General features: G+C 39.1%; 8 protein-coding genes and 2 long non-coding RNA genes across 35 annotated transcripts; 6 read left to right on the top strand and 4 right to left on the bottom strand.

Annotated features, from left to right (window-relative positions):
- Positions 1-49,507: 49,507 nt before the first annotated feature.
- Positions 49,508-50,211, bottom strand: LOC143712109 (uncharacterized). Its single transcript, XR_013194997.1, has 2 exons — positions 50,152-50,211; positions 49,508-49,628 (listed from the first exon to the last, which is right to left on the bottom strand). It is a non-coding gene; the product is annotated as an uncharacterized LOC143712109 (long non-coding RNA).
- A 6,948-nt stretch (positions 50,212-57,159) lies between these two features.
- LOC143711749 (myelin and lymphocyte protein-like) lies at positions 57,160-61,385 on the top strand. The gene is made up of 4 exons (XM_077203673.1): positions 57,160-57,298; positions 58,270-58,437; positions 58,537-58,743; positions 59,066-61,385. Exons 1-4 carry the CDS (start codon positions 57,209-57,211, stop codon positions 59,138-59,140), a joined length of 540 nt encoding a protein of 179 aa, XP_077059788.1. The 5' UTR covers positions 57,160-57,208; the 3' UTR covers positions 59,141-61,385.
- A 9,076-nt stretch (positions 61,386-70,461) lies between these two features.
- On the top strand, positions 70,462-121,393 carry slc8a1a (solute carrier family 8 member 1a). 8 transcript variants are annotated; one of them, XM_077203712.1, is made up of 11 exons: positions 70,462-70,601; positions 75,604-77,461; positions 106,135-106,241; positions 108,030-108,050; positions 108,494-108,511; positions 108,645-108,659; positions 112,452-112,520; positions 113,369-113,496; positions 115,407-115,506; positions 117,781-118,053; positions 119,051-121,393. In XM_077203712.1, exons 2-11 carry the CDS (start codon positions 75,642-75,644, stop codon positions 119,425-119,427), a joined length of 2,928 nt encoding a protein of 975 aa, XP_077059827.1. In that variant the 5' UTR covers positions 70,462-70,601; positions 75,604-75,641; the 3' UTR covers positions 119,428-121,393. The 8 variants fall into 8 exon arrangements, with proteins under 8 accessions (XP_077059827.1, XP_077059832.1, XP_077059831.1 ...); XM_077203713.1 differs by having other exon boundaries at positions 70,503-70,640; XM_077203715.1 differs by lacking the exon at positions 70,462-70,601 and adding an exon at positions 71,837-71,859.
- A 1,014-nt stretch (positions 121,394-122,407) lies between these two features.
- Positions 122,408-133,531, bottom strand: tmem178a (transmembrane protein 178a). Of its 2 annotated transcripts, none has more exons than XM_077203746.1 (4): positions 132,705-133,531; positions 130,067-130,180; positions 128,156-128,293; positions 122,408-123,735 (listed from the first exon to the last, which is right to left on the bottom strand). In XM_077203746.1, the coding sequence occupies exons 1-4, from the start codon at positions 133,114-133,116 to the stop codon at positions 123,494-123,496; spliced, it is 906 nt and encodes a 301-aa protein (XP_077059861.1). In that variant the 5' UTR covers positions 133,117-133,531; the 3' UTR covers positions 122,408-123,493. The 2 variants fall into 2 exon arrangements, with proteins under 2 accessions (XP_077059861.1, XP_077059862.1); XM_077203747.1 differs by lacking the exon at positions 132,705-133,531 and adding an exon at positions 131,751-131,860.
- A 658-nt stretch (positions 133,532-134,189) lies between these two features.
- On the bottom strand, positions 134,190-137,105 carry LOC143711778 (uncharacterized). The gene is made up of 2 exons (XR_013194902.1): positions 136,612-137,105; positions 134,190-135,839 (listed from the first exon to the last, which is right to left on the bottom strand). It is a non-coding gene; the product is annotated as an uncharacterized LOC143711778 (long non-coding RNA).
- map4k3a (mitogen-activated protein kinase kinase kinase kinase 3a) lies at positions 136,841-202,549 on the top strand. Of its 13 annotated transcripts, none has more exons than XM_077203723.1 (35): positions 136,976-137,095; positions 155,170-155,227; positions 167,221-167,311; positions 168,600-168,664; positions 171,760-171,815; positions 172,016-172,063; positions 173,333-173,375; positions 173,653-173,725; positions 175,004-175,135; positions 176,213-176,275; positions 176,676-176,757; positions 176,971-177,087; positions 177,615-177,689; positions 180,683-180,761; positions 181,174-181,232; positions 184,806-184,868; positions 190,652-190,710; positions 192,768-192,806; positions 193,553-193,627; positions 194,430-194,481; positions 195,188-195,353; positions 196,027-196,124; positions 196,981-197,022; positions 197,211-197,295; positions 197,425-197,504; positions 197,650-197,710; positions 197,950-198,067; positions 198,154-198,212; positions 199,084-199,187; positions 199,457-199,625; positions 200,227-200,295; positions 200,388-200,480; positions 200,669-200,739; positions 201,014-201,069; positions 201,222-202,549. In XM_077203723.1, the coding sequence occupies exons 1-35, from the start codon at positions 136,997-136,999 to the stop codon at positions 201,307-201,309; spliced, it is 2,787 nt and encodes a 928-aa protein (XP_077059838.1). In that variant the 5' UTR covers positions 136,976-136,996; the 3' UTR covers positions 201,310-202,549. The 13 variants fall into 13 exon arrangements, with proteins under 13 accessions (XP_077059845.1, XP_077059842.1, XP_077059846.1 ...); XM_077203720.1 differs by having other exon boundaries at positions 195,188-195,482; XM_077203727.1 differs by lacking the exon at positions 177,615-177,689 and having other exon boundaries at positions 136,848-137,095.
- On the top strand, positions 202,534-211,425 carry pecr (peroxisomal trans-2-enoyl-CoA reductase). The gene is made up of 8 exons (XM_077203748.1): positions 202,534-202,886; positions 203,969-204,102; positions 208,424-208,589; positions 208,986-209,067; positions 209,214-209,310; positions 210,349-210,459; positions 210,769-210,880; positions 211,005-211,425. Exons 1-8 carry the CDS (start codon positions 202,775-202,777, stop codon positions 211,088-211,090), a joined length of 900 nt encoding a protein of 299 aa, XP_077059863.1. The 5' UTR covers positions 202,534-202,774; the 3' UTR covers positions 211,091-211,425.
- Positions 211,426-211,838: 413 nt separating this feature from the next.
- tmem169a (transmembrane protein 169a) lies at positions 211,839-216,215 on the top strand. Of its 3 annotated transcripts, none has more exons than XM_077203751.1 (3): positions 211,839-211,998; positions 212,258-212,503; positions 213,533-216,215. In XM_077203751.1, exons 2-3 carry the CDS (start codon positions 212,260-212,262, stop codon positions 214,165-214,167), a joined length of 879 nt encoding a protein of 292 aa, XP_077059866.1. In that variant the 5' UTR covers positions 211,839-211,998; positions 212,258-212,259; the 3' UTR covers positions 214,168-216,215. The 3 variants fall into 3 exon arrangements, with proteins under 3 accessions (XP_077059866.1, XP_077059864.1, XP_077059865.1); XM_077203749.1 differs by having other exon boundaries at positions 211,871-211,998; positions 212,171-212,503; positions 213,533-214,300; XM_077203750.1 differs by having other exon boundaries at positions 211,894-211,998; positions 212,243-212,503; positions 213,533-214,300.
- Positions 216,216-218,808: 2,593 nt separating this feature from the next.
- On the top strand, positions 218,809-224,656 carry cflara (CASP8 and FADD-like apoptosis regulator a). 2 transcript variants are annotated; one of them, XM_077203704.1, is made up of 10 exons: positions 218,809-218,893; positions 219,919-220,555; positions 220,772-220,877; positions 221,052-221,187; positions 221,610-221,656; positions 221,775-221,838; positions 221,925-221,977; positions 222,105-222,183; positions 222,537-223,053; positions 223,263-224,656. In XM_077203704.1, exons 2-10 carry the CDS (start codon positions 220,197-220,199, stop codon positions 223,387-223,389), a joined length of 1,488 nt encoding a protein of 495 aa, XP_077059819.1. In that variant the 5' UTR covers positions 218,809-218,893; positions 219,919-220,196; the 3' UTR covers positions 223,390-224,656. The 2 variants fall into 2 exon arrangements, with proteins under 2 accessions (XP_077059819.1, XP_077059818.1); XM_077203703.1 differs by having other exon boundaries at positions 218,824-219,053.
- A 584-nt stretch (positions 224,657-225,240) lies between these two features.
- LOC143711762 (UDP-glucuronosyltransferase-like) lies at positions 225,241-243,293 on the bottom strand. 3 transcript variants are annotated; one of them, XM_077203699.1, is made up of 5 exons: positions 242,223-243,293; positions 229,457-229,588; positions 228,473-228,560; positions 226,341-226,560; positions 225,241-226,252 (listed from the first exon to the last, which is right to left on the bottom strand). In XM_077203699.1, exons 1-5 carry the CDS (start codon positions 243,138-243,140, stop codon positions 225,973-225,975), a joined length of 1,638 nt encoding a protein of 545 aa, XP_077059814.1. In that variant the 5' UTR covers positions 243,141-243,293; the 3' UTR covers positions 225,241-225,972. The 3 variants fall into 3 exon arrangements, with proteins under 3 accessions (XP_077059814.1, XP_077059815.1, XP_077059817.1); XM_077203700.1 differs by lacking the exon at positions 242,223-243,293 and adding an exon at positions 238,366-239,778; XM_077203702.1 differs by lacking the exon at positions 242,223-243,293 and adding an exon at positions 231,053-232,201.
- Between the last annotated feature and the right edge of the window lie 4,710 nt (positions 243,294-248,003).

Below are 248,003 nucleotides of genomic sequence, written 5' to 3'. Positions count from 1 at the left end.
TTGGGCATTAAGGTTGGGAATCCAGAGGATAATGCCGTCCCAGCTAATCATGTACAGGCTGATGTGAATGACGAACAGGATGTCGGGTGTGTAGTTTGGAAAGGATCTGATTCACTGATTATAGATCCTAAAATGGAAGCAGAAGTGGTGTGCAAACTTGAGCTAAGCCAAAAGGTTGATAAAGAAATACTGATGGTGGATTCTTCCATTGAGTCTCCTTTACTTGGTGGGGTATTTCTTCAGCCTATGGTTGTGCCAGGGCAAGTAGTGGACTGTGAAAGTTTCCGGGTTCTGATAAGAATGAGTCCACTGCACAAGCTTCCATTCGGACAGGAACAGTGATTGGACATGTGTATCTGGCAGACTCCGTTTGTACGTTATCCCCTTCGGACGAAGCTGTATTTGATCCGAATTTAATTGATTTTGGAGATTCCCCGGTACCGGAAGAGTGGAAAATTAGGCTTAGGCAGAAGTTAGCCAACCGTGCTCATGTGTTTTCCACGCATGAGTGGGACGTTGGGTTAGCTAAAGGTGTTGAACATCATATCCGTCTGTCTGATCCTCGTCCTTTTAGGGAACGTTCTCGTAGGCTGGCTCCCGCTGATATTGAGGACGTTAGAAAGCACCTTCAAGGAATGCTACGAGCAGGGATCATTAAGGAGTCGAGAAGTCCCTATGCATCTCCTATAGTGATCGTGAGAAAGAAAAATGGATCTATTAGAATGTGCATAGACTATAGGCTGTTGAATAGTCGTACTGTGCCCGATCAGTACACTACTCCTTGTATAGAGGATGCCTTAAATGCCCTGTCTGGTAGTAGGTGGTTTTCGGTGCTTGATCTCAGGAGCGGCTATTATCAAATAGCTATGACAGAGGAAGACAAAGAAAAGACTGCCTTCATCTGTCCAGTTGGGTTCTTCCAATTTGAGAGGATGCCGCAGGGGGTAACTGGAGCTCCGGCAACTTTTCAGCGGGTAATGGAGAGAGCCGTCGGTGATATGAATTTGTTGCAAGTACTCGTTTATCTAGATGACTTAATTGTCTTTGGCCGATCGCTCGAGGAGCATGAAGAGCGATTGCTCAGAGTGCTTGATCGCCTTGGAGAGGTGGGGTTGAAGCTCTCACCAGATAAGTGTCAGATATGTCAGACGCAGGTAAAGTACTTGGGACATATTGTGTCGGCTGACGGTGTTTCTCCGGATCCATCCAAGATTGAGGCGGTTGCGAAATGGCCCATTCCTACTAATTTGAAAGCATTGCAGTCCTTCTTGGGCTTTTGTGGCTATTATCGCCGATTTATCGCTAACTATTCTGCGATAGTGAGGCCTTTGACCGACCTCACTAAAGGATACGCACCGACACACAAGAGTGGCAAATGTGCCAAAACTGAGCATAAATCGTATCTCAAAGATTCTGAACCATTTGGGGAGAGATGGGATCAGTCTTGTACAGACGCTTTTGGCCAAATTATTAATCGTCTTACGCATACCCCGGTTCTTGCATTCGCCGACCCACAAAAGCCATACACCTTACATGTTGACGCAAGTCAAAAGGGACTTGGTGCAGTCTTGTATCAGGAGTATTCTGAAGGAATGAGACCGGTTGCATTTGCCAGCAGAAAACTCAAGCCATCAGAGAAAAATTACCCTATACATCAATTGGAGTTTTTGTCTCTGAAATGGGTGGTTGTTGATAAGTTCCATGAGTACCTTTATGGGGCCAATTTTACCGTTCGTACGGATAACAATCCCCTTACCTATATCTTATCGACAGCCAAGCTCAGTGCAGTTGGTCACAGATGGCTTGCTGCGTTGTCTGCTTACGATTTTGATATACAATACCGTCCTGGCAAATTCAAAGTGGATGTAGACCTTCTTTCTAGATGTATGCCCGAAGAAGAAGAATCCGAATGGGTAACCTTCCTGAGTCAAGCGTGAAATCTGCTTGTCGGAAAGTTGATGTAGTTTCAGGGTTCAGTTCCCCTCGGTATGTAGATTTGTTGGGAGCATCTCCAGATTGCATCCCTGATCTCTATGCATTCCCAACTTGTCTGGAGTTGACACCCCTAGAACGATTGACGAAACAGGACATTAAAAATGCACAAGCTGATGATGGAATAGTAGGACCAACTATTCAGGCAGTGAAACAAGGGAAATGGCCTGGAGATCTTGAAAGTAATGGGAAGTTGTCTATCATGAAGCGGGAGATGAGTAAGCTGACATTGAAAGATGGAATACTCTACCGTATGAGACAGAGATCGTCTGGTGAGAATGACTTGCAGTTGGTTCTTCCAAGTGAATTTCATAGCGTGGTGCTTAGATCAGTGCACGATGATTTCGGACACTTCGGAGTAGACCGAACTCTAGACATGATCAGAAACCGATTCTTTTGGCCTAAGATGTCAGAAGAGGTCGAAGAATATATAAAGAACTGTGGGAAGTGTGTCATCCATAAGTCTCTGCCGAAGAAAGCTGCTCCATTACACCAGATCCTTAGCAATGGCCCCATGGATCTGGTGTGCATGGATTTCCTCTCAATGGAGTCTGACTCGAAAGGATTCAGCAATGTTTTAATTGTCACAGACCATTTCACAAGATATGCACAGGCTTTCCCTACCAAGAGCCAGAAAGCTCTTGAGGTCGCGAGAGTTCTTGTTGACAAATACTTTGTTCATTATGGGTTACCTGCCAGGGTCCATTCTGATCAGGGTAGAGACTTTGAAAGTCGTTTGATCCGGGAGTTGCTGAATCTGATGGGAATCCGTAAGTCTAGAACTACCCCCTATCACCCACAGGGTGACCCGCAACCCGAAAGGTTTAATAGAACTTTACTGACCATGCTCGGGACACTCAGTCGAGAGAAAAAACGTCGCTGGAGTGAGCACATTGTTCATTTAGTGCATGCCTACAACAGCACTAAGTGTGATGCCACTGGGTATTCACCCTATTATTTGATGTTTGGCAGGGAGGCTAAACTTCCTGTTGATTTGTGTTTTGGGATCATGTCTGACGTGGAGGAGGTTAACCACTCTCGATATGTGGAAAAGTTGAGAGAAAATCTGAGAGATGCACATCGGCTTGCAGAGGAGGTGGCAAACAAGAGACATCAAAGAAACAAGAGATTGTATGATCGACGAGTTTCTTTTCAGACACTTGAGGTGGGTGATAGAGTGTTGCTACGAAATTTAGGACTAAGGGGGAAACACAAGCTGGAAAGCAAGTGGGCTCCTGAGCCTTATATTGTGATGGAGAGGTTGTCTCATGTGCCAGTGTACAGAATCAAACGTGAGGATGGTAAAAGTGGAATTAAGACCATTCACCGAGATCATCTCCTGTCCATAGGTCCATCTGGTCAGGGTCCCTACAACTGATGTTGAACCTGATTTTCCTGCAAGACGTGTGACTAGATCTAAGGTTCGTCAAAAGAGGGAGAGAATGTCTCTAGAGAATGAGAACGGGGGTCCAGAGGAGACTGATTTTTCTGATTATTCTTCTGACTCTGATTATTTCACTCCAAAGAGAAATGAGGCTCATCGTAGAGAAGTGATTCGTAGAGGGTTAGATCAGATTAGATCTGTGATGAACAGAGAAAAGGTGGTCACTCCACAGGAGCACGATTCTTCTGGCATTAGGTTATCTGCTGATGAGACTTTCGGGCCGGAGGAATGTTTGGTTCAGAGCACTTGTGAAAGTCAGGATGAAGATCCTGAAATGACAGTAGTGGTTGATGAAGACCCAGTATTGACAACTAAGCCAGTCAGTAAATTGTCTAGGGAACCTGATATACGGTCTAAAAGACTGATAAAACCAGTGCAAAAGCTTACTTATGATGAACCGGGTAAATCTAGAGATGAACCACTAACTATCATTCATAGAGGCCTGGTCATTAAAATTGGTAAAACCGAATGATGTGCATCTGCTTGCTGTGTAAACGGGTCCGAATGAGGACATCCGGCCAGTTTAAGAGGGGGAGGGTGTAACCCGGGGAAAAAATGGGTAATATAATAAATCAGACCTGAGTCAGAGGGATGTTAAATTTGTTTATTTTCATATTGTTCATTTTTTCAGTTCTGTAAAAAGAAATTTACATTGTTACCTTTATTTTACATGTAAGATGTTTACTTTATTTTATAAATTGAAAGTTACATATGCTCATTGGCTGTGTTGTGCGATTGCCGAAGGGGAGAGGAATGACGTCAGACAAGGAAGAGAACAGTGTACAGAGAGCACGAGGAGTAGAGACCGTAATATGTGGATAACATATTTATCTGGTAACATCTGGTAGATTAGGGTGACTAATCCTGATAAACTATCGGTTGATATCTCAACGATGAACAGTGCTTTGACGAAGAGCTCAATTCAGTTTGTTTAAGGACAGTTGGAAGTTTGACGCGAGCTGCTGACGGCTAGTGAGTGATCGGCGGTGACGAGGGACTGCCTGTTTGTTGACTAAACAGACGGAGCTACAGTCTGGGACATTCGATTGCATCGCCATCGAGAGAGTCGCACCGGGACCGAGACAACACGAGTGATCGGCGGGGACGGTGCTGTTGCGCAACACACATGTGGTGAGCTCATTGATTTGATTTGATTTTGCTCCACGGAGTGAAGCAGCCACGAGTTTTAGGCTACAACGAACCCGAGCGTCGATTCAGGCCTGCAACGAGAACTGTGGTATTTTTGGTTTGGGGATATTTTTTCCGGCTAGTTTAGGAATTACACTGTCAATCATCTTTTGATTGTTTGCCAATTCATATTTTTGTGTTATCATTTTATTTTATATTCAGTAAAAAGCTTGGTCATTTGTTTCAATTGTTGTTGCTATTGTTATTTCATTTTCATTTCCATTTCATCATTGTGGGTTCATTTGAGAGCAACAGCAGTGATTAATCATTTGCCCTTATTAAAATAATATTAGAATTTGAAGAATTCAAATTAAAAGTAAATTAACAAATTAGAATTAAAAGAACACAGGTTAGCTTTCCCCCATAAACAACTGTTGGGGGCGCTACACCATCATCACTAACCCAAACGTTATCCTTCAGCCAAATTTCCTTCAGACATATTTCTCTGCCTCTTGAAACAAAAATATTACTCAAAGCCACAATCACATCTTCTTATCAGAGTATTTGAAGGGCAACGGCCCTCAGTCTTACAGTTTATCCTTCTTTTCAGGCCTGTTGTTTGGTCTCTTAATCCCGTCATCTACAAACATTTTCAAAGTCATCATTGTTTCTGTCAGGTCAGGTCGTGCTGTACAGCCTTGGTCAATGTCAGTCAAACAATATTTTTCCCCCTTTGTTCACAATAATCATAAATCTTAAGGACTCTCTGGATAATTTGATATTGACTTAGCCAATATGTCACCTTTGTCGTTGCCTTCAAATCTATAACATTTTAGTTTATCACAAACCATTATGGACGACGATCTACCACTTCACAAATCCAATTTACATAAATGCTTTTAATCCATAGATTGATTTATAATTACCAGTAGGAGACAGAGCTCCTAATCCATTTAAAGCTCGTCCCATGTTCTGCATCATCTTTTCATCAGACTGACTCAAAATTAACAGCTTCTTTTAACATTTGTCATTTGCCTTAACCCATCTGTAATGATAAAACCCTCATTCCAGAGATTAATGACACAATATACACACTATTCAGGCGGAGTATTAGTAGCCCATACTAACACATATAATACATAAAGTGCAGTCAACTGCTCATTTTCAATGTTCGCTTTTCATTATATCATCTCTAAAAATATTTAAATTTTAAGTAAGATTTTAAACTTCACATTTTCCTGTAGCTTTTACCTAATTTTACATGGTCTCTTAACTAGTTTCAAAGCATGTCTGTTCATTATTCATTTGATTTTAGAAAAGTCAGCTGGGTTGTTTTGGTTCATTATCACTATTTTGCTTCAGCTTGCTCTAGCAGGCTGATAACAGAAAGACAGACACAGTTACCATCTCTTCCTCCACTCAAGCAGTCTCTCTCACTATAAACAAATACTATTTTCAACAGCCTCCTAAGACTGTAATTTAGACAAAATGTAATATTAAATTCATTACAATAACCTTTTACCATTAAACTTTGTTATCCAGACTTTTCTCAAATCTACAAAAGCTGTCTTCATTTATAGCCACCACAATGTCCAACGACCTTCAGGAGTTAAAACTATGTTATAGACATATTAGCTCAAAATTAACTCTTCTATACATTTTTCTTGCCCATAGGGCAACCAACATCATGTCCCTCATATAATTAAGTTTTGTTACTGTCTCCACATCAAATAATGACAATCACCTCATGGTCTGCAGTTGGCTCTTGAAAGCCCACTCCCATTAGCTCTTTATCTTTAATGTTCTTCTCTTCAGGGTGTTGTCCCCTGGCACAGTTACAGACACTTGTCACAATGAAAAACAAGCCATACAATGAACGCGGTTTCTGGTGAGTGGTATAGAGGAACTCACATTTCTGGGTCAGACTGCCGTAACTTCTCACACCGCATCTCCCCTTCATGGGTTAATGAATCTGCTGGCCTCACAGAATCACCTCGACTCTCATACCCATCTCACATAAACACCCCCCATCAGGAGATGCCCAGTGTCTGCGGTGACCCCCAGCCTTAGGTTGCCTTCTGTCTGGCCAAAGAAGATCTTACCCGTCATTGAGAAATCACCTTCGTGCACACTGGTAAACCGCTCTTCCCATTACAAAATCAGTTTTCTCCAACATATCAGTTGTTTTCTGGTGCTTAGGAAAGGCACATTCAAGAGTCACCAGAGCCATTGTGTACTACCTAATAGTGTTAACACAGGAAGACAGGTTAATAACAGCAGCATTTCATCAATACGGTACATTTAACAAATGTTTGTACATTTAACAAAAGCATTTCATCAATATGGTACATTTAAATACATTTAACATCTTAAAGTAGCAACCAAGCACTGCTTAGATTATACTCAGTGCATTTAGTCATCATAACCGTCTATTCGGTGTACATCTACATGTGTAGCCGGAGCCATCGTCCCTGTTCCATGGTGGAGACTAAAAGTAGACAAAGAAGTTACTGGTCCTAAAATACATTAATCAAAAACGTCACTTCTATCGTTTAAGGTCTAGTAGTAGGTCTAGAGTAGAAAGGAGATGGAGGAATGATAGGCTGCAAGTTTCCTTGCAAATGTTAAGGGAAAGTCTGACAAAATACCAAAATGCCGTGAAATATTATAGAGCGTGTTACCTGTCTGATTTCATTGCTAAAAACTCGCCACGTGAACTTTTTGTTGTTATTAATAGACTGATCTGTCCAAGTGCAAAGCCAGCCTTAACTTCATCATCAGCAACGTGTGATTTATTTTCAAAGTTTTTTGCCGAGAAAATAAATGCTATCAGAGCAAGTTTTCCATCTATGACTGCTAATCCAGTGTTAACGGATCTAACTAAGATATATATTTTTAATCAATTTGAACTGGTTTCACTTTCGGATATTAGAAATGTTATTATCCACTTAAAGCGATCATTGTGTCCCTCTGATGCAGTTGCGCTGTCCATTCTTAAGGAAGGTGTTGATATAGTCAGCCCAAGTATCTTAGCTATTATTGATAGTAGTTTACAGAGTGGCATTGTACCGCTTTGCCTTAAGCAAGCTATTGTCACCGGGTGAACAAACCGGGAACCAAAAAATTGTTGACTCGTTTCCAGGGGGAAGGAATGCCGGTGTAACACCGGGCCGGTGCTGGGTTTACCTGTCATGGCCGCCGACTATAACAAGCGCCAGCTGAAGCCAGTGAGTAGCGCTTCACTGAAGCAGGTGTCCGGGAAAAAGGAGTATAAAGAAAGGGGCTTGAAGCACAGTAGGGGGGAGGAAAAATGCTCGGGCAGTAGGAAAGCTCTACAAAAGTGCGCGAGTGGATTGTAGCAGCGGCAGGGAGCGGTGACAGGTGCAGAAAGCAGCGGTTTAAGACCTGATCAGTGTTCTATGTTGAGTCCCCCGAGACATGCTCATTGAGTCTTTTAAAAGAAACCACGAACAGCAATGCAACGAAGTAAGTGAGAAAACTTCACAGAGAAAGAAGGAGAGTGACTGGCAGAAAAGAGAGTGGAAACCCGCTGCAGGATTCACGCGATTCACCGAGGGAAAGTTAAGTGCACCCTTTTATGATTTACCTTCTGGAGAAAATCACATGTAAAGATTTACCATCACCAGTGTACGACTAACCTGTGTTTGTGGGCAGTGTGTGTTATCCTGTTGACAGAGCAAAGAACAGTAATGGTAACGGCTGGGAAGGTCGCTGAATCCATGTTCATCTTCTGAGACCACTATTCCTTGGATCATTCACCCTATGAAGAGAAGAGAAACGAGTTTATTAATCACTGTGAAGGTAGAGTAAGTTTGCAGTGTCTGAAAGAGTGAAACAAACACGTGTGGAGATTTACAAGAGTGATTTATGCACAAGTGTGGTGAGATCAAACAACTGTGTTTTCTCTGAGTCTCTGACGGATGAAATTGACCCATAACTTTGACGATTCGTTCAAACTGATCTGTCCCCTCTGCTGTTCTGTGAACAGAAAATTCTGCCGTCCGCTGCATTCTGCTATTGTTGTCCTGTGGTAAGCGAAGATTCAGTTATTAACTGTTGGATTCTGTACGCACCATTGCTGTTCTGTGAACAGAGAAATTCTGCCATCCGCTGCTGCATTCTGCTATTGTTGTCCTGTGGTAAGCAAAGACTCCGTTATTAACTGTTGGATTCTGTACTCACCATTGCTGTTCTGTGAACAGGGATTCTGCCGTCCGCCGCTGTTTACTGCTATTGCTGTTCTGTGAGTCTGCTGACTGCTGTGTTTGATCCACTGTCTGTCCCACGAGCTGATTCAACGAGTCTGACGACGAGAAAAGCCACTGTCTGTCCTACGAGCTATTCAACGAGTCTGACGGCGAGAAAAGCCACTGTCTGTCCTACGAGCTGATTCAACGAGTCTGACGGCGAGAAAAGTCACTGTTCGTCCCACAAGCTATTTAACGAGTCTGACGACGAGAAAAGCCACTGTCTGTCCCACGAGCCCACCCAGAGAGGAATATATTTACCTGAAGAACGGAAGAATACCTACCAGCACTCCCCTCCCTGTATCGTAACAAAGCCACAGCCCCGAACGTCCCTGCCCCTGCTTTTATCCCTTTTTAATTTTAATAAAAAAACTTACTTTTTAAACTTACCTTGGTTGTCTGTCCTCTGGTGTCTGCTCCTCCGGAGTGTGGTAAATAACCCTTGGCCTTAACATCGGTGACACTATTGTGGAGCCCTATCTTAAAAAAACAAATCTGGACCCGTATGATTTGAAAAACTATCGCCCAATCTCAAAGTTACCTGTCTTGTCTAAGGTACTTGAAAAAGTTGTGCTTAAACAAATATCCACTTTTTTAGTAAAGAATAATATTTTGGACAAATTTCAGTCTGGTTTTAGGGGTGGGCACAGTACAGAATCAGCCCTTTTAAGGTTTGTCAAAGATCTTTTTTTAACCCTCTGGGGACGGATTGGGCGGTACCGCCCAAAATGACATACTTCTACAAATGTGTAATTATCTTAAAAACTATTAATGATAGAGAGGTGCGGTCTTTTTTGCCGTCTTCCTCAGATTCCGCTGAAAACAGTGATAACAAACTTACCCGGCTTGTATACACACTTCCTTGTTGCGCAATACCACTTCGTCAAAGACCAATGAAATCGATGTTGTTGGCAGATTCACGAGCAACAACCAATGGAAAAATTGCCGATGGAGGAATATTTTTCTTACCCAATCAGAGGAAGGTTACCATGACGTATTCTAGCAAATCGGAGGACTCCGTAGCCTTGCAAGGGGTGGTACTATATACTATTACGCAAACAGCATTGAGTGGCAGAGACGACAGAAAACGAACGGACGCCTCGAATATAAACAAGGCTTTACGGAGCGAGAGCGCACAGAGATATGAGAGAGAGACAGAACAATTATAATATATATATATACACATACAATTATAGCATTATTTATTGTTTTAGCACTTTTATGATGGCAAGCAGTAAACGATTTACGGTGGAACAAGCTCTGGAACAATTACTGGAGAGTGACGAGGAGAAAGCATTGCTTAGAAAATTCTAAGCATTCCTAAGAAAAACGCCTGGGACTATTTGTAAATAAAGTTAAATTTTTCATTGTTCTTTACACATTTTATTTAACAATTACACATGTCTGTCAAGCAAAGGCTTTGACAAATATATTTTTTGTTCAAAAACTGTTCACTATTGTTGTGTGATGTGTGATTTACAGAAAAATAAATGCCAAAAATCTAATTTCCGTTTTTGAAATTCTCTAGTTTATGGTACATTTTCACTCATACTTCCTTTATAAACATAGTACATGTGTGCTTATGTTAGCTTAGGGTCTTCTGAATCCATAGATACCAAACACATAGTGTTCCATCTCCATTACATATAGTTTATAAGCCCAAATGTAAAAATAGAGAAAACGGACCAAAAAGAGCTTAGTCCCCAGAGGGTTAATCACAGATTCAGGTAATCATGCAGCACTAATTTTATTAGATTTGTCAGCAGCCTTCGATACCATTGACCACCAGATCCTTCTGACTCGCTTAAGGCAGTTTGTTGGTATCCAGGGGACGGCCCTAAATTGGTTTGCTTCTTATCTGGAATGTAGATCCTTTTTAGTGAAGATTGGGAGTAATTACTCTGCTCCGTTACTCATTTCATGTGGGGTCCCACAAGTGTCCATCTTGGGTCCCATCCTCTTTTCATTGTATATGCTCCCGTTGGGAATGATTTTTAAGAAATATGGTGTTTTATACCACCTGTATGCAGATGACACTCAAGTTTATTTGCCGTTGAGATTTGGTAGTAAGGATTGTAACGCCGCCCTCCTTAAATGTCTAGAGGAAGTAAAGCTGTGGATGGCTGAGAATCTCGTTCAATTGAATGAAAATAAAACTGAGATTATTATCTTTGGTCGCACAGCGAGTAGTCAAATGCTAGTCGACCACTTAGGCCCATGGAAGGGGTACCTAAGGGAACAGGTAAAGAACTTGGGAGTCATTTTTGACTCATCCATCATTTTTGATCGACAAATAAGGACAGTGGCTCGAAATTGCTTCTTTTACTTAAGCGCAATAGCCAAGTTGAAACCAATACTTTCAGCAAGCAACCTGAAAAAAGTTGTCCAATCTTATATTTTTTCCCGTCTTGACTACTGCAGCGCACTTTACGTTGGGACCTGTCAAACGCATATTGCCCGCTTACAGCTTGTACAAAATGCAGCCGCAAGGTTGTTGATGAATGGTAGGAAAACGGACCATGGTACGCCCTTCTTATCTTCTTTAGGCTGGCTACCAGTACAGTCCAGGATACAGTATAAGATTCTGCTATATGTTTTTAAAGCACTTCATGGAATGGCGCCAGAATATTTAGCTGAGCTTATTAAGCCCTATAATGCGGGTGCAAGATTAAGATCAGGAAAGAAGCTTTTATTAACTGTTCCCCGTGTACGTCTCAAAATGAAAGGTGAACGTGCTTTCTCTGTCGCGGGTCCTAGATTTTGGAATAAGTTACCGTTGGATGTTAGATCCTCCATAAATTTAAATGTTTTTAAGGGCCCCCTGAAATCGCATCTGTATTCTTTGGCTTTTTAGTACAGTGTATTTGGATGTTTCCTGTATGTTTTGTATGTCTACATGTTTGCTGGTTTCTTTTTATTGTGATGTACAGCACTTTGGAACTACAGTGGTAGTCTGTAAGGTGCTATATAAATGAATAAACGAACGAACGAACGAACTAAGGTCTGCATTAATTTAAAGACTTCTTTACAGTCATTCAGGTTTACTTTTAAAACATTTACAAATACAAATTGCCCTCTCAATGGCAATGATTATTTTAACATCTCTGTGTCTATGGTTTTCAACTGAAACACTGTGCTTTACTATAAATAGCTTATTGTCACTTATGACACAGGCTCAAATAACAGCTTTTAGCTGACATTGAATGAGAGAGAGACTCTGATGTATTCAGGACTGGTACACTGCCCTCTCATAAACTTATAACATCAAACTTTATCTACTATCTTTTAACTCTAGCACAGTTTAATACATTTGTCAAAACTTACATAAGTTTTCAAATAAACATAATTTTATAGGTGTCTTTTGCCCATACATCAGGGAATTTAGACATTACAAATTTCCACTCATATTCCAGAGTCTCTGTCGCACTGACAGTTTCAGCCACAGCACACACCAGATTTAGATAAGCAAACTGTTCCAGCCAAATCACAAGCTTATCTTTTAAAAGCAAAACAACAGCTTTTAGTTCTTTCATGGTCAACATTAATTATCAACCCTTTAAACAGCACACCTTTCCTTTACGTTGAAAAACACTAACAAGCTGTTTGTTTAATCAGATGTCTTTCTGCACGATTTACATTTAGCAACTGTTAATCCAGTACTACTGTATCTGCTTATTTGATCTTAAATGAAAATAATTCTTCTAGATCTCAATAATGTTTCCCATTTCATCTCAATTACCATAGTTTAATATCTGACTTAAATTTTTTACTAGGAGTTTATCAATCTCCAATCGGGATTCACACTAACCTTTACGAGGCTATCACACTCTGCTTATGATACATTTTGATACACGAACATCTTTTGCAGTTATCATTTTAAATCATCCTTTTAGTTACTTTTACAATTTGCAACTCATATTTGTTGGAGTGATTAAATTTACATCAAACTGTATTCATCAGTTCACATATAAAAATCACTATTATAGATCCTTTCTTCAAAAGGATTCACTTTAAGACTTCAATCTTCTGACCTGGTTTTTATCTTTTATTTTTCCTCAGACGAAAATGTTAATATCATCATATAGACACTGATCTACTTTCAAACCCAGATTATTACCAGAAATGTGTCACTATCACATTTTCAAACACCTTCTCTGTGGGCATTTAGAGTTACGTGTTAAATGGTCCTGCTGACCACAATTAAAAGCACTCTCTGTCATCTGATGAGTTTTTGTCAGCCTCAACTTACAGCATCTGACACCTTGCCTATTTGATCACTGTAAGCTTGCAAACGACTCTAACTTACTGCAAACCCTTGAAGCAGTGTGTCCCAATCAGGAATGCAAACAGAGCTGATAAGCAGTTCTCTTTATTCTTTTACAGTCCACCAGTGGCGGATTCAATTACAATAGCCGAATCATAATCATTATCATTATTATTGGCAGAACATTAATTTTCATAAGCTGCATCGAAATGCTCAAAATATTCTAAGTTGTTTTCACAAAGTTTTTGTTTAACTTTAGTCATACTTGTCCAGGGAAATTATCCCCAACCCATAATTTCATTTATAAAACAGACAATATATTTTTCTTCAATTACTTAATATCAACAAATATCCAACATTATACATTATTGATTTCCAGAATTTTTGGGCAAAGTTGTCTTTACATTTTACTAATTTGGTATTATCATCAACAACCCTAATTACAGAACAAGTACATATCTAACATCCGGAAACCGGACTGAATAAGCAAACCCTGTTGCTGTACCCCCAGCATAGCTGGACCCTAGGTTCAAAACACAATGGTTGTCAAACTAAAACTAAACATAATTTCAATCATTATTTTACCATTAAAATTCTACCATTTGACAGAAAACCGGTATATCAAATTTTGGCAAGCTTATTTTGAGATTTCCCCATACTGGCTGTTTTTGTTTAGACGCTTGTCTAGTAATCTGTCAGACGTCTCCGACAGATCCGATTTTTAACCTAAAATCGGCCAGGGGTCGTTAATTGTAGTTCACCCAAAATCAGTATTTCAGTTAGCCTTAATTAAAGTTTGGTGTGGCAAAACTTGACCTGTTCGTAGGTCTCAATTTCCCACTTTTGGTGTGGCAAAACCTCTTGACCTGTTTTAAAGGTCTCAATTTCCCACTTTTGCGAGAGCTCAATCCTCGGTCAAAACTTCTTGACTCAGCCTCAGTTTAGAAAATCTCTTGACCTGTTTAAGGGTCTCAATTTCTTGGCCAAGGACCTCTTGCCTCAGTCTATGCCTTAAATCTCTTGATCTCGCACCATAGAAAACAGTCTCAGCCAGTATAGTTTACTCATTCTTATGCATCTCTTACCAGAGATGTTTTGGGTTGCCACGGGTTCGCTTTCATTCAATTCCAGTGGAGTTTCTCCTGGCCCTGATAGCAGTCGGCCCCTCTCTCTGAAAATAACGAGGTAGAGCTGGAACTGCTCAGTCCAGGATGATCAATCACCGTCCGCTCTCAGGTCCAGAAGGCACTTCCAAGGAATCCCACTGTTCTGACACCAAATTGTTGTGGCAAAAATTCTGTTAAACATCATCACTGCGTAAGAGACACTCAGAGTCAAATTAATAAAAGGAAAGTATTTATTCTTGCAAGAATAGGTTCAGTAGTCTAGTACACAGAAGTTATGCTGTGCAAGAAAGTGACACACCACAGGAAGATGAGACAGCCTTTATACTGTTTTCAAGGTTCCTCCTCACCCGCTGTACCTTTCACCCACCCAGATAAGGTCCTTACTGCTGTTCAGTTTCTACTTAAAGACACAAACTGCTACTGAAATAAGCTGGCCAAAACTGACCGTCCCTAAGGTCAGATGTTCTGTCCCATATGTTCCTGAAACGCCACACACAAGCACGTACACACATATACTTTTATACATTGAATAGGTTCTTTCTCTTATGATACTTGTTTGAGATCAATGACTATTAAAATTTCTACTACAGACACAATTGAGATGAATGGAAAAACAGAGGTATAAATGGATGATACTTTATTTAGGTTTACCTTTTCCCAAATAATTTAAGAGCCATGAGAGAAAAGACCAACACACTGAACATGAATAAGAGAAAAACATAGGAGATCTGAGGCAGTGCATTCCGAATACTTCTGAACGCCCTCCGCAGCTACAGACACAAACAGAAGGATAAAAAAAGAAAGAAATGGGTCTGGAGGAGAGACATTTGTGCCCAATAAACATACACTATCATTCAAACTTTGGGGTCGGTAAGATTTTTAAATGTTTTTAAGTCTCTCATGCTCACCAAGGCTGCATTTATTTGATCAAAAATACAGTAAAAACAGTAATATTGTGAAATATTATTACAATTTAAAATAACAGTTCCCTTTCAAGGGAACTCGAGCTGCGTTGAGACGCGGTGGGAACGCTCTGCGTGATTGCGTCGTGAAGCATGTGTATAATCAGTCCAATGGAAGAGCGAGACGTCATAGGCGGTGACGTCATAGACCAGGAAGCTATAAAGCACACCAGAAAACAGACCGCGACAGCTTCTGTTGCCTTCAGCAAGCGATCTGTGTATTCTGTCCTTGTCATATTTATTGTTGTGTGTCAAGTTGCAATATATATATATATATTATGGCAAAAGAGAGCAAGCAGCTTTTGTGTTGTTCCCTGCCCACGTTATATCACGGGTGGGGACACACACATCAGCTTTTTGTTACTATTTGGGAGTGGAGCATGCCACAGTCAGTTCTCGAGGGGGCTGACTGTGAGCATTGCGAGAAGCTGTCCGTGAGGACGCTCCGCTCCCGCTCTCTTCTTCGAGGAGGACGGTTCGGTTCGCGCTCCCCGCGCGGGTCCCGCTGTTGCTGATGCACGGCGGCGACTCGCATTTTGGGGTTCGCAAACGGATCTGACAGCGGGGGTTGGGACGGGCTCCGCCCTATCTCAGCTTTCACCTGCCAGATCCAGTGCTGGCGATTTCCAGTTCCGAGGAATTGGTATCGTTAGTGTTTTGTTTAGAAAAAGAGAACAAAACAAATAAAGATATTAAAAAAAGGCAGATGTTTGAGTTTTCAATAAATGAATAAATAAGTCAGCTCATAACTCTGTTGAATAAAGAGGAGCTTTAAAAGGAGGTTTATCTAGTGCTGTTGCTAGTTAAATATTTTCTGGCCAGCTGAGCTTTATGAGAGTGAAAATAAGGAGTTTATTAGATGAAATATATCTAAAAACAGAAAAACTCTGTATCTCAGCCTCCTCGTCGGGGACTGCCGTTTTTCCCACACCACACTGAGGTGTCAAGATCGTGGAATAAGTCGGTTTCTATTTTATGTGTTTAATGCCCTACGTCTAACTATAGTAATGCTATGGGTATTAAGTATCATGGTATGACAGTGCCTCGGGTTAAAGAGACGCTTGCTAGCTTTCTCTCTCCCGAGTCGACGTCATAACTTTTAACCCCGACGTTACCCACCAGCCATCTAAATAAAAATTATTATTATTATTTTTTTTTATTAGGCAACGCTGGTGGGTAAATTATAAAGACATGGATGAATGTGAGGTTGTCAGCACTGACGCTATTCGAGAATTGCGTCGTGCAAAAACAGATAAACTATACTGGGGAGGGACGGTTTCGAGAAATCGTTTCTCCTCTGCGTCCTCTGGGTGGCGACTCTCTGAGGAGGGTCGCACACGGCCAGTTCGGTTGTTTTCCTGCTGGTGGCCACGGACTGATATATATATATATATATATCATATACGTTTTTCTGATTTAAAAGTAAAGAAAAATAAGATAAAATTATGTCTGTTCTTCTGGATGCTCCGCTTTCAAAAAAACTAAGAATAAACCGTTCAGCGGCGTTCCAGAGGTTTCTTCCTCACCAATCTATGTTCCTGAGACTGCTGGGCGGAGCAGTCTCAGTCTACTAAGCTCCTCGCAGCACAGCGAGCATCGCCATTTGGGCTCCTCCACAATCAAAGGGGACTTGGGTGGCGGTATCAGTCTAGCCAGTTAGAGATATGCAAGATCTGAGGACTATTTTATCTCTAAAAAAGCTTGGACAATAGGAAGCCCTGATGCCGAGGCTATCAGGCTTCTAAAGGGTGGTCCCCTCCGGGGTAGGGATGGTTTTTGAGAAAATCGTTTCTCCTCGGCGCCCTCTGGGGTGCGACTCTCTGAGGAGGGTCACAGCGCTGCCAGTTCGGTTTTCCTGCCGGTTCGCCGTTCAGGACACCAAGGTGTCAGTGTCCCCAAACGATCCTCCGAGGGGGGTCGTAGAGCAGTCAGTTCGGTTTCCCTGCCGGTTCGCCGTTTCAGGGTGCCGAGGTGCCTGCTTTTTCCAATGATCCTCCGAGGAGGGCCATTGGAACTAAGTTATTTAAAGGGAGGCAAGATCTGAGGACTGTCATCTCTAATAAAGCTTCTGAGGGCTCCTTCGGGGCAGGGACAGTTTTGAGAAATCGTTTCTCCTCGGCGCCCTCTGGGGTGCGACTCTTTGAGGAGGGTCGCAGCGCTGCCAGTTCGGTTGTTCCCTGCCGGTTCGCCGTTCAGGGCACCGAGGTGTCAGCGTCCCCATACGATCCTCCGAGGAGGGTCGTAGAACGGTCAGTTCGGTTGTTCCCTGCCGGTTCGCCGCTTCAGGGCACCGTACTGACTGTTCAACCAAATCCAGAGGCCAGTCTTGAGAGACTGGTTCCCCTAGTAGAATTTCTGGCAGCGTGGAAACTACTGCCACATATTTCTCGGTGGGTCCTGCACACTATAGAAAAGGGTTCAGAATTCGGTTCTTGTCCGCCCAGATTTCTAGGGGTCCTCCCCACTGTGGTGGACCCCGAGCAGGCTTTGGTTATGGAGCAGGAAGTACTGACACTTCTGCAAAAGGAGCTGTAGAAGGGGTTCCTCCTCCCGGCAGACAGTCAGGGTTTTACTGCCATTACTTCATTGTTCCGAAAGAGGATGAGGGGTTGCGTCCTACTCTAGACCTGCGTCAATTAAACAGCATATTATGCTTACGCTAAATATGATTGTGTCACAGATTCAGTCCGAGGACTGGTTTGTCACAATAGACTTAAAGGACGCTTACTTATCTATCCATCCTCATCACAGGAGGTTCCTGAGGTTTGCTTTCAGGGGCGAAGCATACCAGTATCGGGTTCTTCCATTCGGCCTAGGTTATCACCCCACACCTTTTACAATATGCGTGGATGCAGCTCTGGCTCCTCTGAGATTCCAGGGCATTCGCGTATTAAATTATATCGACGATTGGTTGATTTTTAGCTCAGTCCGAGCTTTTGGCAGTTCAACATCGAGATGTCGTTCTGTCCCACATAAGGAGGTTGGGGTTGCGGCTCAACACCAAAAAGAGTGTACTCCTCCCAGCTCAGAGGACCACTTTCTAGGTGTATTATGGGATTCGACAACAATGCAAGCACGTCTGTCTCCTGCACGTATTTCTGCGATTCTCACAGCCGTAAAGAATGTAAAACTAGGTCAGTCACTCACTGCAAACAGTCTCTGAGACTGTTGGGGCTCATGGTAGTTGCGTCTAACGTAGTTACTTTTGGCCTTCTGTACATGAGACCCCTGCAGTGGTGGCTCGGGACCAAGGGGTTTTCTCCGAGGGGAAATCCGTTTTCGCATGATCAAGGTCACGCGGCTATGCCTTCGTGCCTCGGTCATGTGGAAGAAGCCTTGGTTCCTCGCCCAGGGCCCAGTGCTGGGTGCTTCTTGTCGACGCGTCACGCTATCGACGGATGCTTCCCTCACAGGATGGGGGGCGGTCATGAGTGGCCGCTCGGTGAACGGTCTTTGGCTGGGGGGATGCTACATAAACAGCATATTATGCTTACGCTAAATATGATTGTGTCACAGATTCAGTCCGAGGACTGGTTTGTCACAATAGACTTAAAGGACGCTTACTTATCTATCCATCCTCATCACAGGAGGTTCCTGAGGTTTGCTTTCAGGGGCGAAGCATACCAGTATCGGGTTCTTCCATTCGGCCTAGGTTATCACCCCACACCTTTTACAATATGCGTGGATGCAGCTCTGGCTCCTCTGAGATTCCAGGGCATTCGCGTATTAAATTATATCGACGATTGGTTGATTTTTAGCTCAGTCCGAGCTTTTGGCAGTTCAACATCGAGATGTCGTTCTGTCCCACATAAGGAGGTTGGGGTTGCGGCTCAACACCAAAAAGAGTGTACTCCTCCCAGCTCAGAGGACCACTTTCTAGGTGTATTATGGGATTCGACAACAATGCAAGCACGTCTGTCTCCTGCACGTATTTCTGCGATTCTCACAGCCGTAAAGAATGTAAAACTAGGTCAGTCACTCACTGCAAACAGTCTCTGAGACTGTTGGGGCTCATGGTAGTTGCGTCTAACGTAGTTACTTTTGGCCTTCTGTACATGAGACCCCTGCAGTGGTGGCTCGGGACCAAGGGGTTTTCTCCGAGGGGAAATCCGTTTTCGCATGATCAAGGTCACGCGGCTATGCCTTCGTGCCTCGGTCATGTGGAAGAAGCCTTTGTTCCTCGCCCAGGGCCCAGTGCTGGGTGCTTCTTGTCGATGCGTCACGCTATCGACGGATGCTTCCCTCACAGGATGGGGGGCGGTCATGAGTGGCCGCTCGGTGAACGGTCTTTGGCTGGGGCTCATGGCAGTTGCGTCCAACGTAGTTACTTTTGGCCCTCTGTACATGAGACCCCTGCAGTGGTGGCTCGGGACCAAGGGGTTTTCTCCGAGGGGAAATCCGTTTTCGCATGATCAAGGTCACGCGGCTATGCCTTCGTGCCTCGGTCATGTGGAAGAACCTTGGTTCCTCGCCCAGGCCCAGTGTTGGTTTCCCTCACAAGTCGGGGGCAATCATGAGTGGTTGGTCGGCGAAGGGTCCGGACAACACACTGATGGTCTCGTATATCAGAGCAGATATCCTGTTGAGGCAGGGGCTGTGGCCCGGGGAATGGAGACTTCACCCCGAGGTGGTGGAGCTTCTTAGGGAGAACTTCGGTCAAACTACAAGTCGACCTTTCGCATCGCTTGTACAATGCATTGCCCTTGTGTTTCTCCCTCACGCATCCAGCTCCGCTTGGACTGGATGTAATGTAATAGGTGTGGTTGCCACTACACCTATACGCTTTTCCCGATATCTTTGCTCCTGGGAGCTCTGGAGTTGTGGATACTGTGGGCTCGGCCTCTGAGGGGGCCCAGCTCATAGATTCAGGTTTCTCGACCGAGGTCGTGGAGACCATACTCCAGTCTAGAGCTCCCTCCACGAGAAGACTAATATGCTGTTCTCTGCCTGGTGCAGAGAACGCCTTCTGAATCTCGTTTCTGCCCTTTTTGGTACAGTACTTGATTTCTGTAATGAATGTTTCTTTGCTGGTCTATCTCTGAGGAGAGATCCCTAATTTCGTCTTCTCCGTGGTACATGAGGCTGAGGCCTGCACGTACTTGGATTTGCACCTGGTTGGTGGTAGTATTTCTTCACCCCAGATCGGGTTGTATTTCTAGGTCCCTACTAAATGTGCGGTCATTTGTGCTCCAGGCCTTCTGTCCTCCACCTTTAATACCCCAGATCAGGAAAATCTTAAATCTGTTATGCCCTGTCCGGGCTTTGGATGCTTAGGTCCACAGAGCTGCTCAGTGGCGTTTATCAGAACAATTATTTGTCTGCTTCGGGTAACCTAAGATAGGTTGCCCTGCATCTAAACAGATAATGAGCAAGTGGGTAGTTGAGGCTATCTCACTTGCTTATGAAGCGGCCGGACAGCGTTCACCTGTGGCTGTTCAGGCCCATTCTACTAGGAGTATGGCTGCATCTAGGCTTTAATTTCGGGTGTTTCCCTTCAGGATATTTGTAATGCGGCACGCTGGTCCTCACCTCATACATTTGTCAGATTTTATGACCTACACCTCTCCACTCCCGGGGCTAGGTTGCTTGCTTCTAGTGTGCGCAAGGACTTCACACAGAACGGGCATTTGTCTTATGGCGTAGTGGGTATGGTGTTCCCACCGCGTCTCAACGCAGCTCGAGTTCCCTTGAAAGGGAACGTCTCAGGTTACGTATGTAACCCTGGTTCCCTGAGAGGGAACGAGACGCTGCGTTCTCCCGCCATACTTCCTGCATGCCCTGATCGACTTGCTTCAGGCTTTTTCAGAAGCTGTCGCGGTCTGTTTTCTGGTGTGCTTTATAGCTTCCTGGTCTATGACGTCACCTCCTATGACGTCTCGCTCTTCCATTGGACTGATTATACACGTGCTTCACGACGCAATCACGCAGAGCGTTCCCACCGCGTCTCAACGCAGCGTCTCGTTCCCTCTCAGGGAACCAGGGTTACATACGTAACCTGAGACGTTTTCAATTCTAATATATTTTTAAAATGTAATTTATTCATGTGATAGCAAAGCTAAATTTTTAGCATCATTACTCCAGTGACACATGATCCGTCAGAAATCATTCTAATATGCTGATTTATGCTAAAGAAACACTTATTATTATTATAAAAAATTTGAAAACAGGTGTGCTGCATAATATTTTTGTGGAAGCCATTGTTTTGATGATTCTTTGATGAATAGGATGTTCAAAATAACAGCTTTTTTTAATTATAATTTTTGTAACATTAAATAAGAATGTCTTCACTGTCATTTTTGATCCATTTAATGCAACCTTGCTGAAAATAAATTATTTTTTCAAAAAAATTTTTTTAAATCTTACTGACCCAAACTTTCAAACGGTAGTGTATGCTTACGCCAACTCTTGGACAAGAGTAACTAACAGGAAAATTAAAAGTACTGACAACATTTCATCTTAATTAAATACAAATCAAATACAAAAAGTATAAACTATAAGAAAATATATAAAATGTATGTGTTTATTGTGCTTTGATTGTGGTTTTCTTACTTGTCGTCCCTCTGTAACATTGACTAACAAAAGTGGTCTCAAGACCCTTGACCATCGGATGGAAAAATAGCCTGATGTTTTCAGTGCCCCATATATAGTCAAAACTATGAAAGAGAGCTGTGAGGTGGGAAGGGTAAAGAAAGACAATGAAACAAAAATACAGTGACATTTAAAATCTCTCAAAATGTCCAGTTATGCAACACACACATAAAACCTCTCCCTGACTTCACTAAATGTCTACTCATAGTCATTGAACGCCACATTTCCTGGAGATCCTGCAGAACTGCTGAGAATGACAAAACACGGGCTAAAGTTCATTTCAACAACAGAATACTTTATGGGTATATATATTATATTATATTATATTATATTATATTATATTATATTATATAAATAATGTATTATAAATGTACATTAAGTGATTATGTAGACTACCTGTAAATAAGATACAATTCAAAACTATATACAATTCAAAACTATGCATTAGATGCCTACCGTTACAACGATTATGATGCAGATATTTTTGGGATCCTTCCAGAATTTATCCTTTGGAATGACTTTGGCATATAGTACCATCCGCACAGTAAATGCAGAGAGACATATGATTTCAATTGTAGAAGTCGCCTATAGCGCACACACACACACACACACACACACACACACACACACACACACACACACACACACACACACACACACACACACACACACACGATGTGTTATGTTTAAACACATGGGATCCTTCCAGAATTTATCCTTTGGAATGACTTTGGCATATAGTACCATCCGCACAGTAAATGCAGAGAGACATATGATTTCAATTGTAGAAGTCGCCTATAGCACACACACACACACACACACACACACGATGTGTTATGTTTAATTGGGACATTCCTTTTACTTGAAGATTTTTATACTGTACAAACTGCATATTCTATCCCCTAACCCGAACCATCTCAGAAAACTTTCTGTATTTTTAGATTTTCAAAAAACATAATTTAGAATTATTTATAAGCTGTTTTTATTTATAATCCATGCATTACTCCCCTCTGTACTTCTGGATGTCACTATGGTGATCAGGAGATCTGGTTTCTTAGCATCCGTTTCCAAAGGGTCCTTCAGGCTTTTCGTAGAGGCAGCACTCTCCCAGAAATGCAGGGCTTCCTGACCCTAGGCGTCTCTTTTTTGTAGTGATGCCTCGCTTAGTGAATCAAGATAAACACTGCCGGTACATGTCCCCCATCGAGGCATCTGTGTCTGTTTAAACAGATCACAATTCACTTCTGTGACAGTTCACTTCAGTGCCAAGGTGACGATACGTTGCACAGGAGGAGGATCCAGATTTGAGCCAACGTGCAGAAAAAAAATCACTGAAGGACTCACACATGAGATTTTAAACTTTTGTGATATTTCCAACTTCTATCTATAGACAAAAGAGATATAGGGAGTCAAAATCTTATTTTTCTTAATAAACCATTAAACATGATTTTAAAAAATCTGGGTGATTCCATACATTCAATATTGAAAAGATGATTTTTTTAGGTACAGTAAATTACAGTAAACCCTTAACACATAGCCTATGTTTATTTATATTCTGCCAAAACATATTTAACATTAAATAATAATAGCCTAAATATTATAAATATTGTCAAAATATTATGTACAGTTTATGAGTACTTCATGTGATTCTGTCACGTTGCACACACGGGAAACAGAGAGATCCAATTTGCAGTATTTATTAGGGTAATCCAAAAACATAAATCCAGTCCAGGCAGGGGTCAAAACCAACGTAGCAATCCAAAAACATAAAACAATAAACAAACTAGCACAAAGCAGAACAGACCTCAAAAGTGACGTGATGAATAACAACGACTCCGTGACAAACACTAAAACAGACAGGGTATATATACACTCAAACTAGTCCAGTCCAAGGTGATGGGAAACAGCTGAGTGCAATGAACTGATGAGTGACAGACAGAATGCTGGGAAATGAAGTCAAACGTGAAAGACACCGTGAGAACGAGGACCTCTAGTGGCAACCCAGGGAACACAAACCAGACACTGTGACATAACCCCCCCTCTACGGAGCGGCTACCAGACGCTCCAAGACCCACAAAAAAACAAACAAAACAAGAGGCCAGGAGGGAGGTGGAACGGTGGAGGATCAGGGGGAGGGATGGGGGGCCAGGTCCATGGAAGGGAACAGAAACAGGGGGTGATGGTTTAGCCGGCGGCCAGGGTGAAGCAGACGGTCCATCGGGCGGCCAGGGCGAAGCAGACAGTCCATCGGGCGGCCAGGGCGAAGCAGACAGTCCATCGGGCGGCCAGGGCGAAGCAGACAGTCCATCGGGTGGCCAGGGCGAAGCAGACGACCCATCGGGCGGCCAGGGCGAAGCAGACGACCCATCGGGCGGCCAGGGCGAAGCAGACGACCCCTCGGGCGGCCAGGGCGGTGAAGACCCCTCGGGCGGCCAGGGCGGTGAAGACCCCTCGGGCGGCCAGGGCGGTGAAGACCCCTCGGGCGGCCAGGGCGGTGAAGACCCCTCGGGCGGCCAGGGCGGTGAAGACCCCTCGGGCGGCCAGGGCGGTGAAGACCCCTCGGGCGGCCAGGGCGGTGAAGACCCCTCGGGCGGCCAGGGCGGTGAAGACCCCTCGGGCGGCCAGGGCTGTGAAGACCCCTCGGGCGGCCAGGGCGGTGAAGACCCCTCGGGCGGCCAGGGCGGTGAAGACCCCTCGGGCGGCCAGGGCGGTGAAGACCCCTCGGGCGGCCAGGGCGGTGAAGACCAGGGCGAGGGCGACCATGGCACAGGAACAGCAACAGACACCGGCTCATAAACAAACACCGGCTCATGCACTGGAACAGGCACTGGCTTTGGAACAGACATTGGCTCCAGCTCTGGAACAGGCACTGGCTCTGCCTCCGGCTCTGGAACAGGCATTGGCTCTGCCTCCGGCTCTGGAACAGGCATTGGCTCTGCCTCCGGCTCAGGAACAGACACTGGCTCTGGAACAGGCACTGGCTCTGTCTCCGGCTCTGGAACAGGCACTGGCTCTGCCTCTGGAGCAACAGCCACCGGCTCAGGAACTGCAAACACCGACTCAGGAACAGTCACTAGAACAGAAATAACCACAAGGACAGACACAAACACAGAAACAAGCTCCGGCTCAGGAACAGACACTGGCTCCGGCTCAGGAACAGACACTGGCTCCGCCTCAGGAACAGACACCGGCTCCGGCTCAGGAACAGACACCGGCTCCGGCTCATAAACAAACACCGGCTCATGCACTGGAACAGGCACTGGCTTTGGAACAGACATTGGCTCCAGCTCTGGAACAGGCACTGGCTCTGCCTCCGGCTCTGGAACAGGCATTGGCTCTGCCTCCGGCTCTGGAACAGGCATTGGCTCTGCCTCCGGCTCAGGAACAGACACTGGCTCTGGAACAGGCACTGGCTCTGTCTCCGGCTCTGGAACAGGCACTGGCTCTGCCTCTGGAGCAACAGCCACCGGCTCAGGAACTGCAAACACCGACTCAGGAACAGTCACTAGAACAGAAATAACCACAAGGACAGACACAAACACAGAAACAAGCTCCGGCTCAGGAACAGACACTGGCTCCGGCTCAGGAACAGACACTGGCTCCGGCTCAGGAACAGACACCGGCTCCGCCTCAGGAACAGACACCGGCTCCGGCTCAGGAACAGACACCGGCTCCGCCTCAGGAACAGACACCGGCTCCGGCTCAGGAACAGACACCGGCTCCGGCTCAGGAACAGACACCGGCTCCGGCTCAGGAACAGACACCGGCTCCGGCTCAGGAACAGACACCGGCTCCGGCTCAGGAACAGACACCGGCTCCGGCTCAGGAACAGACACCGGCTCCGGCTCAGGAACAGACACCGGCTCCGGCTCAGGAACAGACACCGGCTCCGGCTCCGGAACAGACACCGGCTCCGGCTCCGGAACAGACACCGGCTCCGGCTCAGGAACAGACACCGGCTCCGGCTCAGGAACAGACACCGGCTCCGGCTCAGGAACAGACACCGGCTCCGGCTCAGGAACAGACACCGGCTCCGGCTCAGGAACAGACACCGGCTCCGGCTCAGGAACAGACACCGGCTCCGGCTCAGGAACAGACACCGGCTCCGGCTCAGGAACAGACACCGGCTCCGGCTCAGGAACAGACACCGGCTCCGGCTCAGGAACAGACACCGGCTCCGGCTCAGGAACAGACACCGGCTCCGGCTCAGGAACAGACACCGGCTCCGGCTCAGGAACAGACACCGGCTCCGGCTCAGGAACAGACACCGGCTCCGGCTCAGGAACAGACACCGGCTCCGGCTCAGGAACAGACACCGGCTCCGGCTCAGGAACAGACACCGGCTCCGGCCCAGGAACAGACACCGGCTCCGGCTCAGGAACAGACACCGGCTCCGGCTCAGGAACAGACACCGGCTCCGGCTCAGGAACAGACACCGGCTCCGGCTCAGGAACAGACACCGGCTCCGGCTCAGGAACAGACACCGGCTCCGGCTCAGGAACAGACACCGGCTCCGGCTCAGGAACAGACACCGGCTCCGGCTCAGGAACAGACACCGGCTCCGGCTCAGGAACAGACACCGGCTCCGGCTCAGGAACAGACACCGGCTCCGGCTCAGGAACAGACACTGGCTCCGGAACAGACACTGGCTCCGGCTCCGGCTCAGGAACAGACACCGGCTCCGGAACAGACACCGGCTCCGGCTCAGGAACAGACACCGGCTCCGGCTCAGGAACAGACACCGGCTCCGGCTCTGGAACAGACACCGGCTCCGGCTCTGGAACAGACACTGGCTCCGGCTCTGGAACAGACACTGGCTCCGGCTCAGGAACAGACACTGGCTACGGCACAGGAACGGCAGACACTAAAGGTCTGAAGGGCGTCTCCAGGATCCGAGCTAGACGCTCTAAATAGCCGATCAGTGCCCCTCCGCCCACGAGAATGGGCATCTCCCGATCTGTCTTTGACTGGGCAGACGTGGCTTGAGCCGTCTCTGTCTGGGCAGATGTGACCTGAATAGTCTCTGACTGGGCGGACGGGACGTGAGCAGTCTCTGACTGGGCAGACGGAGCGTGAACAGTCTTTGACTGGGCAGACGGAGCGTGAACAGTCTCTGACTGGGCAGACGGAGCGTGAACAGTCTCTGACTGGGCAGACGGAACGTGAACAGTCTCTGACTGGGCAGACGGAGCGGTCTCTGGCTGGGCAGATGGACTGTGTCTCTTCCTCCTCCTCCGTCCATGAGTGCGAGAGGGCGCTGGGCTGGACGGCGCCAGTGGTGAGAGCTCGAGGCTGGACGGCGCCAGCGGTGAGGGCTCGGGGCTGGACAAAACCAGCGGCGAAGATCCTGTGCTGGGCGGAACCAGCGCCGAAGATCTAGTGCTGGGCGGAACCAGCGCCGAGGATCTTGTGCTGGGCAGAACCAGCGGCGAGGATCTTGTGCTGGACGGAGCCCGCAGCGAGGATCCTGTGCTGGGCGGAACCAGCGGCGAGGATCTTATGCTGGGCCAGTCCGGCGGCTCCGGATCAGAAAAATCGCCAGGCGGAGGACGGTGTCGTGGAACTTGTCGACCACCTCCTCCCCTGCAACCTCCCCGAGTTCTGGAGAACTTCGCCAGACGAGTCCCCAGAAACGACTCACCATTTCTGATGGAAGATTTCGCTGAAGCCTTAGCCGCTGCGGCTTCCTCAGTCAGTTGGGCCCATAAGGCAAAACATTGATGAATGTTCATACGGGGGGGAATCTCTTCAACCCGCGAATTCCCCCTCTGCTGCCTCCTCTCCTTCTCGGCATTTGGGGAAGATCCACAAAAGTCCATACTGCTGGATCTATTTGTGGACGGAGTCGTTCTGTCACGTTGCACACACGGGAAACAGAGAGATCCAATTTGCAGTATTTATTAGGGTAATCCAAAAACATAAATCCAGTCCAGGCAGGGGTCAAAACCAACGTAGCAATCCAAAAACATAAAACAATAAACAAACTAGCACAAAGCAGAACAGACCTCAAAAGTGACGTGATGAATAACAACGACTCCGTGACAAACACTAAAACAGACAGGGTATATATACACTCAAACTAACAAGGTGATGGGAAACAGCTGAGTGCAATGAACTGATGAGTGAAAGACAGAATGCTGGGAAATGAAGTCAAACGTGAAAGACACCGTGAGAACGAAGACCTCTAGTGGCAACCCAGGGAACACAAACCAGACACTGTGACAGATTCATGTACTTGACTTTTTGAAGTGTTATATGGATTTTTTTTTTATAATAACATATTATAAAAGTTAGTGTCAGTATTTCATATTATGAACATATAGATCAACACTCAAAAGCCACTCCTTCATGAAATGGCCCATCTTTCTGTGAAAAACAACTAGGTATGAGTTACAGGCAGTTTAGAAAGCAAGATAAAACAATATGAGTCAGCTTATTATAACAAGAAAACAAACCCGGAAGAATCTTATTTATCAGTCTATAAATGGCCCGTAAAGTTAAATAATAAGAAATGGAACAAAGAATAAAGTATTTCAGCATTTCTACCTCTCAGAATGTGGATGTTTAGCACACAGAGCGACTAGACGTCTTCAACCGACATGTAACACATGGACAAAATGTGCATTTAATTCACAGGGAAGCAATGTTAACCAATGCAATGCTTTATCTTGTCAAAGATAAAGTCCTCCATATTTGTTTTCCTACTATATCGGAGAGAAATGCAGAACCACGTTATAGAGTTGTGACAACCCAGCAAACATGCTCCTTTGGGGCCCGAATGGGGCCCTTGTGGGCAGCCCACTGTGGTCCCAGATACCTGCGTGAAATGCGAGGCACATGTGGGCCCCACACTATGGGACCGAGTGGGTCCCCATGCGGTGGGCAAAGTGTGGGTATACTGTGGGTACACTGTAAAAAGTCTGGGCATACAGTGGGTGCACTGTGAAAAGTGTGGGCATACTGTAGGTGCACTGTGAAAAGTGTGGGTATACTGTGGGTAAATTGGGTTAAGTGTGGGAATACTGTGGGTACACTGTGAAAAGTATGGGCATACAGTGGGTGCACTGTGAAAAGTGTGGGCATACTGTCGGTACATTGGGTTAAGTGTGGGCATACTGTGGGTACACTGTGAAAAGTGTGGGCATACTGTGGGTTCACTGTGAAAAGTGTGGGTATACTGTGGGTACATTGGGTTAAGTGTGGGCATACTGTGGGTACACTGTGAAAAGTGTGGGCATACAGTGGGTGCACTGGGAAAAGTGTGGGCATACAGTGGGTGCACTGGGAAAAGTGTGGTCATACAGTGGGTGCACTGGGAAAAGTGTGGGCATACTGCGGACAATACAAGATGTGTTGTAATATACCTGTGGCCTTAACAAACAAAATTAGTTTGGTTCTACTTTGCATTTGCCACAATACATGCAAAGTAGTATCCAAGATGGCGCCGCGGATGGCTGCCTCGGTGTGGAGCTCTCCAGCTATTGTGTTGTTTTTGTTCGTTTGTTCTGCGTTTACTCATTCTTTTCCTATCAGTTTCACCAAAGACGAACTACTGGACATTAGGAAACACACACCAGAAATCTTTTCTACAGTTTTTGATTATTCAGACGTTTTGCTGGACATTCTCGTCGGAGGTGCAGCGTTGTTGTTCAAACGCGCGTTCAGACGCAAACGCGGGAAGCGAGCCGGCGCGCTGGTTAAACTCCGCGAGCGCGGCCTGCGCACTGCACTCCCCAGTATTCATCTCGCGAATCTCCGATCCCTTCCTAACAAAACGGATGAACTTCTTCTCCTCACCCACACTAACAAGGATTTTTTAAACTCTGCTGCTTTGTGCTTCACTGAAACCTGGCTGAGTGAAGCCATACCGGACAACGCAATACATCTGCCGGGCTTCCAGCTGTTCCGAGCGGATCGCATCGCGGAGCTAACTGTCATGATTCTGCCCTCGTGTCCTTGATTTTCTCTAGTCTTTGTTTAGTTTGTTTCCTGTCAAGTCAGAGTCTTTGTTTGTCATCGTGTCTTAGTCTTGTTATACTCTGCTCCAGTCCTGTTTTACCCCCTCGTGGGTTTTGTTTTCTGTTTTGGTCCAAAATAAATCATTTGAGTGTCATCTGCTGTCTGCGCCTGGGTTCTCCTTCCATCTTCATGACAGAATGTACCGACCAGAAAAGAACCCAGCAGACGTTCAGTCCTTCTCCGCTGATCTTCAGCCTTCTGACCCGGAACTGTGGTGGCGCGTGGCTATCTCTGACAGTTCCAATGGCAAGCTTCCTTTCCCTCCCCAGGGTGAGTTGACCCTGAAGAGGTACGCCCAGGTTGTTGAGGAGAGGAGGTTCTTCCTGCCGGAGACCCTGGTCAACCGCTACCTCGTCGCGGGTCTCAAAGTCCTCCCTCCCCTTGCTGAACGAGAGAGTTTGGTCCGCCGTCCGTTTCGCAACATGGTGGACTACTTGTCTCGGAAGGAGCAGCCAGGTCCCCCTGGTTTTTCACCTCCTGCCACACTTCCAGTCATCCCTGAGGGTCGCATGTTAGCCGTCGTGACACAGGAGGACCAAGCGTCTTCCACCCTGACTCCCGATCCATCACCCGTGTCCGTCAGCCCCCGTGGAAAGCGTGGAAGACGATTGTCGTGGGAGTCAGCGTCTGAGTCGTCCTCCACGGAATCCCCCTTGCCTGCGGTGGAGTCGCCAGCACCTGCTTCGTCTCCCTCTTCGCCCCCCTTACCGGTCTCAAGCCTGGCTACGGACTCAGCTCCGCGACCCAGAAGGAAGAAGAGGAGGAAGGGAGCCTCTTGTCCTCCGTCTCTGTCTCCCCCTGAGTCCGCGATCGCTGCCCCAGAGCCCGCTACTTCAAGCGCCGTCAATGAGCCCGCTACTTCAAGCGCCGTCAATGAGCCCGCAACTTCAAGCGCCGTCCATGAGCCCGCTCCAGCAAGCGCCGTCCATGAGCCCGCTCCAGCAAGCGCCGTCCATGAGCCCGCTCCAGCTAGCGCCGTCCCAGAATCTACTGAGAGACTTGCGGCCGATCTAGCCGCAAAAGACGTTCTGAAATCGGTTTCTGCTCGTCAGGAGATGCCCATCTTCCTTGCTGCCAAGACCCTCTCTGATTATTTGTCTTGTCTAGCTAAAATCCTCGAAGTCCCTGTTTGTCCTGTCTTGTCTCCAGCCCCCGAGCCTGCCGCTGTGATCGCTGCACCCAGTCCTGCCCCTTCGCCTGCTATGTCCCCCGTCAGGAGTCCCGTTTCCTCACCCTCTGTCTCTGAATCTGTTGCTGCTACCACTGAAGCAGTATCCCAGTCTGTCTCCACTGATTCCCGGACTGTTTCTCCGTTCGTCCCTGTCTCCACCAGCCCCCGGACTGTTTCTCCGTTCGTCCCTGTCTCCACCAGCCCCCGGACTGTTTCTCCATTCGTCCCTGTCTCCACCAGCCCCGGGACTGTTTCCCCGTTTGTCCCTGTTACCACTAGTCCCCGGACTGTTTCCCCGTTTGTCCCTGTCACCACTAGTTCCCGGACTGTTTTCCCTGTCGCCACTAAACCCCGTACTGTTTTGTCCAAGTCCCCCCCTCGTGTGTCCCCCTCCAAGCCAGCCCGGATTCCTCGTTCCCCATCCTCATCCCGTGGACCTAAGACCCCCAGCACACCCATTCACCCTGGACCACCCCCCATGAACTCTGTGTTTCCTCCACCACCTCTTCCTTGTTTTTTATTTTTAATGTTTCATCCTAACCCGGTTGTTGTGTTTTCGTGTTTGCCATTACTGTTATTTGTCATGTTTTGTTGGTTTGTGTCGATGTCTCAGTCTGTCATGTCCCGTGTTTGATGTCCCCTTGAGGAGCGTCTGGTAGCCGCTCCTTAAGGTGGGGGTTCTGTCATGATTCTGCCCTCGTGTCCTTGATTTTCTCTAGTCTTGAGGCAGGATCATGACAGAATCATGTTTTGTGTGCAAGCACATGGTCTTGTGTTTTGAGCCATGTGCTTGTGTTATCCTCGTCTCGTCATTATTGTCTAGTCAGTTTCACCTGTCCTTGTCTAGTCAGCTTCACCTGTCTTTGTCATTAGTGTCTCCCTATTTAATCCCCTTGTGTTTGCTGTCCTGTGTCGGTACATTGTCTAACTTTGCGTGTTAATCCCTGTGAGTATATTGTCTGAAGACCTGTTTAATCAGTATTGTGAGTTTGTTTCCTGTCAAGTCAGAGTCTTTGTTTGTCATCGTGTCTTAGTCTTGTTATACTCTGCTCCAGTCCTGTTTTACCCCCTTTTGGTTTTGTTTTCTGTTTTGGTCCAAAATAAATCATTTGAGTGTCATCTGCTGTCTGCGCCTGGGTTCTCCTTCCATCTTCATGACACTAACGGGGAAAACGAGAGGTGGTGGATTGTGTTTCTACATTAACGAAAGTTGGTGTTCAGATGTAACAACACTGAAGAAGATGTGCTCTCCTAATTTAGAGGCACATTTCATAAACTGTAAACCCTTCTACTCGCCTCGGGAATTTTCCTCTTTCATTCTCGTGAATGTTTACATCCCTCCAGACGCGTGCGTGAGCGGGGCGCTACAACAGCTGGCTGAACAAATATCTGAAACGGAACAAAGGTACCCAGACTCTCTTTTAATCATTCTTGGGGATTTTAACAAAGCAAATCTTTCCCGTGAACTACCAAAATACAGACAGCACGTTACATGTCCCACCAGAGACAGTAATATATTGGACCACTGTTACACCACAATAAGAAATGCGTATCACTCCGTCCCACGGGCAGCTTTGGGGCTCTCTGATCACTGTTTGGTTCATCTCATACCAACCTACAGGCAGAAACTGAAATCAGCTAAACCTGGAATAAGGACTGTAAAAAGATGGACTAATGAAGCAGAGCAGAATCTACAGGCCTGCTTTGATTGCACTGATTGGACTGTTTTTGAAGCTGCTACCAATGATCTGGATGAGCTCACAGATACTGTAACGTCATATATAAGTTTCTGTGAGGATACATGCATTCCTACCAGGACATTCTTATCATTCACTAATGATAAACCATGGTTTACTGGAAAACTCAAACACCTTCGTCATGCCAAAGAGGATGCTTACAGAAGTGGGGATAAAATCTTGTATAACCAGGCCAGAAACAGATTGACAAAGGAGATCAGAGTTGCTAAAAGGAACTACTCTGATAAACTGAAAAACCAGTTTTCATCCAACGACCCATCATCAGTCTGGAATGGCCTGAGGAACATCACCAACTACAAGTCACCATCCCCTCGATCTGTGGACAATCAACACCTGGCTGACGATTTAAATTCATTTTACTGCCGGTTTGAAAAGCCCTCATTCACACCACACACCTGGTCTGATCTGCAATTCACACTTTCACCATCACCTCCTGCACTCCAATTATCACTCCCCCCTCCTGCCATCCAACCTGAGCTTAAGGTCTGTGTGGAGGACGTGAGCCGAGTCTTCAAAAAACAGAAGACTAGGAAAGCCTCAGGCCCAGACGGCATCTCATCTGCTTGTTTAAAAGCCTGCGCTGACCAACTGGCCCCGGTCTTCACGCAGATCTTCAACAGATCATTGGAGCAGTGTGAATTTCCCTGCTGCTTCAAACGCTCCACTATCATTCCTGTCCCCAAAAAAACCAAAATCACTGGACTTAATGACTACAGACCTGTCGCTCTCACGTCTGTGGTCATGAAGTCGTTTGAAAGACTGGTGCTGGCCCACCTGAAGGACCTCACTGGACCCTTGCTGGATCCCTTTCAGTTTGCTTACAGAGCAAACAGGTCTGTGGATGATGCAGTGAACATGGGACTGCATTATATCCTGCAACATCTCGACAGACCAGGGACTTATGCAAGGATCCTCTTTGTGGACTTCAGTTCGGCCTTCAATACCATCATGCCTGGTCTTCTCACAGCCAAACTGACCCAGCTCTCCATACCATCCTCGATCTGTCAGTGGATCACCAGCTTCCTGACGGACCGGCAGCAGCGAGTGAGACTGGGGAAACACACATCCAAGACACTCACAATCAGCACCGGAGCCCCCCAAGGGTGCGTTCTCTCCCCACTGCTCTTCTCCCTGTACACTAATGACTGCTCTTCTAAAGACCCCACTGTCAAGCTCCTGAAATTTGCAGACGACACCACTGTCATCGGTCTCATCCAAAACGGTGACGAGTCTGCTTACAGACTGGAGGTTGAACAGCTGGCTGCCTGGTGCAGTTATAACAACCTTGAGCTGAACACGCTCAAAACAGTGGAGATGATCGTGGACTTCAGGAGGAACAGCCCAGCACTCCCCCCACTCACCATCATGAACAGCACTGTGGAAGCAGTGGAGTCATTCAGGTTCCTGGGCACTATCATCTCTCAGGACCTGAAGTGGGACAATCACATTGACTCCACTGTGAAAAAGGCCCAGCAGAGACTGTACTTCCTTCGCCAGCTGAGGAAGTTCAACCTGCCACAGGATCTGCTGATTCAGTTCTACTCAGCCGTCATTGAGTCTGTCTTGTGCGCTTCCATCACTGTCTGGTTTGGTTCAGCTACCAAATCAGACATCAGGAGACTACAACGGACAGTCCGGACTGCGGAGAGGATCATTGGTGCCCCCCTGCCAAACCTCCAGGACCTGTACTCTTCCAGAGTGAGAGAGCAGGTAAAATCATCACAGACTCCACTCACCCTGGACACCACCTGTTTGAACTGTTACCGTCAAGACGGAGACTCAGATCACTGGCCACAAGAACATCTCGGCACAGGAACAGTTTCTTCCCACAGGCCATTTCCCTCCTGAACAGTTAACACTCCTCCCAAGGCATATGCCTGTAAGTGCAATACTCCCACTGTTTAGTGCAATATCCTACAACTCAGGTGATACTTATATGTAGATTTATTTATTTATAATATTCAAAACACTGTAAATAGGTTCATAATCTGTAAATCTGAAAATGTCTATTCTGACTAAACCCAACTGTGATAGTTTTATTCTCATATATTTATATTTTTATTTTTTATTCTTATAATTTGTAGTATTATGTTTCATGTTGTATTTGTATTTGTATATGTCCACTGGAAGCCTCAGTACCAAAACAAATTCCTTGTGTGTGCAAGCACACTTGGCAATAAAGCTCTTTCTGATTCTGATTCTGATTCTGATTCTGAAATAATTGCACTTGTTGAAAGTCGAAGTAGTACATTAGAAGTCATATGTTTCAAATAATTTCATTAATTCACAGTCATGTAAAAAATATATACAATACATTACCGTTCAAAACTTTGGGTTCAGTAAGATTTTTTAAATAGCCCTACTTTTGTACAAAGTAATTTTTACAAAGTAATTATTCCTGGGATGTTAAAACGTCTCAGGTTACGACTGTAACCTATGTTCCCTGAGAACAGGGAACGAGACAATACGTCAACGACGCTATGGGGGAACGCCTCAGGCGTGACAGGTGTCTGAAATCACTATCAAATCACGTCAATCATATTGACCGGCGACAGCCCGTGAATCATTAGCGTGAATGATTAACGTGCGACCTGGAAGTATAAAGGGGCGCCTTGCAAACATGACAAATCACCTTATCGTCTGAAGGGACTGTACGGTAGGCAAGCCCCGCGGCATGGCAGGGAGACGTATTGTCTCGTTCCCTGTTCTCAGGGAACATAGGTTACAGTCGTAACCTGAGACGTTCCCTTTCGAAGGGAACTCAACAATACGTCAACGACGCTATGGGGAACGATATACCAACGCCGCCATGCTAAGGGGAGTGAATGCCAAGTGGCAGTGACAACTGTCAGAACCAGCAACTTCAAATGAAACGCTAGAACCACTCACCCTCAGGTCACACTGGGCTGTCAGTGACAGCATTCCCTACGGTCATAGCCCAAGCTACAGCCTCACAGAAAAACCTTCATAAACATGGTTAAATGAAAGGTCTACCTGGGCCGGCTCCGGGCCTGGAACCTCAGCTTCCAATTAGAAGGGGTCCCTTCTAGGGAATGTGGCTAGGGAACCCAAGGGAACCCCAGCCAGTCACTATTCAGGGGAACGTACTCACCCCGAAATGCCACCAGGACGGCCTGACCTGGCGCCAGTACATAGACGCTTAGTCTGGCCAAATCCTGTCTGTCTGAAGACAGAGCCTCTGGACAAATGCCTTAAGTAAGGCATCCAACCCGAGGGACTGCGAAGCTGGCAGTGAACCACTCGGCCCGGATCTCAGAGACGGGATATCCCGGAGAGTATGACTCAGCATAGTGCTTTCCGACCCTTGCTAGCGAGGGGAGTTTCTCTACTCGATCCACGGATCAACCCAGTGTCTGTGTTTCAAAACACTGAGGAGGCCTGTGAAGGCCTAAGGGCTGATCTAACTGGGAGGCCTCACGAGAGGCCTACGACCGTCTGACCAGACTCAGGAAGCCGCATGCTCAAAGAGACCCTCGTGAGGGGAGCACAAGGTCTGCCTGGTAGGCAAACCAGGCTGTAGGCAGAAAAGGTTCCGGGAGGGAACCTTTAGCAGAGAATGAACACTTTAGCGAGCCAGGGCGCAAGCTCGCCTTCAGCAGCTGCCTATTAAGGCTAGCTGAAACTGATAGCAAGAGACCACTAGCTTCATAAACCCAGCACCACTAGGGAGCGTTACAGGGAGGCCCGGAGAGGCCTACTACCTGATCCTTTAGGGAGGCCCGGTGAGGCCTGCTACCTTACAACCACAGTATGTGGGGAGCTCACCTTCAGGGAGGCCTGGTGAGGCCTACCACCTGGTCACCACTATCTGTGGGAACTCACTGGTAGCTTTGAGCCCTGAGTCCGGGTGAAAGTATAAGGTGGCCTGCTAAGGCCAGCCAGCTGGGGACTCGCCTATCAGGGAGGCCTGGTCGGGCCTACTAGCTAATAGCAAGTCATATTCTGCCATAAAGTACACTGTTGGAAACCATACTACACAGCATAATTCACTAATGGGCTTCCAGTAGCGCTATACGGTATGTCCCACAATGTTGGGACTCACCTCCGAGGAGGCCTGTTTAAGGCCTACTACCCATCAGTGAGTCAACTGCCCGAACCACCAAGGCCAACCACGTAAAGTGAGCTGGCCTACAGTGCCCTCTGGGGGGCTGTCCAATCAAGGAGGCCTGCTGAGGCCTACTACCTAATGGCGCAGCCTTCGTTGGCAGAAAAAACTGTTTACACAGCGCCTACAGCATCCTGGTGCCTAATCACATTGCCCATGGCAGTGTACTCCGCAAGAAAGCTAGCACCCTTAAAACAAGGGGAGTACAACATACGCCACTCTGCCTCAACGGAGGCCCCAGTTAGTCAGGGGCCTACCATCTATGCATGGGCGTCAGCTCAGGGCAATGCTCTGGCTTCAGGGGACCGTACTTCGACCAAAGAAGAAGTGAAGCTTACTTCATACTCGACCCGAGCCATAGTGGTGCGAGGTGGGATAAAACAGAACTGGGAGTGAAGTGCTCAGACCTACCCTGTATCACAGGGGAATACTCACACCTCACCCTGAGGTTATCAGGGTGCGGGCCTGCCAGCAGCTCTAGGGGTGACAGAAATGTATCTGTGCCCAACCTAGGGGAGTGGGGCTTGAATGAAAGCCAACCACCTACAACCTAGCGCTCGAGCAGTAGCTCAGCGAGGTGAGTGAAGCCTAAACTGGCGGCCTAAATCCATAGGCCAGTTCTGCATGGCAGGGTCGGGCAGGAAACCCAGTCTTCTTCGTGAAGCGAAAGACGGCCTAACCCTGCTCAATAAAGACATATATACCACGGAGGCCTGTTTGAGGCCTACCATGTCCTTACAAACCATCCTCAGCACCACGCTGCATTACTCTAGTCACCCCAGAATGCAGAGAAGGGGGCGGGCCTTGGCCTAACGACTCCCACGGGAGGAGGCTGTTTATACAGGGATGCTAGAAACCAACATTCACACAGTGAAGGGTCAGAGGAAGAAATGCTAAAATTTTTAGCAGAGCGCCTCTAATATCCCTGGCACAGCCTAGGCCAGCTACAGAGGCGGCCCTGGTGAGGGCCAGCCTGCAAGCATAGATCTATCTGAGGGCTCGGAGGAGCCACAGCCTTACTAAAGAATATAGTCTGTATTATTCCATACAAAGGGCTGCAGAATCGCTCAGCCTAATGAAAACCCAAACAGAGCTCAAGGGGCGACATACTCAGGAAGAAGTCAAAACGGACCTGTGGGCCGGACATAAGATCTATCTGAAGCTCTAGCGTCAGTCAACACTCTAAGTAAAACAATTTAAAGAGAGAGACCAACCACTCTACCCTGAGGTGGCTAGCAGCCCGAAGGCTAACACAGTTACCGTTCTGGCCACCCAACGGGGAACTTCAGGGCCCTGATAATCCAATAAAGTTCTCTTACCTTATTACCTTGACATGACCCCATGACTCTATACAGGGAACGAGGTCTGTAAAGAGAGATATGTTATTTTTTAATCACAAAAAGTACTCTTTGAAAAGACCAGCAGCTCACCTGCGGCGTGCAAAGTGAAGACTCGCCAGATAGTTCTTTACAAACCTGGGATCCGCCACTTTACATGCCTGAAAGGGGCGTTTCCACTAACCAAGCCTAGGTGGGCCATCAGAACATAGTTCTCATCATAGGCCCATCCCCAGGCCTGATGTTACGAACGCCTGGGGGTCAGAAGAGAGAGGGCAGATTTCGTGACCCTCCGGGGAGGTTATCCATTACCAACGCTGTGTGCGTTTGTGCTGGATAACCTCCCTCAAATCTCTTCTGTTGCGGGAGTCACGCCTTCTCTGCGACCTGCTCCTCAAGGGAGGGGGCGCACGAGAGGCGACACTGGCTCGCTGACCCTGCCTACGGTCCTCAGACCGTGAAGGGCCAGGCTCTCCCGCTTGCCGGGGTACGGACGCGGATCTCAGCGGTATACAAGTTTTAAACGCTGCTGAGCGCGCCTTCGCCTCCCTGAACTTCCCCACCACCGCTTCTACGGAGGTGCCGAAGAGTTCGGAAGGCGAAACCGGCGAATCGAAGAGAAAGGCTTTTTCTTTCTCCCCGATGTCGGCTAGACTTAACCACAGATGCCTCTCCGTGGCCACCATCGCCGCCATCGACCGTCCGATCGCGGCAGCGGTTTGCTTGGTGGCCCGGAGAGCCAGATCTGTGGTGCGGCGCAGCTCAGCCACCGCCTCAGGGGACATCCCTGCCCCCTGGTCGAGATCCCCCAGCAGGTCGGCCTGGTACGCCTGTAATACTGCCATGGTGTGCAGTGCAGCACCGGCCTGACCTGCTGCCGTGTATGCTCTGCCATTCAAACGAGCCGTTGTTTTTAGCGGTTTGGATGGCAGGGTTGGAGCTTTCAATGTCGCTGCCCGCCCAGACACGAGATAGTTCGCGAACGTCTCGTCAATGGGCGGCATTGACACGTACCCATGCTCTCCGATCCCCTCGACATCAGCGAAACTGGCCCGCTGATGTCGGTGAATACGGGCAGAGTATGGGCTCTTCCATGCCCTCTCGATCTCCGTGTGAAGATCAGGAAGGAATGGAAGGCTCACCTGAGCTGGTGGTGTATGGCCGGGGAGAAACCGATCGTCGAGCCTACCGCGAGCGATCTCTCCTCTAGCGCGCTGCCAAGGCAGCTGCAGCCTATTGACAGCGCGCTCCATCACATCCACCAGCTCTGCATACACGGGGCAGGGTGGCTGAGGAGGTTCAGGATCTACCTGATCATACACCTCCTCAGCCATCTCCTGCGCGTCCTGAAGAGCATCAACTGCAGGTACAGTCGGTGAGTAATCTTCCCCATCGACCTGCAGTTCGCCCTCGTCAGCCGTCGAATCATCTGAGAGGTTAACAACCCTCTCGAGGCGATCGACGAGCTCCATCTGGGAGCCCCATGATTTAAGTCGCCGCTCGGCCTCGGCACGAGCGGGACCCGCGCCGTGGGGTCCAGACGCTGAACCCCCTTCACTCGAGAAGAGGGCCAGACGAGAGCGGAGCGTTTTAAGAGAAAAACGCTCGCAGTTAGCACAGAGGGCTCCCTCGAGAACCTCCCGTGCGTGCTCTTCACCCAAGCAAAAAACGCACAGCTCGTGTGTGTCGGCCGGTGTCAGAAACCTCGGACACGGGTCGGCACACTTACGAAAACAATCTGCCTTAGCTGTGCGTTTCATCCTTCTCTTACCTTCGTATACTTGAATAGCGCTTCAAACAAACAGTCCCTGAAGACGATGAGATGATTTGTCATGTTTGCAAGGCGCCCCTTTATACTTCCAGGTCGCACGTTAATCATTCACGCTAATGATTCACGGGCTGTCGCCGGTCAATATGATTGACGTGATTTGATAGTGATTTCAGACACCTGTCACGCCTGAGGCGTTCCCCCATAGCGTCGTTGACGTATTGTTGAGTTCCCTTCGAAAGGGAACTGAATTTTCAGTAGCTAGCATCTGTATTACTTATAATTTTTATTTTTTATTTTGCAGTTTCATAATATAATATAATATAATATACTATAATATAATATAATCAGTGATGTATTTATTAGTATAAAAAATATAATTTTATAATAATAAATACATCACTGATGAATACCAAAACAAATCAATCAACCATTTGCATTGTTTTATTGTGACAAATAAGTTCATTTTATTTAATAAATATGGTAACGCTTTCTATGCAGACCATGCTTTTGATGAATTATAGCTCCATTTATACTTTTTTAGGAGCAATATTACTATTCTATAAGTATATTTATAAAGACTCATTGAGACCTGCATTATAAGGTACAGTTAAATTTATATTAATTTTTAGAATTCCTTATAAGTCACTCATTTGCTCTTTCAATGCGTATGCTCATAATCCATTATACACTGGTTTATAAGTATTAATTAGTCAGTTTTATGGTTCTATGAATGTATTTATAAAGATGCAACCTGCATTGCTAATGTTATTATGTTAAGAATGTATTAATATATAAGTGCTGTGATTTATTGAGGTCTAATAGTCTAATGGTGTTTAAACTGTACTGTAATATACTGGTCTGACTTTATCAGTCTGTCTGGGAACAGCTGCTACAAGCAAACAGGTAAAGATAGTACTTGTCTTGCTATCTTGTTGACTGTCTTTGTGCAAGTATGGGATGACTGTTGAATGAAATAGCATTTATGACATTTAACGGGATCGTTAAAATAGGTTGATTAACCCTGAGCTTCTAATCTTAAAACAATTATGTAACTGTACTGTTATGGAGGGTTGCCCACAGTAAATCCTAATGGGGGCCTAAATGGGCAAAACTGCTATGGGCCCCGCATGGGCTAACCCACTGGGGGCCCGTGTGGGTTTTATTTGGGCAAACCCACAGTGGGTTTGCCCACAGTAAATCCTAATGGGGGCCCAAATGGGCAAAACTGCTATGGGCCCCGCATGGGCTAACCCACTGGGGGCCCGTGTGGGTTTTATTTGGGCAAACCCACTGTGGGCTCGCCCACAGAAAGCCCACATAGGGCCCCAAAGGGTTTGCCCTTGCCCATACTGTCCGACAGAAAACCCACACTTACCCACAGGGGGCCCGCACTGGCATGTTTGCAGGGAACGGTAGTTCAAAATGCTTGGTCGTCACGTGATTCTTGTAGATCTCACCTCAGATAGTTCCAGGAAGTGCTTCAGCGACCATTTCTTTTACTGTTGTGATGGATCACGGGGTGTAGTATTTTATTTTGTCCAGTAGGTGTCTCTGGGTAACACTATTTGTGTCCTCAGGTTAATTGCTGTGAAACAGGTGTGGAGAATTGATGGTGATTAACCATGCTGCTTATAAGAAGCTGGAGAATAGCTGTTGGGAGTAGGAGGTTGGTCTTTTGTTTACTTATTCTAATTAAATACAACTTTGTGCAAATTTGATTATGTTGTATGGCCTCTCCATTCATGTTGCTACTCCTTGAGCCAAGGGGTCGTAACATATGGGGGCTCGTCCGGGATCAAACTAAATTGGAATTGCGATTTGGGTAATTCTTTAATTAGAATTGCGATTTGGGTAATTCTTTAATTAGAATTGCGATTTGGGTAGCTCTTAAAGTAGAATAATTGGTTTGGGAAATTTGGATTGGATTATTTGGGTAAAATAAGTTGGGGAGTGTCATATAAAAGGATTGGTTTTGTTTATTTATTTTGATTAGTGGTTTTTGGACTGGAGAGAGAGAGAGATAAAACCAACCGACAGTCACACTAAATTGTTAAGATGTTGCGGTTTACACTGCAATAAGCCATATAACCCTGTGTTAGGCTTTTATTTTTTTATTTTAGTTTGTTGTGTTTGGTACGTCGGACGCGAGTAGACTGGTTAACAGTTGAGCTGCATGTGGGCGTACTGAAGACTAGGGTTGAGTATAATTAGTTGTTTATGTATTAGTTAGATACAGGGTGGCTTTTCTTCCTACAGTTGAAGTGTGATCTGTTGGATTTGGTAAGTTATCTATTTGTTTGTTCAAATATTCTTTTAGTAACAACAAAATAAGGCAAAAAAAATGGAATTATTACAGGATTTTTAATTGCTCCTAAGATGGGAAAATTAGGGTGTCTTTCAAAAGAGCAATTATTTAAAGTAGCTGAACATTTTGATCTTGAATTAGCTTTAACAAAAAGTACTAAGGTACAACCTCTCAGAGAGTCTGTAGAGGAGAAATTAAGAGAGATACTAATTTTAACTTCCGAGACACATCCTGAAGAAGAATTGACACCTGCAGGTATTTCGACGCCTCGTGCGTTGTTAGTGGCTGTCGGGTTAACATTCGAGCAACAGTTGGAAATCCTTAGTATACAAAATAAAGAACGTGAATTGGATAGACAATTTGAACGACAGAAATTGAAAATCCAAGAGCGAGAACAAGAACGAAAATTTGAAACAGTTAGAATGCAACAAAAAATGAACGGTTAACAGGACGGTTAAGATTGATCGGAAAAGGAAAGCTTTCTGGTGGTAATGTTGATTCCTTAAATGAGCAATGTTAGATTCTGCTGTATTTGGCCCGAGCAGTGGTTTGGGTGGCTCGCCAATGTATTAGATGTCTCCAATACATAAAATAAGTAAGCTTGACCAGAGTTCTTGTGAGGAGAAGAATTTATTGAAGGTTTGTAGTCTAGCAGTCCTTCAGCAGTGATGTTCGCATGTCGCCCTTCAACAATCTTAACCCAAAGTTCTGTCTGTGGGACAGAACTTTATACATGAAGACATAGCCTATGGGCTACAACAATAGAAACCTGTTAGGACCTCCCACAGGAGATCGATCTAACTTGCTAATCCACTCTGATTCTTTGTCATTCACACCAATCAGTTTCTGTGGGCCATACATCTGAATGGGCCATTCATCTGTATGGGCCATTTGGCACACACCTTTGCAGACACAGACAGAGTGGATTACATCTGAGGCACAGTAACAATGTAATTGCATCTGACTATAGTTAACTGAAAATACACATAATCTTACAGCAAGAACTTGCGGGGGCGAGTGGAAATCGAATGACAGGTTTAGTACAGATGATTAAACTCTTGTTTAAATTCAATGACCGGGATCCGGATGTGTTTTTTTCTCTGTTCGAAAGCTTGGCTGAGGATAGGGGTTGGAACGATGCTGAACGTACACTCTTTATTCGATAGTAGAGCTTAAAAAAGTGGACTGTATTAGGTAATAGCTCGGATCTAACTTCCTCAATGGGGTGTCGGTCAGAACACACTGTATTCAGATCAGTTCAATCCAAAAGGAGGTTTATTGTTCCAGACTTAACTGTTCACAACACAGCGGTACACAGGATGTATTGCTTAAAAGGGTGATTTGTAGGTGTATGTGTATGTATATAGGTGTGTGTGGTCTACAAAGGAAAGAAATAAAGATATATATTAACAATATGTCTTGATTACCATCACACAGAAATAATTTCCATAAACATACATATTTCTCAAATAAAGAAACTCTCAAGTTCAATGCTAGAATCAATAAAGGAAATAATATACAAGCAACACATAATTATTATTAAACAACACCGACACCCAGTGGCGAGAAATAGAAAAACATCCGAAACCGAAACTAATCCTGAGGTAATCTAAATGAAAGGCACATAATCAGAAAGGCACATAATCGCGCCCTCAAACTTGAAATAACAAGAGGCTAGTAATGCGATGGTCACACATACATACATATCAAACACTGGGTGCAATATAAACACTGTAAATTGCGATTAATGTCGAACATAATCAGCACATTCACGTGCGCTCGACAGCTATCGATAAATGGCTTCATCTCCGATGAATACACATCACTGATGAACAGATGGCATTGTATCAAGACTTTACAGGTCCTTAACAACCATTATATCATATTCTCAGCAAACAATCAACTTACATTAGTTTATTGACGCACACTTTCACACACAGTCCAGCTCGCATCTTACACTCTCTCGGCTGTTGATGACTGACTGAAAGTAGCGCATGCGCATATGCTGATGGCCTTTCTAACACAGCCGCCCCCAAATTTGATTTCAAATTTGTTCCATTGAAAGGCCGACAACATAGGGCCTATCATTTGTCATTAGTATTCATGTCCTTCCCTTCATCCTGGATCTCAGGCAGGACAATGAGTCGAGTGATGGGTCTTGTATAGACTTTATCCTTTATCTGCACTTCGGCCGTTCGTACTCGATTATCAGCCCCAGGGAAGATGTTTACTACTCTCCCAATCTAGCAGAATGAACGGGGTAACTGGGGTCAACAAGCATAACAACTGTCCCTGGTTTGATGTTCGCTGATGGGTTCTGCCACTTTCCTCTGGCCTGCATTTCCGGTAAGTAGTACTTGATAAAGGCTGTCCAAAATCTGTCAGACAGTACTTGTGAATGTCTCCATCTCCGTCTTCCTAGGAGCTTGGACACTGGATATACGACTTGAGGCAGGGTGCCATCTGGCCGCCCCATCAGAAAGCAGTTTGGGGTGATTGGATCTACATCTGCGATATTCGCTGAAACGTAACCAAGTGGTTTGTAGTTTAGGTTGGCCTCTATCTCTATGAGAACAGTACGAAGCACTTCTTCAGTGACTGTATCTGAGCCCAGAGTTGTATAAAGGGAAGCCTTGACTGAACGGATCTCTCGTTCCCAAACCCCGCCGAAGTGTGGAGCTGCTGGAGGATTAAAATGAAAGCTAATCTGTTCCTTCGCTAGCTGCTGCTGTAGATCACCACTGAGCTGACTGAAGGTTTCTTTAAGCTCTGTATTGCCCCCTCTGAAGTTGGTGCCTTGGTCAGAGTATAACTCTGCAGGTTTCCCACGGCGACCTATGAACCGTCGTAGTGCCATGAGAAAGGCATCACTGTCTATCGATGTCAGCACCTCCAGATGCACGGCCCGGGTGGTCAGGCACTTAAATATAAGTCCCCATCGCTTCTCCGTTCGACGTCCTACTTTGACCAGAAAGGGCCCTAAGCAGTCCATTCCGGTCGAATAGAAAGCAGGCTTGAACAACCGAAGTCGTGGTGGAGGGAGATCAACCATTTTCTGGGAGGCTGGTTTTGACCTCCATTTGCAGCATTCGAGACATGTTCGCTGGTGCTTTCTCACCGCCTCTCGTCCTCTCAGTATCCATACCTTTCTTCGAAGCTCTGCAAACACTCGTTCTGACCCCGGATGGCAGAGGCGAGCATCATAATCCTTTATGAGTAACCGAGTGTTAGGATGACTGGGACCCAATACTATAGGATGTACTGTGTTCGGGTCTAGTCCTTCCACCCGTCGTAATCGTCCTCCAACTCGTATCAGATCATTACTTCTGTCGAACTCTGGGGAGAGACAAAGTAAACGGCTACTAGAACGAACAGGCTTACCACTTTTCAACAGCTGGTAGTCTTCAGCAAAACTGTCCTTCTGGACCTGCCTTAATGCAATCAGCTCTGCCTTTTGATAATCGCTAGCTGGAGGGGAGCTGCTCGGTTCTGCCGCCCCATGTAGCTCCTGTGCTACTGTTTCGAACCAAATCTTTCCAGGTTCTACACTTACTAACATCTGCCGTCGGTTGTGCCGAGTTGATCATGCCACAAAAGGCACTTCGCTTTAGTTCTGTAGTGTCATCAAGCAATAGACCGTGCATAACTGGTGGTGTTGGCGAAGAACTCTGATGTTGGAGGAGGAATTTTGGTCCTTGGGTCCACCGATTGGGTTCAGCAAGGTCCTTTAGGCTCTTACCTCGGGTAAGATCATCCGCTGGGTTCCTGACAGAGTTAACGTAATACCATGCTTTAAGGTCAGTCAAATCTTGAATCTTTGCCACCCTAGTGCCCACAAACACCTTGAAGCGACAGGATTCGGAATGTAACCACTGAAGGACAGTTGTTGAATCTGTCCAGAAAGTGATCTTCTGGATCTTGAAGGTGAGCTCATTTTTCGCCAGTTTGGCTAACTGCGCTCCTATTAGAGCAGCACAGAGCTCCAGTCTAGGGATTGAACACTGCTTACGCGGGGCGACACGTGATCGGGCCAGGACGAAGGAAAAGTTTATCTTCCCACAATGATCTTCTGAGCGAAGGTAAGCGACAGCCCCGTAAGCTTTCTCAGAAGCATCGGTGAAGATATGGATTTCGTGATTGACCTCGGGGTTGTCCATGCTGGATGGAGTGTAACATCTAGGGAGTACTAAAAGAGGTAAGTACTGCAGCTCAGCTTCCCACGCCTTCCAAGCCTGTCGAAGATCTTCTGGAAGTAGTGGATCATCCCAGTTCCTGTTCTATCCCAGTTCCTGTTCTTAGCCCAGAGCTGCTGAACAATCACTTTGGCTCGAGTGGTAAAAGGGATAATGACACCAGGGGGGTCATACTGACTTGCCAACACACGATATATGTTCCTCATCGTCAAAACATCGTAATTAACATGTCTGTGCCTGTATCCTAGATGGTCTGACTCACAATGCCAATTCAGACCCAAGGTGGATTCATGTGGGTCTACCTAATCATGTGAGAGCCACAGCTCTAGCTTAGAAGATCTGGCTTCTGATGGTAAGTGACTGATGACTTCCTTCACGTTGCTGGCCCATTGACGGATGTCAAACCCTCCAGATGCTAGCAGCTTACGAAGTTTGTCTAATAGCTGTCGTGCCTCTTGAGCAGATGGTAAACTCTGCAAACAGTTATCCACATAGAAGCATCGATCAACAGAATGTCTCACATCTTCATCGGCTGTGCTGTGCGATGAGACGTGTCTTTGGAGTGCGAAGGTTGCGCAGCAGGGACTGCAAGTGGTTCCGAACGGCAGCACCTGCCATTCATAGATGTCAGGGGGCTCGTCTCGTCTCATGCCACGCCAGAGAAAGCTCAGAAGGGGCTTGTCCTCAGGTAAGAGTAGAACTTGGTGGAACATTCCACGTATATCCCCGCTGATAGCCACACAATGCTCCCTGAAACGAAGTAGAACCCCCAGCAGAGAAGGGCTCAAGGTTGGACCAGGCACCAAGGAATTGTTAAGGTTCAGTCCCTTATATTGGAAAGCGCAGTTGAACACAATGCGGTCCTTGCTGTTGTGGCTGACTAAATGGTGCGGGATATACCATGTCTCCCCCGGCGTAGTGCTTGTACCAACTTTGATTACTGTGCCATTCAGTTCCAGCTTCTCAATCTCAGTATTGTACGTGGCTGCTTTCTCTGGATTCTGGGTGAGTCGTCGTTCCATACTCCGGAGACTTGGGAGCACCGCCTCATTAGCAGCACAAAAGAAGGGTAAAACCTTTTTAGCGCAACAAGGGTGTCGCATAACGTAAGATTCCATTCACCTCCACGCGAGTCGTCCTGGCCTCCAAGAGGTCGATGGCCTGCTGATCCTCTCTGGACCTTGTCACCTGCTTCTCACAGCGGAAAGGGAAAACGTCGAGTTGCCATTGCCTTTCAACATCTCTTTTGAGTTCCATCTCAGCAGGAGTGAGAGACAGGAAAAGGCACTGTTGTGGCTGCAACTGAGTCTCCAGAATATTGGCTGGTCCCTGCAGCGTCCATCCAAGCCTTGTCTTTATGGCGGCCGGACCACCAGGTGGACCGATTCAGACAGGTGCGATTGGTGTGATCAGGTGGGTATTATCAGCCCCGATGAAAAGTAAAGGACTCACTCTTTCAAAGGTCCGCAGGGGAAGATCCTTAAGGTGTTTGTATTTCTCCAGCAAACTTACTGGATACGAGTAATCGGCCAAACCAAGGCGTTTCGCAGTAAATGCTGCATTGATCTTGAAGGTCTTTTGTGGTTGAGTTGTGGGAGATATATGGAAGTTAACCGAAGTACCGTTGATGGTCTGCACATCTTGGCGTATTGTCCACAAGGCTATGTTCTCAGCTTGGCCTTGTATGCCGAGCTCGAGGGCAGCGTTAGGAAGAAGAATAGTACGCTCAGACCCATCATCCATGACAGCGTAGGTGTCGAGCGTCTTGCCTCCATAGCGCAGAAAGACCCTGATGACCTTTAAGAGAACACGTCTGCAATCAGTGGGTCGATCCAAGTACAATGTGTCAGAGGTTGAACTAACCAGGCATGAACCTTCTCTGGTACTCTTTGTGTTGACCTCATGCAGGATTTGCAAGTGTTTTTCTTGGCAGATATTATAAGGCTTCCTGAGTGTGCACTGGGCCGCTTGATGTGCACGTCCACAGCGCCAGCATCGATGATTGGTTTGGATCCAGTCAATTATTTGCTGTTTACCAAAGGACTTAAAGGTGGCACATTGACTGAGATAATGGTCCTCTTTATCGCAGTATGGACAAAAAGCTCTAGGTGGGACTTTAGGTTTCTCCACTTTTAGTGGATTAATCTGAGCTGGTGCTGAGAGTACCTTTTTGACAGTGTCATCCACTCCATGCAGGATGGTGGCTGAACGTGCAGTGGTTTTGGTTTCTCGCCGGCGATCTGGTCTCTGGCCCTTGTAACTGATCTGTGTCTCACTGCTTTGACACCAGGCCTCATACTGAAGCCACTCAGAAAACTCACGAAGGTTATACACAGAGCCAGGACGGTGGTACATCTGTCTTCGGAATCCTGATCTCATTTCAGCAGGTAACTTACTCAACAGTCTTTCTACATGTGACCCACATCGAAGTTCAGCTTCGCCTTCATCTCCAAGAGTCTCCAACATACCAACGAGAGCCCTAATATGCAGAGCAAATTTGTCGAAGATGTCTCTGGCAACGGCGTGGACTGATGTTCTTCCCATGGCCGGTGATATGGAGAAGACTGAGAAAGTTGAACTAACTGCACTGGAGCATAAATGGCACAAGGTTGTTGTAGATCATTATTATCCGTTCCTTGGAAGAAAGGATCCACGGACCATTCACCCACTGTGTCCCATTGACCTTTACTTATGGTACTCGAAACTCTGGAAGAAGGTGAAGGGATGTTCTCTCCAGCATCTCCATGCCACTGTGTATGCTGTGTTGTGTGAGGTGATACCAGCTGACTGGTTGCTATGACGCACAGCTGTAAGGTCAAAGTCTTTAAGATAAGCAGGAGGATGGACCAGACGTTTGGGTCTTACCTTCTGTGCATGTGCTTCTTCAGGTTGCATATTGATACTGATCAATTCTTTGTCCATGAGAAATGCCAGATCCGGCTCGAAGGACCAAATATTCGATAGTAGAGCTTCAAAAAGTGGACTGTATTAGGTAATAGCTCGGATCTAACTTCCTCAATGGGGTGTCGGTCAGAACACACTGTATTCAGATCAGTTCAATCCAAAAGGAGGTTTATTGTTCCAGTCTTAACTGTTCACAACACAGCGGTACACAGAATGTATTGCTTAACAGGGTGATTTGTAGGTGGATGTGTATGTATATAGGTGTGTGTGGTCTACAAAGGAAAGAAATAAAGATATATATTAACAATATGTCTTGATTACCATCACACAGAAATAATTTCCATAAACATACATATCTCTCAAATAAAGAAACTCTCAAGTTCAATGCTAGAATCAATAAAGGAAATAATATAAAAGCAACACATAATTATTATTAAACAACACCGACACCCAGTGGCGAGAAATAGAAAAACATCCGAAACCGAAACTAATCCTGAGGTAATCTAAATGAAAGGCACATAATCAGAAACATCGCGCTCTCAAACTCGAAATAACAAGAGGCTAGTAATGCGATGGTCACACATACATACATATCAAACACTGGGTGCAATATAAACACTGTAAATTGCGATTAATGTCGAACATAATCAGCACATTCACGTGTGCTCGACAGCTATCGATAAATGGCTTCATCTCCGATGAATGCACATCACTGATGAACAGATGACATTGTATCAAGACTTTACAGGTCCTTAACAACCATTATATCATATTCTCAGCAAACAATCAACTTACATTAGTTTATTGACGCACACTTTCACACACAGTCCAGCTCGCATCTTACACTCTCTCGGCTGCTGATGGCTGACTGAAAGTAGCGCATGCGCATATGCTGATGGCCTTTCTAACACTCTTACTACACAGTGTTTTGGAAGGTAAAGCTCAAGAAGCCTTCATCTCACTTTCTTCTGAACACCGAAAGAACTATAAGGTAGTAAAAGAGGCTGTGTTAAAAGCATATGAACTTGTCCCTGAAGCGTATCAGCAACGTTTTAGGGGATGGAAAAAAGACGAGTGTAGAACACACGTTGAAGTGGCAAGGGAATTGGCAAGTCTTTTTAATCGTTGGCGTACATCATTGTGTGTTAGTACATTTGAAGAGCTTTCTAATCTAATAGTTTTGGAGCAGTTTAAAAACATTATCCCAGAGCGTGTCGCAATGTATGTAAATGAACATTAGGTGACAACGGCTGCTGAGGCTGCCATTCTTGCGGACGAATATGTACTAATTCATAAAAGTGCCGGTGATTATTTGTATAAAAAGCCAAATAACAGCGCAAGTACAGTGAGGATGAGTCCAAACAAATCAGAGCATGCTAGAAAAGTGGATCCAGATTCGAGTTGCAGGTATTGTTTGGAAAAGGGTCATTGGAAAAAAGAGTGCCCTATATTAAGAAATAAGTTCAAGTCCGTGGTTCCAAAAGCCGTTGGTCTCGTGTCTACTACCGGAATGAGTTTAAAATCAGATGTAGGAGAAGTAAAGACTGAAGGAATAAGGATCTTTTGCAAGCAGGATACGAACCGTTCATAACTATGGGGACTGTGTCTTTGAAAGATTTGATGAAGGTACCTGTTAAGATATTACGTGACACGGGATCTTCTGAATCTTTCTTATTGGATTCGAAACTGCCGTTTTCTTCTGAAACAAGTACGGGTAAAAGCGTTCTAATTCAAGGTATAGGATTAGACATATTTTCGGCTCCTCTGCATCGAGTTTAGCTAGATTCTGAGGTTGTGAAAGGAGAGGTAGAAATTGCATTAAGGTCAGTTTTGCCTATCGAGGGGGTGGATTTGATTTTGGGAAATAATTTGGCTGGGAGTAAAATATGGGGTACGGAAGTGTTTCCCGTTGTTAAAACCACTCCGGTCTGCTCGGTGGAATCAGACAAATGTGTGCAAGAACTGCCTGAAGTTTTCTGTTCCTGTGCCATAACACGAGCGATGAGTAACAACAATGATATGGATGAGTATGAAGGCCTAGAGGAATCTTCTAATGATCTTTCTGAGAATTTGTCTTTGCTTGTTCCATCGATTTCCCGGCAGGATTTGATTGTAGAGCAAAAAAATGATGCGCAGCTAAAAACACTGTTTGAATCTGTTAAAACAGAATATGAGATGAAAAGTTTGGCTAGTGGATATTTCACACAGAATGGATTATTCCATCGTAAATGGATGCCGTATTATGATAAGATTCTGGGTGAACCGGTGTTTCAAATAGTGATACCAAAGGGATTACGGGAGTTAATTTTGAGAACTGCTCACGGTGACATAGCTGGTCATTTTGGAGTGAAGAAAACCTATCACAGCGTGATGCGTTATTTCTTTTGGCCCTCGATTAAAGAGAGACGTGGCTGCTTTTATAAAAACTTGTCATGTCTGTCAGTTGGTCGGAAAGCCGAACGAAGTGATCTCTCCTGCTCCGTTGTATCCTATACCTGTGGTGAAATATCCCTTTGAGCATCTTACTATTTATTGTGTGGGGCCATTACCTCCTTCTAAAAATGGTTCCATCAATATATTGACTGTGTAAGGAACTCAGCTTTTTGGAAATATTAATAATAAATAATATCTTGTTAATATTAATTATAAATATTTGGGTCAGTTAATTGGATTAACTTGATGTGGCTGAATTAATATTACAATCAATTAATTAGTTCTTCCAACGAACTCTTTTGATTATTAATTTATTCTAAGAAAAGGGTATCTTCCATGGCCACAGAAGAATAATTATTTCTTCGCCTGTACAGTACTTTGAGCCAGTAGCAAAAACCGTGATCGTAAAGTGACTTGTATTGCAAACAAAACAGAACCAAATACATATTATGTACAAGTTTTATTAACTAAATATAGATATTTATATGAATATAAATAAACTAAACAACATACACACATGAATACATAAATAGGTTAGTGATAGGATGAAATTGGAAACCGGAAGAGGGTCTATGAGAAGAACCATCAGAATTTCATTTTCACATTTCATTGAATTGAATACTTGCATTTGTAATGGGAACAATTCTTGAAGTTGTTGAAAATTGAAGTTGTTGATGGTTCCGGCAGTGTCAAGTGGAAGTTGGTTGAGCGTTCTCTTTCTCCAGGAACGCATGGCTGGTTTGGGCAAGGCCTGGGACTCTGTTGAGGCCACGCCGAGCACCCAGGAGAAGTGAGGAAGTCGGAAGGATGGGTGATTGGAGTCGTTGTTGGTTGGAGACTTTGTTCCAAAACTCTTGAGATTGTCCTTGGTTCTTATTGAGAGAGTCATCTCTCTCCTGCCTGAGCCCATATCTGGTTGGAATCGAGGCCTGCTGGGCCCTGGGGCCCCCGTGGAGGGGGAGGGGGCTCCCCAGTATCACCAGAACAGTGTTGCGGCTGGATGAAAGAACTAAGAGAGGGAGGTCACATGTGGACTGTCTCTAATAAGGCCTGGAGAAGATCCTCCCCTAAGGGTTGAACTCGACCAATCAGAAAGGGGACATGTCTGAGAGGGAAAGTGGCTCTTAGTTGATTTACGGATCTTTGTCCCTAGCATGATTATACCTTCATTAATGCTCAAATAGCTATAACACATCCACACTGCATTCTAGAAGAAGGTGATGTACATCAAAGTGTGAGTCATTAAATGAGGATTATTTAGGTAGGAGGCATTATACAGGTGAGGTTACATTGATCGTTAGTTGGTTGTATACCAGGATACATACCATAATATATACCTAATAGTACACGAGACAGTAAACCATTTACCCTGTTTCTTTCACAGTTTTATGCATGTTCATTTATAGATCAGTTAGTCTATGATTAATGCAGCAAAGTCTGTTTTAAAGAGGGTTTCTGTTTCATAGTCTCTCTCTTGAGTATGTGGCCACATTCCTCGGAGGTCGTAAAATCTCCTTATCATGCCCTGTAAAATGACACTGTTTCTGCCCTTGTGTTTGTTCATTTGGGCTGGGTGAGGAGTTTCATAAACCTATGTTTATAATGAATAATTAGTATGTGTCTGATTGGTCCATACCCTACAACCGTGATGTGCCAAACTACGCGATACCCTGCTGCGTATCCGTTGCAAAATATTACTACAAAGTCTGTAGTGAAAGCTTTGATTCAATTTATTTCCATATTTGGAATTCCTCTAGTTATTCAGTCTGACAGGGGAACAAATTTCACATCTCGTATGTTTGCCCAGATATTAAAACAGCTGCGTGTAGATCATCAAAAAAGCAGTGCTTACCATCCTGAGAGTCAGGGTGCCCTCGAGCACTTTCATCAAACACTAAAACAGAGAACGTATTGTACTGAGTTGATGAAAGACTGGGAGGAGGGACTTCCTTGGTTGATACTCGCTGCTCGTGAGGTCACTCAAGAAAGTTTGGGTTTCAGCCCCAATGATCTAGTATTTGGACATAAAGTAAGAGGACCGCTCGCGCTTTTGCGTGATGATTTATTGGAAACTGAACCACCTGTAAATCTTTTGGTTTACGTAAAAGGGTTCCGATATAGGTTGTATTGGGCCGGTACTGTAGCCCGTGAAAATCTAGGTAAGGCACAATCTAAAAGGAAATCCTGGTTTGATCAAAAAGCAGAAAACAGGGAATTCAATTCTGGAGATCAGGTTTTGGTGATGCTTCCAATGACTGGTTCCACTTTTGCTGCAACATTTTCTGGACCCTATACTGTGCTTGAACAACTTTCTGAACAAAATTATATGATTTCCACTCATGATAGGAAGAAGAAGGCTCAGCTGTGCCATGTAAATCTATTGAAGCCTTATTTGTTCCGTGCAACGGGATCAAATGTCGCTGTCGGAGGTGCTGAAATTAAATCTGTTGCGTTTGCTGTAGGGGGTGAAAGTGGTTCTTTGTTAGATGGAGTTGAGAAGGATAATTTGTGTCAGAGAAATTATTCAACCATTGAAAAAGAGTTGTTGGCATTAATTTGGGCTGTACAACATTTCGATGTGTATGTGGGGGTTCTGCCTCGCTGGTAGTATTTACAGACCACAACCCGCTTACTTTCTTATAGTCCTTGCATAGTCCAAATCAACGACTTATTCGCTGGGCTTTATTCTTGCAGTCTTACAGCTTGGATATTCGTCATATTAGAGGGGTAGATAATATTATGGCGAATACCTTGTCACGAGCTCCATTGAACTAGTGCTCGATTACATTTTTGTTGGTTCTTCTCTTTATCTTTCACCTCATCTTCGTGCTCTCAAGGCGCCTGAGAGCATTAGGAGATGGAGTAATAAGGGGTAGGTGGTGAAGGAGAGAGGGTAAGTGTAACCAATAATTTTGTTTAATTTCTAAATCTGGTTAAATTGTGTTCTGTGCTATATCTGTTTGTTGTATGTGGTTTTCTGTATTATGTTTACGGAGTACCTTTGTATAAGGGCCTCTGTCTTTAGGAGGGAGGTGTGATGGATCACGGGGTGTAGTATTTTATTCTGTCCAGTAGGTGTCTCTGGGTAACACTATTTGTGTCCTCAGGTTAATTGCTGTGAAACAGGTGTGGAGAATTGACGGTGATTAACCATGCTGCTTATAAGAAGCTGGAGAATAGCTGTTGGGAGTATGAGCTTGGTCTTGCTGTTTGGTTGTCATGCTGACTCTCTCATCCTCTCCGGTCCAAGGCTTGATGTTGTTGTTTGGGTATCTTTATATTTTGTCTTTTATTTTAATGTAGTCATGTTTACTTATTCTAATTAAATACAACTTTGTGCAAATTTGATTATGTTGTATGGCCATTCATGTTGCTACTCCTTGAGCCAAGGGGTCGTAACACTGTCTATGATGATTCAAATCGATGGAGTTAGAGAGTAGAACCAGAGAATGTCTAATAAGGAAGACTGACTCTGGTAACTGTGATTTTTGGAAATTTATAGTCAATGAATGCATTGATTTACAACATGTATATAATACACTGACATGTGAATGTAGTATGCAGTTACACCAATGTTGTTTGTTCTTTGTTAACATATTTCTGGCTAACGTTACCTTGATGGAAGACCGTGTTGTTTTTAAGTATTTTTGTGTTCTTAAACTTAGTTTAAGTTAAGGGTATCACGTAATGTTCACTATGGTTTCACAAGGACAGGACTCAGGAGAGTTGCGAGTGACAGGTGATTGTCTAAAAAAACAACATTGCAAACAAATAAAAATGTAATTGTGAAATTTCGTTAATCTTAACATTTACAATGCTTATGCTCCCCATGCACTTATACTAATACATAATAAATTCAATTCTAAAACAAAACATGATTATACAGACAGACACACACACACACTCACACACATGATTTCCGTGTCCAAGTGCATTATTTCCTTTTAACATAATTTGATAAATTCATGACATACATCACTTTAATCTATAAAACATATTTAGTTTGAATTCATTTATTCATTCATTTAGTACATTTAAATAATATATATTTTATGTTTTGTTATCTCAAACCCCTTGTTATCTCAAAATGTCAGGTTGTGTGTGTCCGCACAAATGAACAGACTAAGAAATTATTTAAAATGGTGTCTTAAGAATAAAATGGAAAAACCTTTCAAACAAATTGTATACATATCAGTAGTTTAAAAGCTGTTGGATTGATACATTTTTGAGTAGCAATTTGCACATCAGGGTGGCACAATAGCAAACATGGCTCTTATTATGAATTGGCAAGGTAATTAGCCTACGTATACATGATAATGCATCATCCAGAGGAGCCTAAATGGTCCTTATGTATCTGCACTTTTTCACTAAAGACCAACACTGGGAAGTTTAAAAATGTATCTGGCTCTGGCGCTGAGTACAGTAACAGAACCCACGTGACAACTCCAAGTGCTGTAATCACCACACCAGACACTAGATGGGAGTGTAAGGTAAAAGACGCTATGAAGTGACCGACCCAACCATCTTATGCTTGATAAATATTAAAGAGTTTTTTTTTTGTTTTTTTTTGGTATAATTGTTGAGTTTCGTTATAGTATATGCAGTTAAAAAAAAGCTTACAGGCAACACTTACAGGTTGTTAGTGACGTTGTAAACGTAAAACGCTATTAGGCCTACCATACATCGGCCTACAACTTAATAAAACATCTAAAGCCTGGAATTTTCAAAACTACCCGGTAATAAAATAAGACATGGAAAATAATTAAGTCTCACTTGGATATTGTAAGAAATATCTAATTTATCACTCAAAAAATCTATGAAACTGAATCTTGAGTCACGCTTTGACAAAATCTAAACCACCCTTGAACCAGATCGATGACTTCTTAGGAAACATGTTTCAACGTATTTTTAAATGTTTCATTTTGCTAATAGTCTTCGTCATGGATGCTTGACTGTCAGCGTGGCAAATGTTGAGATAAAAATCTTTAATTTTTTGAATAATTGAATTTTGCTCAGTTTATTGTTCCCATATTTTGCATTGGCAAAGGCCTATTGATCACCACCATGAATTGATAAATTGGTTGTATTAGAATATACAGTAAGATATTGTTGTTGTTGTTGTTGTTATATCTACAGTATGTTGTTGTAGGCCTTTGGCCTGTCAAAAAACAATAAAGAAAGTTGCCATGGTCGTTTGAAAGACAACAACCAACAACACTGCATGTCAAAAATGAATGAGCACAAATGTCTGGCAAGAAAACAGCAGCTTGGTGAACGGTGTGCACAGGGTGGGTCTTCATGGAGTGCATCAAGATGAACAGGTCTGTCCAGCCTGTCAGCCTCTTAAATAAATAAGCATATCCTCAGCATTTCTGCACATTCATTTACCTTTGTAGAGAGTACACTCAGGAGAACAAACATGGCATCCAATACAGGGCAAGCGGGCTTCCTACCCAGCGGAGCGGCCTTATTCTGCACCATTCCCGACATCTTCTACCTAGTAGAGCTTGTGAGTTGATTTTAATCAATTAATTTAATTAATCTGAACTACATAAATTATCTTAGTTGATTTTACAAAACAATTTATTTTTTGATAACAAATAGTGAAAAATCTTTTTTTCTTACAGTATACCGTATTTATTTGACAACCATCACTGTGAGAATTCATCCTGGAGAATCTAGCCTCCTGATTTATTTTAATTAACGGTCATTTAAAAAAGAAAACAAATATTAACAGAAAATGTATACAATTATTTAAATTATCAAAAAATACAATTTGTTAATCTAAAGACTATACTGTTAACGTACATCCAAGTTATTTAAAATGATTCGGTTCATTATTGTAAGTGAATACATATATAAAAACTAAGCAAATCTGTAATCTTCAAAAAAATTCAATAGGCCAAATAAATTTCCAAATGTTTTTTATTCTATTTTATTTCAATGTCATTATTTTCTCTTATATCCAATTTAGATAGTTACTGTTTGATATTCATGTACTATTTCAGGAAATGTTTTAAAACAATTCATAAGCAAAGATGTTCACAGGGGAAAGAGAGTTCTAATTTTTTATCTATTTTAATATATTGGTAACACTTTACAATAAGGTTCATTAGTTAACATTTGTTAACTACCTTAGTTAACATGAACTAAGAATGAAAAATACTTCTACAGCATTTATTAATCTTAGTTAATATTAATTCCAACATTTACTAATACATTATTCAAATCAAAGGTTGTATTTGTTAACATTAGTTAATGAACTAACATGAACAAACAATGAACAGCTATATTTTTATTAACTAACATTAACAAAGATTAACTAATACAGTAACAAATGTATTGATCATTGTTAGTTCATGTTAGTTAATACATTAACTAATGTTAACCAATGAACCTTATTGTAAAGTGTTACCAATATATTTTCTTACAAAAAGTACAACTCTGGAAGCTAATTTTTTCATTATGTTTATCTCTTAGGTCTTTGGCGGTCTGGTGTTGTGTCTAGTAGCATCTACAAAGCTCGAGCCTAACAACCCCCAGGCGTATGTGATTTTTGTGACAATTTTCTGTTTCATCATGACATTCATCTGGTTGATAGTCTTTGCCACTGGGTCTCATCGTAGCAGAAGCTCTTGGGCAAGCGCGGTAGGTCCATAATCTCTCTCTTTCTCTCTCTTATTTCCTCTCACCTCATGAAGACGTTTTCCTATTTTAATATACATTTTCTTAAATTTCTCTCCATAGGATGTTGCATACCATGGATTTGCATCACTCCTCTATCTCAGTGCTTCTGTGCTTTTAGCTTTAATAACCATTCAGTATGGAACTCTAAACAACATTTTGAATGATTCTACAAACATTTTTTTTAATGAAATTTTTAATCTTCTTTCACTCAACAATCTTGATTTTTCAAGAAGCCAACTTAATTACAAGCTGGATATAGCTGCCGTGGTGAGTCCCTCTAGCCTAAATCAAAGTTCCAAATCTAAAGCTGTTTTACCTGTTAAATACTAATATAGTAAGAAGATATTGGTGAAATCTGTGAACAAAAATGACAAAGCTGATGTTCTGAATAATCTTGAATATTTAAAGTACTAAACCTGTAACCTCATTCAGGTTAACCTAGCTTCATGTGTATAACAAATAACTTATTTAACATTAAATCAATTTGACTACATTAGATTAAACCAATGAAAGCCATGTTAAAAAAGCAACTGTAGGTTACATTTTTACCATTGAAGTGTATAGTGATTATTTGTCTCTTTATTTTCAGGTGTTTTCCTTTTTCACCACTTTACTGTATGTCATCCACACCATTTTCTCAGCCCTCAGATGGAAATCCTTCTAAAGCATCAGCACACACCCTGATTTACTCATATGATTCATACGTCTGCCTCATTAAGCAAAGTTAATACAAAATGTCATATAGTGCATCAGTAATAATTCATGTGACAATAGATTGACTGTCCAGGCTTCTTGTTTTCTATAAAATGTATACAGACTATTTTTTAAAACCACTTTTTTTGTAAACTAATCTCACCTTAGGTATAAATTATTGTAACTACTGTTTGATGAATTGAATGACTTAATAAAGGAGATTATGAACGATCTGTGGAGTCTGATCTCTTGGTGTGTCACCAGATACATGTGTCCCTAGTTTCAAATTGCCCTTTATTTTTAAATATAAGAATAGGAGGGTCTTCTGGAATGAATCACCAAACCATAAAACAAAATTTGTACATTTTCTAAAAAAACTAAACAAAAAAACATTACCTTGTTTGTAAGTGACTTTGCATATTCTAAGGTTTTTGGTCTTTAGCATGATCCTTCTGTAGCCCGCCCCTTTTATGCTTTAGGACTACGCTTATGTTCTGCCTTCCGGTTTGTAGGCTACACCAACAGCATGAAGTTAAGATCTTACGGATTTATGAATGTAGGCTACTGCTCATTTTGAAATCTTTGCAGTCTACTTTGCAGTTGACATTTGTTATGACATCCGCTTCAAACGTTACAACGCTCATTAAAAAGTTTGTTGACTCCACAATTAGTTAATCCACTTCACCAGCTAATTACTCTTCGACACTGATGCCATAGAAATATACAAGTACAAAAACAAATTCTAAAGATGGCTGCGCGGTTGTTTCTCTCATGGATTAACATCCATGTCCAGCGGAGTCCCTATTTCAGTGCTTTTGTGTTCTCTTTCAAACATCGTTCCCGCATGTGAACGCAAAGTATCTCGGGAGAACGCAAAACATTTCGCAACAGTTTTTTCCCATCGCCATGTCCCTTTAGTGGCTCCCTACTTTTCGTTTTAAAAGAGGTTATTTTGATGATTAAAATGTTTACAATAATGAAAAATGGTTCACTGAAAGGGAACCAAAAATAGTTATTCTATATGGCATCGCTGCAAAAAACAAAACAAAAAAAACAACATACCATTTGGAACCTATGTTTTGTAGGTATATGGTGTTCGGCATGGTTGCTTACAGGTCAAAAAGACACTAAAATCGAGAGATTTTAAACCCATTTTAGTTAGACCACAAATAATGTGGTCATGGATAGCCTAAGTTATGACAGGAAACAAACCCAGTAACCAGAGTATAATGAAGATGTAATCGCAGCATTTCAGTAAGGTTTTTTTTTTATTTTATTTTTATTTTTTTGTAGTCTGTGTATTTTGGTGTGTCTTTCTGTTCCTAAGGATTTGGTGTGTCTGTTTTTCGCTTTTAAATTTCTTTTTTTCTAGAACTGGTTTAAACTGTTTAACCTGGTTTATCCTGTTCTTATGGGTTTGGAATGACGCATGAGTAACATAACACAGGGAGTGTGAGTTCACACACGTCTTGAACAGGGAACAATTGGGCCCTGTAAGGTGATGTCTGGGAACTGTATCAAAATGTTTTATTCATGAGGGCAGGACAGGTGGGGAAAAGACTCCAAGAGTCCAGGTGCATTATACTATAACATGATTACTTCTATGTATTCGTAGATCTCAAAAGCCACACTAAAATTGTATGAATGCCATTGCATTAGATAATAAAATATGAATATCGCCTTTGTCTTTTGGCTGGCTTTGTTGGGGACACTAAGCACTTGATCTGCCTGCATTGAAACCATTATATGAGAATTGTTTTCTCCACAAACCCCCCCCCCCCCCCCCCGCATTTTACAGTATCATAAAAATACAATGGCCCTTTTCATTCAGAAACTTTTTGAATGCACATCTACGATGTGAGAAGAGAAAAAAATAAGTAAATTAGAGTAAAATAACATTGGTTTATGTAATGTTATTTAGGTTACAGTATAACTAATAATATTATATGAAATCTGTTATGCTCACCGGAGGCTCATCATGCTGTGAATACCTCTGAAACAAGTTGTGTTTATGTTTAGAGAGTAAGTTGACTACTAAATTACTTCCCTTTTTGGAATTTAAAGCTGAGGTTATCAGTTTACACTGGAATACCTCCCAAGCCTGGACTTTATGTCGTTGTTTTGTTTTAGTTATGCGACAGTTGTCCGTGTGGGGCTGCTGCTATACCTTCGTTTTGTTGTTTATGTTTATTTTGTGATTAAAGTTGCGTCTGTTTGCCGATTCCCGCCTCCAATTCCTCCCTTATAAACAAACCTTGTTAAACTAAGCTTTTCAAAAGTCATGGTGAATACTACAGGTGTTTAATATTTGAATGATTCATAAAAGCTGACTAACTGTCTGACCATCTGAGATTTCTGTATGGAGATAAAGGTTAGGATCCTGATTTTTCAGTAGTATTACTGCACACTGTATAGGCTATATTTGCACCATTTGTTGTTTGCTTTTGGCATCTGATAAAGGCGGATTTTGGACCCGGAAACAATGACGTCAGACTTAACAAGATTGAGACATATAAATAAATAAAACTTTGAAAAATAATATAAAATAATAAACTTTGTTTTAAAGTTAAGTATATAAAAAATATTTGATGCACTTCTAATTAGTCAGGATGTCAATGACAGTTTTTTGTTTTTTTTTTACATTGATTTATTATATGGAACATTGGTGTTGAAATGCATTATGTTGAGATGTATTTTCTTGTATAGCCTTTTGTATAAAAATGGTTGATTATTCATGCTGCTTATGTATTTTTTTTATATGTATGGTTATTTATCCTATTACTAGCTTTTTTTCCAAGTGCGGTCGTGTATATTAAAATGTGTCTATAATATGCAATAAACAATTATTTTTTGTATTTGGTTACATTTCTCAGTTTTGAAAATTTTCAACAAGAAATAAAGTCTATTCACAAAAAAATTTGACATTTCCACTGACACCACGCATAAATGGCTGGGAAAGTAAATGAACAAAGAAAAAAATAGCTTTGGAAGGTGTGAGTGTCCCTGTAATCTCATGGATACTTCAGAGCCTGATTCTCAGTCACCCAGCCCTCAACGTGTGGTTAAAAATAGTTGATCTAGTGGAACTTCAACAAGGATAAGGCTCAAGATGTGTCCCAAGCTTTAATCAAACATTCTGGCTGGTACATGAATATTTTTAATCAGAGGAACACTGTTCATTGCATTTTACAACAGCACAGGAAAGAATGTTGGACATCAAAAAACACATTCACGGCTGTTCATTGAAATATTAATATGTGCCACAGATGTAATGGCGGAATTCAGTTTTGATTTGTTTCATGAAATAGTCATAGAGAGGTAGCAAACGGTCTCTGACTCACCTCAGTATTTGTTGGCAAGAAGCACACGTGTTTTTCAGCCTTAGGGGCCTTTCTATACAAGAATCATGCCAGTTTTATTATAAAAAACATAAATTAGCATCAGTAAAAGTCTTTTTAATTATATCTTTTGAAAGAAGATTTTATTAAGAAATGTAAATAAAATGCTGATTTTGGAAGATTTGTTTTTATTATTATGACAACCTTCAAGTCAATGTTATATTGTGTATGCTCTAAATGAAGATACACAGAGCTATGGACCTTTTACAGTTTTACAACATATTCAGAGGATGAAAACATCAAATTTGTATGCAAAAAAAATTGCATTTCTGTTTTGTTCTGTTCAAACAAAGCATCTAATTCTTATTTAACATGTCTGTTTGGGGTCTCATGGACTCCAAGTCAATTTTATACAGTATACTGAATATTTAAAGGCTCTAAATACAAACTACTGCACTGAAATGCTCACCAATGCAAACCTTTGTCGTCGGTTAGGAACCTGGGTGTGCTCCTGAGTGATACCAATCTTTCATTTGAAACTGACGTGTCTAGTATCTGTAAAACCGCATGTTCCATTGATTTCAACATTTCCAAATATATCTAAATTACGACATCTGCTCTCAATGACAAATGCGGAACAATTAGTTCATGCGTTCATGACATCAAGCCTAGATTATTGTAATGCTCTAATGGTTGGTTGCCCTGCACGCTTAATAAATAAACTGCAGCTGGTCCAAAACGCAGCCGCTAGGGCAGGGATGGGCAACTCCGGTCCTCGAGGGCCACTGTCCTGAAGAGTTTAGCTCCAACCCTAATTAAACACACCTGAAGAAGCTAATCAATGTTTTCAGGATTACTAAAAAATATTTTTTGTCAGGGTTGGAGCTAAACTCTGCAGGACAGTGGCCCTCGAGGACCGGAGTTGCCCCTCCCTGCGCTAGGGTTCTTACTAGAACCAGGAAGTATTAGCCTACCATATTACCCCGCACAGGTGAAAAAGACGTAGTATTAAATGTATTAAAAATATACTTGAAATTCAAGTAGTATATTTATATTACATTTGTATTTCCACCATGCTTATTTGAAGTGCATTAAAAATATATAGAAATGCATTTTAATATATTTCTAAAAAGTGTACTATCAGTAGCCTACATTGGTAACAAATATATGCTTAGTTACACTTTTAGAAAATATGCTAAAAAAACAAGCATACTTTTAATATATTTCTAAAAAGTATACTATAAGTACTTTGATAATAAATAGTTACTCTTTTAAGAAATATGCTAAACAAAAAAAAAACATTTACTTGTTTAAATTCAAACAACACTTGTAAAACACGTTGAACAGCTCTGATTGGTTCTCATGATAATGAGATCGCCTGGTACCTCAGCACATTATAGAGTGGCCTTTTATTGTGGCCAGCCTAAGTCACACCTGTGCAATAATCATGCTGTCTAATCAGCATCTAAATATGCCACACCTGTGAGGTGGATGGATTATCTCGGCAAAGGAGAAGTGCTCACTAACACAGATTTAGACAGATTTGTGAACAATATTTGAGAGAAATAGGCCTTTTGTGTACATAGAAAAAGTCTTAGATCTTTGAGTTCAGCTCATGAAAAATGGGGGCAAAAACAAAAGTGTTGCGTTTATAATTTTGTTCAGTGTATATATATATATATATATATATATATATATATATATATATATAATTTCTTCAAGGCTTGTACCTTGGAACCTATTTCAAGGTCTGCGATCTTGAGCCACCAGGCACTGTTGTTGTGCGAATGAACGGGCCAGAGGGCGTTATAGAACGGTGTCGTGTAAGCGGCCCCTAAATTAATATCTTACCTTTGCAACGGAAGTGAATCAATCAAAACTAACTTTAGCTGGACAATAACTTTATTCTAGAGCTGCTGTAAAGCCAAAACAATGTCTGTTACTTTCCTTTCCTATTATCACTGTAAAGCTGCTTTGAAACAGTCCATATTGTTAAAAGTGCTATATAAATGAAGGTGACTTGACTTGACCAAGGCTGCATTTATTAGATCAAAATAATATTGCTTATTCTATTTCTTAAAGTGTATTTTTATTAACTATAGGACATGTTTAATTTCTCAGTCTACAATGTAAAAAAGGCATCAGAGTGCACTGTGTCTCCCTCTATAGCTTTGCGCACCAAATATAACAATGAATGATAAGGAAGTAATTTTGATGTTGAGATGTGAAAGTGAAGGAGTGCACTGTTCATGCTAGAAAGATTAAGATGAGCACCTGTTATTTTCCTCTACTTCAAAAAAGCAGGAAGAGGATGGCTACTAAAAATAACTCATACAAACGACCATTGATTGAGCAAAGTTGAACAAACAAGTTGAAAGAGACTGTATTAGTTTTGAGTGAGATTTTTAGATGATCAACTGGCAACTGTTGTTGTTTGAAACAATAAAGTCTATTCTTTTGACACATGGATTTCTTAGTTGTTTATTCTAATTTGTTTCAGTGTATTTATACAATGTTGTTTCGCTAGGAACAAATTCAACACAGGAATAAAGCTTCAGTGATATCACAATGAGTTTAGTTCAGATGAACTCAAATAAAATGAAAAATAAGAGGTTCATTTAAAAAAAAAAAATATATATATATATATATATATATATATTTAGATCAATCACAACAGAACATTTTCCATCAGAAATTCAGACAGTTTTTCTGTGTCTGAGATTATGCAAATATTATTCTTATCAAATGTATCTGTGAAATATCTTTCCGCTGGTCATCTTCTCACAAATCCTCTCAGTTACACAACTCTTTGTTTATTTGAATCTCAGATGATTCCTCTTCCACCACCCGAATGTACAGCTGCAGTTTCTGTCATTTTAGACCACTGGTGAAGAATTGAAATCTTCTACACTCTTCTTGAATGAGTGACATAAAAGAGATTATCACAAATAAGTGACCCATTTCATTAAACAAGCCACCATTTGGAAATATTAATGTCTATTTTCCCTCTGTTTTAAACCAATATTTTCCTTTATAAGCTCTAGGCCCCTGTATATCAGTCAGAGGCAAAAGATATAAAGAAAAATGGAGCTATTTGCCTCATATTTGGCTCATACGCAAAGGTGGAAGTACACTTTTTGAGTATCTGTACTTTAACTTTATAAAGTAACTAAAGACAAATTTAATTATTTTTACACCACAACATTTCTGTCAAGGTCCTTGAGTAGAAAATAACGTCAGTCTGGGGATGATTTTGGTTGCATGGGTTGCATTTTGGTTAAAAATGAAAGTCGGGTTGATGTCAGAACCCGACTTATGTTGGTTTCTGGCGTCAACACGATTTTCATTTTCAACCACAATACAATGTCGGTCCAACGTTGGAGATAAATGTCAATCTGACGTTGGATTCTGACATCAACCTGATTTTCATTTTCAATGTTGGGTTTGGTCTTCTAAATGCAAAATTTGTCATTGTTTTGGAGCACATAAGCTTATAGATAGAGAACAGAAAGGCTAACATATTCATACTAAAAGCCAAACAACTTTAAATAGGGCACTATTTGAGAGAACAGCCATTTGGGTGTCCGAAACAATCGTGGACGTTACTGAGTGCAATTATTCAATCTCAATCCCTCAACTGGAACTGTGTTCTAGAAATAAATTTGATTATTGATATGAGGGTAGGTAAGCAGGCATAGTTTCAGAGGAATAATTCAATTCAATTTTCAATTCAAATTTATTTGTATAGCGCTTTTCACAATACACATTGTCTCAAAGCAGCTTTACAGAAAGTGCATTTGGGAAATGTACATAGAAAAATACAGTTAGTTAATCATGTATTAATTTATGGCATAACATATCGCCGGCTTTGAGTCGTCTCTTCACAGGCGTCGAGTCGTCTCTTCACAGGCGTTGGGGCATCTGAAGTCTCCGTGAGAGGCTGGATACAAACTGGAGCTGACGAACGCTATTTACCTCGGGACTAGCGTCCCGAGATAACAGCAGAAAGGCAGATGGGAAATAATTAGCATAGCTGATGTTCATAATGTTAATGCATTCGAACTGATTCAGCAGTAGTATCAAAGGTTAAGCATTAAGTGAATGCTTGGTTAAAGAGATGCGTCTTTAATCTAGTTTTAAACTGGGACAGCGAGTCTGAGTCTCGTACAATATCAGGAAGGCTATTCCAGAGTTTAGGAGCTAAATGCGAGAACGCCCTCCCTCCTTTAGTGGATTTAGATATCCTAGGAATGACCAGAAGCCTCGAATTTAGTGATCTTAAAGAGCGCGATGGATTGTATGGCGATAGAAGGTCTGTTAAATACACAGGAGCTAAACCATTTAGGGCTTTATAGGTCAGTAGGAATACTTTGTAATTGATACGTAACTTAATAGGTAACCAGTGTAGAGATGATAAAATAGGTGTTATATGATCATATTTTCTTGATCTAGTAAGAACTCTAGCAGCTGTAGCTTGTTTATTGAGGATGCAGGACAACCAGCTAATAAAGCATTACAGTAATCTAGTCTCGAGGTCATGAATGCATGAACTAACTTTTCTGCATCAGAAACAGATAGCATGTTACGTAGCTTAGCAATGTTTCTAAGGTGGAAAAAGGCTGTTCTTGTAATATATGAAATATGATTTTCGAAAGTCAAGTTGCGGTCTAGTATAACACCCAGGTCTTTTACTGTAGTGGATAAAGTAACAGGACATCCTTCTAAATTAAAGTTGTATTGTAAGGGATTTTGTGGGTAGTTTTTTGGACCAATAAGTACCTCCGTTTTATCTGAATTTAATAGCAGGAAATTACACGTCATCCAGCATTTTATATCATTTAGACACTCTGTCAATTTAGATAAGTTAGTGTTTTCATCTGGTCGTGATGAGATATATAATTGAGTGTCATCAGCATAACAGTGGAAATTAATTCCATGTTTTCTTATAATATTACCAAGTGGCAGCATGTATATTGAGAATAGCAGAGGGCCTAACACCGATCCTTGCGGCACTCCATAGTCTACTGACGTTATCTTTGATTTTTCCCCATTTAAACAGACAAAATGGTCTAACTTTTAATAATTTATTATTAAAATATAAATATTAATAATACTGTAACTATTACATACAACAATGATACAATAATAAAACAATGCATTGACATTTACTTTTGATACTTAAGTACTTTTAGAAACGAGTACTTCTGTACTTTTACTTAAGTAAAAATAGGTTTTTACAACTTGTAACAGAGTAATATTTGACCAGTAGTATCTGTACTTTCACTTAAGTAAGGAAGTTGTGTACTTTGTCCACCTCTGCTCATACTTTACAGGATTGTATCTATGCTTCACTACAAGTTTCAGGATGGAAGTTCACTTATGTAACACACACATAATATAAGGACACTTTAACTGGAACAGAAAACGGATGAGAGATGAAAAATGGAGCGCGTGTTTGTGACAATCATTGCCGCCGTGTATGTCTGAGATGACCGCGTCAGCCACTGACTACAGGAAGAATAATACTTAATCTAACAAACTTCAAAGTTGTTTAATGATCATGAGATGATGATTCATTACTGCTGTTTTCAGCAAACTTGAAGAAAGATCCCATAATCACAGTTTTTATGGGTGCTGACAGCTGAGTTAATCTCAGATTAAGGGTCTATGGTCGCTAGTGCCATACAAGCCAAATCATATGACTTTGCAAGTTAGTCACTTCATATGTTCTTATACTGTACATGAGACTGTATAAATATGACATAGTAGAACTGGACATCATGAATCATAATGATATGCAGTAAATAAAGCACTGGGTACCTTCAGGCAGTTTGAAATGGGCACTACTGGAAAACAGTCAAACAGTAATACATATCACATGACTACAGATCTATGGATAAATCACGTAAAACTGTAAAACACCAATGACATAAGGAATGTTTCGAAGATATAAAGACTATACTGACAAGTTGTCTTCTCTTTGTTTGCATGAGCTTTTAAGTTATTCCATATCGCTTGCACATACACCTCTATTGTACTGCACTTCATTGAACACGTAGTCTTTGTGGACATAGGGACAGGACAAGGTCCTGTTTTTTTTTCATTCAAAAAATCTCTCTTGACTTGAAAAATATTTATCAAATTTGACCGTTTTCAGACCGTTCATTTACCTTGCAAAGTTGCAAAAAATAGCTTTTTTTACCACACACTTTATTTAAACGTCATTAAAAGTCATGTTGTCCTTTAATAATGTCAAAATGTAAATAAATAACATTGAGGAGAAATATTTACTGAATTCAAAATGTCAGCAAGTCGTGATAAGATAAGCAACAAAGTACTTGCCTAAGTTGTACTTGCCTCACTTGATTATGATAAAGGGCAGGAATAGCATTAAAGACACTGACAAAATCCCTTAACAAATTCAAAACCAGAGAATATGAAGTCAAATACATGATGCTTTTCCTGCATTTGTGGCATAATGAAATGTAGCCATTGCTCCGTTGATGTTTATAGGATGTTGCATTTTAGCCAAACACGGTCATGATTCATGGGCTTGCAAGTCTATGTGCTTTCATGCCCTTCTCATAGAGCCCATTTAGACAGATGTCAAAATGCAATACGTCTATAGTGGCCAAATGTGTTATATCACTTTGCACTTATGCAACTAAACTCATGCCACAGCACGTTGAATGTATTAATACACTGATTTGGAGGCAGGATGTAGGCTATATTTCGATACCAAATGTAGTGATGGTAATAATGATTGGTTACACTTTATTTCTATGGTCCACTTTAGACATTCTATTAAGTAACTTTGCAACTACATGTCAACTAGCTCTCATTAGAGTCTTAGTAGACTGTAAGGTTAGGGTTAGATGTTAGGGTTAGTGTCGACATGTAGTTGTAAAGTTAAGAATGTCTGTTGGAGGGGCATCAAAATAAAAATGCTAGCAGATATTAATAAAATGTTAGCCGGTATTAAGAAGACAGTCTACTATAAGGAGAGTTAGTTGACATGTACACTGTAAACTATTATTTTTATGATTTATCACAACTTTTTATCTTTTGTCCAATCAACTTGGATAGTTAATGTGGTTCAGATAACATAATATTTTGAGTTTCTATTTATTAAACCAATCTCCATCATTGTATTAACTAAATTTTTTATTTCAGTGAACTCAAATTTTTAAGGCAACCAGATAATTTACATTTTTAAGTTAAACAAACAACAATTTACTACAGCAAAGTTACTTTTACTGTAGTTTGTAGAATGTCTAAAGTGAACCATCGAAATAAAGTGCAACCAATGACTTTTGTAGGAAGCCCAGCTGTCTCATTTCATAATGTATTTGCCTATTGTGAGCTTCATCTGCTCTTGTTCCAACTGAAGGATGTAAGCAGGGTTATTATAGTTAACTAAAACTAAAACCTTAGTTACTTGAAATAAAATACACTTTAACTGAAAAAAATATCTATTTAACATTTTATTTCAGCTAGTTGACAAGGAACTAAGTTTCATTTGAACTAAACAAATACAAATTTATATAAACTATAAAGTCAATTAAAAATACAAAACTAAATATGACAAAAAAAAAACAAAATGACTAAACATTGAACTAAGATTTAAATGAAAAGAGGAAAATATATAATACAAACTAATAATAAAAACTGTAATAGAATCTCAATGATACTAAAATAACACTGAATGTAAGCCAGTTTATGTAAGCCAGCTTCTTGCAAACACACACTCGCTCACAGACACATACAGTATGGCCACACGCGCAGGGGGAGAAGAAAGCTACCTGCCAGCGGAGCCCCTTTATCTTGCACGTGTCTGTTAAGGACAAGAAGCTGGCAGATAGCAGAGCTTCACAGACAGGGTAGCAAGTGACAGGCTCCGAGCACAGCCTTGTATGGAAGTGGCTGAGGGAGAGGAGAACGATAAGCAACAACCCAACTATGCTGTCCATGTTTAGAGGCGCTCACTGGGCCCACCAAGCCAGAAACAATGCCTGTTTCTGTTAAATTTAGACAGGTTATCGGCCACCGCTCCTCTCCCTGACAGTCTCTCACAGCACCGCAGGGAATACGGAGGTGAGTCCATATAGGATTGATTGCTTCAGGGATCTCTAGGTAGGCAGAGTTGCATTCTAAGCCATTATTTTATTGGATGAATGAGATGGCTTAACGGACGTTAAGGTGACATAATTTGCATGAATTAATAAGTTTCTCTATTTGGCATCATTTGCAGTGGGATCATAATTGTTTATTTTGATTGTTGCTGTGTAAAATGTTCTAAATTATCAAATTTCTGAATGCGTATGCTACGTCATTAAGTAAACAACTGTTTTAAAAACAAAAAGGAAGCAGACATTTTCAGATGCCATTAATATAACGTTTCTTGTAGAATTATTTGAAAAAATAAAATAAAATAATGCAACATAATTTTTGCTTATTACTTGGAAGCAAAATTCAATTTAACAGTTTCCAAGTGCTAAATGAGAGCAAAATCTGGCTTTTTGTAAATAACATGTTACTTGCAAGCTGGCCGATAACTTTATTTGGAACTGGAATATAATGTGTGGTTTGGATCAAATTATAAGACGATAATCTGATGCTCATTAATGTAAATCAGGTGTCTTTTAAGTTTTATTTCAGTGGAAAATTTACCGTCAGAGGTTTATCAAAGGTGCCTAAAGAAAATTTGTTTCTACAGAATTAGATTATTCCTCACATTAACCTCCAAAAATGCAAATATGAGGAATAGAATCTGAAGATAAGGTATAGTTTTACCAAGAAATTGAAATATTAACCAGTTGTCTTTTTAAAAAACTTACAAGGATAATATATACTATATACTACATACTATATATATATATATATATACAGCTGATTAATTTTCTCACTTTACTCGACATTGGCACCATTTGTGGCAAAAAAAGTTATATTGTTTTAGCGGTTAGAGTGTTTTTATGGTGTGATTCGAACTTCATTCGAGCTGATTTTCCATGTAAGGGCCAGCGAGTTGCTTAGCCAAGGCAAACAGAGGAAAAGTGAGTGAGAAAAGAAAAAAACAGCATGATGCATCATCATCCCAGCTGATGTATAGATTCAAGGAATTTCTTCCAAAACTTACTCTCAGACTTTCAGCCCAGTAAATAGCTCATACATGCCAGTTCTGACCTCATGTCAATGAGGTGAGAGAGTTAGGAAAAGTGTAGCTCTTCCATGACATGACTACAATACATTGACAGACTGCCCATGAGCAAGTGACAACATACTGTTGCTTATTTATTTATTTGTTTTACGGTGGACAGGTATTGTATGCCAGGAGGTCAGGCATAAGATTCAGGTATGCCTGTGGAGCTGCAAGCACAAATAGTCATCTTACAGAGAGAATAACACCCCTCACTGAGTCAACGGTGAGCTCACTCTGTCTCAAGGCCTCCCCTCCTCGTCTCACAGCTGTGGAGCTATAGGTGAAAGCAGCCCACAACACCAAAAGCCTCAAGATGTAAAGTTCACGGCAAGCTGCATTCGGACATTTTGTGTTTGCTTCTGCGTAGGACACATTTTGAGGCTGAAAGACCATGTGAAATGCAGAATAATCATTTTATTGGCATCTTTCTGTATACATGTAATGAATTGTTCTTATGTAGACTTCTGGGAAATGCTATTTAGGTAAAGCTTTTAAGTTGGCATGAAATAGAAGTTGCGGTAGTTTTTTCTTCACTACTGTATAGGCTACTAAAATGATAATACTAAGAAAATAACTAAAACAATAGGCTATAATAGGCTACTAAAATTATAATATAAGATAACCTAATATATTTACAGAATTTGACACTTTGTAATTGGATGTGAATTGTGAAAAGATAATCTTTACTCATGATCTTTACTCCATTTTCTATACTGATTTTTCTTTTTTTTGAGAAAATGAATTAAAGCATTGTAAAATGTGTTAAATGGAGCTAAGAATTCTTACAAACACTGCAAAAAGATTGTCCATTTTGATTTTATGGTGACTTAAAATAAAATGGATTCATATGACACATGGTTCAAATTCATAGTGATTCAGCTGGTATACATCAATTCTCTTTTTCGCTTAAGACATTTTGGATGATGCAGGATGTTACTTTTTTCTTTCCCACCTCTTGCATGTGTGCATTTACCCCAAAATTCAACCATAAGTCAACTCCTAAAACCAATTAGACACAGATTGCACTGTGTACGAGTATGCAAGACAACCTCTATACTGTATACATGCATATTTGCATTTCCATTGCTTTGCGTCTGCATTGTTTCCGTCTAGGGAGCCATCGGCAAGGCACAATAAGAAACATGATTCAAATTAATGGAGGCCCCTTCAGGTCATATTGGTCTAACGCAGGGAGACACATCACGACAGAGATCACGTCACTGGAAATTTTGACCTGGTATGGCATAACACTGACTCAAAATAGGGCAAAAACGTGTCTTTTCCACAGTAGTTAAGTGACAAACACAGACAGGGAGCTGCATAGCATGGCTCCGAACTGATAGCCTACATTTCTGTTGAATGCACATGCATCCCAAAGTAAATATTGTAGCCTTGAAAATGCACAATGATTAATATGATCAGCAACACAGCAAATTATTTATAATACAGAAATTATTTATAATAGGCTACTAAAATTTATAATACTAAGATAACCTAATATATTTACAGAATTTGACACTTTGTGATTGGACGTGAAACTTTACTTGATTAATAAGATAATCTTTACTCATGATTTTATTTACTGCACCATTTTCTATACTGATTTTTTGAGGAAATGAATTAATGTGCAATCAATTGCTGAATTTTATCATAGGCTATTGGTAGCAAGTAGGCCTAAAGTTTTAGTTTCTTGAGCAGCTAGGCCTACATCAAGTTAAACTTGTGTGTTCAAGAGAAGTGTTTCCTTGGCAGCTATAGCTGAATTTAAATATATATATATATATATATAACATACCTAAGCAACCGACTTGAACGTCCTAGTGACCACCTACAGTACCTTAGCAACCATATAGCAACACCCTATCAACTAACACTGTTCTTACTTCAGAAAATGTGAATAAAATGTTGATTTTAATTGAAGGCTTTTAATTGTTAAGCAGGTTGTTTTATTTTAGGCCTAATTATTTATTAAATGTTGATTTAATTTGATATGTAGGCTAATGCTCAGAAGGCTATAATAATTTAAATATCGAATTTATGTTAGCTTAATTAATCAACTAGAATGTTAAAATATGCCATCAGAAATGTAAACATGCCTCTGAAAATCCCATCAAGGGGACAAATGTTACTTCTTAATGGAAAATGTAATTTCTGACTTATCTTCTATCATATAGATTGAGTAGTATTGAGTTGTGTGTGCTCTCATTGTTATCAGCTCATGGAGGTCTGGCACGAAGCCACTGCACTTTCCAGCCATCCGAACTCAGTTTCCCCTCCTCCGGTCAGAAATTTCGAATCTGTACGGAAATCGGAAAATATGCTTGCAGCACTAGTAAAAGTAGCCTAGAACTCAACTCCGCGCTCTCTCCATGTGCAGCTCTAAATGAATCGCGTGTCTCACACACAGCTCTCGTTACCGGAATGATTCAACTCCAGGAGGATGAGAGTGAACGGTCGCGTTACTTTGCAAATGAGCGCTGCCGATAAACGGTCCGGTTGACTGGGGTTGTTTAGTCGGAATCTCCGAGCGTCACTACCACAGCTGTATCTACATGTGGCGGCTTTCACATCTTACCACAGCATTTCGTTTTAAAAGGTACATCTTCATGTATTTTAGACTTTACGATGTTTACTATTTTTCAGACTGTCTGCAGGTGTATAAATATAGTAAATGTATTGGCCATGGATTATAGTAGCATATTATGGGTGACTAGGGAGAATATAAATTCATTGTAGGCTAGTTGTTTTATTTTATTTTATTGAGAGCACAGAGTTGAGATGTCACATCTAGACTCTAGAGCGTTTAGTTCAAATCCATTTAATCAGATCTTTTGCACAGCTTTCCATTCAGAAACCCTCCTCTATTTTACTAAAGCTCTTTCTGCAGTTTATTGCACATATGACACGAAAACCTTGTTTCTTTTTTGTTGTTATTTACTTTCTGAAAAAATAACCAGCCTAAGATGGTGTACTGGTTTGAGATCGTCCCACATCCTGGCCAAACTGGTGTTCAGGTGGTTTAGCTGGTCAGCAACCTGGTCTCCCAGTCTGACCTAAAAATGGCATAATAGCCAACAGACCATCTTGACCATGCTCAGAGATCTGTTTTTTTCTTCCTAGTGGGGTTATTATAAGATAAATGATTAATTTGCATATAATTAAACATCTTTTTATTATTTTTTTGTGTTTCTATTTGATGCAAAAAAGCTGTTTTATAATATTGTGTGTGTTGTTTGAATGATTCTGGTATGCATGCAACATTATCTGCCTGTCTACACCATTATCAAGCTTCATCAACCAAGTCATCAACTTTGGAATTAATTAATTAATTAATTAATTAATTAATCAATTAATTAATTAATTAATCAATTAATTAACAGACACTCTTTTCTTACTACTCTTTTAAATAAATAAAAAATCACACAAGGTACAGTACAGTCCACACTTAATCACAGCTGCACTGATATTCAGCACTAAAGCACAACTGTGAACACCTTATTGGTTTTATTATACAGTTTTGTAATATATTTCAGACAAAAATGTATCTATTAGTTTGTATATTTCTTCTCCACCAAAGAAAACGGTTAGATCCAACATTGGTGTCACTAAGCAGTTCGCAGTCTAAAAAAACGATCTGGAACATATAAGTGGAGTTGAGTGACAACGGTTAGCTACCTGCCAGCGGTAGTGGCTACCTGTGAACTCAGCGGCTACTCAAATGGTGAAACTGCCCAGTGCCGTTACTGTAAACTGTAAATATCAGCTCTCTCTGAACGTTACTCAGCCAATCAAATTTGAGCATCAGAACTAACTGTTGTTTCGTTTCTTGAGTTCTGGTCAACCATTTTGCTGTTGTGTCATTCTTAACAATTCTCCACACTTTTTCTTCCCTCACAGGCTACGGGAGAGCAGGAACAATATACCTCACTAGGAACATGGGCCAATCTGGGACTTCGTACTGTTTTTCTCTGGCTCTAAACCTCATCATCTTCCTCTTAGTTTTCTCCAATGAGCTTATGCCAGCTACTGCAGGTGGCTCTAAAACAAGCTTAGATGTAGATACTTCTCCTAATGAAACCTCTTCACACGACACATGTGGTGGTAGTTTTGAGTGCAAAGAGGGAGTGATCTTGCCAATGTGGATGCCAAACAACCCGTCTTTTGGGGATAAGTTAGCCAGAGCCACTGTGTACTTTGTTGGTTTGTTCTACATGTTCCTGGGGGTATCCATCATTGCAGACCGCTTTATGGCTTCCATTGAGGTCATCACATCCCAGGAGAAAGAGATCACCATCAAGAAGCCAAACGGAGAAACCACAACCACTACTGTTCGTATTTGGAATGAAACAGTCTCGAATCTTACTCTCATGGCTCTGGGTTCATCAGCCCCAGAGATTCTGCTCTCTGTGGTAGAAGTGTGTGGACACAACTTTAACGCAGGCGAGCTGGGCCCAAACACCATTGTAGGAAGTGCTGCTTTTAATATGTTTGTCATCATCGGTCTCTGTGTCTCTGTGATACCAGAAGGGGAGCATCGGAAGGTCAAGCATCTGCGGGTGTTTTTTGTCACCGCCACTTGGAGTATCTTTGCATATACGTGGCTTTATCTGATCTTGGCGGTGATTTCCCCTGGTATTGTGGAAGTCTGGGAGGGACTGCTTACTCTCTTTTTCTTTCCAATTTGTGTCCTTTTTGCTTGGGTTGCAGACCGCAGACTTCTTTTCTACAAGTATGTGTACAAACGTTACAGAGTCGGAAAACAAAGGGGAATGATCATCGAGACCGAAGGTGAGCCGGAGCTCCAGTCAAAGGCGGATATCGAAATGGACGGTGGGATGCTTAACTCTCACGCTGAGGAGTTCTTAGACGGAACGGTGGATATTGAAGATAAAGACATGGATGAGGATGAGGCCAGAAGAGAAATGGTAAGGATATTGAAGGAACTGAAACAGAAACATCCGGAAAAAGAGATGGAGCAGCTTGTTGAGCTTGCCAACTACCACGTCCTCAGCCAGCAGCAGAAGAGTCGTGCTTTCTATCGCTGCCAGGCCACTAGACTTATGACTGGTGCGGGTAATATACTAAAAAAACATGCTGCGGACCAAGCCAGAAAAGCACTTGGCATCCATGAACTTCGCTCAGAAGTCTCAGATAATGATATTTCGTCCAAAATTTTTTTTGACCCTGGCACATATCAGTGTCTTGAGAACTGCGGAACTGTGGCTTTGAATGTGGTACGACGTGGCGGCGACTTAACCAGCACGGTGTCGGTGGAGTACCGTACTGAGGACGGCACTGCCAATGCAGGATCTGATTACCAGTTCACAGAGGGTGTTATATTCTTCAAACCAGGTGAAACTGAAAAGGAGATAAGAGTGGACATCATTGACGATGACATTTTTGAAGAAGACGAACACTTTCTGGTTCATCTCAGCAACGTCAAAGTCATATCTGAAGGAACCGACAATGGGAACCCAGGCGCTAGTCATGTGGACACATTAGCTGGTCTTGGCCTTCCTTCAACAGCTACTGTGACTATCTTTGATGATGACCATGCTGGCATCTTCACATTTGAGGAACCAATGGTTCATGTCAGTGAAAGCGTTGGTACGATGGAGGTGAAGGTGGCACGTACCTCTGGAGCCCGTGGAGTAGTGGTAATCCCCTATAAAACAACTGAAGGCACAGCAAAAGGTGGAGGAGAGGACTTTGAAGATACTCATGGCGTCTTGGAGTTCCAGAACGATGAGATTTCGTAAGTGCATTTTTTTTTCTTTTAACTATTCAGTTAGAATGTATTGCATTGTGGTGCAAAATGGCAAACAATATCATGGATGGCACATGGCAGTTCTTATTTCCTAATTCAAAAGGGGAATCAAGATTATCTTGTATAGTCGAAAACCCTAGTTAGTGTTCAACAATAAGGATGGCCCACTTGCCTTGAGTCAGTTTTGGGCCAGGTGCCCGAACTGGCACTTGTCCTACTGAATTAGCTCTATCTCTTGCATTTTTTAATTGTGTAAATGGATTTTATGACTTCATAAGTTAAACATTTGGTTTTCTAAATTCTGCTTGTCCAATTTTTAAACATCAAATAGGTAAATGATCTGGCCGATGGTAATTTCCTGTATAATTCTAAAATGTAGAATGTCTATCTATTATTATAAATTTCCTATGGAAAGAAAATGTAACATCTTATGGCCTGACCACATGCTGAAAAAATCTTTACCGTTGAGCCCTAAATAGTTTAATTAAAAATTATAAATTAATCTCCAAAGTCTCCAAGTCATCCAGATGATTTTATTTCCTCAGTCTTTGTTCTTTATTAGCCCACAATATGTTTCCTCCCTTGATATATCTGTTGGCTGTAAGTTGCTGTAAGTTTTTTTTTCTGGTTCATTTTCCAGAAAAAAATGAACCAGCCCTCCTTTTTGCAGCCCTCCTTTTGCTTTCTTTTCACACTCTCATTTCCCAAAAGCTGTGCTCACTTTTATTTTTCCATTTTGCTCAGTTTATTTCAGAATCTCACATTAATAAATAGTTTTTCATACAGCGTCTACTCCCAAATCTCCCAGTACTGCTTAAACAGTGGCTTTGACATTGTTGTACCCATTGTATTCATCAAAAGTGTGATTTAAGGAAGTGCATTAATATGGTCTGATACAGTATATCATTATTTTATCGATAACTCCTAGCAGTTACATGCATTTCCACCTCGAATTTGGGCCTAATGTTCTTAGAGTAGCATGCAAAACTATTTAGCTGGATCAGAAGAGAGTAAGAGATACTTTTATTGCTTGAGGTGATTAAGTTCCTCCCATAACAGACCTTTGACACACAATAAAGGCTTTGACAAATGTGTTCCTTGAAGTCTGAACTGAATGAAAAAGCATCTGGTTTGGAGTGAATGAGCTAAGTAGAAGCTTTCCACGAGTCGGATCTGCTTAATCTGTGTAGAGGCATGCCACAAAATGTCTTGGAGTTCCAGAACTGCTCATTTGGGTTACTAATTACATTTCCATAACCGTTGCAATGCACGATTTGAGCTTGAGCTCAATCGCTAGGGCTTCTGGCAGAGAACAGGCTCTCCTCACCAATCTTGTCCTTTTCTGACACTTCTGGCACTCAGCCTCAGATCATTTATTGGTATGATCACATACTTGACAAGGTGGCCTGAACCCCAGATATTTTCCATGACAGGGAGGATATAATGATAACAGATTTACTCAGTCAAAGATAAACAGCCCTGAATTTGCTCCAAGATCTTGAAATGGAAAAGCTCCCTTACTTGTGCTTATTTTAAGCTGATTTATGGGAAGACATGAACAAATGTAAACAGAGTTAAACGCATTACTTTGAAGTAAGCAACCTAGACCACGCTTTTCTGGCTATGCCTACAGATGGAGTTCCATATATGGGCATCTCGACTCTGGATCCTGAATCCTATTTGGAGACAACTGGATGATTTGATATGGTGCTACGTCAAAGCAGTGTCCTTTACTCGTAATTAAGATGGGATCAACCATTTGGATTCTTTTGCAAAAGGAAAGTCTGGCAATAAAATAAATGATTTGTTTTTAGAGGTTGAAATAGACCAGATGAAAAATGATTTAGTGCATCCTATTTTGAAAGCCAAAAAATCATATCATAGATTTGGCACTAAGAATGTCAATAAAGAAGTGAGATGAATTAGGACCCTAAGACATCTCAGTCTTGGTAGTCAATTTTTTGAGTACACTGAAGTAGCCTTGTTTTCTCTTATTTGCTCTGGTTATCATTAGAGTAAATCTATAACTGGCCTCTAATCACATTGGCACAAACCAGTCTTAAAAACACTAGAATTTAGCACTATAAACACTAGTTTGAATCTGGATCCCTGTTAATGATGTATTAGCATTGAGTGTTTCTTCCTGATGGGGGGCTGTCAAAGACATGAGCAATCCATCTGTGTCCTCTTAGGGTTTTTTCATGCAGAGTAATGAATAAGTTTTAAATGTTAATCTGGCGGCACTTTAGGGCTATGTCCTTATTTAGTAGCATAGTGTAGTTTTTTTTTTTTTTTTACATTTCTTTAATACGCAGAATAACAAGCAAAAATGATTGTATTGCCAGTGATCTTGTTAAAAGAGTAAGAATTAAATTTCGACATGGGAAAAGGGGGTTGGGGGGGGGGGGGGTATGGTGGAAAAGACAAAGAACACAGAAATAGTATGTTAGGCATGTTTTTCTTGGCTTATGTGAGACTGGACTTCACATTAACACTGTACATAGAGGGAACAAAATCTCTAGGGGGAGGGAATTTCCATCAATACTAGTTGGAAAATTCCATATAGTATTTATATTCGTGTAAGCTCTCAAAATAGTCAGAAAAACACTACAATTATTTTGAAATCCCCCAAATTATTTTTCTTTATTCACAGGCAGAGATTGTTTTGAATTGGTTAGTTTTTTGATTGGCTAAAAAAGTCTATTGATCGATTCAATTTTTCCCGTCTACTGCCTTTCACATATTTTGAGTTTTTTTACTGAGCTCAAGGCTGTTACATATATTTCCGTGATGTCTGTCAGGTAATAAGGATTTTTAAAGTGTGGCCTTCCCGCTTCCAGCACCTTAAGTCCATTAAATTTTACAGTCAAATGCTTAGTTAGGGTCTTCAATAAGACACTGCGACATGACCTTTGTTATAAGGACACATTATGTCCATGTGCCCTCATGCACAGTTGCCAGAGTTCTTGCCTCTGGCTAAGTAGATGACTTGTTCAGTGGTCATGTGACACACTGACAGTGAACCTTGGGCAGTTCATCTCATATGAGCACTCTGAAACAGACATGTGGGTGCAACTGATGAGTTGAGGAAAACGGAAGTAGAAAGAGGTTGCCCCCCCCCCCCCCCCCATTCCTTGTCCTTTTACATTAAAAAAAATTATGTTCAATTAACTTACTTAATTGAGGTAAACTTTGTAATGCAATTAAATTAAACCTTGTAAAAAAATACCTGTTATTTTTAATAATTACTTATGGATTTTGTAGTATTGTACAAACTTAAATTTAGCTGACTAGATGCAATGAAAATAACATAATGCTTCTCTGATAATATCATTATTCATCTTGGTACATTTTTCCGCCGTTATACAAAAATAAATGCTGTGTGTTGTATCTGTACATCCAGTTATGGAAAGAAAAAAAAAACTACTCACTGTGTCACAATGTGAATGGATTAGATACGCACCCAATTTACAAATTAAAATGTATTGCATGATGTCATTGGCAATTGTGTTGCATTAGTTTATTTTAGTTAACTAAACTGAACAAGGCACAGAATCATTTTTGGAGACTATGTTTCTCTCTTTTTATTGGTCTCAAGAACTATGTCCTGATTCTAGAAGAGAAGGAAAGATGCTCCCGGGTTTATCGTTATGTTTTTGGAGCTTGCCCAACACACCCCCACCCCTCCACCCCCACCCCAGTCGAAAGAAGGAGAGGGAACACTTCTGTCGCTAGAGTCTTCTGCTAGCTCAGAGCTGCCCAGACAAACAGGCTGTCAGTTGATTTCATGTGACTCGTTGCACAAGGCAAAGATAGAGTCAGCAGCAGTGCACCATTAAATCACTGCTCCCATCTCTTCTGGGAATATATATCATATTAGGTAGCCCCCTTTGGCCAGTTATTATCTTATGATCATCTATGACTAATTCAGATTATTACAGACTATACAGAGGCTTCCGTGCCTGCCGTATGATTGTGACTTTGTGTTGTACGTGTGTTTTAGAAATTTTCATCAGCAGATCAGCCTTTTTTCTGAAACATCTTAATGATAGGTTTACAATTAAGTATTTTAAATATGTGGCCTTCATGGGGAAATACAGTGGAGGTCGGGTTTTGTAGCTTTACATAACGTGATATTCATGGCATTAATGCATTAAATGTTTATGATGCCGTACTGGCGCAAATGCTCTTCCACTTAAGGGAGGTCATGAAAATTTTATTAAATATGGAAAATGTGCTTTTTTTTCTGGTTTGATGACATGAATCAGCAGTTGGCTCACAGAGAGCCATCCACCGTCAGAATAACCCTCGGTGTCCCTTAAAGGCGAGTTTGTTCTTAAAGGATCTTGGTGAATCTCTGAGCATTACTTCAGCCTGTTTAGTTTAGTTCATTCATTTATTCGTCATCAGCGTTCACGTACGCTGTGCAGGCAAACAGCAACAACCTAACTTTCTTTCTGACAACTACAAGTGGCACTGGCAAAGGATCTTCATTGAACAAGCAGACTCTCATCGTGGAAACCCTGGCATGCAAGAAACATTATTAAACACGGATAAGTTTTGCTAGCTACACAACCGCTGCAACTAAATCTGTTTTTAAAAAGTTATTTGCGACCGTTATTGTTGTAGTACTGTAGTGTAAAGTGTCTCACCGGTGAATGACACATGATGTAATAACGTTGTCTCTGGTCATCTCGCTTCTGGTCTGTGTGAGTTCATTTGTTTTGGAGGAGGCGTGGCTTTGGATGGTGATTTGCAGGGATTATGCTTTCAATGCTAGCAGGCTAAAGTTGGCATTTCCCAGGTCACCTATTGCACCTTTAAAATTTCTTTGTCCGCATAACATGTAGCACATACTTTGCGGGTCCCTTTAGTGTTTTTTTCTAAACTGCTGATGCTAGTAATGATAGTGACATGTAGCAATAAATCTTATTGGCCTCTTCAGTGGACCCTGTCTTTAAAAAGTAGGAATTTTTATTTATATGATTTATATTTATTTTAAAGCGGCACTATGCAGGATTTCTGTTTTTGTCAAACAGCGATCCCTAGAGTCGCTGTAGAGTACTTATATTTAACGTTACTGTCGTAAACACCACTCACGCAGAGCGTATCTGCACTCACGGCTTCTGCACTTCATAATAATAAAGTAGCCTACTGCATTAGGCTTACCTGAGCCTAAATGCCAGATGACACCAATAAAGTGTATCATGTACGTCGCATTATTTCGCAGGGCTCTCAAGTTTTGAAGACAGGCAAGAGTGACATCCAGCCGACAGATACATTTTTGTCATTGGTTGTTGCGTTAAATCTTACCCAAATACAATAGTGCTATTTTCTGATTGGCTATTGTGTAGCTCAACGAACAACACCAGAGGAGACGTGCTTGATTCCTGCCGGTTCCACAGTGAGAGCGGCGCGGCCAGAGTTTTGGCATATTAAATATATTACAAATAGTTTTCGGGCGTGAGAAATACAATGTGTGGCGGGAGAGCTTGACAAAAGACCGAAATGAGTGACTGTCACGCTCAATGCGTGACACTTGAGAGCCCTGATTTCGTAACAATGTCCGTTATGATGTTGTTAGACATGATTATTGCAATTTATCATAATAGTTTGCAAATTGCGCTCATTTACACTATTTACAACATGTAGGCTTATTTATGTCCTGATAATTATGTGAGATATTGACAACTGTTCTCATGATAATCGCAGGAATCAACTTTAACAGTGAAAGAGTGAGCGAGTTGGACTCTTGTCCGGTTCCTCGTGCTGTCAGATTCTCGTTACCTTTTTCTAGACTCTTCCGAACGCGGTTTCTTCGTTTTTTTCGCCATTCTGAAAACGCAGGTCCGATGTTTACTCGTGTCTGACTCCTCACTCGGTCAGTCTGCCATTTCCTCTTTCTCTGTTCCTCCGACAATGCTTTTCTAGCTTTCTGCTTCTTATATGCCAGCTTTGACATGGGACGATAGTTGTTCTTATAGCTAGCCGTGTCCTGGATGGGGGCGTGTGCGTGTGCAGTGCCGTAAAGCAATTTGTTACCTCGCGAGACCTGATATCACACAATACTTCCTAACACTGAGGCCGGCGGCCCGCCGGCCCAAAGTTGCAAGGGTGGTTTTGCGGCTCATAGGCACCAGGGTGATGCGACACGACCACCATTCAACACGAAATCAGTAATATCAAAATTACAATGACTCCAAAGCTGTTCGGTTAAGGTAAAAAAGTTACTTAGTTCTGCTTTAATTGTAAAAATTCTGCAATATTTACCAAGAATTCATTACAAAAATACACACAGTGCATATACAATTTGTAATTAACAGCAGACGGATTGCAGCCAGGCCGCTATATATCACTCTATCACTATTCCCCTTCACGTATGATAACAAATATGGTGCTTAAAATTAGAGCTGTGGAAAATCTCTGCAGAATTTCATTGTGAGGACGGAGTCGAAGAAAATGTTAACAGTTATTTGGCCCACATTCGTTCAGATATGCTGTTGTCGGCATAGAAACATTTTTGGGTCTGAAAATTATTTTCCTGACAGGTTATGGTTCAATTATTCTTATAGTCAGACCAGCTTTCAACCTGAAAAATGACTTCAAGAAGTTCCATACATGCTTTCAACCCCCCCCCCCCCCCCCCCCCCCCCCACCCATCTCTCTCTTTCCCCCTTCAGTCTCTCTCATTTTCCATGACTTCAGCCTAACAGCAACACGCGGGCAGGCAGGAAGATGGGAAATATCTTCCTACAAACCATGGAAAAATGGATCACAATGACAGACAGCTATGTTTTACTGTAGAGAAGAAAAACTGGCTAAAATTAAATATATGTGGAAGGAGAGGAGAACAATCCGCCGTAACCTTTATTTCATTGCGTGCAGAGGCCGGGATCTGCTCTCTGGCTCTGAGATATGTCCTAGAACCTTCACACAGCAAATCAAATGGCACCCACACAGTGTTGGGGAGTAACAAACTAAAAGTAGCAGTGCTAATGTAGCGAACTACGTTTTCATTAGTGTGAATGTATAGCTCAGTTGTTTTTAAATCAGTGTAGTTTTATTTAGTGCAAATATATTCAAGTTTATTCATTTGAGAGAAATTTTTAACTGTTTATCATTAATATTATAGCAAAATATGTTATTTACATGCTGTTAATCACTGTTTTTTTCCCTTTTTTTTTAAATGCTCAATTTATTTTTTTATTTTTTTTGCTTATCAGCCTTTTTCCCTTATCAGAACTATAATTAATTTTAATCTGCATGTATACAGTACCGGTCAACAGTTTAAAAACATTACTTTTTAAAATGTTTTTGAAAAGTCTTTTATGCTCATCAAGCCTTCATTTATTTGATAAAAAAACCCAGAAAAAACAGTTATATTGTGAATTGTTTTTACGATTTAAAATAAGGGTTTTCTTTTTTAATATACTTTAAAATATAATTTATTTCTGTGATGCAAAGCTGAATTTTCATCAGCCATTACAGTCAGTGTCACATGTGTCACAAATCATTCTAATATGCTGATTTATTATCGATGTTAGAAACCGTTGTGCTGCTTAATATTTGTTTATAACCTGTGATAATTTTTTCAGGATCCTTTAATGAATAAAAAAAGGGAAAAAAGAAAAACAGCATTTATTTTAAAATATAAATCTTTTGTAACAATACACTACTGTTCAAAAGTTTGGGGTCCGTAATTTTTTTTCTTTCTTTTTTTAAAGAAATTCATACTTTTATTAAGCATGTGTTGAATTGATAAAAAGTGATAGTAAAGATTTATATTTTTCGAAAAGATTTATATTGAATAAGTGCTGTTATTTTTAGATTTTTATTCATTAATGAATCCTGAAAAAGTATCACAAGTTCCAAAAATTATTAAGCAGCACAACTGTTTCCAACATTGATAATAACTGAGTTCAGTTATTAGAATGATTTCTGAAGGATCATGTGACAATGACTGGAGTAATGATGCTTTTGCATCACAGAAATAAATTATTTTTTAAAGTATATTAAATAGAAAAACGTTATTTTTAATTTTAAAAATATTTACCAATATTACTATTTTTCTGTAATTTTGATCAAATAAATGCAGGCTTGATGAGATTGAGCATAAGGGACTTCTTTCACAAACATAAAAAAATTGTTTCTTTCCAAACTTTTGACCAGTACTGTATAAGTGTGTAATAACAATATATATACAATATACATTTGCACATTTCACTACCTTTGTAAGTGTGTGTAAGTGACAAACTTTAAAATATATATTTTTAAAAAGGGTAGCCTGGCAGTATCTAATTACTTAATATTATACCGTAGCTTGCATCTTTGCAAGATTTTGAAGTAGCTTCTCAATGCTGGACGCACAGCAGCAGATCTGCCACTTCAAATTCTTGTTAAATTTGTTGACTCCCATTATTACAAAATAAAATGGCTCACCCTTTTTTCTGCTTCACTCTTTTAACTTCAAAACCTGAAAACCATCCTGCAGTGAGGATTATTCGGGAAATATGACTGAAGCTGTGGTACACATACCTTTATCATCCTCTCATCAGCTCTCTGAATGACAGATTGTGTTTTATACTGATTCGCTCAGCGGCTGTCAGGCTTCCTGCCTGATATTCTTTTAATGCATTTCTCGGAGGGGTGGGGGAAGATGTGTGGCTTTAATTATCATCTCTCGTTATTGTCACTGTCGCCATCCTCATCACAGACCTTGCCAGTTTGTTGTAGAGGAGCACAGATTGCATTTAAGTAGTCCAAAATAATACCCTCTCAAGTGTATCCAGGAATAGGTCTTGTTTTCTGAAGTGCTGTTATTTCCATTCTGCTTCCTCAATGTCTCTCCTGATCTGTTCTAGGCCAGTTTTGTCCTTGGACAACATCAACTTAGCAGTAAGAATTCAAGAGGGAAATGGATTTTTCCAGACAAATCTCCCTTTTAATGGCTTGAGCTGCTTACCTCTGTTTGGGAGTTTTCTCAAGGCTGGTTCAAATCTATTGTGTCCTTTAGTAAAATTAAGTACCATGAAATGGAGGCAAATACTGCAGTAGGGCTTGGCAATATATCAAATATTAATAATATATTTGCAATCATTTTTTATTAAGTTTAACTGCTCATTTGGGCCTTTCAATTGCATTCAGTATTTGTACACTACCATTCAACAGGTTTTTATGGATTCCCTTGATGACTGGAAAGTTCAAAAGAACAGCATTTGTTTGTTTATTATTATCATTTTTTAACAATTTAATGTATAAAATAATTTAAAAAACAAAGGTAAATATTTTTAACAATTAATATTTGTTATTACATTGGTCCAGAATTGCTAATTTAATATATCATTTTTTCTTAATGATTTTTTTGTGACAAATATTGTGATGAACATGCCTTGATTAATTTTTTGTGCTTTTGCTCTTACATTAAACATTTTGAATCTACTTTTCTAAAATGTTAGTTAAAATCCATAGTTAAAATAATGGTTCCTCTTATTAAAACTGAAATCACCTGTTCAAAGGCTTTTCAAAGCAAATACGCTTTTACATAAAATTGGCCTATATATAAAATTTTACACAAGTCCTTTAGAATATTAACTCCATGGGTCTATAAATGGTATCCAACAATAGTGGACACTCTGACACTCCTGATGTTTCCCAAAAGCATCGTTGGCCAACTATCATCGCAATTTCCATTGAACTCTATTGGTAACGACGGAACATGCGACCATACTTGGCTTTGGGAAACGCACCCCAGAACGATTTTGAGGATTTTGAGAAATATGATAATATACTTATGTCTTCCCCCCTCACAAAAAAAAAAAAAAAGCTGGCAAAAATAATCACATTTGTAAATTCCTATTAGAAGCCAGTGCAGCGGCTGCTCTACAGTGTCCCTTAGGCCGGAAAATAAATTACTTCTGACTAAATCCCACGGCTGACTGTTGTCAGGCTCTGATGTATGTGACAGGGGATTTTTTAATGCATTAAGTTGTTAAGGAACTTTTCCATATTTTCCACACGGGAATGACAACATTCCATCAGAAGTGACAGAATGGAGATGGAATTATATTCTCCACTGGTTAATGGATGGATGACATTAGTGCCAGGCTTGGTTGAAACGTATGCTGGCTTTTCATCCATCTTCTTTTTATTCCAATCTAGTTTTGAAAGGTTTTTCCTTACAAAGAAAATGTTCACTCTTTGCCCTTATAAATCAACTTGGCTGTTCATGAGCTTTCTCTTACCACCTGTTCCCTGAAAGTAGTTGACATCTATGCTTCATTTAAATCTTTTTTTTTTTGCTCATGTATCTTTTCCAAATGCTTTGGTTTAATTCCACTGTCAGGCCTAGATTTGTAAGCGAGAAATAACAATATTTTGCATTTCTTAAGCCATCGGACAGATTAGGGTGAACGTGGTAGACAAAAAGAAGAGGATTAGGAATGTAACCTGGTTTTGAAATAAGCCATCTGTCCACCTGTCTTGGTCACACTGGGTTGGGTATTTGTGTTTCTGTTATATATGAAGATCTGATGTACATAATGTGATTCAGCAAAACATGTGATTTTAAAATAATCACTGCACTGGGCATACAGCTCAAAGAATATAGCTCGAGATTTCAGGATTTACAAAATGACAGGGTTCCGATTACAAAAGCCATTGGGACTCCACAGGTTAAATAAGGTAGCAAGGTCATGACACTTTTGCACACCTTAGAAATATTAAACTGCCTGGAAATGATAACAATTCATGAGTCATACATATTTCTGTCGCCTTCATGCCAGGAGTAATCAGATGAAGATTAATGTCACTGCTGATTCATCTGTGATGTTCTATACCAGAGTGCATACGAGACACTGGATTTTATGTAGAGCTTGGCCTTTTATCGTAATACAACAAACTACTCCACTCCCATTTTAGCTGTTAGGATAAAAGTAGGAAAGATGGAAAGATTGTGTTACAGGAAATGGAGCATGTTAAGACGCCAGTAAATAAACAAGTAACTTCATGTCCAAAATGATTCCGTATCTCAAATATTGACTGTATTGAACACCCACACCATTTTCTTTGCTTAGCAAGATTCCCATGGTTATGAAAAACCTTGAAATATCAGAAGTTTGTCTTAAAATTTAGTTAAAATGTATAGCATATTTTCTTTAAAAAGTCTTAAAGGGGACATATTATGCCCTTTTTTAAAGTCTTGATGTTGTTTTGGGGGTCTACTAGAATAGGTTTTCATGCTTGAGTGTTCAAATAACACTTAATTTTTCAAATTAGTTACATTATCTTACATAACAGCAACATTACGTACTAAAGAAAGTTGAAAATGTAAAAAAGCATAATAGGACCTCTTTAAAATGTCAAATTTTTATAGTGAATATCCATTTTTCTAGTTATGCTCAGCTCAGAAATATGTCATTGGTTGGATATTGCTTTTTGTGAATGCTAGTAGAATAAAACATGGCCACAAGCTAATAAGAAACCGTTTAATTGGAGGCATTTTGTTTACTAGTATAATCATTTAAACTTATGAGTTCTCAAGACTGCAACTTGAAATTCTTATTCAGTGATCATGAACGACAGGAAAAGCCATGGAAATTAATTGATCAAAAAGTGTGGAAGCCCTTGTTTGTGATGCTTCTACAGAGTGTTTTTGTGTTCAAATTTGTAAGTTGCAAGAGAGATCTGGATGGATTGGTGCTATTTAACCAAATAATTTGTCTTGTCCAAAGGATTTTTGCAGGTGCGTGTTTCATCAAAACTGAGGTCCATTTTCACAGTATGATGCTCTGTCATCTCCATCAGTTGATTACAGCAGTGCAGAGCATGACATTTCGCCTGACACTCTTTTCCTGCTGTCTGTTTGCCCCCAAGCAAACACAGGCAGAAGTTCTTTCTAAAGCACGCTAGGCATTTCACAGCTGTCAAGAGCACTGTATAAACCTGATGGAAAAAAATTTGCCTGGAGAAGATTATAGACTTCAAAACTTGTACACACACTGATTTCTTTCTTTCTACTCAGACAGATGGGATATGAAAAGGGTTTGACAAAAGTATGTGCCAGATTTGGGGAGCTGCTTATTCAGTGCATCACATTTATATTTGAGTACTTTTGTGCCAAGTTTGATGTTGTCAAGAATGTTGCATGTGGACTTCTTGTAATGTTGATGTTTAAAGTTACTGTTTTACTTGCCGTTGTGGTTACCCTTTTTTATTTGATTTATTATATTTGTATTGTATTTTTATGTATTGGTTTCAGTCGAAATAGATTTGGATTACATATCATAATTTAAAATCCCCCTTTGGTCGATAATTTGAATCCTTAAAACTAATCTTTGATCATCAAAATTACATATTTAAAGGAACACTTGAAATAGGGCTTATTCACTGTCTTTCCTACATTTAGATAGGTGGGCAAATGCATTTTTGTCTCAGTGCATGCATTGTTTTAATTTGGCAGCGCCACCGCTAGCTTAGCTTAGCATAATGAATGGAATCCTTTGTTGCCAGATAGCATGTCGTGAGCAAAAGTGATAACAATTAAAAAAAAAGCAAATGAATTACTTTTTGTGGCCTGCATTTCACAAGTACAAATAGCATTGCAGATTAAGACTAGGTGATTTCCTAAGCAGATATTGACTTGGGACTATATTGGGGTGAAGGCGAAGCACTGCTACTTGGTCGCAGAGATATCACGCAACACCTGAAATCCGTTAACATACTGGCGTGACCTGCACCGAGTATCTTCGCTTTTGGATTGTGTTGAGTTTGAGCAGTTACAGCTACAGTTACAGCAAACATGGTAATTGCCTGCATAGCAAAAGGTTGTGAGAACAAGCAAAGGACATACACTCACACCACCAGTTCGTTTTGGCTCTCATCCTCACGTCCTCAGTCTGTTAAGTGATCGCAACCTCCTCCTGTCGTTCTATATTCAAAGCATGCAGCTCCTCTTCTGAAAACTCTGTTTCATAGAGGTATGGTTCTGGATCTTGACTGTCGGAGAAGTCACCCTCTTCGTCTCTCACAAAATCCGTCATGTTCATCGCCATTCACCATGTCTACTGTAGGAAAAATAGCCAGCAACTATTCACGCTGGTATGTTGACGGAAGTTGTGGGCTTTCAGGTGTTGCATGATATCTCTGCACCCAAGTTGCAGTGCTTCGCCTGTGCTTCCCCCCAATACAGTCCCAAGTCAGTATCTGCTTAGGAAATCGCCTAGTCTTAATCTGCATTGCTATTTGTACTCGTTGTGAATACGCAGGCCTCAAGAAGTAATTCGTTTATTTTATTTATTTATTTTATCACTTTTACTCACGGCATGCTATCTGGCAACAAAGGATTCCATTCATTGTGCTAAGCTAAGCTAGCGGTGGCGCTGCCAAACTAAAACAATGCATTCACTGAGACAAAAATGTGTTTGTCCACCTATCTAAATGTAGGAAAGACGGTGAATAAGCCCTATTTCAAAAAACGGTGGAGTGTTCCTTTAAAAGATTTTTCCTTGGAAAAAGTGCTTCATGCCTTAAAATAGCTTGAATGTAACTCTACACCCTTGCCTCATTTAGTATAAATTGCCTCCACTCACTCACACCAGCTCAAAGATTCACTTGTTGACGATCACACATTATCCTGATTGGTTACAAGGTAGTTTGTGACGTCAGAAACACCAGCGATTTCAAACAGCGATTTTGAGACTGTCTTCGGTTCACTGCAGTTTTAAGGAGAATATACTCAGCAATGGTGCTGACTTATGAATTTACACATGGTTTGTCTTGAAGCATATTAAAAACACTGCAGACATATAGTAAACAACATGTGTTGAGTTTGTTAATCTATTCTGATTTTAATTCAATGCATAAACAACTCAAGATTCACCTTGAATGGTGAGAGTCAATCATTGCAGTATACTTGTCTTCAGATGAGGTTCTTGAGAGATTCTCTGCTGGGATTTTGCTCCAGTGGAGGTCCTACTTGGACCCGCAGTGATTCCCAGGGCGAATAGTTCTTTTGCCAAGGGAAGCTGACCCAAACTCAGCTGCTCCCATGGCCCTGAGTCTCCGTCTGTAGTTGCCCCGGGAGGGAGAACAGACAGACGATGTCAGAAAATCTATTTCTGTTGCTTTGATGACAAAGAGGGCAGCAAATTGAACAAACTGACATTCAAGGTTATATTTTGAATGTTAGTGGATGCGTTGGGTTTTCTCTGTATAGCTAATACTGGCTGAATGTTGTCCAATATCTTATATACTTTTATTGGGATAAATGAGCTGAATATCAAGGGTGTAGTACATTTTAGCATGTGTGTATTTGAGTGTGTATGGCTTGTCCCGGGTGTTGTAGGCTTATTTTGTGTCGCAAAGAACACTCTAATTTCTAATCTCAATCTTTAGTGGCGTGTCACTCAATTAAAGGACAGCTGATCAGCTTGCCTTGAGCAGAACGTGTGTCATGAAAGCGCAGATGATTTTATCTTCTCTCACCCCACAGCTTACAAAAAGTCTGCCTATTTTTTACAGCCTGTAAAGGAGTAGTTTATATTTTCATCATAAATGACATTGTCATCATTAACTCAACCTCATTTTGTTTTGAAGCTTTTTCGTTAATTTTATTTCTTTTGTGAACCATAAATGAGATGTTAAGCATAATATTCAAGCTGCTCCCATGCAAGGAATGTAGATGATTTATGAGCAATTATGATAAATTACTTGCGCTTTTTGTCATTTGTAAGTCACTTTGGATAGTATCTATTAAATGACTATGTAAATGTTTATACTGGCATAAAACGTACCATAAAATTAGTTCATATTCCCCAAAATTATGCACATTTTGCCTATGATCTTCTTTTCACTGATAAAAGGAAGTCCTATTGTATCGGAATGTCATAGCAGAAAGAAAATAATGATAAAAGTTTGGTTTTTAGGTTAACCGTTCCAAAGTTTTATCTTTGTGCTTTGTGTTTTTTCAATGAGTAGACATTAGTAAAAACATTACATTCAAATAAAATATTACATTAACATTAATTCATCTTCCAGATGCTGTTAACCAAAGCAGTGTTCAAAGTATACATTTTATCAATGTTTGTGTCAGTGTTGTTTTAGTATTATTTATATTCTATTATAGTATTTATTAATCTTTAACATTTTTATATTTTATATTATTTTTTATATTAAATTAGTTTTAATTAACACTGGTTTGTGTTCCCTTGGAGATAAATCCAAGACCCTCTAGCTTCTTTAATAATATATGCCGTATAATAAATTACATGAAGTCTCTTAGAAAACATCTGCCAAGATTCATCCTGCCTCTGTAAAACTATGTGCTCCATTTATGGTGTATCCAGTGTTGCTATCCCTCCTTTATTCCCCCAGTCTCTTTCTCATCTTTCACCCTGTCTCGTGTCTTTCACAGTGCTGTAGATCTGGACCAGTGTCTGACAAGCATTGTGTAATCCCTTCTACTAACTTCTGGATTATAACGCCTGTTCATTTTTCAATCAGTTCTTTCAGCCTATGAATGAATGCTGATCAGATGGCATTCTATTATACTCACCGACAGGAAAAGAGAGGGAGAGAGATAGAAACTTCAAGGCAGCCAGAAAAATGGATCCCATCCCATTACAGATCTTGGAAGGGAAAGTAACAGTCTGTTCCTGGCTATGGTAACAATACACAGCAGGAGTTCATCATGAGCCCCATAGGAGTCCTGGCTCTACACATGACACTGGCTTATAAGCTATGGGTCTTCGTAACATGGCTTCAGTCGTGGACTGAGGAAAAACAGCTAATGAATATTCTAGCTCACAGTCACCATCTGAGAGTCAAGAGCCAGGGGCTTTCTGATTTGAAAAGCGCTGGCTGGCGCTGATTAGCTTTTTGAGTGGAGAAAGCCTTGATGGCATTAAATTAGGTTTAAATGGGTCAGTCACAAACTGAATGAGAGAAGGGGCACTAGAAGTAGTCGTAGTTGATCATTTTAGCTCTGTATGCTTTCTTCTATAAGGAAGCTTCTTTGTGTCCTTATGTCATAGTGCGTGAAGCACATGCAATTAACTCAAAGATTTGAAACAGTGTTCTTAGATTTTTTTTTTTCATTTTAGTTACATTTTTACAAATTTTGTTGTGTTTTTGTCATTATTATTATTTTTTAATATAGTTTTTATCAAGTTTTGTATTAGTCCAACAACGAAATAAGATGTTGCCTTGTCAAAAAGCTGAAAATGGTTTTATTTGATTCCAGTTAGTGTTTATTTTATTTCAAGTGCTTCTTTTTTTTTTACTTTTAGTTTCGGTTAACGATAAAAACCCTGTTTTGTAGTTAAAGAATTCACCTAAAAATTAAAATTCTATCATCATTTACTCACCCTCATGTTGTTCCAAACCTGCAGGACCCCATTTACTTCCATAGTATGAAAAAAAATTACTATGGAAGTCAATGGGGCCCTTTAACTGTTTGGTTTCGCACATTTTTCAAAATATCTTCTTTTGTGTTTAACAAAAACAAAGAAACTCATAAATCTGCATCTCATCATTACATAAATCTGCATTTGTCCTTGAATATCTATATAACCTTGGATTTTCTGTATAATTTATGCGGCTCGCTGCTGTCTTGTTTGGAGTTTCTTTTCAACCGAATAACTAGACTAAATACAGTATAAGCAATGCATCTACGCTTCAGCTGGCATGCTGATGCCTTATCGGAATAAATATAATTGGCTTCCTGCATGTAGATTATTCATCACTTCCATCACATGGATTTACTGCACTGACATACAGTTCAAATGAATGCATGCTGTGTCATGTATGCATGTTGTGTGTAATATAATATTAGTACCTGTAGATCTATTTACCAATTTGTGGTGATACCAAATAACATCAGGCATCGTTTATAACCTGCAAAAAATTTGTCTTTGGCTTTTGCAAGCTGGTGTCACAGTGATTTTCAAATGACGCTCTGTATAATATATAAGCTATTTAAGGAACTTTTCATCAGTTTTGTCATCATTTATACAACCTCATGTTGTTCCAACCATGCATGACCATGTATTCTTTCTTCTGTGGAAAACAAAAGGATACAATTTCCAGAATGTGGATGGGGACCAGGGGCTGTCAAGCTTCAAAAACAACAAAAAGTGTTAAAAATGTGTTATTTATTTATTATTATTATTTTTCAATTCCTATTTTGCTCATTTATTTTTACTTCAGTTTTACTGCTATTTTTCTTTAGTTGCCAAGAAAACATTTCTTATGAAAAAACACATGAGGTTGAGTAAATTATGTTGTTTTTTTTTTTTTTATTATTGTTTTTTAAAATTCATTCATTTAGGCTTCTGGTTTTTATTCCATTTTTATTATTAAATCTGCAATTTTTATTCTCTGCTCGTTTAGTCAAGAATCATTGTTTGGTGTTGTGTGCAAAATGACAGAGCTAGAAATAAGAATAATTTGTGTATGAGGGAAAAATTCACCACTCTTCATATTAGTACTCTCCATATTTGGTAAGCATTGCTGCAGTAGATGAAGCGCCTCTGGATATCATCAAACATGGGGATGGTGTGCTGTGGATTGGCCCATAAAATCAATTGATAGACTGCTTGTGTTGTTTTCTATACTGGCAGAGGGTGTTCTAACATAACTTATTTTGGGGGAAATTATTCCTTTAAAAGCATGTTGCTCCATCTCTACAACTTATTTTAAACTTAAGTAGCATTTTGTATGAACAGCCCCTGAGAGAAAGAAAGTGTTTGGGCTTAGTAAATTATGTAAACAGGATGTCTGGCATTGTTGCGCAGGCCTTCCCATTTAACAAGCCATAACACAACACAGTGCAGCATGTCTGGGGGTGGGCTCTGTAAACCCTGAGTGTACAGACAGCTTACGATATTACATAAATCTATAGTATGTGTACGTAGACAATGGCTCTCTTTCTCAGGCCTTTGTCTCAATTTGTCCTTTTTGTTCTTGTCGTAGTTTATCAATCTGTTGAGTCAATATAGACGGGCAGGCACAGAATGACAGGTGGACAATCTTGAGAGCATGAGAGAGGATAGTCAAAATTATAATAATTAAGTGCCTTATAAAATTAAATATTATTGAATGTGTTCTTGATTCGCTAGGTTTTCATACATACCAAACGAGGGCCATTCGCGTTCTTCACATTCAATATCTGTAAACAATGATTTAGCTAATGCCAGAATTTTTTTTTTCTTGTAACTAGGCCAATTCAATTTCTAGATTATATTTTAGATTCAATTTTCTAAGATTTTCTTGATTTACATTTTCTTAATTATTCAAAATATATTTTCTTAGCTTGTCCCCATCCATTGTCTTTAAAAACATTAAAGGTAGTATTTTGTATAATTATAAAAGGTATAATTAGTTGTTACCTCTGTACATTTAGATTTTAGACTATGCATTATTAAAAATAAAAGTTTTGTCCCTATGTTTTAACCACTTTTTTACTTTTAATGTAATTAACAAATTCATAACTAATAATAATCATTAAAAACTTTCACAATGCAATGATTAATGCCCTTTCACAAACTTACGGAGTCCCTAAAGGGACATGGTAATGGAAAAAAATATGAGATGGAAGGAAATAAATGTTCGCACCCAAAACTTTTGCATTCCCTTGAGAAACTTTGTGTTCGCTTGCAAAAAACTCAAGACATTTGCCAGAGAACGCAAAATCATTGACATATAGTTCGTCTGTCTTATATTTTTTTTCCATCACCATATATCTTTAGGGGCTCCATACAAACTAAACTCTTCAAGGACAAGTTAAAATGTCCCTATTATCACTTTTATTATGTTATAATAGGTTTGTCATTAAGGTGAAATTTTTTAATTTCAACTTTGATCCTGTGATTTTGTACAGTAAACAGCTGATAATTGAAATGTGAATGCTTGTAGAAATATCATATGTAGTTTGAAGTACTGTGACCATTTGTTAAACTATTATATCAACCTTTTTACATTTCTGAATGCATAATGAAATTCCAACTAAAATATTTATTTAGCTTCATATAGAATTTGTTAATACATCAACGCATTATTTGGCTGGCACAATGTTTATAATCTTGATGTTCTAAAAAAAAATCACCTCATCACAAAGACCCGTTTCATAGAATCACCCACTACACTGTTCAATTCTCTGTTGTTCCCTAGCAGAAGTGTGCTGGTGGCAGAAAAATTCAAGATTTTGTGACAAGCAGAGCTTACTGTAGACGCCAACAGTCAAGAGGAAGGGTTTATTTTGAGCATATGCCTGGATGAAGGTAGAGAGTATTTCAAGGGATGTGTTTTAGCTTTCTGTGTGTTCTGTCTTGATGACATGCCCACGCTGTTCACCGATCAGCTGATGCACGTTGCACAAACAAATAACAAGAGATGGCTGAAAACTGCAGTTGCGTTCGGATCGGCTGATTGTTTTGTGTGTGTGTGTGTGTGTGTGTGTGTGTGTGTGTGTGTTCGTGTGTGTGTGTGTGTGTGTGTGTGTGTGTGTGTGTGTGTGTGTGTGTGTGTGTGTGTGTGTGTGTGTGTGTGTGTGTGTGTGTGTGTGTGTGTGTGTGTGTGTGTGTGTGTGCGTGTGTATGTCTGTGTGTGTGTTTTGCTTGTGGAAATATATCATAAATATGTCCATCCAACCTAATCTAACGGGAAAACGCAACAATTTGACAAGGCGGCGATGTAGCAAGAGCTGTCTAAAAACTGGCAGTTGCGATCTTTGGTTGATTTGAAACAATTTCAGTAAAAAGAGTTTTTGTACAAATACATTTTTTTGTGTGTGTGTGTGTGTGTGAATTAGATCATAAATATGTCCATAAAACCCAATTTCACTGAAAAACATAACTATTTTATGAGGTGGCAGTTTTAAAATTAAGATAAAGGGAGATTGAGGGATACCCTTTTGTTGTATTATTCACAAAACCAGACAGAAACACTTAAAGGGCTTTTAGCCCAGTATATTCCAGTAAACACAGCTGTGATTGCAGATCATTTTTCACATGATTTCCATTTCCCCTGACTCTCACATTACATGATGATATATATGCTGCTCTGTTTGAGTGTGAGCATGTAAAGGCCTCATTAGATAGATAATAAACATGCACAGCATGTGCAGATAAACAATTCATTCAGACTGAGCACAATATGTCACAGATTTTTCCATTTCCTTCAGGGAATGAATCCAATTATTTCCTAATAGCTCCAAAAATTGCTATTATATATAGGGCCTTTTATATATATATAAAAACCTTAAAGCTGCAGTCTGTAACTTTTTTGGGTTAAAAATTATCCAAAATAAATTTTTGAGCAAGTACATAACTAGCCAGTGATCAAAACTATCTACTTGCCGTATAGCTCGATTCAAAGCGGTAAGCTTGTAATAATGTTTTTAATTCCATTGGTACTGGTGGATTTCTGCAGGAAATTCGCGCATGTCTTTGCCTCATTACGTCACATCTGTACACATAAAGATGTCTCGGCTAGTAGGCGTGTGAGGATGTTGGAGGTGGAGATTTATAGCCTTTTCTCACAACACTTGATATGATTAAAGGGTCCCTATTATGGATTTTTGAAAATAACCTTTCATGTAGTGTGTAACATAGCTCTAAGTGAATGAAAACATCATGCAACATTTTAAATCTGAAAGTGCACCGTATATAGTTATTGTCTTTCAAAAGTAATAGTCGACTCTAGAGTCAATGAAATGAATCATTTTTTCAAACGAGTCATTAGCCGTTTCGTTGTGACGTCAAGACAAAATATTAGCATATTGCACGCGCAGACACGAGGGAAAACTTGAACCTCAAACAATGCAGCTGATTCCTGTGGATGCTGGATATCATCATGTCGAGAAGACACTGTGCTCTACAATGTGAAGGTAAAGCCAATTTTTTTACACTGCCCAAGGGTAATTATACCACGATTCCACAACATTCCACAACAGTATTATCCTAAACTTTTTCTGAGTTTCCTTTATTTTACTTATGACTTGTTCTCAAATCTCGAAGTTCAATGCAGGATTCGCAAACCACTTGCTCTTGAAAGATGGTGTTCAAAATACTTAGTTTTGAGTTTTATATTGTGTTGGTCTCCTGCTAACTGGTTAACTCACATTATTACTGTCATACTGAAATACCACTATTACGTATAACTGTGTCTTTTAATGCAGATTGTCTGTTGTTCTCACTACTTTGAGGAAAGATTAAGCATGGAGCAAGATTTGTTTTACCAACGTTTATGTTACATCAGTCATTCATGCTAGAGCTAGGCTAATGTATACATTGCATACATGCACTGTTATTGATAGTTTCCACGTGTTCACCGCAGTGTATTAGAAAAATACTCGGTAAATAAATGAGTACAAGTAAAATAATCAGTTTGTTGATTGACATGCACTTGTTAATGCTGATGGTGAGGAATTACAGTTGCAACATCTCATTATGTACCTGAAACTGAGTAGTGTATCACTAAGAAACGTCCTGCTCCAGTCCGCGCTGTACGCAATAAACCAATCACAACTGTCTGGCCAATCAGAGCAGAGTAGCTCGCGGAAAGGCGGGATTTAGAGAGATTGATTCATCTGACCAGTCGTTTGAGAATCATTGAAAATGTGGTGATGTGCAAATGTATATTATGAGGAAATAAAAAAACTTTTTTGACCTTTGATGCATGTAAACTTGTTGTAGGAGACTCCAAAACAACATTAGGAAACTTTAAAGGTATAAAATGCAGGATTTTTGCAGTAAAATATCCAAAAACCACTAGGCCAATGTTATATATTTTGTTTTGTTGATTACTTACAATATCCCAAATGATTCCAACTATTTGTAAATTGTGAGAAAATTGCGATTTAAACCCAGGAAACGGGACGTGTGAGCAGGGGTGAGGAGTCCCCAGTCAATGGTGTCATGTCCGTGTTAGCCTCGGTTTCCGCCAGGTTTGCGCTCGCACTGCGTTAGTAACCATGGCGACAGACGTGGACAACCGGGTTATTGCCGTTATGCCTAGCAAGACGCTCACGCTGTTGTTGTTTTGTTTAAACATTATAGACCATGGCAAGCAGACACACGCAACGCGAGTCCCGCGGATAAAGGAGTAAGCGATCGTTAGATTTAATCAGTGCGATTTACTGGAAATCTTTTTTCCCCTTAGTTGGTCAGAACAAAAGTGGATGTTACTTGTTCAGATGACATGTTGATCATATGTCCAAAAAGTAGAATCTGTGTTTCCGAATGACAGTATCCACACCGGCACGGTGACTGACAGCCGCACATTCTCCTCAAAACATTAATTCATCCGCGTTGTGCGGTGAACGTAAAGTTGATAATTCTGCGAATAACTGCAATTGCAGATTTCAAACAGAGATGGCGACAAAGAGGAAAAACGTCTTTGGTTACGTATGTAACCCTCGTTCCCTGAGTAGGTAACGGAGACGTTACGTCGGATGACGACGAATGGGGTTTCGCTTAGAACACCTATCGACTTCGAGTATTACAAAACGAGCCAATGGCAAAGAAATGCCATGGGTCTGCGGAATTTGCATAGCGTATCTCCGCCTTACCTCGTGGGTATAAAAGGAGGACACCGGCAACATGCAGATATGTTTCTTCGCTGAGGAGCCAAGACTGAGCTCAGGCGATCCCCGCGGTACAGGGGAAAGTGGCAGGAAGACGTAACGTCTCCGTTCCCTACTCAGGGAACGAGGGTTACATACGTAACCAAAGACGTTCCCTTTCGTTGTCACTCAGACACCTTCTCAGCTGTCTTCCAGTGCCCTGCGTAAATCGAGATCCCTGTTGTAGACTGGACGAAGGACTCCATTTATCACAGGAATACCAAGGTACACTGGGAAGCATATCCCAAGCTAGGGGAAGTATGCAATTAATGCATACTTAGAGAATACACATATGACCCGAAGGAAACATATGGAGAACACTGGGGTATCCAGCCGCAGGTGGAATATTTCAACCCCAGGGGTGGCAAGGTGGCTTGCCAAGGGAAAGACACATGCTCAGAGAGGCTTACAGTGGAAATACACATGTGGGGGTCGCTCAGAGGAGGGACCATGCACACGGGAGGCACCTAGCCGACGCGCAGGCAATAGACACTGGCGCCGACGTCAGGAGTGCTGGAGGAACTCAGGGCTTTCGGAGAAATCGCAAGTATCCAGTCCGTGGAGTGGAATGGCGAGCAAGCGCAGACATCTGAGCGGGTCCAGTACTAGCTGGTTGAAGCGAGTACATGAGAGGACACTGGCTCCACTCGGAGATTGTAGAATCTGGCGAATGTGTTAGGTGTCTCCCAGCCTGCAGCTCTGCAGATGTCTGTTAGGGAGGCGCCATGCGCTAGACCCCAAGAGGACGCCACACTCCGGGTGGAGTGGGCAGTCACACCAAGGGGGCACGGTCGACCTTGCTGCTGGTAAGCCAAAGCAATGGCGTCCACTTTCCAGTGAGACAACCTTTGCTTGAAGAGAGCCTTTCCCTTCAGCTTCCCACCATAACAGACAAAGAGCTGGTCTGAGGTCCTGAAACACTGCGTTCTGTCTACATAGGCGCGGAGAGCGCCTACTGGACAGAGCAGTGCCAAGGATGGGTCTGCCTCCTCCAGGGGCAGCGCTTGCAGGTTCACCACCTGGTCCCGGAAGGGAGTGGTAGGAACCTTGGGCACATATCCAGGCCGGGGTCTCAGGAACACGTGAGAGTAAGCCGGCCCGAATTCCAGGCACGCTTCGTCAACAGAGAATGCATGCAGGTCCCCTACCCTCTTGATGGAGGCCAGTGCAACCAGGAGCGCTGTCTTCATAGACAGGAATTTAAGCTCGACTGATTGCAGGGGCTCAAATGGAGCACTCTTCAGGGCAGTTAGAACCACTGAGAGGTCCCAAGAGGGAACGAGAGGAGGGCGAGGCGGATTTAGTCTCCTCGCTCCTCTCAGGAACCTGATGACCAGGTCGTGCTTCCCCACCGACTTACCTTCGATGAGGTCATGGTGTGCGGCAACAGCGGCAACATAGACCTTCAGGGTGGAGGGAGACAGCCTTCGCTCCAGCCCCTGTTGAAGGAAGGAAAGCACAACGCTGATCTGGGGTCTTCTCGGTGAGAAGAGCACCAGCTGACGAAGAGGTTCCACTTCAACGCATAGACGTGTCTCGTGGACGACGCCCTAGCGGAAGTGATGGTAGCCACCACCGCTGGTGGTAGGGTACTCAAACCTGCCTCGTCCCATCGAGGAGCCACACGTGGAGGTTCCAGAGATCGGGACGAGGGTGCCATAGGGTGCCCCGTCCCTGAGAAAGAAGGTTCTTCCTCAGAGGGATCGGCCAGGGAGGTGCTGTCGCGAGGAGTACTAGTTCGGGGAACCAGGTCCGGTTGGGCCAGTAAGGGGCAACCAGGTGACCTGCTCCTCGTCCTCCCTGACCTTGCGCAAGGTCTGCTCAAGAAGGCTCACTGGGGGAATGCATATTTGCGGCCCCGCGGCCAGCTGTGCGCCAGTGCATCCGTGCCGAGCGTGCCCTCGGTCAGGGAATAATACAGGTCGCAATGGGTGGAGTCGTGAGAGGCAAACAGATCTATCTGTGCGTCCCTGAACTGGTCCCAAATCAGCTGAACCGACTGGGGATGGAGTCGCCATTCTCCAGGGAGGGGCTGAAGCCGTGAGAGCTCGTCGGCTGCACAGTTCAGGACTCCGGGAATGAAAATGGCTCGAAGCGACCTCAGATGCTTCTGACTCCATAAGAGGAGGTGGCGTGCGAGTTGCGACATACGGCGCGAGTGTAGACCACCTTGACGGTTGATGTACGCTACTGTGGCGGTACTGTCTGATCAGACTAGTACGTGTTGACCCCTGAGCAACGCCCGGAAGTGGTGCAGGGCAAGGCGTACTGCTAGCAACTCGAGGCAATAGACATGCCATACTGCTCAACACTACATGCGAGAATCACTGAGCTTCAGGAGCAACCTTGCTCAACACCTAAGTGTGAAGAAATTCACTGAACTTCAGGAGCATTTCTGCTCAACACCTGGGTGTGATAAATCTCACAGAATTTTTCAGGAGCATTTCTGCTCAACATGAGAGTGTGACAGCATGTCCATTGCGCATGGCGCCCCAGCCCGTGGAGGCATCTGTTGAGACAACAACATGCCGGGAAGCTCGTTCCAGGGGCACTCGGGCCCGTAGAAAACTGAGGTTCGACCACGGGGTGAGTACTGACGGCAGGTCGGAGTAACTGGTACTCGGAGGGTGCCGTGTTGCCATGCCCACTTCGGGACTCGGTCGCGAAGCCAAAGCTGAAGCGGTCTCATATGAAGCAATCTGAGCGGCGTACCGCGGCTGCAGATGCCATATGCCCCAGGAGCCTCTGAAAAAACTTCAGTGGAACCGCACTCTTGCGCTTGATAGTCTCAGACAAGTCAGCAATGGCTGAGTGGAGAAGGCGACCAAGTCCAAACCGAGAAAAGAGCTCCTCTGCACGGTGCAAAGTTTACTCCTTTCCCAGTTGACCCGAAGGCCCAGACGAGCTAGGTGCCGGAGCACTGGGTCCCTGTATTCGCAAACCTGGTCTCAGGAGTGAGCTTAAGACAGCCAGTCACCGAGATAGTTCAGGATGCGAACCCCGTGTTCCCATGGAGGAACAAGGGCTGCCTCAACAACCTTTGTGAAGGCGCGAGGAGACAGGGCTAGCCCGAATGGGAGAACAGCGTACTGATATGCGCCTGCCCTGACAGCTAACCGTAGGTATGGTCTGAGTCGAAGGAGAACTGAGACATAAAAGTAGGCGTCCTTCAGGTCGATCGCTGCAAATCAATCCTGTGGCCGCACACATCCAGAAATGCATTTGGCCAGGAGCATCTTGGACGGCAGCCTGTGAAGGGAGCGGTTCAGATGCGTAGGTCCAGGATTGGCCGTAACCCACCAGACTTCTCCGGGACAATGAGGTAGGGGCTGTAAACCCGGACCTCATTTCGGCTGGAGGAACAGTCTCCATCGCACCCATCGCCAGTAGGGTGGCAACCTCCGCTCTATGATAGGGGCATAGCCACCGACCAAAGTGGAGCAGACTCCCCTGAAGCGGGGAGGAGACAGTGCGAACTGAATCGCAAGCTGAGCCGACGGTTTGCGCGACCCAGCGGAACAAAGGGAAGCTCTAGGCAGGCTCCCAACTGTGCCAGCGGCGTCAAGAACCACAGACGTCCCCCCGGTGGTGCAGCGAAGCGGAATGACCGGCCCAGACGTGGACGGCATAGTGGCCCGGTGAGGGGGCAAGGTCATAACCGCACCCTGACAGAGGAGGCCAGGGAAGGACCAGCGTTCCACGGGGGCCTGCTCTGTCAGGGGTCTGGCGACAGAGGGGGACAGGGGCGAAGCGGTCCGTGTACGGCAAGCCGTGTCAACCGCCTCTGGGACAGAGGGGGACGAGGAGAGCACGGCTTGTGGGCGGCGCTCTGTGTCGTCCGAGAACTCTATATGCTCAGAGACGAGAGAGTCAGTTCTTTCTGAATAAGGATTCTTTGCCAGCCCTCCACCGGGGAAAGGAGTGGCCCTGCTACCAACTCCTGGAAAGAACTGAGTCTCTTCTCTGAGCAGCCATCTCAAAAGTGCCGCTTAACCTGGCGTGTAGCGGGGGGTGGGGCTGGAGAGGGCTGTGGTATCCCCCCTACGGTCTTCCAGACCCAGGCCCGGGTGAATGGGCGGGGTTGGAACCGTAGGAGCGCGCCTTCGGCGGTGGGCAGACTGAGGGATCTGAGCGGACGGCGGGGCCGTCGGGCAGAATAACCTCAATCTGCTCATGGGCGGTCGAGAACTGTTGGGCAGAAACACTCAACCGCACCGCCGAAGAGGCCGACCTGGGAGGTGGGGGTGTCGAGCAGACGGGTCCGCCCGACATCGTGCACATTAGACCGGTCAGCCCCAGAATGGTGAACATCACCTGACTCCGAGAGCGTACGGCCACTTTTGTCGCTCGGAGAGCAAGGTCAGTGGTGGCGCGCAGCTCACTGAAGAGCCTTGGGTCAGTCCCGCCCTCCTGCATGTCCATGAGCATCTGGGTCAGGTAGACCAGCAGAACGGTCATGGGATGCAGTGAGGCGGCTGCCTGTCCTGTGGCACTATAGGATTTCGCCACAGATTAGTGTAGACGAAAAGAACTACAGGCTTTGGACGGGTGCTTAGGATTGCGTCGGGAAGCACTCTGAGGACACAGGAACATGACAAAAGAGCGTTCAACCGGGGGGACCCCAGTGTACCAATGGGCAGCGGCCCCTGAGGGGAGGAAAGGCGGATGAGACCAACGAGCGGACCCGTGATCTCATCATGCAAGTCCGGGAGGAAAGATATTGGGGTTTGCCGTGGACGAGGGTCGGCGGCCTCACCCAAAAACCAATCGTCCCGGGAAAGCATGGCCGTCATCTCCGGATCAGACTCAGGCACAGCCGTATGCACAACAGAGGGTGGCAGCTGTGACGAGTCGTCATTTCCAGAAGAATCAAGCCCACCTAGTGATGCTGCTACAGACACAGCATCATCCTCTGTAGCTTCAAATGAAAACACACGGGCCACCCGAGGGTAGACTCGTGGAATCATCAGTTCGCTAGCAGACCCCGTCATTAAAGAGGGGGGCTGGGGTCGCGGACACAGAGTCGGCGCCTTGTTCCAGACCAACACCCTCAGGTCACCCTGGCCACCAGCCGAAGTTCGGGGGGTGGATGAGGGGACTCTCACTCTTGCGAGTTCACCGAGTCTCGACCTATATATGACGCGATGATCACGTTCCCATAGAGAACATGAGTCATCCACGAGTGCTGTTCAAGCATGATCAAAGCCCAAACACACTAGACAGCGCTCGTGCCCATCAGAGTCCGATACCAGTCCGCTGCAACCAGAAATGCACGGGCGAGCCGTCTTTAAAAAGACGTGCTGCGTGCGAGCTCTTTTAAGAGAGGAGAAAAAAACTCCGCGATGTTGAAGCACACAGGGAGACACACACACACTGGCAGATCACTGCACAGATCAGCAGGCACTGTGAGCTCGCTGCAGATTGCCGTCACACCAACATCGGAGAGAGAAGCTCGTCTCGTAGAGCGAAGTCAGAGATGACTGTGGAGTGAAGAAATATTCTTGGCTCCGAAGCGAAAACATATCTGCATGTTGCCGGCGTCCTCCTTTTATACCCACGAGGTAAGGCGGAGATACGCTATGCAAATTCCGCAGACCCATGGTATTTCTTTGCCATTGGCTCGTTTTGTAATACTCGAAGTCGATAGGTGTTCTAAGCGAAACCCCATTCGTCGAAAGGGAACTACAAAAACGAAAGGGAACTACAGACTGCAGCTTTAAAGGTGTAGTTCACCCAAATATATATATATTTATTTATATTTAACATTTATTTTCATTGCATGGGAAACAACATTGTGGATATCCTGCATAGCAGCTCCTGTTGTGTTCAACAAAAGAAAGAAATATTAATGATGACAATATTTTTTTTTGAGTGAACAATTCCTCTGTTTTTTATGTTGCTTACAACATAGTCACTTGTCCGTAGTCTTTCATTCTGATTTTCTTTGCTTTCGGTTATTTCTCCAGCATGCTTCTACTCTTTTCTTCAGCCTATCTCATGTCTGCAAACTTGTGCTCTTTTTCTTTCTCTCTTTCTCTTTCAGCAAAACTATTCAGATCAATATAATCGATGACGAGGAGTATGAAAAGAATAAGAACTTCTTCCTGGAGATTGGAGAGCCACAAATGGTGGAAATGAGTGAGAGAAAAGGTGGGATGTCGTCTTCCCATGGTCCCACTTCCCTGTAACAGCCCCGGTGTGCTGCAATCTTCAGGGCTGAACTGGAAATGTTAATATACAAAGCCAGCAGAGCAAAAAGTCACTGTTAGTTGGCTCATAGTCCACCCACAACCTCTCTAGACCTAACGTACACTATAAAGTGTATCTTGTCATTAAATCAGAGGTCTTCAACCCTGCTAATGGAGAGCCACTGCCCTGCAAGGTTTATTTCCAACTTTTTAGCTTGTGATTTTCAAGCGATCCAGAAGAGCTTGATTAGCTGGTTCAGTTGTGTTTGATTAGGGTTGGAGATAAACTCAGCTGCAAAAACTTAGATGAATCAAATAGGAATGGAGAGTCCTGTGTCATAATTATTCAGAGATTTGATTGGCTCATTGCCTTTTTGTTTAGAGGCCCAAATGTGAACACACAAGCATGCTTCATTCCTCAAATGTGATTTTATGTTCCCCCCACAGGAAGACCATAAAGGTTAAAATTCTTGACCATGAGGAGTATGACAAGCATGCAAACTTCTTCCTAGAGCTGCAGGAACCAGAATGGAGGAGGAGGGGATGGACAGGTGAAAGATAGCAAAGAAACGATTGAAACAAGACTTTCTTTTTTCTTCAGCTGCCTTTTATTCTGGCTTCTGTCTTCCTCCGCTCCTCCTTCAAAGCTGATCCTCTACTTTCGTTCTACTGTGGCAGTAATGCAGTTTTCCTCCCGCTTACTGCTCAATTTCAGTGGATATATCCTCCATATTCCCTCCTGGCCAAAGGTTAAGAGCTCTCTCAGAGAAAAGCTGTCAGGACTGTTACTTCAGGTCAGGATGAGAAAATTGAAACCATAATGTGCTGCCGATACATGGGATTCTTGCCAAATTCCAGAGCCTGTGAGATTTAATGGTCTCTGTACTAACAGAACAATATTGATTCAGCAATATGATGTTAGATTTTCCTTGACGTCATACTCATTTTTCAAATTTCATATCATTAATATTACTTTGTTTTAGGGCTGTCAATTGAACTAAAAAATATAGACAATTAATTACATGAGATGCTCAATAATTCATCTATTAATCACAATCCCTCAAATGAAGATCATTTAAGATGTTATGTATTTCTTGTGACAAAAAAAATTATCAAAATTGCTAGTTTATACTTTACATTATTACAATAACATTATTAAGATTTCTATTTCAAATAAATGCTGTTCTTTTGAACCTTTTATTCATCAAAGAATCCTTTAAAAAAAATCTAAGTTTGCACAAAAACTCGACACATCTGTTTCCAACATTAACAATAATAATAAATGTTTCTTGAGCATCAAATGACCATCATGTGAGACTGAAGACTGGAGGAATGATGCTGACAATTCAGATTTGTCTTTTTCATCATGCTTTCATCATTCAGATTTTTAAATATTCAAAAATAGGTAAACGAATAAATGCAGCTTTGGTGAGACTTCTTTACAAACATATTTAAATAAGCTCCCACACTTTTAAATGGTAGTTATACTGTATATAATGGAGTATTTAGATGTCCAAAATTCAAAAAGTCCCCCATTTATCGATGTTTGATGAAATCACAGTCCAATTTCAGAGACAATCTCTAAGCCCCATTCCCACCTCGAGTCACCAAAATTTAGCAAAACAATCTTGTTGCACACTATCCCTGTCTGTGTTACTGTGTTGGTTCATTCATAATCATTTTGTTCTTTCTTTATCTCCATATTTACTTTTCTTTTTTGTCCTGTCTCTCTTTCATTTGTCTACATCAGCTATGTTGCTGCATGAATGTGGTAAGCTGTCTCTTTTTCCCCCTAATCTTTATATCTGTAAATCACTTTAAAAATGTTCATCTCATCACATGATCATGAAAATGTTTATTTATTACTATATGCATAAGCTCTTTGATCAAATTTAGACCATTTTTTAACTATCCATGCTGCAAAGACCAGCATCGTTTTCCGTGCCAATTATATTCTGGTTAATGCTGTTTTGTTGCTTGTCAAGCTAAATTTTAACTTTAACTTTAACTACAGCAAGGACATGCCATATTTTGTGATATATTTGGACTCAGTAATTTCTCATTGTCTCTGATATCAAATTATGCTAAAGCTTGTTTATGCATTAATTTCGGCCAATACCAACATAATTTCCTATCTTTACTAAAACCAGACAATTAAAACATGAAATGAACAAAGAGTGAGTTCATTTTTGCTGTTTTTTTTATGATTTTTAGGTGGATTCGTGAAGACAGGTATGGTAATATATCACTGGAAATGCTTAGCTTACTCTTTACCAGCTACTTAAGCTAACTTGCTTCGCTAACCAAGAGAATGAATTCGCAGTCATAGATTTAATTTTTTCTATGATAATCTTTTCTTCAATAGATAAGCAGCTTTATGGTAAGAGATTAAATTTTACTTTTCACCAAGCTGAGAGCTAAATATAACATTGGGTGTGTTTGGTAACCGGTTTGCTTGACGTTGAGCTTGAGCCTTTGTTTGTCACACTGCTTAAACTAGTTGTTCGCTTGATAGGCTCCTTTGCTTAAATAGAACCAGAGACAGATACTAAGTGTCTAATTTGCTTTGCTTTCTTTCCTGTTAAGTAACCCTTACAGCAGAAATAGCTCGCATGACCAGTCCAGGAGACTATAGACTATCCAGTACGCTAGATTTCAGTTAATTCATCATGGTTGTGTCTGAAAATAATGACTATAATGCTTATTTCTCAAAAAAAAAAAAATGTTATTGCCCAAAATATATTGTAAATAAATTTAGAATAAATTATATTTTTATAATTAAAAAAGTATTATTATAAATAATAATTATAATTATTTTTAATTCGTTAAATTAAAGTTGGAATGTAAGTGGGCAAAATTATATATACATTTATTTAAATTACTTTACATTTTATAATTAGACAATATTATTATAAATTGTAAACAATAATAACAATAACTTTTAATTTGATAAATCATTTATATATTTACGGCTATGCTCGATAGTAATGTCAACCATGCTTATTTCTCTGTAAAAACAAAATTTTAAGTGTGCAAATCCAAATTTAAATTGATTATAAATAAATAATTAAAAAAGCAATTAATAAATTATTATAAATAAGTTATTTTATTTGATAATTAATAATTTCCTTTTGTTAAAGGGATAGTTTTCCCAAAAATTAAAATTCTGTCAGTATTTACTCGCCCCCATGTTGTTCCAACCCCGTAAGACTTTCGTTCATCTTCGGAACACGAATTAAGATATTTTTGATGAAATCTGAGAGCTGGATCCTCCATAGGCTTCTTCAGGGATTGAAACTTGCCAACCCCGAAAAGTCAATAAAGACATCGTTAAAATAGTCCAAGTGACTACAGTGGCTCAATCTTAAGTTTATCAAGCGACGAGAATACTTTTTGTGCGCAAAAACAAACAAAAATAACTACTTTATTTCAACTATTCATTTCCTTCTCGGTGGGCCTCTAGTCAGTTAACGTACTGTGATTGCGTAGAGCTACGTCACACGTAGGCTCACTATTGGCCGACGCTGGTCATGTGTGTGATGCGTGTGACGTACAACAACAGAAGCTTACGCTGTTAAACTAGTGAACTGACTCGAGGCCCACAGAGAAGGAAATGAATAGTTGAAATAAAGTCGTTATTTTTGGGTTTTTTGCGCACAAAAAGTTTTCTCGTCGCTTGATAAACTTAAGATTGAGTCACAGTAGTCACTTGGACTATTTTAACGATGTCTTTAATGACTTTTCGAGGCCGGCAAGTTCAATCCCTGAAGAAGCCTATGGACTAGTATGGAGAAGTGATCCAGCTCTCAGATTTCATCAAAAATATCATAATTCGTTTTCCAAAGATGAACGAAGGTCTTACGGGGTTGGAACAACATGAGGGCGAGTAAATACTGACAGAATTTTCATTTTTGGGTGAACTATCCCTTTAACCAGTCCATCAGACATTTTAATTATTATAACCAGTTGTCTTTTAATATATATATATATATATATATATATATATAGCTATAATTAATAATATTTTTAAGTTTTCAAACACAGTCCATGTCTCTAATAAAAACTAAACATGTTTACTTCATTTTCTGAAACTAACTCATATACTCAATTGAAACAATTGAATTATGGTCTCATTTTCAAGTTGTGTACTCGTCACTAATTTATAAAGTTTTGATTTTTTTTGCTGTGGCAGTGCTCTGAACCCACTGAAATTGTTTTACTAGTGAAATGCCACATTTGCTGCATGCCAAAAAGTTTCACAAAAGACATTGTGTGATGGGCAACAACATTGGCATTATTGCCTAAGGCAAATGGGCTGGTCCCTAATGAGAATGCATAGCTAGTCTGCCTTAAGCTAACGTGTCTTCTTTCATAACAGTCTTGTCAAACTCGCTCAACTGTGACACCACTCACATTGATTCTTCAAACACCATTTGCACTTTGAATCTTGTGTCCAAGGAGTGTCTGTTACTGGAAAATTTCATCACCGAGAGAACAGTGCATCCTAAACGTAGCATACTGTATGTCAGTCAGAAGAATTTAATGAATGATATTCAGGCAAGGGTGTGGTTGATTTTTTACATTGGAAGTTGACGTCATGTTGATGTGTCAAGACATGTTATACTCCCATCTAAAAGAGTTTTAAACAGCAGTTCTCTAATAATTATTACATCATCATAGCGTTCATTATCTTAACTATTGTAGCCTTCATGACCCATTTCCCCATTTTTTTACCTTTTATGACATAAATTCATTGAGATTACATGAATTACTTATAACTTTAAAACTGTAAAATGTTTTATATTATTTTATATACATATTAATATTAATACATATTAATCCCGTTTAGCATCATAAACCTACATTGCATTGAGGTCGCGTGATTGTTAATTATGTAATATTATATATATATATATATATTATAAATAATTTTACATTATTTTTACATCATATATAGACTACGAAAGCAATCCGGTTTAATACGTTTTCGACTACCTCTGGAAGTGGTTGAAAGTGAACAAGCTCAAAACGTTTTAGACCCCGTTTACACCTGTATTTAGCCTCGTCCACTTGTGATCCGATCGACCAAAATGCATCTTAATCCCAGGTGTAAACAGGGCATGAAATGTTACTCCACTCTTCCAGCAAGGTACTTGCAAGTTCTCAAACACTTCTGAGTGTGCACATACTGTAGTTAAACGGGGTTTAGAAAGGTCTCTCATCCTTCCCTTGGGTCAATTTGACCCGAAACTCATTTTTTTATGTTCGTCAGAGGGATCCAATACCCTATGACTTTTGTCGCACTTGAACCACAAATACTAACAAAAATTGAATGGATTCAATGAGTTTTGTGGTTGAAATTTAAAAAAGTAACAAATCCTTCCCTCGCTGGTCAATTTGACCCCCTTAGGAATGAATGGAATGCGAGGAATGCTTCAGTACACATAGAAAAACCTAAAAATGGTCAGAATTTAAACTAAAAATGCTATGACTTTACCAACAAATTATTTTATAATGTCTAGATGTGTATCTCAATGCATACTGAATATTTATTATATATTGATTAAATCTAGTAATTTAAAGGTAAATATAATAAATTGCATAAAAAATATAAAAAATATTATTAAAATGAAATAAATAACCTTTCTGGACAAAAAAAATAATAATAATAATTTTAGGGCTTCGGGTCATTTTGACCCACGAGGGAAAGATGTGTTACAAAGTGCGAGGGAAGGATGAGGGATAAGTTATTGTAAAAGACTTTAATTTTCTCCCACCTGTAAACCACCTGTTAGCGTCTTGAGGACTGTTCCACAGGTGCATGTGCAATAATTATTCATAGTTCATTGAACAAGCATTGAACATTGAACATTGTTTAAACCCTTTCCAATACAGATTTTCAAAGCTTATTTGGATTTTACATAGTTATCTTTAAAATATAGTATACCGAAAAGGGGACATTTCTTTTTGTTGCTGGGTTTATAAACTATGTACACTATAATGAATCTGTCAGAGGCAGTACATATTTGCTCTGTTCTCTCAAGTGATAATTGACATTTTCATAATCTGCTTTATAAAGCTTTATTTAGTTGTGCACCATCATAGATAAAGCTCCGTAAATCTGTTAGCATCTGTGCTAACACTGTTCAGTCAATGTGTTTGGGCTCATCAGGCAGGGATGTGTACCGGAAAGTGCAGGGTAGAGACAAGCCAATCCCCTCCACCATTATCAGCATCACAGGTATCCATTTTCCTCTCCTGTTCATCCCTTTCTCTTCCTTTTAATTCATTCTTCATTGTGTCACTAATATAAATGTGTGATCTCATATTGTGTATGCATGTTTGAGCCAAAACCCTGGTTGATAAAGCGATTGTGAGGATAAAAACAGTTCTTCAACTGTCTCATTCCCTCATTGGTGAAACTTGAAAGAGCTACTTTACAGGTTTGGAATAAAGTGGTTAAATAAATGCATTTAATCACATAAGTGTTTTGAATCAATGCCAATATACTGATTGACTTTAATGGAATTGTCTTATTGTGTTACCATTTCACACAAAAAGGACATTTCTGACATCATTTACTTACCCTCATGTCGTTCCAAACCCATAAAACTTTGGTTTATATTCGAAACACAAATTAAGATGTTTATAATGAAACCTGAGAGGTTTATGTCCCTCCTAATCTAGACGATCTGAAAAGTTCATAGAGGCATAGTAAAATTAATCCAGATGAACTTGAATTTAATGAATTTAATTTAATTTAATGAATTTAAATTTAATTTAAAGTCTTGTAAAGAGATACAATTGCTTTATATGATGAACAGATTTAATTTAGGGTGAGGGTGAGTTTATTTACCTTAATGTGTAAGTTTAGTAAAAGACGACAGAATTTTCATTTTTGAGTAAACTATCCCTTTAAAAGGAATAGTTTAACCAAAAATAAAAAACAAATGTCGTCTTAATGCATTTCCAGCCTTTTTTTTTTAATCCTAGCTATGCTTAACTGATTTCATGAAAGACTCACCGTCTTGTTTTGTTCTTTTCCATCACATTTCCTGTACCACTTTTTGCTCTGTCTATCTCTCTCAGAGGACGGGGAAGAGGACGCCCTGACTAAAAAAGAGAAGGATGAGAGGCGCGTTGCTGAGATGGGACGCCCGACACTGGGTGAACATGTAAAACTTGAAGTAATCATTGAGGAGTCCTATGAGTTTAAGGTAAATCTGTCTTGAAAAAATACATTCAGACACCCATAAATGTTCAGACACTCACACATTTACTATAAGGTCAAGTGATGACATTTTGAGTATGAGTGAGGGTTTAGAAGCCCTTAAAGGTGAATAAGAGGATGAGCGAGCATTTGGACATGAGTGATGGTATCCTGAAGTAGCCCCAGCTGGAGACCATTCAACCTTTAATTGCTCTTCAGATACAGAAGACATGGGGAGAGCTATTACTGTAACCTTTCAGAGGGCCTGTCGCTTTATACATGTTAACAGTGTCCATTTTCCATCTCTAATTCACCTCTCCAGTTCTCTCCTGTGTGCGTCAGAGGGTTTATTCGTTTTCATCCTGTCCGTGAGATTAATTTGCTTTGACTCAAAGGAAAATGATTTCCTTGTATCCTTGAGATTTGATTGAATCGCACAAAATTATGTTCTGCTGGTTTGATACTGACTATAACCTTCATAATTGAACGGCGATGCTTCCCTGACAAATCGGTTTCGCTGTGCTGTAATGGATAAGGTTTTTGTGTTCAAGCTGGCAGGTTTTTCGCTGGTTGCACTACAGGAATCACTTTATTGGAAATCTTTTTCTTAATCTGAGAAATCTGCTGAATTATTGAATGAGGGATTTTTTTTAATGCCCTTTAAGCTGTTACTTAGTTTGTGATATCTTAAAAACATATCTGAAAGGAATAACCACAAATGAAAATTCTGTCATCATTTACTCAACCTCATGTCATTATAAAGCAATATGATGTTCTTTCTTCTGTGAAACACAAAAGGAGATGTTAGGAAGAATGTTCACGCTGCTCTTTTCCAGAAAATTTAAGTGAATGAGGGAGACGTTGCCGAGCACCAAAAATAATACAAAAGCAGCGCTATAAAAATCTAATAAAAGTAGTTCATATGACTAATGCAGTGTATATTTCAGGTCTTTTACCACTTTTAGGATACTTTTATGAACTTTTTGGAGTCCCTGATCTATGGAAGCTTGTAAAACACAGAATAAAACATTTTAAAAGATAATACGATTTTTTTATCTCACAATTGCGACTTTATATCATGCAATTCTGACTTTATATCCCACAATTGCGTGTTATAAAGTCAGAATTGCGAGATATAAACATGCAATTATGTGAAAAAAATCAAAATTGCGAGTTTATTTCTCACAAATGCGAGTTTATACCACAATTTTGACTTTATAACACACAATTGTGACTATAACACGCAATTCTGACTTTATAACTCGCAGTTGCGACTTTATAATTGCAACTCACAATTTTCAGAATTGTGAGATGTAAAACCTCGACATTGTGAGAAAAAAAAGAGTCAGAACTGTGAAATAAAAAGTCGCAATTACCTTTTTTATTTTTTATTCTGTGGCGGACACAAGTTTCCATACTGATCTGCTTTCTTTTTATGCAATAAAAAGCAGTGATGTCATTCTTTTAAGTTTCTGCTTTTGCATTTCATGGAGGAAAGAAAGTCATACAGGTTTGGGACATGAGGGTGATGGACTTTTCAATTAGGAGCAAATTAACTTGTAACACTTTACAATCTTTTGTTTACATCAGTTAATGTATTAACTGAAATTAAGCAGCAAAGAGAAATAAATGTTTTACATTATGGTAATATATATGGGAATTTATTAATAAACAATTGTTTGTTTGTTCATGTTAGTTCACAGCTACTTAATAAAACATTAATAAAAACAAATACAACTTTTAATTGTCTAAATGTATTGGTAAATGTCGAAATTAACATCAACTAAGATTAATACATTTTTTAATTGTTAGTTCATGTTAACTAATGTTAATAAATGAGACATTGTTGTCAACTGTAACCATTAAACCTTTTAAGTATTGTTATCCTAGTTGTAATGATTTTAACCCACCTTCCAGAACACAGTCGACAAACTCATAAAGAAAACCAACTTGGCCCTTTTGATTGGAACCAACAGTTGGAGAGACCAGTTTGTAGAAGCCATCACTGTCAGCTCAGGTAGGTCACTGAGAAAATGCTGCCATTAAGTCTTTAAAAACAACCTTTAAACAGTCCCCTGCAGACCTGACTTGATGGATTTGTCAGAATGCTAGAAAACAAGGTTATTTTGTTGCTTCATCTCTGAAAGGCTTGTCCTAATCGCCGCTCAATGACTGCGCTAACTTTGCAACATATCTTTAATTAGGGCACTATTGCAATTTAAAATGTGTTGGAGCTGAATGCTTGTCTGTAGCCAGAGAGAAATGCATGTGAGTGTTTCATCAATTAAACACACTCCAGAGTGTCAATCATTGTGGTGTCTGAGTCTGAGGTAGAAGATATCATAATTTGCTTTCTCATCCTGGGCAGACAGCTCTCAGTATTAAGTTGGCGTTACCAAGAACCAGTTTTGCATCTTAATTTTTTCATTTAGTGGCAAATAATGTCTCAATCAATTGTGTCTGTCTTCATAATCTTTTAACTGTAATCTTAGCAAGCTCTCATATTTTTTAAACCCAGTGGTTAAAATCAAGACTTATCTTTTTTTTTCATCTTATTTTGTTTGGAAATATATCACATTATGAAAGTAAAATGTGATGTGAATGTGCATTGTAGATATTTTTGTGACATCCACAAATTTGGATAAAAATAAAATTTCATACTCTTAGATTGCGAAAAGATATAGAGGGTGATTCTGTATTGTGAATTTCATTGGCATTGTTTCACACATCATTCAATGGTTAGTCAACTGTTCAACATTAGTTCCAGCACAAAAAATCTAATTATTTTTAAATATTTTAATTTATAATTCAGTATTTACATTCTAACTTTAATAAGTATTATCATTTAATATTACAGATTTTTGACACCATATAAAATATTTTTTGTTAACAAATGTTAAGTTTAGGTGTGTGTTTTTTAGAGCAACTCTGTCTTCAACAGGGAAAAAGACATCAATGTGTTTCTCATGGGTTTGTTTTACCCAGAATTCTTCTACCATCAGTCAAGCTTATTGTGAGCATGACCAAACACAAGCCAGCGCCAGTCTCTCTAAAATGTCAAGGCCTTTTGCTTTCACCCTCCGTCCGCACAGTTTTTGAAGTGTCTTTCGTCATGTAGCACAGCGTATTAATAAGGAAAGCAAATCTCTGGGACTCTGTCTTTTGCCACACACGCACATGCAGTCAGACGCATACAAAAACACTCATTCTGACAGGCTTGACTGAAGCTGACAGAGCTAGTTAGTGCGGCCTGAGCCATGAGGAAAGAGAGAGGGAGGGAGATCATAATCTAAATTCCTGGGGAATATTTCTCATAATTAGACATTAGGCGGTTTATAGAGGGCTGCACTGCAGTGCTCCAGTTGTGAATCAAAATGAACTTTCTTTGTCATGATGACACTGTATTATGTAAAAGAATCATTGATATTTTTTCTCATTGAAGACAGAGTTGCTCATATGCCTAAATTCTTGCAAACTAAACTTAAAATTTTTACAATATTAAATGTTAAAAAAAATTAAAACCAATTATAATATTAATAGTACATATCACATTTATGATGCAAAAAAGCTATAATAGTAATAATCTGAAATATTAAAAAACTGAAAATAAATGTAAAATAATAAATAATTGTCTTAAAATTCTCAAAAATTCTATGTATTTTTTAAATGATAAAAATGCATTTTTTTATAAATGTAAATATTGAAAAATACATTTATATATGTAAAATAAATGTAAATATTGGATTACAAATTTAAATTATTTTAAAGAACAATTATTGTTTTTTGTTTATTTAATAATTAATTAAAATGATCATCATGTGATGTGCCTAACATTGCCTTTTACATTCACAATATAGCACTGTCTCTTATTATTCCTAGCTTTATTGTTCAAACGCTGACACAGGGAAGACAAGTTATTTTGATTTAAGACTATGAGGGCACACTATAAAAGAAAAAAAGAATGTGCACACTGCACATATACTGTAAATCAGTAATAAATACTGCAATATTCCATAAAAAAATAAGAATTGTCCATTTTGATTTCATGGTGAATTTAAGATATTTAGGCGGGATATTTGGCTTAACACAGATAGTATTGAACTTCCGGTCTTCTGCGCTTCATTTGCCTTCTCTGATTTAAGAGATTTGATTGGTTCTGGCTATTTTGTGTTACAGCGATATGCTTATCACACACTGATGTTCCCTAGAGGAAGAGGACAGCCTGTCTCTTCACAGGAAACAAACAAACCAATCCATAATTTAAATCTCCTCTCCTTTTTCTTGTCCTAAGGGGCAGATGATGATGAAGAATGTGGAGAAGAAAAGATGCCATCTTGCTTCGACTACGTCATGCACTTCTTGACTGTGTTCTGGAAGGTTCTGTTTGCGTTCGTGCCGCCCACTGATTACTGGAACGGCTGGGCGTGTTTCATCGTGTCCATCATCATGATTGGTGTCCTCACCGCATTCATTGGAGACATTGCATCCCATTTCGGATGCACTATTGGCCTGAAAGACTCTGTAACTGCGGTTGTGTTTGTGGCGCTGGGAACCTCTGTACCAGGTACTGCAGATTTTCTCTTTGAAAACATGTCACATTTCACTCCAAAATCAAATGAATTATAAGACTAATTTACAACTAAGCACATTTCCCCCCAAATGTTATCTATCTATCTATCTACAATATCTATCGTATGTCTGTCTGTACTGTGTGTATATATGTATATCATTTATTTTAATTCAAATAAAAATATTACGAAAATAATTGACAGATGCAAGAAAAATTTTCAATAAAAAGTAAAAAATAAGAATTAATAAACATTTTTTTTTAAATGTATTAAAAACAAATAGGAAGAAAATAGCAACACAAACAGTTACCTGGCATCGCAGTTTCCACAAAAATATTAAGCAGAACAACTATTTTCAACATTAATAATAAGAAATGTTACTTGAGCACCCATTCAACATATTAGAATGATTTCTGAAGGATCATGTGACACTGAAAATTCAGCATTACCATCACAGGAATAAATTCAATTTTAAAATATATTAAAATAGAAAAGAGTTGTTTTAAATTGCAAGTTTTTACTTTTTAATCAAATAAATTCATCCTTTGTACGCATTAGAGACTTCTTTCAAAAACCTAAAAGAAAAAAATATTTTGAATGGTAATGTATATTTAAATCAGCATAATTTAATGGTAACAAAAAGTACTTCAAAATAATAATTATTCAAATAATCCTTTTTTATAGTAATAAATGATATATCATGCGATTAGACATCCATTCGATCATTACACATTTTTCCACTTTTTATTACAATGAGAATTTGGAAGGAAATGTGCTTAAATGTCTTGAAAATATTAATGGTCCTAAAAATCAGCTTAACTTCCTTTACACAAACTCTGATTTCTTATTTCCTCATTTGCATTTCCAGGCAAAATATGAACTGGACATTTTCTTTACAAGTTTCATAAGATTTCACCCATTTATTGACAGAGCTGTTTTTGCAGCTTGACAATATTTAATCCTTTCTCTCTTTCTCTCACCACCTCTTCAAAGACACATTCGCCAGTAAAGTGGCAGCCACCCAGGATCAGTACGCTGACGCCTCCATCGGCAATGTGACAGGCAGCAATGCTGTGAACGTCTTTCTGGGCATCGGAGTGGCCTGGTCCATCGCTGCTGTATACCACCAGGCAAAGGGCGAGTACTTCCGCGTGGAGCCCGGCACGCTGGCGTTCTCCGTCACCCTTTTCACCATCTTTGCCTTCATCTGTGTCGCCGTCCTCATGTACCGCCGCAGGCCCGAGATCGGGGGGGAACTTGGTGGCCCGCGGACTCCCAAAATCCTGACCACAACGCTGTTTTTCAGTCTCTGGCTGATGTACATCATCTTGTCCTCCATGGAGGCCTATTGCATCATCAAGGGTTTCTAAATCAGGCACAAGATGATGCCGCACACAGGATTCCGTCATTAAAATCCTCGTAAAAACAGGAAGAAAGTGTTCAAAAAAGGGGTTCAAAGCATCCGCGGAGGATTTCAGGTGTTTTATTGTGCTTTGTGTTATCCACTGTATGTTTTGTATGTGTTTGAATACACGTGTGTTTCTGCTGTCGAGATTATTCTAGTCTTCAAAGAAGAAAGGACGGACTAAAGGGGCTTTCTAAAGCTTTTTAAAAATGTACATCGCTTTTTTTTGTTTTGTTTTTTTAACAAAGTTGTAAAGATTTTTAGGACAAATATAGTATGGAAATGTAATTGATTTGGTTGACTGGTTAAGCTTTGAGGCCCTTTCACACCAATAAAGATAACTATAGTAGTGTCTACACCAGCGGACTGCAGTTTCTATTTATTAAACCAATCTTCATTGTATTAACTAAAAATAATTATTTCAATGAACTCATTTTTTTTAGGCAGCCAGGTAACTTACTTTTTTTAAGTTAAACCAACAATCATTTTTACAGTGTGGGAAAAAATTGTTGTGAAAGCGATTCCAACCATATTGTTTCTCTGTGCCGTTATCGTTATAGTTGTGGTGTGGGCTCTGCTATTCTTTTACATTTATAATTATAACTATATTTGTATCATTATTGTTACAGTTATCATCCTTGGAGTGAATGGGCCTTTAGACTGAAATCTGTATATGACAATAGCAGATTCAATTTGATTCAAATGATGTCTAAAATTCCAATGGCACCTAAGATGTCATTTGGCAAAATGGTACAAAAATGAATGACCTTTGAGTAACAATTTGTTACTCTGGATCCAGTGATCACGCAAACACTGTCATTTTAAATCTCATTCATATACTTGAAACATTTTGCAGTTCAATAAGCAGGAATCATTGTGTACACGAACTCAATATCTGTGGTTAAAGATGAAAATAGTGCATATCTGCAATGAACATTTTTTTGACCTACAAACGGGTGTTTTAAACAACAAACGATGTCAAGACACTTTTTTCCCCTTAGGATTTCAATGCATAAAAGTGTGGATTTGTGAGTATTATAAGCTTTTGACTTGATTTTATTTGAGATTTACATAATTCAGTGTGTTAAATGTTTTCAAGTAACCTAAAATAGATTTAGAAAAAAAAAACATTGTGCCACCTTCCAGCCTGGTTACATGGGGCAGTGTCTCTCAGCTCAACTCCAAAGACTTTCATATAGGAGCTAGTTACTGAGGAGGACAGTTGAAAATAATATTAAATGTATTGCAATATTTTGTGTGTCCGAGCTTGTATATTATGGGTTTTTTTTCATGCACTCTGAGACGTTTCCATACGTTCCTAGTGCAGGTATTGGTAGTTTTAGTACACATAATTAAAATCAAATCTAATTGTCTGAGTCAAAAAGATTGAGAGAAAATACTTTGACTTTTTACAAAAGCAAGTTCAGAATCTGTTTTAATTATTTTTAATACTATTAATGAGGAATGCATGTTATCTCTCCTGTTTTTTGTGACTTCTCCCTTTATGAAGAAAAGACTGTAGGCTATTGTAAAATACACAGTACAACACATGTATGATAGAAAGTCAACTGAGACACTGGGAATATGAACTTATTGTATATAGTCTTTAAATAGAAAATTCAGGATAAATTACTATTTTTACCCATTTGAGGACACGAGTGCACTGGTAAAAGCTTATTTTTGTCCACTTTTTGTTTTGTTTTGGTCAGGCCATATCACTGCGCGCGCGCACGCACACACACACACACGGGTGATGGCACTATCTACTCCAGCACTTTTCACTCGACCCCTATTGAGGCTCATTTACAGTACATTTCTCTGATATGTTGAAGTAGTTTTCCCTCGCTTGTGCGAGTGCTCGATACCTGTAAGTTTCATTTCGATTAATGTCATCAGTATGATAATACAATCTTTTTATTTGGAACATTGTTTATGGTTTCAACAATTTGAGTTTTGTCCTTTTTGTTTTTGTGGCATACTTGACAGAAGGGTAATGCCTAATATGATACCACCCTCTTCCCCACCACAACTAAATAAAACTTACCTCAGAGTTTAGACAAAGGTGTATATTGATGATAATATGGCGCCCTCTTGTGGCAAAATAATTGAAAGTTATATTCTGCAAAAAACAAATCCAGCACACTGTAAAAAAAAAAAATGTGGCTGCCTTAAATTTTTAAACTTGGATTTTTAAGTGATTTCAACTTAAATTACATTAAACGGGCTTTAAAAAGTTGAAAATGCTTAACTTATTTTAATGAGTTAAAGCAGTGTAAAAACATTTTGTCATAACTTAATTTTTTACAGTGCATATCCATTTTTTTATAATGAAAATTATTCTTTACCAATGCTTCATTTTCATTAACAGGGCTGCCACACCTTTTGACCATTCAAGTTCCATTGATGGTGATACTGGGATTTAAAATAAATAGAGATTTTTTTAGTCACAAAGAGCATTTAGTACATTTTATACATGTAGCCCAATAATTTAGAGCTGAGCATAACTAGAACAATTTGCATGCATATAGAGCTTTGGTTTTAAGATATATTTTCTTCTTTCAAATTACAGGCCTGACAATTACAATTATAAACTTCCCTGATATTTTCAGGTCAGTGTTGTTCATTAAAATAAAGCTGAAATAAAATAAATTTTATTTATTTTATTTACACTTAATTTTATTCATAATATATCAACAAATTTACTACACTAAACATTTTTAGCTTCGGTTTTGCTCATTATAAACTGCTTTTCTTGAATAATACATCATAGCTATTTGAGGTGAAATTAATAGCATTGTTTATTATTTCTGCAGGTGGCCTATAATCTTCTTTAAAAAGAGAAAGCAGAAAACATGCTGGCACTGCTTAAAAGGAGTCACCATTTGTCTGAAAAAAAAATAGCATGTATAACAAGCCGAAATACTGCTGAAGTTCACACGAAACAGTTTGGTTTCTTTAGACCTTTATTTCATCATTATAATATTTTATTTATGATACACTTTCAGAAACACAGTAGAAGTTTTGAGGCAAACAGTACAGTTTCAGGGATATGTTACTGTTTTTGGCTCAGTTTGGAAAACAACATCCTGCAGTTAATATAATCCTTGTCGCTTCATATTAGCGTTGCTTCGTAGAAGTGAAGGATTTGTATTTTCAACAATGACGTGATGTCATGAGAGGCCTTTCATGAGCGAGGCTGGTATTTGAGAGCATCCACTTTAAGCATGCTGCCATATTATGATTGCTTTCAAGTTCAGAATCTTCAGAGACATTTCATCCAATCACGAAATTGCATATCCACATCTTAGATCTCAAGACTTCTTGCGTCTCTTTGATTTTTTCAATATTTTTGAATATCGGCCACCAGCTGTTACCCAAAGGTGATATAGGCTATATGCAATCATGCCTTTATACATTTGTCTGATGTGATGACATCGGTGACATGAAGCGTCCTGTTCATCCCTGATTGAATTCTTTAGCTGTTTTGTTTTTATTTGAAATGTCAGCTTTAGTTTTTTTTAACCTATGGTTAGTCGACTTGTATCCATTTGCACGTGGTTGGGAAACCAAAACATATGCTTTAATCACATAATAAAAAAAGAATACTGACCATGATCAGAGAAATCATTTGAATTTCAGATGGTTTGCATAAAAAAAATTGTGGCTCAGATCCTAAGTGTCACCTGATCCAGAGAATGACTGCATCACAACAACCCAAAAACATACACACACCCATTTCAAATCAGAGGTTTTGTTCATTATATTCACACATACTGTATATTTGTGTGTATTTTCTTCTTTTTTTTTGTGTGTGAGATTTGTAAGCAAAATATGTAGAAGACACACAGGAAATCCAACAGTCTTGTCTTTTGTTCTGTATAACATCAACACATCTCAAAAGAGCAGGGATCAGAAATCTACAAGACATTCAAAACTGCTCCATACAGCATGAAGTCCCACTTGAATCTGTTATCCTAAAGCGCCAAGTGCTGATTAATGTTTTGCCGAGTCCTCCAGGCCACAGGGGGCGCTCATACAGATGACTCCCTTGCCGTTTTGGAGCGAAGAGCCTTTGTGCGACTCAAGAAGGGATAAGTTGTGCAGATACAGCCTGACGCCACTGTTAGGCCCAGACTGACCCATGCACAGAAGATGGACCATCCGTACCCGTGGTCTACGTCACCGGGCAGACCGTAGATGAAAGGAGGGTTCCTGGATAGGTCGTATGAGACACTGGCTGCGTAGGTGCACAGTGAGATTGTGCAAAAGATTCCTGTGGGAAAGAAGAACCTTTGAGTTTACTGATCCAACACATGAGAAGAAAAAAAACATCTGAACTGTTCATCTCATGTGAAATAAAAAGAGTGAAAGAGAGGAATTGTAATTGGAGGAATTTTCATTTATTTATGTAATGCAGTGATAGCCCAGTGAGGGTTGTTTGTTTTAGTGATTTTTCTAATCAATCAGTTAACAATTTCTTATTTTATTAAAAAATGATCATTGGTTTTAGTTGATAGATTAAAGGTATCTTAAGGTAGATAGATTAAACGCAAAGTATGGAGTGTGGATTTTTTCCTGTATGTTTTTGAACAAATCAGTAGATTTAAATGAATAATTCCTGAATAAATCAGCATTTCTGAACGAATCGTTTGAGTGAACGATTCATTGACTGCGTCCGATATTGCATACTGTAGTACTATCGTACTACATTTGGTTTGAAACTTAAATGCCGTATGAATATGGGTAGTATGAAGGAAATTTGTAGGTAGTACTATATCCGCCATATTGTCACTGTCACATGAACTACCAGCATTGTGTCGCTTCACTGCCATCTCAGCTGAAGTAGTAGGTTATCCGGGTACTTTTAACCTACTGTTTTTCGAATACTATAAATTAGGGAATACTACTCTTTTGTTTTTGTTTTTTTGTTTTTTTAATACTAGTATTAGTATGGAAGTAGGCATACTGTATTTAGACACAGCTAATTTTGAATTTTAGACACAATCTTTTTTGAGTCTGTTTTTCCAAAAAATGTTTGTTGTTGGCTTTTTTTGCCTTTACAGGATACAGGAAGCAATGGGAGGAGAGAAGGGAACAGGATCAGGAAAGGACCTCGAGCTGGGACCGCTGCACTGTATGTCAGATGTCCACAAGGCTATGGCCCCATTTCTGAAGGAATCAGTTGAATTAATGATTTGACTTGCTCGTAAAGATAGGAACTGCATCCAAATATGCATATCCCTTACTATATGGCAGGCGGGGAAAAAAAAGTGTGCATCTCATGAGGCCACAGAAGACAAGTTGTGAATGGCAGTGAAGCGACGCAACTGACGCTTTAGGTCACATGACAATGACAACATGACGAATGTATTATGTCCAGACTTTATTCATACTACGCACATTCATACAATAAAGAATGTTGTGAATCTGAAATTGCATAGGCCTACTGTCTAGTATTATTAAAAAAGAATGTTCTATATATTATGAATATAGGTAGAATGACGCTGCATCCAAAACTGAATACTTCCCAGTTGGGAAATTATATAGTACGTATAAAACAAAACGCCAAAAGTGTAGTTTGTCCGAACACATAGTATTCGAAAAACAGTAGGCGAAAAGTCCCTGAATAACCTCCTACTTACGGCCAGGGCTGGACTGGCCATCGGGCATACCGGGCATCGGCCCGACGTGCTTTTTGGGCCGATACAGATCTTTCTTTAAAAAAAATATAAAAACATTTTTTTTGTCTAAACAGCCCTTAATACTCGTACATCGGCGGCCCATTCGTTTAGATTTGCTTAATTGGCCTTTCTGGGATCTTTGTGCCGGTGTAATGCATTGGACAGAAAAAATCAGCGTAGTTTTTTTTTTTTAACAGACCAGCCCATGAAATACGTAGATCAGCGGCCCATTGGTTCTTTTCTTGATTGGCACTCGGTTGGTCCAATCACATCTTTAAACTCCTCCCTCTTTGGGCTATGAGCGCGCGTGCAGTGTCAGTGTGTATCTGTCAAAATAGTCAGAGATGGAGAAGAAACGCAAGGAATGTGCAGAGAAATAGCGTGAAAAAAAGAAACGGGCCCTTCAAGTGTCTGATGAGGATATTGAGGAGGATCAGGAGAGAATGAGTGAGTGTAGAGAACTGTGGTAAGCAGAACTAGGCAACTTTCAGAACACTGAGGCGATGATTGAGGAACCCATCACCCAGTTACGCATTATTTACACATCGGCATAGTTGATGATTACGCATTTTACTAGAATTGTAATGAGTCGCGTTTGTAAACCATGTTTTCCGCCAAAATAAAAGATCACGTGTTTATCTCTTTCAAGCATGGAAATTATGGAAATCCCCCGAACCCCCCTAAAGGGACAGAAGTCCACCCACCACAGATTTACCAAAAATCCTTTGTCAAACACTGGTATTGCTATGCCAAGTCAGCTTATAGCTTGTTTTAGGATTCATCATTGTGGAGTAGTTTGATTGTATTTTACAATTAGTAGTTATTTCATCTATTAACTCTTACTCATTCCTACTCACTCATTAGGCTACATGGCATTAGTGGTTTTAATAGGAGTTGGTATTCAGGGGTGTGAAAAGATCGGTTGTGTTTATGATTATATGTAGTGGGCCAGTCTGGGCCAAAATGCCCGGACCGATTTTTAGTCCCAGTCCAGCCCTGCTTGCGGCGAGATATTGAAGTGCACATTCATGGACACTTTACTACCCTGTGAGGCCGCGGGAGGGGGTTTATGAATGGAAGTTAAGCGACGCAACTGACGCTGGTTGTTCACGTGACAGTAAAAACATGGCGGATGTAGTACGTCCAAATTTCATCAGTATTACCCATATTCATACTATATATTATTGAGGCGAACAGGACGGCCGAGGGACGTGAGAGAACGGCGCGAGGCCGTAGGTGCGATTACTGATGAGCAGAACCTGTGAGGCACACCGGTCAGGCATCTCTCACGGAGGAGCGGAAGCATAAAGGAGGAGCGACGACGTTGATGATCGAGAGAGGAACAGGCCTGTGTTTTAGTTGTGTTTTGGTTTTTGTATTTGTATTTTATTTTAGCCAGCAGTCGTCCGCGAGGGAGGAGCAGGGAGCGGGGGACTCACGGCCATGGACGCTCGAGTCGGTGCACTGGAGTGAGTTGCCGGTGGGACAGTCGAGCTCGCTGCCGGCCGCCTGGGAGTTGGAGGGGCGGCTGCCGTCCGGGAGGGAGCAGGGGAGTCGCCGCCGCTCGCCGTGGGCCGGAGCCTGCTGCCGTCCACCAAGAAAAGGGGAGGAGCAGGGAGCTGGGGACTCCTACCGTCTGCCCTAGAGCCCAAGGAGCCGTCGCCGTCCACCGGGCGGCGGAGGATCGTCGAGCCGTCCACCTAGGGCTACCCAGCGTCACCGCCAGACACCGCGGAGGAGATCGCCCAGCTGGTGGGGGACCCAGATGGCAGCGCGTTGTGGGAACCGGACCAAAATTTTTTTTTCTCTCTCCCCTCTCTCGATCTGTTGCTCCTCATGCTTCCGTCTCCGATTCCCTCGGCTTGTCGGTCCATACCCCCCAGCGATCGCCACCGCCGCGGGGGGGGGGGGGGGGGGGGGTGTAGGCACAGGCTCGTGGGTACCCTTCAGCCTGTGAGGGGCGATGGGGGTATGTGGCGAACAGAACGGCCGAGGGACGTGAGAGAACGGCGCGAGGCCGGTGGTGCGATTGCTGATGAGCAGCACCTGTGAGGCACACCGGTCTCGCATCTCTCACGGAGGAGCGGACGCATAAAGGAGGAGCGACGACGTTGATGATCGAGAGAGGAACAGGCCTGTGTTTTAGTTGTGTTTTGTTTTTGTATTTGTATTTTATTTTAGCCAGCAGAGGGGCCGCGAGGGGTTGCTGGCAGTTGTGTTTATTTTCAGTAGCCAGCAGTCGTCCGCGAGGGGCTGCTGGCGGTATTTTGGTTTGTTTGTTTTATTTTAAATAAAGTTTATTTTGATTGTTCGCCGCTTCCCGCCTCCGTCTTCCCTGAACATTGCTACAATTATAGAGCTTAAATTCAAATGTATTACCTACTAAGACAGTATTCAATTTCGGACGCAGTGCATTATCCCCCATGTTGTTACTGTCACGTGACCAGCGTCAGTTGCGTCGCTTCACTGCCATTCATCCTCATCCTGCTAAATCCTCTCCTGTGGCATCATGGGATTGTAAAGTGTTCATTGAATGTGTCTCAAAGTAATTACTTATTCAAGACAGTATGCCTGTTTTGGATGCAGCAAGACACTTACTGAATTCCTGAAAAGGTTTTGTACAAATCAGTTGAAATTCACTCACAAAAACATTCATTTACAGCCACCTACTGGTGTAATGATATAAGACCTGCGGAAAGAGTCACTGAAAAATCCTCACTTTTAATACATATAATATATATGTAAACATAATATATATAATTCTTGTCTTGCTCACACACACACACACACACACACACACACACGCATATATATATATATATATATATATAGCAACAAGTCAAGGGAAATAAGACAGAAGGAGAGACGTGGGAGAATGAACAAGGTAGAAAACAACTTGGAAAGGAAAGAGAACCACCTACGAGAAAGCGTGCGACTTGGCAAAACGAGTAACAAGTAGCCAAGGAAAAAGAGGAGAAAGTTAGATAAGTCTGAATAAGCAAAATTGTGTACCTGCCATGAGGAACAGGAGTCCAGACACATGCTGGGTGAGGCTTTCCTCCCAGAAAAATCCCACGGCGGCCACAATGCTTCCACACAGCATTACGGCAGCAGCCATGCCCAAGAACCCTGCCGTGATGCGCCGCAGATCTGAACACCACAGAAAAACACACTGTTTCCATGACTACCACCCACTACCACTCAGCCAACAACTCACACTATATAGCTATATGGGTAACACCTTATTATTAGGAACTTTCACTGAGCTGTGTGGGTTCCATGCAAAGTTTTGGAGCTGCTGATCAATGCAGATATTGATTCAGTAAGTTTAATTTGGAGGGTATATCACATTAAATCACATTATAAAATCTGATTGGGACTCATGCATGGAGGAAGAAAAGCTTAATTAGGAGGCATTTTAACGAGGGCTGTAATTAAGGCTTGCAAGCTCCCTTGAGACTTGCCACGTTACAACATCACAAGAGCTAATAAAATTCCTACCAACAGAAAATTACATTTGACCAAGTTTGTGTACACAAAACAGTACCGTGGGGCACATAATCTTATCATGGAGATGGAAGAAAAGGTTATGATTGCATATTAATGACAGGAAATGCAATAACCGCATTAGCACAAAACACATGAGCGTATATTCTTATTGTGGAAAGGAACAATAGCATCCAATGGCATGTCTATCTTATAATTTAAGGGCTCGACACTTTTTAATAATAGCCAGTACCTTTAGTTAAAGTCACACTTGTAAACGCCTATTTGCTATTGCTAACTGACGACATTTTAGAGAGCATTTGATTAGTTGAGAGCTTTTAATTGGTTTTTGGGCAGTTTTTCCAGAAGAGAAAGACTTGTACATTTAAATAAATACACCAAAGTTTCATGTTTTACGGGGGAAAAAAGAAAACTTAATCACTTTTAGAAGAAAAGGTTCTATATATTCTGTCAGGCGTTTCAGAATCGTTCTTATCATGGGATCATTTTACGCGGATTAAGTTTTAATTAATCCATTTTGATTATTTTTTATTTTGATTACATTTTATGAATTAAAAATACTTTATCAATAGAAGAAAAAAAAAGAACCCGTTAAACATGAAAGTATTATGTAATAATTTAAGAAATTTTTCCTTAGGCCTTAGGCTAACCTTTTTGGCATAAATGTTGATGTTTTGGGGGTTTTCTTTTTAGTTAAGAACCCCATTTGAACTTTTTTTTCGAGTGTAGGAAGCACATATTTTAGATAATGTTAACATAAGTATTTATGATAGGCCTGTTTTTATTTTCCACTCCATAAATATCAATCAATGAAAATTAAATGCATTGATTATATTGAGTTTAATAATCTGTTATATTTTGTAAAAAGTGATTAGTTGACTTAACTTAAAAAAGTGATGAAACCTGTTGCCTTAAGTAATTGAAAAAAATAATTTATGTGGAATTGAACTTAATCTTTTTCAATTTCGCATTAAGTTTATTACCGAATAATTTTAAGGCAATGGGTTTCCTCACTTTTTTAAGTTAAGTCAACTGATCACTTTTTACAGTGAAATAATATGTTAATTTCCTGTCAAATAAATTGTTTATATTTTTTTACTTGTTAAAATCCAGTTTCTCAGTATGGTCCTTCAGTTCAGTACAGCTTCATATATACAATGTGCATTGACAATAAGCACGATATAAATAAATCTAACTGAATTTAGTAAAGAATCATATTCAAATCATTGCCAGATCAAATACTTCCATGGCAGGCGTCCTTCCCATCATCCTTTTTTACATAGTATTTTTACATAGTATTGCACTGCACAGTTTTCACTATGCAAAGCACACTTAACTTCAGCTTGCATGCACTGCTTCACATTCAACGCAAATAAAGAGCTACACAAGGCAGTGAGGAAGCTTTGTGAGACTTACGTAAGAGGTGCCACTCGTCCTGCTGTATGGTCCTTGTCAGGTTGAGAGGGATGTTCCTGAGTCTAATGGGTTGGGAGAAATGGTACTTGACAGATGTGCATCGTTCTGCAATACCTGCACAAGAATCACACACTTGTTTAGGACAAATTCTGCCCTTCAGATATAGCTTTGTAAAGGTCTTACCAATGAAATCTTCTGATATGTGATACTGGTTGTTCATAAGAAACACCTCCTTGCTTCATCTTAAAATCCTTGCAGTGCACTAATCTCTGCTACTTTATTGGTTTTGTTTCCTCCCCGACAGAGTGACCTTCTGTCATTATTTCCGCCTTGGTTCACACCATACCCCACAGATTTGGCAGGCGTTGTGAGCTGAGTAAAGACTGCAGTAGTCATTCAGCGAGCCAGAGATGCATAGTAAAGTAAAAAGACACTGTCTGGGTTACGGTCAGCTACATGACACTTGAAAAATGAATTCAGTCTGGCTAGTTCCGATCAGTTTCTTAACGTGTGGGTGAAATTGAAATGAGCCTTCTCTGAACTGACTACATTTAATTCAGAGCCAAGCCAGTGAGAAACCTTGAAAAAAGGCTAGATGCACTTCTGTATTCACTAATGAATTCATCTCTGTAGGTTTTCTCACAGTTGCAGCCATGTACTTATATGAATACTAACTATCTTTAGTATTCTTTACCTTTGCCAATCGTGATTACTGCCTAAGGTTTTTTAAATGTCAGAGATTTCTTTTAGAGATTGCTCTCAAAAACAGCACTTTCTAATAAAACATTTTGATATTAAACACACACACACATAGTATATATAAATACAATATATTTTTATAGAATAAAGATTTTTTATATTGTATATTTGATGTATATTTGTAAAGATGTATATTTGTGCTTATATTTGTGTAAGTATATATATATATATATATATATATATATACTTTTTTAACATTATAGGCCTATAAATATTTTTACATTTAGAAAATGCTGATCTGTAAATATCTGGGTTGTAATACTAGTCATGAAATGGAATAATAATTATTTTATAATAAAGTGTACTCCTACTGATACATATAAATATCACTAATGTCAAACATCAAGTCACAAATGAGGAGCAGAATAAAGTGAATTTTGATCTTCCGGTTGGCATTGTGATCTGATGAGTAGCTCTTTGAAGTACCTTTCTTTTTTGATGGGCTGATTCGGGGACTCACAGTAATAGACTGTGGCACAAATCAAAGCCTGGGTGCTGAAGGTCAAGTGATCTGTGGCTTTGGGCTTGATTTGAATGCAAGGTGGCACACAGCTTCCGCTTTTAATCTTGACATGATCAGATCTCTGTAATCTGAATTGACTATGAATCATCATCACTCATTTCCTATGCTTTTTTTCACCTTGAGACTTTCATCTCTTTCAATGGAAACTTTTGCGAAACAGCTAGCTTTGTTGGCAATTTAATAAAGTTTTGTTCTGTTGAGATCTATCATGGATGAAATTGATTTGCAGAAAGTGCCTTTGCAGTAAAATAAACAGGTCAAGAGAGAGAGACAAAAATTGTCAGGCACTAGTGTCAGCAAAAAGTCCATTAAGCTTAAGTTTGGATAAGTGTCAGAACAAAAAGGATTAAATCGATATTTCTTCCAGGAACCGAGTAAGCGGCCATATTCATCCACACTCACCTACGTTTTTGACGCAACACACCATGCAGACCATCATCATCATCATTATCATTCACAAATACAAAGGCTGCACACTCAAAAGCGTCTATCACACAACCTGAACTACCGATGGTAGGCTAATGGCAAGAAATTAACAATTCAATCACTTAATAGGCTATTAACCATTTCCCCCCAGAAAGAAATAGGCTTTTTGCAATGCTGATATAGCCTAATTTCGTTTACCAAACACTTTTTTCTATTCACTCTTTTTTTCTCTTTAGAGCCGGCATAATTCGGCAATGCGATCGTAACATTTTTTAAAAAGAAAAAACTTTAATTTATGAATGCACTACTTGTCAAAATAAGGTTCAGATAGTGCATCTTTAAATGCATGTTATCACATAGCTAGGCTACGTTAAATAACCAGTCAGAAGCTGACTGAACTGATTTTTACCCTGTCACGATTCTTGAGTAGGCCTAGCCTAACAATTTCGGATTAAAGCTAATAGCGTGTTCGTATTCGCTGAAAAGAACCAGCTCATAGGAATCATTTGTTCGGTAATCTGACTTCAGTGGTCGCGCTGTCTGTTTCATACTCTGAAAAGAAACGGCTCATTAGAATTATTCGTTCAGGAATCCAACTACACTAGTGCCGGTGTATGTCTTGATTCAACTAAAAGGAACCGACTCATAAGAGTCATGCGTTCGAGAATCGTATAGCCCTAGTCGCGCGTGTTTGTTCGCGCTCTAGATTCAATGCAGAAAACACTGTCAGGCTATTGTAGCTGTAGAAAGAATACAGATTTGAGAACCCTAACAGAACTGAACTTCATCAAATTTGTTCGTTTCTGGTAGGATAGCTATAAAAAAAAACAGAACCGGTTCTCAGCCAGAACTAAGCAAACATTTTGTGCTTTGTGGATTATTATTATTTGTTTTGTTTATGTTTAATTGAACTTTCAACCCAGGTCTTACCCTTAAAAATGAGTTTGTCAATATCCCCGTCCATTCCCTGGAAGTAGCATTTCCTCCAAAGTCCAAAGTAGGTGGAGAAGAGCGGGCGCCCGCACTCCGTCTCCAAAATGCCCATGCCCAAAATCGCCCTCCAGTTCTCCAACAGTTCCTCCTCTCGACTCCCTACATGGATGGGCTTCATGGGAGCCAGGTTGCGCTTCGCATTCCCACTGTCCACCAAAGGCAGGTGATAGATGGGCATCTCCCTGTTCTTCTGATCGTTGGACTCCGAGCCGTACTGGTCGCAGTTCTCCTTGTGTCTCCTGGTGTCGGTTTCGTACCAGTGGTCGGTAAAGATCGCCGTGATCAGCAGCATGAGCGCGAGCAGGCTCATGGACAAGCTGATCGCCGTTACAAGAGCCCGTTTCTCCATGTCTCCGACATCCGCGCAACTCACTCAGTCATCTCTCACATGAAGCGTACTTTCCACGCTTTATTCCGGGACAATGCGCCGATTTAAGCAGCGATCTGTCATCACAGGTGAATGAGCGGAATGTGTCTGCGCGTGCGGTACTGTGGGCATCTGAATGGGATGCGCGATGGCCGTACGTGTGTGTTTACCTGCACTCCGTTCGGCGTTTGTGCATCTTCTTTTATCCGCAGTAGCCGCTTGTCTTACTTTCCTTTTTCCTGAAAAGGATGATGTGTCCACGTAGACCAGATTTCATAGTGCAACTGAACGCGCGTGTGGGAATGTCAAGGTTGTCGCGCGCCTACTGTGCCAACAATAGCTATGGGTGTGTCAAGGGTACAGGCGAGGCGGTTTCCTACAAGCGCGCGACTTAACTGTTATGATGATGATGATGGTGATGATGATGATGATGATGATGATGGTGACTACAGTTTGATCAGGCAAACATCAATGCAGCAGAAGACCGTTATGCAAAGGGAAAAAAAATAAGAACTTGATTAGACTGCAAAATATCCTTAATAAATGTTTTCCAGTATGTTCTAGTAACAAACAAAGGTAGCTATTTTATGTTCTATATGTCTGGTATGATACAAAATTATCAATCTTTTAATGCAATACTTGCATCCATGTTTAATAACATTATAGCCAACCATATTTTACAAATAGTTTTATTTATTTACATTTTTTAACATTCAATGAAAACAAAAATACTTCCCATGTCCCTCGAATACACGAGTTTACACAATATTTGGGAATTAAGAGGTTTTTATTTAGTTACTCCATTAGACCTGAACAAATCATGACTTTCATAGTGGAGTAGCGGAGGGGGTAACAATGATGTCATAGAAGGAGCATTTTTGAGTTCCCCAAATAATTTTTCTGTGAACAGTTTTTTTTCTTAGTGTAAAGAACATTTCAATAATACAAATAACATTTTTCCTCATTCATTTTTTTTAATGGAAAGGTTCCATGAATGTTAAAGGTTTTTCATCTTATCATAAATGACAGTTCAGAACCTTTATTTTATTTACATATTTTTATTGATATTGTCCTCGTCAATCAAAAACAACCAATGTGTTCCACACAAGCCATAAACAAAACAAAATTATACCAAATGATAATCATAATAATAATAATAATAATAAAAAGGAGATACAGTATGTTCATTATAACACAATGGAGGAAAACAATAAGGGACAAACAAATATCCAATATACATCCACAACCAAAGGGTAGCCTATAAACAATTGTCCCATTATGGATACATTCTGGAATCTTCACTAATCCCTAGAGACTTCAATGATTCTTTTCACATTTTATTAAATGACATGAGTTTGTTCATAAGATTTTTTCTGAAGATATAAGATCCTTCATCATAGCTAGCCAATCCCTAATGGAGGGCTATCTCCAAACTATTTGTTCATAATGGCCTTCTTGGCCAACATCAGCAAAGGATGGACAATGTCTTTGTGTTCCACAAAGGGAGGAGGAAAACTGCCAAGTAAACACATGTCTGACAGGGCCTTGCTGATTGAAAGCCAAAAAGTTCTTATTACATTCCCACAGACAATGGAAAAGGGTACCAAGGGAATATTTGCACTTTATACAATTAGGTGATATACCTGTTTGTTAAATTTGCTACATATATGGTGACATATAAGCCTGATGTATTAAACTGCATTTCTCTGAATTTGTTGCAGACAGAAATAGTTGCTGGGAGTTTAATGGTGTTTTCCCATGAGACAGTGTCAATATCAAACCCAATGTTTTTCCTCCAAAATTTTTGAAGATCAATAAGCTTATTCTGCCCATACTCATAAAACCACCATTTCTAGTGCCAACATAGTGTCTAATTTGTAAAAAAAAAAAATAGAAATCTTTTTATACAATATGGAAATGGAATGTAAGCTTATCAAAGGTTATGGGTTTACCTTCGTAGAAGTGATCATATATTTTTTCCCGGCTTGTTGCCATATGATCCCATTTTGGGACACAAACCATCTACCAACGAGGAGAGAATAAGGGTTGTTTATAATGAAATAATCTTTTAATAGTGGACCAAGCTTGCAAAATTGAAAATATAAGAAAAAAAGTTCTTCAATTCAAAAGGAGTTGGGATCTTTTCATCACAACAATTAACTAATTAAGAGGTTTATGTGCATTAAAATTAGTCAGACATATGAACCAGGCCAATATCTGGTCAAAATAATATCTATCTCAAACCAATAATATTTTTGATTACATATTAAGAAATTGATAACCGATTGATTAGAAAAATAATTAAATTAACCCTCACTATCACTGCATTACATAAACAGACACACAAAAGATAGAGAGGAATATAAAATGAATAAAATGATGCTCATTGCATTAAAAAGCTGAACAATGGGTTGGAAAACATATCCCTCTCTAATAAATGCCATGTATGTGCATCTGTTGTTTGATAACTGCCGTCATGCTGAGACCTTGATCTGTGCCAGTGCATGCTTTAATAGTCAGTCAATAAATTGCATCCTGGATGTGTGCCTGGCATTTGAGAAATAAATTAGACTGAATAGTCCTGGCTCATAAAACCTTCATAACAACCACATGGTGTAAGTACAAATGTGTTCAGAAGCTCACTCTTGGCACACACTCCTCTGTGATTCGGAAATAAATAGCGCTGAATCACAATCCTGTCTGAGCTGAAAGAGAAGAAGATGGAGGAAGAAGTATGAGACTGTTTTGTAAGTCAACCACATGGAGAATCCTGACAACTGTTAATCTGTCAACTGTCAGTGATTTGTCACATATTTGGAGAGATATATGTGAGAAAACAGAGCTCAAACTGCCTCGTTTAACTCTCGATACGAAGATAATCCATGTAGAAAACAACAACCCATCACTGTTATCGTTAGATACAGATCAGAAAGTAACACATTACGAAACACTAAAATGTAAAACAACAACCAATGATGTAACAGTGAAGGGACATTTCTGAAACAGCTTTACAAGGAAATTTTATAAAGTCACCAAAATCAGTTAATTTTTGTCACTATAGTCCCCTGTTTACATAAATCTATTATTTTCTATTCTATAGGCCTACAACATTGAATTTTATTTTCTGTGTCCTAAGTAAACTTTTGTAGTAGAAGTTTTGACTTCTCTGCATGTGAAAAGTCTGTGACAGAAGCGAGTCATACCAGAAGTATTTCTTATGCAATAATATGATACATGAAGTCATCACATCGTTAAGTTAAAGTATTGTTATAAATGATTTATGTTATTTTTTATTTACATGATTTATTTTGATTAATGTAGCCTATATATAATAGGATAATTAAGATTTTTTTGAATTCATAACTATTTCTTTACTTTTTACTGGATCAAAAGAGCACATCTTTTTAATTAAAAGTTGTTTGTGTACTGTAGGCCTTATATTAAAGGCAAACTAATTATCAAACCAGAGTCACTCACCATGTATAAACTTCAAAAGAAGAAAATTAAACAAATAAAATGCCATTCCAATATAGTGTTTCGAACAGGATTTGTGTAAAATATTCCTCAGAAGCAGGTTATATGATGGCTATGCGCTTCTGGTCATCTGACCCAGCCCATACTCCTCCTTCTCCTCTTCCTCCTCCTCCCTGTCTTCATCCTCCCATACCAGACATTCTCCACTCTACGAGCGCAGCGCATGCGCAGTGGAGCTTACGGGAAGCCATGTTAAAGTTAGTGAAGTACTGCGACTGAGATTCCCTTCTGACGCCGTATGTTTATTTTTTTTCTTCCGTTTTTCTCCTTTCCTCCGTGTCAGGGCTCCCAGAAAATCTAACATTGATATTCAGAGGCCGGAGTCCCAATGATGAACTCTAGTTCCGATCTGTCCAGGCGAAATCCGCAAGAGGATTTCGAGCTTATCCAGAGGATAGGCAGCGGGACCTACGGGGATGTTTACAAGGTAAAAATGTGTTTTCTACAAACAAGGCTCGTCTTTTGGACTGTACAGTCAACATTTAAAGGGCCCGATCTTTAGAATAAAACCAATGTGAGGCATATGGTAGTTTAAATGTTGTATCTGCAGTCATAAAGATTGTACTTCTCTGAAGTGGACTGGGACACTGATCTTAAAGGTGCACTCCGTATTTTTCTCGAGAATTAAAAAAAATTTACATTCAATGAAATGTATAGCACTATGGAGAAATATGTTTAAAAGGTTGTACACTAATATGATATGAAGACCTGATAATTTTTCTAGTAAATCTGTTTAATTCTACTTGGAGGGGGTCCCTAATGGGCACTGCCATGTTGACATCACATGACCGGACCTGTCATGCTGTTTTTAGATTACTACTACAACTACAAATTAAAAATAACAATAATGTATTAACTTTATAGTGCTTTAGCAATTTCTGAGTGGGAAATGGAATATATAAAAAAGCAGTACAAAATACCAATGCTGCCTGGTATATCAGTATGTGTTGAATCCAAGAATGCACATTTTATGGATGTATAGTATGAGACGGAGAGAAAAAAAAAACTTATATGAAGCAGCAGCAGTTAGTTAACAAACTTCATGCATCCAGACCGAAACGTGTCAGAACAAAGTACTAAATCTATTGAGTACTATTGAGACAAATAGCCTACGAGCCGAACAGAGTAAAAACTTATGCTGTGTGTCCCAATTGACGTACTTATACTAAGCCCTAAAAGTATGTACTCTTTTTGTGAAGGAAAAGTACATACTTCATATTTCATTTCCTACCATATTTGAGAGAAAAGATGGTGCATGTCGATCTGCCAGAGTGCCAGACAGCCGTGGGTCTTTCATGCAGAGAACTCTCCTTAGCCTATATTTTTGCATAAAAGTTAATGTTAAATATTTCGCAATTAAAAGTTAATGGCCAAACGGATCTTTATAAAATTTCATATTGTTGTTGCAATATAACATGGATAACATTAAATAAATATTTTTTTATCAGGTTAAATGTTGATTATTTAACTTAATCTGTGAGACCAACCTCAACCGTCGGTCTCACACATCTGCCATGTTTGTAGTTCTTTAACACTTTTTCTCCGTCCTTGCAAAGTCCTCCAATGCACAGAGGGTTGTGGGCAATATTAGCCGTTTAGAGTGTGCACAGATCCACACTTCGAAAATCTACCTGAAATAGTAGACTATCCGAGGACTTTTGGCATACTCTTTTCAACATACTATGCTTTTGGGATACACTTATTTTAATCTCACATACTATTTAGGATGGATAGTATGCACATTGGGTCGCAGGTTTAGGCTGCATCGGAAATATGCATACTTCCCTACTATTTAGTAAAGTACCTGGATGACCTACTCCTGTAATATGTAGTACATACTCAGACATGCAATTTCGAAAACAGCTTTACTGAGTGCACCTTTAATCTGAACCATCTTAACTTTTGCCCTACTTAAAGGGACAGTTAATTAAAAATGGAGGTTTTGTCATAATTTGCCGACTGTTATTTTGTTCTAAAACTGTATGGCTTTCTTCCTTCCTCAAAACAGAAAAGTAGATGTTTCGCAGAATGGCAGTCTCATTCATTATTCATTTCCCTTTAAGAAACACAACAGTAGCATCAACACACTGATCTGTGATAGTCTGTAAACATTGTGCAGATGAGCACACTCATCAACTGTTTGCAAATTTTACATAATTTCCTGTCAACTTGTTGGGTTTATTCCCAGTTTCTTGCACCTCAGTTTGAGTATGACTGAATAACATTATTGTGTGGTTTTGTCGCAGTGTTACTTCCATGAGTTGTTGCAAAATTGTGCAAGAGATGACAAATATTTGAGGAAGGCCTTGTGATATCACCGCTTAAGTCTGTGGTTGTCAACTTGTCACTGAATCTAACTCGAGCGCTATATAGAAAGATCGGTTTGGTGACAGCTGGCCAGTTGATCACTGAGGCTGTTGTCTTGAGTGGTTAACTTGGAAGTTGTTTACAAGTAGTGTGAAATGTGCTGGATTATCCGAGGCTTTATCCGAGTGAGGCTTAAGCGTTAGGTCAGTGTCACCCTGCAAGACTTTCACCTGTCAGTCAACACTCTTAAAAATAAAGGTTCTCCATTAGCACCAATGATTCCCTGCATAAGATTTAACTTCATGTAACATATACACTGCAAAAAAGGTTCTTTAGATTTTTGAAATGTTCTGCACACTAACTTAAAAAAAGGTTATTTTTTTAAGAACTTTTGACTGAAAGGTTCTTTGGGAACCTAAACCTATGGCATCACTGTGAAAACTCCCTTTTGGAACCTTTTATTTTTAAGAGCGAAGAGTTGCACATGGCAACTTTTTACATATTTGCATAATTATTTCACATAGACATAATTAATTGTATTTAGTCTGCTTTCATCCTATCTTTAAGTCAAGAGCAGCATGTCAGTCCTTTATTTGCCAGAAGAATATTTGTTTTATCTGACAGAGCGTGTTAGGATTATGCAAAAGATAAGTAAAATTCTGTTTATGCTGATTAGAAGGATTTAGATAACAGATAATAACCTATTATGTTGGCTACTGTCTGGTTTAACAGCATTGAGTGTAGTGCATCTGCAGACATGCAGTTATTTACAGTCCTTGGGTGTTTTTCCTTGATAATCAACTGTAATCAAGAAGGTAACCGAATATTCTAGATTGGAGGAGACGTCATTTGTGGCCTCTTTGGAGTATATGGTAGTTGATTCTTAATTATTTTTTTATTGAGTCAATCATGCAGTACTTCATGTCTAGAAAGTTGTGAACAGAATTTGTGTGATAATGCTTCTTTTGTGCTGTTTGCAACCGATTTTAATGAACTCTTAATTGATTTGTGCATGTAGTGGCATATGAGAATGATGATGGAGAAAAAGGATGGCAAATTACCATATAATGTCCAAATGTTTAAGACTTGTAATGACAGTGATAACAAATGATGGTTCAATATAAATTAAAATTCACCCTATATTCTACATGCATGTTACTGATCTTATTGTGAACAATTCATTCTTGGATATGTTTCTTTTTTTTCTTTTTTTCACTTCTTAAATGTTATCATAACTCGATTTTCTGGGGAAAATGTCGAACTTATTTTGGTGATATTTGCCACACTTATTTCCAGTCATTTCGTTCGCTTAAACCCCACCTCTTTCTTACAATCGACCTCAAGCTTGCGTTCAGATCTGCTTCCATCCAATTAACAACCAGCTGATAGAACCAAGTCCCCAACCGCCATTGTTTTCTTTTTCTTTTTCAATAATCCATTTCACTCAGATGTATGTCTCAATATGGAAGAATGGAGCTGTCTTCTGCTACTTTTGCGTCTTTTTACTTTTTAGTCCTACAGACTATCGCAGCAAGCCTACTTAAAAGGGAAGTTTACCCCAAAATCGCCCTCTTGCCGTTCCAAACGTACAAACAGGTATGAACATCGGTGGAACAAAAAATACATATGCTGAATATAAAACGTTTTTTTGTCCATGCAATGAAAATCAACAGTTTCCGAAACAACATTGGACCCCATTGACTTTCATTGTATGATAAAATAAGACATTTATCAAAAATATCTTTTGTGTGAAGAAAAGTCATACAGGTTTGGTGAGTAAAAAATGACAGAATTTAAATATTTTAAATATTTGACTATCTTTAATCCTTAACCTATTTTATTCAAAGCAGAGCACGGTTTGCTGATTTAAATACCATACTGTTGTCAACAGGTGTTTCTCCTGGTTGTTTGTCTACTGGGTCTGCTTGTTTTTCGTAACAGTTTGAAGTAAATATAATGCCAGCACGCACCTGATGGATTTTAAAGGGCCTGGAAGCATACAGAGATGTAAACTATTGATTGAGCAAAAGTAAGCATTGAACAAAAAGCCTACTGAGTCAAGGGTAGGGAAATGACTAATTACCCAGTTTGATCAGTATATATTGGCTTTGTGTCAAGCCTTGGTGGGGCTATTTTGATAGTTCTGTGGCTTCCCTGCATTCGAGTGGTTTTGTATTGATTCCATTTTTATGTCTAAGGCCTGAGGAATCGGCAGCAAACGACGGAAAGAAAGCAAAGGGACCCATAAGTGTGAGGACGAAAACGAGAGTGAGAAACTCATCGGAAAAAGAATAAGTGTGAGTCTAAACTGTGCCGTGAGGTGTAATGCTTTGAGGCAGAATTCATCGCTTCTCTTTCAGGAGGTTGCTGTGGAAAGACGTCTGTGGGAGCAAATCTCTCGCTATTCGTGCGTGTTTGTGACTTTGTATGTGTTGATTCTTTTTCCTGGCCTTTTGTAGAGACACAAATTCCTTTCTCTCACTGGAAGTTTGGCTTCTCACTGCACAAGTTTGCTCAAAAAAGGCCAGGGTCAGTCTAAACGGTAGTTCTGCAGAGCTGAATGCAGGTTGATTTCAGTCCAGATACTAAAATGCATCAGATAGAACAAAAAGGGAGATGTTAGTTCTTGTCAGCAGAACACAATCTGTTTATTTCTGGGCCGAGAGGTTTGATTTCACTTACGTTTTGAAGAACAAACAACTCTTGCACGCACATCATTTGGTGAATCCAATCATATTAGTTTATAGTCTTCCTTCTCAGAGTTTGTGGAATGAAAAGTGGAGTTTCTTGTCTTCATGTTAGGAACATCCATTCCAGGCCTTGCCTTGGTTTGACCTGACTGGATTAAAGTCACGATTTCACCTTTATTCGGATAATCTCTTTCATCCTTCACACACAGGAAGTCTTGTGTTCCACTTAAAGACGAAATCCACTCATTGGATTCATTCCATATTGCAATAGTCACCTTCAATCACACAGATTACACAGGAAGATGGTTCTTCAAGTGTCCTGCATGATGCATTTGTGAAAACATTCTGGCAGGATGAAATTCAAGATGATAGAGTTTCTGTGATATGTGTGCCCTGTGTGTGCAGAATCGCTGTGCAGCTGATGTGAGGGCATTTCTGAATTGACTTTGTCGGGAAAAAATGATCATTAATTATTCACCTGTTTCAACAACTGGGCACTGCTCCATCCTGTAATACTATCATGCTTCTGAGATTTGTATCGGCTAGTTTAGGGACTCGCAACCTCTGACTTTCAATAGTCCTGACTATTTCAATATACTCTGATAAATAAGATACAGCCTAACTGGAATTAACTGGAACAATCAACTCTAATATTGATTATTGCGTGGAAAAGAATTGAACCATGTAGGCTAACAGAATACCTAAATTGAACAATTCTTTTATTTAACTGGCTGATACTGCCAATTCATTCACTCTCTCTCGCACTGAGATGTTGAGTCTTTTCTCTTTTTCATAAATTTGTCGCAGTTTTACTCACAATCTAATGATATTGTGATATATTGATGTCTGTTGAATTGCTATAATTCCATTGATGTCCATTGTAAGTGCCATGCTGGTATATTTTGTTATAAACTTATGAATGAAAATGGATAGGATTTACTGGAGCTTAACTCTAAATATTTTTATTCAAAAGTTTGGGACAGGTAAGATATTTTTAATGCTTTTGAAAGAAGTCTCTTATGCTCATCCAGACTGCATTTATTTGATCAAAAATACATTAAAATTTTGTGAAATATTATTACAAGGTAAAATAGCTATTTTCTATTTTAAAATGTAATTTATTCCTGTGATGGCAAAGCTAAATTTTCTGCAGCCATTACTTCAGTCTTCAGTGTCACATGATTCTTCAGAAATCATTCTAATATGCTGATTTGGTGCTTAAGAAATATTTCTTGTTATTATTGTTATCATTGTTGAACACAGTTGTGTTGCTTATTGTCTTGTAGAAACCGTGATACAAATATTTTCCTGGATTCTTTGAGTAGAAAGTTCTAAAGAACAGCATTTATTTGAAATAATTGAAATTGAATAAAAGTATTTATTTATTTCAAAAATAAACCCAACCCTAAACCTTTGATTGGTAGTGTACTGTATATAATTTTATTTAGGCCTTTACATATAATAATTTGGGGTGTGACTGTGACAATACTCTTAATTCGCTTATGAGATACGATACACGGTTCACAAGAACGAGACAAGACCATATTTTCAAGAAACACTATATTTAAGAAATCTTCAATAACAAAATATGACTGGAAAAATAGTCCGACTGAAAGTCACAAAATGCAAAACAATGCAGTTGTTGCAGTCTTTTTATTATATCGTGCAGCTTTAGAAAACTATCTAATAATGCGGTTCATCCATTCTCTTCCATGGAATGTGCCAATTCCGATATTTAATTTAACCCGTTATTTAATCGAGAAATCGTGACAGATCTAAACTAATCATCTTGCAATGAATGTCACTCAAGTTCTACTTTCTGAGTATGAATTATCATATGCAGTAAAAGACAGAACAATTTAATGCAAGCGCTGTCAAAGGATTTGCCACAAACTCAATATCGCAAGACAGCTTTTCACCTCGACGAGAAATATTGTGGCACGAGATCTCCTCACACCCCTTATGATGATAAATAATCATATAATCATATGTACATCTAAATTTTTATCATATAATATTATAAAAAATATTTTATTATTATTATTTAGTGATATCTATTGGCATTAAATCAAATATTTTAGATTTTAATCAAAACAGCAACAGGTATGATTTTGGAAGTGCTTTGCATTGGTAAGTTCCTCTTGTTCAAGTTGTTTTTTTCATCGTATGAGGGATTTTCGTACCTTTTCTCCCTTGTTTTTGTGACTCATTAGTCGGAGCAAGTCACAGTCCTCAAACCTTCTCCCTGAGGAAGCCTTGAAACACCTCGCAGGAGTCTCACAAAAGCTGAGGTCAACGTACTCCAGCCATCACACATTCTCTCTTTCATCTCTTTTTGCAGGAAGCAACTGTCAACACCTTTGCTTACTCTCATGTGTTTTATGCCTTCGCACCTTTTAGAAGTTCACAACAGACTGGATTACACAGTCTCTTTTAATAGAACGTCCTTGCCATCTAGCCTACTTTTGAGCGGCCCCCGAGATCTCTGCACAATCTGAAAACTAAAGCAGTTTCAATCTCGCCGCAACCTTTCAGTGAGTAAGCAGAAATACAGATCTGCATGACAGAGTGATCCACTGTCCTACAAATGCGACCGAGGAGAGAAATTGTATTCTCCCTTTGTGAGTGTGAGCGACTGACATTCTACCTTTGTTTGGACAACAACGTGATTTACTTAATTATGTTTGGCGTTTGGTAGCGGAATTAGAGTTAGACTTATTAGACAGTTAATCGACCGTGTTGTAGTAACGATTCATAAACTGTGTTGTTGGTGGGAGACTCGGAGGAGGCGGTCGTCTCAGTTGTACTGTAGTTTCATAATCACGTTTTAGCAAGCCAAGGCACGCTCCTGTCGGCGCGCACTAGAATTCTTGATGCATTATGTACTCTGCATTTAACTGCAATACAGCATGAATAATGAATCCGATGAAATGTTTGATAACACCAGCGCAGGAAAGACATTAGAGAGGAAAACAAGTTGTTTATCGGAGGTCAGTGCCGCATTGGCACAGTAAATTGTTAATACAAGGCATCAGATTTGCCAGGCATTGCAGAAAATGATTGGCCTAGATTCTGCTGGCCGGGGGCCAAGCTTGCAGTGATTTATCCACCTCTCTGTAATTATCTGACATGGCATCAGCTCGCAGCCCCACTGTGTGCTGCACCTGTGCAGGTGGAGCGCTTGCTGTTGCTCCGCTCCTCAGGAGACATAGGAGAGTGTGTGCGCGTGTTTGAAGTCAAAGGGTTACTTGCGCATTAGCAGGCTGAGTTTTAAATTTATGCAACGGTTGCAATGTTTTTGTTAGTGTAAGTTAAAGGGATAGTTCACCCAAAAATGAAAATTCTGTCATTAATTACTCTAGGGCTGCAGCTATCGATTCTTTTTGTAATCGATTAATCTAGCACTTAATCGATCGATTAATCGAGTAATCGAATTTTTTTTGTGTGTGTTTTATTAACAGAATAGTTATATTAAACTTGTGTCTATTTCAGTTAAAGCTGTTATAAGTTATATACTATAAGTTATATAGTATGCAAGTTATAAAGCTATCTCATATGTGAATTTTTCTTTAAGATGTTATAATATAACCACTCTAAGCATCTAAGCATATTTGTGTATTCTGGTAGTTTAACGCTGAAGAAGAGTTGTAACGTGACTTGTTGTTGAACACGCAGTAAAAGCTGACGCACTTTTTGTTCCGTGCGTTTTAACTGAAAAATGAGTACTCCGAATCTTTATTAAAAACCCAGGCTGGGGACTTTAATTTTTTGTTGTTGTCTGTATTTGGCAGACGTGAAATACAAACAAGGTCTCGCAAAGACTGCAATACAATATTTGTTCCTCCATCGCGTTGAATGCATGCTGAAATTATTGTTGCGTGGCTACATAAAAGTTTAAGCATATGTGATGCATTGCTGCAATTGGTCTGACTGGCGTGTGTGTGTGTGTGTGTGTGTGTAGGGGTTCTTTTTTTAGGCTATACTCTTGCAATTGAACGTGATAGTTACGTTTACTACTTAAAAATGTCATCAAAGCTAAAAATCATCTAGTCAAACCTCATCATAACATCGCTACAAATACAGTATGGGATTAAAATCAGCGAACATCAATAGGCTTAGACTACGTTACCTTGTTTCAGCGAGTTAAGTGTATTAAGTGTGTAATGATCCCACACTTTAGACAATTTCTGCCGTTTATTTACATATTTATTCTCCGCCATCGCGCCAACTATTTCTTCTTGAACAGGTCCGTGTGAATAAACAGTCCGTGTGAAACAATCGAATCCCTGCGCCGCGCTTATAGTGCGCATCATAGGAATTTAACGAGGCTTCGAGGCAGAGTTTTTGCCTCGAGGAATTTTTGTAATCGAGTAACTCGAGGAATCGTTTCAGCCCTAAATTACTCACCCTCACGTCCTTCTGTAAGATCTTTGTTCATCTTTGGAACACAAATGAAGATATTTTTAATGAAATCTGAGAGATTTCTGTCCCTCCATTAAAAGTCTTTTCAGTCAAAATTCTGACAGTCCAAAACATGCATAAAGAGATCATAAAATAATAATCGAGCAATTTAATCCAAGACTTCTGAAGAGACTCGATCACTTTATATGATGAACAATTTTTATTAGGGTTTTATTCACATACATAAACATTGATCAGCGAATGAAAATAGCACTCAAATATGGTAAACAGAAGCCCAAGCATGCTTGCTTAAACGCCATGTATCGATAAATCCTATATAACAAAACTGATACCCGATTATGGAAAATTGCTTAAATATCGGGAAAAATATCGGATAAACCAATTATCAATTAATCACTAATTATCATCCCTCATTTTCATCCCAAAAAAACAACAACAAAATGGTTGGATGTAATGACATAGAAAAGGTTATTAAGCATTTTTTTCTTTCAAATCATGTCAGCATACAAATTATTTACATTTTGTGGCTATACTTTTGAAACAGAGCATTTTAATGTTTACAAATTTGCCCCATTCACTTTCTTTGTAAGTGCCCCATGTTAATCTAGACGTTTTACTTTATTTTAAGAAAAGCAGGGGCCTGTTTCAGAAAGGAGGTTAAGTGAAAACTCTGAGTATGTTAACCCTGAAATGAGGCAAACTCTGGGTTTTCCATTTCAGAATGGGAGGTATGTCAAACCCGAGAAAGCAGAGTTAGTCAAGCCCGTTTCCGAAAGAGGGGTAACTTATACTCCGAGTCAGTTACCATGGTAACTTACTCTGTGAACCTAACCTGGTCAGGAGCAGGTTTTCTTATATAAACCAAGAGTTATTCTTTTAGTAAATGCATTTTGATTTAATAATCTTTAGATATTTTGACTGGAAACAACAAGACCAAAATGCTAAGTAAGAAAAGCATTTTTTGCAGTGCAGTACATTCATTCATCGCACATTTTTCTATATAACATCGGAGAGAGCACATTAGTAAAGCTGCTGTATCTGAGCGGGAAGGAAAATGTGCTTCGCTCTCACGCTCTTTCTGAGCGTGGTAGGGATGCAGCGATTACCGGATTTCACCGGAATTAACCGCGCTTTAAAACGTCACGGTTAATTAATCGTAAAGACTATGCTACACCGAGTGTTCTGCACGGAACGGAACTTTTGCACCAAACGAAAACAAGGTTACACCAGCGGTGCACCAGCTTAATGCCGTGCTCGTCAACCACTATGGCAGGGGGACTAGCAGCGACGCTCTATTTCCACCGAAAAAACGCCTTAGGGCCCGTTCACATATCGCGCCTAAAAACGCGTAGAAAACGCTAGGCGCACGCGTTCTCTTTTTTCCGAAGAAGCAAGGAAAACAAGGAAAACGCTTGCGGCATTCTGAAAAGTTGAGATGTTTTTATCTCGATGCGGCGCGGACGCGCCTGGAAAAAACGAGCGCGTCGCACCGCGACCGCGTCGCTTCCATTATGAGCGCGCAAACCGCGCGCCTCCATTTGAAATAATGAACTTGAGCGCGCAAAAGACGCGATATGTGAACGGGGCCTTAAGGGCCTGTTCACAGATCGCGTCTTTTGCGCGCTCAAGTTCGTTATTTCAAATGTAAGCGTGCGGCATGCGCGCTCATAAGGGAAGCGGCGCGCTCGTTTTTTCCAAGCGCGTGCGCGCCGCATCGAGATAAAAACATCTCTACTTTTCAAAATGCCGCAAGCGCACCTTAGGTCAAGTGACAAGAACCAACACAGCAACGACAGACGCCTCCGGAGCGCAACCGCCCTAGCGCTTTGGAAAAAGGAGAACGTGGCGTGCCACTTTCAGCTTTCAGTGCAACGTAAAAAAACAACAACCAAAAAACAGCCGAATGTTTTGGTTACCCAAGTCTGTGGAAAATAGAATGTGACGTGCTCTCAAGAGTTTCAGTCAGTGAACATTTAACTTAATATCCTATTGCTTTCTCCTGTAAATGTTAGGCTTTGTAGTTTTAATATGCCCGGTGTAAAACACTAACATAAGATCAGGGCCGTCTAGACTTCTAGGACTACCAATTAACTGCATTTCAGTTATTAATAACACTACATGAGAGATGTTCTCAGTTTCTTTCTATAATTTTTACTTAAACTTCAAACAAACAAACCAAAATAATGAGATTATAATAGATGATTTTCTAAAGGCACATGTAAAATTTGGATTAATAATTTAAAAAAGAGTATTAAAATAAGTACAATAATATTGGAGTGGATAACATGTGGACTATATTTGTTTTCTTTTAAAAGAAATACATAGTTAATATTTAGCTTACATTTAATTCAATAGAGCCAAATACTTTGTTTATTCTTATTTTCATTGGGATTTATTATCCCTTTATTTTTTTTAAGTCAAATACCAACAAGATATTGTTTTCATGTTATCAAGTTTTCTACCTCAGGTTGAAAATAAATTTAGAACAAACTAAACACTTAATCATTTTGTGATCTATTTCAATCAAAGAGCCCTGCAGCCATTGACTTAATTTGTTATTTTAAAAGAAAAATGCTGGATGTTTACAAAGCACTTCTCTTTAATTCCAAAGGAAGAGATTGATTATCGTTTGTCATTTTATAATTTTGTACTGTGTTGTGGCAAATAACACATGAAAATCTAGTGTTGAGTGTTCATGTGATATTATACATATAGTGTTGTGAAATTAATTGATGCATGCATAATAATCGTGATAATCGTTAAATCGTGATTATTTCTCAGACAATAATCGTACTTACAAAATCTTTAATCGTTGCATCCCTAGTTGTTGGACACAAACCCTTGAGATCCGTCAAAGAGTAGTTTCACAGGATTGCAGGACAGTCGGGAGAAATCGATTTAAATGAGGCGAATCTGATAAATAACGTTCAATTGATAACATCTTGCTGTGACTTCTGAAAGTAACCTAATAATTCGATTTTTAATTAGATGGGTTGGATGCATTGATGACATACATGTTCCCATCATCGCACCTTCCGAAAATGAAAGGGATTAATGTATGGAATGCAAGGATAGTCTGAGATATATGCCGTAACCACCACCACAGCTGTTAAATACTCACAAATTATTCACAATTTATTTGGTCATCTTTATTTCCTACAAATACAAAAGCAACAGTTATTCTTTTTCCTGTTGGATTTTAATATTCTTCCAGTATTGTGTATCTCCTCTTCATCTGTCAGTGATGGTGCAGGTCCAACCTCTGTTGGCCCAGTAGAAGTCAAATGTTGATTTCATTATCCTAATTAAAAAAATGTAACAGGTTGGATTAGAGTACATTTAATTATATTATACTATGTGGAAACAGCTGAGGCACATTGAAATAGACACTGAATTATATTCATTTAATATGACAAAGATTTAACTCATTGAATTATGAATTTATTGTTCATTTTTAGTTGCTGCCACAATTTTTTTATTTTATTTATTTTTGCCTGTGGGATACCATGAAAATGAGTATTAGTTCAATAACTTACCTTTCTGTCCGTTTTCACCTGATAATATAACAGTGAATAAGAATTATTCTTGTGTATTGACTCGGAACATGTGGACGTCTTTTTGTCGTGGGCTGTTGCCATGGTGAATCGTAATTTCGAAGCTCCATTGATCAGGGCTTTTCATAGTCGTGGGGCACATGCTTAACTCGGAGTCAACATACTCAGAGTTGATTGAACTAGCTAAATTCAGCTGTTCTGAAACCGAAAACTCAAAGTTTCCCATCTCAGGGTAAGTCTACTTAGAGTTCAGTATTGGCCGATACCGATCCAATTTTAAAATAATAATTAAAAAAACAGTGCCGAATTACCTAATAAACTGTGTCGGTATGCCTCACTGTGGGGAAGAGACTGTGATTATTCTTTTGTGAAAGACATCAAGCTTGACTTAAACATTATTTTCCTAACTTTGTAAAACAATATAGGGACAAAATATATACTATATAATTAAAATACATTTATTTAAAATTTTTAAGCTTTTTAATGAATCAGCAACATATGATATATAGGACAGAACAACTAAGGCTATCAATAAACTGCCATTGCGCAAGAGTAGTGTAATATGAAAGGCTCTAATTCAGAGCAGCACAAAAGGCTTATGCGAATCCCGTGGGAAGAATGATGTGTTTGAAGCAACATAGAGTCACAGCGCACAGCGCTTCACATTGAAAAGTTCAAAGCACAAAGGGAAGATATAAATGTATGTGTGTATATATATATATATATATATATATATATATAATATATAATATATATAATTTATTTATAAAATAGTTTGAGCCTTTTAACAGTTTTAAATTTCAGTTACTGTGCGCGTGAAGAACAACTACATCGCTCTCTACTCAGTGTTGTGATCTAACAGACACCCGGGAGAAAGTAACATGTGAAACTCCAGCAAGATAGAGTCCTTTTATGCAAAACAGACCAATAGAAAAAAACAATAGACAATAGACCTTTATCTACAGATCTACAGTATAATAATAGGAACATTGAATCATCTTGGAGAGAGTTTCATCGTGTTGACTGTCGTAACCGAGCGCGACGCGCTGTTTGAGTGCCGAATAGAGAATGACTGACAGCCGCAGCAGAGGGAAGCACTTGAATTTAACGACTTAAATCTGTACCTCACATTAAACTATATGGAATGGCTTCAGAAACTTGGAATATAGTGCTTGAAAACATTATGGTGCTTTATAATGTTTTTTGTGCATTTTGTGTTGTATAACAATAACATACGCACAATATCGGATTTGGATGGTCTCGCCTGGCCGATATCCGATTTGGCAAAAATTGGCAGTATCGGAGCAATATCGATACACGGTATCGGATCGGCGCACCCCTAATCAAAAATAAGTGCTGTCGATTGAGCCTAACTTGTGCTGAATCCAGAGTATTCCTTTAACCCGCAGCGTTGTACCCCAACCCATTATGTCAATCCTAATTTTTCCTGAAAGCTTAAAGAGGTGTAAAAAGTCAAAGTGGTCAGGATGAGTCACAATTTTTTTTTATCCCACAATGTCATCAGATCCGGTTATGTTGTTGTTGGTCGGTTCCCACGATCCTTGACTTTCACCTTTCTTGGGCCGGTGGTGGACTCATTATAAAGGATCATTAACACATCATTTTAAACCACACCAGACAATATGATTTGCCTGATTGCAAGGGAGGTATTGACCGCTGGGCCTGGATGCTTGATGAAGCTATTGATCAGCACTAATCTGCATCCCTCCACCACGTAGACACAGCAGATTATCCTGGAAAGGAATTATACTCTGCATTTCAAACAGATTTTTTTTTTTGCTTATTATGATTTTGTCTAATCCAGCCTGTGATTCATGATATGTAATTTAAGCCAAAAAAGAAATATAAGGCCTATGCATGGGAAAAGTGCAACTGTGAACACTTCAACCAAAAGATGAAAGTTGTTTGTCTCTGGATTACGAAATCTTTAATTATACATTTTGCTGTGTGGTTTTGCACTGATGATTCAAAGCAGGGATTTGATGTAATGTGTTGATATTGCCCAACATTTCATGCTAGTTTTCGTACATCAGTGTGACATACCATCCGCAGTGTGTTTATAGTGGTTGGATTTCAGCACCCCATATCTTTGAGCTGAAAGGATTCAGCATGTGGGCTTCTTTCAAAGCAGTTCGCAACAGGAATTTGAATATACGGCGGAGAATCATCAGCCTTCTGGAGGGGAGCTTTCAGTTGTGCTTTAACATTTTTGACATGCATCTCAGAGTGAATTCTCACACGATCCCAGCAAAGCTGTATAGCTCTTGACATCTTCGCATTAGTTACCCGGGATGTCTCTGTTTTTGCAGCATCTTTTTCAGATCATATCACTCTGCTGCTGATGTTTTTCTGACTTGTTTTCGATAAGCGAAATCTCTTTGAAAGATACTGATTATTAAGCATGCATTAGAATTCTTCACTCGTTCCATTTGTTGACTGCAACTGTCTAGATAAGGCCTAAATACATGTGTTTAATTGAAAGTAATTAAAGAATGTTATATGAAAAATGATGTTGATCAATAAGGATGTGCAAAACAACTTGTTTTCAAAGTCATCTAGTCATGAGTTTCCAGAATGATTAGTTGACTAATCCGTCTTAAGGAGGTCCTGCATAATTCTGGGTTTGGGTTTGCCTGACCTAAAGGTGTTTCTAAATTTGCATTAGTAAATTGTGCTCTTTCGCCCGAATGGAAGTGTCTCGAGATGTTTTTTTAAAAGTTGGACAAATTGTACCTTGACAAAAAAACAAAAAAAACAAGCTTGTAGCGAGACGTTCAAAAGAGTGCTGTGTTTGTATTTCAATAAACTTGCATTAAATGGGCATCTTTGACCATGACAACTGTCTCTGTTTTTCCACATTTTCACCAAGAATGCTGTGTTTTCCATGCAATGCCAAATTCAAAATTTAACGCTGCATCTCACCATTTTTCTATGGCCGTTCGATTACTGCAAAAATTAAAATCATGATTATTTTGGTCAATGTTGAAATTACTATAATTATAATAATAAACGCAATTAGTTGTGGGTGATATGATTAAAATCTTATTTCACAATATGAGTAAGTTTAGATTAATTTTAATTATATAAGTAATTTTTGCAATTTCACAATTATTTATACCAATTTGATTCTTCAGCAAAAACTAATACTAGGTTAACTAAAATGTCCTCAAACAGTTAATAAAGACAATAAGAACAAAAAACTATTACAAACAGAAGGACAAACAAATACATAGAACAAAGATAGAACAAATCCGTATGGGAAACAGTGTCTCTTTCACGACTTATTGCTTTTTTAATAACTTTTAATATCAAACACGTCCGTAGGTTAGTAACGGGAAACTGCATTTTGCGACAGTCACTTATCTAGGTGATATGAGAGGCTTTTCACTGGAGAAACATTTTCAGAGTTTCTATTAGGGCTGCATGATATTAAAAAAAAATCTAAAAAAAGATTTAGTTTTTCTTCTATATATATATATATATATATATATATATAGCATTATGACTTGAATATGTCTGTTTGAAAAGAATGAATCATTCTAGAATAATTGGGGTGATTTTGTAGGGGAGTGTATCCGCATAGAAAAAATTACAAATTCACAAGCATTCGCACCGGCACCTGCCATTTTTAATATAGCCAACATATTTACTCTAAAATCTAACTCCACGAACAGGGAGAACAGTGATAGATGGACTGACGCCAAAGTCCAGGCACTTCTCAACCTTTACGTTCAGGAAATCCAACGCGACTTTGAAGAGACCACCAAGCCAGCAATTGGGCATCAACAACACGACAAATGCTATAATTCTTTTTCGTATAGTTTACTATAATAACGTATTAGATAGCACTGTTAAACCGATCGTAAACTAATGAAGAGAGTTCTCAGCGTTGTCAAAATATAAGTCCCACACAAGATCCCGAGCAGCAGGACGTACTGTAAGTGACGACTTGTCACTTCAGTTCAGAGTTCCTACTGGTGGTGCGAATGCTACCAGAAAAATTGCCCTAGAGGAACATTTTGTTCTCTGGGGAACACCCTGGTGGCTAGTTCCAATAACTGAGGTCCCATAGCTACTCGGTGTGAAAGCCCCTTGAATGTTAAGTTTAGGGTAGAACGAAACCACTTCGCTGGCACTGTGACGGAAAGGAAGGTCCTTAAAGAAGGCAGTTAAAAACATTTATTTGAAAATAAAATGACTAATAAGAACATATTCCGTGGTGTGAAAGGCCTCAAACACGTCCATCTGAATAAATAACGAAATGGAATTTCACCCTATCTATTTTCTAAATGCATGTTATTGATCTTATAGTGATCTTTTCATCCTTGCATTCGTTTCATTTTGTACAACGTACCTCACAATACAGAAGAAAAGATCTGTCTCTACTTTCTGTTCAAAGATGTTTTCCAAAGGATTTTACAAAACTGCCAAAAAATGCTAAATCACAGAATGCTTAGAATACCAATTAATACAAATTATTAAACCTGAATGGACTTTTTTTTGGATATTTATATATGGTCAGTGGTTGAACACTTCTACTCCCTGCAGCCCAAACAAACTCAGTGAGAATTTAGACTTTCCATGATGAATTTTTCACACAGAATTTTCTATCAAAGTGCACTTCATCAGTGTATTATTACTATGGGACATCGTCAGCCGTGTTCTGCCCGGTAATACCACCCCCCCGAAACCAACCCCCCCCCGGGGGAAACGCCTAGCTGACAGATCTCACGCTGTTGCTAAGAGAGGGAAAAAGAAATACTTTGACCACTTCGCTGATGACATCTTAATTAAATCCGGGCTAATTTTGTCTAATGTTTTTCCTGCTTCCACATCGTGATTAAATAATGTCATGATGGACTGAACAACTATTTTTTTTGTAGCCAAAATGAGTCTGTCCATTGGTGTGTATATTGAGGATGTCATGTTTCCCCCCTCTTGATCAGTAATGCAGTCGTTGTTTGTATTTAGTTTTTAAAGGTGATGAAACTCTCTCTTGAATCATGAAATACACGAGCCTCTGCCAATGTGACTATACAGATTTGCGGCAGGCGGATAAATTAACATTCTGATCAACGGTCTTTTCAAAACAGCAAGAAAATGCATAAGTATGCACAGTCCATATTGACACTGCTAATGCAGTATACATCCATTTGATTGCATGTTTACCCTATTTAAACCTTCAATTTAGTTACAGGTATTATTGACAATTAAACTATTGAATATCAATGTTAATGTAAGGCTTTAAGCTAATTCTTACCCAATACCTGATTTGCAGAACCACATGCTAATCACAATTTCATGATGGTTTTAGCCACCAATAAGAGTTTTTCAATGTTTAAATTCATTCCACAGAATATTGAAGATTTTCCCCAAGAAATGCAAAAGAAGTCTGCAAAATCAGGGTCTGCTGATTGCTCTGATCACATCTGAAGTCTTTCAGGCTTAATAATAGTTATTAACATTGAGACGTCTGTTGAATAAGTGCTGTTGTTGTTCTCTTTCAGGCTCGTAATGTCACTACAGGAGAGCTGGCTGCTATCAAGGTCATTAAACTGGAGCCAGGTAAGAAAATCTCTTCCCTTTCAGACGAAACCGATTTTGTTCTCATCTGGTGTCTGTTCTGTGATCTATTATCATATTCTCTCTCCATACACTCCTACTACTCCTAGGCAGACTATTTTAATATATTTAGGGCAGTTATTTCAAATCTGGAGTCTTTAGGGGGTCTTCAAGCTGATTCAAATGGTGTACTTGAGAAGATTTAAATTCAGCTGTTTAAAACAGAAATTGATTCGTATTACATTTTACATTTTAACATTTATTAAAGTACCTAATTATGCCCCCCCCCCCCCCCCCAAAAAAAAGAAAAGAAGAGAGTAATACTTCAGGTCTTCAAGCAGATTCCCATGGTGTACTTGACATTTCTAGTTACTGATGAGGCTGTAGGGGTACGTAAGACAAAAGAGGTTGGGAAACATTAATCTAGGAGCTGGTATGGTGAAGTAGCTAATGTTTAGGATTGGTGTGCAGAAATTTGTTGGCTTGAACCTTATGTGGAGTGAACCTTGAGCTTTCACCAAGTGTCCTTGAGCAGGGCACTTAACCGCTTAGAAGGTTATTCTAAGGGGACATTACCTGTGGTAAATGTACTATACGTCACTTTGGATAAAAGCATTTGCTAAATGACCTCTTACTTCCTTAATAAATGAGGGAAAAAAACAAGAACTTTGCACTCAGTCAATAAAGTCCTTTGGAACATTCATTCTAAGATTCTTCCTTGTTCATCTTGGAGTTAGGTAATTGTTTACTTTTTTCATGCAAATCGAATATTTGGACAAGTTAAAAAAATAATTTAATACAAAAGTGCTGTAGACCCATCATGTTTCAAAGTTAGGATACCATCCCCTGTGTCCAGATGCACAATGGAGGTTTCACGCTCTGATCAAGGTAAACCCAGATTGTTTATGTCAGTGAAAAAGCTTTTGATATAAAACCCAGACCAAAGCAGGAGATGACATCAAATGGGGTCTGGGGTTTGATACGGTTTGACAATATTGAATATCATTGTCACTGTAAAGGATGTACCTGTTTTATCTACCAGCTACCTGGATTGATGAATGACATTTTCTTGCCTTAAGGAAACCAGTGAAGTGCGTCTTTCATTTTGATTTTATAGCGATTCTCTTTGTGTTCTGTTTTGCTGTGCCAGCAGTAACTTCAGGAACAACAGCAGACTTCAAACCTTTTTTTGCTGGTTTGAGATAAAACCCACAGCCTTCTCCTTCCGATGGCTTAACTTCACCAGCACGTTCTTTTTTTCATTTCCAGTTAAAGTTCCACTTTTGTGAAATTAAAGTAACTAGAACAAACTCCAACTGGTAACCAAAGTTTGTTGTGTGTCCAGCAGCACATTGGTTGGTAATGGTGGTTCACCCCACATTTTTTATGATACTAAACCAATAGGTCTGTTTGTTTTGCAATGAGAACGATTAGGCTACTTGGTTTAAACATTGACTAAGAATTCAGTAGCCATACACATTCATAGATGCAGATGCACACAGTATATTAGTCAGCTTTCCGCCTCCATAATTACTACATGCCTTTCATACCAGAGACGAGAGAGAATGAGAGGAGAATGGGGGTTTCTGGAGGCCCTGCGCTTTGCTTTCTCAGCTGTAGTTTGAGATAAGCAAGGGTTTGCGTGTGTGTGGCTTTTCGATGCCCCTGTTGTAATAGGACGCGTTGCCATTCCAGATATCTGTTAAGCTGGGTTTCATATGTAAGGGCTAGATTTAGTCTGAGTGTTTTAGAAACACCTGCTCAGGCTTGTGCCCAAGCTGTTCGTTTTCAGTGCCTTTCTGTAATCAGGGTCTTTATTATTGAAGAGTATGGAAATCAACCATTAACTTTTAAAAGTTGACTGATAAATGCTGCTGGATCAGTTTTTCATTCTTGGTTCAGATCTGAACGGGTGTCTTTGAATGCAAGCTAGAAAACCATACATTTGATCTTGATGGTGCAATATGCCAGTCATATCTTTCAGATAAGTTATATTTCAAACTGTCTATCTGTGTATTTGTCTGTCTGTCTGTCTATCTATCTACTGTCTCTCTGTCCGTCAGATAGATAGATAGATGGATAGACAGACGGATATCCATCCATCCATCTTTCCATCATGTGTTCGGATGTGTGGCGTGTCGTTAGCTGTCAGTGGCAAGTCGTTGTCGTCACAGTGGGCAAATAAAGGCTGCTAACTACTCATACATGTATAGTAGTCATTTCCCCAAGGGCTGTCCGTTATTATGTCTTGTTAATTGTGTTGGTTTGCAAGCAACGTGCTGCCAAGATAAACAAATTAATCAGTTATTAGTCCCACATTTACCTTTTCCTCTCTGGCGAGTTAGTATGAAGTCAGTCTAATTAGATAAGGATATTAACATGAATGTCCCATGGATGTGTTTTATGGTGATGTCTTTGTTCTTCTTTGACATTAATTTACAATTCTGATTAACATGCAGAGTTTCTTCCTGACGCATTGGACCGCATAGCCGTTTTTGCTGTTCTAACTCATTAATGTCTCTGAGCTGGCCTTTACGAATCATGGTGGGGGAGGACAACACACACTTTCAGGATAGGTCTCCTCCCTCTCCGGCACTGTGGGGATCAGGACATGGCTTTGAGTTTTGGCTCATTAGTTTCACATAATCAACAGGGGATCGTCTAAAAGACCCAATAAATGTGTTTGCAAACAGACATGCCAACACAGACATCAAGACCTGGGGAGAGTTTATGTGGGGGTGTTCGGTGACGTGTTGATGTGCGGTGAGATTCATTCTTGGCCTGAGATGAGAGGCGCAGTGACCAGGATTCATCTGGATGTGCTCTTATTTCTCTGTGTGTGTAGATTGGTTGGCTCGAGCATTGTTGGTCTCATGCATTTCATTCAAAATTGATGAATCTTTGATATTGGACTTCAGAAAGAAGCAATTTGCCACTTTGAAACAGGCCTGTAGAGGGAATCAATTTTGGGTGTCTTTTTCAGCTTCCTTCTTGGTTTGTGCTCGTTTGTGTGTATGCGGGCTCATACATCTGATTGTGTACTCGGACGCTTGTGTGTATAGGCAAACGTTGGCCTGCATGTGTGTGAGTTTGTGCACCTGCTTCTGTGTATTGCCGAACAGCAAAGGCTATTCTTTCCATAAAAAGAAGGGCGACCTCATGAGCAAGCACTTACCCTGCCTTGCCTTCCCTCTTAATGTCAGCTTGTTGTGTAGCAAATTCACAGTGACAAGCTGTAGAAAGTGTGGCGAGGCAAAATGTTCTCTGCCAACCAAGTGTGGACACTTAAAATCTACTGTTTCACCTCTCTGCTTCAGATTTGTTCTTCTTGGATGTAGAAGGATAAGTGGAAAACCTTGATTTCCTATTATTTCTCTTGTTTTTCTTCTGAATTTCGTTAGCAGTTAATTTAATTGGCTGATATTGATATAAGTTAAAGTAAATCTTGATATGGAATATAATAAGGATGCTAAAATATTTACTGAAGATGCATAAGATCTTATTCTCTAAGATTCACTTGTCATTCGCTATGCAAATGTGGTTGCCAATGCCATTTTTGCTAAAGTTTTCAGTACGATGTTATGCTTTTATTTTATAAATATATAAATGTACAGTTTGCAGTTCAGTATGTGCATCACATATTGATTGTAAGCTTTAGAACTTGAGTGAGTTCATTCATTGAAGGACCATTCAATTGAACCAAGTGTGAAAGCACCCTTAGTCAGACCAGTTACTTAAGTTTGAGACTTTTTGTATGATTCATTAAAAGAACTATAGTTTCTAAGTCTGTGTTACCACCAAAGTGTTTTTTTCCAGAGGCTAGCGTATTTTTCAAATTGGTTTCGATGGGAATGTCGCATTTTTTAAAACACCAGCAGCGTGACGAGGCACTGAGCATCTATTTCATGCTGAGCACTCAGCACTTTTTTCCAGTTCAACAATGTTCAACTTTGGGTAAAATGCAGCTCTCAACACTGTCACTTTTTACCTAGCCGTCCAATCACAGTGGAGGAGAAATGAGACAAATACCACAGCGACCAACCAGACGACAAGAAGTACAACAACTGAACAAAATCGTTGAAAACAAGATCCAGAGTCGAATATTTTACATTGTATCAACATTTTTATATTCAGAAACAAACTATATGGGAAATCGAATACTAGCAATACTTCTGCTGATGTTTCGTATATAGCACATATAGCGTATCAACTGAAAAAAAAATGCTGTGTCACCGAAACGCTCTCAAGCGCCTGTAGCAAGGCGTTTTGTGTCGCGAGGACAACTCAACCAAAAGATGTTTTCTTGCCATTATCTTTTTTTTTTATCTCATTACATTCAATTCAGACCATACACTCATATTCACAACACAGATAAAATATGATTTATTTGCCATATAGTGCTAGTGATTCAGCAACCTCTTTCAGAGCAAGTCTGTATGACTTTTCTCCCATTTTGATGCCCGCTAGGCAAAATATGTTCGTTTCATACGGCTGTGTTTCAAAGTCTAGTGAGCTACCCATCTAGACATCATGTTTGGCCATTGTAGATGCATGTCTGATGTAAAAGATAGTCTCAGATGTATTCAGCAGACACGAGTCATCTTACTAGATTTTAAAACAGCCTATATTTCATCTTCCAACCTAATGTTGAGGACAGGACAATGTTCCACCGCTATTCGTAGTGACATTAGGTGTGTGCGCGTTTGCATGCTGTGTCTTTGTTGGCTCTGATTCCCGTAAGACATGTAAAGGGAAGAGAAGGAGCAGGAGTGGAGGTGGGTCTGGTATTAGCCGGCTGGGAGCACTGAGGCACTGCGGGCGTGCAGGGCAATCATTTAAAATGCATGGGCTCGGAGGTCGGCGGCCCTCAGAAATGTCACTCGCTGTAATGGGAGGGGAGAGTGCCAGAACCCAGAGTCCCTACAGAGTCAGATGTGTGCGCGTATGTGTGTGTGTGCAGTAAGGAGACTTGCATCACAGCAGGTGCAGCTGGTTCTCCGTCAACAAAGGGCTTTAGAAAAATATGCTGCTGATGTATGCACAATATTAAGGAAAAGTGGGTCCAAAGTCCTACAGTGGGAAAACACGGGCTTGATTTACAGACCTACGAAACAAATCGATGTTCCAAAATGTGATTGATTGTGACAAGGGGCAATATGCAAAACATTTCCTCCAGGAAGCTATTCAGGCATAAGGTAATGTATTTTCGTTGCCTGTCAGGTATAATAAAACATTTAGACCCAGTGATGGAAAAATCGAGAGTAAATGATCAGGACATGAATGTATTCTTACATTTTCCCCAAATGATTGATAGTCCATTATATTGGCAAAGTAGATTAATTGGCCAATATTTTGAGATTATTAAAATTAAATTAGGATCGAAAGAATTGCTGAAGGCTTCGTTCATACAGTCATACTGATGGCAACACACACACAACTGATTCAGTCTCCTCCTCTCGTGATAGATTTCATTAATACCATTTGACCATTGTGAAGAATAATCATTGTATTTTGATCAATAAACAAGCCTTGGTGAGCATAAGAGACGTCTTTCAAAAACATTAAAAAGTCTACCAACCCCTTACTAAACTTTTGGACCATGATTCCATTCATACAGCACACATCAACCAAAATTTTCCTGAATCCTGTAAACTGTATTCTGTAATGAACATTTTTCGTATTTAGCTACTGCTGCTCTTTGAATGTAGCCCTTGTGTTAGTTCTTCAATCTGTCAACTGCCTTGTCTTGATAATGTTTGTTTTTTTGGATAAACTTGATAAAGTTCTTTTTTTTATTTTTTATATGCACATTGTAACCTAATTCAGTGGCTTTATTCCAAAGCTGGCCATGTAGAACAGTCAAAATTGACGAGCAATTGAAAGGCAATATTATAGCTTTCATCTTCATATAACACTTTACATCAGAGATGGGTGTTTTAATAAGCATTGAAAATTTGTGGCAAACTGGGACTGAAAACACACCCGTTTGGGGACACGACTGCTAATGGTGACCAAACCTGTTAAATGTGTGAGACTTAAGTAAATACACCCCTCCAATCAAGCTCTCCCACCCTAAAACACACGCACTATCTCACTTTAACACTTACACACATTCTGTCACGTCAGAGGAGCTGTTAGCTGTGCACACACATATGCGCGCTGACACGCATGTCTAATGGAGTGACAGTTGAGCGCCTCTCCCTGACAGTCTCTGTTGCTAATGCTATTCAACACCTACAAACATGCCCAAGAGCACAAACTTGTCCCATTTCTGTGTGCGGTGACATGCTTTCATGAAATTTATTCATGAATTATTTGTTATTATTCTGATTTTTTCATTTTGAACAAAATCATGACGGTGCTCGTCGCACCTTACAGTTGCATTCAAATTCTGGTTCACAATAATTGGAAAACAATAGCTAGAAAAGTTGAAGGTTTCTCTCTGGTACAATAGAGCTGTATTATATTAACTGGGCACGTCTGAAAAACTATATATTTAATTTATCTTTTTTTGTTAACAAAGTTTGTTGTGTCCTATAGAGCTTGGGTCTAGTAGAAGACCTCTATAGACCTTATTCACAGCAGTGCCATCTTTGTTTTTTAATGGGAATGAAAGCGAGGCTGTGAGGGATAGGCACTTCTCTTCAGTGTGTTGTACTGTTATTTAATGTGTTTTTGGATTGTTCTGATGACGAAACAGTGCAAAAATATCTTTCCGAGAAGTTTCAGTAGACAAAAAACCCCAGAGAGTATGAGCTGTGGAAAATTAGAAGTGATCTAGGAGCTTTATACAGCGGATGCCATTGAAAACACGGCAAGTCTGTCCCTCACAGCCTCGCTTTCATACCTGTCATGGCACTGCTCTGAAATAAGGTCTGGGTCTGGTGGACCTCTATAGATTCACGGTGCCGTTTCTAATGGTGAGATGTTTAAATATTGAAAGGTGCATTTTCTTGAAATTATCCCCCGGTGAGGCTATGGTCTAAATTCAAAGAACCTTGAAATCTGAATAGGAGTGTTTTGTTTATATATATATATATATATGAGGCTTTACCTCTTAAAGGTGCAGTAAGCGTTTTCTGAGAAACAATGTTGATATTTGAAATCAACTAAAATAAACACACCCCTCCCTTCATTGCTCCGCCCCTAAATGCACAAACATGCAATGCAAGTGTGAATGTGTTTTTTCATCAGCCATAGCTGAAACAAAGCTAAATAATGGTTCGCGAAAAGCAAAGCGAAGATGATGAACGAACGACAAGGAAGAACAAAAAATAAACACACAGTACACAAGAGTATATACAAGCAAGAGTTGCTTGTTAGTCGCCAGCAGCACATCAGCTTCAGACGATCAATGACACTCAAAACTGTCCTGTTACTATAGCTAACATTACAATTGCATATCTTGGTTCTGTTAAACAGCAAAATCAATGTTACTCACTTATGGAGCAGAAACAATGCAGCCTTGTTATCCGTTTTTAGGTCTTCCCGCTTAGTTAATGTTAACATCCACATAAACTAATACATCTTTTTTTATTATGACCAAACATAAATTTGCGCTGGAGAGACCTAAGGTTAATAAATTCTGTAAGTTTGAATTTTTATTTCATGGTATCTAATGCCTTAACTAATGTGAAACTTACTGTTACCTTTTGAAATATATTGTATGTTGAGAAAACAAACCAAAAGTTTGATGGTTTATCTAAATATTCATCCAATCTTAACCCCTTTATCATCATCATTATTATTATAATGTCTCTCAGAAAACCTCTCAGAGCCATTCCATTGTAGTCCTTAAAGTCTGTTAATTTATGCCATTATCCTTTTTAATATCTTTTATACCATGGTGATTTAATAATTTTGAACTGGGCAAAAACAATTTGCTCAAATGTCTTTGGATCAGAAGTAATGGATGCTTGCAGTTGTTCTTGCTGTGAGTTTGGAGTCTGTTTATTATCTTATTTCTCTCTAATTAGTTGTAATTCAACCCCACTTCTTTCGCTTTTTCATTCTCTGGTGGTACACAGAGAAAAATCCTGCTGATCACTGTTCCTTTTCTGTGTGTTATCTGCAGCCTTGCCTGCTCGTGTCCATGTACAGTAATGGAATTTCGTTGGGAAATTTACCAGACCTCTAGATGGGCTTCAGCACTTCACATAGAAAGGCAGCCAAGGTTTTCTTTTTTTTTTTAGTGTGGCTCTTAACTGCCCATTCTCAAATCAATGCACACTTCCCCCCTTGTCTGACCAAAGGTAGACACTCATAACTACGTACACTAAAGTACATTCTTTTTATTGAAGGGATAGTTTACCCAATTAAAATTGTTTTTAACGAAATCTGAGATTTCTGTCCAAATATGATAAACAAAAGGCTCAATCATGCTTGTTTGATGCATAATTATTAATAAGGTTAAGTCTCGTGTTTCATACCAGCACATTTGAGCTTCTGTTTACCATATTTGAGTGCTCTATGTACGTTCGCTGATCAAAGTTTATATGTGTAAATAAAATCCTAAATTAAATCTGTTCATTATATAAAGCAATCGTGTCTCTTCAGAAAACTTGGATTAAACCGCTCGATTCATGTGGATTTATTTTATGATCATTTTGAAGCATGAGAGTTTTGGGTTAATAGACTTTCAATGAAGGGACAGACAATTTCATAAAAAAATATCTTCATTTGTGTTCATAAGATGAACAAAAAGTCTTATTGGTTTGTAGCGACGTGATGTTCATGTAACTGCTGCTCAGCAGGACCTGTTTTGCCTTGAAGCTGGACGTTCTACCCATCAGACCCTGACTAAGAAGTTTGCTTCAATTAGCATGTGTCCTATTCAGAAATATGCATCGCTGAAGCCAACACTGGGAATAGTAGGCTAGCTGCTTCCGTTTCCCCTAAAGGAGGAAAGAGGCAACACGGCTCCTGCTGTCTCTGGAGCGATCTGCCCCATATGTGCAGGGAAATGTCACTGCCTCTGCGGAGCGCTCACTGGATCACTTGCCCCGGCAGGAAGTACGTGTCACCTGACCCCACTGCTGCTACTTCACACTTCCCTCAGGGAGCGAATGTCTTTTGCACAGACCTACACTTAAAGGACATTATGCAAAACTTCTCAAAGCTTCACCTTCCTTTAGTCCGTGGGTTTGGAATTAAAACATTTCTCGGAATTGGTCCTGAATTTAATAAGCAAACTTCACACTAACAGTCCCTATATATTTCATTTCAACATTTCATTTCATTTCATTTCATTATTTCATTGCATTGCATTGCATTTATTTAGATAATCGTTCATATATATTAAAAAATGTATAATAAATTCCCACAATTTAAAGGTGATATTTTACCCTGTTTGCACATTATTTTTGATGTTTTATTTTTGGTTATAAATAGTGGGGCAGAAATTACTTTAAGTACTCAAAATAGTTTTTATTCATTTCATAATAGTCTACAGTTACAGTAAAACTTTAGCCCAAAGTATACTTTTTTTAAGTGTACGCTAGCATATTATGCGTGCAGTCAAACTTGTAGCCTTTCAAAGTATTCTCCATTTAATAGCATATGTGAACACAGACAGATGACACATGCACTCCAGAAACTTTCGTCTTTGTCCAGTGTCTGCGGTGTTTTTCTCCAGAAGTTATGACCGATAAAAATGTCTTTCGTTGCATCCGAGATAAAATACTTCCCTACTATATAGTATGCGAAGCACACTACGCCAAAAGAGTAGTATGTTGTCCGGATACATAGTATTCGAAATACAGTAGGCGAAAAGTCCCCAAATAACCTAGTACTTCCACCGAGATCCTGAAGTGCGCATTCGATTGACACTTCACACGGAAGGGGATTTATGAATGGAAGTGAAGCAGCGCAACTGTTTGTTGTTTGTTGTGGTTGTTCATGTGACATTAACAACATGGCGGATGTAGTACGTCCAAATTTCCATCATACTACCCATATTCATAATAAATAGACTCTATTTAGTATGAATTTAATAGAGCATACTTTTTGTAACGGTCGCAGAGTAAATTCAAATGTAGTACCTACTCAGTACGCGGTTTCGGTCGCATCGTTTGTTTTCCTCTAAACTAAGTTGCGCCTCACACAAGTGCTTGTCAATGCGGGCGTCTGTTATTGTTGCAGTTTCCGGCATTTTGTTGTTGTTTCACCTCTTTAGTTTCATTTATAACAGTGCAAAACAAATTTAATGTACATGTGCCACCTGCGCGTACAATGTAAAGTTTGGGCTTTACTGTGATGGTATCAGATGATAATACCATGGTACTGTATGTTTTACATTTACATAACAAGGTTTTTACCTCAAAGAATAACATGTTAATGAAATCACGGTCGATTCCAAAATGTTCCACTTTGTACTGTTTTGTAAGTAAATGTACTAAGTGACCTTTCATCTTGTAAATGCGATTATTGGTGCCTGCACCCAGCTTGGGCTGTTCAGTTTAATGGCGAATTACACAAGTTAAAATATTTATATCTGCCCCTCTATGTGGGAGTAAAAGGAGTGTGTTGATAGTGTCAGTGGGAGAGAACAAGGAAAAACCGTAAAAAAACTTTTAATGAGCCTGCAGCTTCCATCATTAAGCAAGCAGTCACAACAAAGTGACTTTGTTCTCTTCCACTCTCCTCCATCTCTCATAATCTGTCTCTCCCTCTCTCTTCCTCCTTGTCTCGCTCTCCGCTCGCACACACACACATTTATAGAGCAGAGCCAGAGATCAAGGTCAGCTCAGATGGAGTCGAGCCAGAAGCCCCCCCACAAGCATTATGGGTGATTGCCTTCTCGTGTCACCCATCAGCTGAGATCACATCACTTCCAATAAGTTAGCAGAATTTCAGATATTCAGTCTCCGTCTGTTACTTTTGTCTTTCCCCTATTTGTTTATCTCCTCCTTTTTCTTTTTCAGCAACAAATAAATGTCTTTGAAATGAAGAAGGCCCTTGCTCAATACCTCTTGGCTTTTAAATAAGCTGAGCTAAAATAACAGCTAAACATTACCGGGTTGAGAAAGAAAGTTTAGATGAGGGGCGTGAATCTCTCCATCAGCAGTTGGAAGGGAAAACCACAGCGATACATCAGGGGTCTGATGCTTTCTGAATGCTAAAGAGAGCTCAGTGCTTTATAGGCACTATATACATAAGCGCCTGACCCTCTCCGTCGTCTTATGCATGATTAAACAAGCATCCAATGCTTCGATTTGAAGCTTTCATGAGGAATGGGTGTGAATTTTTATATGTAACTGCGTTATTAGAGGTGTTTTCTGAGACATGTGTCAGTTACTTTTGCAAACCCCTAATTCTTCGGGTAAAAACGTACTTTATGCAAGTACTCAAATACAGATGCAAATACTTGGTGCATGGTTCCGTTTGGGCCTACTTGCAATGCATTCTTAAGGAGGGTGTGAATTTTTAATCTTTTCATTTTAAGTGTCCATTTTAGTCGTCTTAAAATGTCCAGGAGAGGAAAACTCCATGTACTTTTTAATATTTTGTCATTTTCACTGAAGAATATAATTTTATATAATTTTGAATTATATTATATTATATTATTTAGTGCTTTCAAATTGATTAATCACGATTAATCACATCAAATATAAGTTTTTGTTTACATAATACGTATATATGTGTGTGTGTATATATAAATATACTAATACATATATTATATAGATTTGACTGCACTAATTACATTATATGGGATTACATTACATTATATTACATTAGAAATTCCCACCATTTAAAGGTGATGTTACATTTTAACCTGTTTTTAAAAAGCCTACAATACCATGGTATTGTGTTTTCCATTACATACAAGAGTTTTTACATTTTACTCGAAGGAATAACATGGTAATGAAATCATAGTAGATTCCAAAATGTTGTACACATTTTGCACAACCCTTTTTCATCAACATGAATGAATTAGCTGAATAACTGTCATATTTACACGCTCACCTTGTCCCCATCTCTGTGTTTTCCCTCAACAGGCGAGGACTTTGCAGTGGTTCAGCAGGAAATAATCATGATGAAAGACTGCAAGCACTCTAACATTGTGGCCTATTTTGGTAGTTACTTAAGGTATAGTAATGACCACTTTCCTGACCACACTTTTACTGTTCTCCGCTCTTTTACTTTTCCTTTACTTACCCTTTCTTTCACTCGCTCCCCTCCTGCTCTGTCAGTTCCTATTCCTGTCTAAGGCTGTTGAGTTGACACTGTGCTCTGTTGGCCGGGTCTCACAGCTGCACTGCAGGAACAGCCACCTCGGTGTCTGATAACTGTACAACCTGTGCCTACGAATAGTGTTTAAGCAAGGTAGATCTCATTTGATTTTGGTGGCAAAAAGCAGGACTTTAACACCGACAGTATGATGTTTTCTCAAAGTTTGGTGTTACATGACACCTTCATCGCCCACCAGGGATCTACAATCTTTTAGTTTCAAGACTAGAAATAATTTAAGCTAAAATTATAAAATAAATCATTTCAATGCATCCCTCAGTTTGCAAACAAACCGAAAATAGAAATGTGAAGGTTGTAATTTCTTCTGGCTAACTTGGCGAATGTCTTGTTTTGCTTTAGCGACTATTCATGTTTATCTCTGTGAACATGTTTTATTACATTAGTCTCATATAAACATGTATAAGCTAATGTTAAAGTCTTCTGGTCATAATATGGCTATACAATTTGAAATACCAGTCAAATATTTGGGGTCAGTAAGATTAAAAAAAAATATATTATTTTTAACAATGAATATGATAATGCGGCACTGAAGACAAAGTAATGATGCTGAGAATTCAGCTTTGTCATCACAGAATAAATTACATTTTAAAATATTTTACAATAGAAAATTTATTTTAAATATTAATAATATTTCATAATATACTGTTTTCGCTGTCATTTGGATCAAATAAATGCAGCCTTGAGCATAAAACACATCTTTAAAAAAAACATTTAAAATATCTTACTGACCACAAACTTTTTAACCATATATATTAATTCTGAAGTTTGAACAAATTGGATGTTACTGTGCAGTGAAATATCTGAAAACGCCACTTGAATTACCCATTATAAAATCCTTTTATTGTGGTCTTCCCCATAGCTGAAGGCAACTTAAGTGGTTTGTCTTTGGTAGGCAGTATATCTCTTAAATATTAGTCTAGACATTAGGCACCTTGAGAAGTGGAGAAGGGTGTTTTTGTTAAAAGCAGGGTGCTTGTGAGTTATGACTGTCTCCTACTTGCTGTGTCATGACCAGCATGAAAAGTGTGCATCCTTCCACTCTCCCTATGGGGCTGCCAGGGGACTATTTCGAGACGCATCGATTGAAATATAATTTGTTGGTGTTTTTCTTTCTCTGGCTTTTCAGGAGAGATAAATTATGGATATGTATGGAATACTGTGGGGGAGGCTCATTGCAAGACATATATCACGGTAAGATACACCAAACAAAGGTAAACAATCAACTGCTAACTCTGACTCACTCAGTGGTCAGTATTTCAATGCTGTGCAATATCTCCTTTCCATTCATTATTTAAAGGAATATTTTGCCCAGAAATGACAATTCTGTCATCATTTATTCATCCTCACTTATTTCCAAACCCATATGAGTTTATTTATTCTGTAAAACACAACATGATTCATATTGAATAGTCTTCATGGTCAATTTTCTTTCCATACATTTCTTTTCCATGAGGCTTTCGAGCTTCTAAAACGATGCAAAAGCACCATAAAAAGATTGCAAAAGTGACCCATATGACTTTTAAGTCAAAGAGCGACCTGTACTTTGTTCCGAATGTCTTTTTTTGCATTCCAAATGAGAAAAACACACATAATTTTAAATTTTTGGGTGAACTATTCCTCTAAAGGTCCCAGTGTAAACAATGTTGATACGATGTTTGCAATGGTTTGAAAGTTCTTCTCGTTTCCAATGCCAGTTTTTACATAAATAGACTTTCCTCTCCTACAATTAACAATCTGATTCTTGACAGATGGCCTAAATATACAAATCTTTCCTTACGTTGCTGGAAAGCGTCCCTCTGTATGTTCCCAGGTGATAAATTTAGCAGAGCTCAGTAGAGTGGCCTGTCAGATCATTAGAGCTCATTTTCACGGCAGCTGTCGGCAGTTCTGTGATTCTCTCTGAGCCTCTGCGTGGGGGGGTAGATGGTGTTATGCCACTAACGTGTTAGCTTAGTGCCCAGCTTCACATCCCACGTTATCTGCCCCCCGCTGCCACGGTTGCACTCGGCTGTAGGGTCGCAGGCCTGAATACGGCTCCAGTCTTCCCACACACAACACATAACGACATACAGAACACATGAATCAAGTTCTGCTTGGACATTTGAACTCCCTTGCTATATTACCATTCCCATTCGGGACACGATCACACTTGAGTTGATCACCTCCCAATTTACACATCATTCCCTTCACCCATCTCTACCTGAATTCACCCAAAAATTTATATGATTTAATATGAACAATTATCATACAGTATTATACATGTTTGGTATCATTTGAAATGGTCTTTCGACTGGTACAAAGATCTCATTCCCACAGAAGTAAACCAAAAAGGTAATAAGGTGTGGAGAGCAAACATTCGCTCTCATTTAATGATGCACAGATATCATTAAAACCTTTTCATTTATGGAGTCAGATAAAATAACGATGTAATACATATGAAAAAAAGGTATTTCATTTAATCTTGTTGTGTTGCGTAAAGGGAAAGACAGTAACACGCAGAGACCTTCACCCGTCCAAACCCCCATTTGGACCGATAAATGGGGCTTACATGTTTTTAAATAACTCTCTGAACTAGTAAATGATCAAGTTAAGGATGTTTTGAGGTAAAAAAAAAAAAAAGGATATACTGGACATTTCTGCTGAATGGATGATAGCCTCTACACCTGTTTGGACGTAATTAAAGAGCAAACATTGTAAGAATTTGTCTTTAATGCACTCTTTATTCTTTTATCTTTACATATGTCAAACACATATTTTACAGAGGATGCAATATATACACTTTCGTTTAAGAAATGAATACTTTCTATTCAGTAAGGATACATTTAGTTGATCAAAATCACAGTAAGAATTTATAATGTTATAAAAAACGATTAAAATTAAAGCTATTCTTTTGAACTTTCTATTCATCATTGAATTCTGAAAAAAGTATCATGGTTTTCACAAAAATATTGTGCAGCACAACTGTTTTCAATATTGAAATACTTGAGCACTAAATCAGCATTTTTTATGATTTCTGAAGGATCATGTGACACTGAGTAATGATGCTGAAAATTCAGCTTTGTATCACAGGATGTGTTAGAAAACAGTTATTTTAAATTGTAATGATATTTCACAGTATTAATGTTTTACTATATTTTGATCAAATAAATTCAGTCTTATTGAGCACAAGAGACTCATTAAAAAATCTTACCAAACTTCATAAAAAATATTTTAGTCAATGTGAAATCAAAATGGATTTTATTTAATTTGACAACTTATCTGTTGTTTGCCTACTAGTTTCTCAGTAGCCTACCAAGCGCGCTATTTGAGCGAAGTGAACATAAGTCAGCAATAAAATTAAAAGAAATATCTGATCATCTTCTATAACGCAGTTGGAACGAAAATGGAACGGTTAAGCAACGAGAAAGGTTTGGCCCAACAGTGGAGAAGCGGCTTTGAAGTATTTCATCACTGGTTTAACATACTAAAACAACTTTCCTTTTCTGATGACATCACCATGCCCTCTTAATTTTCAACCTATCACGTTACCACTATTTACAGTCCAGTCATGTCTTGCCATTTTTTTCTCTGAATATCTGGTTTCACATTTAGAAAACATCACTTTACAGAAGTAACACGGGTTGCGGACACCATTTCATAAATTTAAGACCCTTCTGCTGTCTCTTTCTCTCTGTTCCTTCAGCTCACTTAGTATTGGCTCTTTCCGATTAGCACATTTCCTGTTTTTGTGATATTTTAATCAGCAATAAAAGTCTCTATTGACTTCAAAAAGATTAACTTCTCTGTCAGAGGCTTCAAACGGTCAAAAAATCCTACATCGTTATGGACAACAGACAGATGAGCATCTCAGGCGCCTTTTGAATTTTCTTTGCTAAAGTTTCAACATCTGTTATTTTCATCAGTAGTCCATTTAGAGTTGTAGAGTAATTCAACTCTATATTTTGTCAGGTTGGAAACGTGTAATCGGTCACATTGGGTTCTTGATAATCTCGTCCTTGGTCTGATGGATGAAACCCATTAGTGGTGCTTTTGTTAAACTGTCATTCCAGTGTGGTACGGGAAGGATCAATGTTATATATGTTCTCTTGGTTTAAACAAGTTCAGGCTTAAGATAACTACTCTGCATGCCTCATTGCTCAACTGATGTGTTTGCACTTTTGTACACACTTTTATATTGGTCGGATCATTTCATGTAAGATGTTTTGGCAAATATTCTAGAAGGGATTTTTCAGATGTACTTTGTAGATTACATTAGTGCTAAATGTACACTAAATATGTCTCCACAGTTACTGGGCCTCTAACAGAATCACAGATAGCATATGTAACAAGAGAAACCCTTCAGGTAAGCCATTTTTACCGGACTCTGTTTTGACAACTGAAGCAATCTGCTGTGACCATGAAAGCTACTTTTGAATTTTTAATGGTAGACATGTTTGCCGATATTTCATACTTCTTGTTCTGTCTCTTTAAAGGCAGTTTTGTAAATGTGTTTTTGAGATGATTATGAATTAAAGTGAGTTTTAATCATGGCTTTCATTTCAGGGTTTATATTACCTACACAGCAAAGGAAAGATGCACAGAGACATAAAGGTAATGTCATTTACTTCTGATTGATTTTAGCTTTTGTGTGTCTAAATGAAAGGCTCCTTTCAGTGGCAAGGAATTGATTGATTTAATTGTTCTCAAATGCCAAGAAAAAGTTGCAAATCAAATACAAAAATATATGTTTTGCCTTGCAATGAAAAACTGTTGTTTTTCACAAGGTAGATCAATGATTATTTTTATAAATCTGTTTGGTGTCGCTGACGGCACAGAAATTACACACATCAGCTTTAATGATTCGTCGTTATTTTTAGGAAATGATTCCTTTAATAATTCTGCCATTATTTTGCAATTATGTATGGTGCTGCCAGTGGTGCAGAAAGAATTAGTTTAGATTAGTTGCTTCAAGGATTGTATTTCATAGTTTTAATAAAGCATACACGTATTTAAAACAATCCATCCTTCTAAATATGAAATATTTTGCAATAAATTAATTTAAAAGTTTGGGGCCGGTATAAGGTCTTTTGAATGTTTTTGAAAGAAGTCTATTATGCTCAGCAAGGCTGAATTTTATGAAATATTATTTAAATATTAATACATTTTAAAGCGTAATTTATTCCTGTGATGGCAAAGCTGAATTTTCAGCAGCCATTACTTCAGTCTTCATTCTCAAGACATTTTATTATCATCAATTTTGAAAAAAATAAACGTGGTTTATGATGGTTCTTTGATGAATAGAAAGTTCAAAAGAGCAGCATTCATATGATATAGAAATCTTTTGTAACATTATAAATGTATTTATAAAATAAATAAAAGTATTCATTTCTTTAAGAAAAAATACTGACCCCAAACAAGCTGTGTCATTTCTCATATACATTGTCACTGTAAAACAGTAAATAAAACTAAGCGCTCATTACATCTAAAATTCATGCATCTCATGTATACCATGACTGTTTAAAAAATGCCCTTGAAGTAAACCCCTTAGTACCTTTTAATGGTGATTTGGTGAAGCCAGATGTGCAATCACTGGTAAAGCAAAAGAAAATGTGTTACCTGACCAGAGCGAGGTGAAATTAGTATGACTCAGATGGTGCTTTCACATGTCTGATCATAGATGAAAGCAGGTGTTGAAAGAGATTTTATAGGGGGAAAAAAATAGATTCTGAAGTCCATCAGGTTAATTTTTCATTTCATCTTACAAACCCACCAGTAAAACGTTCAATAATGTGTTATGATTGCAGATGTATAATGCTATACAGTATAATGCTGTATTATATTATAGTGTCATTTCATGAAGTGTTTTTCCATTTGAAATAGGGTGCCAATATTTTATTGACGGACAATGGTTATGTCAAGCTAGGTAAGAAAACATTTTTTTCCCCATTGTGATAAATGTAGGGTAAATGAAGTAAACCATGTTACCAGTTCAAATCATTAAAAATGTGTAAATAGCTTTGTATTTGTGACTGTGAGCATCACCTCATGTTGTCACGTTTGATCTGCTGTGGCATTACACAGTTCTCAAATTTCATAATTCATAAGACATAATTAAGTGGTAGTGTGAGCTGCACACAACTCGCATGAGAGGTGTTTGTGGGATTGTAGTAAAGATGATCTTTGTTTCTTTTTCTCCGCAGCTGATTTTGGTGTATCTGCTCAGATCACAGCCACACTAGCAAAAAGAAAATCGTTTATTGGGACTCCTTATTGGTACACAGAAGTTTTTTTTCTAGCTTTGTTGTGCCATACACCTTACAATCATACGTGCATGCAATAAATTATATATAATAATAATAATTTATAATAGTTATTTTTTATAATTATAATAAATGCGGTTTCTACGACCGCAAATTTGTGAAAAATTACTCTTAAAGGGATAGTTCACCCAAAAATGAAAATTCTGTCAGTATTTACTCGCCCTCATGTTGTTCCAACCCCGTAAGACCTTCGTTCATCTTCGGAACACGAATTAAGATATTTTTGATGAAATCTGAGAGCTGGATCACTCCTTCATACTAGTCCATAGGCTTCTTCAGGGATTGAACTTGCCGGCCTCGAAAAGTTATTAAAGACATCGTTAAATTGTCCAAGTGACTACAATGGCTCAATCTTAAGTTTATCAAGCGACTAGAAAACTTTTTGTGCGCAAAAAAAAAACTAAAATAACGACTTTATTTCAACTATTCATTTCCTTCTCTGTGGGGCTCGAGTCAGTTCACTACTTTAACAGCGTAAGCTTCTGTTGTTGTACGTCACACGCATCACACACATGACCAGCGTCGGCCAATAGTGAGCCTACGTGTGACGTAGCTCTACGCAATCACACTACGTTAACTGACTAGAGGCCCAAAGAGAAGGAAATGAATAGTTGAAATAAAGTCGTTATTTTTGTTTGTTTTTGCGCACAAAAAGTATTCTCGTCGCTTGATAAACTTAAGATTGAGTCACAGTAGTCACTTGGACTATTTTAACGATGTCTTTAACTTTTCGAGGCCGGCACGTTCTAATCCCTGAAGAAGCCTATGGACTAGTATAGAGGAGTGATCCAGCTCTCATATTTCATCAAAAATATCTTAATTCGTTTTCTGAAGATGAACAAAGGTCTTACGGGGTTGGAACAACATGAGGGCGAGTAAATACTGACAGAATTTTCATTTTTGGGTGAACTATCCCTTTAAATGACTGTTTAATTAATACAAAAATGTTCACCAGTTGTAAACCCTTCATGTTATGTAATATAAATGTTAAACCTCATATCCTTATGTTAAATAGTAAAAAAATCCCATATTATTTTTTCAGCTACCTGAAATGATTTTTAAAAAGAGACTTTTCACAGTTGAGTTTTAAAAAAACACATTTAATCTTTTATAATTCAGTAGTTTCCTACATGGCCACAGAAGCCTTTTCCACAGCTTATGAAACTATCAGGTTAGAAATGTTCCTAAACATACTGTGAGTGATGATGTGGTCTGTAACCCATGATAACAGGATGGCCCCAGAGGTGGCCGCTGTGGAGAGGAAAGGAGGCTACAATCACCTGTGTGACATCTGGGCTGTGGGCATCACCGCCATTGAACTGGCCGAACTACAACCTCCCATGTTTGACCTTCATCCAATGAGGTGAGGGATTAAACAGCAGTATGGATCTGTTCCAATTCAAATAGAGCTGTTTTTTTTAGGCTGTACAGTTCAAAAAAATGACTGTGGTGGTGATGGCTTATATACCATAATACTGAAAGATTGCCATATTATTTCACAGTTCTGGTTTAACCCAGTTCTTCCACTTAACCCTTAATTAGTGTTTGGGGTCCAGCTGACCCCACTAGACTTTTCCTTCATTTTTAAAAAGTGTTACCTTCATCTCAGGGGCATGAGACTCTGTATCATACTCAGACTTATCCTAAATAATCTATCTAAATGCACACCAAAAAATCTGGGCTTGATTTGGTTGGTCTAATGGTGTGTAAAAATGTTGTTACAGCTTAAGGTGTTTGGGGTCTTTTGACCCCACAGTGAAAATTTAAAAAAATATTTATTTTTTACATTTTCTTTGTCAAAAAAATACAAATAAATTCAGTATAAATCTAAAAATTTCTACATTTAAATCAAGGTCTGGTCCTAGAGCATAAACATAAAGTGGAACGACTCTCTCTCTCTCTCTCTCTCTCTCTCTCTCTCTCTCTCTCTCTCTCTCTCTCTCTCTCTCTCTCTCTCTCTCTCTCTCTCTCTCTCTCTCTCTCTCTCTCTCTCTCTCTCTCTCTCTCTCTCTCTCTCTCTCTCTCTCTCTCTCTCTCTCTCTCACTCACACACACACACACACACACACACAGACAGACAGACAGACAGACAGAGTTGTCTGGGGCATTCTTTTTAGATTTTGGCAAAAAAAAAATCTGACATAAATTGGTGCTGTTGTTTTGTATTATAATGGTTTTATTTACTTTTTAAAATTCATCTCTTCTAAAAAAATAAGTAATTTGTGATAAATAATCTTCTGAAATAAATAGTATGTGACTAAAGTCATGTCTTTTAGTGGTGACTTTTAGTGTTATGATAATTTGCAATTTTCTATCCCTAACACATAGAGCAATGTCCAAAAACAATTTAGATTTAATTAAGATTATCATTTAAGTGATTTTTCCATAAAAAAAAAAAACAATTCTGCTTGTGACATCAACCCATTTTCTCTCTCTCTAGAGCTCTGTTTTTGATGACGAAAAGCAACTTTCAACCCCCCAAATTAAAAGACAAAGTTAAATGGTAAGTGATAATTACATTTTCAGGCGCAGATTATGTTTCCTGGGTGTGTAAAACACTTGATACCAAGAGAGATTTCAGTGTCAGTGAGTTGCAGTATGTTTTTTTTAAATGCCCTATTCTTTAATATCATTAATCACCAATGAAATTTGGGCCATGCACTCTCATTTGCCCTGAACAGTTACTTTTATGCATTTTGATATGGTTGGATTTGACATTCTCTTATCTTGGCTAATTATGAATCTGCTCAGGTCTTCTGCCGAATAGTTTCATCTCCATTACCTTGCAGCTCTGTTAAATCACATTAGCTTAATTACATTTAAAGCTAACAAACTGCACGGCCTCGCGGTTGAAATGCTTGTTACGTGTAAGATTTATGGAGACTCTTCTTTATGTTCTGGAGGACCAACAATTTCCACAATTTTGTGAAATTGGCGTTGACGAAAAATCCAAAGAAACGTCCACCGGCTGACAAGTTGTTGCAGGTAGGAGAGGCTTTTTGCATTTTGTGTTTCTCAGTTTAATAATGTTTGCATTAGTTCATATTTTGGATTTTGAATTAAATTCGTTACATTTATTGTATAATTAATTATATTTATACATTTTATAATTTTCTTTTTAAATTTGATTTAATTCTAAGACAAATGACAAATCTTTAAAGAACACCTAACATTGCCATTTCAATGGTCTCTACCCAGCATCCCTTGGTGTCCCAACCATTGAGTCGTATTTTGGCAATTGAGCTGCTGGATAAAGCGAACAACCCCGACCACTCGTCCTACACAGACCTGGATGATGACGACCCAGAGCCGGAGGTACAGTATATCTCTCCCTGTGTGATTCTCAATGTTATCACAGCTATCACTTCAAGAATGATGGCCCCATCGGGACTATTATTCACAAACAGAGCCCAGAAAATGCCAGCTGATCGAACTGACAACGTTAGCCTCTCAATCCCAAGAGCGGGGATGTCAGTTTGATGAGCCCCGTGTGTTTATATCTTCAATACCTCAACCGTTTTATTGCGATGATATTTTTCACGGGCTTATTTTCTTTATTATTAGGCTGTAATGGTTGTTTTAAAGCCCCTCATTCGTTTCGATTGTCTCTAAAGTTAGGTTTATATGCAGGCGTCTCTTACAGTTGTGCTACGGTTTCTTCTGATAAAGATTTGTGAAATCTTTTGGCCTGTTCTAAAGTCCCCCAGCGAGAATGGCTTTTAAAACTTTTTAAGGACATCGTTGTCCTTCATTTCATCTCTCCTGTTCTACCCATTTCCCCAAGCATCAATTCATGCTCACTTCCTCTCTTATTCATTTTTCCCCCTCTCCTGCTCTTGAAGTTTAAATACAGAGGGTTGTTTTTACCAGTGTCTCCTCTCTCCCGGCGAGTCCTTCGCTTTGCAGCTCGCAGAAAGGTATCAGGGGTGTGTGTGTGTGTGTGAACATCTGGAAATGTTTTGATTGCCGGTAGTAAGTGTTAATTTTGTGTTTATGACTATAATGGCTTTATGTGTGTTGTTAATTTATTTTCTCATAAGTCACTAATTTTCTTTTCTTTTTTAACCTAGACAAACATTTGTGCATGATGTGTGTTTTCTTGTTTGCTCGAATAGCTGTGTGTTCGTGTGTGTATAAGTGCTTGAGTTACCCAGGCATGCCCAAGGATGTTTTAGGGAGTTTTGCGCTCTTGTCGGATTTGGGATCGGAGTGTTGATCCCTCAAGGGGTCGGTTTTGGAAACGGAAGCTCAGTTCAAAAGCTGAATTTGGATCCGTTGACAAAAGATTTTTTGTCTGGCCTCTTTGTGCTAAGGTTTGCTTCAAGGGTTTAACAGAACATCAACATCAAAGAGCTTTTAGAGAAATTTCTTTCGTCATGAAATGCAAATAATGTTCAATATTGGGGTGAATCTTGTGAAAAATGTCAAGAGCATGTCAAGGTCATATTTAACTCTTAAATATAAAGAAAATAATAATGAATAAAAAAGTGCATTATATTATATTCATTTAAATGAATATTATTTTTTATTCTTATTTTATTTTTTGAGTTTGGTTGTAATTGTCATTATTTTCATTGACATTTATATTGTACAATATTAATGAGAATGATGCCTTGACAGTCATTTAAAAAAAAATCTAAATATTTTTAATTAAAATAAAATAAATATAATTGAAATACTTTTATATATGGAAATATTAGGCTTATAGATTATATAATTGTTAATTTTATTTTGTTAATTAATCCTTTATATCATACTTAAAAAATAAAAGTTTTTTTAGGACCACTTTTAAGTTTATAATTCATAGATGATTCTCATTTTCTAATGTATTAATCATGTATTAATAATGTATTAATAATGTAGAATCATGTCCAGGCACAATCATAAAAAAAATCACATTTAAAACCAGCTTAAAGAGAAAACAAATACATATATAAATACATGTAATCATATAAATATGAATCTTTATATAATTGTTGTTTTTTTTTTGTTTTTTTTTGTTGATTTTGCGTGTTAATTTTTCAATTGTTTGTTTTTTTGGTGTGAGATATGAGCTAGACATGTTCTTGCCTGGATTTTTCTTTTTTTACCCGTTGGTTAAATTTTATCTCAATAAAATGAACAGTCTGGATTTCTTTGAAATCTATATACTGCATAGATTTTCAGAAAGCATAGATAATATCATTCTTAGTCACTGTACCATGTGGCTCAAGTGCTAAGAGGTGTGATAGAATATTCACAGGCGTCCGCTGAGGGAAGGGCGCAGTGTTTGGCATTCTGTCTATTTCTATTTCAGAGCCCTGCTGTGTCCTTCTTGTCTGAAGGTCGTGCGTCTGTTCCTCTGTCTTATCTCTCCTCATCACATCTACTTCAGCCCTGCTGGCGTGAAACTAAAGTGAAGGATGTCCTTCAGTGACCATTTAGTTTCCTGGACCCTGTTCAGGACTCAAATGTTTGCGTGTTTTTATGTGTTCTGTGTTTCCATATGCACATGCATGTGTGAGTCTGTGTTTATGTGTGTGTTGCTGATGGAAGGTGTTCTCTGATTCATGAATGACAGCAAACTTTTTTGGATAGCCATCAGGGACTGGGCTGTCGGACGCCCAGTAGGCCGTAATGATTTTCTCTTGGGCTGCAGTGAGACAGGACAGCAGCGTCAGACAGATAGGGATTCAGGGGGTCAGCATCATGACCCCTACTGTTATCAGAGAGTGATGCCTGGCATGTATTTTTAGCTTGTGGAGTTTGCCCTCCATTGAGTCTCTGGCGATGGCACTAAGTGATATCTGAAGTGTAAGCATTTAAGCCGCTCTTGTCTTTAATGTATTGATGTGTGCAGATTTTGCTGACGGGGTGTTTTTATCTTAACTGGGCTTCAGATCTGCTAAGAATGCCGCACTTATATGCAAGCTATCGACTAAGGGCATCTACAATCTTGACTTTTTTGGGTTTAATGTGGTTTATGTATAAAAGCCATGTCAAATCTGATTGCTTTAATAGTGATCGATCGATATGGGTTTTTCGATGGCCGATGCTGATTAAATGGAGGCAGCATAATGCTGATATATACATTATGCAATGTAATGATTGCAATTTAGGCGTACCTAAAATTGAATACCCTTAAATTAAAACACTTTTATATAATACATTTTATATAATATTCAATCAAAATTCACAAACTCAGTGGTGAACCGAGTGAAAACCATCTAGAAATGACGTTGTAATTCAAAATCAATAGAGACGCATAATAAATTATATTTTGCATATTTTAAGTAGCATTAAAACATTTTTGCATTGTCACGTTTTGTCATTTTCATGACAGTCTTTTCAGAATGATCTTTTTTTTTTTTAAAGTCACTGGTAATAAAAATAAATGTTTTTGATGAACAGGATGATTGTTTACTGTCGTAAAATAATGGACATAAATAAAATGGAAATAGATAAGTCCTTAAATAAAAAATGTAAATATTGATCATTATATACGAAGCCTGTTTTAATTAATTTAAATTGTATTATTTCATTTTATTGCGTGGACAGGATGATTATTGTTTACTGTCTTAAAATAATGGACATAAATAAAATGGAAATAAAGTCCTTTAATAAAAAAAAGGCTTCATATAATATTTTATTTTATTTTAATAAGACCCAAACATTTCACAATGTGAGATTCACCCTATGTTGGACTTTATTTAGCCACATAAACATTCACATTACCTCACAATAACCATAACAAAACACTTTAATTTGTCATTATTACTCTAAATGACCTTTAGAGATAAATTCTTCTTTATGTGCTTTATGTACTGGTGTGTATTTATTTGTGCGTGTGTGTGCGCGTGTGTGCGTGTGTGCGTGTGTGTGTGTGTGTGTGTGTGTGTGTGTGTGTGTGGTTTTTATTTCTTCTCCCTAGCCTCCAGTGTCTGTTCCACATCGGATTCGCTCAGCAAGCCGTACCAGTCGGGAAGGGAAGACTCTGTCAGAGATTAACTGTGAGTGTTTGTTGGATTTCTCCCCTGGGCAGACCTGACAGGTGCTCCGGCTCTCCTGAGCGTGGCTGAGTGAATTTCTCAGCTTCAGTTCTCTGTCTGCTGGAGTATACCAGAAATTCTCTCTCATGATCTGTCTGTCAGCATATCTGCTGGGGGATTTCTTTAGGTTCTGTAACATACCTACCAGACATCTATACTGACTTAAAGAAATGTGTGGTTTTCATGATATGTGTGAAATTAGTGTTCATGATATGATTATCTATGTTCAGACTTCAACCAGTTATATCAATGAACTGACTGATTGTCAGTATTCACTCACCCTTATGTCATTCAAAACCCATCTGTGGATATGTTTCTGTACAATACAGAAAAAGTAGGACTGTTGCTTTAAAAATGATTTGTTTTCTTACAGTCGGTCAGGTGAAGTTTGACCCTCCTTTAACAATAGAGACGAAACCGCATCATGAGCCGGTGAGTGAGCTGCTCTTCGCTTTGGGGATTTCCTGTGGTGGCAAACAATTCAACCAATCAGAACACACTTTATGCTTCTTGGTTACATCTTATTAGCTCTGTTCCAAACCCTAATGAGCTGCCTACTGCTTACATAGGCAGCTTCCTTGTAAGGAATCCAATTAATTAAAAAGTTCTACATAGGCATAACTTAGTGCGCAACACAAACAGCTCAACTCAATTGATTTCAGTAGAGTTTGGCATTAGCATGATGCTAAGCTAATGGCGTGATGCTCTGTTAAGCATAAAAATACACACATTTATTATTAAATAATACTGAAATAATGTGATTGGTCTTTTGAATTAAATAATTTTAATTGCCTTTTATAAAATTTGTTTTTTTTGTGCTTTTTTCCCGATCACATATTTTCGTAATAATCATACATAAGGTATTATTCAAAAGCTTAAACACTCAAGATTCAACATGTGAAAACTGTTTTTAAATTGGATGTTGTGTTACAATGGAAAAACTACTTTAAAACCTTTCAGAAGGCTCAATTTTAGTGATATCAATATGACTTGGTTAGACATATGCCTTTGTATTTCTAGTAAATTCCAGATTTCAATCGTATTTTGAAAAATATATATTTTGTATGAAATGTTTAGATCAGTACATTTGCTTTAGATTTGACATTTTCAGTACATTTGCTTTGAATTAAATCTTTTTTACACTTTTTTTTAAAAATGCTTTAATTTCTGCAATAATTGTCTGTGACATCTTTAAAAAGAGACCAGCCGTAGGTCTGTATTGCAAACCTTTTATGAATTACACAACCATTTAAATTCAATAATAATAGTAATAAATACAGTCATAATTTATTAATACAAATTATATGATAATAATAATAATATAAAATGTAAAAAAACAAACATAAAAACACAACACTCAAAGTTATTGTATACATTTTAGGGCTGTCAATCGATTAAAATTTTTAATCTAATTAATTACATACTCTGTAATTAATTAATCTAAATTAATCGCATTCACAATCTTACAATGTTTACATGGTACAATTTCTGGTAAGCTACGTTTTTATTATTATTGCTTGACACAAATTTCACGATTTCAATTTAATTTAATTATTGTGATTTGATGCAATATTGACTCATTTGGATAAATATTAGGTACACAAGATAGGCATTCATTTTTCTCAAGAAAAAAAAAATCTCACCCAATGCTGTAAAAATACAGAGAGCCATATCAGCTGGTAGTATTTAAGGTTAAAAATAGCTCAAATTAAATATAATGCGTGTTTATTACAAATAACAACTTTGATATAAGTAAAAATATAATACATACGTAATATAGTAGTAGGCTACATAAATTTTGAAAAATACTCTCTATAGCTCTTTTTTATAGCCAACTATAACATGCTATATGGTCATGAAATGGCTTTCCTGAGGTAACTTAGGGCTAAATGTTATGTGACATAATTGTTCTCCAGCTGTTTTATTGACCTCTTTTCGCGGTTGAAAAAAACTGATTGATCGAGGAATATACATTTCGGTAAGTTTTAGGCTGCCCTACTGTATCTTTCAACATTGGTTATTCGTGTTTATTTACTATTAGCTAGAGATGATCGGTTCACGTGCTGCTATAGGAATCTGTCATGTCACATTTACAAGCGCCAGAACGGTATTGTTTGATTTTCGTAATAAAATTAACAGAATCTGAGAGCTGAGATTTTTTTAATATCATAAGTAACGTGCTCTGTCTTGTCTGTTTCCGTGTCCTCTCTTTGGTGCGAGATTTTTCTGTGCGTGAGAAAATGGTTGTGTGACGTGAGAGCGCGTGAAAAGTTACAACACACACACACACAAGCGCGCTTTCTCTAAGACACACTCATCGACTCACTCACACACTCCTGGATGCTTTGCATTTAGGTGGTACTTTAGAGTTTGACGAACTCCGTTTGTTATAAGTAAATGTTCCAAACAATGATCCAAGCAGCGCGTTCTTGTCTCCCTCCTTCTTTTTACACGAATGCTAGAACGGCTCCGCAAAGGTCAAAACGGAATGGATTAATCTGCGTTATTTTTTTTAACGCGTTATTTCTCCTCAGATTAATTAATCGAAATTAACGCGTTATTTTGACAGCCCAAATACATTTATAAATAAATAAAAATATTAAAAGGATTTTTTTAAAAATTGGAAAATCATGTTTATGTTTAAACTATATTATTTGCCAGTGTGTCCTGGGATTGGCTTCTCAATGAAGAATATATGAGATGCAGGTTTTGGGGTCGTGCCCATGATCCCTCCATAGGGAGCTAACTAGGTTTTGGAACAGAGCAAATGTGAATTCACGTCAAGCTTAATTTGAAATCACTCTGCCTGTCTAGAAGTTCACAAAGCTCATAACCAAGTATAGCGAACACTTCCAAATGATTTTTCCTATAAGCTGACACTTACTATTATGTAATATTTTCCTCACGTACACCTCAATCCCAGTTCGTCTACTGAAAATGTCTTGTTTTCTCTCACACCATGTTTGACTGTTGTGCATTTGAGACGTCTGTCTCGCACTCTCACCACCGCGATAATTGAAAGGTTAGATGCAGCTTTCTGTGGCATCTAATCAATACGACTTCCTTTTAAGCGTTGCAGAAAAATGCAGCGTTGACTCATCTTTGTCTCATTCGAGCACTCAGTGTTTCTCATGTTGTAACTGGATTTGTCATCCTTTCATAAACCAGATCATTTTTAACAGCAGGACATCAAATTAATGTCGATTTCCATTGTAGCTTCATGCTTATGATGTCATCTTCTGAATGTAACCTCACATCTGAAGAACCTCACTTACCCCACGCTTTGATTTTCTTTTGATTTCCTAAAGTCACATCAAGTCGCTCTGCTGTTTCTAAAGAAGCAGTACATAATTGCTGCAACTGGTGGGTTGTTAAGGTTTTTAAAATGTGAAACATTTAAAACAAATTCAAGTGATAATATTTCTATAATGTCACTACCTATATATATATATATATATATATATATATATATATAAACTACATAGGTTTATTCCTGTGATGCAAAGCAGCCATTACTTCAGTCTTCAGTCACATGATCCTTTAGAAATCATTCTAACATGCTGATTTTGGTGCTCAACAAACATTTCTTATTATTATTAGTGCTGAAAAAACAGTTGTGCTGCTTAATATTTTAATGGACATTCTTAAAAGAACAGCATTTATTTGAAAGAGAAATCTTTTGTAACAATGAACAGTAAAAGCCTTTACTGTCACTTTTGATCAATTTAATGCATTCTTGCTGTAATAGTAAAAGAGCAGAGTTATAACAATCATTACAACTTCTGTGAACATAACACCACAACACCACTTTTCAGCAGTTATGGACTGTTCATTTAATCCACAGACCTGTTTAAAGGTCTATTCTGGTTGACATGGTCTTTGCAAGCATCTTCACCCAGCAACCATCCCAACCGCCCATAACCCATCAATTATTGTTTCTGTGAAACCACATGGACGTCACGTGTGTGTGATTAACTGAAGTTTCTTGGTCCTTCTACTAAACAGCCCGACACTGACGATTTTTTGGACTGTGCCGAAGAAATATACTACACTGCAAGATCTAATCTGGTATTTTTGTGTATTTTACTCTGTTATCTTTGTCTTCGCGTCCCCTATCTTTTTTTTAATTGTCTTTTTCGTAGCATCTTGTCCGCTTCGCAGCGCTTGTGTAGTGAACTCATCCTCCCATATGTGACTTTCATATCTTTTGTTCATTTCATTCATTCATTCCGCTGCCTTATCATATTTAGATCATGGCAGTCTGTGTCTTCAGCTTGCCTGTATATAATTGCCTTTGTCTGTCATGCCAAATCTCTGAATCCATTTTATTTTGGTATTTCAGCCTCTAGCTTTATTAGACACGTCCCTCAAAGTCGATACATTGCTGCACTTTTCAGTAATCAAAAGCACTTTGAAATTGCAAAGCAAAGCATTTTGTGTAGTCGAGGCCTCTTGAGGGGCTTTATTTTTAGGACTTGTCACAATCAGACACATCTTGAAAGCGAGCAACAGTGAAGGAGAGGGAACGGAGAGAGAGAGATTAGGGTTAGACAGATGGAATGGATGTTGAGTGGGGCGGAGAAGGCGAACAAATGGGGAAAAACAAGAAAAGCGAGAGAGAAAGAGAGAGAGAGAGAGGGAAAAAAAGAGTCTGAAGTGCCTGTGCGTGTCCCACAGGGACGGTTAAACCGAAGTGCTCTGCGGGTCTGTGAGCGAGGGGGGAAAACATTGCCTCAGCAAGCAACGCTTTGCGCAACAAACCCAGCTCACACGGTCTGTTTGAGGTATCAGCTAATTCTGCAGCAGGGACACAACCTCACCCCTCCGTTTCAACACCAAGTTATTGTGAACACCGAACGTGCTCAATACTAATTGCGTAGTGAAATCCAATTGGCCCCTTTTCCCCCCTTCTGTTTGCATACTGATTCGTCTCTGTGTGCATTTAGCTGCCTTTAAACTGCAAAGATGGTGTTGCATTGTCTGTTGGTTCTCATACACTGCTGTCATAAGTGCCATGACATTGGCTCTATAGAGGTTTTAATGCATAATTTCACAATATCTAATAATTACTTTTATGATATTCACAATATCATAAAAGTCTAAACCGTCTGATATTAATGATGTTTAAGTTAACAATTAAATTGTGTGTGTGTATATATATATATATATATATATATATAAAATCAGTTTTAGAACAAAATTCATGTTGCTTCTCGAATTAGATGGCAAGATACTTATGACGCATCATAAAAGTCTAAACCGTCTGATATTAATGATTTTTAAGTTAACATGTATATTAGATTATGAATGTTACATGCACAAACTTTATTTGACATTTACAAATTGTTAAATAGTATTTTGTGTGTATAAATATATATATATATATATATATATACATATATACATATATATATATATATATATACAGGGTGTCCGCGGGTCCTTAAAAAGTCTTAAAAAGTTTTAAATTAGATTTTTAAAATTTAAGGCCTTAAAAAGTCTTATTTTTACTTATAAAAGGTCTTACATTTTCGATGGAAATTTGACTTAGACGTATCTAAATGTTTTCCAAATTAAAACTATCTAATTCGCGTACTTTTTTATTTATTATTTGTTCTTTGTGCATTTGCTTGTTCACGTGACATTTCGCGTCACATTCGCCCCAGCATTACGTCTGTCTCCTGCACGCGAAACAGCCTCTATGGAAACAGCAGGAGAGGAGAAGAAAGCTGGTTAATTTCAGTTCAATTGTAAGTTCATTCTTTATGTGTGTAGTGGTGTGCGATGTGTATTGTCTATTATGATATTGTAATCATTGTTTTATTGTAACGTTAACTATGTACGAGGGCGCATTGCGAGCTGACATCGCATCGTCTCGCATTCTTGCTTTCACTGCGTGATGTGTCAGTGCAGTTATAGGTATTTTCCCTAATAGACGTATAAAGTTTTTGTATTTTATCATATGTTGTCACCATACAATATTACATCACCAAGAGGGCTGTTTTCCCGTGCACAATAGCAAATATGATTTTTAATTTATATAACAGTTAACTTTAATTAACATTGTGAGTTACATTTTATAAACAATATTGTCAATATTGTTTGTTTTCCCTTTATTTCGCTGACGAGAATTTCAAAATGAAACCGTAGCAGAGTCTTAATGCAAAAGACAGCGATGATTTCTTGACTGAAATCCGCGTTTTGAATGAATCATTTTAACGATTCAATGAACAATCACTTGCACTTCCTGAATGAATCAGCCGTTTGAACAAATCGGTTGAATGAATGAGTCCCTGAAACTTGCCGCCGCCTACTGGCGGGTTTAGTTTCACATTTAAAGTAATTAAAATGTTAAAATTAGAAATCAGTTCATATTTTTATTTGAATATTGAATTAAGAATTAAAGAATTGAATATCTCGTAGCTTTATTTATGCAATTGTAAATTAAGTGTAAATATATTAATGCCAGTTCTGATGCTGCTTCTGTGTCTCCTCTGCACTGCAAAGATGGATTTTGATTTAATTTAACTAGTAACAGTGGTATTGTGTTATTATTCTAATATAATTTAATTTGAATTTTAGAATTTAACATAAAAGGTGATGCATACCTCTAAGTAATTAATTTCTTCATTGTTAATTTCTTTCACTGCTGTGAACTGACCACTGCATAGAATATGAAAAATATATATATCTTTGTGTGTCAGCTGTCAACAACAGGCCTAAACCAGCCATGGTACCAGTACACAAACACAATATAAATTTCATCTAATTATCAACAAAACTTTGAAAATATTGAGACATATTTTTGTCAATATTGCGCACCCCTAATGTACGGTATTAATTTTGATTTCTTCAGGTCTTAAAAAGGTCTTAAAAAGCCTTAAATTTGACTTTAAAAAGTGTGCAGAATGCAGATACCCTGTATGTATGTATGTATATATATATAAAGTACTAGATGGATACTAGATACTTATGACACTGAATTAATTTAGTATAGAAATTGAAAAGTTGGCCTACATTTTTCTCATTCTACTTAGGGTTGTGGATACTACTTTTGTCCTTTTGGCTTTTTATTTTAGTGACTGGGAAATATTGAAGAATGATGTTGCATACAGTAGTTTGCCAAGTTTTTAAAAGCATCACAGGGTTATGCCTGTGCAAAGAAACGTTTTCCCCCTTTTTCATATTTTTGTGTTTTTGAGGCTTTTTTGAGTGACACATCCATCTGGTCTGAAGCCCACGCACTGAGGTGGCACAGCGAATCACATGCTTGGAATCGGTGTCTTTGACTGCGTATGAAGAAATCAAAGGCAGAGAGATGAAAGAAGGCGGTGACAGAAGCAGTGAAGCGGATAGTCGGGGATGTTCTGTTAGCTTTTACTCTTCCATCCTTTCTCTCTCCATCACTCTTTCTGAAAAGCCTCCCATCAGCAGAAAGGCAGCCAGCGAATAAGGATATGACAGTTTGCTGCGTAAAGGAAATTTGGTTTGTTAATCTGCAGGGCAAAATCAATGAGGTTTTGCATGGCTGAAAAGCTGTATTCCAGAGAGAGAGAGAGAGAGAGAGAGAGTAAGAAAATGAGAGAGAGAGCGGTGGAAGAGGCAAAAGGGAGTGAAATAAAGAAAGAAAGAGTTTGAGGGAGATAAGGTTCTCAGGTTTAATCAGTGACCTGATTGTTATAGAAAAATCTTCTGCCAGAATATCTCCTCTAATGGATGAAGCACTGTAGCCAACTTCCCTAAAGAAATAAGACAGTGTTTCCCTTAAAGGGATATTCCAGTTTTTTTAAGACCTGATTTCTGTTTACCACATCTGTGACATCACAGACTTGTTGTCTCGCTGCCCTATCAGGCAATGACTTTGCAGGCAGTTAAGCGGTTTAATGATCTACAACAAAATAGAGCAAGCTTTGGTGATAACTAAGCAAATATTTAATTACCCCAATAGAAATTTCCACGCTAGAAATGACATCAAAAGTGGAAAACTTTGGTCAAAAATGTACATTTACACACAAACTGACCACCAACCACAACCTTCAGATGCCATCTTTATTTTTTAGCTTAACTGTCACAGAATGAAATGCACAGCATTGTGGGACATCAAAAATTTATCAGATGAAAGTATCCTCAGGAAGTGAAGCTAAGGTTGGATTCGGACACGTTTTGATGCTTTCCTACCCTGGAATGCATCCTCCGAAGGCAGTGTTTTTCAGCATTGGGACTGCTTCAGTGCATATATTGGGTATACGCACGAAACGTTAAAACTCTGTGAGAGTCTACCATTACATTTTTCACATTTTTGGAGCCATGGTGTGCCAACCTTTTTCCCATTTTTTCCATTTTATTTTCCTTACAGTTTTTACAAATTATATTATCAGAATAACAAATTAATTGAATTGGAATCGAAATTTAATAATAAGTACAATATTATACTTTAACAATATTATTAAATTATTATTTATTTTTTTTATTATAAAATAAAATGTTAAAATTGTCTATTTTAGGTGAAACTATTTTTCTGGTTTGAATAACATTGGGTTATTTGTTACAGATATAGGTGCGGATCACATTCCTTCAATCTCCTTTCTGGTATTCTCATGTGGTTACCAAGCTAAATTAAACTTGTTTCTTTTTCTTTTAGTTGTTCATGATGAAAATTGTATTCGTTTCCTGGCTAGCTTCCATTATAAGATTACAGTATTTTCTGTAAACAGGTTTCCTCTACGGAGGGGTCAGTTGAAATTGTTGTTGTAATCGACAGCATGCCATCAGTTTAAAAACAACATTTTATTCCTGAAATATTCCTCACGTTGCAGTTTTTCAGCGCCTAAGGTATTTAATGGATACTTCCTCTTTTTTATGATTCTATTAAGTCATGAACACAAAGTTATTTCAAGTCATTGCCTGCTTGAATGATCATATTGGTGAGTGGGAGGAGAGATAGCACATGGCCCAGTCCACCCACAATGCTCTAATTAGGAGGATATTGTGAGCAATATGAATTTAATTCGTTTCCAGCAATCTTGTGCAATCAACATTTCTAATAGTATTTTATCATAAAAAGAGAGAATGAAAGTTCTTCAGTAATAAAAAGACAGATTGTCTATCTAGGTATCCAACCTGGTAATCTCCCACGTTTTTTTGTTTTTTGTTTTTATCTTTTTTGACGCTTTGCACTCTAATAATGTAATTAATGTTTGTTAAGTTGTACTAAAATGATTTTAAACTTGAAAAGGATAGTTCACCCAAAAATGAAAATTCTGCCATAATTTTCTCATCATTGTGTCATTTAAAACCTGTAAGACTTTTTCCCCCCTCTGTGGAACAGAAAAGGTGACATTTTGAAAAATGTCTGTGTTTTTTGTGCATACAATGAAAGTCAATGATGTTTGGACCCCATTGACTTTCACTGAATTATAAAAACATTCTTCAAATTATCTTTTGTGATGTCAGAGCCCACAAAGGAAAACATCTAATGAAAACTAATAAAAAAAGATGATCGTGGCAAGATGTGTGCTTGCTTGCTGATGTAGAGCTAATACACTGTAGATGAATGCTCATCTCATCATCTCTTCCATCGTTTTCACTCACTAATATACCTTATACGTGTAAAAGCATTATGAAACTGCATGTGAGGATTAATACAAATAAACAACACTAATTACGAACAAAGAGTTAACTAGAGTTAATAATTCCTGAATCTAATGTCAACGGCATTTCATGCAGGTCATATTATTCATGTTCTCTTTTCATGTATCGTTTTGAAGCTCTGTGTAAACACGCCTGCATTCCGCATGAATTGAAGCATAAGATGAAGATATACTCTATATAACTTTTTATTTTTTCCGCAGGATTTACAAATGGATTATGAGCAAGGATCCCCTAAAGGCTCCATCATGGGAGGAAATAAGTAAGTTTCAGAACATGTCACACTGTTTTATATTAATAAAAAACGAAGCTTTACTGCTGAAAAAAAAAAAAAGGATTCAAACAATACAAATTAAATGTACCAATTATACATATCTGGATATCTCTGTGTATTTGAGAATTTATTCCTAAGAGAGTTTATTCACAGTTCAAAGACACATGCAGGGTTTGTTCATGATGCATGTGTATTTGTCCGTACATCTATTTATCTCACACCTGACATTGCTGTCTCACTAGTGTGACACTTTGTTTCAGATTGTTTGCGTATGATCTGAATGTCTGTCATTCTATTAAAATGTACACACCCTGCGCATTGTTGACTGTCTTTGCCATATAGTGAACAGAAGGTCGAGTACACCAGATGGAGTGGCAGTGAAACCGTTCCCTCTGTGTTTGTGTGAGCGCCTTTGCATGAGCTCTGAGGTGTTGCTCTCAGCTCTTGTCAACAGATGGGTCCCGAGCACTTCGAGAGACACCCCCTCAGCGTCACAATTCACCATATATGAGCACTCATCCGCTCTCGTTTAGTCCGCTCCATGCATGGCTAGAGTAATCAGCCTCTGTTTGGTTAATGATGGAAAGTATAACTAGAATAGTGGAATAGGATTGTCTGGATGAATGGTCCAGGGGCCTGTGCGCTCTTGGTTATTGAATACAATAAAATGAGAAGGCCACTCTTGGCTCCGAGGATAGAGAGACATGACATAATGACATAAATAACACATGTTGCCATATTAATTAATTAATTTATTTTAAAAGTGGTTGTGCCGTATTAAATTTTAAAAGTGCACTGTACTTCAAAATCATAAATATAAAGCACAAATTTGAATCAAAATTATTTTAAGGATATTAAGCATCATCCAATACTGGAGCAGTTTAATAATGACACTCACCATTGAACCGTTATACCGCCACCTACTGGTGTGGAGGAGAGATCGTGCAAAATCCACAACAGATTTTTACTGTTGTAGAAATTCTGCATTCACAGAAATATTTGTCAACCAAATGTTTTTGTTTTTTTATTCAAAAAGTGCCTGATAATTGGGGGAGTAGTGAGATTAAAGTGAGTAGTGTACAGTTAGTAATTCAATTTCAAATTGGCAACCACCATGAGGGGGGACCTTCCTTATGTACAGTAGTCAACATTTGAAGTGGATCAAAACCTTCATCAAAGTTATACATGAATTTTTAATAATACCCGTTCTTGAATGACTAATGGCTAGGAATCAAGAATATCTCTGTGTTCGGCCTTGGCTGTATGATGAAGAAATCTATTATGGTGTCTTCTCTATTGCACATGGTCCACAGAAAATAAATTTGAGCATTTTTGGTGGCTCTGGTCTATATTGCTATCATGTCTTTCAGTGATTTTACAAAAACTGCAAAATGTGGCATATTCATTCACTATTTAAATGTTATAGTTTCCATCGGGTTACATCGATAGAATGTTGAGCCTTCACGTTGTATTTAAAGTAATGACTTCGTCGTTACATTTGCATACTGAATTGCAATTGGATCTTCTTATACATTTACAAATAGAATTGTGATTAGTCAGTTGTTCTTTGTATGCGGCCGTAAGACATGCAGTGTGTTTTCTCTGATGCAGCATTTTATTGATGCATAAACAAAACATAAAACTGCTTTTGCCACTTTGTGTGAACTGGTATTTTCTTGAGGAAATGTGAAGCTAGTTTTTATCTACTGATTTTTTTTCTGTTATTTTAAATCCCTTTTAGTCCAGAAAACCTTCCTGTTCAATAATTGAAGCGCAGTGTAGATAAACAACATTTGAACAGAGGTTCTAGACGGTCGGAAGCGGACATTCTCTTAAAATTTAACAACCAAGCATTGGACAGTTTCCCAGTGTCATCAGAGACAATTTAGCAGTAAATGCCTGTTTATTTAGCCTTCAATCAATGAAAGCTAATGGATCCCTTGATGTGTTATAAAACTGTTCATCATGTGTTTCCACATGCTCTTTGCACTGAAAGAATCACCTGTTACTTACCATCTTTCTTTTGCTAAATTCTCTCTTTACAGGAGCCTCTTGAAATCTGTTGAAGAAGAGCTACACCAGAGGTATGATGCCGTTGCTTTGTTTGTGTCCTTCACTCCTGTGCTCTCTCATAGCTCTCTTTTCTTTCTCTCTCTCTCTCTCTCTCTCTCTCTCTCTCTCTCTCTCTCTCTCTCTCTCTCTCTCTCTCTCTCTCTTTCTCTCATGCTTTCTCTCTTGCTTTCTCTCTCTGCATAGCTGGTTTTCATCTGATCAATATTTGATGTGACCTAACCTTGCCCTTTTGTGCTTGTCCGAGTGGAACCAAAAGCTGATTTGCTTGGCTATGCTTTGTTGGAGATCTGTTATTTTTGCCACAGTATTAGTTTTCCATTCCTCAGGGGGAAATTAACCAGTTAGTCCCTCTAAATGAAATTTACTCCAGATGCATTTCTAGATTGATCTTTGGGATTGTCCTGTCATTAATTTGTCACACTTTGATTTTAGAGTCCATCTTTAAAGGGAATGTCACTGAATCATCAGAATGATTATTATGCTACCAAAATATTTACTTTGCAATAGTGATGCATTCTTGTGTTAAAAAACAATGGAACATCACATGAGATGCTGAAAAAACAGTGAGATGGATCACAAAGGTCACAAAGAGTCTGTTTAGTGCATATTTATGTAGACTAGAATTTAGAAACTACACGGAATGCCCTATGTGAATGGCCCATTAGGGTTTAATCTTACCCATGGGAAGTCGAACAGTGTTGCTTCAAATTGATAATCTTCATTGAATGATCGCCGCAACCTTCTCAATCCTCATTAGGGGGCATGAGGCTCATTTGGAAGATGATGATGAGGGTGAAGATGATGGTGATGATCATGATGATGAATTGCAACAGTAAGTTCTTCTGATTCTATAGCCAATTTCTCCCTGCTGCTCTAGGATAAATCACTTCACGATCATGATACACTGGCAACATTTTGATGCAAGCAGCTGAGACATTTTTTTCAATCAAATTCTGTTTCAAATTCTGTCCCCTGAAAATGTTACCAGTATATCATGGCTTTTTTAGTTCCATGGGAGTCATTCTTTCGTCTGTTTTCTTTTCTTACTGGACAGACTATCTCTCTTTCCCTTTATTTAGCAATGCCATGGCTAGCACATGCTCAAGAATGTTGTGGTTCATCCAACTGCTACTTTAGCCTTAAGTTCAAATGCAAATGAACTACTATCATCATGACACTCATAGCACACTCTTTCTAAGTGACAACAAGCTTTTCTAATACAAATGTTATTATTTATTCATCATCATGTTCCAAACCTAATTGCTTTTATTAGTGACCACCAAAAAAAAAATCCAAAAAGCACCATGCAAGTAGTCAATATCACTTTTGCACTGTATTTCATTCTTCAAAGGTTTTAGTGTTTCACGAACAAAAATAACAGCATGCATGTTTGAAATGACGTGAGGGTGAGTAAATAATAACAGAATTTCCATTAGAGTGAATTATTCCTGGTGCATTTGATTGCATGCGTATTTGTTTGTTTCCTGTCTTTTATTGTACCCCTGTTGGTCCAGTGTCAGATGGAACCAAGCACATCCTGTTAATGCCCTGAAATAATTTTTGTCAGTTGTAGTGTGATTAACATAAATAAGTAGCATTGTGACTCAGCTAATTGGATGTCTGATTTGTCTCAGCACGAAAAACTCTACCATGAGGCCTAAGGTCCCCCCACCACTTCCTCCCAAGGTAAATATCCAAACAAGTTATATGGTATAAATGTTTTTAGTAAACCTTTTTAGTGTTGAAAACTTGCATTTCTATTCAATGGTTTGGGGAATTTTATTTATTTATTTATGTTTTGTTGAAATTAATTCAGCATTAAAATGATCAAAGGTGACAAAAGACTTTTACATTATTTTGAACTTTCTATTTATCAAAGAATCCTGAAAATAGATTATCTCAAAAATAGGAAGCAGCACAACTGTTTACAACATTGATAATAATTAGAAATTGTTCTTTTGAGCACCAAATCAGCATGATTTCTGAAGGATCATGTGACACTGAAGACTGGAGTAATGATGCTGAAAATTCAGCTTTGCTATTACAGGAATAAATTACACTTTAAAATATATTAAAATAGAAAACCGTTATTTTAAGTTGTGTTTTTGATCAAATAAATATAGCCTTGGTGAGCATAAGAGATATCTTTTTTAAAACTTTTAAAAAATCTTTCCCATTCCAAACCTTTGAAAGGTAGTGTATGTTCAGGTGTTGTTTTGATTTAGCAGTTTTATTTTAAGCAACCAAGTCCTTCTTTTTCCTTGAAGCAAGCTTATCGGAAATCAGTGAACAGCTTCTACAGTTTTTTTTTACATCTACTTTTTTTAGTAATCGCACTATTGATCCCACAGAAGCCGGTAGCATGCTGCTAATTTTGTTCTGTCGTTTCCAGCCAAAGCCCAGTCCCGGACCTCATCAAAGCTCCTCGGGCGATCATGACGGTAACCAGGGCACTATAAAGCGCTGCCCGGAGCCCGAAAGCCCGGCTCGATCATCCACCAACGTACCCCCTCGACCTCCGCCTCCTCGACTGCCAGCAAACAAGCTCAGCAGTTTAGGTAATGAGACCAGTCGGGAAGAACTTGACCCGTGGGAAGCCCAGGGGGATGCTGGGATATGTAGTCAGTTCGACGAGAGTCTGCAGGTCTCGTTTGACGGCGAGGAAGATCACGATGAGGAAGGAGACAGTAAGACAGGCCCTCCCGTATTGAATTCAACCGTCCCCTATAAACGTAGTTCAACCCCAGTCACTAAACCTGTCTCTAAACCATCCCATTGTTAGTCCCTTTAGTCAGCCAGTAGTGAGATTACATGTCATCTCTCATCCCTCTCTGAGAGTAATGCCGTCAATGGTGTTGGCATGTGAAAATGTCACACACCCACTGGAAGACGTCATGAATCACCCACTCCACCCTTGTAATCTTTTCCTTGTCAAATTATTGTTCTCCTGTCAGTCATTGTTGCAGTCATCCTTTTTGATTCATTACACTTGTCTTTGCATTGTATTATAGTATGGTTGCTGCAAATCGCAGCAGTAGCTTAGTAATTGCGAAACGTCTGATAGTAATGTTAAACTTCTTTGTGAATGTACATTCAAAGCACACTTAGTTTACACAATGTGCTCTGTGTACACTACATCGCTTGCTGGATACCTATTTTAAGGAACATAGCTTTTAGGATTTAGAAACAGAAACTAAATTGTGTACTATATCTTTTCTTAAATACCCACAGGTAATGGAATTAGCCCATCTGAACACTCGCCCTCAACAGAGACACAGTCCACAATGCCCCCTGCTGTTCCTGGAACGAAGGACAAGAAAGATTTTCTAGTATGGCTCGGTTCCATTGCATTTAGTGATTCTTGCAACACTTACGGTTTCTGGATAATGAATCTTTGACATTTTGTATATGATATATAAATATATAGGTCATGAGATATAATGATATTTAAGATCTTCAATTATCAAATCTTTAAAGAAATTTAATTATTTAATAATAACACATCTTAGACATGTTGTAGTGTGTATATATATATATATATATATATATATATATATTTATATATAATATTATTACAAATAGTTATATTGTTATTTTAAAATGTGTGTGTATATATATATATATATATATATATATATTACAATAACCACAATTTTTTAATGTTTATGAAAGGGGTCTCTTATGCTCACCAAGTCTGCAATTATTTAATCAAAAATACAGTAAAAACAGTTATATTAAAATAATTAATTTCTCTAAAATAATTAATGCTTGAATATTGCCTGAAATGTTTGAATGACATCATTGTTTCCACAAATTAAGCAGCAAAAACTGTTTTCAACATTGATAATGATGATTAAAAAAAAATTATTGAGCTGCAAATCAGCATATTAGAATGATTTCTGAATGTCAATCATTTGACATTTAAGACTGGAGTAATGACGCTGTAAATTCAGCTTGTCTTCACAGGACCAGATTACATTTTAAATTTATTAAAAATATAAAACAAATATTTTACATTGTAATAATATTTCACAATATTACAATATTTCAAAACTCTTGACAGGTACTATATATATATATATATATATATAAGATAAGATAAACCTTTATTCGTCCCACAGTGGGGAAATTTCTGTATACATACATTCTGTTATGTTGCTTCAATTGTATTTGTTTTCCCCACAGAAACCCATCAGCAATGGTCTCCCTCCAACTCCAAAGGTTCATGTAAGTGGACATCATAGATTTGCAGATCTATCTCACTGTATTGGGACTTAAGCACTTGCCATGTATTTTTATTTAAATTAATGCATGTTACCTTTTTGATGTGTTTGTTTTCTTGGTTGCAAACGTTTTGAACTGTGATTAATTTGGCTGCATCTGAGTTCTCCATTGCGTTTTATTCTCATATCCAGATGGGAGCATGTTTCTCTAAAGTCTTTAATGGCTGTCCATTAAAAATACATTGCGCTACCTCATGGATCAATCCAGACACACGAGGTGAGCTCAGTTAATATGTCTCAGTTAGAATCTGGCTTACCAGAAATATTAATATTTCATGGTACGTTATTATATCTATTTTGCCTACATACGCATTTTCTAATATCCTCCCTTGTTTATGCATTTCAGACCAGTATCTGATATTTGGAGCAGAAGAAGGCATCTACACCTTAAACCTTAATGAGCTGCACGAGACATCCATGGAGCAGGTATGATGCTACTTTTCAGGCAATTGCAAAAAAAAATTGGAACATTTATTTGTGTGATGTATATCCTTGTGTTATCCGAGTTTGGCGTGCTTCTTCAGTCAGTCGTGTTTGTTTTGTGCTAAAGCTATTTTTGTGTCTTTCCCAGCTTTTCCCCAGGAGATGTACTTGGCTGTATGTCATGAGTAACAGCCTGCTATCAATATCCGGTAAGATGTGCTTTAAAAAAGATCAGGTTTAGCTTTTCAAATTACAAATTATTCAGAATGAGTTTATTTTTTTACAATTGCTAGAATATTTTCGGGTCACGCTTTACATTATAGGATGGAACTGCTTGTAATGTTATAATACTAAAATAGTTAACTATAGTAACATGTCGTATATGTCAAGTGTTCCCTGACATTGTCCTGTTTCCCTGTTTTTGAATAATGAAATTGTGTTTCGGCAGGAAAAGCATGTCACCTGTACTCTCACAGTCTGAGTGGCCTGTTTGAGCATGCTCGACATATGCAGAAACTCCCTGTTGCCATACCAACATACAGATTTCCTGACAAAATGATCCCCAGGTAAATGTTCACATCTCCGTGTGTGTGTGTGTAAGGATGTGACCAAAATGTGAATTTTTCATTCTGTGTTTTTATTTGTATTCCAGGAAATTCTCAGTGTCCAATAAGATCCCTGAAACAAAAGGGTGTCAAAAGTGCTGTGTAGGTAAGCAGATCCTGTACTTTTCTTCCTTCCTTTATTTCTGAATTCAGTAACATATATACTTTGGATGATGTCAAGCATATAATTCAGATGGCTTAAAGTGTCCCTATAATGCTTATTCAGATATTACCTTTCATGCAGTGTGTAATATAGCTGTTTGTGAGTGTAAAAGGTCTGCAAGCTTTCAAAGATCAAAGTGAATGACAAATAAAGTTATTGTCTCCCATAAGAAAGAACTGATTCTGAACTGCCTGAAACGTCGTCAGTGCTACGTAGGTTTGTAACAGATTTGCATAATGCCAGCCTTTGGTCTTCATTGGCTGCCTGCGAACAGCGTCTACTTCGACCCGCCCTCAAACACTGTATTTGTAACTGAGTTCTGAAGAGTTTGGATCGTGTCGTCGACATGTCGAGAAGACGCTGTGTTCTGCTCTGCTCCACTTTGCATGGATTTTCAAAGGATGAGGACTCGCATTTGAATTGATACAGTAAAACCGACGCCGAAATTCAGATACGTTAATGTGCATTTCATTTCCGACACATGCTGTTAGCGGTAGGCCAATCACAACAGACTGGGCCGTCTGACCAATCAGAGCAGAGGAAGCTCTCGGAAAGAAGAGGTTTAGAGATAGAATCCTTTATCGAACCGTTTCAGACACTGTGAGGAAAGAGGTGATGCTCCAATGTATATTATGAGAAATAATATATTTTGACCTTTGATGCTTGTAAACCTATTGTAGGAGTCCTTCGAAACAAAATTAGGAACCTTTAAAATGGTATAACAGGGGCACTTTAAGGAAAATATAATGAAATAGACTTTATTTAAGGTTTTCTACAGTATTTTGTTTTCATATGGTGTCTTGTTTATTCTCAGTGAGGAATCCTTATACTGGTCACAAGTACCTGTGCGGTGCCTTTCAGTCCAGTATTGTCCTTTTTGAGTGGGTGGAGTCCATGCAGAAATTCATGTTGGTCAAGGTGAGCCCAGTGTCACTGGTTCCCATCACCAAAACAATGTTACAGGGTGATCTGCAGATTAGCATCACACTAGAATCCATGGAAAAAGGGTTGACAACTCAAAGTGGTGGAAAGAAATATAATGTAGGCTTAGCTATTAGCTATTCATGTTTCCTTTAAGCTTTTAAAAATTGCTGATCTTCTACTTAAGACTTGAGGGTTAAAATTGCTTTACTTGGCATATTCACATGCAGGCTGTTCCAAATTAAGCACTGACTCATTCCCTGCAGAGCATAGACTTCCCCCTGCCGTGTCCGCTGGAGGTGTTTGAGATGCTGGTGGTTCCAGAGCATCAGTATCCTCTCATCTGCATAGCTGTGAGCAAAGGGACAGAGCTGAACCAGGTGGTGCGGTTTGAAACCCTCAATCCCAACTCTACCACCAACTGGTTCGATTCTGGTGGGTGCTTTAAAACTTCATTATCACACCGATTAAGATAAGTCTTTACATTTATAAGTAATTGAATTGCTTTTAAATTATACATTTTATTATTTTTTAATTATAATTCATTTAAAATTCATAAATAATTTAAATTAAATTATTGTATTATTTTTTTATTTATGTTTATTTAAATTAATTTAATAAATAAAAATGTTATTTTAATATATATTTTAAAAATGCCTGTTATGCAGTTGTGCCACAAAGGTGGCAATATCCGAAATCCTTGTCCTTGTGGGGACGTTTGTTGATATCCACGAGGAAAACTGCTTATAAATCATACTACGCGTTGTTGTTGTTGTTTTTTTTGTTGTTTTTTTGAAAATGTAAAAATGCAGAAAGTTGTCTGTGATGGGTAGTGTTAGTGTAAGGGGATAGAATATAGAGTTTGTATTGTATAAAAAATGTCTATGGAAAGTCCCCATTAAACATGAAATCACAACGTGCGCGAGTGCGTGCGTGCATGCGTGTAAATTTTGGATTTAAATTAGCTTTTAATTAATTTTACTCTTTTACATTTTTAATAATGCATAATTCTAGAAAATTCTTAATGTTGTTTCAGATACCCCACAGAGTTGTGTGATGCATGTGACCCAGCTGGAGAGAGATACAATTTTAGTCTGCTTAGATCGTAAGTACAGAACATGCCATTAATAGATTAATAACAGATGCATGCATATCAACAAACAGATATAGTGATTAATTGCCTATCCCCATCTCCAGGGAGCATTAAGATTGTGAATTTGCAAGGCCGGTTAAAGTCCAGTCGAAAACTCTCAGCCGAACTGACTTTTAACTTCCAGATTGAATCAATAGGTATGGAACTTTGGTACATTAAGGGTGGCCTGTAGTAAATGTTCCTCCATTTTTACATAACTCCTCTCTAAGCTCACTGAATTTAACAATTATCCTTTAGGTATTTAAACACTTTTCTATGGGTAAATTCTTTTTTTATTGTAGTATCGATCTATTGTAGTAAAATCTCTCTCTATGCATCATTCTAGTTTGCCTTCAAGACAGTGTGTTGGCCTTCTGGAGGCATGGCATGCAAGGACGCAGCTTCAAGTCCAATGAGGCAAGTAAAATATAAAAATATATAAAAATAAAATATATAAGTGAAGATGTACAGACGGCCTGTCAACAATAGAGAAAAAACCCTGTATATTACAGGGTTTCTCAATAGAGAAAAAACCCTGTAAATATAAAAATGTATATTTATATCTAAATTAAATAAGTTAAATTGAACTTAATGCCAATTAAATGCAACACAGGTTACTAATTAAAAGGTATATAATTAAAAGTATATGACATACATATTTTGCAATAACATTATTCTGCTTATATTCCAGATTACACAGGAGATTTCTGACAACACAAGGATATTTAGACTGCTGGGTTCAGACAGGTGAAAAGAAGCCATCTAATTATTATGTCATTATTTAATTAATATTGTACACTTTATTACTGGTGTGCCAACCCATGTTTTATAATGTAGGGCATATGTTCGCAGAAAGGGCATGAGGTCAAAGATATTTGTTTTGATGTTGTTCTTTATAGAGTGGTGGTTTTGGAGAGCCGGCCAACAGACAATCCAACAGCACACAGCAATCTCTACATCCTCGCAGGCCACGAAAACAGCTACTGACCGCAATGCATCTTGGTGCAAAAAACACTACATGCCGGAATGCAGCGTTACAAGAGGCTTATATTTTAATGTGGCCCAATGACAACTAGCCACAACTCAGAAGAACCACAGATATGCTGCTGTTGGACAACTGAGAGCACAGAGGAAGACTTGAATGGATTCAAAGATCTCAGAGAACAGATAGGCCGTAACCGCATGATGTACTACAGTATGCACTTTCACCCTTAACTGTTTTAGAGGCCTTGCTTTGGTTTGGCTTCTAGCAGTTTTAATTTATTTTTAACTGAAACACAAACATGTACTCTTTTTTTTTTTTTTTTTTGAAGGTAAGCAAGATTTCTTTTTAAGATTTTCATTTTAAGCCACTACTCTCACTTGACGCTAACCACACAAGTGCTTGAAGACACGTATTTAATTCATGTACATACAGACATAGTATTGTTGAGTTGTACTCTTTGCATTGGTTATGTAGATATCAGTACATTTTTGTTGTACAGGTTTGTGGCAGCGTTAGTGTTGTAAAGGACTGTGGGATGTTGGGTACGACTTAAAATGACCTTTAGGGCCAGATATTTTTTGTTATATGCAATGGTTTAAGAATCACAAAGCTGAAGTGCCACTCTTTCCGAGACTTGCCTTCTTAATGTCTTTTTTGTTTGTTTTTTATTGTAAAACCTAATCTTTTTTTTATATAAAGCCAAATTGTGTTTTCATTGAGCAACTTCTAATTCAGTGGCCCTCGTAATTGTTTTAAACTTTGTGGTATGCACTCACTTCAATTTTGCACAATGTTATTAAAATGTTAATGTGTATATGTAAGTGTATGTTTAAAACCATGCAGATAATAACATATGTAGATATACACATGTATTTTTTGTAAATGTGTATTACGTGTATAATCCTAATAAGCAATAAATCATTAGGATGTTTTTACATTATTTTGAAAAGTTCTCAATTTTATGTGGATGACATTACTGTCTGCATCCAGTTGTTTATATGAAATTTGAGTGCAGTATACACTATTTACAAGATGATGTTGGAATTTGTGAGTGTCTGTAAACTTTCTACAACATGGATTTTATCTTGCAGAACTGCCATTCAAAGTAAATGAAATTCCACAATAAGAAAATTCCTCTTGTCTGTAATTCACAAGTTAATACGATTATGGAATACATTTTATTTTATTTTCGTTTTGTGTCAAATGTACATAGTGTAAAATAAAATCACATGGTTTTACATACTGAGATGTCTTTCGTGTTTTAATAATGAAATTATATTTCTTACTTTTATACATTTTGCTTAGTATTTCTTGTGAAATTTACAATATCTTATTATTATCATCATCATCAATATTATTAAAAGTTCAGAGCGCAAACGGTCGTGCTCAGAACACAGGAAGCTGGATCAACACACGGAAGGGACTTTTATTTTGCTTGACAGTCCGTCTCGTGACGTCACAGAAATCATGGCTGTGTCCAGTGTTTTTAAAGCAGGTCTTTTCAATCACAAAGTTGCAATCGTGACGGGAGGCGGGACTGGGATAGGAAAATCTATTACTTCTGAGCTCTTACAGTTAGGTATGCATTTACTGGTTTTACAGATGGATTTGTCCTTGTATTTAGATCAGGACTGTATACGATAACGTAACACTTTAACAGTGAACTTTAGTCCAGATGCGAATAGGTGGTTTGCAGTCACGTGATTGTGATGACGCACAAAATTCAAATGTAGGGCATGAAGTGAAGAGCGGAATGGACGAGATGGAGGAAAGTCTGTAATGTACTACTTTAGACGCTATTACAAGAGAAAGATATAAACAAAATTGAAACTTATGTTGGACGTGATGCTTACGTCATGAAGAGGACCGATTTTTCAACTGAATTGAAAGATTTGCCTGCCATCGAGGCGGTAGATATCAGCAACTAACTCGTCTTACAGACATACTTTGACTTTAGAAAGTTCGGAAACTGGTACGTTACACAAACACAACCACACAAGTTGTATTAACTCACCCTTGACGAAGTGATCACTGCACACACGGGCATTTTCCGATTCGGCTCCTCCCGACCGCAGACGTACTGTAACGTTAACGTAAGGTTTGCAAGCCATTTTTTCCGGAGTTTTCCGGTCAAATTCCTGCATTTTCCCCCCTTATGAATAACAACTTTTGGTGCACGATAAAAACTCCTCGTGGTTTCTCGGTTTGATCGACTTGAGCAATCATAAACGACGCAAAACATAGGCATTTTGAGTTTGTTATAGTGCTTCCTAAATATAGCAAATCACTTCTTGCCCTCCATCTGCATTTCACGCCATGGCAACACAGTGACGTGACGTCATATGCAAACAAGCTATTACGAACATTGCGAACCTTTGTCACGCTGCGTTGCATTCTGGGGCGGCGCCGGTTTCTTTGGCAAGATACACTATCCGTTGCCATGGTTACTTCAACAATGAGATAAACTGTATTTTTCAACAGTGAGAGAAACTGCTTATATATATAAGCTGCTCATATATATGTATATATATATGTGTATATGAGCATCTTATATATAAACAGTTTCTCTAAATACAGTTTCTCTCACTGTTGAAAAATACAGTTTATCTCAGTTTATATATATACACACACACACAGTCTCAAATATCACCCATGTTGTAGGATGCAATGTGGTCATATCATCCAGAAAGCTTGAGCGTCTGGAGTCAGCAGCTGAAGAGCTGGCACAGAAGATCCCCCCATCCCGTCCGGCTAAAGTGACCCCTATACAGTGCAACATCCGGAATGAAGAAGAGGTGACAGTCTCATTAACCTGTTTTTATACATTGCCTTCATGCCAGAGAGGCATGTGTAAAAATGTCGTTTTCAGCACATTAATTTAGGAAGGTATATAGGACAAATTCTGGTTTCTCCATATGGCAATTCCTGTTTATAGATATTAGTAGGGTCCAAAGCCGTCTAAGGAAAGCCTGGCCACTCCCTGTTAAACCCTATTGTACCGAATTGTGGTTGTAGTTCCACCAGAGTTCCACTGGGGGGCGATCGTCCGAGTGCAAAATCAATGGGAGTCGATGGGGCTAGACGGCTACATTTGTCTCTTTCACCCGATTGCCGTTGAGAAATCTCAGATTTGAATGTAGATTTTGCAAGTTCAACATGGGTTGTAGGTCCAAAGTTGAATGAACAAGCACTTATGTCCTTTCGATTTCTTACAGGTTGAGTTGTGGTTGCCCATAACACGCTAACATTCTGCTAATGGACTTTGATTGGTCACTGAAGGACTGATTACGTCCAGAGATACCGCTTGATGGCATCGTGGCATCCGAAGTATTTTCAGCGTTGTCTTTTAAAACAACAAAACAAAAACCCTTCTAGCACGTGTATTTACCTGTGTCAGCGTGTTGTCGATGCCTCGAGAGAAAAGGAAATGTGAAAGCACCAAAGTGACTGAAGGATTGCCGTAAAGCAGTTCTCTGGTCGTACGATGTGTATGACGTCATTGCCATTTTAAAAGACTTTTTATAGCTAAAAAGTGACTCTAAAAAATCTAACATCCAGTAATCTGTAATTTCTTTGCATCCCCTTTCGAAAACAACATTCAAATTGCTAGACAAAAAATTATATACTGAGAAAAGTGGATTTTTAGGGGTATAGCTCCATAGACCTCCATTCATTCTGCACTCGTCCTGTGAGCGCCCTCATATGGAGCCAGAGTGGAACTGCAACCAGTTCAGAACCCGGAAGTTTACTGCTAGTGAAACTTCTCCCCATATTAGACTTGGGGTGCTTCTCAATATCCCTCCTCGTCTCCTCGCTCCTCTGTCCTCCATCCTATGACCCGGAAACCAATCAAGCACAGTAGGGTTGGGCGGTATTTCGGTAATATTGTATACCGCGGGGTCTTAAAATAGCAACGGTATCAGTTTCAATACCGTCATTACCGGCACTTATATATAATATATAAATATAATTTATTCAATGCCTAAAAATGCTTAGGTAGTTGTCATCAAGTGACAGTGTGGAGGAGAAAGAGAGAGAGAGAGAGAAGGGAGAGGCGGTAAATACTGACGAGGCAATTTGTAAATGTTGCAATAAAAAAGGTGACCGCGAGAGATGGAAACACCTCTAACCTAATGTCGCATCGCCGAAACAACCACCTACTCACTGCTGCGAGGATGCATTAAGCCCTGAGTTCATTAAATAAGCGCATTAGTTTAAATTTGTTAAAATATTATAATGTTTTTTTTTTTACTTGATAATGAAAACTGAACAGCACGAGTAAGATGGGATGCATCAGGAGTCATACATTGACCACTTAATTAAGTTTCATTTTGTAAAATGCCTTTCTTTAAAGTGAATTTCGTTTTGTATAAATTGTATCTTAATTTTAATAATTTTTTTTATCAACCAATTGCCTGGATTTAATAAGTAAGAATCAAATATAGCAGACAACATAATCATGACATGATCGTGCGCTGGCGCGCTGCGGTCACTTGCATTGAAATCTCATCATAAATGAACCGAAACTCAGTGTATGTCTCACAGACATGACAGTTATCTAAAAAAAGCTTGAAATTTCATTAAACGAAACAATTCAAAACGAAAAGAAATAGGCCACTCGCTAATTATTTAATCCATGCCAATCCATTTAGCCTATACCTTCTGATTATGTAATCCATGATTTGCATTTCCCTCTATATATGCGCGTTCACTAGGAGATGGCGATCGTCAACTTAATCTTTGCAGCACTGACAGAAAAGTTGTATTAATAAAAATCAATGGACGCGTGTCACCGGATTTACAAATGCACTTCTTGCTTGTTGCTTGTTAATTTAATTTAAATTAATTAATAAAATGAATACTTTAATTGTCATAATTAAATATTATTAAGTGTCCCATTTTTGCTCATTTATAAATAGTATTTATATCTACCACCCCCTCAGCACCTGGGTTAAAAAATTATTTGGCGCCACCATATTATAACAGCCCACATATTAAAAATAGTCGAGTCTAAATAGGGCTACGGCTCATATTACATTTAATGCCGTCAGCCGGGACGTGCACGGGTTGGCCTTGATTTTTGTTGTGGTTTTTTTTTGCCCGATCTGGTATTCAGTTTCTGAACTGTGTAGACACAAGCCAACAGTTTGGTGATGCTGTCTGAGCCTTATGTCATAATTTTTAATTAGTCACGGTAATACCGTATACCCCGGTAAAATAGGGAGGAGGTTTGACGGTATCAAAATTTGGATACCGCCCAAGCCTAAAGCACAGCCATCTTGAAGGACATCTCAATTCTCTAATTGCACCGTGAGGAGTCGAGGATCGAGGAGTGAGGAGGCTTTTAGAGGAGTCATGAGCGAGGATACACAGCTGTATACTATGCGGAAGTGTTTTATTGACTAAACGAAATGTCCTTCAAGATGGCTGTGCTTGATTGGTTTCCGGGTCATAGGATGGAGGACAGAGGAGCGAGGAGACGAGAAGGGATATTGAGAAGCACCCATTCTCTGGTAGGGTCTGTCTCAAATCAACCAAATTTCAGAAACTTACCCAGCTCAAATTTTTGATGTTGTTCATACTTTTTTCTGCAGAAAGAAAAACATAAATAGTGATGAAAAACAAAAATTTGGAGCCAAATTACAAGGGGCAGAAAATGACTTTAGAAAGATTGAACCAGCATAATTATAAAAGGATATCAATTACTTTCTAAAAATAAAATAGTGGATTACTCAGTAAATATTCGTCCAAGGCATTTGATGTTTTGGCTTTTTTCTTTATTTATGTATGCCTTTTACCAGTAAAGAAATCAAAATTTAAAAAAAATTAAAAGGGGACTTCTGGTTGAGTTGATAATGAGAGCTGCACGATTCTGGATAAATCTGGATAAAATCGCGATTTTGAATTTATTTTTTCAAATAGAGATTACAATTCTGAACAGACAAGTTGAATTAATTACTTAAAAAAATCGGTTGGAATTAATAATTCAGTGACTTACTCATAAATACTTAAGTTGTTTCATTACTGTATGAATCAACGTTTTTGAATGAATTATTCAATGACCGATTTTACAGTCACTTGTCGCCACCTAGTGGTGAAACAATGAATTGATACAATCTTTATTACAAGTACAAGTTACTTTCAATGTGATTTGCTCTATTTTGATCGCTATAACTTTTATTTCAGTATTCTGTGATAATTTGAATATTTGTGAAACACAGAAATATCAATTCTGTGTGGTTGAAAATGACTGCTTGAGGGTCAATCATCCCTACGCACACTACGCAAGTTGCATAGGGCCCCGCAAATTACTCAAATCCTATTGATTTATAGGCTAGGCTATATTGCATTTAAAATGTTGATTGGCTGGACATACTGGTTCATCCCTCAGTAGGCCTAAATAATAACCATCAAGTAGCCTATCACTTTTATCATTTAAAACACAGTGACTTGCTATGGCAAGCCATTTGAGCTTTTGTTCATTCACAGGATGCATTTTTGATATCAGTAATTAAATTTGTACTATTTAAAATTTGAATTCTTGATATTAAGAATGTACTTTTTCTAGTAACAATGTCTCTTTCTGATATCAGGAATTAGGCTACATTTTCATTAGTACTAGTTTAGGAGGGAGGATTGTAGTGGGAGCACTGGGGTGTCAGGTGTGACTGTGTGGCAATGGCCACTGGTTTACATGGCTCATGGGTCAGGTAGGAGGGCCCCTTAACAGAATTTTGTTTAGGGCCCCAGGGAGGTCAGGATCGGCTCTGCTTGTGATTGAAGCTGACAACTGCTCTCTCTGGCTCAGCGCAGATTTGAAGAGAAGAATGGCTGTTTGGATCAGAATGGATTGTTGGGGGCGTGACTTGATGTAAAAGGGGCGTGGTTTGTATTACTGCGGGACGCCGTTGGACACACTTGGATTTGAATGTGATTTTGTCAAAGGTTTATTTGGGTGGCACAGGGGAATCGTTTTCGCATGAGTGTTTGATCGCGATCTTTTCACGATTAATCGTGCAGCTCTGCACCACGGAATGACCCTGTAGGTTTGGATTATAAAGTGGTGTGACTCTATAAATAAAATGTATTATTTAACCTATCTCTCATTTTTGACAGGTGAAGAACCTGATGGCCTCCACCCTGAAGCTCCATGGGAGGATCGACTTTTTAGTGAATAATGGAGGTGGACAGTTTTCCAGCCCAGTGAACATGATGAGTGCAAAAGGCTGGAATGCTGTGATTGACACTAACCTCAACGGAACATTCTTGTGCTGCAAAGAAGGTTCGGAATGAAATGTGATGTGAAACGCGGGACATATGGTTTATCGGCTTCACTCTTAAAAATAAGAGTTCCAAAAGGGGGTTTTCACAGCGATGCCATAGAAGAACCATTTTAGGTTCTATTAACTGTTCTTAATAGACCCATTTTTTGTGTGTGTGAAGAACATTTTAATAATCTGAAGAAACCTTTTGTGCAATAGAAAGGCTCCATGGATGTTGAAGGTTTTTTATAGAACCATACAGCAGAGGCCAATAAATAACCTTTATTTTTAAGGGTGATTGTAGGTAGGCAATGTGTAAATTGTAAGCCTTATTTAACTAAATAATGAATTGACATGTTGACAATTCATACCACTTGAAGAGCTAATATCAGACAACTTTTGCTCTTGATTCGTAGCATACAATGCATGGATGAAAGATAATGGAGGTGTGATTGTGAACATCATTGCTGACATGTGGAAGGGTTTCCCTGGAATGGCGTGAGTTGGTAAAAAATATTGGTTAATAAAAATATTGTGTATTATTACTTTACATTTAATGGCTGGATAAATATTCATCCTCTCATGGTAATGCATTTAGTCTCCTTTCAAAGCTATGTTTAAACTGCCAGACTTTTTAATGACAGACACACAGGAGCGGCCCGAGCTGCAGTGGACAACCTGACCAAGAGCCTGGCCATTGAGTGGGCTGACAGTGGCATCCGGGTCAACTCTGTGGCGCCGGTTTGTGCCAGTTTGGAAACAATTGGAAAGCATAGGCCTTCTGTATTTGCATTGTGTTGTCCAAAATGAGGTTGAATTGTTTGAATGATATTCGCAATTATTGATTTATCGGCTAATCGTGGTTATTCGATGTGATCGCAATTATTTGAGATAGATAATCGCAATAATTGTGCAGTTTAAATTTCAATCACATTTGGCCAAAGAATATAAAAACACTGTTGTAAAGTACATAAGATAGTTAAATGTCTTCCTTTATATGAAATTGATATTATTAATTATGACATTTTCAAAGCATTAAAGAAAAGCACATGTGCCTATTTTATTATAATGTTTATTACATTACATACAATTTAAGTTAAAAAAAGGTATTAGGTTTACACTGTAAGTGACATAAACAAAACAGGATTAAATCAATAATCGCAATTATTAGTATGACAATTAATAGTCAGCACAAAATTCATGATTATTTATAATTTATGCAGTGCAGACTGTTTGATAACTTTTTTCATTTTCTGTATATTTCCTACCTGTTAGACGGGTAAATATGATATGTATTATGGGTTTATGTGACGATTGTTTTAAGTCCACTAATAAAAGTTAAATGATAAATTTAAAAAAAGAAACTCACATGTGCCTATTTTATTATAATTTGTATTATATTATATACAATTTAAGTTTAAAAAATAAGTTATTAGGTTTACAATGTAAGTGACATGAACAAAACAGAACTCAATCATTAATCGCTATTATTTGTAAGACAATTAGTCGTCGGCAGAAAATTCATGATTGTCACAGGCCTACCGCAAAATGAAAATGTACATTATAAGCTAATTAAATGTGGGGAAAAAATAGCTTTGTCTTGCCTGAAAAAGTTTCCATAGGATTATAGCCTCATAAGTTTTTACTAAATAACATGTTTTTATTATATGTAATGCAATTTCAATTCAACTGCAATATACACTCCTAATCGATCTATCTTTTATCACAGAGACGGTGTGTGTCCATTTGTTTTTTTTTGTGTGTGTTTCTTGACTGTAGGGAACTATCATATCCAAAACTGCAATGGAAAACTACAAAGAATATGGTCCTACTTTGTTCAAGATGTCAGTGCCATTTAGTCCGGCTAAAAGACTTGGTGTTCCTGAGGAGGTAACATATAACCTATTATGATGTTGACACTTTGAAATAGCAGAAACTAATCAAAGATCAGAACATAATTACTGCCGCTATATACTATATAGCTGTGTGTGTGTATATATATATATATATATATATATATATATATATATACATATGTGTGTGTGTGTGTGTATATATATATATATATATATATATATACATATGTGTGTGTGTGTGTTTGTGTAATTGTTTAAATAATCTATGATTGAAATAAATGTCTGTTCTGCTCAGATCCTTAATATTTAATATGGATAATAATATATCAAATATTTCTATCAGATATCACCAGCTGTATGTTTCTTGCTGTCTCCGGCTGCCAGCTACATTACTGGAGCAACCCTGAAGGTCGATGCAGGACAGAGCCTTTACCATTCTATGTGGGAAATCCCAGGTACCCATATTTGAGCAAGATGAGAGCATAACACATGCTGCATTTGTTGTGAAATCAAGGATGGATGTTGACTTACTATGAGTATGCAAATGATTTCTGTTTCTGTTTGTGTGTCTCTGATTAGACCACAGTGCCTGGCCTCCAGCCCCAGATGGAGAAAATACAGACACACTGAGAGAAATCATGAAAATGACCAAATCCAAGCTGTGAATTATAACGAAACAAGTCTAGACTCTGAAACAGCTGCTCTTCATCACAGCGTGGGTGGAGCACAAATGTTTGTTTTTCTTCGTTGCTAGGAATTGCAACGCGCGACTGTGGCTTTTGAGTGATGCTCACTGAATTTGAGCATTATCGTTGCATAATTAAACCCTAATAGTTCTTGATGAACAGTGCTTAATCAATGTAAATGTGTAATATTGTGATATTGTGAATATAACATTTGTAATTGTGAGATTTCTAAAAAAGAACATGTATCAACTGTCACCATGATATTACAAATATGTAATGTATTGTTTAAGAAAGTAAATTTTCTGTTGAAACAACTTTTAAGCAATTGCATCAGTTTGCTGGGTCATTTCTAGTATATATTTTAATAAAATTAAGTTAAATCTAGAATTTTTTTATTTTTAAATAGTTGAAACAAGTTAGCAAAAATTTAGACACAAATCTGATAATTCAAAACCAAAGTAGTGGAATTATGAATGAGTGCTATCCAAACATAGTGTCGTGTGGTACTTTTTGCTTGGTTTCAATATAAAATCATGCATTTATTGAATGGAATTTCATTGTCAGGCGGAATGAATGATTAATTGGTTTTGTTGGTATCTTACTCGGAACATATTTAAAAATTGAGGCTCTTACAGAGTGCCGGTTGCTAGGCAGAGCGCCGCATAACGCGAGCATGCGCACTGAGCGCTTAGCGCACGCCTGTGATTGGCTAAACAATGGCATTATCGGTGTGAGGGGGGTTGCGTTGTCCTCGGTCTGGCACTGTCCGAAAAAAATAATAAACCAAGCTCCACAATGTTACACGTGGTGAGTCACCCGTGCGAATGATAAACTGAACATATTAATCAAGCGACCTCTGCAGGCATTTGTTTGAGAATTTATTTAAGGTAAGAACCGTGTATTATCACTTCAGTATTGTGTAAATCAGAAACAGATAGGAAGTGTGGGGTGTGATTTGATATAAACAGTAATATGTCCTAAAATGCGATGTAATGAAATGCGAAGAAACAACAAAGTAGCATAACAGCAGGCTGTTGTGATTTTTTCCTCTCATACAAGAAGGGAGCATCTTTAAAGGGTGATTGACACACAAAGCAGGTGTGTCCAGCTGTGCACACTGACATCATATAGGAATTTTGTCCATAGTCATGATGAGTGAAGGGGCATCTGGAGACATCACTGGTTTGGAGCTGGAGGGAGTGATTGGGACAGAGGAGACACCAGTGAACACGCTTCAGAGATCAGCAGAGGAGGAGGAGGGAACCACCACTCGGAGGAAGAGGAAGAAGAAAAAGAAAGAGATCATCTACCGCTCTGACCTGGAGGATGATGACGCTGGGGAGGGGACCTCTGCGAATGTGGATGGAACCTTTAGGCCTCCACTTGACGAAGGTGAAAATATGATATCTGCGAACTGTATTGTAATGTTTGTGAAAGTGCAGTGAAATTCGTCATTTGTTTGTTTGCTGTAATGGGTTAAAATAGATGATAGTTACGTGTGCTTTCTATCCAGAATAGAGCAGATTGAGACCATGAGTCCTCATTTTAAATATGACATGATTTTATTCTCGATTATCATTTGATGTCAATTATCTACATATTGTTCTACAATCTTCTGGTTAACATTTTTTTTCTCCAGAAGGATCAGAAAGGCTTCCAATTTCAGGAATATATATATATATATATATATATATATATATATATATATATATATATATATATATATATATATGTATTTGATTTACACCTCGGAAAATGTAGAAACATTGGTAGTATATACAAATGTACAATTTAAATGTTTTGAGTCTGTCATCCATCCATCCATCCATCAATCCAAAAATGACAGCATAGACATTTGAAATGTTAGAAAATATTTCTTGAGCACCGAATCAGCATTTTAGAATGATTTCTGAAGGATCATGTGACAGGAGTAATGATGTTGGAATTTCATCTTTGCCATCACAGGAATAAATTATTAATATTATTTGTAATACTGTTTTATTGTATTTTTGACCAAATAGCATGCATTTAGCTTTAATGAGCATTAACGACTGCTCATTAAACGACTGAATAATAATAAAAAATCTTACTGATCCCTTAATTTTGAACAGTACTGTATAATTATTCATTGGTCAAAAATTATAAGCAGTTAATATTTTCAGTTTTTGTCTTTACATTTTAAGTACATTTTGTTTACAGAATATAAATGTAATATATTATTAGTTATGAAATAAATGCTTGATTGCTGTAATTAGTGAGTAACTAGTGAGTGTAATTTAATTCTAGGCTGGACTGTATCCCACATCCCAGTGTTTTTCTTGTAATGCATTTCCTCTTTCTTTCCCACTCAATTGACAGATTTATTTATAATTAGGTGTTGTTAATGCAATATTCTCCTCAAAATGTATCTTTCATTCACAGAAGAAGAGGATATCCCTCCTGACAGCCGTTTCGTGACCCTGACTGGCACCATCACACGAGGAAAGCGGAAAGGCCAAATGGTGGACATCTATATGACCCTCACTGACAAAGAGCTGAGAGACATGGCACGCTCCAAAGAGCGTTTAGATGCAGAATGTGACGGGCTCGCGGAAGCCAAGCAAAAACCCTGCGCGCTGGGGGTCAGCCAGGGTCCTCATGTTCTTCTCTGGAGCCTTTCCTGCTCCCCGTTCATCTTCCTTCTCTCTTTCATCACGTCGTTTTACTACGGAACGCTCACCTGGTACAACGTGTTCCTGGTTTACAATGAGGAACGCAGCTTTCTGCACAAGATCACAGTGTGTCCCTTGCTCATTCTGTTATATCCGGTTCTGATCATGACGTTGTCTCTTTGTGTGGGGGTGTACGTCGCCGTGACCCAGCTCTCCTGGGTTTTTGGGGAATGGTGGCTGGCGGTGAGTGACCTGGAGAAGGGCTTCTGTGGGTGGATGTGTGGGAAGCTGGGGTTGGAGGACTGCGCCCCGTACAATGTGGTTGAGCTGCTGGACTCTGACACTCTCTCCGGGACCCTCCAGGGGAAGAGGATGGATGATGTTGAACACACTTCTACTTTGTGAATGCAAAAACATGGAATAACGGTCTGGGTTTAATATAAGTTAAGCTCTGTCAACAGCATCTGTAACATGCAGTCGATAATAAAAAAAACATTTTTTTTTTTTACTTATTTTGCTCAGGAAAAGCAAACTTAAGAACAAGTCTTTTAACTTGTTTTCAATCTTGAGCCTTCATTGAAAGGGATAGATCACCAAAAAAAATTAATTCTGTCATTTTCTCACCCTCATGTTGTTTCAAAACTGTATGACTTTCTTTTACATTTACATTTTACATTTATTCATTTAGCAGACGCTTTTATCCAAAGCGACTTACAAATGAGAACAATAGAAGCAGTTAAACTAACAGTAGGACAACAATACATAAGTGCTATAACCCCTCTCAGTTTAACTTTAGTGCTTTTTTTTAAAAATAGAATAGAAGAGAAGAGAACGTGTTAGTACTACTGAAACAAGTGCTGCCGAAAAAGATACATCTTCAGCAGTTTCTTGAAAGTGGCTACTGACTCAGAAGCTCTGGCTGAGTTAGGAAGATCATTCCACCAACAGGGAACAGTCATGGTAAAGGTCCGAGAAAGAGATTTTGTGCCTCTTTGAGATGGTACCACAAGACGACATTCGCTAGCAGAGCGCAAGTTTCTTGATGGCACGTAAGTCTGAAGTAATGAGTTTAGGTAAGAGGGAGCAGTGCCAGTGGGTGTTCTTTAGGCAAACGTCAGTGCCTTGAATTTAATGCGAGCGGCAACTGGTAACCAGTGCAATTTTTTGAGGAGAGGAGTGACGTGTGCTCTCTTTGGCTCATTAAAGACTACTCTGGCTGCAGCATTCTAGATCAATTGTAGAGGTTTGACAGAGCAAGCTGGAAGACCAGCCAGGAGAGCATTACAATAGTCCAGTCTGGATAAAACAATTGCTTGGACAAGGAGTTGTGTAGCATGCTCTGTAAGGAAGGGCCTGATCCTCCTAATATTGTTCTAGCAATGTGGTCTGTGAATTTCAACTGATCATCAATTACAACCCCAAGGTTCCTAGCTGACCTTGATGGAGTTATGGATGACGAGTATGAATGGAGAAGTTGTGATGAAGTGTTGGGTTGGCCGGGACCACAAGTAGCTCTGTCTTCGCTAGGTTTAGTTGAAGGTGGTGGTCCTTCATCCAGCCAAAAATGTCTGTCAGGCAGGCTGAGATACGAGCAGCTACCGTCGGATCGTCAGGCTGGAATGAGAGGTAGAGGTGTGTGTCATCAGCGTAGCAATGATAGTAGTGATGTCATGTAGATGGAGAAGAGGAGTGGTCCAAGCACTGAGCCCTGAGGCACCCCAGTAGCTAGATGTTGGGTCTTAGATGCCACACCTCTCCACGACACCCTAAAGGACCTACCTGAGAGTTAAGACTCGAACCATTGGAGTGCAGTTTCCGAGATGCCCTTTATCTTTAGGATTGACAGAAGGATCTGGTGGTTAACTGTGTCAAAATTAACTTTTGTTCTGTGGAATATAAAAGATATTTTGAAGAATTAATATTTTGAAAGAACCAAACCACTTTGTTCCTATTGACTTCCATATGGACAGAAAATATTGAAACATTTCTCAAAAAATCTTGTTTTATGTTCCACAGGAGAAAGAATGTCACAGTTTTGGAACCACATGAGGATGAGTAAATGATGACAGAAGTTTCATTTTGGGATGAGCTTTAAGGCAAGTCTTAATTTTGCAGTTTTATTAATTTGTACATGTTGTTAGGAAATCATCTATGATTTAGTCTCTTATCAAACATCACAAAATCAATGAAATACAGGGTCAAGTTACTTAGTTACCACATTATCTTTCCATATCAAAAGTTAAAAAAAAGGAATAATGGGAATAATTTTGACGTTTAATGCTGTACATTTGAATACCAAAAACATTTTTTTGTGATGCAGTTCATTATATCCAAAAGCTATTTTTTTAATCATTTGATTCAGAACATAAATCAAACTATTTTTAATTCATTAAATGAGCACTATAGAAGTTTTCTCATTTAAGCTTACATAGTACAGTTCATAAAAAAAAAAATTATCAAAACTGCATAAATGTACCCAAAACGGTCACTATAAGCCTGTGAAAATGATTTATATTCAGAGCTCCCAAGTTTGATTTGGGTGAAAATTCCAGGCTTTCGGATTATATCCTTGCATGTTTACAAAGAAAGAAAATGTTTGGCAGATATGCTTCTTACAATCTTATACTGTACATATTTTCCATAGACTACATATTTTCCAGATATACGCCTTGTTATGACAATCTTACTGTCAGTGAACATAATCAGTCAGATTTGCTCTGATATGGTTATCAAAGGTAACTTTAGCTACAGTATAGCCTACATCAAACCATCAGATTCATCTGAGCAGAAGAGTGGAGCACAACTGATGGAAAATAAACTTACTTGTGGTTCAGGATTTTGGACATCGGGCCAGATTTCCAAGTTAGCCTGGGTGTTATTTATCAGTGGAGACAGTTTTCAAAAATGTTCATCCAGTCCTTCCAGTTGCACAGTTCGCCGGTACAGACAGAGTACAGACATTTACATCGATAGTCTGGCGTTATAATTTATTTGCTTTTGGTGTACTGTGGAGTGGGTAAAACTGTTTTTAATGGCAGGCCAGCAGATACCGTTGACTCGTGCTAGCCTAGCACTGGCGAACTATGCAACTGGAAGGACTGGATGAAATTTTTTTTTAAAAACTGTCTCCACTGATAAATAACACCCAGATTAACTTGGAAATTAGGTCCGATGTCCAAAATCCTGAACCACCCCTTTAAGTTGCTTGCAGAGGAACATTGTTTTTGTTTTAAACCACATATGTCAATAGAGAGCCATGGTACGGAAGTCCTAAACCGCAACTTTAATCTCGAAATATTTCGACTTGCTAGAATTTTTTTACGTTGCGGTTCAGGGCTTCGGTAGGTGTTCCTTCAATGAGTTTTTTATGTACAGCAGTTACAATAATGAATCTGACACTGAAACATTCTTAACATCCTTAAGAAGAAATGAGGACCTCTCCTAGCCTTTCGTCACGACAGTATAACCTGCTAGCTTGAGTAAAGAGAAGTATTCCAAATATTTACGTTTGTCGTGCATTATACACATTGCACAGCTGATAAGCTGATAATTCAGTTTCTTCTCTTACGAATACGATGTTCTCAAGCTATCTGACCGATACTTGCACTTGAACCAGACACTAAACAACATTTTACACTCTAAGAAGACAAATGCTTTTACACTTTGAATACTTTTATTATTTTTATTATTATTTTTTATATATTCTGTTTGTATGTCCCAAATCACATACCTGTTGTGTTAGTGTTTGAAACAGTGTGGTGCTTTGTGTTTTTACATGTGTAATAACAATGGTGCTTTAATAGTGTTCACCAAGAATATCAGCCATTTAAAACCACAAACTGGTTTACACACATTAAGGATAATGGTAATGTTGTCCCAGAAGATCATATTACGATTTCAAAACCCTTTTACAGAAAATTCACAGATTATTGGGCACACCTACTTCAGATGGGGTAAATTATAGTACTCATATCCTCTTCATAAACAGTCATCATTTACAACTTCATCTGTTGTTTATGGAGGCACGTATTGTAAAATAATTAAATGCAGGGTTCCCACTGTCATGGAAAACCTGGAAATATCAGGGAATGTTAAAATTGTTTGAAAATTCATGAGAATTAATAAAAGGCTATGAAGATTTTGTTTAATAGAAAATGCTCTTGTCTGATTTGTGAGTGAATTATTCTTTTGAGTCACAAATCTGAAATAGTATACATATATAAAAACTCTTATCCCATAAAAAAGTGTGGGAACCCTGTAAATTACAAAATATCTTACCAGAGATCTAATGCATCTGATCTGCATAATTTGAAGTCTGTATATTAAAATAAATGTACAATATGTAAAGACAATTTTGTTAAAATGTCTGAAATCTTAAATTTGATTGCTTTAAAATATGCAAGTATTAAATTATACTGTATTCCGCAAATAAGCAGGTTTGATGTAAACCACCATTTTAAATGTGTAATTGTAATCATCAATATGTTCAATCTGTTGGACAGGAGATTCTAGGCTCTTTTAGTTTATCTTTGGGAACTTTTACAACTGCTATGCTGTAGGTTACAATAGACACTCATCATGCCGCTGATAATACAAGACCGTGACCTGTTTTTTGCAGTTAGGCCTGCCTTAATCTGTTCTACAAAGAACACTTGAATGACATTATAAAATGTCATTATAAAATGTTGTGTTCTGGCACAAAGTAGCCTGTTTTTCTGTAAACATGGTTTCAAAGCACAAACTTTGTTTTTTTTTATATCATGACCTTAAAAAATGCACTGGTTGTGTACCACAGTTATTTCATTTTCAACACTTTATAATAAAGAATTTTATCTCATTTGTTTCAGTTGTATAGTTTTCCTTATAGACTTAGTCAAGGTTTTTGCAGATCTCACACACTGTTAAAGGTGTGCCTCAGACAGTGCTATTTAATATTTTTATATATATCGCTATATATATATCGCTATATATATATATATATATATATATTTTTTTTTTTTATCATTGTTGACTGTCAACAAGCATCCCCTCCCTTATGACCATCCCAGATCTAATTCAACCAGTCTGTTACAGAATAAGCACCATTGAAGTGTAACGAGCGAGACAGGAGTAAATAGCCTCATCTGAATGAGTAAGAACAAAGTGTGAATGAATTATCTACTACACGAAACTATTGTTCCAGGGAGTGGCTTGTTGGTAGTTCTGTAATCAGTAAGCGGCTACTTTCGCTTTCAGCTTCTTTTTTTGTTAAGCTTTATGAGACGACGAGATGAAGGCATTCATCGTCAATGGTAATATCTTCAAACGACATGTCTTTCTTTCTTTGTGTTCGTTGTAATGGGATGTTTTTTAATAGCCTAATACTTCATAATTTTAACTTTGTTTATTTATAGTTCCATAAAATAGGCTACGTAGTTGCACACGTAGCCTATCAGTTAAAGGCGAATTATGGTTGTTCTAAGAATCCGAATAGCCTACGTATTTTGTTTGACGCATGACGTAGTGAACAACATGGGTAAATAACGCTAGTTTATCGCTACATGGTGGCGTAGTTTGTGCTTTTCGAATGTAGCTCTATCTTATTTTAAAGGTGGTTATAGATGTTGCCATTTAAACATTAGCTCCTCCCTAAACACTGTAAAGGGACACGTAGGCGTTCGCTCTTTCTCAATACATCATTGTTCATATAGCCTATATTAACCCATTATTTTTATTCGGATCGAATTCGGTTGAACCTTTTTAGTGATGACGTAAGATCTGTTTAGAAACTGTTTTTGTGAAACGAACAGATCCAAAGAACCGCCTTATGATAACTCTTTAAAACACGCCAGAAATGTGTGCGTGGGTGAGTGAGTTTAGTGAACGAGTCAGGTAATGTGAGTCGCTGTGGGAAGTTTGGGAACGTTACCAAGTAACTCTTCACGGGAATTCCCCTTAAAAATGCAGGTTTCGCTTTTGTCCAAAATGCGGGAAAAAACCCAAGTGGTCAATGCAAACCAACATGCAATATAGCTAGCTACCACTGTTAATCTATGTAGATTTTTAAATGCAATTGCTTTTTGAGGATATCCAGGTACTTTCTATTCTATCGAAGGCATGATTTCATTTTGAGCTAACAAAATTTTCATCTCTTCTTTTTTCTTTCATTGTGTCCAGGAGCTAAGCCTCTCTGCAGGCATCACCACCAAAGCTTTTGGCCTTCAAAACTTTAAGTGCTTTGACACAATCAACTGTAAATCCAAAGTGGCCGTTGATTTCTACAAGAATGTGATGAATGAGGCTGCGGTGGATTTTTTTCCTCTCTGTCAAGATAAATGCAATTTTCATTCAATAATTTCTTTAAAAAAAAAATACAAATATCTTTTTCCTTTTCTCTGCTGTTTTCCCGGACTTGACAAATAGATGTTTAAAATCGCCTTCTCCCAGCTTTTAAAATGACCCAAACTATAACCTACTACAGCATCTATACAGGCTCATACAGTGAAATGGCGGATGGATTTTCTATCATGGTTAACAATGTGACCGCAGATCTTAACAACGAGGAGTGTAGGATCCTCCTGTACCTTTGTACGGATTTGTTCACCAACAGCTGTGTGGAAGATTTGAGAGGAGCTTTGCTGGCCTTTGCCAAACAGAGACAGAACCAAGCGGGTCAATCTCAGGCTGGTGATGCCCTGCTGATGGAGCTCATGTTCCGAATGAAGCGCTTTGATGTCTTAAAGAAAGTTTTCGGCACCAACAGACAACAGGTAGAAAGAATTCTGCAGGAGGGAAGGGCCCTCTCAGATTACAGGTAATTTATCCTATTAATTCTTTCATGTCTGAGAAAAACAACCCATGTGGTAAAAATAATATGTATGCTAATGGAAAGTTTTATTTTACAGGCTGACATTTATGTTTTTGGGGTTATTAGAGCAGTCTCTTGGGGGAAAACCCAAGCAGAAATAGGCCTACCCATGATATGGGTATGTTATTGTCACCCACCTGAATGTTGATTTTATTTCCACAGAGTTTTAATGGCAGATGTCAGCGCAAACCTGGACAAGGAGGAGTTACAATCTCTTATCTTTCTCCTGAACTGTATCCTACCCAAAGAAAGAATGGCTAGAGCTACCGTAAGACTGGAGAAATTACACGTTTAACCTTCAGAATGTTTGTACTAAATAATAATTATACTAAACTGAACATAAATATGCATATGGCATGATACAAAAACTACCACTTTTCTGGGATTTATGTTATGTGCATGTTTATCTCATGTTTGTGTCATTGCATTTGATTTCTAATAGAGCTTTCTAGATGTGGTGGTGGAGTTGGAGAAGTTAGATGAAGTATCTTGTGATAAGCTAGAACTGCTTGAACAGTGTTTGAAGAACATTAAAAGAATTGACCTTGTCAAAAGGATTCAGGCCTACCAGAATAGAGGTCAGTCATTAGTGAATTCACTTTTCTTTTGGTTGTTTGGTCAACTGCTTGTCAGCAGAGAAAAATGCACTGCAAGGGTTAGGCAACATCTGGTTACAGCTTTTGATTTGTTTATGCAATCTTAATTTGCTATTGAAACATGCATTTAAAAAAAACACCATGTTGTCCTTAAGAACCTAGAACATTTTGTACATTATAACCATGCTATATTGCTTCATTTTACCCGCAAAAGTCTCTCACTGCCTCAAAGTTCATTTTCAAAGCCAAAGTTTATTTAAAAAAACTAATATCATGGTTGAAATTTAGTAGATGTTTTTTTTTCCATGGCTCTGGTTACCAAACTTGAGCGGCAAGTACATTATAAAATTGAATAATACATTAGCTTCAGGTCATTAATTAACTTCAGGTCATAATTTATTCAGGTCAGAATGTACCATGTGCAGTCCCTAAAGTTCAGAATTCCTTTAAGGTAAGACAATTTTATTAAAAAAAAAATCTTATATCTTCCCAATAGATACAGTATGTTAAATTATGATAATTTTACATACTGTTTTTACTTACTGTATCACTCTATTTTTTAATTTCAGTTCACACCTGGGAAGTGTCAGTCTTCCGTTAAACCAGTGAGACGATCACAATGCTGTTCTAAAGGTGAGATTTTATTTTTCGGTCTTCATTTTTAGTTTTAATTAAGATCCAATAGATAACATAACAGACTTGCCTTTGGTCTTTTCTAGAGTTCAAAAATTTGAAGCTTTCGGTGCCAGAAACAGGGACACAACAACAACAGGTAATAAATCGGCTTCTCACTAATTAATAAATGGTCATCGTGACAAAGCCTAGCAATTTATCTGATTTGTCATTTTATTTATTGATGGGTTATAAGCTGTTCCTCCCACTGTCTATATGTTTGCTAGGCTTTTGTGAAGGAGTATCAAATAAATCCTGAGCAGAGAGGCCTTTGTGTGATTATTGACTGTGTTGGCTTTGATGGACGTAAGTGTGTGTGATACAGGTTTTGACCCTTTGCCATTTTTGAATGTTATAATCGTTATAGTGCCATTTACTACTTCTGAAAACATTATCTGTTATTGACCCATTGGTTTGTTAGGGAAACTTGTTAGCAGAAAAAACACAAAATGACATCATAATGTTTGCCCACAGAGGAAGGCTGATTTTTTTTTTTTAATCCCATTTTCCACCCACAATGTTCTAAAGAAATTTCCATTTTCATTGGGCTTTTGTTTTCCCTTTTAATTACAAATTAGGTAGATCTTTGTAGATTGTTATAATGCGTTCTTGCGCAAAACATGTGCATCTAAACATCTTTGCTGTTTGTGTCCTTTCAGAGATGTTGAATCAGACATTTGAGCATCTGGGTTTCAGGGTCATTTACCATTCTCTCCTGGGTCTGAAAGAAACCCAGAAGGTCTTGGAAGACCTGACTCGCAACCAGTGGCCTCAGAAGGTCAACCGCTTCGTCTGCTGCCTCATTAGCAGGGGAACGGACACTCATCTGTTGGCTACAGACTCGAACGGCCTGGGCATCAGGCTGGAGGATCTCAGGCAGCTTTTCAGCCCAAACCAATGTCCCTCACTGGGTGGGAAACCCAAACTGTTCTTCACCCAGATCTACAGGACCACTGAAGCCCCTCCAACACCCTCAATGGATGATGAATACCTTGAGACTGATGGACCAAAATGCCAGTATTCTGGGAGACAGTGTGCGGACAAGAGGACTGTCCCAGTGTCAGCGGATGTCCTTTGGAGCGTGTGCACAGCAGAGGCAAAACTGCTGGAAGATTCTGGCCACCAGTCGGTTTACTTGCATGCATTACACACTGCCTTATTGAGGAGGCATGAGAGGTACTTTATGAACCTTTTACCTGCTTTCTTAAAGAGCCACTGTTCAGTCCATTATTGCTTGTGACCAGACATTTAACACTGCAGTAACCGTAACCCCCCCCCAACTGTACATGCTAAATCATTTTCAGTTTTGCTTTTGTAGTTTCACCCAGAAGAACAATTCTATAATTCAAGTCCCCTTATTCTGTTTTTTTCCCTTAAATTTGCAGAAAGAGACCTTTATTGGACATCATGACGGAGGTGAACAGAAACGTGTTTAGTCACAATCAGCAGAATCCTGAGAAGAAGTATCAACTTCAGCTCTCTCATACACTACGGGAAACTCTTTACTTCTAACACGTAACGTGTGCGACACAACACAAACTGCTCTTTTCTTTTTTCTTTCTGTCCCTTTCTTGCACAGACACTCTACTTGTTTTAAAATAGATTTGTTAGTGCACAAAACTGTCCATATAAGTACACTTAACTGCATACTGCTACGATAATAGATTGTTTTCATTATTGTATGTTTTTATTAATTTATTAATATTTGTATTTATTTGTGAACCTTTATCCCTGTTGCAGCTATTACAGTGTTCTGCTACACTGCTACAGTGCTAGTGTCTCATTATTCAACCTAAGAATACCTTCAGTCATTAGTCAAGCTAAATTTTTATTTCTATAGCACTTCCCAAATTACTTATTGTGTCAGAGCAGCTTTAAAGAAAATCATGTCTATAAACTCCAAAGGAGAAAAGCAAAGGTGGCTATGGCAAGCAAAGCAACTCGGAGATGTTTAGGTGACGAGGGAGAAAATCTAGAACTTTTAGGAACTAAACCAGGCATGACAATGAATGTACATGTGATTATATCATACGTTGTAGTAATAGTCATGAATACTATTCATGAATACATCTTTAATATGTATGACCTTTAGGAGAAATTTAAGGTATTTTAAATTGCATCCTCTTAATGTCCTCCTTTTGTGTCCTTCTCAGTTGTGTATACAGGTTTGTATAATAATACACACGCAGATTAGGCTATATCCTTATGGTCTCCTAATTTTTATATTCTAGGTATCAGAAGGCTGGTGTTTTGAGACTTTCGTGACAGATTGTAGAATGATGGTTAACTCAAGTACAGTACTGCATAGCTAAACTACATTAAGTTGCTCTAGGCTCAGAGTAGTTGCTTTTATATTTTATCCATTAACATTTGTGCATAAAATGAAGGAAATTCTTAGTGTATTATCTGTAAATTTATAAAATATCAAATGAAACACTTAATATCAAAATCAAATTATTTAAACGTATATCTATTTGTCATTTAATCTCTTGTCATATTTATGTAGCCTAATTCATAACCCCCTTTCTTATCACTTCAGAGATATAAGTAGCCTACTAACTGGTCTTGTAGAATTTCAGTGAAGGAACTGGATGATTTGTTTTTGCAAATGATGAATGAACGGAATGTGAAAAAAAGTGACTAGCGTTAAAATATCGTACGTTACGCTTGGCAGGGAAAAAATTATAGAGAATTATGATTAAAAATGAAATTAGCTTAATGTATGAATACACTGACTATGAGATCCTACAAATAAAAGACCAGATTTGATTACATGGAATTTGAGGTTTGATTTCTTGTCTTTTCTTTCTTCAATAATTTCATCACGCGAGCTTAACGAGTCATTTGTCACCATATACAAATATAATTGGATAGCATAATATAATAAACATCTGTTTCACTTCAAGATATGATATAAATTTGAACAAAGCATGCTGCAAAATATTATTTAAAAAAACTAAAGCTAGACAAATGAAAAATGAAATTTTAGCAGGCCTCTTCTCCCCTCCACCAGGGGTCGCTTAAAGTAAATTTAAGAAAGTAGGTTTTGTATTTTACTTTGCTTTCAGTGTTTTAGAAACTACATTTACAAATGAGACTTTGTTCAAAAGTTTAAAAAGATCTTGAGTTTTCACATCTTGCACAACCATAGCTTTCGACAGAAATGAAAGTTGGGCTATACCCTTTTTCCAGTTTAAAGAAAAGTGATATTAAAATTTGTGTTTACAATTCAGCCACTAAATCTAACAAACCTTTGCACAACAAGTTTTCAACTAATCAGATGTAATGTTAGATCATAGGGCTCTTTTTTTATAGCCTATATCATGTGAGAAAAAAGCCAGAGGTTTCATAATAAATAAAAACTTTGTAGTGTTCATGTTTTAGGATTTTATTTTTTCCAGTTCAAAAGTGCTTTTTCACAACGTTAGAGGCTACAAGTGCACAACAAAAATTTTCCTTTCATACAAAATTGATTAGTTGTGATCATTTAATTGAGCATAGGAGCAAAATTAACAAGAGAAAAAAAGATTACCAGAAAAAATTCAGCAATTCAGTTCACATGAAAAATGTTGAATGCCCTGGTGTTGATTATAAGTTGATGAAACATGAGGATGAATGAATTTCAATTGAAAAAAAACAAAAAACAATGGTTGTAAAGATTAGACAAGCTTATACTTTTGTTTCACAGCCTTTAATTTGTATCATATTCAACACTGCATCTATCCTTCCTGATTAAGGTCCATTAAGAGGATTCCATTATCCAGAATTCCTGTGGGTTGCCTTCAGTAAAATAAAATATATATATGATAGTGACTACAATTATAGGTACTGTAAGTAGTGGACGGTGATATCAAAATGAAAGCATGTGAAACTAATATCTTCAGAAACAAAATCTTTACACATGAAACTGCTTCAAAATATTAATGTGATATCCCTGTTTACAAAGCTGCAGCTTTAAAACAAAAAAAAACGTTGGCTCAGTTGTCAGCTGATGGAAGTCAGGCTTCTCATGTCTTTAGCATTGTGAAAATGAAACGATAGACGTAGAAGATGTTTGCTTTTATAAGCAAATACAACTTTTTAATCTCTATACGATCAGTCTTCCTTCCTTTTCTGCGTTTTTCTACAGCAGCGTCTCCAGCCTAGTGCGCAGCATTTAAATGTTACTAGAGTTACAGTCAGTACAATAAAGAGCAGAAAGCCAATCACATCCAGACTGTGATACTGAAGCCAGTTGAGGTCGTGGGCAGCAGGTCTCAGATGCTCGGCCCCCTTGTGTCGCATTACAAACTCTGTCCAGTACACTGCGAGATCCAAGGGCTGCATGGGACGGTCATTGTGTATGGCCGACAGCTTCTCCATTTTTTGCTTATAGCTGCAGAAGACAGCAAGGGAGATGCATTGAGATTATGAAAGAGAGATAAAAAAAAAAAACATGAAAAAAATGATATTCAAACAGTCACCTGCTTTCATTAATAACTGCGTTGAGAGCGTCGACTAGTGTTTGTACAGTGATGTCATGGATGCTGAGGATCACTCCCACCCCTCGAGTTGCCATGCGGTGCACATTGTCACCCTGGTCACCAAAGAGGGGAAGCATCACCATGGGAACACCATGACAGATGCCCTCATAGATTCCATGCGTCCCACCATGAGTGATAAAGGCTCTTGCTTTGGGATGACCTTTAATAAATGACATGAGTTAAAGTCACTTATTGCTTTTGACAGGCCTAAGTGGCTGGTATATACAGTACAGCAGATGATGATGATGATAAAGGCAGTGTTAAAGGGATAGTTCACCTGAAAATGAACATTCTGTCATCAAGTTGTTCCAAACCTGTATGAATTTCTTTCTTCTGCTGAACACAAAAGATGATGTTTTGAAGAATATGGGTAACCAAACAGTTTATGGACCCCATTGACTCCCATAGTATGGAAAAAAATACTATGGAAGTCAATGGGGCCCATCAACTGTTTAGTTACCCATATTCTTCAAACTATCTTCTTTTGTGATGACAGAATTTTCATTTTTGGGTGAACTATCCCTTTAACGTGGGGTCCAAAAGTCTGATGAGTTTTTTACATTTATTTTTTAAATCTTTTAAATTAATTTTCTTTTTTTTAATTATTACTATTTTGGTATTTAAACCTTATAATAAACTTTTAGGACTTTTAAAATTTTAAAACAAGAATTTAAAATAAAACAAATATTCTTATCAAATAAACAAGTTGTAAACAAGTTTCCATATAAAGAAAATTCAAAGTTTCTTAGTTTTTTGTATATTCACTTTTGCATCAATTAAACTTTTCACTCAAAGTGTTGTGGTGATCATATAATTTGTAATAAAAAAGTGTATCAAATTAGACTCAAATTAGCAAAATGCAAAATAGAAGTCCCTAGCAGCCTTAGACCTTTGGATCCCACTGTATAATGCTTCAATTTGAATTGTTCAGTAGTATGTTTTGAGATTCTCATACGTCATTACTTGATATTTGCAGGTGAATTTCAAGAGATCAACAGGTGCACAGCCTAGAGCACCCTTTTGATTTAAAATGGCCCAGAATTTATATAGCTGACAGATTGCTCATTGGTCCAGCATCAGTGCTAATATAACCACAGTTAATAGGATTAGCTAACTTTATGAGTCTGAATGGGTTCTGCTCTCCAGTCATTGCAATCATACCTGACATGCCAGACAAATGAAAGACTTTACACAGCTTGTTTAACAAAAGCTGCTTTTGTGTTCTCGGTTTAATGATCCATGTTGTAGCTGGAATCTGTGGTTGGCTGATCCTTAACTAATCACACAAGGGATAAGCCAAGTGAATCCCTGGATTTCACGATAATAAATGTAGGCTACCCCCCCACACTGATCCTCACACACTTCTGGAAACACAAACAGATTCAGTGCTTCAGAATGAGCGATTTCTAACCAAAATGACTGCTTAACTTCAAATAAATGGTTACATTTTATTTTGATGGTCAACATTAGACACTCTACTAATTATAAGTAACTTTGCAACTATATGTCAACTAACTGAGTATCAGTAGTAGACTGTTAGGTTATGGTTAGGTGTTAAAGTCAGTAGAATAACTTGACATGAAGTTGTAAAGTTAAGAATGTCTGTTGGAGGAGCATCAAAATAAAGTGTTAGCAGATTTTAAGCAGACAGTCTATTAATACTCTAATGAGTTAGTTGACATGTAGTTGCAAAGTTACTTATAGTAGAATGTCTAAAGTATAGACCTTTGAAATAAAGTGTTACAAAATAAAAAAATCGTTCCAGCCCCGGAAAAACAGAATTTGAGAGACAAATATATAACACGATTCTTTGGATCCATAGATCTGCAAATAGATCTGTACTTCCCTATTGATTATTAAAACAGAGCCATACTTTTACTAATTCATTACATATACAAAGCAGTAAATTAGCAAATTAAATGTTGTATGATATGGGAAAAGTGCTTTAAGGTACTCATTGCGCAGCTAAAAGAAAAATGAACCTACACCTGGATGTATAATATATGTAAGCTTAGCATTACATATATTGTATGTAAAAAAACAACAACAACAAAAAACACAGAGAAACTCACCAAGTAAGTCATTCTGTGGAAGCCACTTCATCAGCTTAACGTTTTCAGGGACATTATCAGGGATCTCACCCGTATACCGCCACAGAACCTAGAAAAAGTGACATTCAGCACACTATTTTTTTCCAAAGCAACTGACAGTACAATGACTCCAATGACAGTCCTCCTGAAACTAGCTTATGGACACGTTATACAACAGTATATAATAGTAAAATAATCTCAATCCAGTTCACAGTTGAACCCAGGTTACCAGACTTGATCTTCAACTACTAGAAGTACCCTTTGTCTGTAATAATTTCAATGTAAGTATGTGGACACTTATGCTATATATTATATAATGCTATAAAATCAATATATTTATATCAAGCCAAATGCATTTGCAAACAATTGAGCTGAGTAAAGAAAAGTCTAGATTATCACATTTTTGAAGTTTGACAAATAGAAAACATCCAAATACGCTAAAAAAAAAAGTTACTACATGATTCATTACTAGGTTTAAAAAGTGACAGGAGCTCTTGCTGACAGCAGACTTGTGCTCGGTCTAATGAAAATACTATCCATTCCAGTAATGCCCCATCCTGGAGAGTGCCAAACCTCCCTTGCATGATAATTTTAATGAGAACAAGATGTTCTCCTGGACTTTCTCCCTAGCTATAGCTAAAGCTCTGCGTGCAGCCTCCACTTAGTTTTACACTTTAACAAGCAGGGAAAACAATTGGGTAGAGTGGACTCCTAAATCCTACAGTCCTTAGCTGAGAGATGACTGAACATCTGGGATGCTAAAGAGAATAGGCTCAGGTCACCAGCTCTAAAAGCCTGGCATTAGTAAATTTGGGTAGTTGAAAGGATTAACTGTGTTAATTAGGTGTAAAAACACCTTGTTTGAACACTTAAATTGCACCAGAATAACTACTATAAGACACTTTGCTTTGCTAAGACCCATTTCCCCCAGTATGTAGTTTTTAAAATGTATGCCGTTCTTCTTACCCTCTGTGGAATCATACTGAAAGCCTCAAAGAAGATGACAGCTTTTTCTTTTGGCATGGAAGAGACCAGAGAACCCAGACTGAACACCACAATACCATGCTCTCCAGAACCCTTGACAAATTCCTCCACCTCCTGTAAAAGACAGACAACAAGCCAGAGAAATTAAGTCATGACACTGTGGCGTGTATAGCTCAACATTGTAAACTAGACATATAGCTGAGGAAAAGCAGACATGTCTATGAAGCTGTGTGAGTACATAATATAAACAAGGCCCATTTTATCCCTTAATAAACACCAAACCATATCTATGTTCATCTGTCTGGTGTCTTTATAGGCTATATGTGCACACATATTCCACTTTAAGTCAAAGTCAAACTGACACAACTTACAATTTATAGTTGTTTTTCTACTTGACAGAGGGGGGAAAGAAAACATGAAAGTAATTACAATAGTTTTTCAATCTGATTTGATCTCATTTGAAAAATATACTGCAAGTGATTTAAGAATCTATGCTTTGCATGCATTACACAATCACAAAGTTTCCAGAGTTTTTTGAGCTCAGAACTATTATTTTGTCAATTAAAAACATCTGCCTTTGTTTCGATCCCCACGGAAGGAAGGGTGGCTGACAAGGAACATAACACAGAGGAAATCGAAGGAGGAGGTTGCGTGCCAAAGAATACACTGAACACGTCATGTTGCCTTAGGTTAACAATGCCCTGTAGAGGGGAGTCATATTACCATGGGTTATGTTTGTATCTGGGAAAACATAATGCATGTTAGGGTAAAGCAACAATGTCAAAACTCAAAAAAGAAAACCATATTCCCAGAACCGACACTGATCCCAAATCCAATTTAAAAACCACTCATGGAGGTGACATGACTTCTTTCCTCCTTAGAAAATCATAGCCTAGAACTAGTAGTTACTCACTATTGAACATGTTTAAGAAATTATATTAACAACGCATTTATAAAAGGCATTTTATTTTTTTAGAAGATTTTCTTATCCTGGATAAATATTCTGAATGATCTGATCCAATCTGACCAGTGATGATGCCCTGAATAATTATCATACACTCTTCATTCATTGGCCAGAGGAGAATTGGCCTTCCGACCGAGCCTGGATTCTCCCACGTTTTTTTTCCCCTTCTCCATTCTGTCACCTGATGGAGTTTTGGTTCCTTGCCACTGTCCCCTTTGTCACCTTTGGCTTTTGGCTTGCTTAGTTGGGGACACTTAATTTTAAACATTATTATTGATCTACCTGCATTGACACCATTATGAGAACTGAACTGAGCTGGACGATGACATCGCAGTTTTTTCCAGAGTGGCTATATAAACTAAATTAATAACTTTTTTACAACAAAAATGAACCATCACTGAACTTACTTAAGCTAGACTATGACACTATTAGATCTGCTGTACAGCAGAAACAAACTCTGTTGCATTATTTACATTATTCATTATCAATACATTCATTATTACTGTAAAGTTGCTTTGAAACAATCTGTACTGTAAAAAGCGCTATATAAATAAAAGGTGACTTCACTTAACTTATCCTGACCAAATTCAAAAAAGACACCTCTGGTGACTTACAGCAGAAAGTAAGGCACTCTTCTGACAGTTGATGCCCCCAATGAGGGCCATATTTGGCATGAGAGGTCTGGGGTACTCAAATGTAAAATCATATCTAAACAACCAGATAGCTCCGCGGGAGATGATCTCCTTGTACGTCACATCTGCATCCAGGAATCTTGCAGCAAGTTCATCAAAACTGGCGTACATTATTCGACACAGCACCAGCTCCACGCCACTCATGAAGAAATTATGAATGCGCTCTACAAAGGTCATTTTGTCAGTGCTGCCAGACTGAAACCGAGGTACGTAGGATGGAGGAGAAGGACACTGTAAAGCCATAAAGTCAAGGCCGCAAGGTATGCCACGCAGGAAGTAGACAGCAGGGACATCTAGAGCGGTAGAAATAATAGGTCCACATGGCAGGAAGGGATCGGTGAGCACCGCTTCAAAGTTTTCCTCCTTCAGCTTATGCATTAGAGGTTTGTTGTAAAGCAGCGACTCACATCCTTGCACCTGCGACTCCGTGAAGTTCAGCAGCCGCTCCAATTGGACAATGATGTCCATCATCGCATGACTACGCTTGAACACCCCCTGCTGAAATCCTTTCAAACTGGTGGACAGATCCTCTTTGGAGAGGCTCACCGGGAAGGTTTCGGTGCGGAAGAGCTCTGAACTCTGGATCAAGATATTGGTCTCAGGCACCAGCAAGAGGATATCATGGCCTCTCTGGGCCAGTTCGGTCGCCAACACCTTCATGCTGAGCCAGTGGCTGCCTTCAACAGGCATGACCAGCACCCGTCCACCCTCCGCAGGCCTCAGCCAGGAACCGAGCCAGAGCAGCAGCAGCCCTGAACCCAGCCCCCACAGCCAGCCCTTCTTCAGCATAACTGGGTCTGCCTAGCCTAGACACAAGCACTGAAAGAAAAGGAGAGGAGAAAACTCCTCCTCCAGAAAAAGGGGCTGTGTTTAGACTCTCTCGTGTGTGACTGAGAAACAAGAGAGTGAAAGGAAGAACAAGAGGGAATGACATTTAGCTGCTTTTTCAGTTGCAGATGATAATCATGCAAATGATGGAAGGCAGTCAGGATGCCATCCTGTTTCGCTAAAAAACATTTCCTGAAAGGAAAAACATGTATTTACACAAATCAAATTCTTACAAGAAGAGACAACAGACTCTTCTTTGAACACTTAAATGCAAAATTAAAAGCAGAACCCCTACTTTGTACACATCCAAATACATCACAGTTCTTTGGCTGGGATAACTATGGATTTAGCATTTAGCACCTGAAACAATTCCTAAGTAGAGTAAGACAACTCAAAGCCTAAGTTACAAGCAGCTGAATAAACTCAAGAGCATAAGGAGGAAGCAATGTAACTCCTACCAGCACCTCCCCCTTCCCCTCAAACCCAGCTCGCGTGAGAAGCTAGGCACTCCTTTGCTTTCAATCTCCTCGTGTTCAAGAGATAGCGTGACTAACAATACACCCCCACATGCTTTTTAAATAGCATTCCATAACATTTATATCCACATAGGGTATTTTTCTAACAAGAAACAAACTACACTGTACAAAATTATAAAAGCAACACTTTTGTTTTTGCCTCCATTTTTCATGAGCTGAACTCAAAGACTTTTTCTATGTACACAAAAGGCCTATTTCTCTCAAATATTGTTCACAAATCTGTCTAAATCTGTGTTAGTGAGCACTTCTCCTTTGCTGAGACAATCCATCCAACTCACAGGGGTGGCATATCAAGATGCTGATTAGACCGCATGATTATTGCACAGGTGTGACAACACATCTCCTTCGCATAGAGTTGATCAGGTTGTTGATTGTGGCTTGTGGAATGTTGGTCCACTCCTTTTCAATGGCTATGCGAAGTTGCTGGATATAGAGTGCCGATGTTATGACGTCACTTTGACGCCAAAACGCGGAAGTGAGTTACCATTTTAACTCTTATGGTTCCCTCGCCCTAAAGTCTATGGGTTTTTTGAATGGGTTTTTGCTAAATCGCCTGAAATAAGGTCTGTGGTTAACAAAGCCTCTAAATATTTTTACGTTTTGATCTATGACATAAAACACACCAGTTATAACCTGCTTGTGGTTTTTTAAACTTTATTGTGTCTGCTTGTGGTTTTTTAAACTTTATATAGGCTTCAAAATGTATACATTTTGGATTAACTTGTAAAGATTATCTTAATATACAAAACGTGTAAGGGTCATAACTCTTTGTTGAACACAGATCTTATTTTTTGCGATTTTCCAAAAGTCTATGTTGAAAATGCATAGCTTTTCGATCGAGGGAACCCATGCGCCGCTAACTTCCGAGTTGTACTACAAAGTGACGTCATAACTTCGGCACTCTATTGGCAGGACCTGGAACACGCAGTCCAGAGCATCCCAAACATGCTCAATTGGTGACATGTCCGGTGAGTATGCTGCCCATGCAAGAACTGTGATGTTTTCAGCTTCCAGGAATTGTGTACAGATACAAACAAATTAGTAAGGCAATATTAACACTATAGTAACTTTTACTAAAAAGAAACTCTGATTAAACAACTATAGTGCTCAGTTGAATGTGGTAGTTTACTATTAGCTAAATAATAACTTTTTTTTTCATACCTCCCAGAGGACTTCTACAAACTACTATAATAAATATTCATAATTAATGTGAGTAACGTATAATTAATTCTAAAGGGAAAGTAATGGTAACCTGCTAGTAATGACTCAAGTATTACCAAATTACCAAGAAGGAATTACTAATTATTTGGATCAGTATTCTAAAGTGAGAAACACTGACTGGAGTCATTGTAAGGTTTTTCTAAGGTTTTGAGGTTTTTCTAAGGTTTTGGATGGTAATTCATTCAGATAGAGTTGGTAACACTCGAGTCATTGCTGGTGGGTTACCATGATCTTCCCTTTATAATAATTGTATATTATGCATTATTCATATTAATTATGAACCTGTAGTAGTTCTTAAAAGTTCTCTGGGAGGTTTGAAAAAATTAGTTATTGATTAGCTAATACTGAACTACCACATTCGACTAAGCACTATTACTTACTAATTCATTAATCAGAGTTTCTTGTTAGTTAAGTGTACTAGAATGTTAATCGTGTGTTGTGTTGTGTAAATTTTTATATTCTCATTGATTTTAGTTCCTTATCTGTGTTCTGTGTACGAGAACAGAGGACCCTGTTTTCTGTTGTTATGTTTATACAGCTGGAGGTGTGTGTGAGACACTCAGCAGGTGGTTGGGCAAGTGACCTCTGACTTCAGAGGTGAGAAAACCCCCTGCCTTTGGGGTAGTCAAAGTTCCCTTGTTCCTCTTGTCTAAACAAGAGATAGAACAGTATAAGACTGCTGGCATCGCCCTGTTCTGGGTCTCATTTCCTCCTGCAGCTGGACTGTGGTTGGACTGGGAACTATTCTTGCAAGAATAAATCTTTTAAAATACAATTTGGATCCTGATGTCTCTTATGCTGTGATGCTGTTTGTTTAATAATTGTTTTTGGCTCATTAGTTGCTTATTTGTTTCTGTGTTATTCATTAATGGCGGAACAGTATTCTAAAGTGTTACCAAGTTCTTAAATTAATAAATAAATCCTTAAAAACTACTACTACTACTACTAGTACTACTACTACTTTTATTATTATATTAGCAGCTCCCTGATCTGGGGGAACCATCGGTCAAAAAAGACCACCACTTTTCTATTAGTAGCCGCAGTTCCATTTGTTGGCAAAAGCTTTCTTTTTTCACATCATACATGTCCTGATGAAATATTTTGAAGAGTTACTGTCTGCACGAATTACACTAGCCGCAATCTGATTCTACCAACTAACACACACAAATCCTAAACACATAAAATAATGCCAGATTACAAAAAAGTAACCCAGTAAGATCTACTGACCCAGTCAGCCACATGCAAAATCGTACAAAAGACATTGCTGGTTACCATATGTCTCAACAGTAATCATCCCCACCCAGCTATGCTGTGGGGATTACAACACTAACAACTGAACTGATGTTTATCTCTTTAGGACTGCAAATATGACAGAGAGAACAGTGACACCTGCAGTAATTTTATGAAACAAGAAAATTCTGTGTGAGGAAAAATGCTATCAACAACAATACCACTTGGCGTGCTGTGTTGTACTGCACAGAGTGATTAAATAAAATAAATTGAATATTCAAGAAGGGTACGGGCAAAAAACACTTATTTTACCAATAGAGTGCCTGATGACCATGCCGTATGTATGTGCATATGCATTTGCCCCTGGAAGGCCAGCGAAGAAATATAGTAACTGCTGCAAATCATTACATACATAGTCTTGACTTATCACCTACTGAAGGGCAATACGGATTTAACCCATAGCCTACTATTAAAATATGCTTTGTCACTGAAATAATGTTTACAACACACACATGGCTTGGTCTGCAGTCTTTGCTGCCTAACCTGTTCATGCATTGTTGTGTGAAGTACATTTATACCTAATATGTTATAGTTTAAAATGAATAGGTTAACACATGGACTTCTCTGTTTTGAACAAGTTTTTTTTTTTGTGACTATTCTCAAATACAAGTAACAACCAGAAAGAGAAAATTTAAGACCCTAGCAATGAATGACTTAAGTACAAAGTCCCACTCTTCTTTTGCCTTATTTTAATTGGCTGAGTTCCTAGGACCTTTGTCACCCTTTCCAGTCTGGGTTCACTCTCAAATAGTAAAGTGTCTTTTAACATGCATTAGTTTTACATTAATGTATTCTCACAATGATTCTCAAATGTTGTGAATATTCTACATTTCAAAACATTTATCAGGAAAAGTTTACCATCTCATTATATCATTTAGAGTTACACTAGTCTCACCTTTTGTCCAACGCTGCACAACTGACTATACTGATCACTAGACATAAAACTGGCAGAGCTTAATGTTGATACATAAAGAGCAACATGCAGGTTGAATTTATTTCTGAATTAATACTTTAAATTGTCTGCAGAGGTATTTAAAAAAAAAACATATGTAGAAATTACTAATGAAATCTAATTTGATATTGAGATTTTGATGAAAATGTACTAGGCTCTGGAAGACGCCTTTCCCGCTATAGCAACGCGTCATATGACGTAGGCCGAGGTAAATAAAAGAGCTCGCGGTCAGCTTTCTCATTATTGGGTGTTGGTGTAGTTAGAGCAGTATTGAGAGACAGAAAGTTTTAGATCGAGTTTTAGATAAGCCTTAATGGTAAATTATTGTGTTTGTGCTAGTTGCACGAATTCCAGCCTGTCAGGACATTGTGTCCATCATTTTCCTTCTAGGAAAAACAAGGCTTTTCGGTCTTGGGTACGTTTTGTGCAGGTGAAGAGAGCAGACTTCACTGCCGCGTCTGTTACCACACACTCGGTTGTTTGTGGCGCACATTTCACCCCGGAGAATTATCGACCTGGAGATTTGATGGAGTCTCGGATGGGATTTCGGAGTAAGGACCACGTGAGGCTGATTACTGATGCTGTTCCCTCGGTGCACTCGATGGAATCAAGTCCACCGTCAAAGTGTACACCAGATTTTGGCGCGGGCGGGACTGGAGGACCAAGTGCTAACGGTGGCAAACATTCTGCCCCTCTCCTGCAGGCAAAACCACGTACTGGAGTTTTATACAGATATGAATGTTATGGCGCTTTTCCACTGCATGGTACGGTACGGCTCGCTTTAAATGCTATCACTAACTGCAGTTGAAAAGCAAACCGAGCTAAAGCTGAGTCGTACCACGCAGTGGAAAAGCGAAGCGAGCAGAACCGTACTGAGCCGTACCATGCAGTGGAAAAGCGCCATTAGACTGTTTCTATTGTAGCTTAGGTATTGTCATTATTAATTTGTTGTTATGGCATGGTATTTAGTCAATGTAGATATTGCTAACCAGCTTGGATGGACTGCATAATCACTGTCAGCGTAGAATATGAGAAGACAAAACATTGCTGGCTTAAATTAAGACAATCTAAATGGATGTTTAATCAAGAACAAGGTCGGACGTATGTTTGCTAAAGCAGATTTATTGCAAAACACCAAGGTACTAGCCATACAGTAGATGAACCAGCGTTAGCCACGGTGCTAGCTTACATGAACTCACCAAGTCACTTGCCCTATTCGCCACTGGTTTTCTTGACACCACAACTCTACTTCTCTCCTCTGCCCATTGTTCCTCCCCCTGACTACTATCACGTCTAGGAGGCTCATAATTATAGGCCTGTGGGCCATCATAAGCATGTTCGTCCACATCGGAGAACTCGGTTTCTTCATTCGCATCCATTGTAATCTGAGCTTGAACTTGACCAGACTCCCTCGCCGATCGTCACTTCCGGTTAGTGCTTTACAGACCTGGAAGTTATTTTATCACAATTTATCTAAAAATATCGTTAATGGCTTAATATATATTACTCCAGTTAAGAAAATCTAGTTGTTCTATCATCAACATACACTATGCTATATAGGGGTGTCCAACCTGCATGTTGCTCTTTAAACTATGTTCAAAGATATAACCAAGCTGCAACACATTCACATATTAGCGGTTTAGCGGATTTATGGATTTCATAAAGAGCTTATTTTCTAGTCTGTCATCAAGGCAAACAGTGGCTTCTCAAAACAAAGGGATACTCTTTGTACTACCTAAAAAGACTTAGGATCACCTCAGCTTTGACCTCTTGGTTGACCAAAATATCAGTCTGCAAAGCAAAGGCTTCAAGATGCTCACAAGATGCAGCACACGTTGATGAAAATACATACGGTATGTTTTTTGTGTGAAGAATTTTAGGACGTAAGACACAGCAATTGGGCATGCTGCGGTGGTCGAGTGCAATCTGCAGCCCGCAGGGCATACATTAATACCAAATACTAAATGCTGATTGGTTGTCAGAAATGTTGTTTCAGGACCAACAAGGATGTTGCTACTGAAACATGTAGAAGCCACATTCACCCAAAATAACCCTGGTAATGAATTATATAGGTTCAGAGTCCCGCTCGTCTTTTATTTCTTTTTACTGTTTGAGATCCCAGAAAATGTTGTCACCCTTTCCAGTCTGGGTTCACATGCAGATACTGTAGTGACTTTAAACATGCTTTAGTTTAATCATACAATACGAGTCCTGAGAGTTGTGAATATTCTACATTCTAATACATTCATCTGGCCTTTTTGAAAAGTATAACTTTTCATCACCTCATTTAGACGGTTTCTAGGTCACATACTGTAGCATACACAGATTTGATTGAAGATATCTAGTATACTTGCAGTTAAGTGCCTCAGACCTCTAAGTATAATGTGACAAGCATAGGTGATGCTCACCTTCGTCAGTGGGTTCTTAATTTCACAGTTAATTCCTCCTATGAGATGCATGTTGGGCATCAGGGGTTTGGGGAACTCCAGGGTGAAATCATACCGCATTAACCAGACAGCTCCAGTGCTCAGGATCTCAGTCAAGCTAACATCTCTCTGCAGGAAGTTGGATGCCACTTCCTCAAAGGACCAGTAAAAAACCTTACATACTAGTGGTTCCAGCATGCTCACAAGAACATTCAGCACACGCTGACCAAAAGACATGCGGTCTGAGTTTAGTGTATAGAAACGTGGGATATATGAAAGAGGGTCTGGACAGGCTGTGGCTGCAGCATCAAGGCCACATGGCAATCCCCTTAACATGTACACCGCAGGTACAGAAAGATTAAATGCCAATATTGGCCCCGTTGGAAGGGCTGGATCGGTTAAAACAGCATCAAAGTTTTGTTCTCTCAGAAACTCTATAAGCTCCTGGCTCTTGAACAGACTTTCGCTTGTAGAGGACATTAAGTTAAACATCTTTAACATATTTCCCACTGTTGAAGTCACACTCTCCAGTAGGGATTTCCCTGAGGTTGTCAATACACGAACTTGCTCGGTCAATATCTCGTTGATCAACTCCAGCTCGTATGGGACCGTAAATGTCTTTGTGATGTAGTGTTTGCCTGGACCCATACGCATACTGATCTCTGGAATCACCACAATCACTGTGTGACCTCTGCGTCCCATCTCTTCTGCCACGGCCTTCACGCCTGTCCAATGACTTCCATCCATTGGTACCACTAACAGCTTCCCAGTCCAACTGCTCTTCCCAGGCGGACTCTGGTCCAACGCTGCACAACAGACTATACTGATCACTAGACAAAAAATTACTGCTAAGCGCATGCTTCTAGACAAAAATTCTTCTCCTGACATCGAGAGCCACTGTTTGCCCGTTTGTCTCCCTATGTTCAAATAGATCAACTGACTGCTTTCGCAATTTATTATCAGATAGATAGCAAGCAAAGTGCTTTCCAGCTTGCTAGTGGCTAGACATATGATCTGGGAGGAACCTTTTTTTTTTTTTTAACTATTAAACACATTCATGGTATTACAATAAAAACAAAGCTCTCCAGTGTCGTTTTATAACAAAAATGAGAAGGCTTAACTTAATTATCTTCTAGTTTGCAAGCAGTCATGACTGGTTAATAATTTGGCAGTGTCAAGAGAACTTCACTGGCAGTGTTGTCGATCCTTGGTCTGTCTAAAAATGCAACCAAGCCACGTTCATTTAGTAGCAGTTTAGCAGGTCAATTAATCTCCTATGTCATAATTTGTTATCATAAACAAACAGTTGCCTCTCAAGCCAAAGGATACTCTTTGCTCCTCCTGAGGAAGACTGCGAATCACCTCAGCTTTAACCTCTGAGTTGAACACAGAGTATCAGCAACAACAATAATTTTTTTATTAAATTTGATCAAACTGAATTTAAGATTTTATACAAACCCACAGATATCCAGTGACTAATATCAGTCAGCAGAGCAAAGGCTTCAATATCATCAGAATGTTTAGCAGACATTAATGAAAATACATACTGAGTTTACTGTGAAGAATCAGGGCATAAGATGAAGGGTCCAGGCAGACTGTGGCAGTCAAGTTTAGTCCCATAAGTATCACAATAAGTCAAGTCTTGATTTTGCAGAGTAGGCATGTTGGGTCGACAGGATTTGGAAGAAAAAAAAACGTCAAACTTTTATCCCTACTCCTAACCTAAACCCTAACCATATAAACTACAGGAAAATGATACTGTAGGTTGTTAATAATGGTGTACATGCCCCTTAAATCATGCCCCCATTTATCCTATCCTGAAAAGTTGACCTGTTCATCACCTATTTTAGTCTGTTTCTATAGTCATGTAGCATATATAGATTTGATTGTTGATATCTAGTATAGGCTACTCTAGTACATGCTTTGAAACTTATGAGTATCATGTGATGAGTATAAAGGCGATCCTCACCTTCGTCAGTGGGTTTTTAATTTCACAGTTAATTCCTCCTATCAGAACCATGTTGGGAATCAGGGGTTTGGGGAACTCCAGGGATGAAATCATACCGCATTAACCAGACAGCTCCAGTGCTCAGGATCTCGATCAAGCTCACATCTCTCTGCAGGAAGTTGGATGCCACTTCCTCAGAGAACCAGTAAAAAACCTTACATACTAGTGGATCCAGCATGCTCACAAGAACATTCAGCACACGCTGACCAAAAGACATGCGGTCTGAGTTTTGTCTAAAGAAACGTGGAATATATGAAGGAGAGTCCGGACAGGCTGTGGCCGCAGCATCGCATGGCAATCCCCTTAACATGTACACTGCAGGTACGGAAAGATTATATGCCAATATGGGCCAGTGATCTGGGTAAGGCAGGATCTGTTAAAACAGCATCAAAGTTTTGTTCTCTCAGAAACTATAAAAGTTCCTGGTTCTTGAACAAACTTTCAATTGTAGAGGCAATATAGTTAAGAATATTTTTCAAATGTTCCACCTTTGAAGCCACACTCTACAATAGGGACTGCCCTGGTGCTGTCAATTCACAAACATGGTTCATCATTATTTGGTTGATTAGATCTTGCCCATACGAGACTGGAAATGTCTTTGTGATGTAGTGTTTGCCTGGACCCATACGCATACTGATCTCTGGAATCACCACAATCACTGTGTGACCTCTGTGTCCCATTTCTTCTGCCACTGCTTTCACTCCTGTCCAGTGACTTCCATCCATTGGTACCACTAACAGCTTCCCAGTCCAACTGCTCTTCCCAGACGGACTCTGGTCCAACGCTGCACAACAGACTATACTGATCACTAGACATAAAATTGTTCTGAAGTGCATCTTTCTAGCCAAAAATACTTAAAGACTGACGTGGTGAAGCTTTACCTCCTTGTGTCCGTTTGTCTCACTAATATGTGCAAATATATCAACTGGTTGCTTTTGCAATTTACGATCAAATAGACAGGAAGTAGATTGTTTTCCAGCTTTTGAGTGGCTAGATACATGTGGGTTTACAGTTTGCCAGTTGCAAATAGACTTTGCTGGTTAATGATTACAACAATAATAGTGTAAACAGAACTTCATTTCAACTATGTTCAAAGATGCAACCAATCCACAAAATATATTCAGGCAGTAGAAGTTTAGCTGATTTTTGGATTTCCTAAAGAGCTTATTTTCTAATTTGCCATCGTAAGAAAGCAGTGGATTCTCGAGCCAAAAGATATCCTTTGAATAGAATGACAGTCTGTATAAGAGATTAATTAAATCAAAACAAATCTCTTATAGAACTTGTTTGTCATTCTAAGCAATCAGAAGCTTCTCAAGCCAAAGAATACTCTTTGTTCCCCCTGATGAAGTGCAAAAATCACCTCAGTGTTAAGCTCAAAACCTTAAATTAAATCTTAAAAGCAACCCTTAAAGGGACAGTTCACCCAAAACATGAAACCTCTTTCATTTACTTACCTTCATGTTTTTCCAAAACTGTATGACATTTTCTTCTTTGGAACAATAAGATAGAGATATTGGAAAAGTACGATATTTTAAGAAATATCTCCGATATCTAGTCCATAAAATGGAAGTAAATTGTCCCTAAAACAGTTTGGTTACCAATATTCTTAAACGTATCTTCTTTTGTGTTCCGCAGAAGAAAGTCACATGCTTTTGTAAAAACATAAGGGTGAGAAAATTATTATAGAAATATAAATTTTTGGGTGAACTATCCCTTTAAGCTTTAAACTCACTTCTATGCCCGGTGTAGTAGACAGTTGAAGAAAACATTTTTGTGACACCTATTTAAATAAGCATCCATTTAAATGTCTGCACATCCCTCCACTCACCTTAATCAGAGGCTTTTTTGCGGCACAGTTAATCCCCCCGATTAGAACCATGTTTGGCATCAAGGGTTTAGGAAACTCCAGGCTGAAATCATACCGCAGCAGCCATAGAGCTCCACTTTGCAGGATCTCTACCACACTTACATCTCTCTGCAGGAAACGGGAGGCTACATCCTCAGTAGACCAATATATCAGTCTGCAGAGCAAAGGCTCCAGGATGCTCACTAGAACGTTCAGCACACGTTGACGAAAAGACATGCAGTCTGAATAGTGTGTAAAGAACCGTGGGACGTAAGATGGAGGGTTTGGGCAGGCTGTGGCAGTCGAGTCTAGTCCGCAGGGTAAGCCTCGCAACATATACACAGCAGGTAAGGAGAGGTTATAAGCCAGGATGGCACCAGTTGGCACAGTTGGGCTGGTGAGTACTGCATCAAAATTCTGCTTCCTCAGGAAATCCACCAGCTCTTGGTTTAAGAGGAGACTCTCAGCTGTGGCCGTTAGGAGGTCCACAAATTTCCTCATGTTACTGATTCTGGTGCTGATCTTCTCCAAAAGAGGCTGCTGCTTATTATCCATCACCTCAGCGTTTCGAGCTTGGAGTTCATCCAGTTGTTGCCGTCCATATGGAACCGGAAACGTTCTAGTAGCGTAGTGTTTACCAGGTCCCAGCTGTATACTAACCTCTGGAATGACCACCATCACTTTGTGACCCCTGCTGCCCATCTCTTCCGCAACAGCTTTCACTCCAGTCCAGTGACTTCCGTCCATGGGCACCACTAAAAGCGAACCAGTCCAACCAGGTTCTCTAGGATGTATCGTCTCTCCCACATCTGCAAAAGCAAGCATGAGGAACCCTACAAATGCAACCAATCTCATCTTTAGGTCTTCATGTTCAAAGGCTGTATTTGAGGAAAGATACATTCTGCCAATTATTCCTCAAGGTCTTGTGCAGAACTCCCCCTTCATTGAACAAACTAGATCAAGGCTTGTTTTTCTGTGTGAATTCCTTGCAGGATTAACAAACTGTGTGATCAGGCCGGGACCACTCTTAAAAGTGAAGCAGAAAGAGAACAAATTTCAATTTGACACCAGAGCCAATACATATGTCACACAAATACCCTGGCAAAAATGTAGGTACAAAGTCCTGTTTATCATTTGTTTTCTTTTTACTGGCTGATATCCCAGGACCTCTGTTACCCTTTCCAACCTGGGTTAATCTGCAGATAATAAAACTAGATAATGACTTTGAGTTTTAAACTGAGGTTTACATTTTCACACAACGTGAGTGCTAAAGATTGTGAGTATTCTAAATTTCAAACAAACTTATTTACATTGACATCATCTGATTTAGTGTCACTAGTATCACAGCATATAGCTACAGATCTTTTTTGGATACCTAGTAAAGCTGCTACTACATGCAGTGTCATGTAAAAATGAGATGTTCACCTTTGTCAATGAGTTCCTAATTTCAGTTTAGACTAGAGTTTAGACTAGCCATGGGGACTGGCACAATGACCTGCACTGTTCGCTACAAATATGCCTATGCAAGCAAAAAAATAATCTCATGGATGGACCTTTTAACGGATTGTGATGACGTGTTATCAACACGGCAAATCTTGTAAAGTTTTTAAATTTAATAAAAAAAATAAAATAAATGCAATACACATTTATAACCATATACTTTATAAAATAAATAAATAAATAAACAAACATAAAAGGTGTTTCTTATACAATGGCCGAGAGAGTGGCAGTAAATTTGACATATTTCTATAATGACTGCTGTATTCAATCTACATATTTTTTCCCTCTTTAGGAGAATCGTGCAAACGATTTTTTTCTTTTATTTTAAGAGCAAATGCAAATTCAAAAAATATATTTACTGTCGTTACATGAATGGGAAAGGGTCAAATGTCTATGGGTGAGAATTGTTCCATTATTCCATTATAATTCTCAATTCTCACCCCATAGTAAATGGGACAGAAATATTTTTAATGTGCATTGCATTTTTCAGGAAGTGTTTTGAAAATGTACTTAGTCTGACCACAGGTTGGTGCCATTACATCACATGGCAACCAAACCAAATACCCTATCTAGTATCTTATGATTACCGACAGGAGCAGATCTAGAAAATTATTTATAGGGGGGCATGAGGTCGAAGAGGGGGCAACACTAGAGCAGGTGCTCATGCATAGTTTTTGGGGATTTATGGCCTGACATACACAATTGTGTTCACAAACATTGCATTACAAAGTAATAATCTATACTGTTTAAAATTAAATAACAAAATGTTCAATATAAATTTAAATAAAAATCTAATAACAAAATTTCAATATCTATCATGGCACCAAGTAAAGATACCAAAACATCAACAAATCAACAGATACATTTTTGAGCATTTATCACTAAAGAAGATGAGCTGTTTTATTAATATTACATAGGCTGGTATAGGATGGTATAAATCACGTTTAAGTGCAAGATAAAGAGCAACAAAAAATGTTTTTTTTTTAACTTAGAAAGAAATACAATAATATCAATGCACTGAGACTGAGCGTTATTAACAGACGTGGATATGTCTGTGTGGTCACCCAGAACACCCTAACAACCATAGGCTACTATAGCAACACTCCAGCAACTGCATAGCAAGAGCCTGTCTAGCAACACTTTAGCAAACACCCAGAACATCCATCTATTCTGGCCTAATTGACCAAAATATTTATGTTTTTTAAACAAGACATATATTTCTTCCAAACTTTTCAATCTAGTTCAATCAGCAGGAATTATTTTGCAGCTCAATGTCTATTACAGTATTCAACCTAAAAAAATATGTTGTAAAATATGCACCACAATACAGTACAGTAAAAACTAATAATACAATAAATTCAGCATCCTCTGCACAGTTCATGGTCAAATTTAATGACAGTAGCCTATAGGCTACACTATAGCAGTTATTTGGCCTTGTGACACACAGTGGCGGTCTTAACATAGAGGCATAGAGGGGTTTCACGATGCGTCATCAATCTGGAAGTCGGCCATTTTGGAGGTACTGATTGAAACAATGCCACTGAATTGAACGGAATCGCAAATTTGGCTGATTATTGGTGCTGAAAATGATCGAGTTTTGGTCTGTACTAATCGGTCGCATCGGGGAAAAACATTCTGAGTGCTATAGACTGCCAAAAGTTAAAAAAAAGAGTGCAAAAATCTGATGAAAGAAGGCGTTTGTGGTTGAGAGAGAGGTACAGCATCAGCCATGTGGAACTTAATTGAAGCGTTGACTATGGCTAAAATGTTGACGTAGTTAGCTATGGCTACATTCACACTGTCAGTCCAAATCCGATTATCTTTGTATCCGATTTGTATCTGATCTAAAATGATGTCCACACTGTCTATCGCAACTGTTCAGATCTGATTTGTGTGATCATGCAGTTATTTGGCAATATGGCAATGACGTTGTGTAGATGGAGAGGTTTGCATTTGCAATAAAGATGTCGTCTTATTTAAATTTTACAACATTGAATTGTGTAGCCTTCGCGCTGGACTCCTGCGTCTCGAGCTGATGCAGAACTGTAACGTTAGGAGACTGTTACTGTATGTACAGCTTTGTTCCGCGCTCTTGTCTGTGCTGGTTACAAAAATAATAATTTTCTGCTCGTCCGGCACTTTGCAACAACACAGCCTGGTTTCGGCAGGGACTTTCAGCATGTTCCCTATAACAACGTCTGACGTTCACATTTTACGTGGCGTGAGAAAGTCACATAGGCTACCACGCGAAATCCGATCAGAGCGTTCAGACTTAAGCTGATGTCCTGATATGTGATTTGAATAGGATTTCAAACCACATATGGATGTAGCTTGAAACGAATTTCATGTGCTTTTTTGGACTGACAATCTGAACGTATCCTAAGAAATAGAGGGAAGAATTGCAGTAAGGGCTAGAGAAGCTAGCTCGTTCGGATACCACATTTTAACTTTAGTTTGTCAATTTCGCGCTCTTTCCTGCTTACTAAGTCATTCTCTATATGATTTCACAGCTTCCACATGTTTTTACATGGTTTATTAGTGTAACAATGTGTCCTACATACACAGTGCAATCCCCTCCATAATGGCCGCGCATCCGGGTTACCGTCCAGAATGTCACATCGGTGAAACCCCTCTATATATAGGCGGCTGCTTGGGGCCCCCTAAAAGCGGTCGTAGTAGGGGGGCCCCCAACCAACCTAATATATATATATATATATATATATAGAAAAGAAAAAACATGAAAAAGCCTCTTATCATCGTGAACGCTTCAAAATCATAGTAAATGTTATTAATATTCTTAAGAAATACGTTGAAATGTTGAAGTAGTAGTTAAAATGTCCAGTTCATGGTTATCTGTCCCTACACATAACACCCCTTACTTTCACAATACAATGGACTAGTCCGTAACGGTGCGCGCCGAGGCGCGAAACGGCGAAAAATAAACACACAATGACAGGAGGACTGGGAAGTACACAACGAAGCAAGACGAGTCTAAACGCGAAAATGAAACGAAGTTACCCAAGCGGCTCAAATAAAAGAAAAAAAAGACGCCGATATGTATTTGGCAACGCTGCCAAAAAATGACTAACTTTTTTACGCCTTCTGTTGGGGATACATGGCGCTACAGCAGCAGCAGTTAGATGTGAAGTGACGCTAGGTGAGGATAACGAGTATAGCTGCTAACGCTTTTACAGTCTATGGTATAACGTTACATCCTACAGAAAGGGCAAAAGTAAACATGACATTTATTATGGGTCTATGTGATGATTGACTGAAGTTCACGTAAATTAAAAGTTGTTATATATTTTTTGAACCCTAATAAATGTTAGATTTTCGGCTTTCAATTACACTGTCATGTTGGATGGCCATAATTAATGTTTAAAATCAGGTGGGGGGGGGGGGGGGGGGGGGGGGGGGGGTGGAACCTTCATTCATAAAAAAGATGCCATTAAACAAGTATTTAAAATATAGGCTACTGTATTTATGTTGTATCTGCATTCATTTGTAGAATAGCTGTGAAATTATTACAAATATATAAACATATAAAAATGTTTGTTTGTAGAATGTTTGAAATGGCAATCTCAAGTGCAATGCCAATTGCAACCTCCCTCACTCATACAGTCAATTATTCAGCTTGGCGATATTTGCTAAGTATATGGATGTTTGTGATGTTTTGCAAAGTATATGACTGTTTGTGGGGGTTTACCATAACTACTTGTCTTGCTGGTTATATTGATTTGATCTTAAAAAAAAAGAATAAACAGTGCTGGTTTTCCTGGCATTTTGGCAAAGAAAGGTGTTATCTGAAACCGTATTCTCTGTTGGGTTCCATCATGACTATAAGTTTGTGTAGTGCTACACTTTGTGTTCTCTGCTTTCCATCTTCATTTTGGAGTAAAGAAATGTAAACAGGGTTTAAAGAGGAAGGTTTTTTTTCTCCTCTCCAACCTTTACTTCCCCGTAGATTAGCTTTCAGTCGGTAAATTTTTTTCGTTCTCTTTTAAAGATGGGATGGGGGGGGGGGGCCCATACGTACCTTCGCTTTGGGCCCCCAATTTGCCAAATCCGCCACTCCTGACACAAGACTATAAATAATCTGGCATAAGACTTTTGCATAGTTCTGCAAAAATACAGAAGGCTAGTAAGGTTACAGATAAAAATGGCTGCAAATTAAATTGACAATTACAAGTTTGAGAGAGTACAACATGTGCTTCAGTTGACTGTAGCCTACATAGAATAGTGAAAATTCCCTAATCTAAAGTA

This window comes from Siphateles boraxobius, unplaced genomic scaffold, assembly GCF_051911475.1.
Source record: "Siphateles boraxobius isolate OS27281-9 unplaced genomic scaffold, OSU_SipBor_1 5, whole genome shotgun sequence".
NCBI lineage: Eukaryota > Metazoa > Chordata > Actinopteri > Cypriniformes > Leuciscidae > Siphateles > Siphateles boraxobius.
The sequence above is the reverse complement of the archived record's forward strand: the minus strand, read 5'-3'. Positions and strand labels throughout refer to the sequence as shown.

What these genes read in the sequence shown, in the direction of transcription:
- LOC143711749 (XM_077203673.1), top strand. Translation starts at nt 57,209, where the DNA reads ATGGCATCCAATACAGGGCAAGCGGGCTTCCTACCCAGCGGAGCGGCC. An exon ending in TCTTCTACCTAGTAGAGCTT is followed by an intron (nt 57,299 to 58,269) that starts GTGAGTTGATTT and finishes TTTATCTCTTAG; the next exon opens with GTCTTTGGCGGTCTGGTGTT. An exon ending in GAAGCTCTTGGGCAAGCGCG is followed by an intron (nt 58,438 to 58,536) that starts GTAGGTCCATAA and finishes TTCTCTCCATAG; the next exon opens with GATGTTGCATACCATGGATT.
- slc8a1a (XM_077203712.1), top strand. Translation starts at nt 75,642, where the DNA reads ATGGGCCAATCTGGGACTTCGTACTGTTTTTCTCTGGCTCTAAACCTC. An exon ending in TTCCAGAACGATGAGATTTC is followed by an intron (nt 77,462 to 106,134) that starts GTAAGTGCATTT and finishes TTTCTCTTTCAG; the next exon opens with CAAAACTATTCAGATCAATA. An exon ending in AGCCATCACTGTCAGCTCAG is followed by an intron (nt 115,507 to 117,780) that starts GTAGGTCACTGA and finishes TCTTGTCCTAAG; the next exon opens with GGGCAGATGATGATGAAGAA.
- tmem178a (XM_077203746.1), bottom strand. Translation starts at nt 133,116, where the DNA reads ATGGAGAAACGGGCTCTTGTAACGGCGATCAGCTTGTCCATGAGCCTG. An exon ending in GGACGAGTGGCACCTCTTAC is followed by an intron (nt 128,294 to 130,066) that starts GTAAGTCTCACA and finishes TGTGGTGTTCAG; the next exon opens with ATCTGCGGCGCATCACGGCA. An exon ending in ACTCCTGTTCCTCATGGCAG is followed by an intron (nt 123,736 to 128,155) that starts GTACACAATTTT and finishes TCTTTCCCACAG; the next exon opens with GAATCTTTTGCACAATCTCA.
- map4k3a (XM_077203720.1), top strand. Translation starts at nt 136,997, where the DNA reads ATGATGAACTCTAGTTCCGATCTGTCCAGGCGAAATCCGCAAGAGGAT. An exon ending in TATTTTGGTAGTTACTTAAG is followed by an intron (nt 167,312 to 168,599) that starts GTATAGTAATGA and finishes CTGGCTTTTCAG; the next exon opens with GAGAGATAAATTATGGATAT. An exon ending in CAGCCTGCTATCAATATCCG is followed by an intron (nt 197,711 to 197,949) that starts GTAAGATGTGCT and finishes GTGTTTCGGCAG; the next exon opens with GAAAAGCATGTCACCTGTAC.
- pecr (XM_077203748.1), top strand. Translation starts at nt 202,775, where the DNA reads ATGGCTGTGTCCAGTGTTTTTAAAGCAGGTCTTTTCAATCACAAAGTT. An exon ending in GGGTCAACTCTGTGGCGCCG is followed by an intron (nt 209,311 to 210,348) that starts GTTTGTGCCAGT and finishes TCTTGACTGTAG; the next exon opens with GGAACTATCATATCCAAAAC. An exon ending in TTCTATGTGGGAAATCCCAG is followed by an intron (nt 210,881 to 211,004) that starts GTACCCATATTT and finishes GTCTCTGATTAG; the next exon opens with ACCACAGTGCCTGGCCTCCA.
- tmem169a (XM_077203751.1), top strand. Translation starts at nt 212,260, where the DNA reads ATGATGAGTGAAGGGGCATCTGGAGACATCACTGGTTTGGAGCTGGAG. An exon ending in TAGGCCTCCACTTGACGAAG is followed by an intron (nt 212,504 to 213,532) that starts GTGAAAATATGA and finishes TTTCATTCACAG; the next exon opens with AAGAAGAGGATATCCCTCCT.
- cflara (XM_077203704.1), top strand. Translation starts at nt 220,197, where the DNA reads ATGACCCAAACTATAACCTACTACAGCATCTATACAGGCTCATACAGT. An exon ending in CTGTGTTGGCTTTGATGGAC is followed by an intron (nt 222,184 to 222,536) that starts GTAAGTGTGTGT and finishes GTGTCCTTTCAG; the next exon opens with AGATGTTGAATCAGACATTT. An exon ending in TTATTGAGGAGGCATGAGAG is followed by an intron (nt 223,054 to 223,262) that starts GTACTTTATGAA and finishes TTAAATTTGCAG; the next exon opens with AAAGAGACCTTTATTGGACA.
- LOC143711762 (XM_077203699.1), bottom strand. Translation starts at nt 243,140, where the DNA reads ATGTATCTTTCCTCAAATACAGCCTTTGAACATGAAGACCTAAAGATG. An exon ending in TCAGTATGATTCCACAGAGG is followed by an intron (nt 228,561 to 229,456) that starts GTAAGAAGAACG and finishes CACTTTTTCTAG; the next exon opens with GTTCTGTGGCGGTATACGGG. An exon ending in TCCACAGAATGACTTACTTG is followed by an intron (nt 226,561 to 228,472) that starts GTGAGTTTCTCT and finishes CATTTATTAAAG; the next exon opens with GTCATCCCAAAGCAAGAGCC.